The sequence below is a fragment of the Osmerus mordax genome, chromosome 12, assembly GCF_038355195.1.
Source record: "Osmerus mordax isolate fOsmMor3 chromosome 12, fOsmMor3.pri, whole genome shotgun sequence".
Taxonomy (NCBI): Eukaryota; Metazoa; Chordata; class Actinopteri; order Osmeriformes; family Osmeridae; genus Osmerus; species Osmerus mordax.
The window spans coordinates 9,868,133-10,136,985 of record NC_090061.1 but is presented as its reverse complement, the minus strand read 5'-3'; the positions used below and the strand labels follow the sequence as shown (position 1 = coordinate 10,136,985).

General features: G+C 43.4%; 24 protein-coding genes and 1 non-coding gene across 39 annotated transcripts in view; 12 read left to right on the top strand and 13 right to left on the bottom strand.

Annotated features, from left to right (window-relative positions):
* Positions 1-65,214: 65,214 nt before the first annotated feature.
* On the top strand, positions 65,215-95,579 carry tnmd (tenomodulin). The gene is made up of 7 exons (XM_067247690.1): positions 65,215-65,344; positions 67,898-68,032; positions 82,846-82,986; positions 85,938-86,045; positions 89,754-89,910; positions 90,497-90,603; positions 94,871-95,579. The coding sequence occupies exons 1-7, from the start codon at positions 65,297-65,299 to the stop codon at positions 95,078-95,080; spliced, it is 906 nt and encodes a 301-aa protein (XP_067103791.1). The 5' UTR covers positions 65,215-65,296; the 3' UTR covers positions 95,081-95,579.
* Positions 95,580-98,782: 3,203 nt separating this feature from the next.
* On the bottom strand, positions 98,783-132,138 carry elf1 (E74-like ETS transcription factor 1). Of its 4 annotated transcripts, none has more exons than XM_067247676.1 (10): positions 131,991-132,138; positions 108,730-109,118; positions 104,659-104,852; positions 104,248-104,352; positions 103,913-104,068; positions 103,667-103,750; positions 102,785-102,977; positions 102,117-102,479; positions 100,873-101,620; positions 98,783-100,556 (listed from the first exon to the last, which is right to left on the bottom strand). In XM_067247676.1, the coding sequence occupies exons 2-10, from the start codon at positions 108,798-108,800 to the stop codon at positions 100,503-100,505; spliced, it is 1,968 nt and encodes a 655-aa protein (XP_067103777.1). In that variant the 5' UTR covers positions 108,801-109,118; positions 131,991-132,138; the 3' UTR covers positions 98,783-100,502. The 4 variants fall into 4 exon arrangements, with proteins under 4 accessions (XP_067103777.1, XP_067103778.1, XP_067103776.1 ...); XM_067247677.1 differs by lacking the exon at positions 131,991-132,138 and adding an exon at positions 123,854-124,104 and having other exon boundaries at positions 104,659-104,830; positions 108,729-109,118; XM_067247675.1 differs by lacking the exon at positions 131,991-132,138 and adding an exon at positions 123,854-124,104.
* Positions 132,139-133,305: 1,167 nt separating this feature from the next.
* ube2a (ubiquitin-conjugating enzyme E2A (RAD6 homolog)) lies at positions 133,306-135,612 on the top strand. Its single transcript, XM_067247506.1, has 6 exons — positions 133,306-133,475; positions 133,694-133,774; positions 133,942-133,967; positions 134,211-134,300; positions 134,399-134,487; positions 134,606-135,612. The coding sequence occupies exons 1-6, from the start codon at positions 133,432-133,434 to the stop codon at positions 134,732-134,734; spliced, it is 459 nt and encodes a 152-aa protein (XP_067103607.1). The 5' UTR covers positions 133,306-133,431; the 3' UTR covers positions 134,735-135,612.
* Positions 135,610-140,144, bottom strand: nkrf (NFKB repressing factor). Its single transcript, XM_067247505.1, has 3 exons — positions 139,980-140,144; positions 138,951-139,075; positions 135,610-138,819 (listed from the first exon to the last, which is right to left on the bottom strand). The coding sequence occupies exons 2-3, from the start codon at positions 139,039-139,041 to the stop codon at positions 136,580-136,582; spliced, it is 2,331 nt and encodes a 776-aa protein (XP_067103606.1). The 5' UTR covers positions 139,042-139,075; positions 139,980-140,144; the 3' UTR covers positions 135,610-136,579.
* A 1,173-nt stretch (positions 140,145-141,317) lies between these two features.
* On the bottom strand, positions 141,318-156,212 carry septin6 (septin 6). Of its 4 annotated transcripts, none has more exons than XM_067247188.1 (11): positions 156,138-156,212; positions 154,527-154,641; positions 152,640-152,835; positions 151,336-151,522; positions 149,647-149,808; positions 148,740-148,836; positions 147,680-147,848; positions 147,065-147,197; positions 146,751-146,941; positions 145,408-145,447; positions 144,208-144,370 (listed from the first exon to the last, which is right to left on the bottom strand). In XM_067247188.1, the coding sequence occupies exons 1-10, from the start codon at positions 156,165-156,167 to the stop codon at positions 145,444-145,446; spliced, it is 1,284 nt and encodes a 427-aa protein (XP_067103289.1). In that variant the 5' UTR covers positions 156,168-156,212; the 3' UTR covers positions 144,208-144,370; positions 145,408-145,443. The 4 variants fall into 4 exon arrangements, 3 of the variants coding, with proteins under 3 accessions (XP_067103288.1, XP_067103287.1, XP_067103289.1); XR_010877999.1 differs by lacking the exon at positions 145,408-145,447 and adding an exon at positions 145,820-145,877 and having other exon boundaries at positions 144,240-144,370; XM_067247187.1 differs by lacking the exons at positions 144,208-144,370; positions 145,408-145,447 and adding an exon at positions 141,318-142,171.
* Positions 156,213-156,833: 621 nt separating this feature from the next.
* pttg1 (PTTG1 regulator of sister chromatid separation, securin) lies at positions 156,834-158,741 on the top strand. Of its 2 annotated transcripts, none has more exons than XM_067247672.1 (6): positions 156,834-156,926; positions 157,272-157,379; positions 157,494-157,630; positions 157,813-157,897; positions 157,995-158,150; positions 158,313-158,741. In XM_067247672.1, exons 2-6 carry the CDS (start codon positions 157,289-157,291, stop codon positions 158,396-158,398), a joined length of 555 nt encoding a protein of 184 aa, XP_067103773.1. In that variant the 5' UTR covers positions 156,834-156,926; positions 157,272-157,288; the 3' UTR covers positions 158,399-158,741. The 2 variants fall into 2 exon arrangements, with proteins under 2 accessions (XP_067103773.1, XP_067103774.1); XM_067247673.1 differs by lacking the exon at positions 156,834-156,926 and adding an exon at positions 157,033-157,048.
* Positions 158,723-160,340, top strand: sowahd (sosondowah ankyrin repeat domain family d). Its single transcript, XM_067247671.1, has 2 exons — positions 158,723-158,834; positions 159,019-160,340. The coding sequence occupies exon 2, from the start codon at positions 159,135-159,137 to the stop codon at positions 160,191-160,193; it is 1,059 nt and encodes a 352-aa protein (XP_067103772.1). The 5' UTR covers positions 158,723-158,834; positions 159,019-159,134; the 3' UTR covers positions 160,194-160,340.
* Positions 160,341-160,496: 156 nt separating this feature from the next.
* rpl39 (ribosomal protein L39) lies at positions 160,497-161,836 on the bottom strand. Its single transcript, XM_067247849.1, has 3 exons — positions 161,779-161,836; positions 161,252-161,355; positions 160,497-160,703 (listed from the first exon to the last, which is right to left on the bottom strand). The coding sequence occupies exons 1-3, from the start codon at positions 161,779-161,781 to the stop codon at positions 160,655-160,657; spliced, it is 156 nt and encodes a 51-aa protein (XP_067103950.1). The 5' UTR covers positions 161,782-161,836; the 3' UTR covers positions 160,497-160,654.
* On the bottom strand, positions 161,024-161,157 carry LOC136954774 (small nucleolar RNA SNORA69). The gene has a single exon (XR_010878137.1). It is a non-coding gene; the product is annotated as a small nucleolar RNA SNORA69 (small nucleolar RNA).
* A 260-nt stretch (positions 161,837-162,096) lies between the features above and the next one.
* On the bottom strand, positions 162,097-166,359 carry upf3b (UPF3B regulator of nonsense mediated mRNA decay). Its single transcript, XM_067247337.1, has 10 exons — positions 166,125-166,359; positions 165,483-165,589; positions 165,298-165,404; positions 165,032-165,130; positions 164,839-164,949; positions 164,699-164,742; positions 164,418-164,606; positions 163,912-164,075; positions 163,241-163,553; positions 162,097-163,156 (listed from the first exon to the last, which is right to left on the bottom strand). Exons 1-10 carry the CDS (start codon positions 166,233-166,235, stop codon positions 162,950-162,952), a joined length of 1,452 nt encoding a protein of 483 aa, XP_067103438.1. The 5' UTR covers positions 166,236-166,359; the 3' UTR covers positions 162,097-162,949.
* A 108-nt stretch (positions 166,360-166,467) lies between these two features.
* On the top strand, positions 166,468-167,093 carry ndufa1 (NADH:ubiquinone oxidoreductase subunit A1). The gene is made up of 3 exons (XM_067247340.1): positions 166,468-166,693; positions 166,817-166,906; positions 167,009-167,093. The coding sequence occupies exons 1-3, from the start codon at positions 166,592-166,594 to the stop codon at positions 167,027-167,029; spliced, it is 213 nt and encodes a 70-aa protein (XP_067103441.1). The 5' UTR covers positions 166,468-166,591; the 3' UTR covers positions 167,030-167,093.
* A 284-nt stretch (positions 167,094-167,377) lies between these two features.
* nkap (NFKB activating protein) lies at positions 167,378-169,761 on the bottom strand. 2 transcript variants are annotated; one of them, XM_067247338.1, is made up of 8 exons: positions 169,287-169,761; positions 169,097-169,177; positions 168,888-168,969; positions 168,696-168,777; positions 168,569-168,608; positions 168,287-168,472; positions 168,047-168,196; positions 167,378-167,940 (listed from the first exon to the last, which is right to left on the bottom strand). In XM_067247338.1, the coding sequence occupies exons 1-8, from the start codon at positions 169,643-169,645 to the stop codon at positions 167,766-167,768; spliced, it is 1,155 nt and encodes a 384-aa protein (XP_067103439.1). In that variant the 5' UTR covers positions 169,646-169,761; the 3' UTR covers positions 167,378-167,765. The 2 variants fall into 2 exon arrangements, with proteins under 2 accessions (XP_067103439.1, XP_067103440.1); XM_067247339.1 differs by having other exon boundaries at positions 168,696-168,791; positions 168,905-168,969.
* Positions 169,762-170,826: 1,065 nt separating this feature from the next.
* zbtb33 (zinc finger and BTB domain containing 33) lies at positions 170,827-174,254 on the top strand. The gene has a single exon (XM_067247888.1). The coding sequence runs from the start codon at positions 170,827-170,829 to the stop codon at positions 172,783-172,785; it is 1,959 nt and encodes a 652-aa protein (XP_067103989.1). The 3' UTR covers positions 172,786-174,254.
* An 85-nt stretch (positions 174,255-174,339) lies between these two features.
* tmem255a (transmembrane protein 255A) lies at positions 174,340-180,936 on the bottom strand. 2 transcript variants are annotated; one of them, XM_067247889.1, is made up of 10 exons: positions 180,682-180,936; positions 179,834-179,976; positions 179,133-179,195; positions 177,788-177,877; positions 177,434-177,499; positions 177,169-177,257; positions 176,918-176,989; positions 176,270-176,432; positions 175,972-176,109; positions 174,340-175,887 (listed from the first exon to the last, which is right to left on the bottom strand). In XM_067247889.1, the coding sequence occupies exons 1-10, from the start codon at positions 180,737-180,739 to the stop codon at positions 175,744-175,746; spliced, it is 1,026 nt and encodes a 341-aa protein (XP_067103990.1). In that variant the 5' UTR covers positions 180,740-180,936; the 3' UTR covers positions 174,340-175,743. The 2 variants fall into 2 exon arrangements, with proteins under 2 accessions (XP_067103990.1, XP_067103991.1); XM_067247890.1 differs by lacking the exon at positions 176,918-176,989.
* A 1,551-nt stretch (positions 180,937-182,487) lies between these two features.
* atp1b4 (ATPase Na+/K+ transporting subunit beta 4) lies at positions 182,488-188,906 on the top strand. The gene is made up of 9 exons (XM_067247234.1): positions 182,488-182,663; positions 182,915-182,984; positions 183,590-183,812; positions 185,498-185,626; positions 185,828-185,932; positions 186,353-186,555; positions 187,032-187,088; positions 187,182-187,274; positions 187,442-188,906. Exons 2-9 carry the CDS (start codon positions 182,919-182,921, stop codon positions 187,601-187,603), a joined length of 1,038 nt encoding a protein of 345 aa, XP_067103335.1. The 5' UTR covers positions 182,488-182,663; positions 182,915-182,918; the 3' UTR covers positions 187,604-188,906.
* A 781-nt stretch (positions 188,907-189,687) lies between these two features.
* lamp2 (lysosomal-associated membrane protein 2) lies at positions 189,688-197,950 on the bottom strand. 3 transcript variants are annotated; one of them, XM_067247235.1, is made up of 6 exons: positions 197,817-197,950; positions 195,489-195,928; positions 195,213-195,332; positions 195,034-195,088; positions 194,762-194,932; positions 189,688-191,495 (listed from the first exon to the last, which is right to left on the bottom strand). In XM_067247235.1, the coding sequence occupies exons 1-6, from the start codon at positions 197,860-197,862 to the stop codon at positions 191,353-191,355; spliced, it is 975 nt and encodes a 324-aa protein (XP_067103336.1). In that variant the 5' UTR covers positions 197,863-197,950; the 3' UTR covers positions 189,688-191,352. The 3 variants fall into 3 exon arrangements, with proteins under 3 accessions (XP_067103336.1, XP_067103337.1, XP_067103338.1); XM_067247236.1 differs by lacking the exon at positions 189,688-191,495 and adding an exon at positions 191,506-192,230; XM_067247237.1 differs by lacking the exon at positions 189,688-191,495 and adding an exon at positions 192,403-194,369.
* A 458-nt stretch (positions 197,951-198,408) lies between these two features.
* cul4b (cullin 4B) lies at positions 198,409-205,083 on the bottom strand. The gene is made up of 20 exons (XM_067247314.1): positions 204,499-205,083; positions 204,167-204,282; positions 203,809-203,912; positions 203,602-203,671; positions 203,394-203,467; positions 203,111-203,273; positions 202,718-202,807; positions 202,296-202,378; positions 202,144-202,211; positions 201,892-202,010; positions 201,578-201,770; positions 201,311-201,415; positions 201,096-201,206; positions 200,930-201,015; positions 200,702-200,809; positions 200,485-200,598; positions 200,259-200,364; positions 199,787-199,959; positions 199,561-199,713; positions 198,409-199,365 (listed from the first exon to the last, which is right to left on the bottom strand). Exons 1-20 carry the CDS (start codon positions 204,932-204,934, stop codon positions 199,270-199,272), a joined length of 2,568 nt encoding a protein of 855 aa, XP_067103415.1. The 5' UTR covers positions 204,935-205,083; the 3' UTR covers positions 198,409-199,269.
* Positions 205,084-206,151: 1,068 nt separating this feature from the next.
* On the top strand, positions 206,152-207,884 carry mcts1 (MCTS1 re-initiation and release factor). Its single transcript, XM_067248049.1, has 6 exons — positions 206,152-206,313; positions 206,811-206,963; positions 207,060-207,157; positions 207,250-207,383; positions 207,498-207,565; positions 207,656-207,884. The coding sequence occupies exons 1-6, from the start codon at positions 206,303-206,305 to the stop codon at positions 207,735-207,737; spliced, it is 546 nt and encodes a 181-aa protein (XP_067104150.1). The 5' UTR covers positions 206,152-206,302; the 3' UTR covers positions 207,738-207,884.
* A 408-nt stretch (positions 207,885-208,292) lies between these two features.
* On the bottom strand, positions 208,293-210,100 carry c1galt1c1 (C1GALT1-specific chaperone 1). The gene is made up of 2 exons (XM_067248048.1): positions 209,998-210,100; positions 208,293-209,578 (listed from the first exon to the last, which is right to left on the bottom strand). Exon 2 carries the CDS (start codon positions 209,559-209,561, stop codon positions 208,608-208,610), a length of 954 nt encoding a protein of 317 aa, XP_067104149.1. The 5' UTR covers positions 209,562-209,578; positions 209,998-210,100; the 3' UTR covers positions 208,293-208,607.
* Positions 210,101-212,248: 2,148 nt separating this feature from the next.
* urp1 (urotensin-related peptide 1) lies at positions 212,249-213,501 on the top strand. The gene is made up of 5 exons (XM_067248350.1): positions 212,249-212,351; positions 212,555-212,683; positions 212,790-212,830; positions 212,924-213,029; positions 213,351-213,501. The coding sequence occupies exons 1-5, from the start codon at positions 212,249-212,251 to the stop codon at positions 213,380-213,382; spliced, it is 411 nt and encodes a 136-aa protein (XP_067104451.1). The 3' UTR covers positions 213,383-213,501.
* A 320-nt stretch (positions 213,502-213,821) lies between these two features.
* clic2 (chloride intracellular channel 2) lies at positions 213,822-217,620 on the bottom strand. The gene is made up of 6 exons (XM_067247264.1): positions 217,422-217,620; positions 216,280-216,389; positions 215,567-215,692; positions 215,331-215,431; positions 214,901-215,082; positions 213,822-214,409 (listed from the first exon to the last, which is right to left on the bottom strand). The coding sequence occupies exons 1-6, from the start codon at positions 217,473-217,475 to the stop codon at positions 214,248-214,250; spliced, it is 735 nt and encodes a 244-aa protein (XP_067103365.1). The 5' UTR covers positions 217,476-217,620; the 3' UTR covers positions 213,822-214,247.
* A 2,639-nt stretch (positions 217,621-220,259) lies between these two features.
* Positions 220,260-223,844, top strand: si:ch73-335m24.2 (protein eva-1 homolog C). 4 transcript variants are annotated; one of them, XM_067247502.1, is made up of 8 exons: positions 220,260-220,383; positions 221,513-221,636; positions 221,855-221,978; positions 222,076-222,228; positions 222,345-222,488; positions 222,619-222,690; positions 222,832-222,915; positions 223,161-223,838. In XM_067247502.1, the coding sequence occupies exons 1-8, from the start codon at positions 220,271-220,273 to the stop codon at positions 223,541-223,543; spliced, it is 1,197 nt and encodes a 398-aa protein (XP_067103603.1). In that variant the 5' UTR covers positions 220,260-220,270; the 3' UTR covers positions 223,544-223,838. The 4 variants fall into 4 exon arrangements, with proteins under 4 accessions (XP_067103603.1, XP_067103602.1, XP_067103605.1 ...); XM_067247501.1 differs by having other exon boundaries at positions 220,278-220,383; positions 221,434-221,636; XM_067247503.1 differs by lacking the exon at positions 220,260-220,383 and adding an exon at positions 221,310-221,343 and having other exon boundaries at positions 221,434-221,636.
* A 572-nt stretch (positions 223,845-224,416) lies between these two features.
* ocrl (OCRL inositol polyphosphate-5-phosphatase) lies at positions 224,417-237,291 on the top strand. The gene is made up of 24 exons (XM_067248182.1): positions 224,417-224,420; positions 225,061-225,148; positions 226,715-226,806; positions 227,253-227,291; positions 227,787-227,900; positions 228,822-229,019; positions 229,185-229,440; positions 229,598-229,765; positions 229,994-230,095; positions 230,243-230,357; positions 230,658-230,774; positions 231,017-231,198; positions 231,498-231,609; positions 231,842-231,951; positions 232,194-232,329; positions 232,443-232,553; positions 232,894-233,059; positions 233,294-233,529; positions 234,497-234,520; positions 235,911-236,030; positions 236,179-236,263; positions 236,598-236,725; positions 236,855-236,966; positions 237,156-237,291. The coding sequence occupies exons 1-24, from the start codon at positions 224,417-224,419 to the stop codon at positions 237,278-237,280; spliced, it is 2,940 nt and encodes a 979-aa protein (XP_067104283.1). The 3' UTR covers positions 237,281-237,291.
* Positions 237,292-240,082: 2,791 nt separating this feature from the next.
* Positions 240,083-249,926, top strand: vimr2 (vimentin-related 2). The gene is made up of 10 exons (XM_067247953.1): positions 240,083-240,192; positions 240,829-240,973; positions 241,132-241,287; positions 241,371-241,490; positions 243,157-243,252; positions 244,011-244,142; positions 245,442-245,564; positions 247,370-247,480; positions 247,592-247,716; positions 248,756-249,926. Exons 1-10 carry the CDS (start codon positions 240,083-240,085, stop codon positions 248,796-248,798), a joined length of 1,161 nt encoding a protein of 386 aa, XP_067104054.1. The 3' UTR covers positions 248,799-249,926.
* A 15,980-nt stretch (positions 249,927-265,906) lies between these two features.
* Positions 265,907-268,853, bottom strand: part of apln (apelin) — a 19,375-nt gene continuing 16,428 nt past the window's right edge. The window contains exon 3 of the mRNA XM_067248320.1: positions 265,907-268,853. The gene's annotated coding sequence lies outside the window, so the exon portion shown is untranslated.

Sequence of the window (268,853 nt, the reverse complement as noted above, 5' to 3'; positions counted from 1 at the left end):
TTAATGTAAGGCTTTTTTTCTCTCCCACTGCCAAGGCATGGCACACTTCTCTATCCCTGTCCCTGCTGCTCAGTTGGAAAGGAATATCTGAGTTTCTCTGACGCATGCTGGCATTATCACCCTGCGCCCCTAGCCTGCCAGTCTGCCACTGGAACTTGGCACGGGCTCAGACAGACATGGCTTTACAGGTGCTGGAGGAAAACTGAGACCGACAGCAGCCCATTGATTCGGAATGGGCAAGATGGCCGTGCTTGTTTTGGCTGAGGCAGAGGATGACCTTATTATTACGGTCCTCATCCCCAGAAATTGATTCCTCCCCAGTGCCCCTGGACAGAGGCATGCGGCCCAGGAACTGACAGGCTTAATCTACGGGCCTGTCCTCAATGACGTTACGCCCTCCACTCCATGACATCTGATCGCACACCATGCCCGCTCTGGATACATCAATTAATGTCTCCACTTTGCGCTCTCCGTCTGAGAAAGTCTCCTGGTCACACATTCTACACTGCCGAGTCTCACATTTAAACTTTTTTTTCAATAATGTGCCATCTGCCATGCTGTTTGTCTGCCAGTCGGATGTTTTAGTTGTTTCTGAATGCTCATTCTCAGTTAAACCAAAGGGGCTTATTAATGGTGTCAGCAGAGGAAGGCATAGTACAAAGGTTTCAGCCTGGCCCTCTGTCACTCACCCAGTAATAATACCCCACTCCTCTCCTCTCATTGAGTGGAAATGGAGTGGATGTATGTGTGTGATGGCATATGACTATTACGTCCAAAGTATTTATGGAAACCGTTTCTGAGCTATGTCCCTTCCCTATTATTTATTGTTGCCAGAAATAAGTGTTTTTTCCCCATGGCTTCTGTCAACAACACTATGTGGCTCTGACTACTATTGGTGGAGAAAAAAACTGAGCATTTGCATTTCAGTTTTTGTTGCGTTTGGAAGTTTCTCTTATCAAATATGTCTGGATTTTATTCATGAGATTTCTTTTGCTGGGCATGCTGTCCAGGGTTTCATTCAACAAATGTTCGCCTTCCATGTTTTCCTGGCATGATAAAAAAAAACAATTGCAGATGTTGCTGTATGAGAAGGGAAATGCAGAGCATTAGATGGAGAATGAGATGCAAATGAATCAAGTCATTGTTGAATGTTTGTGTTTGAAGTTCCAGGAGGGTTGGGCAGGTTCTGGGTCATCAAAGCTGAAATGATTTAGTATGCAGTTTGTGGATATTTAAGCAATTAATAATTTGTAACCCAATAACCCATTTGCTTCTGAAATGAAACATGTTTAAGAGAAATATGCCCTGTTTGTGCATGATTAATCAGAATATTTATGCAGTTAGCTAGCAATTACCATATTGTGTGTCAAATACCCATGTTTGTTGCAAAATGCTCCTTTACTGCTAAACATCCAAGATGTCTGACTAATTAGCTGCTATTATATATATATAACCCCCAGATTGTTTCTGCAGTCACTAGGCAATTATGTGGATCCGAACATTTACCAAATGAGTATGTTGTTAATCATAACTTATTCATCTAACATCAGACAGGTTTTCATCTGGGGTGAGGGTATAGATCAGTGGTTTTAGTACTTGACTGCAAATCAAGAGATAGCATTTTTGAATCTCTACCTGTACTTTATGTTCCTTTGGATAAAAGTGTTGGTTAAATGAATACATTATTCTTATTATCTGAAGAGTTCACAGAATGTTCATTTATCTTAATGATGTATTTGTAGAAAAAAATGAATTAATCAATAAACCACGTAAATGTGGTTTACGTTGTAACCACATTGACTTTTTCTTGTGCAACCAAAATGTTTTTGTTCTTTACGACTGATCTCATCTTAGACCAGGACAGCAATGTTCTGAGCGAGGACACATTTGGAGGGAACTGTCCCAAATAGGGATCTGGGTGTTGCTTTGCTTGTGGTGGTTCCGTTTGAAGTGTAATAATTAATATGTTTTGGGGTTTGGGTGATGCAATGATTATGAAACAGAGCAGAAAACAACTTTTGTTTTAATGATTCATTAAGTAATGCTTTGTCCCCACAGTAAAGAGAACTTAACTGTCTACTACCTGCAGAGCTCTCCAAAGCATCAAAGTTTCTTGTCTCTCATTATACTCAGTACCTGATAAGACCTTGCTGGAGAATAATTTTATCCTCTCTGTCCTATGATATCCTGATATCACATGACCTAAATACACATCGATGACCTATGAATGAAACAAAACCTTTCTTATTTCTCAAGCATTCCCTGAAATTTAGCACAATAGGTGCAATCACGGACACAATACGGTGAGCGAGATTTCGTTTTGATCGGATTACCCCTATGTGCAAAATCAGTAGCCTTTGTTGCCGAGCCTGGGGCGGTATTTGAAAAGAAAGCTACGAAAACATGACGTCCTGAATACAAAAACCGGTCCAGTGATATAGACTTGGCTCTTGTTCGCTTGTTGTCTGGTCAATTAGGTTGCGTTGCTGTGTTTATTCAGTGTCACCCAGATTAATTGTGTAACATGAAGGATGGAGCACCTGAGGGGTGTACAGGGGCTGGGTGGGGCATGCTGCAGCCTGATACCATCTCCACCACACAGCCCTTATCTCCTTCTCCCATGGGGAGCATTTACAGCTGTTTTCTAGTCAAGACAAATTAGAGCCTCTGCTACCAGTAGCGGACCCCTTCAATGTTTGCAGGAAGGCTGATGACGGTGGCCAGTGCTCACTTTGCCCTGGCTGAGGAGAAAGTGTCCTGAGGAGATGCCATGGGCATGAAACCATAGAGACAGGGGGCATGGTTAAATCATGTTTGGAAATATGCTGACCTACACAGCACTGTGTGACTACAGTAAGTGTGTTGATGGTTTAGTACACTATGTATGTACAGCTTGGTACTTAGGAAAAATGAGAAACATATTGTCTGTGTTTATATTCCCTTCCAAATCTGCCTATCTAATCTAAGTATATAGTTTATGAGCAGCTGTGGCTGATTTATAGGCAGTAATTCTCTTAATCCTCCCTAGTCTCATTTGGTTATTGTGTGCTAGTGAATTCAGAGGGAAGGATGTTATTCTGACTGGGGATAACTCCTCACTCCTGCACGTGCACACACTCATACACACACCCCAAACCCCCTTTTCACTGTCCTATGCACACAAACAGTCAATGGAAGCTTGGGTTGTAAATCTTCCATTGAGTACGGACTGAATTATTACAGAAGCATTGAATCCAACTAGTCCTTTGTTTACTTTTTCCCCCTGTCAGGGGGGGGTCAGATAAATGAGGACATTTCTCTGTAATGTTCTTTGCAACTTTACCTTTAAAGAGTCCATACCACTGTGGTTGCTTTGCCCCGGGGAAGTGTTTGTGCCCCCCCCCTCCCCCTCCCCTCATTGGACACCCATATGCTGCCTCTGTGATAGATGCAGTGGCGCAAAGGGCCTTGTGTTTATTGCTTTTCACAATGTGCCACCAGCGTTCAAGGTAATGGGGACTTTGCCCTATGATTGTGCCAGCTTTAAATGTTACACTTCATCACCTCGCCGTTGGACTCCAGCAATGCTTAAATGTACAGTGACAGGCTCCATAAGGCAGGTTTAATCAGCACCTCTGTTTATTTATATATCAGCTCTTATCAGGAGCAGCACCTCATCCTCATTTCTCCACTGAGCTCAGTGCTCTGAGCAGCGTAGACCTCCCACACAGAAGCCTTGATGCTCCACTGAGTATTGGAGAGACATTGGTATACATGGTGTGTGTATGTGTGAGCATGTGTATTATTTTAAGGAGGAGGCGCCTGAACTGCTCTTACACACACACAGACATACACTCACACACAGAAAATAATCTCATGGTACTTTATCCCTGCAAAACCGGACAAACCACCCCCGAGACTGATCTGGCTTAACATTCTGCTTGTTTGTGCTACTATGATTGGTGCAGGCTGGCTAACTTGGCCCCGTAACAGTGGAGTCACAGTGTAGCCCCAGAGGAATCTCTCTGCCTAGGGATGGCAGGCCTGTCTCTATCTGGCCAGATATATCAATAAAGGAGGCAATGCAGTCCTTTTGGAGACTGGACAGTCCAATTTCCCCCCCCTGAAGGAGGGTTATTAATTGTCCCTATGTTGTATGTGGTCTGCCTGCATAAGATGCCTTTTTCTATGACATTCTGAATTCCAATCGTGTATCCCAGAATGCAATTAGTCTTCCGCCATTGGATTAAGAGACACACGTCCGCTTGGCTTGCGCCGGTCTGGAATTATTGCAAGAAGGGGGTAGAGAAAAACGAAATTACTATGGAAATTAGCCCTCTTTAATGCCTCTGGCGATTAAAGGTGGAGTGAGGAGAGACTTGGAGGTGGCAGTTCCCTTTGCAGATATGAGAGGTAGAGGGAACACTGGGGTAATGGGAGATTGGTTTCCTTAGGAGACTCATATCCCTGCTTGCAGTGGGGATTAAGGAAATAGCACATGAAGGCCATGGCATGCTGTGTAGTGCACAGGCTAATTGCACATCCAGCGTGGGACAGGCTGCGGAGGGCAGATTGTATTGCACATCATCCTCCTCAGCACAGTCACCGAGAGTCATCTCGCTCTAGAACAACACTGCTCCAGACCATCCAGTCTGCATGGTCTAGCTCTGCTTGAGATCATGCTGCATGCATGGCTTGCAGGGTGAGATGGTAGGTAGCAGATCCTCAGTCTGGATCCTGTACCACATAAATCCTCCTTAGTCCTGAAGGTCACCAACAGCCATGTCCAAAACGTCAACCAGTCCTCAGGACTGCTTTGTCTTTTTCTGTTCCCATCTCTCTCTCTCTCTCTCCCTCCATTGTGCTGTAGTACCTCAAGGCATACTAAACTCAGTAAAACCCACCTCCATGGATTTCAGGACTCCGGTAATTGTTGGGCAGCTTCCTCCTGGATTTATGATTTATGATTTATTGCCAGGTAATGGGCAACATTGCGACGTTGGACAGGAGGTGATCTAGCCAGAGGCCATGGAGATTCCTTTCCCCCATGTGTCGGTTGATGTTTGTTTAGCTCTCAGGGACTGGGGGACTGGGGGGGGGGGGTCACCGAATTTCACAATCCACTGCACTGTGCAAGGAGGGAAAAGAATTGTCCTTGTGTCAACAATAGTTTAATTCATGGGTAATTTCCCCACTGCTAGACGCAGGACAGAGTGACACTGCGGAGATGTAGATAGAGAGACAGAGTGAAAGATGGGGGAGGGAGGCGTACAGTGGTTTGGATCCATCCACATGAGTGTGAAGCTTTCTCTGTTACAGCTGCAGTATGATTCATCTATAAACTCCTTGTTGGGATTTTACCTGCATTCGGTTTCCATTCATTCAAGTCACACTATGAAGTCTCTGTGTTTCCTTATGCAAAGGAGATCTCTATTACAGTATCTCACGCGAGAGGTAGGTACGGTTTGTTTATGTCACTCTACTGATGACACAGAAGCATTTTTTTGAATGTTTTTCACCTGTAATGAGCTGTGACGCACAGGCAAATGAACATTCTAGATGTGTGTGGCAGCTCTCCTGGAAAAGGAGCAACCCCTGTTTAAACAGAGGCTTTGTTCTGAAGCAATACGGGACAAGCGCTATCACACAAGAGACTTCACACCCTGCAGACCACCCATGAGCTAAACCCCCCCCCCCCACCTCGCCCTCTCCCCCTGCCACTAGCCACCTCATTAAGTTTGGCCAACGCGCAATTTAACCCAAACGGAAACAACTGTTCCCCTCTGGCCCGAGCTGCAGTCAGGCTCTTAAACTCACCCATCAATATGCCTTCACGCCTCGGTCACGACTGCCAGCCGGGAGCTTGGCGGGCTGTATCAGAAAGCGCTCATAAAAGGTAACCACAACCACGTACTAGCCACGCAAAAGCCTGTCTGACCCCAATGTGACCTCAGTCCTAGATACTTTGAAATACTCCAATTTACTTCCTTCTCTGCCTACCTCCACAGGGCTCAGTACCAAGCTTAACTCTTGGTGGATAAAGTGGGACTTTCCTTAAAGCAACCCCGTGGATTTACAGCTTCTTACCCAGGCCCAGTGTGCAGCTAGAACCTAAGACCCATTTGCCTTGTTAGCATTTTCTTGAATTCTCACAGAGGAAAATGCTGTTAGTGATACGTTAAGTTCACCTGTAAACAGGCATGGATCTAGCATTTGTAACATGTTGGTGTCGGAATAATACGTGTGAAAATCAATAACGCTGCCATGAGTTTCACCTGTGTCTGTTTCTTGTGTAGTATTCGGAATGAAAGTAATACTCTACATATCCTTTGTACAGTACATGTAATGCTTCGAGGAATCCAGAGGGTGCATTCGGTGTGTTGAGTCTGTGTTTAATTTTATTTCTCATTAACTATTGCTAGACAATAATTGGCTCTATGAGAGTGAGAGGGTAAAAAGTTCAGGGTAAAGGCGACCCTTGTAAATTGAATCCAGGCACCAGCGTAAGAATTGCATGAGGAAGATGTGGGCTATGTGTTCCAGGTGTCAGTGCGTCGCTCATCAGTATGGCTTCCACCCACGCTGGCCTTGCTCTGGGGTGAATCTTGGCTCCTCTTCTTTACACACACATGAGACAACATATCATAAATTCCAGCTTCAGACAGGTAAGAACTAGCAATTTGATGTCATGAATAGGGGGTATTTCTATTGCTTAGCAGTGAGTTAAGCACAATGAGGTGTTTGTGAACCGGCCTCTAAATTCTGGTCTTTAAATTTCAGTTCCCATAAAATATCAGGTTTAAATTACTTAATTTGTGTTCATGAGTATCCATGGTAAAGCAGTAAGGACAGACTTACTGTGAACCCATCCAACATTCAAACATTATGTACAGTAACCTCATCTATGCACACAAACCGCCATTGCAGAACAAGCTAGGAGTTCACCCCTCTGACATCATCACAGGTAGGAGGGACTGGTTTCTGTCAGCCCATTGTAATCCAGACGTTAGTGTTAAAAAGTAATAAATCATCTATTTAAGGGATTAACTGTAATAACAGTGATGCAACTCCCAGTCGCCCACCATCAAACAACTGAATCATAACACATGTATCAGGTAGGTGTTGGTTTTGTTATTCAAAATATCCCAAAAGTGCCAACTATGTCATGGCAATGCCCATCACTGTAGCTCAGTCCCCCCTGTGTCCCTCAGTGTTAGATGAGGATGGGATATGATATACTCAAAGCTGGGCAACTAATCTGAGATTTCACCTCGGTGATAGATAGGAAAGATATATTTTTTAACTTAGGACTGGACACTAAGAGGATTATAGTATGAAAACGGATGTGTGCCGAATTTTTAATCCACTCATGCTTAACCCTTCCAAGCTGCCCGATCTGCCACATGCAAATCAGGATTCCTAGTCTCTCCTTTGATAACGGCTTCTGCCAGAACCAGGCCAGAAACTGTTCCACAACCTCCTCGTGCTCCCGGAGGAAGCAGAGCTGATAATTGGCCAAAGGGGCTTGGTTTTGATTATGATGCCTGTCCGCCGGTAAAACAACACCATTTTGGGTACCCACTGCTTTAATCTGTGTTGCAGACCAGCATTTAACTGTGTACATGTGTGTAGTTGTGGATGTGGATGTGTGGAGGGGGCTACACACAACACTCCAAGACTTAACTGCCAGACAGTAGAAGGCAATTCTTTTTCCTGTAATATCAACAATTCAGCCAGTGGTGGGTGATTACAGGCTGCTTGTATGTGATCAACAGCGATGCAGATACCTGACCTTTTGTACTGTATGGTAGGTAGAGCAAAAGGAGTTAATGTGAATATGCTGTTGTTATGTCTGGGATTTATAGGAATCATCTTGTCACAAAATGAACTCATCACTCAACAGACAGCTGTTACTTTGCCTATACTTCCTAGAAAGGCAGTCAAGCTAAAGATACATATGCAGCTATTGGCAGCTCCGCCTTCCTGGTCTATCCCAGAGGGTGTACACTTCGCTAACCTACCAATCTTTGCTCCCTCTGGGGGCTGAACCCTTGTGACCTCACAGTGAACTCACAGGGGGTCCAGGCAACCTTACAGAAGGTCAGTGGCGCCATTTAAAGACCCGTCAGAGGAAGGTAGCCAGGCAATAACAGATGTCAATCTTCATTACCTGGGATCTGCCGCCTCTCCAAATTCCAAATTATCCCCTAATTAGGAAGAAAAATGAGGCAGAGGAACATTTTGAAGTTGACATCCTAATTAATTAATTCTCACCAATTTAAAAATGTACTCGCACTTCATGTCACCTTGGAAACCACTTATGTGTTTTTCAGTGCATAATTAGTCCAGAGAGCTGTTTAATACAATAGACTTATTGATTCAATGGATAGATAAGAGATCATTAGGGAGAGCTTTGAGACAGTAAGTAATATGACAAAAAAATGGAGGATCAGGCTTTCAGGTCATACATGTCTGAATTTAAGTAGCCCAAGATTAGCATGTATGCTTTAGTTTAGATACGTATGAGCATGGTCTCCCAACCATTACACAGACTGAACCAAGGACACATTCCAGCAGAACTGTGAAATTACAATTGGATGTTCTTTCTCAAATAAGTTTTGGTGAATTACAAGGCGAGCCCTTTATCCATTGTAATCATGGAGATGTTTAAAAGCCGATATCTTCTTACAATATATTACAGATATATGGCGACTCATTCACGGAGGGGACAAACAGCAGATGTAAAACGAAAATATGGTTTAATAGCACTGGGAGAAATGCCAGTATGAGCTGGGTTTGTGTATGCATACAACCCCCTTATTTATCTCTAACACACACTAGCATACATATACAAAAACACACACACACCAGCATACATATACAAACATACACCAACATGCACACCAAAATACACACACCAACATAGACACACCAACAACAAGCCACAGCAGAGATGAGATCAGAGTTCAATGATGCGCACTGGCTCAATTCAATAAAGCTTTTTTTGTTGTTGCTGTAAGTACTCTACTGTAACTGATTCGTTAACCAATTGAATATACAGATGGCTTGATAAATAACCTCAATCATTACCATGTCTACAATCTGACAAGGAGAGAGAGAGAGAGAGAGAGAGAGAGAGAGAGAGAGAGAGAGAGAGAGAGAGAGAGAGAGAGAGAGAGAGAGAGAGAGAGAGAGAGAGAGAGAGAGAGAGCATTCTGCATTCTCCATCTACCATAGCATCAGCTGCTGCAACTCCTTTTTTTCTAAATGTATGTCACTCTGGCTTAGAGTCACCAGCCTCCTTTGGTGCGATTTTTCCACTTGGCAGTGTGATTAACGCTTCTGATTTGTTAAATCTAGGTTACCCAGAAAGCAACAGCACAAGACAGTGATTTCTAAAATCTGTCCCATTAGCATGTGTGGTTTTCTGTTGGTTTTGATTGTTCTGCCATTTACCATAGAATGGGGCGTATACAAGGTCACCTGAGTCTAATCCTTCCATTTCTGTTAGACATACAATACATACACCAGCACTAAAACATCCATTCTGTCAGGCACCAACACACATTGATTACTGTGTGAGGGCATGCATGTGTGTTTGTGTGTGCATTTGTGCATTGTGAGTCTGTCTTTGGCTCTGTGTGAGTATTCATAAAGGAGTAAGCAAGTCTGTCGTTGTGTCCTTGTAAATATGTTGTGTGTGTGTATGTGTGTGTACAGCACTTGTGTGTGCATCCGTCCGTGTGTGTGTGTGTGACTGTTCATGTGACAGTCTAGCTCAAGAATGAAAAGAAAGGAAAGAAGGCAAGTGTCTTGAATAATTGTCAGCACAACTCCTGTTCTGTGAATATAGTACAGTAGGCTGAGATTTGTTCGTTCTCAGTCTCCTCTCCTTCACTTGACTGGCTTCAACTGCTTGGTAAATTGTCAGCCAACCTACAAAGAGAATTATAGGCCCTAAGGGACTCAGAGGAAACTGCACCACTGGCAGTTTTATGAGGTGGGGCTTCGGAGCCTAGACAACGCCACACTCAAGTATGATGACAGCCGGAAGGGGAGATGTGCAGAACCCTTTTCTTTCATTAGGCATCCAAAACTTGTAAAAAACTACAACTCCCAACTTCCAGCTGCTGAAGACACTTCCTTGGCACAAAGGTCAAGTCAAATGTTGAATACTGGTCAGTAGACAGTCATACTGTGTGGTCTATTCCTAATAGGTTCAGACCTGGACATGCTGTATGCAACAGCTGTTTTGCCACCTTTGTTATTTTCATCATTAGCCAAATACTTCAGCCAGTTTTCTCAAATTTCATGACATTTATTATTCCTGGTCACTTGTCTTGTGACAATTGTCAGACTTGAATTATATCATTTTACTGTTCCCATTGAAATGTAATGTATTACGATCATGCGATATTTTCACAGCATGTAGGCTAGTTCTGTGCAAAAAAAAACAGACTTGAAGAACACAAACGTGGTAGACGTCACGGACTGAAGTTAGTCGGTCGGTTTTGCGTCTGCTGCTTCATGTTTAGAGCCCCGGGGTGTCACAATGACGAGGGGATAGAACATGTGCACGCGCAAGACGTTCAGGAAAGCCTTCCTACTTTGAAGTGGTTATTAATACACAGAGAATGTTGCTGCGGGGATCAGGACGAGCTGCCAGTGAGAAGCGCTTGCAGAGAGCTGCAGCAACATCTTCACCACTCTTATTTTTCTCCCACTGCCAGCCAGGTCATAGTAATGTGTAATGCAAGTATGTTGGAACACTCGAGGTGCCTCCGTATAATTTAAATGAAGCTGTCCGTGAGATAATGCGAGGCATACCTAATACGTTTCCGTGTGCCATCTGGGAGTTGATTTCGCTTCTTTGTTTGTTTCTTCATCAATAATTCTTTGGGGTATGCAACTCCTCTTTGAAAGAAGAACCCTCTCCTTCCTTAAGAAGCGTATGTCGTGTGCCTTGCGTTATGCTGCATGAGAAAGATTCATGGAGCATCAGCTAGTAATAAAGATGAATGGAATTTTGTACAGGTGCTTTATCAGTAGAATCCAGGCCACAAGTCACACATTGCTACAGCGGCGCACTCGCATGCGAACGATGTTGCGTTGCTTTCTTTCAACGCAGGCATGAAGTAAACAGCTCAACGAGATTGTGTACTTCTGGAGTCTCACAGCCAGACTCGCCCGTGCTGATGAATAATTAATGAACAGGACAGGAGCTGTAACCATTGGGAGACAGTTCTCTGATGAATGATCACTGGCTCCGCTGGGTCCGTATTTGCATAGGAAATGGAAACGTGGGGAATGGCCGCGTGGCGGTACAGAAGGAACGGAACGTATGCGTGACTGCTGAGTCGGCGTTCTCCTAATGTTATAATCTACCGCTCTGCCTGTCAAGGGAGACCACACGTAGACACACGTGGAAGGGGGCGGGGGGGCTATCTCAATGAGAATGAATCTTTCTGTGACGTTGTTGGCTGAATTGTCTGGTTCAATATAAACTGTGATTACTATATTTTCTCTGTTCTGCCATGCCGTACAGCTGTTCCACTAATTTCCACATTCATTACTGGCTGACAGCTATTAACACAGAAACTAAGCTCAGATGCAGAAGTGGTGAAATATCTCCGCAAACCTTCACTTAATGTTCCATTAGAATAATGAGGTTACCATCACTGATTACTGTTGCAGACAATTTCTCATTACAATGAGCTGTAGTGTCACACTCTTGTTCTTTTTAAAGAATTGACTCTGGTTAATGTAAACACATACATTTACAGGGTTACATGTATACATTACATGCTCAGTATATCTGTTGGATATTTATTATAATATCCACGGGTATTCTTGATGAATGGTAATTCTACAGTGATACTCCAACACATGTCCTTAAGTATCCCACATCCACACATGGCTCACTAGCTAGTTGCAATATGTAATTGAATTTATACTTATGTCTGGCTGTTGAGCATATTTGTCCAAGTTGTAATGTGACCTCCCTGTTACAAGGCTGAAAATGTCTGACACACCAACCAAACCATCTCAGGTGACCTTTGTGCTCTTGCTACGTCTAAATAAAAGACAATCATCCATCTGGTCAACATCTGGACCTGGGCACAACAGGTCACATATTTTGATAGTTGTCGTCAGAATAATTTCAAGTTCAAATTCAACTTCTTCAAAGTTCAAAAGCAGTACAGATACCAGAGAAAGTCTTGATACAAATAGGAGTTTCTCCAAAGTAACAATGTAAATGTTTACACCATCACTCCTTCACTATTCTTGCCACAGAAAGTATGTGAGCATGGGGATCTGGGTGCCATAATCAAGATTCCCCCTGCACAAGGTGACTATGATGCTGTCACTGTCAAGATGCAAGTGGAGGAAACCCCCGCTTCTTCCTGCCCCCCACACACACATACACACATAAATTTATCCCTGGCAATGTCACCATGCTGCTTAGGGAGCCGCTATCCTGACCAGACACCGACAGTATCTCTCTCAATTTGATCAGCTTTTGGAGCCGGCTTAATCTTGTCAGGGCCTGACAATGACGCCTGATCTTCTCTTTTCTTCTTAGCACGAGAATCGGCCTACAGCTCAGGCCTATTCAAATATCCCAGATTCCCTGTTGGAATCCATAATCATTTCTATTAAGAATTTTGAAAGTATCAAACACTCTCAAGTAAAGGCGCTGATCTGCATTCATCCCTAACATAAGCCGGCCCCAGTGAATACAAAACGGGGCCCTCTAAATTCCAAAGACCCCCCCTCCCCAACTCACCCCACCCTTTTTAACTCTAGAAGATATGCATAAAGGATAGAATAAGGGAGAGAGGGAAGTCATTTCTCCTTTGAAAAGAGACTGGAGACAAGTGTCTTTCAGAGCTCTCGGGGAACGGAGAGTAGACAGAGAGAGACAGAGAGAGAGAGGGAGAGAGAGAGAGAGAGAGAGAGAGGGAGAGAGAGAGAGAGGGAGAGACAAAGCAGCAGGATTCAACATTACCACAGGGCCACTTAAAATCCTTCACAGAGGGCACTTAATAGAGCCATTTGTAATAAAGCGTTCCTCTCACCACATTGGCAGGGTAAGAAAGAGCTGAGAGGTGGGTGTTGAGCTGCCCACAGTCTATCTGCTTTACCATACAGGCAACGGGCTCCATTCATCTCCCATGTTGCAAAATGTCATATCCTCAGTCTCCTGCTGTTGGCCTAACAGTCATTCAGTGAAAATATTAGCAAGTTGTATGATACTAAACAACATGACAGGCTAAATATGATGAAGATGGGTAATATATTTTATTTGTAGTACTGTTACTGTTTCCATAGTTACCGCAATGGAGGCGTGCGAAGTGTATGTGAATGTGGTCTGGTGAAGGAGAGTTGTACAGGGGTCCTCCTCTCTGTTGCCCATTTCATTATAAGAACCTACAGTCTACCTACCATCATTATGTCTCACCACAGTGTCTTAAACTACTATCTAATAATACAATGGTGTTGTTTTACGCTGTTAAACATTTGTTTTTAAATTTAAAAAAATCATGAGAATCCTCTGCTTTAATCGTCAAACTTTGGATTTTAGACATTTAGAGATTTAATTAATGGTTTAACTGGTGGTTCAAGTGTACTGCAATTCCTATTAAGCCTTATTGGAGAGTAAGTGTTTTATGCGCATTTAAATCCACACTATCATATTTCAAGTGGTGTGTGAGCCAGCATTTGCTTTCCGTTCTGCGCTGTGAATTACAGCATTAATTTATGATATCTTTAAAGGTATTCTTTTTCCAGGGAGGCTAAACTTCTTCTAAAGCTGAAGGGGATCACCGTTTTAACTGAGTCATGAGTGGAGGCTGGCCAACTGTCAGAATATATCAGACAGGAATTCAAAACAAATGAACCCAATCAGATGAAGTAGTTTTTTCATGGATGATGTGTTGCCGACACCAATATTGGCGCCGAAGGGACAAAGAGGAGAATGGCTAGACATCTGCCTCAGCGATCATTTCCACCCACCAAACTTGGGTAACATTATCTAATTTCACCAGTGTACTGTTCTGAGAGATTGTGGTAAAGACCGGGTGGACTGGCTTCACTGACGGACCCAATTCTTTTTGAAAGCATTCCTTTTGGCTACAGCAACAATATATATAGTATGTGCACTTTGAAAAGGGATATTTGAAAATGTGACGGGTTGTGGGAGGTTACCTGCCCCAAGTACTAACCTGGCCCAAGGAGAGTGTCAGCACCAGCCCATAATCTTCCTGCCTGGTCGTTCCTGTGCTTCTCTGGCTGTTGAGGTAGTGAAAGGGCCCTGGAGTTTCTGGGCAGCAAGGGCCAGCATTTTGGAAGCTCTCAGCTCTTTTGGCTCAGAAGCTTAAATCTGCACCAGCACCAGAAATTGGCCATGAGTTGAAAGAGAATTGGTGAAAGAGAGACAGAGAGAGAGAGAGAGCGAGTGAAGTCAAAGTACCCACCCACCTATTCACCCTTTCTTTTTCTTTTTCTTTCCCTCTTTCCCTATTTCTGTCCCTTTCTCTCTATCCCTTTCTCTCTGTCTCTCTTTCTTTCTCTGTCCCTCTGTTTCTCCCTCCATCTCCTGCAATCTCACTCCATCTCTGACCCCTTTAATGATGACTCTATCTGTGTCCTGCTGCACGGAGGAGCACTGTGGGCCTCCTGCTCCCAGGTATCAGGGTTGCAGCTCACGCTCTCGTGTTCTCTCTCTCGCTCTGCCTTTCATCTCGCAGCCCAATCTCAGCTCCGCTGCTCATTTGCTGTTTATCCTTAAGTATGCACAAGTGGAATAATTTACGCCTGTCCTGGTTTTACACTGGACTAGAAATTCTCTGTCACATTTTCACCCCTGATTATCCCCAGAAAGCACAGCAAATAGTCAAAGAAAATTCAAAAGAAATAAATCTTTTTAGGGAAAACATATCTCTGTGAAGCATGATAAATTAACCGTAACGCATGGGGAGTAACTGTTTCCTCAAAGCATGGTGAGGAAGAGACATAAAGGGTAAAAGTTTGCTTGGCATTGAAGCTACCTCATACAATAGTAGTTGTGTGAAAAATACTATTTTATGGTTACAGTACAACAGTTACACATTTCTTTCTACCTCTCTTCTATAACCTTTCTTTCTTTCAATAAGATAATACCAGACATGTTGCTACTCTCTCTCTCTGTCTCTCTCTTTCTCAGACACACACACACACCTGTGTCGGGCCCATCTTTAGAAGCGGGAGGACGGCAATCTCACGGCAGTCACAGTTCAACTGCCTCTTCATTGGAATCAAATTAGAGCTGTGCGAAGGAGGTTGGCTGGCACTGTAATGAACTGTACTTGCACCATATGTACCTGTTATGAAGTCCAGATTAAGATGGCCAAACGTGGAGCTGTAGCAATCGACAGCAGCACTGCTAAACAACTCTCTAATAGGCTGTGGATAGGAGCAGCCCATCCATGACTCCACTGTGCTCCTACTCTGAGACTCCCCTCTCCCACCCCAGCAGCCCGCATTTACACTCAATCAAAAATAAACATAGCTGTTGTTTTTTTTCGTAATCTCCCTTCTTTTGATTACGTTTTCCCAAATGTACATTGTATGCTATCTTGTGACTGAGGCCAGAATCTTTGGTTGGTACATTTCAGATCGCACTAACAGGTGCTTTTAAACTATACAAAAACTCAGATGAATATAGATGAATGCTTGTTATTTTCAAGGGCTCCAGGTTGTGTGCAGTGCTGTGAATGGTATTATGTTATCAAGGTGGGATTTTTTTTACTGACTGTCATTTCTTTCTATACCAGACCCTCTCTGGTGAGAATGTAGCGTAGCAAAAACCACGTCCTGCTTCCGCAGGAATGTATTCAAGTGAAAAATGCTGGCCGCCTGCCTCGCAGACAACAGCAGCAACACATTTCCTTTGGCTCATGGGGTAAAGGCTGCCATTGATTTAGAAATATTTACACACCTCTGTATGACTAGACATTGTTGTGCTGCCTATGCCTTATTTAATTTTGCAGTGCATGCAAGCAGGATGGAATGCATCATGCAACTATATGAGCCTGGCAAGAGGGTTGGTGACACTGAAAGCACTGCATAATACTTACACAGACAGATGAAAACATTTTCCACTTTCAACCAGAATCAGTGTTTAGATTGGACATCCACACATAGTGGTGATTGTAGCCCGGTTGGGATCTTACAGTAATTAAGTAACTTTCAGCAGCTGGTCTGCAACAATCATATGTACAATACACATACAGCTGAGGGGTTTGTTTGACTCTGAAAAAGGACAGTGTCGTGCACTTTCTTCACCTGGCGCACCAATGGTTTTTTGTTATTACATTTAGAATTTCTTGCATTTAAATCCTATAATTCTGCAACAAGAATCTGGACATGTAATCTGAAGAGGAATTTGGAGCAATCTTTCCTCTGTTAATAATTCAGACCAAAGCTGGAGGCTTGCATGGATGTGAACTATGCAAGCGCCTTGTTAAACATTCATGTTTTCAGCTGGGCCTCGCCTCTTGTAGGCATTTGACCGCCAGAGCGATTACTTAAAAGGTAAAGGGCTTCTCACAAGCATTCATATCTGGATTTCTCCACTGCTGGGACTGCCCTGCTCGACAGTGGGGCTAAACTGATTCGAGACGCCCATTGTTCTCTTCGACTAGCCAAAAGTGTTTGAGTGTGAGTGTGTTTTTAAATGTGTAGACTTAGTTCATGTAAGAAATGGTGTGATTGACTTTTTCCATTGTCTTTCTATGAAAGAATGCAATCTTGAGTGTGCCTTCTTCCCCAGCTAGTGCAAAGCCTTATTCTGAGGTACTTTATAATGGACGTGCATTGCATTTATATAGCTGTCAGTCAGTCAGGTGGGAAAGCATGAATAGTAAATAAGAGGAAATGTGTTTTTTGGATCCTAAGAAGATGAAAACCCCACTGCAATGGAACACAGAGGTTTTTTGTTTATTAGATTATCTTACTTTTTCATGCTGCAGTGTTGAATATTAAATCATTGCCATTATAGCCACTGAATAACATTATTTTTGACTTTGTTTTTTCTTCTCAAAAACAATTTAAAAATAATTTTTAAAGTTGGTCTGTGAGTGATTTGACTGATTTTGTTGTTCTAAGTGCATTCATAATCATGGAAGCCACTCGAAAACATCCATTGTTTGATATTTTGATCATATAAATCCCTATTGTTAAGTACTGTGTTTCTCTCAGCTACTGAATGGTGAGCTAATCAACCATATTCACAGATCCAGCAACAACACAAATTAGTTATTTTGGGTGGCAGTGATTTATTAGAATTGCGTCTGAGGATGTTCAAGATGAAATTGTTTTTCTGCACTTTCGTAATTTATTTTCTGCAACAACACATCAGTTGTCTAGCGTTTTGATGTTGGCCTTGATACGCAAGTTCTGTGAACATTGTCCATCTTGAATTATTCTGGAGCCTCTGGAGTCTACCACCAGGTGGTGCTCTCTGTGAAAGTGAAGGAAGGGCAAATAATGTAGTTGCTTTGGAGAGAACAGCATGCTGAATTCCAAATCCAATCCTACCATCCATCACGCACAACATGATTGCTGAAAGACAGACATGGGGTCTCACCTACTGTATGTACATGCACATGAGTCATGAAACAGTTGTTGAGGTTGTCTATATTCCTACGAATAGCAAAATGTTGCTCAGATAGGGTGATAGCCTCTTTGCCATACTACTCACACCTACAAAAGAGCCTGGGGAAATGTATGGAGTCTGGAGCCTGATCTGGCCTATCGCCAAACACTTAATAGCAGTGCTGCCTCCCTACTACACAAGGTTAGTGGATACAAAGCAGCCCTTAGCAGATTGGAAATGCCCTCATCCTATTCCTTCCCCCAGAAAAGCACTAAAGCAAACAAACATGAACCAGTAATGCATTCATGAAGATGCTTCTACTACACACACCCCCTGTAGTGGAGAGATATCGATTGAAAAAAACTTAGACGGAACATATTCCTCTATGCAAATGCATTCCAAAGAGGTTGCTATAAATATTGGAAATTTGTCATCAAATGATTCCCAAGGGAGAGAAGAATGAGGGGGATACATGTTCCAAGCTCCAGTCCCTCGCCCAGGTGCCTTTGGTTATGAATGGAGCAAGTCAAGATAGCCCATTAAGACCCAGGGTGCCCAGACTGAGCTTGTAAACATATGAAGGCCATGCAGGAAGCAGGCCATCTTGAGGACACATCCATCAGTTTGATGACACCCCAGGATTGTCTTAAGCTTTCTTCTCTCTGCTTCCATAAATTAGCCGGGGCAGCCGTCCGATCGCTCAATCTGGCCATCAGATCTGATTAGTGTCTGGACACAAACATTTTGGAGAGGGGGATTAGACCTGTCAGACCAGGCGGGACCTCGACCTTCACCTCTGGAAGGCAGACTTGAGGCTGCTGGTTGGAGAGACTCAGGCACAGCACTACACAGACTATGGGATGGAGGACTCTTAATGAAGGGAGCTGGGTTGGCTGACTATAGGGAGCCTCAATGGATGAATAGCCACAAGGAAGAACTACATGCTGTCACTGAAAGATTGGTAGATAGACTCTATACTGGCTGTATATAAATATTCAAACTGATTGTCACCTTAAGTTATATAATCATTCCGAGTCTTTTTGCATGGTTTGACTTACTATGGAGGACATGTGGGATTGACAGAGCATGGGGTTTACACGTCCTCCGCACAGTGTCAGTTTTAGCATTTGGTGAATGTGGGTAGTGTAAATTTCACACTCTTTTTCATGTCTTACTCTCCGCTTTATGGAACGGAAGATTCAGCGGAAAGAATCGACATAATGATTTTCTTTGTTCCTGTTCCGCACGGTGGTTGTACGTACATGAATTTAAGGGTCTTTGCAGCAGGTGTTAAGATAAGACAACGGCAATACTGTAAGTGTGATGTAGGTCTATTATTTCACAAGCTCTCTTTCTTGCTCTCTCACTTCTCTCTCTCTTTCTCTCTCTCTTTATTTCATCCAAACTGACAAACACACGTGCTCTTTCCCCATCTATTTACTGATGCAAGGCAAGGAAATCCCCATGGGAACAAGCAGGTGAAATGCATCTTCTTCATCTCAATAGGGTCGATTTATTCAGACACCACAGCTGGATCCCCAAACACGCTGCTCAGCAATCTCACAGTGACATCTCACAAACTACTGACCCAGAGTTTATACAACAAACTCTCCTAAAAGTTTAATTACTCCTAATGATGCCACTTCTTCCATTTTAAAGTGGTTTGTTGGGAATAAGAAAATGACACAAAAAAACACAGATGGATGTTCTTCAAAATGTTTCCTCCTTTTTCACACAGTAATGAAGTGTTTAGATTGTATGATTGAGTGTATGATTGAATTATAAATCAGCCCTGATCTTCTCTTTGAGCAAACATTTGGAGAACATTCTCTTGCTGATGTTGTTCCAAAGCTTTAAAGTCTCACCCCACAGAAACAAATAGGATTTTTTCCTATTCCACGTTTGTTGGGCTGTCTCTGTAAGATCTTTGATTTATTTGCTGCTCCACTTGTTTGGAAGCCAGGGGAAACTAGGCAAGAAGTGAAAACATTGACTGAAGTATTGAAATGTGACAGGTTATACTTGACTATGCTTTTATGAGATTAATTTTGTTGTTGTTTTGAGAATTCACATTTTCAGTTACTCTTACAATTGACTTGCTCTGATCTCTGCGTTCTCTGGATAGTGTGATAGCTTATCATTATATAGGCAGCGTGTTCATTTTCCCTAGCTACAGGTGATATACTTGTGATAACATGGGCTTATGGAACTGGTAAAAGCTTTCTCTGCACCATACCCTAACATTATGCTTAAACTGCCAGTAAAAAAACACAGTATTTGCCTGGTCCTGTGTTGCAATCACCAGGGAACAAGTGTCAAACTCCATCAGCCTCTGCCTCATGTTCAGTGGCCTGCCAGTCATAGAGGTGAGCCCATACCTGTCACAGTCTATGAGCCCGAGAGGAGGGAGAGAGAGAGGGAGACAGCAGAGCACACACAGACCTGCAAATGCAGGCTACATTATTCTGTATGGAGGACCCCCTCAGCATGTTTAAGCTCATTCGGAGAGACAGCTGTGGGCAGTTCATGCCTGCCTTTTCTTATGGTCGTCCCTGGCCTGGAACGCCAGCCACATTCATCATCCCCCAACAGCCCTCCTCTAATTGGACCGCATCGCCACCTGCTGTCACTCACCGCCTCCTTTGTGCACGGCGCGGAGAGATACAGATGTAGGAGGAGAAGTACAGGCCTGTCGCAGCGTGCCACGCCGGCCATCTGACTTGCAGATGAGGGCGGCTGAACCGGGCTGAGCCGATCTCAGCCGTGGCACGACTCTCTGTCTCTCTATCTGCCGTCTCCCAGGATGCAGGGCAAGGAGGACGGTAATGATGTGCCCCATCAGTTTACCAGGATCCAACCTGCAGACAGCCCACAATGCCTCCGGGCTGGAGGCATCACGGCGGGCACCTCGGTCTCCCTCGAGACGGAAAACATTAAACATCCCCCTCCTCGGGTGGACCCGTCCCTCCTTGCAAAGTTTTCCGGAGCCGAGCTTTATGGCCGAGCCGAGCAACTCCCCGGTTTAATAGCCCCTGTCTTATTTGAGCAGAGCCTGCCACTTCACATATGAATTGCAGATGCCCTTTAGCTGGAGAACAGAGCCAGAAGACATCTAATGAGCCTTTGAGATCTGGTTGTTAAACCTAGCGTAAAACGCCCGGTGTGCATGACGCTGAGGCTGCAATCTGTCCGAGAGAAATTCCACGGTTTGGAGTTTCAGCATAATAGATGAGATGTCTAAAAAAGTGCCATTTATTCAGCTTGATTTTTATGAATAAATAAAGGGGTTAGCCGTCTTTGTTCAATAGGAGATTAGGTTCAGATTTTGGGAGGGGGGGCGGTGGGGGGACTGGAGGGGGGCGGTGGGGGGTTGTGGTGGTTGGAGCTTTGTAGATTTGGATGAAGTTTCAGTGAACATTTGCATGTTCTCTTGGTTCCTCTGTACTGCTCTGAATTCTTAATGCACAGACTCATCCTGTCAAACAGAAAATATCACTGTCCGTTCCCATTACTGTCTCTCCGCAGTCAAGGTTGAGGAACTTCACATCCTTCAGACACGTACAGTAGGGAGTGTCCCTCTATGACCTCTGAACAAAGTTGTACTTCAGTGCAAAACTTTCAGCTAATTTCAGAATTTTATTTCAAACAACAGCGGAAAAACAATAGCTGTATTATTGTAGCAGTGCATTCTAGAACAGCATTTTTGACCTCTCTTCTACTCAGTAGGATTTTCACAACTCTATTTTACACATATAACATGACATGCCTCAAATATGAATACAATGCAGGCCAGTGTTCCAGGAAGCAGGAGGTTAGCAGTGGTTTGTGTTGACTCATTGCAACTTCAAAATGGGGCGTGCAATAATTCAGAGTCCTGCTTGACCTGCTCAGGTACTGACTTGTTTGTAGCTGTCAAAGGCATGATCATTCCCCCAAATGATAAGCAGCCGTTAATCACAAGCTGGGTGCACAAGGGAACAGATTCCCCTCAGAAGCCCAGGCTGACCAATTGCATGATGATGGTGTAGGCATCAAATATTAGTCAGAAGGAGGATTATTTTGTAGCAGCAATTTGCATATTCATTTATCATTCACTCAGAGTTGTGTGTATATGTTTATCAGAGGAAGAGAGAGAGGGATAAGGGAGTTGCGGGGATGAGCTTATGATGGTTAAAGCTGTACATGCAAAGAATGAATTCCTACACATATGTAGATAAATTAAGTAAGACCATGGTATTGTCAACTTAAAGAGAAAACCCTTTCTTAATGACACAAGTAAAATGAAGTCCACCAAGTGCTAGAAAAAGAGAGAATTAAATCTCTCAACCGGTGTAAGACATTCTGGTGGGAACGTTTCTCAAGGCTGGATCCCTCAACATCATAGCAGCAATTATGATATAATAATTCATAATATTTTGACCCAGTCCCTGCTGTCTCAGTATTTGTCAAATGTGGGTGGAAGGCATATTTCCAAACTACAAAATATAAACCAGCTGTTACCAATAAGCAACCTGTAGCCCCATCCTGCTTCTCTTAAATCCAAATAGAGTTTGTATAGTGATTAAAGGGAGAGATGTTATGTTTAGTTTCATGTGTTGTAATGCTGTCGCACTGCAGCAAGGCTGTAACCGAGAAAAAAAGTGTATTCTATTACAATACAGTACAGTCTGAGAACTGTTTTAGAAAAAAGATGAAAATGATGTCTGGCAGTGGTTTGCTCCTCCTTGCTCCACTGAAGCACTAGAAAGAACCTTCTTTTCTTTGCTATTATGTGGTGAAGACAACTAAAGCAGCTAATTACAGAAGCATGAAACATGGTCATTGTGTTGGTAAATGTGTGCCAATTGTCTAGAGTAATGGGGTGGGGGGTCGATATTATGACTTGGAGGCAATTATCTATCTAGACCTCAGTGAGGGAGGGGGCATTGCATAGACCCAAAGTGCAATCATACTTTCAGTGAATACTTCTTCTGCCGACCAATCGGTTTCAAACTGAGAGAAATGAATCATAGTTGTTTTCTCTCAGATATGAGACCCCAGTGAAGAACCTGTTCTCTCTGGTGTAGAGAGAGAGAGAGAGAGAGAGAGAGAAAGAGAGAGAGAGAGAGAGAGAGAGAGAGAGAGAGAAAGAGAGAGAGAGAGAGAGAGAGAGGGAGGGAGGGAAAGAGAGGGAGAGAGAGAGGAACACAACAGAAGCGATCCTCTGACAGACAGAGACAGTGAGGATGTCGAGACAATACCTGCACAAACACGCCAAGCGTGCTCAGATCTCCATATTTAGGAGAGCTGTGCTGTACATGACATGAAGATGAACACCGCAGAGACATCAAGCCATCATCGCACTCCTGGAGTGAGAGAGAGATGGTGGAGGGAAGTGTCTGTGGGGGGGGGGAGGATCACCAAAGTTCCACAGTTTCCCAAGCCAATCAGTGACAGAATCCTCTTCATCTCTCAATTAGACGTGTGCATACACAGAACAAGATGGTTCTACTGCTCCCCCATTATGAACAGAAGCACAGCCTTGTGTGGTCTCATTATTAAATAAGTGAGGGGATGGAGGAGACAGACGTTTTTAAGCCTCAGTGGAAGAGACGCCATGCCCATTAGAGGCCGGGCATTAACAACACTAGATGATGCAAACGAGAGGGGGAGGAAAATAGATGGAGGGAGGGGAAGGGGGAGGGAGGGGTGGGGGGAGGGAGGGAGGGGTGGGGGGAGGGAGGGCCGAGTTGAGAACGAGAGTAGAAAAGCCAGCCAGAAAAAGAAGGATCAGTAATTATGGTAATGTTGCCACCTTGTTTACATTGCCTGTATTGCATGAGCGGAAAGACCAATCACAACCGTGGCACTCATTCCGTCGGTTCAGAGGGATTGTGCTAGATGTATCCTAGATATTCTCTTTCTGTTTTACATTTGTATTTGCTGTAAAGTGTAAAGTAATGAAATGATAGCCCAGGATAGGGAAATCAACTTTAATTTACACTTTCTCCTGATGCTGTAACTGCTTTTGGGAAAACTACAATAAAAGATGACAGAACGTATGAACTACAATATGAATGGACCCTTATTAATGTCCTTCATCAAGAGGCACTTTGTGTTGTCAACACATCAGGTGTGATGACCTACTGGATGACCCAGACAATCTGATCCATCATGACAACAATGAGCGGATGAACAAAACTGTTTTAAGGCACGGTGTGACCATCAGTCCGTCCTCTTGTTCTCTGTCTCTCTTTCTCTCCCCTGTTGTCCTCCCTTTCTCAGTGCTACATCTCTATTTTGGCTCTCTCCCATCGTCCCTCCCTCTCAGAGTGCAGGCTGTAGTAAAGTGTTAAAGTGGACACGTCTCCAGCCACTGTGACGCCAGGGCTTATCCCTCCCCTAAGCAGCACACAGACTGCCGCGTCTGTCTGTCTGTCTGTCTCCTCTTCTCTTCTCTTTCCTTTTCCATCTTCTCCTCTTGTCAACCACACTCCTGATCCCGCCCGCCCCCGGACCACCTCCTCTGACTCACTCACTTTCACCCCCTCCGTGTCACTTTTTGCACATTGCCGGAGTGTTTGTTTAATGTTTTACATGTTCTGTGTTACGTGTCGTGTTCCGGCCTTCATCACATACCGTCCTGTCTCCTTGCAAGACGTGAAATGCTGTAGATGTGGATTCACCAAGTGTTGAGGGATTTCCCTAACCTTTGATTAAATCGTGCCTTAAATGAGTTTTTTATTATGTGAAATTCTGTTAACAGCACAAAAAAACGGGTGAATTTACCTGATACATGTGTGTTACATTAATTAGGATCAAACTATACCCACTTTCCCTCATGCCACACATGCCCTCATGCAGCATGTGCGGCATCCCTTTCTTCTATCCCCAGTTCATCATGAGCCATATTGACCATAACCAGAGCTTAATGATTCATGAATGGAGGAAGTAATGGTGTGCTTTATTCACTGTCATCCAGTAGACCCATTACAGAGAAGCCGGCTGGTTAATGTGGACGCTGATCAAAGAGGAGACCAGGGGATGATCTGTGGGCTGCATCAGAACAGAGGAGATGGCGCAGATTGACATCAAGGTCCAGGCCTGGTCCACATTAGCATAGCTTTGAAACAGAGGGAGAGAAATAGAACCTGGGCCAACAGTGGTCCGTTTGGTCCAAGATTCTAGCAGCAACTTCTCACAAGTCCATCTAAAGCGCAATAGGTTCTCAATGAGGAGCCTGATTTGAATGACAGGCGACAGCAGCTAGCAGGGGTTTGGTGTTCAATCGCCAGGCTGAACTTTTCAGTCATTCTAATTAAGAGTCCTCCTAGGGCCTGTTCCTGTCATCTGGGCACAGTCAGAGGTGGTCACACACATATGACAGACATGGGTTTTATTAAAGTGTACCTCAACCACAAGAGGAGCAGCTACTGATGAGGTGGACATGCCCTCTGGATTAGGGCATGTGGGGTTATTCTATGGTCATGAAATCTCAGAAGGTGGGACTACCTCATCGTGAATGTCCAGCGACACGCCTCCAAGATCATCTGCATCACTGAAGAGTTTGTAATTGGAGACTGAAGGGGCTCATTTGCAAATTGAAGAGTGATTTCAATCTGTTTATAACCTGGCTGTTTGCAGTGTGCTAAGTGCATGTGATTTCTAATGAGGTAACATTGTCACACAGCCATGGGACATGCTAATTATTTTGGTTTGATGTAAGTTCATCTACTCATATAATATTCCATTGATTATGATAGCATGCACAGCTAACCGCACCTTACCTTTGACTATTCCACCTCTACTTTGTACTTGTGTGCCATTATATCTCACTCACTCTCACACCCTGTGTCGTACTTTGGGCCACCTCCCTTTCCACTGGTGTTCATCTGGCAGTGGGGTGCCAGCACTTGTTCTGAGGGAAGTGTTGACATTCTCGTTCTTCTGCCTTGTCACTGAACAACTCTTTGTCAGACTTCACTGCCAGCTTAATGCTCTGATGTCGCTGTCAAGGATTGACATTTCATTTCCGCACTGCTCCTCTTGGCAATTTTTTTTTGGTTGGTAGTTTTTATTTTCAAATACCCCCTCCCACCTCCCGCCCTCCAGTGCATTGGCTGTCATGTGGTATCGATATGTCTGCCAGGCCTGGAGACCTCTCCACATATCAGGACTCCCTCTCTTGGTCTCTCCTGGTGTGATGTATGATAAACAAGGTAGATCACCTCCAAGGAGGAAGGTCACTTGCTCCTGTGAAAATAGTTGTGTGCGCATCTGAACCACGGCTGAATCGATTGACATGTGTTGCCGCCGCCTCTGAGGTTTTCTCTGTTCGACAAATTAAGACGTATTGCACCGTTGACCTCAGAAAACACCTTTTAAAAATAAAGAGCCTTGTGGGGGCGCAACTGTTTTGGGGCTGATGGCATTAGAGATGCTCTCCATGACCCTCCTTTCTGCCTCCAGTACACAGACACAGCATTGCCAAGTTGGGCAAGAATAAACAAGCAATGTTGTTGCAGTCCAACAATAAAAGGTTAATGATGTAGGTGCAATACATGTAACTTTATATTCCTGGCGAGGGAACAGCTCCCACTATAAATGTTTCAGATGAACATTGGGACCAGTCCATGCGTAGGCGATTCTATGTTTTAAAACTGGGGGTGCAAAGGGTGGTGAAATAGTTTTTGTTTACAAAAACAAGCTCAAAATGAATAGTAGATCTTAAAATAGAAAATTAATCATTAGAGTACATTGCATCATGGTAAAATATACAACTCTGACATTGCTTAAACATTTTCAAAAATCATTTTATAGTTTTTTTACATTAATTTGAAAATGTAAATCTTTTCATCACAACAATAGGGGGTGCAAATGCTATGAGATGAAAAGAAAATGGGTATGGTTGTACACTGCAGCTCTCCACCTACCTAGACCCCCAGTTCCTGGCTGTCATGTCAGTTCCCTCTCCCTGCCTAAGTACTGCAGGATACTGAGGGACTTAATCTGCTACTGGGAACAGCCCTCCTTTCATTATCAAGAGGCCCTGAATTTGAGATTATAGGTGATTACGCTCATCCCAGCCCTTTTTTGTTGGAGGGGGTGTCTGTTTAATCCCCCTCTCTGGTGCTTCTTCTGAGAGTGTCCAGGGACGGCTGGCTGGTCGACATCCATCACAGACCTAAAAAAAGGACTGAACATACGGAATCAGGGGGGGGGGGGCGCTGGCCCTGGCTGGCAGGGAAGGAGGCCAGTTGGCGGGTGAACAAGAGGTGCTGGATCTGATCGGGCAGAGGGAGCCGCCACTTGGCCAGAGATCACAGCGGTCAGTGGGGACGGAGCTGGCCCGTTGGCCTGCATGGGGAGCTCTTGTGGAGGGGTGCTGGGAGCTGAGTGTTGACCTTAGCCGAGATGCCACCGTCTGTGCTGTGTGTTACGACGCCCCAACGCCGGTCCTCCACACGGGTGCGCGCACGCACACACACGTACACACACACACACTGTCCCTGACAGCCTTGACCGGTAACTCTTGGAGCTGCATGACCACTGTCCTACTTAGAGAATGTGTGTCCATGCCAAACTGCCCCTGCCACTGTATGAGGGTCATTCATAGTTAACTTGAAGCTCTTTCCACAAGTACCTGGTGCATAGCATGCATACAGGAGATTTCCTACTAACAAAACCAATTATTTGTTTTTTCGGGCACCATAAACTGGCATAGTTACAAACTATATCTAATTAAAAAAAAAAACATTTGAACGTTTTATCAATGTTCTTTGTTCAGAAATAGTTTCAGTTCATGTGTGTTTTCCTATGATAAGGGAGCCTTCCTGGTGAGCAGACTCCATTTAAAGTTTGGAGTGACGGCCCATATTGATCACCCAGAGAGTTTTGTTCTCATTAAATGCTGCCTGTTAGGTCAAGTTCACTCAAAGCCCCTTCTCTTCAGAATAATTCCCTTTCAACTGCGCTCCTGCGCAACTCACAAGGCATCTTGTTAGCGAGGGATAGAAATAACAAGGTTTTTTCGGATCTCAATCAATTTAGCACTTATTCCTTTCTTTCCTATTTGTGATTTGGTAGGAGTCTGAGATGGGGTGCAATCATAAAGTGTGTGAAGACTAAACAAATAGAAGTGTTCACAGGAATTTAACGGAGTTGTAAACTGCTGTGATTTTTGTTATTGTATCTCAAGTCTAACTTTGAGTTATTGCATCCATAGCTCAGGCCGTAACTGTTGCTCAGTTTCTATTATGAAGCCCGCAACCTACAGTGCGTGGATTGTTGAGCCAAGTAACTTTACCGGTCTGCTGCGAAAGCTTTTGTGTTGATATACACAGTCTCCTTTAGCAAGTCATTGTGTAGCACCTGCCAGACCCTGAATACATACTCATCTAACTAGAGAGAAAGATCACCCTTCTGTCTGCTCCAGCTCAACCCAGATTACTGTAAGTGCCCATGTTTATGGTCACGTTAAGAATGGCAGGCGAAACCCAATGACATTGTTTTAATGGCTCAGTAACAGATCCCAGCTTGTCTCTTTCTTCAGTGGCATGCCAGGGATGGGCAGATGTGAAGTCTCCCAGTCTAGATGTGCTCCTCAGCGTCACAGACAGATAATGAGGACGCTTAATGATCCTAGCTGATCTCCCGCATTTAAGACACTGTTTGTCCTCTCGTAATTGTCTCGTTATTGTGGCAAAACGGGAACGATCAAGGAAGGTGAACCGAGAAGGCGCCCTTGTGTCTCTCTCCGTCTCAAAAACAACTTCTCCCCCTTCTACTCCAAGCTGGCAGGGTGTGCCCAGACTGAAAGTCAGGAAAGGACTTCAAGCACAGGCTGTCACAGTACACTGGAGATGAGGGGCTGAGCCACACTACCGCTGGAACTACAGCCAAACTGATCAAATTCACTGCTCATGATTCATTCATTAAGGAGTTAACTGCTTCTATAAAGTCAACAGCTTGTATTTGAAGTGATCATCCTTTCTAGATAATTTTTTTTTTTAATTACAAGGAAATAATCAGGATAAGTCAGAGATGAGGAGAAGCTTGGGACTCGTGTTGAATATTTTGTTTCAAATCCTTGCATCTTTTTGACCTCCTTCATCAAACTTTGTTTTTTTTTAAACCATTAAACTGTTTGCTATTTTTATCTCATTCATCTTTACAATAACAAGCTATGAGAAATATTCATTATGGATATTTACATGATCATTACATACTCAAAGCCACCAATTTAGGTACTTTTCAATTTTCAAGGCCCTTTTTGACTGCCTCCATCTTTTCAGTTTTATAGTTGTATGAAAAAAAACTGAAGACCACATCAGCCAAGGACAGCATTAGAAAAAGTGAAATTTGTTTCAAGGAAAAAAGACTTAACCTTGACATTGGTGGAAATGCTGTCCTTAGAAAAAAAACTATGCACCAAATCCAATAAAGACAAATGCTTTTTAGCACAGACAGTTTTTACTTTGCCCACAGAAATGATGTTCCAAACTGTGACTGATTCAGCTGGGGTAGGGCTGAGACATAAAATTGAAGGCTGACACTGTTATAGTGGTTCTGTGGTTTACACACTAACAAAGTCCCTTGCATTGTGACATAAAGTGAACGGTAAAAGCTACAACTAAAAGTTGGACGAAATAGGAAATAGACAAAACCAGAAGCTCAAAATGGTTCTGCACAAACTGTTGGGTGAGAACTTAATCCCTCTCAATCACAGTAATGTGTCTATCATCAACTGTACTTTACTGAATCCTCTTAATAGCCGTCACAGCCTTAGAACAAAAGCATATGTTTACACTTTAGTTTATCTACAAACAGAGTAGAATAGGAGACCCACGATTGAGTGAAATCCAAGCGTTTTCTAGCATATGTATGTATTAAAACCGAATTAATATCAGCGTTCTTAACACACATATGGCAATGGCTTAATAGTGATGAGTGTTGCCTGCTGGGAAATCTAATCAAAATCTGACATCCTCTTAAGATATGTAACCCTTCTCTTTAAACGCCACATAGAATGGCACCACTAAGCTACGGTAGAAAAGCTCCTTATCAGGCTATACATTTTCATGACATGCTTACATGGAAATATGGAACAGAGATCTACAGTCAAAGTGTACCGTAATTGAGCAATTCTAAACTTTCTATAGTCTGGCTCGAAGTACACAGAAATGACACATCATGTGTTACAGTGAATAGGGTGTTCTGTGGGTATTTTCAGAAGCAGTCTACAAAGCTCTCTGGCTTTAGATGTGTGATGAAGATGTGTCACTGTGTGAAATACTGTCTTCAGGAACTGTGATTAAGCCCAGCTGTAGAAGTGACTGCTCCGCCTGAAGGTCCCTGGTTTACTGAGGGAGATTTGTGTGTGCTGCTCTCATAACATGAGTCGTGTTTGGTCTGGCTGGAGAATGGGGCTGATTCAGATAGAGAGAGCGATAAGCTCAGCTCTTCAGAAATGGGTCTTTTGCTCCCCTGTGACCAGAGCCCTCTGCCTTTGGCAAACACGTCATTTCATTGTGACCCCAGCTAATTCAAACAGCCTTGGCTATGTAAGCCTCCAGTAATGAAAGCACTAATTCCAGGCTAGAGAGAACACAAACGAAGCCTGTTTAGTATTCACCATTTTGCTCCCGCTGCATGTCTACCCGTGCATCTGTAGACTGCTGCTTCACACACTGTAGCAAGACAACTTGAGAGGCACTTTGAGGGAATTTTTAATTAAAACTATAAAATTATGTGATGAATGAAGCATGCGTGGCATTCTAAAATAGGCGTTTTAGAATGTATACATAATTACAGGCTTTTTGTGGAACAGTCTTTGTGCAAAATACAAAATGTTCCTCAAATCCTATACAGGTTCTTGGAAGCTCTGTTTTCAGTCAAGAGCATTTATGAATCTGATAGTTATATAGAAGTACGTTCCACCGCTGTCACTATGCTTGTCGCAGTACTCTCACCCACATTTAAAGCTTCTTTCCAGCTCTATCAAAGACAATCTCAGCCCCTATCCGAAGATAAGTGCACTAGAATTCCCCCCAAACAGCAATCACACATTATAAAGGCATTATCCGCCCACTAGAGTTTTTGCATGTAATTAAAGTGTGTATTTTTAGTCTGCCATGTTTTGTGGAGGCTAGACACGCCAGTGGGGCTTCATGCCTCTCGTCTGGGTTACTGGAACAGCTGTTTCTCTGAGCCTGGGGAACCAGCATGTTGTGTCAAATGCCTCCTCCTGTCACAGGCTCCTCACCTCCCAAGGCATCTATTAAAAAACCTAACGCCACCAACACATACACACTGCAGGCCTCCCTCAGTGACTGAGCTCAGCGTGAAGCCCTGTCAGGGTGTCCATTGGTGGGTAGGAGTTGGAGCATGGTAAGGGTTTTTTCACACCTGCTCAGCAGGAAGCGTTGGTGGGCAAGCGACTTGTGTGAGATCCCTGAGGCTAGCGGAGATGTCGAAAATCAGATGTCTCACTAATACTTATGTATTTGGGACTGTTGATAATACTGTTTATAATCAATGTACTGGTTTACATTTAGTCATTTAGCAGACGCTCTTATCCAGAGCGACTTACAGTAAGTACAGGGATATTCCCCCAAAGCAAGTAGGGGGAAGTGCCTTGCCCAAGGACACAACGTCAATTGGCACTGCCGGGAATCGAACTGGCAACCTTCAGATTACTAGCCCGATTCCCTAACCGCTCAGCCACCTGACTAAGACATGATTCGATAAAGGCAGATCAGTTTGATCGAATGTCATCCAGTCTAAACTACCCATGTAATTCCTGTATGAAAAAAACGAGTATGCACAGTTCTGACAAATCCGTCTGCCCCCCTCCCTCTCTAACGCTATCTTTTCCTCCTAGACCATATTGACAGTACCAGACACTAGTCATGCAAGTGGGCTGATGCCAGTGCTCTCTCCTACGGTGTTCACAAAGAGATGTTTGAAATTGGATCACATATTTAACATATCATACTGTGACAGAACAGTCCCATCTATTATGGCTCAATACATCCACCCCCAGTAAGGTCCTCATTGGTTTGGAAACTATGTGGACACTGAAAGATTTCTGAGCCACATAATTGATTTAAATGCAGTACCCATGGCAACTTATATTGAAATAAATGAGGTAGAAAGGCATTGTTTGCCATAGACCCACTAGTTCCAGCGTTGATTTGTCTGAGGTGACAACCCCTCAATGAATGGCACACTAATTAGCAGGCAGGCCCTCAATGACAAGAACATATCAACCTCCCTAATGGAGACAAGGTCCTGGGGTTAATAAAGCACCACACTCACACACACACACACTCACAACCACACTCACACACAAGCTAAGGATTGCTTGCTATTAGCCTGTGGTACTGTGATCTGACACTCATCAGCGAGCTTCAAAGTGTCATTAACACCGCTGTGTAAATACAACAAAATTACCACTAATAAGAACACGGAAAGGAACTGGCACCATGTCGGGCCTCATCATCAAGACCCTATGTTCAATGTCTCCAAAGAGTGTTGACAGAGAACAGCATGTAACAATGGAGAAAGTTTCATCCAGCGCAATGTCTCCGTCTAAAGAATGGTAGGTTGAGAGGTATATTCATCAGACTGATGCTAATTACTGTCTCCATGATTGAGCGTAGGGAGGGACATGCGGGAGAGATAATGCACACCTACAAGGCTGTCTCAAGTTTCAGTTATGATGATTAATCCACTCTTGCCCACCCCTGTACAAATTAAAACAGCCACCGTGCATTCTGGGTGTCAAACGCTTTATGAACAAAGCTGGAGTCATTTTTTACTAGTAATTACAGGCTGTGTTGTTGCCAGACGGGTAAGGCTTGTCATTTAGGCAGCTTGGTGACAGTCTCTCACACTATCTTGGAGATGGGAGAACTTAAGTGTGTCTTGTCCTGGAGTCAGGCTGTTTGATTGTAACAGATTGAGCAAGGAAGGGGCTATTTGAAACAGGGTCTGTGAAAGGCTGGCTTGGAGGTTAAGGTTAAATGGAATTGCTCTGTTTGAATCATTTTGATGACCCACTGCAGCTGAGTCTGCAGGTTGTCCCAGTTACTTTCGAGCACATTACGCGCCTGAGATTGTGCCGAAAATCCGGAATTCATCACACACACACACAAGAACTTTACATGCACACATGCACAAACGCAAGCCGGCACACAAACATTTGCACACGCACACACAATGGTAGTTTTGTACAGTAACCTCCAATGGCACTTATCTAATATTTAACCAAATGAAACCCAGAGCTTGTTAAAGAGATACAATTGCTGTTGCTAAGGACTTTGATCACAGACAAATTGAAACACAAACCAAAGCTATTTATATGTACATTGTATTGTAACACTACACTGTGCACTTTTCTCCAGAACCAAAGTTTACGTAATAGATTATTTTTCTTCTCTGAACAGTATAAAAGTATGGACTGGAGGGAGTCTAAAAACACTGGAAAAGTCACAGTACAGGGTTGTAAAGTGAGTCATTGACAGTTATTTGAGAATTTTGTGGACTCTAGACTGCAAGAACACCACACAGGTCCTTGAACGGTTGCAACTGTTGCTCTCTTTGTCAGGCCCAGTGAGGTGAAATGCCAGACATTTTACTGGAGAGCTCAAGGTTAGGATAAGGACCTTACGGCTAAGAAGTAAATACGCTTTCACTGCTTGTGTGTGGACTGAGATCGTTTGAACGAGGTCATATCAGAGTCTACCTTTTAGATATACTCACCCTCAGCAGTGGGACTGTTTAGGCACCCTGTGATTTTCATCTGTACTCAGAGCCTCTGATAAGGAAATGAAGCCTATTTTCAGTAATCCATTAGGATCTGTCTTTGAGTGAAGGGGGGGCATGCTGGTTCATTGCAAATATGCATCTTGTATTCTGCTGGGGACATTAGCACAATGAAGCATAGTGACTTATTTTACTGTAATGTTGCTCAGCCTTTGATAGGCAGCATTTGCTCACACCAGTGTGATGGTGATCAGAAACAGGATGAGTATTAATGCTGGGTAGTATACAAAGGACGATAATGTGAGAGAAAGAAAGAGAGAAAGAGAGAGAGAGCGAGAGAACGAGATACAGGATGAGGGACACGAGGGACATGAGGGAAAGAGAGATAATAAGACAGAGAGAGAGACAGAGAGAGAGAGAGAGACAGAGAGAGAGAGAGAGAGAGAGAGAGAGAGAGAGAGAGAGAGAGAGAGAGAGAGAGAGAGAGAGAGAGAGAGAGAGAGAGAGAGAGAGAGAGAGAGAGAGATAAAAAGAGAGCACACCACCAGTAGTGAAACAATGTAATTCATTCATCATCTTTGGCAAGGCATGGAACATGTTGTCTTGAATCATCTTTCGCTCTCTCTCTATCTGTCTCTCTCAATATCTCTCTCCCTCACATTCTAATTTCTTCTCTCTGCTCTACCTTACCCCCTCCCGCACACGGCACACTGCACACTTCCCATTTTCGAGCTCTCCCAGATATCTCTTCCCTCTACACCTCCCTTCTCCCATCTCCTCCCCGACTCTCTTTCCCTCTCCCCTTCGTCCCCAGGACGGTCCATCAGCCAATTTGGCCTGGCCGAGGTGTTACCTGGAGGGCTGAGGAGAGGTGGTAATGGAGGGACTGACTGAGGCCTGTCACTTCATGCTCTCCCACCCCAGGGGGAATGGGAGTGGGAAAGTAATGGCCAAGCTTGCCAGATGTACCAGTCACTTTTAATCAAGTGAGCTGCTGTCACTCCGCCTATATTGATCCCTGTGAAGTCCCCAGGCAGCATGCCATCTCACTAGTTTCTGCACACAACAACTTTCCCCTCTCGCCTTTCAAACAACTCCTCATGTGGCCACACCTCGGCTAAGTTAATCATTGTCCCCTTCCCTGTAAAATACAGCACCCATAGAAAACAAGATGTGACAGGGTGAGCCCCCCCCCCCCATTCCGATAAGCATTATATGGACCAGCCTTCTATGCATGTTCCATGGGTGTTGACACATACGTGTGTGCGAGTGTGTGACCATGTGTGTGACATGCCACGGCGTCCTGAGCAAACGCCTGTGTTCTCAAGTGTGTGTAAAGAAAACACGTCTTGTTTCGTTGTGAGGTCATACCAGTTCCCTTGTCAGTAGCTCTATCTTCATTTCCCACTCTGGCACCATCAAGTAGAACTGTGTTTTCGTGGGAGGTTTACTGAAGATACTGTCGAGGTCAAGTGGACGCTACCACGCCTATTTGTCTGTGCTTTATCTTACTCAGCAGAGATGCATGCTGGCTGCTGTGTTTGGGTGAAGCTGATGATTTGGCACCTGGCTCTCTCCATCTTCATAGATCCCTAGCAGGGTTCTGGCTTTATTGTTCATTTGCCAAGGCCACAGGGGCTGACTATTACTGGGTCATAACTTGGCTGGATGATGAGGGATGAATCTTAATGCGAATCTACCACCAGTGGGGCTGTGTGTGTGTGTGTGTGTACGTGCATGATTGCATGCATGCGTGCACATGTACGAGTGTGTGTGTGTGTGTGTGTGGGAGCTTGCTTGTGCAGCTCCTTGGCATCCCAGAGAAAGAAGGTGAGGCCATGTGAAAACCCACAGGCTCACCCACGTCTTCCCTCTCAGTGGTGCCGTCAGGCTGAGTGCACCAGGGAGCACTCTGAGAAGGATAATTACTGTATGTGGCATTTTCCATGTGAAGCTTTGGCACTGATTGTTTCATCACCGTCAATAGGCCTCCATTTGTGTGTATGCCTTGAGACAGGATCGCACCACTTAGGAAGAGGGGGGACACCAATCTGGCCCTGATGCCCCTCCTCCACCCCCCTATAGTGCATAGTTTGTTCCATAGTGTTCCAGTTTGTTCCAAACCTCTCTGATAGACGCTCAGGGATATGGTGAAGTAAATGACATGAAATGGAGGGTAGTCAATGGAGCCTCCTTCACTGTGGCTTTTCTCTACTGCACCATGGCGAACAAAACATACTAGCATTGGACCATGTGATCACATACTGTTTAACGAGGAATCAGGTGGCTGAGCGGTTAGGGAATCGGCGCTTAGGAGAATCGGGCTAGTAATCAGAAGGTTGCTGGTTCGACCGTGCAATATGACATTGTGTCCTTGTGCAAGGCACTTCACCTCGGGGGAATGTCCCTGTACTTACTGTAAGTCACTCTGGATAAGAGCGTCTGCTAAATGACTAAATTTAAATGTAAAGAGGAGGCAAATATTTAAAGAAATGGTTGTCTGTTGCCTGATTGATTTCAAGCATAATTTGCAGGTATTTTGGGAACCAAATTTAAAGTGCCACAGATGTTGAGTAATGCTGCTGTGTAGCATAGATATGCAAAGTCATGAGATATATTAACCAATCTGACATGAAGAAACAACTGTGTATTTCATACTGTTTAATTTTCCGCACTGGTGACAAAGAGGCTATAAAAAACAATTGATGGATATTTCAACGCTGTCATAACATGGCCCACTATCAAAGATAAGTTATAGTTCATCTCCTGGTTTTGTTTGAAGGGCAAAATCATCTTAAGCCATAGCTTTTTAAGACTTAAATCTTTATCATCGCCGTTGATTCATGGCACTGAAAATCAGGTGTTCCACATAGTACCCTTTCCATTTTGCCTTCTGAAAGGTCTTTAAGGCATGCCCGGAGACTTTTACACACCATCCATTCCTTCACTTGTTACCTTCTTATGTCCACAACACTTTTTGACTGTCAGTCGTTGCTGCTTTATGTGGAAGATAAAATGCCAGACAGAATGTCATTTCCTTGGACTGCTCTCCTCCAGCGCGTGCAGACCGTGAGGACCAACTGCAACAGTGGAGGCAGAATCTATCCCTGGGATTTGTGATAGCGACAAGCCTCGGGTCCCTGAGAACACGATGTCTCCCAATCCCCCACAATCCCTTCATGGTGGAACAAAGATGTCGCTAGACGGCTCACATTTAAGTCGTCCAAAGACCGGCAAAAGAGACTTGGCTTCTTTGGTGCCTTCTTCTCCCCTTTGTGGGAAAACAGAAAAACGATGTCTCTATTAAAGTGCAGCGCCATACACCCTCAGTGAAAAATATGTCAGATTTGTCCCTTTCACATGACACACCTATTAGAGGCCTAATAAAAGCCCTCAGCTGAGTTGAGCCAGGCAGCAGACATCATAGGCAGAAATTCAGCGGAAAGATGAGGCGTCAAGCAGAAAAGAGGGATATTTTTGTGCTTTTCTATAAGCTTCTGTTTGTACGGACCTGACAGTTCTGCACCTATTGAGGTATGTCTTGGTTCTTTGGGAGCCTAATCTATACTGCAAATGCCAAGGACTTGATTGTGGGAGGCTGGAGCTGGTAGTGGGCACAGCAGGTATCTCCCTGTATTGCTATTCAGCGAGTAGTGAGTCAGGCTGAGGAAGTTCAGCTATGAGGTAAGGGTCAGGCAGAGGCAGTGGCTGTAGCCTCTTCCATTTCCTGCCCCACATTAGAAGCAGTATTCCCCTGCTGCCAAGAAATATCATGGGAACAAAACCATCTGATATTCAACTCACATCCCCTATTTGTTTTAGCTGTGTTATGTGGTTCTAGTGGTGCGAGCTATGTAATTGTATACTATATATTTACTCTACTCAGGTTTTCAAGCATTGGCTATTGATCTCAGACACACCAAAGAACACAGGTCCAATTATTACATTATTATATATATTAATATATTATTATATAGGGAGTCAGTTGGCTGAGCGGTGAGGGAGTTGGGCTAGTAATCCGAAGGTTGCCAGTTCGATTCCCGGTCATGCCAACTGAGGTTGTGTCCTTGGGCAAGGCACTTCACCCTACTTGCCTCGGGGGAATGTCCCTGTACTTACTGTAAGTCGCTCTGGATAAGAGCGTCTGCTAAATGACTAAATGTAAATGTAAATGTATTAGACAAGGACTCAATTCAGTCTTCAGTGCTCCTTCACAATGATGCAACTTTCTCCCTTAAACCTCAACTAATCTCCTCTAAAGTCAAATATTTTCTTTTTGACAGATGTGGTAAAATGAAATGAATGCTTGCTAGATATGGTACCTAGAACACCTGCATTCGCTCTTGCAAGGTATTTAGTCTCAGCATAATCAGGCCTGTGATCCTGATCATACCATTTCATTCAACACACAGGGCCTTAACATTTGATGGACTATAAACCAAGCCATCACACTCTAGCAAGCACTTTCTTTCAGATGGAAATTATTTTTGCTCTTTGAAACTATATATATATATATGATGGTGTGTACGTTTACACAGAGGCACAGGATATCACACACCCACACGTGCACACACACACATACAGATACTGTACACACACACAGGAGTGAGACTATCTGTAGTTGATATTACAGTGTTGTATCATTAGGACAGTCACAAAAGCCCCTTGAGTAACGTTATGGTGCAAGTATACACTAAAACACACAGTCAGCTGTAATTGGCTCCCTTGCTCTTACAAGAGTGTTGGAGTTTTACAATGTATCACAATATTGCCAGATCAACACTGAATTCCCATGCCAGCAGTTCTGTGATGTAATTTCCTGATTGCTATATTGTGCCCCGTTTTATGTCGGTCATAAAAGTAAAGCAGATTAGTCACATTATATACAGTACCATACTAGTTTACTAGTAATTAAACCCTAAGTACACCTGAAGAATAATCAATCTAATCAATTGGTGTATGCATTGTTACACCATTTACCAGTGGGGCCTAAGATTCCAGAACACCTTTTCTCACTTGGACCGTACGGGGACCAACACTCCAAGGCCAAAAGCAGAGCAAACCTCCCACAAGCGTTGACATGCAGGCCAGTCCTGTGTAGGATGGCCTGAAATCATGCAACATCTGCCGGGTGTCTCAGCCAACAGACCACCCTGTCCCTTCGCCCATCCTGCCTGCAACCCCAGGAGACCCCTGCCCACCTGTGACACGCCCCCCGCCCTGGCAACTCATGAATAATGCATGAGCAGACTGTCGGCGGTGAGCTAATGAGTCAATTGCTCAGTGAGTCTAGCGAGAGAGGCAGACGCTGGCGCCCTGAGACAATGAGCCAGAGTCGGGCTCTCGCTCAGGCTCTGCTCTGACAGCAGATGTCCAGGGTTCATGGTGATGAATTATGGGTTGCTCCCTTGCTCCTCCTCTACCTCACAGTGGTACAAGAGTAGTTGTGTGTGTGTGAGGGGGGAGGGTTGTCTGTGTGTGTGTGCACGTGGGCGTATGTGTGCATCTGCGTGCGCCTGCTCATGGTAGGGGGGAACCATTTGTATGTTCACGCTGTGGGGACAGTTGGGTTCGTGTAACATTCCATTCCTCTCATCCACAGCAAATTCCTGTGAGAAAAAGCCCACTGCCACTCCAGCTAATGTCCTGCAAGCTTACTCTGAGACACAGTCCTTCGCCTCAGAGATAATAAGGACAAGAGCGGTTTGTGGTCAACACGGGATGTCTTCTGTTTGCATGAGCGGGGTGGGGGGGGGGGTGTCCGTGCTTCAAACATGCTTGTGAAAGCACATTTCGGTGATGGATCGTGCGGGCGTGCATGATGATACAGGGCCCTGAATGTGTGATGATATAATGTTTTGCTTGCTTGATGTCTCAGTCTGGCCTCAGAACTGGTGTTTAGTAGGGTCAAATGTTTGACAGTAAAAAATGGGATGCAATTCCAGGACAAAAGAATGGTAGTCACTTACCCTAGATTTGAATGAATTTATGTGTGTTTCCATAAGGCCTGAAATAAGTAAGGTAGCATGCTTCCTTCCAAATGCACTGTATGTACTAGTTTTAATATGGTGGATCTTGTCGAAACACTCAAAATTATTAAAAGAATTGGGAGTCTGACACCAACTGTACTATATAGCTGTGATTTCATCATAAAGTACGGTCACCTTTTATGCAACATTGAGCCCTCAGAGTCCTGCCTAATGAAGTCAAGAAAGCACATTGCAATTACAGCTGATCCTCCCCTCTCTCTCACACACACAATCAGTCACACACACTGTCACAGAGTCTTTCAGATTGGATAGAACGCTCTCCGGTGTCACAATGAAATAGTGTGTTCAAGGTTCAATTAATAATCCCTTCAAAGTTTTTTGAAGGCAGGCAGTACTGGGCAGGCAAGTTATTATTCTGGAGCTGGAGTCACTGTGTAATGCAGCTCCACTGTATAGTATCCTAGATGTCTGGGCAGAATGACTTAAAGGATTCAGTAGGGAACATTTTGTAATCATGATTTTATTGGCCAGTCTCAAAGGTTTCTCCACTAACTAGCTTTTCATTTCACACTCCTCCCTCTCTAGGACATAACATCAAGGGGCAATTAGCTCTTTGGCCACAAGAAGCCAGTCATGATTGAGGGTGGTGCACAAGCTGAGACAAGCTGGAGACAATATGGCTGTAGGGGGGACGGACGGACGGACCCAAAAGCCTAAAGTAGAATTCACCCCCACAGTTAACAGTATTGTTAAGCCTGCTTTAAGTGACAATAATCTCTCTTTAAAGATATGGAACACTGTCTGCTTCCTCTCAGCTTGCCATGCCCGAAAGATATCCTTTATTTTTACGGAACACAGCCTCAATCCCACAGAAACATCTGCATCCTTCTGATATATTGTACAAACTGTCCACAGCATTTTTAAATAAATGTTATACTGAAATATCCAGTATAACAGTGAACCTCAAATAGGCACATAACAATTATAAGCATTCCTTTTTTTACTGTCTTGTAACAATTGAAACAATTTGAAGAAAATGATGTGAACATTGCAGAGGAGGCCGGTGTGATCACCAGACACAGGAGTAGGTTTTTGTTTTGGACATTCTAATTAGCACTAACTGGGTGACAAGGTGGACTCTCAAACTTCATCCTGTGCCCTCTCACGCAACCCAAAGCGTGAGAGGAATAGATATTTTCGTTCAATATCATGACCACTTGGAGGACACAGTGAGGCATGCAATAAATAAATGAATACTGTAAGGTGAGAAAATGGTAGCAATTCACTTCCTTTATTGTTCTACTGTAGAACATAGCAGATAATTAGCCTTGCAATAAGTAAAAGGTTGATAACTATTTTACACGTTCAACAAATTGCTCTTGAATTTATATAAAATCAACACACAGGATATGGTCAATGTTGGAATCAAACCGAGTATTGTTCAGATTCTAGAAGTTAATACTGTACAATATGCCATGAGGAACTGAAATGCCTAAATATCATGAAAAAATACAGTCGGTCGCAGTTTCTGAAACACATACTCCTTAGAGTACTGTATTTTCTTCGGACCAATCTAACAGAGACTTCAGTCTCTGTCTCCCCATGATTTCATTACGTATGCAACAATCATTCTTAACTCAAACAGTCGTACAAACCACTGATCATCTCTTTTCTTTGATTTTCTAAATGTAGTTCTTGATATTTTACAACCTTTCACCCCCGACCAAATCAATGGTAGTTACAGTCTTTAGATGTGACCACTACAGGGTAGAATCAAGGAGATAGCTTATTATCTGAAACCTTCCCACATAAACTCCAGTCTAACAGGGCCATTAGAGGGAAAGATTCATCCCGCAAATGGCTTTGCCATTTCTACCAGACTGCATAGCAGTTTCTACTAACAAAACTCTTCACAAAGACTTGCATTGAACAGTACCTGTTCGTTGCAGTCATTGCATTCCTCCCCACACAAGGAGGGAAAACGCTAAAGGAACTGATACAGTCTCTTTTCCTTTCTCAAAGTGTTCTTTCATTAATAACAACTTCTCCTGGCATCTAACAGTGACTGGAAGATGGAAATCGAGTTAGCGCACCCTGCATGGTCTGGGCCAAGGACAGTGGATCAGCATATCTGACACTCTAATCCAATAGAGGCTGCTTTCCCCTGGTCTCTCGGACCTTGTCACTACTCATGATTCTCCCCCTTGTCTCCAGCGCTGACAAGGGGCCTGTCTGCCGGCAACAGCGGAGACCCAGGACCTGGACATCGACAGGAAGTTTGAACGCAAGCAATTTAAGGGGAATCAGGCTCCAATGATGCAGTAGCTTAATTGTAAGATTCCAGTACTAGGCTTTAACCAGCTGAAACCCCAATGACCTGCCTGAAAATGACATGACATTAATCATATTAATAACATTTTAATACAGATTCAGTTTTTCCAAAACCTGCACATTATGCTAAACATTATGGTTTGGATTTCACTGAATGGCCAATACAGACAATTGAGTGAGCTTCTGCTTAAATTTGTTTATCTTTGCACTGGTTGTAAACTACTTTTTCTCTAAACATTTTAAATAAATGATCTTCTAACTTCATACAGTAAATTCCTTTCTGTGAAGGAAGTACTCTCTGGCATGTTGACAGCTGTGTGGTTAGCACCTTACATTGTGTAAGAGGTATAATGTGACGTGACACACAATGATGTGTCTTCTATTATCAGTTGCATAAGATTGACATTTAATTTAAATGCAAACTACAGTACAGTACATACCAAGTCAGGACATCATAATGTGAGCTGAAAGTATTCAGTATTCAGTTTTTCATTTAGCGTGGAAGGCAAAAACTATTTACTTACCCACTTACGCACCTACCAATTCACTCACACCTTTCTGTGGTGTTAAACTAATGTTTTTAAGAGTTGGGTCTTCTTTAGTAGGAAACCGCAAACACTGTTGAGAATGAATCATTCAAATTAAACATGGCAGTGCGTTAAATACAGTATAAAGTTTGCTTTAGAATGACATGTTTCATACATGTTAGACAAGATGCAGAGATGTTTTACACAACGCTATTGATGCTGTCTTCCATCTAGAATACAGAAAATTAAGGAGCAGACTTTTTTTCCCTGGATCCCAACTTGTGTCTGACATTTTCCACTCCTCTTCACACTTCCCCAAGGACTAAATCTCCTTGCTTTTAGTCCGTTTTATTACTCCTTTTACTCTGTCCTGATGTGTCACAGAGTGAACAGTTTTAAGTTTGTCTCCCTGCATTTTAAAAGCAGAGCTGTGATACGGCATGGCAGAAGTCTTTATGGGAGCTTGCCGAGGTGACATGTTCTTCCTGGAGCAGAAAGAGAGACTGAGATTACCCAGCCTGGCTCGAAGCACTTGCCTCCTCATTCTCATAACTCCATAATGTATGCTAAGCTGTGTCCTTACGATGGGGGTATTAATGGGTGGGGCCGGTGTAACTGCCTTAAACAAGGGATTAGCCTGTCGCTGATGAGGCTGGGCTCTGTGATGGGATTATTTACATAGCTTCAGTGGCAGGGGCCAGGTGTCATTAAGAACACAAATCCCCTAATAAATTTCAAAAGTAGGGAGGATTGCAGAGGGCACCGACAGGAACAATGATTGTGTCATTGGTGGACTCCCTGGATTTGCAACATTAATCTCAACGCATTAGCCAAGTTGAGGGGGGGAAAAGTTTTCGTGTCTCTTTGTTGCCAGAGTTTCTCTTGATCACTGGTGCTGGAAGGGGAACATGCCAGCAACGATGGCGTAATCAAAAGACATAATGGGCCAGGCTTCAGAGGCTGGGGAGTGGTCACACTACCTGCGTTACAGACCCCAAACTGGGTAAATACAGTAAGCCGATCAAAGGACGCCGCAAGTCTTCCCTCTTCCCATAGTTCCTCTCCTTTAGCCAAGTCTTAGCTTGACATCACTCCCTCTTTAAAGGCACATATTAGCCTTTTTCTAATCCTAACAGGGGAATGAGGGTAACAGGAAGGCTTCACAAAGAGTCATCAGTTGTCCAAGATGAAGTGCTTGACGTCTCATAACAACTAAATCCATCTCTTTTTCTAATCCCCTGGTGGGACCATCATAGATTTGCTAATTAGAGGTGATTCCGTGCATTGTACTCCTCTCGTTAGGTGGTGAATTCATAATAAACACTCAGATGTCCTTGTAGATTATTCTGCTCTCTCCATAATGAAGAGGCTATGCTGCATCAATATCACGTTCAAACAGACTGACAAGCTATATCTAGATACAGTCTTACACAGTTCTATAATGATAAAGGTCCATGCGACTTTGATTAGTGCATTAGGCTGTGTCATGTTCTACCTTGGATAAGGATGCGTACACAATTGTATGCAACAGATGTAAGTAAACCAGGCATTTTCACTCGAGTTAATAACACACTGTACTGTGTTTGGAGTCTCTAGGGGTAAATCCTCAAGATGTTCAACTCTGAAACGTTCTTCATGGGTCATTGACAGTATTTATAACATATGCAACAAGAACACACTCATGAAGCTATTATGATACTGTGTATGTGTTCATTTATGTGAGCACGAGTGAAGCGCAAAATGCTACTCCAGCACTTTCTATCACAACTAGTTTCTCCTACAGTGTAATCTATCAGCTAACTATCCTTGATTAAATGGCCATTCGTTTGTATGTGAAATAGTCCACAGGCTTCTCCTTGTCTTTCCCCTAAGGGGCACCATAGGGCTTGCACAGGGGATCCCAAAAGTCTGGGACGTCCACAGTACACTCCCATAGCACTACAGGGTAACTGATCTTAGTTTGCTTAGACGGTTTGTGTATAAAAGCAGGGGGATAAAGAAATGCCTGTGTTGTATTTTGAGGGAATAGTCCAAGGGATGTATACAGAGATATACTGCCGGGACTATTCACCGAGGACAGCCCTCGCTACTTCATTATTCGTTGCAGTGAAGCGGTGCCCAACTGTTCAGGTCCTGTTCCTGGCTCCCTACTCCAGGTCACACTGCATTTTCACCATAGTTCTCCCAGACAATGTGGCTCATAACTCAGCCAGACACACAGAGAAAATAACCACACTTTACAGGGGCGGGGAAGTACAGAGTGTAAGGTGCTAAAATAGAGGATGGGTTTTCCAAAGAGCATGGTGCCTGACAGGCAATTTAATGTTTTTTGTCCAGATCTAGACCTCTATACGCTTTGTTGTTTTACTGCATTGTTGTGTTGGTTTCTAGGTGGTTATTTGTTTTTTAGCTTCTTTGTTACTTTATGGGGGACAACACTAGAAAATATTATAGATCTAACTTTTAGCTCAGTGAACGTTTATCTTGATTTGTACGGTAGGAAACCATTTGATATACAGCTAATATACTAACACACCTCAGTAGATTGTGATTTTGTCTATGCAGCACAAATGTAGTTTTTCATTTTTCTCAGACTCGCTCAATAGTGTAAATTACCCACTAAGGACTGCATCAATCAAAGGACCACTGAGCACTAATACAAATAGGTAGTTCCATCAAGCCCCACTGCATTGAGTGGAACAACTTGTTAATTAATGAAAGTTGACAGAGGATTTGAATGTGGCATATAGAAATATGGGGTGGCATGTGAGACTGGATTCACAATTAAAGTGTTACATTTTCTTATTAACTCTGCTGGGGTTTAATATGGGAAATACTCTGTGAAGGTACAGAAAGCAGCTGAAATTAGTTTCAATTGCCTAAAAAGTAATTTGATCAGCTTGCAAAGTGCTTGTTAGTGAGCTGTCTAATGGCCTCGATCATGGTAAAATAGCATAATTCATATCTGTGTATTCTTTTATGAGTATAATTATGCGTACAATTTGCCACTCATTAACATATTTCACATGCGTTGAAAACAAAATAGCTACATAAAGCGCACAGCGTGCACCTCAGGTTTAAAATGCAGAAAAGATACAAGCTCATTAGACCAGCTGCATTGTTGTTATTGTTAGGAATATTTTTTTATTGTTTCTTCCATTGCTGAACCCGCAGCATCTAGAACCTTAAGCCCACACGCTGTGATATCTGCTGTATGTAAATCTATCACAAAACATCTTATTAACCAGGGATCTTCACAAACCAGCTATTCAAACACTGACGCCACAACAACCTTGTCAACTACATGACAACACTTCAATCTCAGCAACAAGGTCATTTTTCCTATGATTCTATAGTCTTCAAACCCTTTAATATACAAACTCTTTAAAGAGACTTTCATAATTTGAAGACACCTTGAAGTGTTGAAGGGTAAATTCTGTGTATTGTATGTCAATAGAAACATTGTATGTATTTGCCACGACTCACAGTGCTGCCACATGTAGGCCAAGTAATCTGTCTGTGTAGTGAACATGGTGAGCCAGGTTCATAATCATGTATGTTTAACTGTGATCTCAGTGAGCACTGCCTTTACACCAGAGGTGAGAAACTGTTGACTCGGTGCACACAACAAAGTGGGTAGCTAGGCAGCCTTCTGGTGGTTATGGGATGTATGCTTCACGACAGCCCTGATGACAGCTGCAATACCTCCAGGCATATCGTCATCTATGCGTCAAACATCAATGTTTAAATAACATGTAACAAATATGCCCATAACATATATAATTATCCGGATGTTTTATCTTTACCTAATGTAGCTGTAGTATGCATAAAACATGGCTGTCGTCCTGTACGTTTAACGTAGTGAAAAGACACACGTGCCACACTTGGTCAAATCATATGACTTCCATGCCTATTTACCCTCCTCTGTCAGTACACTTTCCGTGATTACTGGTGAATTCTGTTGCCATGGAGATCTAACTTTATTATCAGCCTTATACTCGCTTGAAGATATGCTTGTCCACTAATTGTCAAATTATGTTCAGGTGTTAAGGTCTATAAAAACACATTTAAGAATAATATTTTGTGCCATGGGCAAATTCATTTGTATTGATGTATTATGATTTATTGTTCTCCATATTTATTTCCTGAAGATGTGCAGTTTGTCTTTTTGATTGTGTATTGAAATGTTTCACCATTCCCCTGAGGGATCAGAGTTTGGACCTGTTTCTCAGTTCCTAGATTAGTACAGTATGTGTTTGTGTTCCAAAGCTGTGAGTCATATTGCAGGTAGCTTGGAGAACAGATGTTCCTCTTCCCTTTTGATCAAACTCCAGCCATGGTATTTGAAGATCTCTCTGTTTAGCAAGAAATGAAAACATGGATAAAAACAACGTTTATACTGAGTAGACCATGTTTTTACTTTTTTTTACTCTGTCCAGGCTTAGTGTAGTGCAGTGTGTGCATGCAAATGTGAATGAGAGCCTAATGACATTTCCATCGCAGGTGTGTGTTGAAGTCTCAATGCTTTCAAAGGAAACTCGTGGCTCAACGAGAGACAGGCTCGCTTCTGATCAAAGAGAATTAACTGACAGATCGACATATGCTGGATAAATAATGTAACATACTAGTGACCCCTTGTGAAGAATTGAGTTGCCGCTCCCCCTGTATCCCTGTATGCAGAATGTCAACTCGGGAGGCGAGATGGAAATCATTTTTATGTAGCCCAAATCAGAGCCAGAGCTTGTCATTCAAAACGAGCATGGCGTGGAGTGTCAAAGCTCAGTGCTACATCTTTAGAGACAAGAACCCATTCATTTACTGCGGGTGGGGAAGCGTTTCAAAAGGGATCATTAAAACCACCCCATTTAAAAGTTGCATACAATGATCAAACGTCTTCATGCTACTGGATGGAGAGGGAGTCCTGAGCTGAACTGAAGTTGAAATGATTGAAGCAAGGCATTTGGAAACATGCTCACTGGATTGCCAGATATGGTGTACATTGTCACAGACTCTTGTATTTACCTCCGAGGTAAAGTTAGTTTAGCTACACAATGGTATACTTTTCCATTCTCTCTCTGAATACAGGTTTTGTACAGTGTACACTCGGCTTATGTGTTGAAGCCGAGTGTGGTAACTTACTCTCACAAATGCCACCCTGTACACAGGGATTTCATAGCCATGGGTTTTGTATACTTGACCTTTCTATTGGACTGGAAGTGTAAAAAGTCAAGACCTATTTTAAGATACAGCACAATGATTCTGCTCCTACAGATTGACCTGGAGAGGAGACGTAGAAACAGGGTGATGTAATTTATGCTAATTGGAGATTTTCCCATATGTCTGCCATAGGAAGCATGTTGGATCTAGTGCACCCCCACAGAGGAATTTGATTGCCCTTCTGTTGCTAATCAGCACTTGTTTTAGGGGTCGTGTCAGATGGCAGAGTCTCCGGCTTCCTGCTGGATAAAATACAGGCCTGTATGGATAAAGATGGCTCCATAAAACAAACTAACTGAACCTTGCAGATAGATCAAAGGCAACAGCTGGTTGGGGGAAGCAAAACTCCCTTTCTCCTCTGTAGTTTTAGAAGAGGGCTGGCGCAGCTAAAAGATGTCTAACAAAGATTATCAAGTAGCTGCCTACACTACACCTATCCTTGGGGACCCAAGTTTCTCACAGGCTTGCATACTACCGGACTTTACCCCCAGCTGAGCGAGCTGGAGTGGGTGCAATTTGTAGCCTTGACACCCGTTAGCCTCGAATCTGTCTCAACACTCCATCGCATGTGATCCAGCCATCCCATCAAGCTTCACAGGATGTGAGACCGACATGAGAATTGCGCTCTTGCCATCCTCTCTCCACCGCTGTGGGAGGCCGGGCACTTCAACAAATAGACACACGCCATAAATTGTGAGGAGAAACGGTCTGACAGACGAACAGATGGGTTCAATATATTGCTCTCTCTCCCCATCCACCTTAGGCTGATGAAGCGAGGTAAAGAGAGAAAGTGAAGGTGGAGGGAAATGATCTGTGTCAGTGCATTACACCAAATTGCTCCTTCACTTGAACATTCAAATGAGGCCCAATGGCGTGAGCAATGTCAGAGCAATTAGAAATCCTCAGTTTAGAGGTTAGCTCTTTTCCCAACTCTGATCTCTCCAGAGTGCATACCCTGAGCTTCTGACACGCAGACACAAGGCAATCTTTGGTGTAATTGATATTAGCAGCCTTATTAAACCACAGCAATAGAAACAGACAAACAACATGCGTGATCTTGAATACCAATCAGAGGTTGGAATAAGACTTGAAGGAGGAGGGGAGGAGAATGTTTGAGACAAGGTAAATCAAAAAGAGCTAACTAAATTTGTATTTAGACCTCAGCTTCATCCCAGTATGTCTTGTAAGGAATTGCAAAATGATAACAAGTCACTGAATGGTATGTTCGGTGTCATGTGTTGTTAGATCCATAACATTCTGAAACCAACTCGGGCTACTGTCTTCTGTGAAATAACTGAGAAAGCTTCCAAAGCCGCGTTTCTACTACAAGTCTCCGGAACTCCAGCTCAAGAATTCATCAATTTAAATTTGCACAGCACTGGCCTCTTATTAATTTGATTCAAGCTGAGAATGTCTCCTCAACCACAAAGAGGCAGACATAAAAAAGAGTATAATTTATTTTGTACTGTATGCTGGCTAATGTCTCAAGAGCTGAGTCTATCAGCAAATTAATCTAATCAGCATAGCAAATCATGAGATTGATTCTGACAAACCATTTGATCTAATGTGAAATTTAACACCAAGAACCAGTAGCCTATAATTTTATCGCTTTAATTGAAGTGATTTGAACCTGTGTCGGACCAATCCCTACTAAACCTAGGCCTACAAAGTAAATGCAGTGCTAATTCCATTCATCCTGAACATCTTGAACATTTATCACTGATGTACGGGTATTATGTTTTGACCTGTCTAAAAACTTGAAATAAAACTTTTATCTGTTGTGATCCTTCCAAAAATCTATTTCACTTGCATCTTGTTGATGCTGTGTATTAATTACAATACAATACAGCTGACAACACGGTCACAACATTTTTATTTCTGTTGTTATATTGTGGGTGCTAGTAAAAATGAAATGGGTTCCATTCCACACATACCAAATTTTGAACCATTGAGCCTTGACATCATCAGTGGACGTGTAATTTCCTATAGGTTGGAAAGAGAGTATGGAGAAGGCAACGGTCCGGGGAAGATAATGATAAATCGTCCGGGGAATAAAGATTGTCCAGTGGTCTGCTGACAAAACCCAATGCTTGGTGACGACTTGGTCATCTCTTGAGCAAGAGCAGTAGCACGGGAAAGAATAAGCTATATGCTGAACTAGTGGAAGAGTTGGCCAAAGCTGGCTTCAGTCAAACTCAGGAATAACTGGTACAAATTAAAACAATGTCCACCATTTATGAGGCATTCTGACACTGGTTCTGCTTAGTGATGGGAAACGCTGCTCTTTTTGGTGAGCCACATCATTTTTGCGCTGTTCAGAAGCAAAAGTCAACTCTTTGGCTTCCAAACTGCTTTTCATTAGTACATCTTCTGGTTTGTCAATCATTTAAAATAAAACATGACCTATGAATTTCAGCGAGAATTGCGGCGAAAATATCATGCTATTATTCTGCCTTGTATTATTATACTAAAACAATTATTCAGCTCTCAGACAGGACCTGGCTCTTATTGTTCACTTAGAGGAGCCGGCTCATAGAGCCAACTTGAAATACATCTCTTGTCAATCAACCTGGTAAGTAAATGTTAGGTGACCCGTTCACACCAAGTGTTCATCCATTATTTATTTTTTGTGTGAAAGTTGTAATAAATCACATATTACAGATTACAATACATATTCACACGTACAGACAAATCTTTATTGGAAAATCATTCTGTACATTTCATTCATCACAGAAAATATTATTTGTATAAATGGTACATGGATTCAAGTCATGATGGTCTTAGATAGCTTAGCAGGAGGCATCAGTGATGTTCTGCTGAATGAACAAAAATAGGCCACGAATATCGCTAGACTTGCCTTGAGTTTTTCCTCTGCATCAAAATATCAGTCAATTGTTTCTACCTTTATCAAAGCAGCTTGACAGTGGTTCGAGAGGTGGCTAGATACATTTGAGTATTAATTATATTTGACTCCTTTTAGACTACAGTGATCAGTCTGTTTCTTCTCTATTCCTAAAAACTTACTATATACTGTATGTTTATATATATATATGGTCCCTCCCCCAGAACCACCCCATACTATGCCACAGTCTACCTGCGGGTAATTAATAAAGTGAGATACATCTTCTAATCTCTGAAATAAGAGGACCTGGCACATTCAGACAATCTATGTTATATCTTTACTCTGCAAACAAAAAACACATTGTTACATTTTCTCCATCTCGTTCCCCTAGCACTCTGATTGAATCATGCTCCGCTTAATATTCAAGTTATCTCAACACATATCTACTAGCAAATGGATAATTTGATAATAGTCTTAGGGATTCACTTAGTTCAGATGCAATGTGATAACTCAGTTTTACTACTTGATATTGCCTCTGTGCACATTCACAACAGGGTGTCATAAATTCAGTCCACAATTTTCCATGAGCTCGGGTATAATGACCACAATATTAGATTTGCTGATTTAATGGTTAAATTAGTCAACGGCATGTGCTTTCAAATTCACGTGACATAATTATAATTTATCTAAATGACATCCAATATTGTAATTATTTAACAGAAAAGTACCAGCTCCACAGAACATTAACATTTAATAATGTGTGGCTTTGTTAAGTGAAATTATGGTTAATTGCAGTAAATGCACAAAATGACATTCCATACTAATGAACAAGAGACGGTGAACATAAAATGAAACAGCCAGGTTGTTTATTTCCTCTGCTGACATTTACCTAAATGCCACACATCCGGGTGGCCTTGACATCGAGATATGTGTGATATGTAAATGAAACTTCCGTATCACTGTACAATTGTTCTCTAAATATCACTAAACACCACATTTCCTCTGAAGTAATAGGTTTCTCTCTAGGTAATTTGAGAGAAGGGCCAACAACAAAATAACACACTTTACAAACCACCTTTTGGAAAGAGGCTTCTAACACAAAAGCAGTGAATCAAAGTTCTTTAATTATCCGAAACTTTGTTATTACACATTGAAACATGTTTACAACAGTAAACATTGCATTTTTACAAAGCCTTTTGTTTTTCTGGAACAGACTTTGTCAATCCAGTGTATACTTTTAATACAATGTTTGATTGATCTGATGTCTCAGTCTGAACAAGTCAATTCCATTTCTCCTGAAGGAAATTGACATTCCAAAGGCTCAGGTGATGTACTGTATGGTGCTTTTCAATGACCTGGAAATCTCATATCCTTCCACCGCCCAAAGCCAGCCCAATAAAGTATTGTTAAATGAATTAATCTATTCTACTTGGGACATCACTCAAAGGGAGATAACAGTTAGGTATATCCCTTCCCTCCATATGGTCACAGATGTCAAGACTTAGCCAATCCGAACGCTCCAATTTGCCACGGTGTTCCTGTCATGATTAAATAGTTACAAGGACAACTCTAGCACAGAGGAAGGCTTCATGACCACTCTGATACTCATCTCCTGCCATAGATTGGAGGTGGTGGAGATGCAGCCTGTGAGTCTCATTCCGTGGATTTACACTGTTATTATTTTCTGCTCTTCACCCCCAGGCAGATTGTGCCTTTTTCTATTATTTGTACCTCATGAATACAGAAAAAGTTCAGAACAAATGTGTCTTTTTACATGCATTTCAGCTTCTGAGACAATAAAGACAGCAGAGGCATAATATATATCTTTGTATGAGATGTGACGAACAAATCCGAGGTTTAAGTGCTTTAATTGTGACAATTCACAATGTTGAATGTGTTCTGTCTAACATTAGATCATTGCAACATGCAACTATTTATAAGACTCTGTAAGACTTATCATAAGAATTTAGATTATATAGCACTGTTTTCATGGCACTACTATTCTTCAACGTGCCTGGCAACTGATTAGTGGCCAGTAGATACACACTGTTCCTTGACTCTGACCACAGAAATAATACAACCCTCCACTTCTGATCCTTTATCTTCTGCCATACTTTTGACACACACTATTTGTACGTTACTTTGGATAAAAGCATCTACTAAATTAATTTAATATATGTACATAAATGTAACCACAAAGTGGTTGCTATGGTACCATTATCATACATTTGTAAATTTCACAATGCTGTCTCTTTCTATAATAAGCATAAACTCTATTTGATCTATACTGTACATACCGTAGCGTTAAATCCTTAAGATCCTAGTCTCTAATATTGATGCTGTACATTTTCTGTTTTGAAGAGTATACATTTTGAACAAAATGACTGTTCTGCTTTCACAGTTACAGTGCATGTACAGTTCTGTCTGTACTGAACACAACAGTAACATGATCCACACAATATGCAGTAGGTACTGAGAATGCTGTCCATGGGTGATTACACCTCTACATTAATAACACATGAGTACACCTGAGAATAATATATTTAACAAACACATTGAAATGAGATGTCAGTCACAGCCTGCTACTTTTTTGAGTAGCTCAACAAATTAGTCCTCTGCATCTGCTGTTAAAGCATTTATTTATGCATTATGTCTTCATTGTGAACCTGCTATGAAGGATTTTGTTATTTCCTCAGCTCAGTTTGTAGTTTATTACTTTAAGACACAGACTAATGCTCAGGTTAATTTGGGGATCATGGGCATCAATATTTGAGTAGAATCCAATAGTAAGAAAACGTGTGTACAATATATTGTATCCAACAAGGTTAGGGAATTTAGAGCAAACCCCAGTGGCAATTAATTCTTCCACACATCCATGTGTCAGCATTTGGGCTATACTGTACAGTAGCCTATGGTTGTTGAAGTACATTTAGTTTTTGGACTAACTGTGCTGTACTTGGAAAAAAAAAATGAATTAAGCGCAAACCATTACAGTATAGCTGCAGTGGATGTACAATGTTAGACAGACTTGGTCCATTTGGCACCCATGCTTGTTGAAAGCTACATGTGAAGTACTCTCAACATTGCCACTGTCGGACAGACTGTACAGCTATCACCAAGGGTCAGGCCACCCCAAATCTACTGGATTGACCATATACTGTAAGTAGGGGAAGTTACTTCTTACACCCTTCAGTTTGGACTTTGGGTGGTCAGTGTGATTCAGCCAACTGGCAAGATCTTGCTTAACATTTTAGAGCAGATGAATGGCATAAATCAGACAGAGCATACGAGGTTCAGATTCATGCATATTACTGGGAACCAGTTTGTAAGATCATAGTGGCACAGGGAAATATGATATTGTGTTACCGCAGGGTGTTAAATGCTACCTACCACCAGCCTCAGCAGATGCTCTCAACAAATGTCAAGGCTTAAGCCTGGTGTAAACATTACCAGTGGACAGAGTTTATCAGTTTTGGAGCAGACTTCATATTTACAGCCCTTAAGCAACTCAACTGCTCATGTTGGTCACACAAACTACCTAAACGTTGCCATCACCTGGGCACAGCTCATTATTTACGTAAACATTCAAACATTTAAAGAGTGATCCTTAAATCTTTCAGAAATGTTTGTCAAATCTTAAATGTTTGTCAGTGCGCCTATTAATGTAAATACTTTGTCAGTCAGTCCGTATAAAGCACATATAAAAAAAACAGCTGTTATATTAAATTTAAAAGATTTTAGTTTTCCGTTCTCAACAGGTAGTGTTATCATTTTGAAGCCAGCCTTCGTGTGTGTGTGTGTTTGTGTGTGTTTGTGTGTGTTTGTGTGTGTCTTAGGTGCATGGGGTGAGTGGGTGGTGAGCGTCCCATCTGTTTTCACTTCAGTAAGGGGTTAGAGAGGTCATTATCTCTCCACAGTTACAGACACAGAGGCCCGCTGAATTCCAGAGATGGCACGTATTTGTGTGATTTTTCATATACAAGCCAACCTTCTCTTTCATAAAGAGTCCATTTGTATTCAGCATTTTGAGAGTTAAACTGTAATATACAAAGACTACATAGAAACATTACACATTTAGAAGATTAATGGATTTTGTGAAAATGTGTCTAAAAATTATTCTCGCATTCCCTTAGAGGGCTTGCGCAGGTGCTTCAATGACCCTCCATTTCCCCCATAATGAGCCGTTTTCCTGCCCAGCCATTGACTCCTCAAAACATTACTGCTTCAGAATATCCTCAAACATAACCACCTACAGTATGTGATACAGTACAAAATCCACCGGTTGCTAAACATATGCCTCTGAGATGACACGCTTGGAAGATTATATGGAGCTTTTACTCTTTCTATTGTTCTAAACAAAATGATGGGCAGATTTTTTTAAATAATACTATGTATTCCATATATATATATATATGTGGAAATGTGAATGAATGTGGCATATGCTCTAAATAACCTTTGCTTGATGGGAAAGAAGCACCTGAGGCGAGGCCAATGACATAACATGCATCAACAGTGCCTCTCTGATTTTATTTTTACTTTTGCTTCCTATGCAGATGTTAATTTAAAGGTACAGGTATCAGAACAAGAAATACCTGTCAACTATGTTGCAACTGTTTATAGAAGAAATGTGAAATATCACTTTATTTAAGTACTGCTAGATACTGCTGGATGGAACAAATGCAGTCCTGGCTCCAGCTATTAATGACAGTAAGTGACAGAAGAGTTTCTTCCAGTGCTTGCTAAGATATGCAAATTATAGTCTAGATGGTGACATCTACATCCCTGCAGTGATGGTCAACACACATTGCACAACAAAGGTTTATGTAACTGGGGTAGGATCTGAAAAGATGACACAGTTCACTTCATGCTTGCTTGCCTTGACATTTACATGTCATTCAACTACAGAATGTGTTGTTGACAGATCACAACAATCTTCGCTGTGCACAGGGGCTATAGAAAAACCTCACTAAGAGGATTGTGAGCCCACTTAATAAAGAGTTCTCAATTTTCAATTTCAAAAAGGTCCTCTTTGAAATCCTATACACTTGTTTGCAGGCACACACATACACACACACACACACATTGTTCATGCTTACTGTAGCAATCGTAATGTATATTGTAGATTCATGACTGCACAAAGGGTAAATGGGACAGCCTTGTTTTCATAGGTAATGAAGGGAATGCATTCGAGCTACACTATGACTGATAAACGTTTATGCCAACGACGGTCCTCCCACACATACACAAGCTATTGAATGTGGAGCAGTTTGTGTCATTAAGTTCACTTTATTGAACCACAACAGATGTGCTTTTCACTTTCACCTGTAATATTTCAAGATCTTGAGACAGCAGAGTTCAACCCATTATTTGCAGGAGGTATATTGTCATTTACTCCAAAGATGTGACTCAGTCTTATTAAATCAATGACTGGCATTTCTACAGAGATATTATATTTGCCTTGGCCGTGTTTGGCCAATACATTATTAAAAGAAAACTCGCCCTGAGCCCACACAGGCCACAAGGCTGTTGCTATGGTTACCAGATGTTTTTTGGATCCCCTTCTAAGGAGCAGCAGCGTGTGCTGGTTGAATGTTGAGAGGATGGAAAGAGTCTCAGCCCCCTCTCGGGGCTCAATGATCTGTTCCCCAATAAACCTTTTGGAGTCCAGAATGCCAATCTGTGCAGCGTTTACCACAGTTGAATTTAACATAGCCAGGACCAAGAGAGCTGCGTTTCTTCACCCAGAATCTGAAGGAGGCCGAGCTTTTCATGCCTTCTTGGAGCCCACTCTTTTGTTTGTGTGAAAATTCAAAAGAAATCTTCACAATGAACCCTGTCATTGTGAACCCAAGATGATGAAAAAGTAAAATGTTACATCTGAAAAATGACCCAACTGAACAAAAGCTGGATGAAAAAAATGGTGATCCGAGCTGAAGGACAAACCTAATCATGCTGAATATAATGCTACAATGCTGTATGTAAAATATTCATTTTCAACATATTTAAGGGCTCTTACTAATTAGATTAAATTTCCACCCACAAAGGCCACAGAATGGAACGAACTAGGACAAAAGATGAACCTTGTCTTTAATTAACACTTCTTGAGGACAGCCAGTTCAATTTCCGAGCTGCTGTGGAAAACATGTCCTCATACTATATTAGTCTCACCAAGAGCTACTTAGGAAAAGCAGATGGATATCCAGGATTGATGAGCCATGCACCTGTTCCATGTTTTCTCAGAAGTTGTTCCATCTGAGCTGTGGATGATGAATAAGCACTTTTAATAGTATTGTTTATCTGAGGGAACTGAAGTGGTATTCCAAAAAAAAAACATATTACCACACCAAAATTCAATGTTTGATCTCCAAATGTGCACAACTAAACACCACTGTTGAATGTCATTGTACATAATCTTGTACTGTACTTTATCAGGAAATTATTTCTAAACCCTAAACTGTTTTATGTATGTCTGGATGCCCTTCCATGACATGCCACAAAAAGTATTTGATATGCTGACTGCGGTTGTGTTTGTGTTTGTCATTTCTTTTTTTACTTTTGTTTTTATAGAGTTAGCCTGTACTAGAGTTATGTACAGGGGCATACCATTGAGCAAGGTCTTAGGCTGTGAAGTGAAATTGCTTCATGACCCAATATCTGGTCTGCCTTAATACCAGTGCCAACTACCAAGAGCTGCCAGTCTCAAGATCTGCACACATGCTTTCAACCAAAGCTTTATGTAACGGTTGGGTGGGTATTGCTAGAATTCTTGTAAACAAACAACATCAAGTGGAAAGTAGGCTACAGTATCAAGGCTGTCTATGCATTCATTCTAATTCTATACCAAATAATATTATTTAATACTTATATTGTTATTGAACGTCTTTGGATCTAGACACAATGGGAAAAAAAACATTTCTCAATACATTCTCAAGTAATATGAAAGAGAATTCTTGCTGTCAGTGGACTCCTGCCCACTTCATGTTAAATGTACACCTGGACTATGATAGGTTATTTATTAATATGATGATTACCATGCAACACAACATGTAATATAATACTGTGATTGCAGCCTGAGCTGTAACTATTCTTTCCTAACTAATAAGATGTACTAGCTTTTGTAAAGTGTTGCCTGTTCCTCCTCCACCAGGTGGAAATGTATGCTGCAGCTGTTCCCACAGCTGGGCTGTGCTGACTGGAAGGAGGGACAAGGAGACGCACTCTACGAGACGCACTCTGCATTAAGTCCTCATTGCACCGGCAAGTCAATTGCATCTCCCCTTGCCGTCCTTTTGTTTTGGATAATACATACTTTTACTGGTGTTTTCTTAACCATTTGCTGACTATTTCCAAGCCTGGGCATGGAGAGGATATGTTAAGGTCACCTACTGTATGTTTTACTGTAACAACCTCATCTGCTCCCCCTGAAACCCAAAAGTCTTTCTACTATTTCCAGAGCCGACCATCCCACTGCCCTGTGTTTCAGTTCCCCCTTGAACTCAGCAACACAGGCTGCATGGTGAGCGCAGACCCATTTGTCATTGTTAGATATTAGACTGATCATGTGTCATGCATTACAATTGAGAATCATTGTCACTCCAGATGAGGCACTTAGCCAGTAATAAACTTGATGAATTGCTGAGCATACTATTGAAGTGATCTGCTCTTTCAGGGATAGGGTGTCCTCACTACTATGCAAAGGATACAGCCAAGGAGGAATTGGAGCCTGTTATAAGGTTTTCTGTAGACTAGGCAACTTCACTATATGTAGCTTCTTTCAATGGTGCTGTAGTCTGCTTTACAATACCAGTAAAACAAGTATTGTATTCTATTGTAGGGTATCTACAGCTTGTATCTTATGGGTTATAAATGCTGTAAGACTAGTCAGTCACATAAAATCTATTTCATTTGCTAGAATGTGCTATTTATAAAGGGAAAGGACCAGGGTATCTTTGCTGGCCACAAACCCAGCCGATCTGCATGCGTAACTGGACACCTACAACTGGCATATCATTAAGGACCAAGGATATAGCAACCTTGCCTGGAAGTGTGTATGTGTGGTTGATGAGAGACTTGTGAAAGTCAAACAGGTACTTATGAGTTGAAGGTCCATGCCAGCTGACATGAAAAATCTGGTTGGTTGGCCTTAGGGCAGGGAAGAATGTTGATGGGGTAGACTGGAGGGTTTGGATCTCTTCCTGAAGCCTGCCAAGCTGGACATGACGAGTTCTCTCCACACGACTCCAACATCCACAACGACCTCTGGACACTGGTCATACATTAGGTCGTTTTCTAAGATGCTGATAGGATGGCAAAGCTGTCCCTATGATGCACCTGCACAGGTTGATTCAAGCATTCTTTGCATGTATCCAGAGAAGGTTGAAAAATTCTTATGTTTTATACACAGTCAAAGACAGGTACAGTAAGAAATGGTGAAAACTAATTTAATTACAGACGTGCGTGAAACCTTCAACATAACCTCATCATAATCAACATAATCTCTTCATCAACTATCAACCAAAACATTAATTATACAATAAGAATTGTAATAAGTAAGAATGACACTGAATATCAGGACCATACAGTCCACTATTTGGAGAACAGGTTGTGTTGGAAAGCTTTCAACGTCAAGCCAACCATACAGCCACCTAAGCTGTTGTATGCACAATGACAAATGTATCAGAAAGAGAGAAAAAAAAAAGAACAAATATTCTTATTAAAACTCAGAAACGTTTCACTAATCATGGTCTAATTATATCACAAAGTAATTACACAGCAATTATATCCCTCTGTTCAGTTTGAATTGAGCACATTTAGAAAAGAGGGTACATATGGGTTGATTAAAATTATACATACGATGATTTAAATGAGGAAATGTTATAAATTGTAATGCTCTGTCCGGATTCCATTTGTCCCCATATTTTAATCAGTTTAATTCTGTTTGATTAAAAAATGTTCATGAATTGGTGGATGACTGAGTAGATGTTCTTTCTTGCTCCCCATGTCTTTGTAACCCTGGCACAGGGAATGAAGCGTGTTCAAGAAGACACTTCAATTTGTTCAATGCGGAGGGTGGTCACCACCCTCAGGGAAGTTCACATGCCTAAGGCCTGGATTCAATTGAGTGAAATTTCCATCGGCCACTCGTTGTATTAAGATATCTGTACATGTCTGCAGATGTAATGGAAAACTGCCATGCTTAGCCACAATTTTAACATCCATTTTACAATGGAATACATACTGTAGAATTACTCACTACTCAAGTCTAGTCATGTGATTTTGGGGGGGTATAGGATAGCGATTTGTTTTTTTTTAGAAACACCTTCGTACTAACAAGTCTCTATGATCAAAGAACCTGATGTGTATACTGGTACGTCTTGACCTTTGGTTTCCTTGGGTCAGAATTAAACATGTACCAAAAGACATTACATTCTAAACTGTACACCTACTTAAAAGTGATGACATGCATTTTCCTTATCTTCCTACATGTGAAAAAAGTTGTGTTATGTATAATGTTGTTGACAGTCATCTGATAAAAGGATCAGAAAACAATTACTGCATTAAAATAATTTAGGGGCCCACTTTCAATACAGTCCCTACAGGAGAAACGGTCCAATTGAATACTCCACACCCTTTAAGACCTTATTTCAAAGAGTGGATGCAAATCATCATAATTACTGTTCAATGAATAGGGCTGTTTTCTTCCATGTCTTCGAAGCACACGGAAAAGGAATGCTTGTCTTCTGTAAATCCTCATTTGTCATTGCAGGGTTAGCTACATTCCTCTTTTCAGCATTATAGGTAGGGGTGTCAGTAAATGATACTGTATACTGCATGTGCTGTATATACATGTATAACTATTGAATGAAGGCTTTGTATTCACTACCTTTGTCAAATGTCTGAGGCTGTGACGCTGCCATGTGGTTTTATCTACAGAGCCACCTCCACAACATCCCCAGATCTAGTCATACAATGTGTTATTTCTTGTTTTAAATAGATGGTATCACCATTAGATATACTAGAATTGTATTTTGACGTTTAAGAGACAGCAACTGGTAGAAATGTCTTCAGCCAATCTCTTGATGGATCATTCATCTAAACAGGGCTGCACTTTTGACTACATTTAATACAAGTCTTGCTTTTCATGGAAATGAACATGAATAGTATGTTGTTATTGTTGCATTGCTATTATCATGACATCAAGTGGCCTTAACATTTTCCCACATTCAAAATGAACGTAGGTTTTCAGTCTCAAATGTACTGAAATATGGGCTGAAATCCAAGGAAATTGTATGGAAGGACCCGGATAATATATTACATCAATATTCTGTTTAGAAAGTAATTTCAAGTCTTGAGCATAACTGAGCTTTATGCCAGTTCATTTACATTTACAACAGAAGACAAAAAGCCTGTGTGCAGTTGGAAAAAGGAAGAAGGAACACTCATAATGATCAGGTCTCAATGGGCCTTCCGCAGCCCCCCACAGTGATTCAGCAACAGTTGCTTAGGAACCTCTTTTTCTTTTCCGCAGGGCACTTTTCTTGTAGCCCATTGTTTTATTCATTTGGCTTTAGGTCGTCTGGAGGCTTTAATGGGTCTTTGAGCAGTTTACCACCCATTGTTTTATAACTTTCTTTGTGAGCTTTATTAGCATCATTTGGCAAACAAGTTTACCTGTTTCAGTAAACGCAGACAAGCCCCTGTAGGGGATTGGGAGACCAAGAGGAAATCATTTCACCTTTCAAGCAATACATTTGTGTTTCTCTTTTGAGTTGTGTGCATTTTATTATTCGGTAGATATCTGCTTGGCATTGTATATTACTCAGTTGTCCAAATGGATAATTTACTGATTTCCAAGACACACCAACATTTCATATTCCATGTTGTCATGATACAGGTTATTTTTAACAGGTTACAAAACTTCCACAATTCTGCCCAAAGTTTGTCACTGAAAGACTCGAGAAAACCCAGTTATGATTTTTAAAGTCAATTTTTGATGTTGTTAAATGATGACTCCTGACAAAATATATACTTCTGACCATGATAAATCACAAGGCTTGGGATAGTTATGGGATCATTACCATTGTTAACAGGTGATGTAACAGCTGCTTACTTAATGTCCTTGAGGACATAAATCTACTCTATGGAGATTTAAAAAAATAAACCAATCTGGGCATTAGCTATACATTAGGCATAGCTGAGGCACATCCACTTGCCCATGGCTCTACGTCCTTCAGCAGGGCCAACCATAGTCTCAGATGTTGTCAGTCATCGTAAAGACTCAAATAAGAGAGGTCACACACAGAGACACAACAGCAAACTGTAAGCTCCATTGGGAAACAGTTGAAGGGCTTGTGCAGGGAGACCATGAGTCTGTGTACAAAGACGTACTGTAGTGCTTTGAGTGGTCCGATCAATACCAACACCTTACAGTACAGCTGCTAAACAAAGCTAGACCAGTGTGGTTGCCAACTTGAAATAAAATACCAAGCATTTTTACCACCGTTTTTTTCCCCAGCACATCTATTTCCTGCTGCATTTTACTGTGATATAGACCTATATCCTTTTTAAAAGATGAAAGTGAGATGAAAAGTACAGGAGAGGAATGGAACATCATTGCTGCCTAGATCATTTTCGCAGATCGGCTTCCCCTCCAACTCTAGATTGTATAAATATTTAAGCATATTATGGATTGGATGAGCCATACAATTACCAAAGTAAACATGCCTGTCCCATCAACCAAGAAATTGAGAAAATCTCACTGCGAGCAGCTTTCTTCTCAAGGTGAGATTTACCATTGTGAATAAATGTGGGAACTCGAGGAAGATTTGCGGCATCGTAATTTCCATTTCTATTCTATTGCTTCTCGCAGTTTGTCAGTTCAAAGGGACTCCCTAAAATACTGTTGTGTAGTGTGTTATCTCTCAAACTTTTATTTACTCACTTCCATTGCTCACTTTAAATTCAAATAACGATGGGTCCCCCCCGTTACCTTCAGTCATCCTATAAAACCATATTCTCATTTGTGACCAGCCTTAAACCTTCATCACAGGTATTCCTGTTTAGTTTGATCCCTTTTATCCTTTAATGGTTGCCTTGTGGTTCATAGAGAAAGGTATGTCCTAATGCGTTGATGTGCTTATAATGGTCTGTTAATAAGTTAATACTGTGTGTAATGACTCAGGTCTGCTAATTATCCATAATGAGCCACATCATCTACTGCATCCATCTTGTCTCTGAAATGACAAAGTATCAGGTATCAGGCGTTTATATAGTCTTGTGGATGGCCATATTTATCATGAAGATGAATGTCACAATCTTTGGAAAGACGCTGAGAGTATAACTTGTAAAACCTGCATTATGTGATAGTAGCAATAAATGACTATTGTATCAGGGAGTCAGGTGGCTGAGCGGTGAGGGAAGCGGGCTAGTAATCTGAAGGTTGCCAGTTCGATTCCCGGACGTGCCAAAGGATGTTGTGTCCTTAGGCAAGGCACTTCACCCTATTTGCCTCAGTGGGAATGTCCCTGTAATTACTGTAAGTCGCTCTGGATAAGAGTGTCCGCTAAATGACTAAATGTAAATGTAAATGTATCAGGTAACCGCCTCCATGCATTGAATAGCCAACAGACTCAGAGGAAAAATAGTATTAGCTTGCTTCCTGTGCTGGACTACAACTGTACTCACCGAAGCATGACAAGCCTGGGAGAAAGAGAGAGGTGAGGGGGTGTGTGAGTGTATGTGGGGGAGAGACTCTATTCCTTTCCAGGGAGTCCAGAGCCAGTTTCCATGACTGCCACTTTGGGTTAATACTGCACTACTGTACCTGCAGTATGGCTGCCAGAGTAGAATGGAATCAGGGAGGATAATAAGCTGTGTTTGACTTTGTCATCCAGTCACTGTGCAGTGTCCTCCAGGGAGGGGGGATCCTGTCAACTGTCAGAGAGGGAGGGATGGACGCCTCCCCTCTTTTCTGATCTTCTCTATTTCTTTCTGTTTATAGTTCTAACTATCCCTTGCTCTCTCTCTCTCTCTCTCTCTCTCTCTCTCTCTCTCTCTCTCTCTCTCTCTCTCTCTCTCTCTCTCTCTCTCTCTCTCTCTCTCCTCTCTCTTAGCCCTCCTCACCTCTCCTGTAAGGTCCAGTTAATCTATGTTGTGCTCACTAACCATGACCAGTTGAATACAGCCCTGCAGGGACGGTAGGACAGAGGTGAGAGCTGCAGTAGTGTCCATGGACTTTGTCAAATGTATCTTTCATAACTATGACTGAGCGTAACGAGAGTGGACTGTAAGGATATGAATTGTAGAGATAAATGCTTTATTTTTGTACCAGTAAAACCTTTTACAATTATATATTTTATATTATCTTTACTTGTTGCATTGCAGTTAAGTTAATTACTGGTCTGTGGTTGTGGACTTGATTTGTCAGCCATATCAAAGTGAAATTGTGCCCCATGATAGCATAGGTTTATTTTAGTTTACAATGAAGTAAATATGTCACAACTCACAAATGATCTTAGAAGGGGTCACCCTGTTAGCCACCAGGTGACCTTGCAACGCGATTGGAAAGACTAAAATAGAACATTTTAATTGGAAACATTTATTGTAATGCCCAACAGCAATATTTACACCTCCGGTGTAAACATAAAAGATAACATCAGGGTTATCAAATTCCTGTGAATGCTAGTCAGAGCTAGGGCAGGGAGGGGAAAGAGCAAATGTTTATTTTCTAATTCTTCCACGTTTGCATAGGCTGTTCCCATCAGCCCTGCTCTAATCTGTGGGTATCTAGAGCATGGTTCACCTCTAAATTGCTGTTTATTTTCTCCAATAGATGTTGAAGCATTGCCCTGGATCTGAATGCTAGTGTGGAGAATGGGCTTCTCTGGATGCTTAGGTCCATTGCTGACACAACACTACTCCTGAAAAACCTGCTGCTTGATTTACCCAAGCAAAATGCCACTGTAATTGTTTAGATTTATATCAATGGGAAAGAGCTGACTAAGGCCTATGGCTATCAGATCTGACAGTCCTGATGTGTGGTAAAATGTTGCCTGCCGCACTAAAGGCTCACAGCTTGACCAGTCTTAGCCCTCATAATATTCTCTATAGTGCTGACCTCTGGCGTCCTTATTTATGTGCTGTGTTGAAATACATCTGTATGTTCTATGTTCCTCTGAACACATTTGCTAATAAAGATAACCTAAATAGCATATGGATATGTGATTTCACATTAGTAACTACTGCTGCACATATTGCGTAGATACAAGAGCATGTGCTCAGATCTCATGTGGACTTCCCTTGTCATAAAACTGTTGGTGCTACTGTATGGAGTGCAACACATTGAACCAAGTTTTCACTCCTCCCTGTCTGAAAGCTTTGGTTGACAGATGTTTGCTTCCAGACTCTTTTACTGAGTCGTCATAGCCTTAGACTATAAAGGTGTCAAACAGTGCAATGTATAATAGTTCTTGTCTATCTCAGTTTGCACAGAAAATTAACTGTTTTCCCTTTGCTTGAAGTGAAAGCCCTGTACTGAGAGCAGCTTCAATATGCATGGTTATATCTTATTGAGGGCAGTTATTTGGTGGTTGTACAGTCAGACTTCAGAACAAAAGGGTGAAATTGTACAATCATTATTTCAACTTCTCATAGAATGTGACGGAAAAGGATGGCAATTTCATACATACCACCCCCTTTCCTAAGGGTATATTTCTTCCAAAATACAACATTTTGAAAGTGTAGACAAACATCTTACAGCACAGTAACACATCGTTATCTCTGAAATAGGATCTACCTCAGATAGTCCATCCTTTGAATTTAAAGTAGTCTTCAGCAGGAGACATCTGCTGGAATAAAGAGAATCGCAAGTGTTTTTGTAAATCCATCCCATCTGCAAGCTCCCTCCCCCTCAGAGCACTCCCAAATTACCAAAGGAATGAAGTTGGGACTCTTTGCCTTCTGGAGACTCAGTAGCTCCCCCAGCTAGGAAGAGTCAATCTGGAGGAATACCTTCCTGGGTTGAATAATGGAAAATAGTTCCCAATCCTGCAGCCAACAGGCTCTTTGGAAAGATGTGAGTCTTAATGTTTTTTTTTTTACCATTAATTGATTGTATGACACTGGATTATACAGAATCAAGGTTATACATTATAAAGTTGGCTATTATAAAATGTTGGTCATAAATTAAAGTGTAATTTAGTGTGGCTGAATGTTCTGTTAATCACATAACAAAATTATTTCAAATGTTCCTACACAAAGGTTGTTTTGTTTTTATGTGGAGGACTATTGCATTTTGTTTTCATCAAGGTACAATCTACCTCACATTTAAAGTTTTTCTTTCCAACACAAATATCAGCCTATGAAATCTGAAATGGAATGAGACTTGATATTGGTATCTGGCTGAGTGGTTTAAGAGTGCTATATTCTCCACCTCTCCATCTTCTTTGTCTCCTTGGATCCTTGTCTTTTTATTTGTCCTTGCTGTGGAGTTCACCTGTGTCACTGGGTTTCCTTTATTCCTCCATAATGTGTTTGCTCACGCTCACTGAGTTTCCACATATATCTGTCGTGTTTTGTTTCTGAGTGCTTGTTTAGCTCTGGGACCAGAAGAAAAATAAGAAATATATATATTGCTTCTATAATCTCAGGATTTCTACCCTCACTGCTGTTTCGATGTGTAAGACATACGTAGTCAATGTGACAATGACTTGCAAGATACCTCTACATCGATCTTAGAAAGAGAAATATGATCTCCAATAAAAAAAGTCGTTCTCCATTCTCACATTCCTACATAGATCTCTGCAGCAGATATTATGTAAGATGAGTTATGATTGAGAAAACACCTGTGGAATAGCTTTCAGGACATACAGTACTTTGTAAGGTAAAGGCTGACAGTTCTTAGTCTTGTGTGATAAATCAGATATAAAAAATTTGTATGCACTGTGGCCTAATATTATAATTACTATCACTCTGAATTTATACTGACCTGCCCTTTAATAACATAACTTTGCTTATGCTTGTTTAGCTTTGGCAGTTCTGTGTTAAAGGTTTATGAGTGTGTGTGTTTTCTTCAGAACAGTAGGGGGCCCCAGGCTCTGCCCAACACAAGCTAGATCTTGCCGCCTTCAGAGTAACCGCCTAGTTGACTCTCGATCCATAAACCCCTTTAAAACCTATCAGCTGCCTTTGCTCAGAATCAGACATACCATCCTTCTCTCTCTTCTCTCTCTTTTTCTCTCAGTAGTGTATCTCTTTCTCTCTCTCTCTCTCTCTCTCTCTCTCTCTCTCTCTCTCTCTCTCTCTCTCTTTCTCTCTCACTCTCTCTGTCTGTCTGTGAGCACTTTAATTTTGTCTTCTTGTCAAGTTTCCAATGGTTATGCAAGCCTCTGGAGGAGAGTGGAGACTACAGCCACATATTTTTCCACGCAGGGAGAAATTCTTTACGTAAGGAATTTCTGAAGCCCTGCTTAAACGACTTTCTGTTTGCCATCATACCTGCTTTGTCTGTTTGAAGCCAGGGTGTCCAATTGTCCCACATTGGAGAAATATACTGTAGATTATGAAACCTGGATATATTCATATCCAAATTAATGTACTTATTTCTCCCGTTTGAAATTACTGTAATAAAAAGTATGCTAGGATTGAGAGACATTTGGAAAATCTAATCTAATATAAGTCAAAAGAAGATGTACAGTACAGGTCAAAGCTGGATTTAAAACACAAAGAGGAATCTGCTGGACATTGAAATAACAAATATATTCAGCACTCATCACCCATCTTCTTTTTGTTGTCTTCTGAGACCTTCAAAAGCCATCCTGTGTGAATCTAGTGCATTCATTCTCACACTGCCTGACAGGGAACAAAAGCCGGGCTTTATTAATTTGTGGCCTTAAGCTTGGGGAATTGAGTTCAGCAGGGAGAGTTTTAATTTGAGGGAAAGTTTAATAAACGTAACCTTTAAAATCTCAGCAGACTGCGCCACTTCCATCTCCCATTTCTCCATTATTTACTTCAGTCTCTGAATTACAGCCACCATCATTCATCTTGATCATAGCGCACTTCAAATTCCAAGCATGTGTGTATCACCTGCTTCATCAATGGGAATATTCTGTGACGCGTCGCAGGTTCTACAGGGGTCAAGGTGACGTGGATGTTTCTAGAACAGATGTCTTCTAGTTTCTACTACAGTACACACCCTGGAAATGACTGCATTGTCTTAGAAAGTTTGAATGTGCTTTCTGACGTAATGAATAATTCTGTTGATACAGTGATCGTGCCAGTGCAAGGCAACCTTGTGAGGTTTTCTAGAGATTATGAAAAACAAATTATTTTAACTTCAGTTGTTTTGAAAGTGCATATTTTTATGTCAAGTCACATTACCAACAGTCGAAGAGAATGCCATGGACAACTGAAGTAACTGCATCATTTTCAAATCCTTGTTACAAATTGAACATTTCAGACGTTCAATGTCAATAGATTTGGTTACAAGACAATTATCTCCCAATCTGTCACATAGGTCTTGTGCAAGTTAATTTACTCACTACTGATAGTATCGCAGTGGAAGATTGAAACAGAAGCAGCCGAATACAACTCTTCACAACAGTTTTGCTGTCTACTTTCTGCCTAGGTGGAGGCTGGGAAGGAGAGGAAGGCCAGGTACCGCAGCTACCAAAGGGGGGCCGTAATCCTGGGCCTGCTCCTCCTGACACTAACCCTGGGAGTTTTCAGCCTCAGGAATCTCTGGAGCCCCAGTCTGGCAAAGGTAAGACATGGCTTATCTGCCTGACAACAAGTTGCAAGGGGACCACCAACACTGGATCTCTCCAGAGCATTGGATGACAGGAATTTCTTCTGTCGTTGAAATAATTTCTTTTGGCTTTTACGTCAAGATTAAAGAGGCATTTTGCCTTCTCCTCAGTAACTTCAGATGTCATTTGCCAGACGAGTCATGTTAAAATGGAAGGACTGACCACACAATGCCCTAGAGTCTCTTTATTTAGTGTTGTATTTCACTGAATTTGAAGCTGCAATATTTATGGAAAGTCCTGACTGTCAAGTCTGTAATTTAGAAATATCACAGTGTTGTATGTTGGCTTCTACAATCCAAAAGTTAGTCTACAGAATAATTCATAAACTGGTCTATTAGCTACTCTATATTCATAATGTAATGTAAAATGTTGTCACAATTCAACTGCCTGAATCCTGACTCCAGCCAACCTTAATTGCTGTTGACCCTAGTGGCTACACTGGAACTTGAGCCTACTGGTGTTATAATTAAAGTAAACTCTTATTCTGGCAATTCATCTTGTAAAATCCAATTCGTTCAGTTTTGATGGAGAGTGCTTTCATTCTGCTGCCTTCTCCTACAATCCCTTAGAGGCCTAAAAGCTCATTTACTCAAGACTGAGGCAAAAAAAAGAAATACACAGATCATTTATCTGAAATTAGACAGTCGTTGTGTTCCAGGCACTATTCTAAACTTGAGAGACATGTTACAAAGTATTTTATTTTATTAAATGTTTAACTTTATATGTATAAAATAGCCTCTATATCCTTCTTTGTCAACAGTATACTGTTCCACAGGCATTGTTTAGTCTTGACAATAATATATAGTGGAAATCCAAATAAGTAACAACAGAACATTCTACTATTCTGAACCATACTATATTGCATTGCATCAATGCTCCCTTAAGAAACAACATGCAAGAATACTGAGCAAGTTTCCTACACCTAATTGAACTTTTGTGTCCATATTAATGTGTATTAGTTTTTCAAGTAGACTGCGTAACCCTGTAATTTCAAGCTGAAGACTCATCTCCATTTCCTGTAGACAGCCAGTGTCCAGCTCCATTTCCTGTACAGACAGCCAGTGTCAAGGTCCACTTCCTGTACAGACAGCCAGTGTCCAGCTCCACTTCCTGTACAGACAGCCAGTGTCCAGCTCCATTTCCTGTACAGACAGCCAGTGTCCAGCTCCATTTCTTGTAGACAGCCAGTGTCCAGCTCCACTTCCTGTACAGACAGCCATTGTCCAGCTCCATTTCCTGTAGACAGCCAGTGTCGAGCTCCACTTACTGTACAGACAGCCAGAGTCCAGCTCCACTCCCTGTACAGACAGCCAGTGTCCAGCTCCACTTCCTGTACAGACAGCCAGTGTCCAGCTCCACTTCCTGTACAGACAGCCAGTGTCCAGCTCCACTTCCTGTACAGACAGCCAGTGTCCAAGTCTGTGTCTCTCTGGATCCTTCACCTCAGAGCGCATCTTCTTTGTCCTTGTTAAATATTTCATGTTTGAGGTGGAGGATGATTATTTCCCCTTTAATAAGCTGTGAGCCACTCTCATGTGGCACAAAATATGTGTTAGTGGAGGAGGTTGCCTGAGCCTTGGACATGAGGCCGGCGAACACTCACTTGTGCTTTAATGGGGTCTTAAGGGGAAGGCCCATCCTCTAAACCCACATCAGTGAGCAAGATGGAGGCACTTCAAAGCATTATCACCTGTCTGTCTGTCTGTCTGTCTGTCTGATGGGAAGCCCCAAAAGACGCTGGCAGTCAAAACGTGCAAAAACACATCCCCACCAAGCTGGTCTATGGGGACTTTTTCACAGATAACGTGCGGATGTGCATGCCTGTGGTTATGTGGGCTTCACCTGTTTAAAAAACAGCTTGTACAGACAATGAAACCTGTATGCAATCGTTACAGCTTAAGGCAGCAACATCACAGCCCACCTATGAATATTTCAAACACAACAATGTATATTTGATGACACCCATCACCCCTTCCTACCTTCGTTTGGACAAGTCTGTCATTTCTGTGCTATCAGGGTCTCTTCCAGAGCCTCTCCATAAACTGTTATGGCTCCTTTCCTCAGCTAAGCTTTAACCCCTGGCAATGTAATTAAAACTCATTAAATCAATCCAGCAGAGGACAGTCTGAGTCACACCCTATTCTAGTAGTGCGTTCCACCACAGTAATCTGCAGCGCATGGCTTTACATAAACTACCATGGAAAGGTAATTTGCTGGGCGCATTGTATTTCAATATGACATGATAACCACATGGGATCTTCTTTTAATTACTTGCAAACATATGTTGTAACAGAGGCCTAGGGAAGTTTGCCATCATCTTGCTACCTAATGTGTGTGTGTGTGTGTGTGTGTGTGTGTGTGTGTGTGTGTGTGTGTGCGTGTGTGTGTGCGTGTGCGTGTGTGTGTGTGTGTGTCTTACAGCACAGTTCTATCTCAATGTTTGAGGAGTGCTCATTAGTGTTTGGGTCCCAAAATCTCATAGGGGTTCATGCATTGCTGTATATGAATCAGATGTTTCTGCTACCATGCACTGGGTCCACAGGAATATAGTCTTCTAGATAATGGGTATGGCAGTTTAACACTTGCAATCCTTGAACAAGAAGGAGGGAGTCAGGTGGCTGAGCGGTTAGGGAGTCGGGCTAGTAATCTGAAGGTTACCGGTTCGATTCCCCGCTGTGCCAAATGACGTTGTGTCCTTGGGCAAGGCACTTCACCCTACTTGCCTCGGGGGGAATGTCCCTGTACTTGCTGTAAGTCGCTTTGGATAAGAGCGTCTGATAAATGACTAAATGTAAATGTTATGATCAAATGTATGCTAATGACTTTGGAGTAACTCCAGCTAGGAAACGTGTTCAGAAGCAATCGACCACCAGCTGAGTGTTTTGGCCAGTGCAAACACTTACAATTATATCCTGTTCATTTTGTGTTGTATTCTAAAACTCTCTTCTAAAAGTCTCCTCAATGTGTGAGCCACTTTCCTTTAGATTAATTTCCATGCTGCTACCATCCACAGAAAGCCGGGAGCCATTGTAATCCAGAGGGCCCTGGGGAGCCCAGACAGCTCACAGGTGCTGTCGGTCAGTACGCTGAAATTGCCTCAGAAACACATGAGTGTCAGGCCAGAGGGAAGCGCTCCATTATTCAACCTGAAATTGCATTGCTCACCTTGATGCATTCTCCCCTGTTCCCCAGACAGCCCCTCACTCGTCGCCCCTGACCATCTCTTAAAGGCCTCTGTGTCAGGACGGGGTGGCTTAATGAACAATGTTGCACCTGCGCTTTTCTAATGGTCACAGGTGCTGTGCTCGTCGACAGCCCTCTTCAGTTTGTTTGTTTACCACTCATGTCCTGTGTCCATCTCATAGTCCCCTCTGTGGCCCCGGAGGGTCACGATGTGACAAGGGCGGGGGAGGGGGGAGGGGAGCTGATGATGACATCACACTATCATCCTATCACATACTCGCCTCGCTATTCACCAAGCGTTACTTGGAAGAGAGAAGAGGCCCTTTCCCCAGCAGCCTGTGTCTTCTCCTTTCCTTCATGCTGTCTCGTGGAGGAATAATTATTCTAATGGAGCAGCCGGGCCTATCGGAACAGCTGGTTTAGGCAGGACCCTCTGGGAGTCCTTGCCTTCAGCCTGTAATCTTTTCTGATTTTACATGTCAAGCTCATTCAGTCATTAAGAGCCCCCGTGTCCACCTCTTCTTCTTCTCCTCTCAGGCTGCTCTCATCCTGAGATGATGCATGGTGCTTTCTAGTGAGAGAGCAACAACGGGGACGAGGGGGACGAGGACGAGGGGGTGGGGGGGGTGGGGCGAGCATTGCTTAAATCCTGCCTCTGGGATCAATGCTGCCACAAGCAGGAGCATGAGAACACCACAAAGCATGCTGGGAACACTCGGTGAGCCGTGCAGCGTTGCAGAGTGTCTGTGGAACTCTTTTCAGAAGCGGTTGTGATGGGAAGTAGAGGATATTAGCATTTGAATGGGCAGAATTCTACTTCACAATCTCCGCCAGCATCTCTATGTGACGTGTTGCATGTACAGTGGGTACACGAAGGCCAAGGCTGGTTGGCTTGTCTCCTACTTACTTCTCTCTCTATCTCTGTCTCGCTCTTTCTCTATCTCTCTTTTCTCTCGATCTTTGCCTATTTTTCTCCGGTGTGAGTGCCAAGCCTTATTCTCCCCTCTGTTGTACAATTTAGAATGTGATTGAGCTTTCACATTCTGTTTTTCTCTCACAGTAAGTCGAGTCCTCTAGTCCTGTCACAGTGCATTGCCAGCTACGCAGGGAATGTGGAGAGGAGAGTAGAGTCCTCCACAGCATCTGCACCGCATTATACCTCCACCACATCCGCACGGCTACACACACATTCAAGCCTTGTGATGGAAAATCCTGGTTCACTATAAAATGTCATTCACAACACTGCTGTGCCGTATACAATGGAAAACTTCAATATGTAATCAAAATCACAATGTGGTTGACATCTGTGTGGAAAATGACTTTGCTACTGATTCATAGCAAGATAATACACAGCATGTCAATCTGTCAGCAACCTGAAGCTCTTCAAGTCTCCATGAAGGTGTTGTGTTCTTATCAGACTCTGTCAACACAAGCAAACTACGCAGTGTCGACGCTCAACTGGGCCAAGAAAGATCTTCCTGTTGTTTTGTGTGGCAGAACTCATCAAGGGTAGCCTGCAATAAAGTCCCCTTTGCCTGCCAGATGTTCTTTGCTTTGTCAGTCATCGCTGATAAAGCTTTGTGAAGATCCCGTTCATTCCAAGATCAAATATGAAATGCCATCATCTTCCCCTGGGAAACAGGCTTGTTTTGATACAGAGCAGGTGAAGCTAAGGCTACCTGGTGTTTCTCTCACTGTCTAGTTTGGGGAACAGACACTCTTCCACGCTGAACTTGTTTCAGTTGTGATATACCGGGGTGTATTTTGTTCGAATTATTGAATTACAAGAACAGAGTATGTCACAAATAAAAACAAACTGCTAAAAGTATGACATTTTTGTGGCACCTTTGGCAACAAAATAGACATCTCTGAAGATAGCCTCAGATCTAGAAATAAATAAAACATCACACATCCAGAAACACTGAAGCAATCTCAGCTACAAACCGCTTTAAATTGATGATTGCATAATTTATCTCTGTAATAGGTAGCAATGACAGAAGGCAAGCTATCATTTTTACCAGCTGAAAGTCGAACAAGCCATTGTAATCCTACAAATGTACTATCTGTCTGGTCCACTCAACTAACTTTTTTGCATTGCAGAGTTCTGGTATGGTGTTGAGTCCATGATGTCCTCCACTGGGTCCTTTCTCTGAGCGTTCTCTTGCTGCAGTGTTTTTTGACTATATCTGCTGGATGTACAGTATGTGAAGCTCAAGAAACTATCTTGGCCTGAGATTCCATTTCAAAAACAGATATTAAGGCCTCGATCTGTTTCATGTGAGAGTCCACAATACCCTGCCAGGAAGCAGAAAAACAATACTCCATCAGAGTCGCTCAGGAGGCCAGTCCTACTACTGCTATTTCCTTTCTGCAGCTGTTTCCAGAAGCTAGAGCTCAGACAGCAGGATCTGCTGCTCCAGGAAACCCGACATAAAAGCAAGTCAAGGTTTGAACTTTGTTTACAGTAGGCATACTGTAGCTGCACTGAAGACACAATGTCATATTGATGGTTAGAGAGGAGTAGAGATTTGCGAGATACATGTTTGATTATAACAGTCTAAAGTGGATATTATATTGAAAGCTATTATTAGACCATGATTTGTCTGGCCTTTGCTATTAAATAATGTCACCTTTACTGGTAATATCTGAGTAAACAAGTATAAAAAGTATTGACTGTAAGTCAGTGTGTACAACCACCAACGCACATGTCAAAATACAGCTAATATCAGTTGAAAAAGGCTATCTTCTGTATGTATAGCACAGTTCTCTTAAAGTGTAACATGTTAAGTGTTAGATGTATTGGTTGTGAATTGTAGAATTTGTCCAACAGCAGATGAAAAGAAAGGAACAATGTATCCATAGTGTGGACAGTACATTTAGTCATTTAGCAGATGCTCTTATCCAGAGCGACTTATAGTACGTACAGGGACATTCTCCCAGAGGCAAGTAGGGTGAAGTGCCTTGCCCAAGGACACAACGTCATTTTGCACAGCCGGGGAATCGAACCAACAACCCTCTGATTAATAGCCCGACTCCCTAACTCTCAGCCAGCCATCTGACCCCCTAGAGTAATGATAACTTTAGCGTATAGATGGTCCACAGTCTATTGTGAGACTTGGCAGAAAGTCTGATGGATTACTGGAATACTATTAAATATACTTTGAAAGCTTGCACTAGTCAGTGACGTGCCTAACCGCATTCAGGCTGTCTGAGAACCTAACATTTCCCTCAATCAGGGGAAAGTGGCTGAGCGCTTCTGCGGCATTTCTGATGCAAATTATGGACTTGTTCTCTGTACAAATGGAAAAGTATACAGGTTATAGAAGTAGACTGATTAATACACCAGGTAACTGCGCAGAATGTGGCCTTCATTTAAGTGTTGCAGATTGATTCAAACCCATTTTCATGAATCTACATATTACGTACAGAATTATGTCCAATATGTGTTTGCAGGGTAAAGCGAGGGAATGTTGTATTTAACTGTGTGTAGAGTAAGAAAACACAATCCAAATTCAAGCGAAAAAAATCCTATAACAACATGAATACAGTATTTACTGTTGATAAACTACACAATTGTTATCCTAGTAAACCTTTAAATTTCCTTAATTGTATACGAGCGAGTAACTCATCGGCTGAGGCCTCAGCACAGGAGCCCGGGTTGCATTCCAGCCTTTTCTTGCATGTACTGCCCTCTCTCCCTCACATTTCCTATCACTCACACTGTCTCTATCCCAATAAAGCAGAAACACCCTCAGATATATCTTGAAATGATAGTGAGAATCATGTCCTAATCATTCTTGTGTCTCTGATCACGTGCATTTGTGATGTATGGTAACTGAGGTCTTTCCAATGTCACTCAGTACCAGAGGAAGGCTAAGCTGTTGACAGGCTGTGTGTATCCAGGGGCGATGGCAGGAGACCAGGGAGACGTGACTGTCACCAGTGGACCCAGTCACACGGCCTCGTGAGACTGTCTGCAGCTAGCCATCACCTCACTTTTACTTTTTTTTACGTTTTTTTAAGACAGCTTGGTGTAAACAATGTTCGAACAATTATGGGCCGGTAAATCTCCCAGCCCTCTCTATGGAACCGTTCCCTACAGTTGACCTTTTTTCATGTCATGGAAATCTGTTGTATGAATAATAGACCCTTGGTGAAATGCACCACACTGAGGGATTCACATTCTGTGAAGCATGTTGATTGCTTCCTGGACATTTAAAGAGATCTGGTTGTCTTAAGAATGTATCTATGAACTTCTGATAAAGCAGGTAGTCTTGCAGGTGTCCATTTTCAGAGACAACACAGATGTCATGTTCAGATTATGTCAGAAGCAGTTTGATTTTAAAGTACTCTGTGGACAAAATGCTGTATACAGCAGCCATATATGAGGAAAAGCAAGCTATATGAGGGCATGATTGGGTTCATAACACACCTGTTACAAGTCTATTAATGAACTCTGGAGGGGAAATGGCTTGGTTGTCCTTTTTAAAACCATCAAACTTCTGTTTTAAAGACTTCCCTTAAAAAAAGCTATTTTAATAGTTCTTCTTTTTGTAGCTTTAGAACTTTGCAGCCCTAGTTCACTGCTAATGCTGTTCATCTGGCTAAATGATCCTGTGCATGTAAACGTTCCAGAATCCAGACTGACTGCTTTCACAAGCTGTTCCCTAAATGCCACTTAGCTGCAGGAGCCCAGAATGCACTCTTGTCGATTTATTAGAATGTGGCTGAAAACCAAACAGGGGGACTGGGAGACGGATCTGCCACAGAGGTGACCTCCCCGATGGCCGTCTGGCTCATAATTCAGTGACTTGCACAGACATCTACTTCAATATTTGGTCTTGCAAAGTCTGTTTCTCATTCATGGAGATGCATCAGAGTGTGGCATAATCTTTGGGGGGATGCCTTAAATGAATATTTCATGCAACATCAACTGCCCTTTTTATTACAGAAGATTGGTCGTATTCAAACAGTGAGAATGGATTCTGATGAACAATCAGAACAGGATTCATGTTCTTCACAAGTATGAGGTGCTCTTCAGACCATCGCAGAGGGGAAACGACCAGCAGGTTAAAAAAAAAGCAAGATAAAGGCTGAGAGTGTGAAGTAGAAGATCTTTGTGTCTTTCACCCTTTTTCTTTTCTTTTTTTCAAACTCTGTATTGGTTGTTACTCATTCCAGCGCGGTGATACCGATCAGATGTGCAGACTGGTGGAACTTTGGGGTGTTAGATCATTTACAATGTCCTGAAAAGGTGCCTTTGTCCTGTCTTTGAAAGGTCTGGTGAAGAGCGTATGAGTGATGGGGATTTACAGATTGCAGTCAGAGGAAAAAGGTCACGCTGGCCTGAGCAGAGGTAGTGAGATCATGTGCTCTCTCCAACCTTATAGCACAGAATCAAATAAATAAATAAATATGCCTGATAAAAAGAGAGGTCCAGGGGCGTATAGCTAGGAGTTCAATAGATGCTTGACCCTCCCACTGGAAAAAAGCTCTACCTTCTCACCTGCGAGTCACTGTGGCCCAGACTCACGTTCCACCTGCTACTTGTTTTCTGGATTCAGTATTTTAATCCAACACAGCTGAGTAATGTCTGAAAGTTTTTTACCTTATGGAAGCTATTTATTTTTTCTGTTGAGATCATGAACACTATTTCAGAAGCACTACAGACAACAATGTATCCCGTTGGCTGAGTTGTCCTCACAATACTGAGTGTTAACCAGAAGATAGAATAACTCCCAAGGCTCCCTCTTCCCAACAGCACATAGCTCTATTACTGGCACAGTGGTTCGTATCAAGGTGATTTATTACCAGAGAGAGCTCAAGTTGTTTAAAATGGCCGGTGCGATTAGTCATATATGCGTCAGAGGTAAAGAAGGGGACCGCGGTGCTCCTGCAAATTAACGGCAGCTGCAGACTGTAGTCGACCATGGCAAGGTGGTCAAACGTGGCAAGCAGCAAAGAGTCACAAGGGAACAAGGAGAGAAAGTGGGTCATTAAACTTCTCTTATGAAAGGAAGAGGGCAGGAGAGGTACACAACATTTTACATTTAAAGATTCAGCATTGAAGACAGGAAATGCCCCTTTTTCAGCAGTGTAAACACACATCTGCAGCACTGTAATTTCTGAATGGTGCTGAACTATCTCGTTAGCAACCCTGCAATTACACTCCTTAAAGTGGCACTCATAGTCAGGTATCAGTCAAGATCTTTTACTTTCAGAAGTGAAACCTGATCTTAGGCTAATTCCAATAAGCTATCTTCCTGAAAGAGTTGAGCATTCCAAACTAAATGTCAAATAGCAAAAAGTAGAGGGTCCTGACTGACATCCAAAAACCAGAAGCATAACCTTAGACTGAAAGCCCTGAATTCCTTTTCTCCATTTTGACGTATATTGCTGCCAACAAGAATTTATTGTGCTTGTGTTGATGCTTAGTAAATCATATTTCTTTTCATGTGTATGTTTAGGTATTCAGACCATTTAAACTTCTCAGAACTACTTCTGTTTGTGGAGATTACTTAAAAGTTTAGGCTTCAGTGGAGTCTGGACCAAAGTGCCAGGCCCTTGACAGAGCCATTAAAATAACTTGGAGTGGCTCTAAAGCTAAATACAAGGCCAAATTCGAGAACACATTTTCTCTTTACGCATCTAGCAAGATGCACCTCTGCAATTAAAGAAACCACAGAAAAGAGTGGCTGATTATAATGCAAAGTTTTAATCCTTCCTGAGTGATTATATTTAGATTGTGCCATTGATTTTGGGCTCTCTCATGACAGAATGTAAAGTTGGCATACTGTCTGGTTACAGACTGCTTTTAAAGCTTAGGACACAATGTCCAGCTGCTGTGTTCAGAAGAAAACAGTTTGGTCCTGAGGACTCAGGTATGCAGACAAGAAAAGCTCACTGCTTTAAAAAAAAATATATATAATAATACCTTGTAAAATATAACAATAACTACACTAATGGAACTTGATAGAAAACACATTAAGATTTTTTTTTTTATTACTGGCACTGCTTCAACTAAATGTTGTACCATTAGAAATAGATGATGTGGATTTGCGTCTGCCCGTGTTGTATTGCTTTCTCTGTTTGCTGTCAAAGCCGTTCTCATTGAGATTGATTCCCAACACCTCCAACAGGCTCATTTTCCTCTGCACTCCCTGAGTTGATGATGTATTAGCCACTGACCACTATTTTCTAAACTGAATTTTCCAAGCTGGCGCCTGTTCAAAAACAGCTGCCTGTCTTCAGCAGACATCACCAAACGCAGGCAAGAGTGTGTCTGGCAGCCCCAGAGCATAGCCACTCCATTTATCCATATTCTCCAGGCCTTGGGAGCTGACAGGCCTGCTAATCAATGTCCACAAGCATAATCCCCCATGTCTCCAGACGCCTCAGAAGCAGATCAGGAAGTCTGCCTGCACCTACAGCACCGCAGAGATAAACAAGGACATAATGCTGTACTATCTAAAGCTCATTTGATATACTAATGCCATTTTTACTTTGAAGCGAGAGAAAACACAAGTGAGATGAAGGCTTTCCAGACAACATGAAGAGCGTGGATCTCTGTGATCTTGCGGCATGGTGAAATTCACATGTAAAGAAGAAGGACCTATTGAACCATTATGTCTATTAACATTCTCTTTGAGAGTAAGAATGTGATCTGTAAAGGAGGAAGACATCCATGAAGCAGGATGGTTGTGTTTCTGCTATATACCCACGAGCAGTCTCTGGTCCTATGGACTCTAAGGCATGCATGTAGCATATGTGAATGCCATCTGTGCTCCTGTCTCCTTGCAGATCTTTCCCGGGTGAAGTTATTTCCCCAGTGGGTCTTGATTTTTCAACAATATGTCCAAAGGTAGCGCATCGCTTTGCTTTTTTTTCTGACTTTAATGTCTTGTGTTTCGTGTTTTCTTTCATTACCCCATTGTGTCTTTTTTCAAACAGAAGAGGCCTACCTTCTGTTTGAACATGAGAAAATATCCCCACAGGATATGTGTGCATATTAAATCCTGTGTGTCTCTTTAATTATTATAATTCTAGAAGGTGCTGGAAGATTAGCAGACATGCAGTAGTGGTAGGGGAAGTGTTCTTCATTCTTTCACCAACGTTGTTTATAGGCTCAGCACAGTGGTAATTTTCAATGCTTCTAACAGAGATGTTCCTTTCCTTTTTGGAAGGAAAATAAAACCCTTCTAATAAAACAACATTGCGGAGGAGAGAGCAGCCCTGGGGGGACGTTAGTTTCTTTCTCATGTGGCTGCCCATGTGAACAGCGTTGAGCTCTGCTGGATCACCCTGCTGCAGTGTGCTTCAGCTGGAGGACAAGGATCCAGTGGTGTTGCCTCCGAGGGAGAGTGAGAGGAATGTAAGAGAGAGCGAGAGGCAGCGACTGGGAAGGAAAGAAAGAAAGAGGGGGTGTGGGGAGTCAGAGAGAGGGAGAGAGGGAGGGAAGCAAAGAGAGTCAGAAATATTTGAGTTGGGGGGGGGGTGGAAAAGGAAAATATAGAGAGGACGCTTCTATGAAAAAGCTCATTGGCAAAGAACCAAGATTGAACAATTGATTCTCATCTTCTCCTCTTCCTCACACAGCTGTTTTGACTTAGCGTTCCGAAAATAAGAAGCCAGTTGAGTATTCTATACCTGTTAGACTGTTTTAACTTTCAGGACATCATTTGTCATATGTTCGATTCAACCATAAAACAATTGTCCCTGAAAAACAATGAGTTTAAAAGCAGCCTCCTAAAGGTGTATATCTATCAGGACATCTGGACCTGAGGCGAGGTACCACCTGAGTATGACGCTGATTGTTGACCAGTGTGTCTGTCATGGCCGCTGCCCACCGCTATCCATCACTGGTACCCCCCAGAGCCCAAGGGGCCTGTTGCTGTGTGGAGCGCCCTCCCCATCACTGCACCCCTCCACCCCCACCTCCCGTATTCCCCGCTCTCTCCCACTGAGTGACAGGCGTCTGGTCCCGCTTGACTGGAGCCTCTATCTCATCGCCCTCAAGGACGACTAGGGGACGCACTGTCATAAACACATCCCTCCTTTCAACCCCCTACCCACACACACACACCTACCCACCTCACTCACCTGCAACTGCATCAGCATGACCTTTGATTAATGTCCTCCAGTGCCACAACACAGCCCGTTCACACAAACAACCTGCGGGCTCGTCTGTGCCTTCCGCTCCTCATTCACTCCCCTCTCTCTGGGTCCACAACTCAAAACAACTGGGTGGAGGTTGTTAAAGGAAAGGTAGCATAATGCATGTGCATTCATGCATAACTAATGAAAAAATACATATAAAGTTCCCATTTACCTCTATGATGGAGTATAAATTCAACCATTTTTGACCACACGCAGCGGTTAGAGGGCTGGAAGGAAAACACAACGAGACAGCTCCCTAATATTCAGGGGCTACATTGATTATTTGTCAACTTAGATTGTTTGCTTTAGAATTAGTGTTTAATGTTTCACATGAACCATTCTATAGATTGCATACCTGTTGCAACATACATGGTGTTAATTTCATCACTTACTGCAGTTTTTTTACCTGTCAGATTAAAGTGCAGCTAATTCATTCACACAAAAATTGATAACCCATTTTTACTTTTAAGATCAGTTTGGAATGTCATAGTAAGATCTTCCAATACTTGAGTGGGTAATACACTCTCATTATATTGAAAGTAATGTGGTTCCAAGACTCAGATTTGCACCTGTGGCTTTTAACCCTTGTGTTATCTTCGGGTCATTCTGACCCATCAGTCATTGTGACCCACCGTCGTATTGCGACAACTTTACCGCATACAAAAACAAAGTGAAGCATTTTCTTTTAACCGTTGGGCTGTCTCAGACCCCCCACATTGCAAAGGTTAAAATAAAATTATTTGTATTTGTTTTTGTATTGGGTAAACACAATGATGGTTCATTATGAACCTTTGGGTCATGTGACCCGAAGGCAGCACAAGGGTTAATCATACAACTTAAATGTTCTTAATTGAGTGAGTAAGTAAATAAGTAAGACTTTATTTATATAGCACTTTTCATACAAGTAGAAGTAGAAGGCTATGTTCCAATCCTGAGGACTGGTATCATATTCAACAGTATCTTTGTACCTGAAGTTCACACGCTGAAGCTCATCCCTATAATTTGGCTTTTGCTGTGGACATCAAGCTAATTCATTCATGTGACATTACTAAGAAAAGTAAAATGTCCACTCATAGTTTCTCAAAGGTTATATAACCTTGTATATACAGTGTGTACATGTATGATTATATCCATATCTATATATACTGTATATACTGTATGCATATATGACCAATTGTCTAAGCTCTCTACCATGTCATACCTGGAGTAGGACTGTAACCTGTGGTGACTGAAGATTGTTCAGCTCTGCATCAAACTCGGTGTCCAGGAATAAGCAGTGGCCATTCATTTTCATTTTCCAAAAGCAAGAAATGTGTCATGCTAAACCAGCTTTAAACATAGAAATGGTTTGACTACACTGCAGTAATACACTATAATCTATATCAATGATGGGCAGAATCTCAATGCTGGATTTTCATCAGAACAGATTGCCTGCTGAAAATTGAGATTCACTGTTTTAGAATAAATCAATAAAATCCGCAGAATCCCTTTTCCCAGTCCACCTTTATGATAATATGAAAGTAAATGCTTAAATGGAACTTTAATCCATCACTGAGACTTTCAGACTGTTTAATGGTCTTACATTTCCTGATAACTGCTCAACTGCCACTTGAATATCAAGTCTATCTTCATTTGGCTTCGTCATGAGATTTTTAAGTTCAGGTTACCTCCTCTGCCAAGGCCGATGTGACCCATGTTAATGGCTATTTATATTCCAGATTCATTCTTGCACTGATCTTCCATCAAGAATGATACCCCATTCAATCATAATTGCTCTCACATCCAAAAGCTTAATGGTAATGCGTGGTTATAGGACGTTTGGACATTTAAAATGTCACCAGTGATACTTGCTGGTAAGTGAGCAACAACATGTATCAACAGTTTTTGGTTTGTTCTTCAGACAACCACGCCCATTGATGTGGAATATTAATCCTAATGGATTTCATTGGCCAGTGTCTGCATTTGTACATTAATAAGTCGTCTCGTTGGTGCAGTATAAGGCACTGATTTGTTACTGAGACAGATGAAGATGAACACAGCAATGTATTTCTCATCATAACATAATGCTCACATAAATATTAATACCATAGTCTTCAGCTGGTGGGCATGAATCATTTTTGCAGACAGGACGTGTTAAGAACCATTCGTGTGTATCCATGAACAGTACATAAGCAATCGGTTGTTATAAACTACAGTGCTTTAAGAAACAGCCAGCAGAATTGAACAAAGGCACAGAATTGTGTCATTTGTTCTTGTTACATGGGCAAAACATGAAAACCCTTCAATGGAGATTTATTGTTTTAAGAAATACAGTTACACTATAATGTATCAGGTACACAGATAGAATGCCTGAGGTGCAATACATTTCATGGTCATGATTTGCCTGTCATTCATAGTGTGAATGACTTTGATTTTCATGTGTCTGAAGGTGTATGACCATGAGTACAGGGCTGTGTTGGATGGGGTGGAGACTGAAAGCGTCATGGAGATTGACCCCGCCCACCGCATTGAGATCTTCAAAATGGGCAATGGAAGCGATGAGGTGCTCGAGGTCCATGACTTTGAAAACGTAAGTATTAATAACATCCATACAAATGGTTCACATTTCACTCAAAGTATCTGTGTCAGATAGTGATGAATTGTCTTTCATTTCTGTTTTTCTGTTTTACAATTTTTTCACTTGCTGCCATCCTCCAAACTTGGAATAGATCTTCTGCTGCCAAAGTAGACACTAGACAGTGTACAGGCCTGTTGCTAGTGGCTCCTCAGTCTAGTGAATGATCCACTCATAACAGTGAAGCACATCCTCAAATCAGAATGGTACACTCGTACAGTATCAGTGAAGCACATCCTCAAATCAGAATGGTACACTCGTACAGTATCAGTGAAGCACATCCACATTCAGAATGATCTACTCGTGTCAGTGAAGCATGTCCACAGTCCATCGGCCTGTTTACAGGCCCTGTTCAGGGATTGTGAGCACCAAGATGAGGATGCAGAACTATTCCATCATTGTTATTAAAACTGTGAAAGGGGAAAATACACAAACCTTATTAAAAGTTATACTAAGTGTTAGCTGAGGGCTGAGTTTGGAATTGATTGATTTTCATAAAGAAAGGATGTTGCACGTCATTACACACACTAAAGCCACCTTAAAAACAATCTCCGCCGGGCCCAGGAGCTTCACATGTAGAATGGAAATATGGAGATAAAGCCATCAGGACCAAAGGCAAAATCCCCTGCATTGTTTCAGGCTAACATCAACAACATCCTGGGGGAGCCATTGGTAAACCAAGAGGAGATAAGAATTCCAACAGTAACAAAGACATGCAGAGCTACCATTTAACCACCTATCCATTATATTAATAAAGGGCCCAATGCACCACACAACATGTTTCAACTGTATAACCTTGTCAGTTATCAGTTCCCTGTTAGCTTTAAAGATACATCAAGTACAACAAGCAAACAATGGGATTTTCTCAACTCATAATCTCATGCATTTATCAACTTTACTTTGGAAATAGAATTAGATGCAAAGTGATTCAACAGACTGAAATCCAAAAGGTTATACTTTTAGTTATACTCCAAAACGTTTATACAAGGGACACCAAAACATTGATTTGTACATAAATGGAAAGCTAGTACAATGACACTACCATTAGTCAGTACATTTCCTTCATTTACATAAGATAAAGTAATAAAATATACATGGATTATAATCATGGTGGCCCTGCTTTTTCCTCTCTATCAATATACAGCATCTACCACATTGTCTTAGACAATTTATTAATTTATGCTGAACCATTTAAAATGGTTGACGCTTTGTGTTGCGCTTCGTGTGGTTAACACCACTCCCCTGTCCCCACCACGCTCATTCCACCCACCTCTGCCTCGCCTCGCCTCCACTCCTCCCATGCCCCTACCCCGTATTCTAAATACCAACATCTGGCCCCATGTTGTGGTGGTGACCTGACTCATGAATTCCCCCCAGGTGAAGGCAAACGGAGATGAAGCCCATCAGAGCTAACACATGGTGTCATGGGTACGGGTCCCCATTCCCTGCTGCTCAGGGGGCCGACTTTGCGGTTAATTTCACCCAGCGGGTTCTTTGATAATTTACTTTAATACAGGGGAATGAGCATCCTGCATGTTTGCTTCCACCATATGTCACCAGGGTTGACAGTCACTTGACGAGTTAGGGAAAATGGAGCCCAAGTGACAATGATTAGAACACGGTACCTTAACCTTTCCTTGCGATTGCGACTCATAAAGCCTCCAATCAAATAATTGTCTGAGGACGTGCAAGCGTTTAATCAAGAAGACGGCAATCCAGGATTGTGACATTGTTTCTTTAACCTGCATCATTTTCCCATTTCTTTTTCCTGTAATGATGTGTCTCTTCTTCATTTTCTGGTTGACCAACCCCAGTAATCATCTCTTCTCATCACAGGACGCTCCTCTCCACTGACACTCGCCACTGCAGTAAATATGGCGACTCATCACAATATAGTCAGGCATAAACATTCTGCTTTTGCATTTGTGACCATTATTGCCCCATGTTTTTCGCTCATAGATAAAATGACACATGCCGGATTATGACAGGCATTGTCTCCTATCATGTCTTGGGGTGGATGGTGTCGCTGTTCTGAAATGACAATGTTGACTAAAGTGGAGAGGGACCTCCACCTTCTCAAATTAACTCTAATACAAAGGTGTCAGAGCTTTCACCATGTAGATGTAATTAAATCGGGATTGAATCAAGTCCATTATCATGGTACCACTTATCCCGATGCAGTGTTAAAGTGAGCGTGGCAGGCTCAGATCCAGGCGTCTACATTCTCATACAGTACGCTGATGGGTTATTGTACTCTGCAGACACCACAAGTCTTAATCCTGGGTTTCATGTCCCAGTCCTGGTCCTACTGAACTGATTAAAACACAGTAGAATGGCTCAGACTGAGAATGAACAGGCTTGTCAGCTCTATTGGTATAGGCTTCCTCAGTCCAATTGGAAAGGTTTGGATTCCGCATAGCAGAGGCTCATCAGTGGGGCTGAAGAGTGGAACTCTGCGCTCGACTGCACCGACTGAGAGAAGCAGGGACCTGTAACTGGCTAATTCAGTAGAGGCAGCCTCTGTAAAAGAAAACTCCAGAAGTAACAAAACCCCCTGGCTTTCCCGGGAGACACATCCCTCCATGTAGGATTGTTAAGCTGGGGGAGAAAAACACACTTTTGCTGTCTGAGTTTTATTCTGCATTTGCATGTGTTGCAGAGGATGGATGAGCTGTTAGAGAATGTTCTGTTAAAACATAGAAAAGGGGAAGAGAGATCAAAACCACACCTCTGCTCTGTCATTAGGTCATATCTCTGACTTGATAAGAGCTTTGATTTTTCTTCAAGAAACGGAAGGTTTGGAAATGGTCACCAGAACACTTAAGGGTGCCGACACATTCCTGCACGCTTATGAATGATACATCTCAGAATTTAGATTATTCCGTCTTATTTTTCTGTTTTCAAAGGGAATCACTGGGATCCGGTTTGCCAAACATCAGAGGTGCTACATCAAGACCCAGACCAGAGATCTTCCCAGAGTGACAGAGGGGAAGACGGAGGACACCGAGTTATTGGTATGACTCTATCTCTTGAAGTTATCTGCCAGTCGTGCTGCCTCTTTCCACAAGCAGAGACACCACAGTGTCATTCATACTGCAGGGAGATAACCAGGGGAGAGCAGACAAACACAGACCCTCAGCCAGTCCATCCTATCCTATCTTCTCCTCCTCTTTCACTGAAGTATAAACTTGAGTCTCTCCAGTGACTGTGAAACCCACAAACCCATAACCCCTTTGTGGCTCACATCAAATGGTATTTGCTGTCAATCTTGAGCCAATATTAATTTTTAATCATCTCCACCAAAGGCTCAACCCAAATAGCCTAAAGGGGGAGTGAGAGAGAGGTCTGAGAGAGAGGTAAACCATTAAAATGATATTTCTTTTTTTTTTATAGATGTTTGCTCCGTAAATTTCACTCCACTTCTCTGCCGTCTCAGAGCGATTCATCTCACTTCTCCTGGTCTAATAGTCGTATCTGAAGTTCAGCAAGAACGCAGGAAGAAATTCTATCAATCAAAATTTCCAATTTGTCGGAGTCACAGTGCAATTCACATAGTTTGCCATACGTAAAAAAAGAAAAAAACTGAAAAAAACTGAAAGTCCCTCTCTGGAATGTTTCAGCTCCCACCATGCTCTCATTTCCATTTCAGAATAGGGAAATATCTGCCTCTCGTCTTCCCTCTGTGCTTCATTGCCGAACAAAGTTGTAATGCCAAATAAGTCCCTTTATCCTGTTTGACTTTAGGAACACAAGCTGTTCCAGATAAACTGGAGTGTACCCAGCCCTTTTTAATGTCTGATCCATGTTTACAGATTCTAATTGCCCAGCCTGTGCCATGTGTCCCTGCCATTTTAGTTTCCTTTTTGCAAACCGTGGAACCTAATTTGATTCACAGCTGTGAAATCAAGTCAGAGAAGGCTTTGTCTTTGTGAGGGTGTGGAGATGGGGGACGATCTGGATCCCACCAAGTGTTTGGTAAGAACCTGAACCAGATCAAGTTTGGTCTGGTATGAGATGGGCTCTATTTTTAATCTTTGCTCCCTAGTACCCTTTTTACCCAGTCATAATCATGGTTCCCCTGCCTTTTCATCTCTATCTATAAACAATAGAAGCAATTAGAAGCAAAGCACAGTAGGGTTACAGTGAATCATCAATTTGAGGGAGTTCTAGTCAATAAACAGGAACCATGGCCTGACCTCTTCAAAGCTATCCTTCTGAGAAAGCAGATCCCATCCTCCTGGTGAATCCTACTGCTCCTGACTCCTGGAAGGCTCAGGACAGGCCTCCCCAACGGCTGTGACCTTGTGAACCACAGAGGACTTGTGTCCAGCAGCAACAGTCTGCAGCCCAGCTCCATCCAGGCCAGGCCGCAGGCCATATGAACCTGAGTCAGAACAGGCGAGCGTTCAGTTCGCAGAGCTGAGGTAAAAACAATGCAGCCAGTGGAGAAACTGTGAGCAGCTGATAAGGAAATACAGCACCCAGGGAGTGGAACCAGGTGACAGACATGAATTGTTTGTCGCCGGTATTTTCCCCATTTTCAATTTGTTCCCTCTATGAACTGACAGAAGCTGTAATCCCTAAGCTTCCCTCCCGTTTCTCCACTCTGCGATGAAATCAGTTTTTCCCTTCATTGAGACACCACAACACAGTGTCACAGGATCCTCTATCTATTCCAAGCACTCAGCATGAATGCCCACAATTCACCTGGCAATCTCCCACTTAGACAAAGCAGGAGTGGAAAAGGAATGATGGAGAACCAGTACTGGGAAACAATAACTGTCCTTGGATAGTATACTTAGTATTTAATTATTATGTAATATCGAGCATATTACACATCCACATATTAAATCTGTGGGATTTTAAGGTTTTTTATTTTCCACCGTGTAGTAGAAGTACAGTCTGTGAAAGCTCATTTTGCTTTGTAAAATCTTCATTGATTCATAGCATATATGGCTGACCTATTGTGTGTCATAAAGAAATGTCTCTTCCTCAGGGCATCGTAAATGCAGAGGTTAGAAGTTATTGTTCATCTGAGAATGAAAGAAGGAAGGAAAAAGTTTCTTCTCAGAGCTACTTTAAATATGTTAGGGATGGAAACACGAAACAAAAGACATTTGTTTTAATCCATGGGCTTTGCTTTATACAGTACACGGCACACCCATTTTTGTCTACATCACAAATGGTTTACCCTCCTAACAATATAAGATAGAAAGGAAGGAATTATGTGTTTGTGTTAGTAGTTGTCAATAAGCCTTTTCAAATCACAATTTAATGCTGGAAGGGTGACCTCCACTGCTTCCCTTCAGGCATTTTCTCAGATATTTATTGGGGTCATCCCTCAACAGTGAAGTCAAAGTCATGTTGTAAAAGGTTGTGTCGTGGCCTCCATTTACTTTTCGGGGGAGGCTTGCTCGCCTTCAGTGGTTAGGAGGGCCAATTAGAGAAGAGAATATTTGTGTTCTTGGATCTGATTTCAAAAAATCCGTTGAGTGGGGGTGAGGAGGGGGGGTGGTGCTAGAGCCAGAGTCACACACACACGTGCACACGCACACAAACCTGTGTAGAAACACACAAGCTCTGGTCCACTGGGTCATCATTAGTTCAGTGTTAATCTGGCCTGGGCTAAAAAGTGTGAGAAACTGTGTCAAAGGCTTGGCTAAGCACAGACATCAGTGCCCGAGTGGGCGAGCTGCTTCCTCCTTGCAGGTCGCCACAGTGTCACATCACAACAAACATGGAAAGTCGACTCCGCTGAAGGCACAGAGCTGGAAGTTGAAAAGGAATGGAGGGACAGAGGGTGAGAAGGAAGAAGAAAGCCTGATATAAATGATACAGCTCCAACTGTAGCCCCAGGATTCTATAGCAAGCTTAACTAATGTGCAATTAAGTTCAAGACTGGAAGAAAATCAACATGTAAAAACATTTGTCAGGTAAAGAGTTAGTTTGGCTTTCTCTGTTCTCCGCAGCTAATTAACATGGGAATGGTAAGAAGGTTTAGTTTGCCTACTGTATGTATTTACATATACATGACAAAAAACAAATATCCCCACTGTAGGGGAAAGCATTACCAAAGCCCTTTCATATATCTCTATTAAACAGACCTGACATGCATTCCCTATCATTAAGCAATAATAGTTTACTTTACAGCTCATGAACTACAGTATCAACAAATTAAGCCTGTTAGTGCTATGTGCACACCAGAATCAGAGAGTGGGTGGAGGGGGGGGGCTGATTGGATGAGGGAAATGCCTACAGAGACGCATTAGAAAGACGCATAGCTTGATTATTATGCATTTAGAAATATTGCCTTTTCTAAGCTCTAAAGTCATTCCAAAGTCAAATCATTGAATGTGAGTGTTGTCAGGGAGAAGGCGATGTGAAGCATGGAGGAGAAGGTGCACGGAAGGAAAAGCCAGTGAGCGTTAGCAGGAGTCTGGACACTGAGGTTTTCTCGGTGGACAATCAGAGGGGGTAGATAAAAGGATGAGGCCAGAGCTGTACTGTGACCCAGGGGAGAGAGGTTCAACTGCAGGGCACAGTACTCAGGGATGTCTCTGAGTGTGTGGGCTCTGACAGGAGTGTGTGTCTGAGTGTGTAACTGTGTGCCACAGTGTGTATATGTAGGTGGGTGATTCACATGTGTGTGTGTGTGTGTGTGTGTGTGTGTGTGTGTGTGTGTGTGTGTGTGTGTGTGCGCGTGTGTTTTCGCATCCTGACAGGTGGGAGAGACAGAGGGTCTCGTGCAGGTGGATGACTCCCAGGTGTGGGTACCAGCTGAGGAGCCCATCGCTAACAGAGCCTTCCTCCTCAGCTCCAAGATCTGGGAGATCTGCCAGGAACTGCCCATCCACTGGATCCATCCCTCCCCCATGAGAGGTAGGGGTGCCAGGGCCTCTCCACCTCTGAATCCACCCTGTTAACATTCCCTGTGGAGGAACAGCCCTCAGGCCAGGTGGAGGTCCAAGGAGACTCCATCATCTCATAACCATTTCAGAGTAATGATTGAGCCCTCCTCTCCTTAGCAGAACTTTGAACATGGTGGGATGAGAGATTTAGATAGTCGTCTAGATATTAACCTTCAACCCCGTGCTTGGGGCAAAACCAAGGGATTCCTCATTAGGAGTCTATAGAGTATGACGGAGAGAGAGCTCTCTCACTTAGACAACCACACATCACAGAGTTATTGATGCAATCCAGCGTGGAGACAGACTCTCACAGACCTCTTCACAGGGACATGGGTTTCATTATGAAACAGCAAATCTGCCCCCCCCCACACACACACACTTTTTATTGAGAACATTATTATTATTATTATTTATCGGCTGCATCCTCGAAAAAAGCCGTACACCCACATTTGAAAACAAGCCTACGTCCCTGTCTCTTCTCACCCTCTAAGAGAACTGCTGTTGTGATGCTCTGAAGCGTGTGCATCGCTCTGAGGATGACCGTGTGTTTCCTACAGAAGCTGAGTTCCATGAGGTGGAGGACGTGGACGACATGTCAGAGACGGATGTCAAAGTTCAACGCTTTGCCCGTGACGTCCTAGACCAGGCTCCAGTGAATGACTATGTGAGTATTCCTAGAGTCCAGGACCGCACAAAGATATGTGACCATGGAGGTCCTAAGCTATGTTTAGTATTTTTCTGCATGTGTAAATTGCTCACTAATTGATGCTTCTTTTCATGGCTTAAAACGGACTTGGTGCACCACAGGGCATAGAAATAGCTCTATACATCTATTTAAGTAAGGTTGCTTCATTTAAGACTCCCTTAATGTCTTCAAGTTAATGGAGAGAAATAGCCAGTCTTCAAAGGCTAAAACCTTTCCCTACAGCCTTCGTCCGTCTTTTTCCAGCTATTTTCCGAGTGGAGGCAGCAAGCACTGTACAGAGCAGAAGTCCCAAGGTCACTCATTACTGAATGGAGAGACTACATTTATTAATCATGCCTTAATTATCAAGGCATAAGAAAAAGAATCACGAGGCCAAATGCTATATTTTTGTGCCTGTGAACTATTCAATACTCCATGATTAATTACCCTTGACAGTGAGATGGGAACACACATTTTCTCTCACACACACACATACACACACACAAAACACCGGAAATAAACCTCACATACTATATGCAAGCACGTACACACACAGCGACACACACATGCACTAATCAGACGATGTATGCACTGTGTCTGACTGCCTCCACAGTTGCTTGTTACAGACAAAATAAGCAATACATGAGGTAGCTGGATGAAGTAGCTGCCTCCTCCTCAGCGTTCTGAGAAACCATGGGAGACAGCCACACAGACAGAAGAGACACCCCATAATATTAACATTTATCAGGCGGGTCCCAGGAATGCCTCCCTTCAACTCTCCTCCACCCCTTCTCCTCCCATACGACGGAGGCTCTGATGTCATGTAACTCAAATATACAAGCAGATGAAAACCCAGAGCCTTGTTTGAAATATTCCATCTCTATCTACTGGGTTATGCATGTCTCTACGACTGCAGCCCAGGCCAGAGCCTGAGCCAGCCAGTGTGGTGTTTGTGGGCCTGGTGATGATAAAGCCCTTTGTGACCATCCACCGGGTGGAGGTGGCTGCCTGTAATTGGCAATCTGAAACCTTTTTGATTGCAGGACGACACCACCTACTGCAAACCACCTCATCCCTCATCCCCCAACGCAGACACACACTCAAACACACACACAGAACTCACTCTGTGTTCTGTCCGTTCTCCATGAGAGTCCAAAGGAAGTCATTACACAAAATAGTGAAGTGTAAACAGAGACAAAATGGATTCATTGGAACTGGCATACAATTGGTAACACGTTTACAGTAATCTACTGCAGGAATCCGTTTGTTTATCAAACTGTAGTACCCGTTGGGTTTTTGCACATCCCCGTCCCAGTGCTAAAGTTGTTCCAACCTGCTGAACCATGCAGTCCCAACGCTCGACAATGGCACAGTGTTGCCCGAGACGTGTTCCGGCACAGCTCTCTCCCCACGGGGCACTTTTTAAGGCTGAATAATCATCGGTGCAGCGCAGAGACAGAGGTTGGGAGATATATGGAGCTGGCCTTTAGTCACAGCTGTCACCATGGAGCCTTGTGCTGAGGCAGCCCTGGATCCGTCCTGCACTGAACAACCGGCGTCTGAGAGCGCTGGAGAAACGGCACCACTGTCCTTGACCTATATAGCAAATATGTGTCTCAGATGTGATTGGTCCTGTCAGGCTTCACACTTGAAAACATATCAGGGGTGGGGGGTGGAGGAGGTTAGCAGCAGTGACCCCCGTCCTCTCTATCCAGGCCAAGACTGGGGTAGAACAACAAGTCTGCCGGACCATGCATGTGTGCGAAAGGTTCACTGGACATGGTAAACAGAACAGTAAATATTCCTGAATGGTGGGACGACTAACTGTAAACATGGATACTGCTCGGCGCCCAGCGTGTCGTGATTTCCCCTTTTAACTGAAACCAAATCTTCCTCTGTTATCTCCTCCCAGCTCAAGCTGCCTTTACAGTTGTTTCAACCTGACTTCAGGGTCTTAATGAAGCGTGCTTGCGTTTGAGTGCAGCCTGCCTACTGACTACTAGATCTGTATGCACATTAGCTACAACGCTACAATGTAATTCACCGTCCCATGTAGAGGAGAAGAAAGCCCTACAGCATGTGTGATGCAGAGATTGAAATCTAGTCCCTGGTGTGTTAATCTAATATCAGACACTGTGATCAGCGGTGCTATGAGATTTAATAACACAGCGAGGCATGTGCGTCATGCTCTGGCAGAGCAGCAATCAGGGGGTGTGAAATAACCCTGGCAAGTGTGGAAATTAAAGGAGTCGCTGCTTGATCCGCTACATCTTATTGAAATGGCAGACAAAGTTTTCTTCTTGACAGACTTGTTGGTAACCTCTTTAGCTCATTATGCGCACGAAGCTGTGTTTATGTGCTGGAATGAAACGGAGTGCTGGAGTGATCTATTTTACTCTCTATTCAAGCAGCTTTTTATGAGTGACTGCCCAAGATTTCCAATTTCCACGGTGCAACATTCTGATCACGGCCACATACCGAAGGAAAAGGGAACGCTAAATTGGAGTTCTTAATATGTGCACTCCATTTTAAGAGGATAGGTTTGATTAGTTTTTATTTGTGGGTACAATGTTACCTATTCTATGTTTGTTTTGGTAATCACACACCATTTGAATAAAACATTCCCTTCATTTTCCAAACCAAAGCTCAGCTTTTCACAGTGCCATACTTGTACAGTGCTGTGAGGAGCTGATAAGATTATCGTTGGTCCATTGACAGCTTTTGTGTTCTTTTGTACAGTAATATATTGTTGCCTCAAAGCTGATGACCCTTAACTTGACTAGTAGAATAAATCAGTAATTGCCCACCTGCCTCTGTCAGACTAATAAATCAAACGCACCTTTTATATTATATTTTCTTCCTTTCCTATGTATTCTCCCCTGAGTTAGTCATCTGTAATTTCAGTCCATTTATCAACGCTCAGAGCAGATTTGAATCCCTGTGCTCTATGTTTGTATACACTACCATTGCTTTGGCTCAGAAGTTATTTGAAGATGGATGTAGCTAAACACCAGTCATTAAAAAGTGGAGTAAACATCCGAGCCCATCAATAGTATGCTGTTGTGGTTAGCTCTGCCCGTGATGAAAGTAGCCACAACTTCCTCTCTGGCCATATTTTTTAAACAGAGGAGGAATAGGGGACATGTGAGAGGCCTCAGTGTTCCTAAAGGGACGAGTCCTGTAAACCTTGGGTTTAGTTTCGGTTAGTGGACAGTAGTCACAGGAAGCACTGCAGAGGTTTCCTCTGGAGCTAATGTCCAAGGGGACCATTGACTCTGTCATCAGCATTTTTTAACAAGGCAGCCCCAGATTGTCTCTGAAGATTCATCTACTGTAGGCAATTGAAATGTGGTCAAATGCGCCCTCACTGTCGCCACAACCAGCGAGAGAGTTAAGTGGCACTTCTCTGAACCCAATTCAGAGTTGCTCTTGATCAAAGGCATGGCACTCAGCCCAGTGTGGCCTATAGCGGGCATGCACCCACCAGCACAATGGAAGAAGCCAAGGGCCATTCATTCTACCCAATTTACCTTTGGTTTGGGTATAATTTGGCCCTTATATAAATTCAGACCCAGCCAGCAAGCGCAAATAAAAGGATCCTTGTTAGGCGATCATTACTCTGCTAATTGCTTTAGGAATGTGCCATCCACTTAAAGTCAAGGTCAGAGGGAGGGCGCCAAGATGGGAAAAGCTTTAATTTGTATGCTTTAATGGAGGAGGGACGGCCATTTTGGTTGTGTGCGTGGGCCGAGGCCGGGGGGGAGTGGGAGGTCAGAGATGAAAGAAATAGTGTAATTATCCAGCTAACAGGCAGTGTCACAGTCACTTTGATTGAAGATGGCCCCAGTAGAAGGTCTGAGGACGCGGGCATCATAGATGGAGTAGAGAGCAGCTAAGAGTAATGACACCACTGGCATAATAGAAAGGTCAAGGGTATTATATCATGTTTTATGGCCCTGGAACTCAAATCAAGAAGACCCACTTCCTGTGCTACATGTATCTTGGATCTTGATCCTTTTGTCACAATCGACTTGCATGGCACAACTTTGCCCTGTTCATTTCCCCAGACATAGATTGGGATCTTTAGCTCGCTTTTATATTTTTTTCATAGGTATCCTCATGACCTACAACCAAAGCAGGCACATCAATTCACACAATCAAATCTGCTGTCACTGTGCCTGCTCTTCCTGTATGGCGTGGGATTTGTCATGTGTAATAGGTGACCCTGCTCTCTCGTCCTTCACAGAGGGACATCGGACTGGAGCTGGATAACCGTCTGGACGACCGAGGGTACTGCTGTCAGCACTGTCGCCGTGGTTACCGCTTCTGCCGACGCTACCACGAGCCCCTGGGTGGCTTCAACCCTTACCCATACTACTACCAAGGTGGACGTGTCATCTGTCAAATTGTTATGCCCTGCAATTGGTGGATTGCCCGTATGCTTGGGAGAATCTGATTGGCCTGTCCATTGTCTGCATTCTCCCATGCTCCAGTTCTTAATGGTGCTGTGCTCCCCAAGCTGTTGTACGATAGCAAAACATTTATCACACAGTTATTATTCCATCTCAATGTCTGTCAGTCTGTCTTAAAAGTCTAAGGGAGTTAGGGAGGTCAAGGTTACACTTCAGAAGACATCACATTTGAATGTTTACCTAGCCATTTAATCTTGCTTGTATACTTTTTGTGTGTCATCTGTGCGCTGAAGAGCAATTTCACTTTTTAACACATTTTTCAAAGCTGTATAAGTTTAAAAACCATTAGTGTGTATAAAGACTTACATTTTGCCTTATTTAGTTGCCTGTCTTTAAGTGAATTATCTTTTGTTTAGCAACAGTTAGCATGTTTATTTTGCAGTGTTTTGTTATATGTCTTGAACTGTATTGACAAGGAAGAGTCATCAAGCCATAATAAAAACAGAGATGTCTGCCTCTTCAATCTGACAGCACTCAACTTCATTTAAGTTTTTTTTTAAATCAGGGATGTGCTACAGGTCAATTACTATATTGTATTTTCTAATTTCTTCTTGTAGTCTTAAAATCACTGTGACTGTGAGTTTTAACGTGTTTTGAATGATCTTGTCATAGTATGTTATCCAGGGATGCATAGTTGCACAGTAACTAAGAATAATGTATTGAAGTTCATGTAATACTAAGTACCACACAACATTAAGACAAACACATATATGTAAATGTCTCTGTGTTCATGTGTATAAAAATATGAACAATCAAATATAATTTGTAGCAGTTTCTAAAAGAATTTAGGCTGTAATAATAATGTACTTACCTAATCAATAATCAAGTCTAATGGCCTACAGCAACATGTCAGGTAAAAATAGTGGCGAGTGTTAACAAATGCAATAATTGAAAACATACTTCAAATAAACTGTCAGCAGCGTTACAATGCCCCAAGGCGGTTTGGAAACCGTACATGGAATATGTGTTGACAGCCTATGTATGTTTTTCCTCTATTATAAACCACTACCGCCTTATAAAATAAAAAATGTGCTTTGTTTATAGAAGCTGGTACCATGTGAGGTTAAGAAAACTTGTTTTTTCAAAAGCCAGTGAAAAGGATACCATACATGTCAAGGCCTCAAGGGACATTCTGAGCCGATTGTGTAGTTGTGAGTGGAAATTGCCATGGGATCCTTGAGAGTCATCTCACCCTTGTTGTTGAGGCTGATGTAGATATTCGTTGAGTGTCTGTAAGAGAGAACAAGAGAGTACAGTAAAAACTATAAGAATCAGTCAGTTTCTCACATATGTACCTAAGCGACCCTAATTTCAGGAAGCAGATGAAACCATGGGGCTTTGCACTAGTGGAGCCTTGTTTCAAACTAATTAACTTTTAAGTGTGGGCGTGCCACTGTCAGAACTCATTTGATTTGGAATGATTTGTGTAACAATGCCCCTGCATTTTACAGTATATGTTCCCTGATGATATCTGTTTTGATTGAATAATATTCACAATCAGTCACTATTATGTCCACAATCTACAATATACATGTCCAAAATGTATTCAGCCAGTCCAGCAGGTTAACACAGTTCAAAGGCGTTTGCCTGCCTGTCTCTAAGATAAGCCCTCACCAGGTATTCTAGGAAACAAATCCCTTTTTGTTACTACATCAAAACTGTAGTGTAATTTCCCGCCTAGGTTTTTATTTGGTTGCAAGTGTTACTTATCCATTAATTTAGATATATGGGTAATTCTGGGGGAGAAACTGTGTTAACAAATCTGAGAACTCTCCAAAGTAAGAGCGCGTTCCAGCGTTTAGCTGGAGAGATGTATTACTAGTGCCATCTAGTGGTGATGTGCGTACCCAATGTTTTGAAAGATATTGATTCAACCTCACCACAAATCTTGAGCCACTCCAACCTATGTACCTTACATTACCAGCATGAGCACATTGCTTTCATTAGGTACACACCTTAGTGTGTAAATGCTATAAGTGTACAGAGCTTTGTGTAAGAAGCAGTCTCTCAGTGTAAAACAACCTTGTATTCTCGTTCTGCAGTCTCCAGACCGCACACATATTTCAGTGGATGTGTGTTGCTGGGCAGAGCACAGAGCATGTATACCATAGTCAAGCCCAGAGACAATAGACAGCAGTGCTTTGGCTGTATTGTTCAGTCAGTGTGTGCGCAGTGATGGCCTGGTGTTTGAATAATCTCTCTCTGGACGGCCGCTGACATGGGCTGGAGGCGCCACCATGTCAGCCGTCATCCTTCAACAGCTCCCAGTGTGAGAGGCAGCGCGGCAAGCCAGTAAACACTAGAGCTCGCTCCCCCGCTCACTGGCACTGGCTGCAGGCGACGCACAAATAGCCTTCTCTCTAGGCCGGCCGTGCTCCCTCTGGCTCCCCAGGCTCACTGAATTACTGGCAAGGAGGAGTACACACTGACTCTGGATCTCTGGGGCCTTTCATTCGCGCTTTCTAATCCACTAGTCTTCTACTGAAGGAAGACGTCTTTTGACCAGCCAGGTTTTGTATTATATCGAGTCTGTTCAGGTGGACAAAGGCAGAATGATTACCAGTACTGTTCAGTGGATTGCTCTTGCTATGAACAGGCTGTCACACAGCTTCACAATGCCTTAAGATGGAACTCCTTGACCATCATGAAGCACAGTGTTCTGCACAGTGTTCTGCCAGCGAAGGCTGATTTCTTCTATGGGTGAAGGCGACTCGTGAGACGCTGTGCGGCGGCCGTGGTCGTGCCCCGTCTCGACGGAGCTCGTAGAATCCTTGAGCTGTTTCCTTGTGTGCCTTAGCCCCACAGTGAGGTTGGAGTGGGTTGGTCCACAGCTGTGTATTTGAAGAACTGGAGGGGAGGAGGGGTACTGGGTACACTAGCCTTGCACAGCTGCCAGACAACCACCCACCCCCCCTCTTCTCTCCTCTTCTCCCCTCCCTCCCACCTCCACTCTGCAAGCTATAGTGACAGGCACTGCTGTCCCCTGCAAAACCCACGTCACATGCTAATGTATTCCTCAGCCCACAGCGACTGCCGACTCTTGAGGTACAGTCCAATCAGCCTGTAGTCTGCTAATGGCCTGATTCATTCCTGTTCCCTCGACTACCTCTCTACTTCAAATGACCATGGTACATATCGTCTAACAGCTGCTCCGCCAAACAGCAAACACAGTCATCTAACTTCAAAGCTAAGCTGCTTCTGTGCCATCATCTGTACAAGAAGGCAAATTGTCTTTATGTTAGCCTTTAGTAGACAGTACAGCTGCTTCCTGGAAGTTTCTTTCAAAAGATGCTGTGTCCTCCGTTTATGTCATGGCATAATTTATAGGCATGGAGGTTGAAAATATTAGCTCAATAATCAACTGCTGCCTGTTTATTTCATGTCAACATATTGTATTTTGTATCCTGTTCAAATTTGCTGCGATAAGCTTTTTTCCGGTACAGACTGACATGAATGTGGAGTAGACATATGGCTGGAAACATTTTGTTTCCCATTAGTGATCCTTTAATTTCTTTATTGTGCAAAGTTGGTTTGACCCTGGAAAAACCTGGGTGTTTATCCGCATTCAAAGAGGAGTAAAATGAGTTATCCTGCAGAAGACAGTTGTGGGTCTTGGTTTCCAGAACATTGTGTTTCCTCAACCTTCAACCCTCCTGTGTCAGCATTAAAAGACAAACAACGCAAGCTTTTTGTTGAAGCAAAATGTGTTTTTATTATCACATATATAGGGTGTACTCTATATTCCTCATACAAGGAAGCCATGGAACACCCGAGATAAAGAAAACAATATAGAGTAAGAAATAAGGACCAGTCATTCGTCAAGGTCTTACGTACAGCAATGCCAGAGGTGAACAGCTGTGTTGTTCAACAGCTGTCTTCTGCACAGGCCTCTGTAAAATAAGATCAAACCTAATGCCCAAGCTTTGATAGTCTCTGAAAATAAGTAGATTGTGTGGCTCTATCAAAGAATAATGATTGTCGGAAGTTTGTTTTTGATGATTGTCAATCCACAGCTCTTGGTTGACAGTAAGACATTGATGCTGGCCAGGTATCAGAAAGCAAGGCTTGATGCACTTTTACAAGTGCAGGGTTTGAGGAGGTATGGATGTTCTCACTGTGCAGCTTCAGCCACACAGAATAACACAACCAGTCATGATGGTGCTGTTCAGAATCAATATGGGTCCAGCTTTGGTTCACCGGTCTGGCCAGATAAAAACCTTGCTATATTGAATCAGGTCAGAGACTAGGAAGAGCCCAGGACTGAAACAAAAGAACAGGACAAGAAAGGAGCTCGGCCATTTTAATATAAAATTATCATAAACAGAAAACACCAGTGCTAGGTATCCATAAGGTTCACTAAATACTTTGATTGAAGAGTTACTGATTGAGACGAGAGGACTGGATAGAGATGAGTAAAGCAAGACAATTTTGCAGCTTGCACTGACTGACTGTTGACGAGCTGAGAATGAGCGTAAGGGGCAGGAACAAAAGCACATACAACACATTTTGAAAATGTTTTAAGATGAAACAAAACAGGGAATATGTACAATTTCGCAAGCACTTGAATCAAAAACATATAAAATATCAATATCAAGCTGTGCTGATTACATGGAATGCTTAAAAAATGTGGATACCAGCTTTAAAAAAAGAAACATATTTATTTCATATACTTTGTATATTCCCTCGTGTTTGCATATGGAAATAATAAAATATGTGCCTTTTTATACATAATTTTGGAAATTCACAAAATAAATAAATTTATTGTGGCCTTTAATTGAATCTCAATTGTATATTATATATATATATATTCATATATATTCCATTTCATATAAACATGATTTTAGCCTTTATGGGAGATGAGTCTTGTAGTATCTATGTTTCTATTCTCTGTATTCTCTCTCTTCTTTAATCCATCTCTCTGCTTTAAGTCCGCTGCTATATACAAATATGTCTGTAATTGGACTGCCCTGGTGAATAGTGAATGCCCATTACCATAGTAACACAGTGATATAAGGCCATGAGTGTATGCTGGAGAATGCACACCTCATTGATGATGTGCTTGCTAACAAGGAGGGATACCGAGAGAAAAGTCCCAATTCTCCAAGTCAAAATCCAGGCCACCTGCCTCAAAGCCCTCTGACATCTCATGAGAACTGGTTCAACTTCTCAGAAGGCACTCGGAGGTCCAGGTGAACTTTTGCCTGATTGCGCTCCGTGATACTCAGGCCCTCTACTGTCTGGAGTCAGTCTGTAGTATGAAATGACAAGTCTGATTTCATTGTTCCCATTTGAGTTCCATCTCCTATTTTTGGTTCAGTTGACCTGTGTAAAGTCTCTGAGCATTTACACAAGTCCATTGCGATGTATAGACTCTCTAACTGGCACATGTGGTGGGTTGATCCCTGGTTATCCAATGGCTGTTCTCCTGGAGGGGTAGTTTGAGAGGGGGGGCCGGGACCACTGAAGGTAGATAGACCCAGACTCAGAACAACAGAGCCTTCAACATTACATAAACAAAACAATCCCTTGACGTTCAAATTTAGGCACATAATCACAATATCTAAGAGTAAACAAAAATTCAGGGCTGGCAATCTGCCTACGTTGCAGGGCAACACATTTTCGAATCCTTTGCTCCAATATCAGATCATCAGAGGGGAGGGGAAGGAAATGAAAACAATTGATTATATTATCTTATTTTCCATTTCACCATGTCCTGCTTTGGTGTAGTAATAAAGGAGTCCAGCCAGACTTAGGCCTCTGTGGGTTCTGTCTTTACCTGAATAAAAGTGACTGGCAGCTCATGCAGTCCCTTGACCACATGCTCCGGCTGCAGGGCCATCTCCCCTCGCACCTCCAGCTCCTCAACAGGGGTCAGGCCTTCGCTGGGACTGCTGCTCTGGAAAAAGTGTCCGTTGACTTGGGCTGCAGCTCCCTGCTGGGCCTGACTCTGGTTCTGGTTAGTCTCAAAGATGACAGTCCTGTAGCTCTGCTCCACCTCCCCCGCCTCCAGCTCCTCCTTCCCGAACACATGGTCCGCCAGCGAGGGGTTCATGTTGACCAGAGACTGCAGGTAATGGGGGTCCAGTATCTCCTCTTTCACCTGCAGGCCATGGAATTCGCTAGATTTGAGCACGGTAGCGATGACGGTGCCGGGCTGCTGGGCCACCATGGGCTGGCCGCTGGCCGCGTTGATGGTGACCAGGCGGGGAAGGCCGTTGGGCCCAGAGCTGGCAGTGGTGATGACCCCCGTGGTGGCACAGGAGGGGGAAGTGGTGGAGGAGCACAGGCTGGTAACCAGCAGCTGGTGCTGGGCGTCCTGGAGACTGCCGGTCCCCGTGGCCAGAGAGGCGGTCTGGATGGTGAGGACGTCCTTGCCCCCCGCGGTGGTGGAGGGGACGGTGTGGAGGATGACCCGAGGGGGGGAGGAGTGGCTGGAGTCCCCATTGGTCAGGGTGAGGGGAAGGGTTTGCAGGGGGCCGGAGGAGGTTAGGACCATGGGGACGGAGGCAGGCACATTGATAGTCCTATGGGATGAGAGATGACAAGGCCATCTAAATACCCATCAACAGCCTTTCATACCCACAACTATGCTCATTCTATTTAATAAGCCGGTACAATCATATTTCTTTAATAGACAGAGACGACAGAGGTCAATCTTCAGTAACGCAGCTATTGTCAACATCCTAGCGTCTTGCAGCTACCTCACAAAACACTTCTGAGGACCGCAGCACAACTGCATTTTAGTTATTGATTATCTTCACAAAAAAGCTTTAAAAAAAATCCTAGCATTTATAGAAAGGATTCCCAGAAAACTGCAGGACACAAAGATGATAAAGCTTTCATATTGAACACTCGAACACATGAAAGCATTCGATGTGTGAGAATTTCAGTTTACACCTGGCTGACTGTTTGTTGGTGTGTCCGTCAATTTGAGTGTAAGTGTTTTGTCGTTTGTCCATAATGACAATATACTGTATTCACACACTCAGAAGCACATGGACACACACACACGTCTCTCACCTCATGGTGTGTGCAGGAGCCGGCACAGCTGCCCCCTGATTGGGCTGCAACACGTGGACCGTCTGGAGTAGCTGCTCCACCTCCCTGGCATCCTGGTAAACGCCTCCGTTGCTGGGCTCTCTCTTCACCTGCTTGGCTGACAGGTGCTGCTGGCCCTGGGCCCGGCCCTGCGATACCCGGCCCCCGCCTCCCCGGCCTCCTGCCCTGCCGTGGTGGCCGGCGCGCTGGCTCCCATAGCCGGGACCGGAGGCCAGGCCTGGGTCCTCGTCCTCGATGACCACCAGGTCAGAAGGCATCTCCTTAAACTGGTAGACCAGCCGCTGGCCCTCCACCTTAGCCAGGATGCCGCGCTGATAGTAATACCTGGAGGGGGGAGGGTGGCAGCATGGGTATGTGAGTAGGTATGTAGGTCAACTTTCATTATTTTAGCCAGCGTGAGGAGGTCAACAGAGGGTAATAATCATATGGCTGACTTGGTGTTAGTGCTGTGCATAAACGGCAGAGATCATGGTTGTGGTTGTAGTTATGATATAATAATAATACAATACACTGTACCATTGGGAAAGGGATATAAACCAGTAATCCCAAACTACATAGCACCAAAGACATTCAGTTACTCTTTCCGTCACGTCATCTCGATGGTCTATCTGCTGGAGGTCACCCCTCACCTGAGAGCCCTGCCCATGGTCTCGTAGTTCATGTCGGGCTTGTTCTTGTGCTTCCCCCACAGCTTGGACACGGCCTTGGAGTCCACCAGCTTGAAGATGCCCTTTTCTCTCTGGGTCCACTTGATGTATTTGGGACAGGTGTTCTTGTCCTGCAGCAGCGCCAGGAGAAACTCCCACAGGTAGATGGTGTTCCCTGGATGAAGACAGAGAGGAAGGACGTGTGTTTCTCAATGTACAGCAACGCCTTTCTCACAGCTTGGAATTCTCTTAGCTCAGCTGTTTCGGCTCCATCGACATCCATAATTCATTTCGAATTCCAGAGGTTTTACTTAACAAAATGGAAATGGCAGCCGTGCAATTACAGCGCCCCGCGTCATAACCTGAATAAATCAATTCTCAATTCTTGCCAGAGTGTGTACCTAGGCCGGGAATTAATTAGACTGGGTCCTGCAGTGTATCCCTGCAGCTTGTGAGACGGCTGAGACCAGAAGTGGTTAAAAACAGCAACCCCTAGAGCAGTCACTAGAGTGCTAATCGCACACAGTGACAGGGTGATGTATTTGTGTGCTACCCTCTCTCCACAGTACGAGGGACGTGGGGAAGAGTAGGTGCATGCGGTAAAAAAAAAAAAAAAAACCTTCTCTAGTCTATCAGTGCATCAATGTGCCCTCCAGCCTGCAATCACTTGTACGTCCCTGTGGAACACAGCACTTTGAGAGCACCTCATCAATTAGTCAGCCCAGGTTCACCCTGGCCAGACTGCAGGGGCTGCACGCTGCTGTTCGCTCGCTCCGCGAGAGGATGCAGCGACGGTCGACGAGAGCGGAGACCTTGATTTTCATTGGCTGGTTTTGAAGTTCTGGGCTGGGTTCCGAGGCTTACCTTTGCCCTCCTTGCTCTTCTTCTTGAGCGGTAGCATCGGGGTGGTGATGGGCGAGCAGGGGCGCACCGCCCGCGGCTTGCGCACTGAGATGGGAAAAAAAGAGGTCAAAGGTCAGAGTCGGTACAAACAAGAGAAATAATCAATGATGCCTACGGTCAACATCCCACTCCAAATGTGCTCGACGAATGAAACCCCACAGGGTTGATGCAGAGCGCCCTCTACTGTACAGGAGGACCAGCTAGTACCTTTGGTTTTTCGCTGTGGTTTGGAGATGATTTTCTGAGGGATCTCGTCCATGGAGGATGTCTCCTCGTCCAAGGACATGTCCATGCTGGAGATCTGGTCCGGCCTCAGGGGAATGTAGGTGAGATCAGACTCCAACAGAGTCCCGTAGGTGTGAACTAAATCCAACAAACAAGACAACAGGGCTCAGAGCATGTCCACAAACATGGGAACAGCTTTCAATTTCAAGAACCTAGAATGAAATACAAAAGGTATTGGCATTTATGGGTGTAAGCCTAATTCTAAACAGTACTGAATAAGATTGAAAAACTGCAACAAATTAAAAAGCTGTTCCTACTCATGCGTTTCTCATCCAGGATGTTGTTTGGAGACTCCATGTTGAGAAGAGCAGCTGCAGCCTCATTGGTCTCCATGCTGTCGTCTGTGCCCGACACCGTTGTTTCTATTGGACAATCACATACATATAAGGGCTAGAACCTATTTCAAACTTGTGTCTGTTATTATCTCTGGGCGAAGCTTTACTACAATGTTTTACTTCAAATCTACCAAATAGATTATTTCTAATGAGTTAATGTGCCTAAGGCACATGCTAATGAGACAATTTTTGTGTTTTGAATGGAATCGCCGACCAAGCCATCACTATGGATGTCTAATTATGGCTACCACTGCATTCATAATGCATACCCATGCCATTGGATCTGGGTTATGTCACTAAGCATCCCTACAGGACCTTCCTCGCACGACTCACCTGAGAGGCCAACATCGCCCACCATGATTGGCTCTTCCACCACATGGAGGGTGGAGTCCACCATGATGCCATTGGTCACCTCGTCTGACTCCAGGCCAGAGTACACCTGCATCAGGTCTGCTGCTGGCACCTGCTCCACGATGACGGCAGGGAACACTGAGGGGTCGTCCAGCTGGACACACAGGGAGACCAACAGAAGACACCAACAGAGACAGACATGAGACACGCAGGAGAGACCACAACCTGTGGAGGGGCAGCAGAAGTAGTAGGCTTACTGTATGTATCCCATTAAAGGTATTTAAGGAATAGCCTTTAGCGTAGCTACATGGCTATATATTTATGTTAGAAGTATACATACTTTTAACATAAATATATGTACGTGTACATATAGTTATATACATAACATGGTTGCAGTATACCAACACTCTGTGGAAATCTGAACATTTAGAATAAAATGTTCTCTCAAACTGTTTTTCTATTACAAACTGTCTCGGTTTCATTGCAAGAATTATGCTCTAAATCATTGTAAATTGCTGTAATTTTCACCAATTTCCAACAGATTTGCTACAAGATTAACTGTAAGAGAGCTCATTTCAGCAGGGTTTCAATGGTCTGCAGAGACTTTGTGGAGCTGAAACCAGCTGCTTGGTTTGGCCATCTTCAACTGAGAAGTGACTCATGTGTGTTGAGATGATGTCAACTTGCATGAGAGCCATAGGATCAATGTTGTAAACACTTAACAGCTGGTCTTGTTCCATCCCTCTCTACCTCACACTGGGAATTCCAGACACACCCACTTGTTTTCAGCATAGTATTTCTTATTACTGGAAGCAGAGCGGTAATGAGGAAACTGGAATTACTAGTGCCAAGCAGAATGAGGGGAATGTGATAACACGAGTTCAACACCATCCACATAAACTGTTAGCGGCACCAGTGAGAGAGGAGGGAACATCTTCCCTTTCTTCCTTCCTTCCTTCCTTCCTTTCTTTCTTTCTTTCTTTCTTTCTTTCTTTCTTTCTGACAAAGTACAACCATAAAAAGAAAGGGGTCAACTAGCTGGATACATAATTATCACTTTAGCAAAGTAACTTTGTACTTTTTGTCTGATGAAATACAATTAGGTGTGTATCAGTTACAGATGACAGTCAGCAGATGGCGCCAGACCTCACACTGTGAGACCATCTACACTGAAGAAGGATCTCCAACGATACCCAGTATTATAATATGAAATACATTAAAACTTCGGGAAACAAAATAGGTCGAAGGTTTAATTATATTTTGTATGCAATTTGGAGAAATGCTTTGGACAAAGTACCGCTTTAACTAAGGTAAAGGAATATTCATTCACGATGACTCAAAATGCAAGACACAGGGACGCGTGACCACGAGGCATGTCTGGGAGTCCCCCTTTCATACTGTTGTAGATCTGAGAGGAGGGTTGGGATAAAGGCTTATCTGTCTCTCAAGCACAAGTCTCCATTGTTAGGATGAACCCCATGGCGTTCCAGGTGTCTGAGCCTGGAGGCCCAGAGTCCAAGGCTACGTTCACCCTGCAGTGAAGCTACAGTTTAACCAGAGTATTAACAGAGCCCTAGTCCCTCGCCATGTATCACTGTTTTGCTGGGTTGAATGATTAAGCTTCAAAGACAAGGCCTGGAGTCATTATGGAAACATCAAGACCACATGTATACCTCCAAGTTGATAAACCATTCCAGTGTCTAGTTATTTAACAAATTGCAATTAAGTTACAATGTCTTTTTAGATTTTTTCATAAATTATTAAGGTTGCAATGTACTAATAATGTTAGACTCTCAGCTTTAACATAATGTGTTATAATGGTTGTTATTAATATATTAGTGTTTTTTCACAAAGGTGTCATTAATTCTTCTAAAGACCCCTTTCAAATGGCAAGTCAGCAGTAAGGCTAAATAGTAGACAGCTAGAGATCATTAAATAACCTTGAGTTTTGCTTTGACTGCAAGTTTCTCTTTGTCTGACTCTATAGTAGACACAGTACTAGATATCCTTGACAATGTGTAGATCTGTCTGGGCTTACTGATGCTTGTGTCCTTGAGTGTGTGTATAGAGTAACACACAGTATGTGTGTGTGTGTGTGTCACCAAAGAAGCTCAAGCGAGTCTGCTGCTTCATGCACAAATCACTTATTTGTGCATGAACACCAGTGCTGTCTCCTCTCCAGCAGGCTGGGCCAGAAACACACGATCCCACACTCGAGCCTGCTGACAGGCCTAAACAGGACTGACATGTTCATCTCTGATGTTTGTTGTGACTTTGTTGGGGGACTCAGCTTTTACAGCACCGGTAAACGAGTAACGTAGTACCATGCAAAACAGGTGACAACAAAACAGACACCCAAAACAAGCCAGACCGAGTGGGACATTGTCTTTTCCGTCGTAGAAATTCGTGGAACCAAATCTACTTTGTTGTGGCCACAAGGGACTGACTGATATGTGATATATACAGTACCAGTCAAAAGTTTGTACACATTTGCCCATGGGTACTGTGTGTTATTGTGCACATCTTCCTCTTTGGTACCCTCCCCAGTGTTTCTAATGGGGAAGCAGGAGAGCAGAATCAGGACCTATTTGCATCACATCAGTTCTGTGTTCCGGCTTTTGAAAGGGAGACCATCTGTTTAAGGTTCCCCTACGCCCTGCACTCTTCTGCTTTACTTACCGGCCTGACGCCATCTTGAATCACGAAACCGTTTTTTGTCCTTTCAACACAAGCCCTTTCGACATGACCCGTCAGTTAGAGGAAGTGAGGTAAGAACGTTTACATACTTGCGCAGTCACAGATAAAACTACGGGCGAGCGAGCAGAGTGGACTTGGTGGGGAGAAGTCCTTGAGTGAGTGTTTGAGGATGAGATGCGTGGGAGGAGGAGTATGCTGCTAATAGCAGCTCTGGGACACCCAGCTGAACATCATTCTACAGTCATTACGTGATGGCCCTACTCAGGGAGCTACTTATTGACTGTAAAATCCAATAGAACATAGCTAATCATTAGTCTTGCAGGCTAGCCGCAGTTCTCTCTTTCCGTCTTCAACTGACCCCAGTGTGGTCGACATAAGCACTCTCCTGACAGGCTACATCTGCAAAATGGCTGCTCGGATAGCGTTAAAAGTCATTATTCTGGAGCTATTTTAGGACTTGTAGGTGAACAGGAGCGTAATCCTAGTCTAATGGACTGAGAAGGAACTGGGAGGTACCAGAGAGAGAACTGTGTTGTTTTGGAACAATGCTTTTCAAACAAATTAGACTGTCACCTCTCCAAAACAAGTCTTCAGACTGGTTGGGCTGGTTAGGCCTGAACCTGAGCCATTCAGCCGAGAGTATCCAGTGACGATTTATCTCCCCACATCCACACACACACACACCTGCTCCACAGGATTCAGGCTATGTGGGGATGTGGGGGTAAGGTAACCACAACTAACTGAGGATACTTTCTAACAGATACCCAGCCACTGTCTCTCACTCCACACACAGTGTAACCTTTGTGCCATAAAGTTACTCCAGGCTAAGCCCCACCCTTTCCTCCCACACAGTCCCAATTTCAGGTCACTGTTTCCAGCGTAGCCTTGCCTGTAGCCCATGCTCCACTACCCAGCCCTCTCACCCTGCCATTCACTCCTTCTCTTGCTGTCCTCCTCTTCCTGCCCCCGGCCATCCCCTCCTCCTCCTGTCCTCTTCCTCCTCCTGTTCTCTTTCACCTCCTTCCATTCTCTAATCCTCCTCCTCCTGTTCCCTCCTGCCATCTCCTCTTCCTCCGCCTCCTCCTGTCCTCCTTTTCATCTCCACATCACTCCACTCCACCTCAGAACAGTGATTGGGGGGTCTTGTGGACACTGACCCTGTTCCATTCCTCTTCTCAATCTTGTTTACATGGGCTTGTTTTTATAACTGTAGTCAAAACAAGTAAAATCTGTATTTCTGTTAAACCAATTTATGCTATCTGCATAACCATTTATCAGGTGCTATCATCCCCCGAATGACTGAGTTACCCAAGAACACAGTCGACAGAAGTTAAAGTCCCTAATATGATAGGTACCTGGTTGATTTCATCCATCCCATTGCTGGCGAACTCAAACACCAACTCGCTGGGCTGGACTGCAGTGGTCATGGCGATGGTGGTGAGAGGGTAGAACTCAGGCAGACAGAGAGGGCTCCTAGCCCCCCAAAGGGTGTCCAGTTCACAGGAAGCTGGGCAGGCGTCGGATGTAGAGGCTGGGTTTCACCCACACAAAGCCACTGTGGCTCTGACTGTGTCGAAATGTTTTATATTTGTGAGCTCTTAGCAGAGTCAGTTCTCTCTTGTCTCTCTCTCTTCCCTCTGTGCTGGGCGGCGGTGGTGTGGAGCAGAGTCTCAGAGAGACCCAGGATTCAGCGGGGGAGAGCAGCAGTTTGGCTGTAGGGCACCTTTTCTCTGGAGCATGTACACCTGCCAGAAGGAGAGACGGGTCAGGAAAGTTCAAACAATCAGTTTCAATCTTGTCTCGTAGCGCTATACAAAGCAGGTGTTTGTGTGTCTCAGTGCTCAGCTTGTGACAGACTGGGAGAGACAGGAAGGGCTTGACTCTGATTCCGGTGGATCATTTAGATCACTGGCTGGTTCTTAGCCCAGTCGGGCTGAAACTGTCTCCCTGCCTGTCTCCCTGCCTGTCTCCCTGCCTGTCTCCCTGCCTGTCTCCCTGCCTGTCTCCCTGCCTGTCTCCCTGCCTGTCTCCCTGCCTGTCTCCCTGCCTGTCTCCCTGCCTGTCTCCCTGCCTGTCTCCCTGCCTGTCTCCCTGCCTGTCTCCCTGCCTGTCTCCCTGCCTGTCTCCCTGCCTGTCTCCCTGCCTGTCTCCCTGCCTGTCTCCCTGCCTGTCTCCCTGCCTGTCTCCCTGCCTGTCTCCCTGCCTGTCTCCCTGCCTGTCTCCCTGCCTGTCTCCCTGCCTGTCTCCCTGCCTGTCTCCCTGCCTGCTTGGAATATCTTTCCCCAGGCTTCACAAGCTCGACTCTCCATATCCGTTGGTGTGTATTTTCTTATTAAACAGAAAAGAAGGATTCGTACTTTTTCACAGTACATGGATCATAACAGAAAGAAATTCGATCCCACATCTGTGTTGAAACTGTCATGTGGAAAATGCTTCTGTTTTTGCTAGTGCTAGTACAAACCATTTCGCTTTGAGAAGTCTAATCAAAGTCCAGTAGATGTTAGCAGGCTCCCCTCTGACATCACAGTGTCTGTGGTCCCTCCCCTTAACTCCATCCCTCCAGGGTGTGAGCTCAATAATGAGCAAATAAGAACGCTGTTTAACTAGTCACATGGATGGTGTATGATGGAGGAACAGAAAACACACACGCACACACAGTGTGCCCTTGCTCCTCTGTGCTAGTGCCTTCAGGGAATTGGAGTGTGTGTGTGTGTGGAGGTTGTGTGATGAGGGGGTCATATAGCTAGAGCATAACCTACAGCAGAGCTGTAGGGAAGGGAAGGGCAGGTATCTGGTTAAAGTTGGAAAGGAGAAAGACAGAGAGGGGCCGGGGGGGGGGGTGGGGGGGGGTGGGTGGAGGTGGGGGGGGCAGGTTTCCACTCTCACATCCCCCACTCGCCCCGTGGAATGGAGAGCTGGCAGCAGTAAAGAGAGGAGAGAGTAAGAGATGGCAGAGCTAACTGCGCCTCCTCCTCCCCCTCATCAGCCCCCTCATCCACTGCTGCAGGGTGGGGCCTGTTTGCTTTGAAATGCCTGTGTGACTGACGAAAGCTGCATTCCAGGTCCAATTGTGTCTCTCGGAGGGGGCGGAATGGGAGATAAAGAGTGGGAGACAGGAGACGGGTGGGGCTCACAAGGAGAGACATGGGGTCAACCGAATATGTCATTAAGTCCTCCCCCCCCCCCCTCCCCGTTTGCCTGTTCACTTCCCTTTGCACCTGGCCGTATTCCTGTCCCGAACAGGGCTTGTGCCTGGAGAGCATCTCCTGGGAGCATGATAGGGGGATGCAGAAGCGAGGGGTAGAGGAGTGGAAAGGACAAAAAGGAAGGTTTCTGGAGCCCCGGTCCCTCATTCCACTTGTACTGTCTCACTGAAGCCCTCGGCAGTTGCCATGGCTCCCCTGCTGCCACCACAGCTGGACAGAACCATCTGAAGCTCTCCCCCTGGCACGCTGAGTGCTATGACAGCGCTTCGGCCTCCGGTGAAAGGCCCATGTGGGAGGGCAAAGAGAGTGGGGGGGGGGGGGGGGGGGGGGGGGGGCTGCAAAGCCTCGTCAGGCCACCCCGGTGGGCGGACGGTTCCGTCTAGTGACCAGACTAGACTGTAGTCTGTCTGCCAAGTGAGTCTCCACACGCGGAGCCACATAGACCCCACACAAAGCTGACTTATTACCTTCCCGTCTGTGCTGTGTGAGCCTGGGCCAGGACCCTCAGCTCTGGTGCCGGAGAACATTGAGCGCTGTGGTTCGTGAGGGACAACCGTGTCTGTAACACTCACTGTTAGTGCTCCCCCCCTGGGCTTGAGAAAGGACTGCAACCTCGCCTCGTTATCAACTGTAAATCGATTTGATTCACTATCCTTAACAAAAATATAAATCTGTGATTTACATATACATTAGTTTTATCAGCCTAGGGGGTCTATGGAGATTGGCTAAATAAATTGCACAAACCATTGCACACAGTGATGGGGGGTTGTGTTTGTGTGTGTGTGTGTGTGTGTGTGTGTGTGTGTGTGTGTGTGTGTGTGTGTGTGTGTGTGTGTGTGTGTGTGTGTGTGTGTGTGTGTGTGTGTGAGAGAGAGAGAGAGAGAGAGAGACAGAGTAAGAGAGAGAAAGAGTGAAAGAGAGTATACTGTGTGTCTGTGTGTGTGTGTGTGTTTGTGTGTGTGTCTGGGTGTTCCATCCTTTCTGCCTGTCACCAATTCATTGATCTGTGTGGCCCAGTTGGCAGAGCGCTGAAGGCAAACAGGGATACAACATAAACCCAGCCATTAACCAGAGCTGGCGGCACAGTCTCCCAGAGAGAGCACATGACAACAGCTGCCCTGTCCCGGCGCAGAAGTCAGGCTGAGAGCACACTATACGTCAGCCTGAGGGAGAGGGAGTGCAGAAGGAGAGGAGTGGAAGGGCTGGAGCTACTCAATGCACAAGACTCCACAGAGCAAACAGTGAGCCTGTGACTTGGCCTGGGTGGGGCTTCTTTGGACAAACTCACACTTGAGCATGTCTCCAAGGTGGATTGTGTCATGTGATGTGGGTGATGTGATCGGCACCAAAAGGGTTATAAGCGAGTCGACGGGTCGTCTCTACATGCACAGCACACAGAGCAGGGAACAAGCAGCACGCTTCACCACTACAACATGGCTGCTGGCGTTCGCAATAACAACCAATTAGAGCCAGGCTTCATGAACAAATGCACGGTTCCCAGAAGGCCCAGTTTCCCCCGCTTTGGTCTCCACAGCTGAGCTCATTGTTGACCATGAAAGGAGGTAATTTAAGCAGATTGAATGACTAGGCAATGAGTCACCATGCATGTGGCTAGCGCAAACATTGTGGGGAAGAAGACAACCAAAACAAAGTTGTACTTCTCACTCATGTTCCTCTGCTGTTACAATATGGTGCTGACATTACTCGGTACTTTAGAGGGAATTTGATTTGACTGTCATGGGTTTGTATAGGGATGGTGCCCGTTTAAACACTCACTGACCCAGCCCCACCGGAGTGAGATCATGGCTGCAGTGATGTCAGCACTTTTGAGCGAGAAGGTTGAGAGAGAGAGAGAGAGAGAGAGAGAGAGAGAGAGAGAGAGAGAGAGAGAGAGAGAGAGAGAGAGAGAGAGAGAGAGAGAGTCTCAGAATAGCTCCAGATCTGACGAGCACTCTGGAGAAAAGGGAGAGAAAGGGAGAGGGAGGGGTACTGAGGTCTTTCCTGCCTGGCAGGGAAACAGACTGGCATTCCTGGCATTTCGGAACACGCACGATTTCCCAACACAGGTTTCGACCTAGCAGATAGTGCCATTAAAAAGAATGGCAGCAGGTATAAATCAAAGTCCTCTGTTCATCTTCCACACAGGGTTGAACAAGCTGAAACACAGCAATCTATTACGAGCATTCATCTGTCCACTGTGGAAAGGTGAACTTCAATAGTGGACAGAAACTGAAGCCTTAGATGAATTTCCTGGAGGTTAACCCAATGCAGCTGTATGGACAGAGTAACAGACCAGTTGAACAAATACCAAAATGCAAGCTGGCACAAAAGACCCAGGTCAACATCCCAGTCATCTAGGAGTCAGTCGAGAATTGCTGCTCTGCAAGAATCTACTGGGTTCCTGTAGGGGAAATGACTCAGTGGTCGGATGTCAGTTCCTGCAGGCCTTTGATAGCCTGCATAGCGCCAGTGGATCAGGGGATCATCTGTTGAGCCATTTAACTCAACAGGGAGAGAAATACACCCACCATGAACACGTGACAAGGTCATTCGGCTCCCACCATGAACGCGTGACAAGGTCATTCTGCTCAAATTTAACAATACTAACCGAGCACAACTTTGAGAGGCTACAAACCCCTAGTTGAACATGGTCTCAGGTGATTAACCCTTGTGCTGCCTTCGGGTCACATGACCCAAAGGTTCATAACGAACCATCGTTGTGTTTACCCAGTTTTACCCAATACAAAAACAAATAAAAATCATTTTCTTTTAACCTTTGCAATGTGGGGGGTCTGAGACAGCCCAACAGTTAAAAGAAAATGCTTCACTTTGTTTTTGTATGAGGTAAATTTGTCGCAATACGACGGTGGGTCACAATGACTGATGGGTCGGAATGACCCGAAGATAACACAAGGGTTAAACATCAAAGTGAAACATGTGACGCACTTGACAGCGCAGCACATATAACCTTAAACGATGCAGTATCAGGCACAGGGAGCACAGGCTTTGAAAGCAGACTAGCCAGTTGAGGGTGAGTTATCCACAGCAGTAAAGGTCAGAGTCCCTCTGGAGTGGCTGTTTGCTAATTCAATAGAGTGAGAGAACAGCAATTAAGGAGCTCGCTTGATGCGAGACAGGGAACACACACAGACATCTTTCACCACAGCAACCTACACCAGCATGTCTGTAAAGCAGACCGCCTGTTCCCCTCAGCGGACCGCAGCTACACACATGATGTGGCACGATGACTAAATGTCACCGTGTGTTTAAACTAAACTTGGGAAATACTTGATTGGGCTGACATAAGGGGTTGCCATGCAAAAGGGAGATCCATGGCCTGAATGGAAGGACAGGGGACATGAACAGACACCCCATAATGACAGACAGCTGTTTCAGAGCCTGGAAAACAAGACTGGAGAACACAGACAACAAAGCAGGCAGCCTGCCTCCAGTCCTAAGCTGACGTCTGGCTGCTGTCAGAGCTTTGGGAGGCAGCACTGGTGTGCCAGAACCTAATGAAGACTGAGGGGAAAACGCCACCTCCAGCACAGGCTTTCAGGGAGAAATGGAATTTAATCTGATCTTTTGCGAGCATGGTACTTTTCCACATTGCCCCTCGAGGGCTGTGATGGGAGAACAAGAGTACCCATTCCTTCCTGAGAGGCTTGGCTTGCTAGGCTAACATGCTAGCTCTGAACAGCCAACTCTCGATAGGGGACACAAGAGCATGCCTTAACCAAAGTGTTTCAAAAGCTAATGACACCTTATCCGACATGCAACGCCTTCAGAGAAGCTTGTAGGTCTTTCACACGACTTTAACACAAACAATAATCCCTGCCTCACACGGCATACCAACACTTTTTTTGTATGGGGCTTGGAATCAGACTTAAAGCAGTTTCCTTTCCTTTGTCTTGTCTTTCTTGACGTTTTACCCACTAAACATTTAATAGCACGATGGGCACTGCAAGAGAAGGGGGAATTTGAGTGGTGTATCTTTGGAAGAAAAAGTCACAACCACAAACTGACCTGTGAATCCTGCAGTCACAGGAAATGCATCACCGAGCAATGAGTTTCTGCTACTTCCTGTCTGTTAAACCACACTCGGAAACTAACTTCTCTCTTAGTGCAAGAGTGGAAAGTTCTTTTACATCCCCCCTCTTTTCATTTGACTGATAAGAGCTTGTCCTCAAGTAGTAGTAGTAGTAGTAGTAGTAAGGCAAGGATCTTTTCAATATTTAAAATACTTCCATTAAGATTATCTCCTTAAAAGTACCTGTCTTTTTACATGTAAACTAGAGCAGTGAAACAGCAGACCTATTGAAATACCATGAACAGAATGGCTACCTTCAGAAAATCCACCTTCAAGCAAAAATGTAACTCAGAGAACAAGGTTATTGTTAATCCAAAAGGTTTAGATGGACTAAGATAGTCTGGTAGATTCCTCACCATTCAGCACAACTCAACACACCACCACCCACCCATACATCACTCCTTCGGATGTGTCACCTTTCAAATACTCTACCGCAGTGAGGCCCTGCTCATTGGTTTCACACCAATTCTGAGAAGTAGAAGTATGTGTCAAAGTGGTCCTCACAGAAGCCCTAAATCTACAGTTCATGACATCAAAACAAACTGTTTTTTCTTTTTTAATATCTAACAGATAGTGCTAGGTGTGTAGAGAGCAGGCTCCCAGAATATCTTTTTTTCATGAGCCATTGATTTATTTAACGATTGGTACTGCCTTAGTAACCCTAAGCCGAACATGCTTAGTCTCACAGCCAACCCTCTTGGTGTTGAGCATACTGTGTAACAACCCTACATTGCAACTTCAGTTCCCCAATATGTCCCAGCATTACCATCTTGTCTGGCTATTTCTGAGCATGAAACCCCCTATTTCACACAAACAGATGTTACATGAATACATTAATACCAGACCCTGATAGCACAAATGATTGATCGAGACAACATGAGCACCATTGTTTCAATCAAGAAGGTATCACGATTCACAATACCTTACGAGTCACCAAGGAGCTCAGAGAGATCAAGACCAGGTATTCTGACGGTCACATGGTGAGGTCCTCTGTCCTCTCTGTCAGATCTACCCCCAGAGACATATTTCTCATGTGTGTGTGCAACAGGCCACACACACAACGGAGGAAGAATACTAGTTGTGAAAAGAAGACAGGAAATTGCAGCAAGAGCTTGAGCACACACAAGTCTGCCACCATTAGAGACAGAGCCTGAGATCAGTGTTGCTGTTTTCCATGAAGCCACTCGACATATTAGCCTTTGCCACGTCATCACCATCAGCAAAAGAAAAATACATCAAACAGACTACAGATATGAGTAAATCTACGCTAAAGAGTAAACATGAAAATCCCACGTTGGAAGATGAGTCTTAGTTCACGGCTGCCCCTCAATTCTATTGATACGAACGCCAAGTAAAATATAGGGTCACACTAACTTTTTTCCCATACCTAAAAACTTTTTCACGAACATATGGTACGAGTATGGCTTGCGCATTGTAACAAAGGCATATTTATTCATTCGTCATGTGCAAAGTGTCATGCAATACCTTATTCTGTGAGAGGCAACGGTTTTAAGTGGAAAAACACAGACACCAGAGTTATGCATTTCTCCTCATCTGGGCTGCCCATGACGTTCCCCTTCAAAATGTTTGTCATGCTTCAGTTTGAATACTTGTCTGTTGTTTTGGCTTCTAAGAGAGAACAATGTGGTGCATGACCGAACTGGAAGAGTGAAACACTATCAGTCTCATAGAGCATCCAAACATAGCAAAGAAAAAAAAAACTGATACCAAGTCCAAGCATATGGTCATGATACCATCATCACCTTTTGCACACATAAGCTAAAACACTCCACTGCTCTCTTGCTTAAAACGAGGTTGAAAACTTACTTTAAGCTCTTTGGGTTTTATGCTACCATGTGGTAAACCTGAGTGGGTGTGAAAAAGCACCACCCATGCCCTTTTATACACACACACACACACACACACACACACTGATGTGTTAAAATACATACCGATGCAGACATGTCAGTGCACAGGTTGCTTGAGGGAGTAGAATCAGAAACGACCATACCCGGCACATACCAGCACAACAACCATGCTTTACACACACACCCACTCATCGAGAGAAAACAAAACCAACTGTTACATTCTTGCCTCTTCCCCCATACAGCAAACCACTAAGATGTGCTGTCAATTCTCCCAACCAGGCACCAAGGTCACATGTTTTGCAACACGTTCTCCAAGATGCATGGTTCATAGGGTGGCATTCCACTGAGTGGCTTGTCATATATCAAATGGAGGACGAAAACAGCCAAGATAAGCTTTGTTGTTGCCTTGTCTCCATCGAAAAGAAGCTCCATGTTGAAGGCCAAGGGACAGCATACCAGGCCTGTGTTTCTGGGAGCAGGGACTTGGGATTCTGAGAGCTCAGATGAGCGTGCATACCAAACAGGTCTGGACACAAGCAGGCTGGTTAGTCCACCTCTCGTTGGGCAGGCATGCTGCACCACACAACAGGCAGCACGCCCACGGAGTCGAGCTGCAATCCTCTGCATCAGCTGACTCCATCTTATCACCGGCTTTGGGCTCCAAAGCTTCCATGAGTTAAGACAAATGGTCGCGTCTCAAATGGGCCTTGCATGGGAAAAAGAGGTCTATCAGCTGAAATGGCACCTTGGACTATATTGTGAAAATGATGACTTCATTTGCTGAGTCAGTTGGTGAGGCCACGGATTAAGGCTGAAACAGGCTCATTTGCAGCTTTGGTAAAGATTTTGAGATTAGGACAAAGTGAGCTGTCTGTAAACACCCAAACAATCACCAGATCAGCTCTTACAATTTAAGCCCCGCCAAAGCCTCACAGATATGGCCCTCTAACAGCTTAAAAGCTAAGGCTGAGATTGATAGAGATGCTGAGAGACCGTTCAATTCCATCAAGAGGGTTTATCTAATTTCAGACAGCAGAATACCAGGTTAGTAAAGTATAACATATCTGCACTCCAGGCCCTAATCTAATCTACAAAGCAGTAAAAGTTTGTCTCATGTCCTGTCTCAAAATGACTGACGAGTCATTCCTTAGTGACATCACACAGACACACCTCAAATCGAGACCAGGGATAACAATTGTTTTGAGTGAACTAAACCAGCCTTAGAACAGCTTTTATGTTTTCACCTGAGTAATTTGGTATTGCCTGTCTGAAATGTTACAGCACTAAAGGAGCAGCGTACACATTACTCTGTCAACAAAGTCTCATGGTTTTGAGGGAGGAGTCAGAGCGGAGAAAGAGGTCAAAGTTACATAAATTAAAGTTACAAAACTGTAATTGCCAGGTTAGTGAGTAAGCTTTGTGCCCTCAGAGCCTATCCCCGAGTAGGTTGACAGGGCAGTGTACAGTTTTACTCCTTGAGATTTCAAAATCGTTTAAAACTACGACATTTTACATGTGAAACCAGTAGTTGAAAATTCTGTCTGTGTTTTCTTCTCCTCCAGGCATTGTTTGGAGCTGTGTGCTGCTTGGAGAGAGAGGTTACCAGCCCAGGTCAATATTTGAGAAGCAGCGCAGTGCTTTATGAAACGGATCGTTTGTTTATGATAGCAGAATGATGAGGAAGGTGGACCATTGGAGCAGGAGATGAGGACAATAAACGCCATGGCCATGGAGACAAACAGAGAGCACTGACCTGGGCTTGTGTAACAAGCGCTACATGACAAAGTGTTATTGTTCAAAAACTGGATATGGGGCATACAAGTACAGCCTATGTGACCTCTGTGATCATTGTGCATAATATTGCTCCAAACATGAAATGTAATTGATTATGACATACACAGATTATTCCAAAACTGGTAAAGGGTGTCTTATTTCTGTATGTTACACCGGTTCTTCAGTAAATGACACAGACTTTGCATGGAGCTTCCTTTCTATGAAAGTAACATACAGCGCTCGGGTGTCTGAGACCACACACACTACAGGTTGAGCCTGAAAGTGAGACACATGGAAACAAACATACAGGACAGTATGGGAGAAAGAAAAAGACAGATAGATACCTAAAGACAAAGAGATGGAGGGGGCTGCGATTATTGGAAGTGACGCCCTTTTAGGGTTCTTCAAAAAGCTTGTCTCTGTGAATAACTAAGTGGGTGCGAATGAATTAAGCAACTGAGAATTGGCCATTTTCAAGCTCCAATATACCAGCATCCATTTCTTGACTCGATCTCTGAGAGAGAGAAGATAATCATGTAAATGGTGCCATCATTCACAGCTCAGACACTCAATTTAACAATTTAACGCTGGGAGAGGAGAGGAAAATGACTGTTTTGCTGCCAATGAGGTGAAACTAATGAGCACCACTTGAGAGGAGGTGGTGATTAAGGTAAAAGGTGAGTGAAAAAGGACAAAGTTCTCTCCTAGTTTCGACTTGGGTTTAAATAGATAGGCAGTTTTCCAGGGAAAATATGTGTCACACTATCGGTTGTTGAAGTGTTGGTGTTTCAAGTCAACCGATTCCATTTTCAGGGAGCAACTTAGGATAAGATTTGCCAGAACATGTTAACGTATCTGAGCACTGCTGTACAATTGTGTCTTCAACCTGCCCTGTCACACTCACTAGAGAGGTTTGAGCCTCAGATAAAATACCACTATTGATCTACCCTCATCTGAGAAGAACAATCGTGACCTGGCAAAAACTGCTGGCCGGCCAGCCTGTGATACCGTTTACTGCATTAGCATTGAACGTCAATGTCCAAAGGCAAGCAGTTCTCAGGGAGGGGGGCATTTCAGAAACATGAGCAATGACATCATAAAAGTATTCTTAGCATTCCTTGTGTTGAAAAGGAGTTCACACAAGGAGTCCCGGAATAAATACAGTGCATGGTTCCATGCAACATAATTCAATGCTGGAGACCTAACAAGGCTTAAAACTACTTTCAGATGCAACACACCACAAAGAACTAAGAATCACACGACTCTGCCCGGTAGCCACTGGGTTTTTCTCCACAGATGTTCACACTATGTCAGATGTTTACACTATGTTTAACATAGTGACCACATGCAGCATCTCTTTCTGTGAAACAGTTCTATTCTTGTGCTTCAGACTCCGGGGCTGGCCTCTGTGGATGGGGTCCCTTCAGAGTGTCTGAGTGACGAGCGAACACAGAGGAGTGGTAACTGAGCTGGATCACGGTTGGTAGACGCGTCCAGTTTTCCACATGGCTGGCCGCTGAAGCCCACTCCAGACACAGACACCAGTCAAACTGGTAGTCGGGGAGAAAGCCTTCCAAAACCACACTCAGACTGGGATTCTTCCAGACAGCGCATGCTCTAGATTGCCTGATTATAATACACGATGCTGCAGTCAACTCTCTACAACTGGTAGTGTTGGTGTTAAGACAGCTATCAATCAGACTTGAATGGGTTGAGAGTTGCGTACTAGCTAAGATGTCATTTTGGAGTGCTACTTTGAGACGCCACAGGTTGTTAGTGTTTTTCAGATGGAGTTGGAATGGAAGGTTAAAATAACATGACAACTTTCTCTGTTTCTATGTCAGTTAATTTACATTTACATTTAGTCATTTAGCAGACGCTCTTATCCAGAGCGACTTACAGTAAGTACAGGGACATTCCCCCGGGCAAGTAGGGTGAAGTGCCTTGCCCAAGGACACAACGTCAGTTGGCATGACTGGGAATCGAACTGGCAACCTTCGGATTACAAGCCCGATTCCCTCACCGCTCAGCCATCTGACTCCAGTTAATGCCCCTGTATTTAAAAGTTGAGAAAGTTACATCTTCAATGCCTTCCAAAAACAGAGCATCTTATTGAAATAGATAACACATCAAGGCTCTGTAGAATCCGTTAAGTTTTAAGGGGAACTGGGCTGCAATATGATTTATCAGTCAAATCCGCAATACTGATACCAGTATGCTGTTGGTGTCCAACTGAGTGTGCACATTACTTCCAACTTTGCCCAACAACACTAAAACTAAATATTCATCACAGTCACAAATTCTTTGGCCAAGCTGTTGTAGCTAACAACAGATTTGGATCTGGATCTACATTGCCACGGCACAGCCATGATGTGGCATAACTGGAAATGCAATCTGTTCAAATAGAAAGGTGTGACCAGCTATTCCAGGTAAAAGCATTTATGTTCCTGGGATTTGGCAGCCTCTGGGGTCAAAAACACCTGTCCACACCTTGAGGCTTGGGAGGAGGAGGTACCAAAGGGAAGAGGGGGAGGCCTTGAAGTGAATGATGACCTCATACGATCTTCCTAGATAACCAGAATAAACGGATGTGTAGCATGTGATGATCCTGTGATGTCCCCAAACGAGATCAGATCCCAATCAGCAGTTCCAGGAACGATATCTCATCTCAGTGTTTTGGAGATTGTAACCCCACGTTAGGCTGTGATCCTCCTGAGTGGAATACTGAGCCGTATGCAATAGTCGGTGTTTTCTTCAGTACCTGTGAACAAGGCCCTGCCAGTCCCAGCACGTCAGGGAGGGAAGCACACTTGCAGCATCGGGAGGGTGTCTTGGTTGCTCAATAGAAAAGGTGAAAAGCATATGGAAACATGATGCAAATCCCCCGGGACCCAGACAAAGAGCCTTCAGCCAGCAGGACAACACAGTGTTCCTCACAAAGTCCTGAAGCCTTCACATGAATACTGGCCAGAAACAGAAAGTAGTCCAAAACAGGAACAAAACATGTTCCCATCAATAGCTGTAAACAGCTGAATACAGTTATATGAAAGTGTGCCTCTAGTCTATCTGGATGGATGGGTGCTCCCTTTCATCTCTAGTGTGTTTGGCTTGACTTTTGTTTTAGCACTGCATCCACCTGAGGGTGGGGGAGGATGAATCAGATCCCCTCTGGCACCTTGTGACCTTCTTCAACCCCTCTCCTTTCACTGAGACCCTAGCTGTCTGAAATATAAACCCTAAGATAGACCCAAAAACAAAAGAATGAAAGGCGTGGAGCAACCCTGTCCCTACCCCCTCCTCTTAATTACCTGCAGATCAGGCTGCCCCCCACACCCCTCTTCTGAGAACACCATAGAATCATTGGCATCCTTCCCCTTGATCCCAGATAGTATCAAGGCAGCACAAGTGTCGAGCCAGTATGCCACATGTTCTTATTTACCCATCATCAACCTCAGTACGTCAGTTGCTGCCCACGGCCATTCGGTGCCAGCAACAGGATAGGTTACTGAAGTGAGAACCGACCCAACCCTCTACTGTTCCACATGCAGACATGCCAAACCAGTGCTGACTAAACCCAACCCTCATACTTCCTCTCCTCCTCCACGGACAGGCTTGCAGATCTAATTACAGGCTAAGACTTGTTGACTCTGTATTGCGCGAGGAGCCAACCTGACAAGGCGGCCATCCCTCCCTGCCTCTGTGTTCATCTCCATCTCCCTCCCCCTCATCAAATCCCTATCCATCCATCCCTTCCTTTCCTCATATCCTCTCCTGTTTGTATGTGACTCTGTCCCCACCCCCTCCCCTTCTAGAGTCCCTTCCCCTGACTGCTCCAATGTTTTCATCCGATTACATGGCCACACCTCAAAACTCTGAGCCTCATTTACAAGTCAAATCAGAGGCCTGGTGGGCTATAGACATGATATAAAGTTACGTCAGATGCAAACTCCAGCCAATATTATGAACACAAGTGAGCTATTCATCCCAGGACTGAAACTAGGTTTGTCTCTTCTGCTGATAGACGTACAGGTGTGAAGGGCTAGATCTAAATCAAACAGTACCCATGTGAGGGGTTTTGCATTTGTTCCCCAATCTCTAAGGAAGGTTTATCTACATGTCTACCCAGCCTGTGTGTATGGGCACTAAACCTGGAAGACCCTAGGATAGCCTTGATCAGGCCATCTGACAACCAATCAGAAATCTGTTCAAATCACCTCATGGGTGAAGCACATGGTGTAATACCTGTCCAACAGCTATGTAACCAGCAAGCATTCTAGAATATTTACAATAGATCTCCACATATCACAGAATAACTAGCCGCAATTTCAACGTCATGGGGACTGTGCGTGTCTGATGACAAACTCAATTCCTCGAGTGATGCTTGAACACTCCTCAAACAGTCCAATTTGTACAATGGTGAATGCAGAACCCCAAATTAGTGTCATGTAGCAAACGGTTCATATGTGTCAGTGCTTAGCCCTTTTCTAGTGAAACAGGAAGCATTCTTTTATCTCTACTGCAGTGGGAAAGTTTCAGAGAAACAAGAAAGCCACCAAGTTTAGACGCAGCAAATTAACCCGTTGCGTGGTGTGTTGGAGGGTTATAACTGTGTACGTAGTAAAAGAGTTGGCATGACACCATTGTTCGCCACATAAAAAACCTGCTAGGTTGCTCCAGCCTATAAGGTGAGCAACATTCATTCTGGGCTCCAGTGAGATATTTAGGGGCTGATAAGCGAATTAAACAGCACTGACTCCAGCCTGCTATGAGGAGAAGCAATGATACAGTCACAACAGGTTCACAGCTTCTACATACTAGGCTTTGGAACCTTTTGGAAGGGGAAAACTATGCAGATACCTATTACAAACAGAAGAGAGTGCATTTTATTAGCATTGTGGACAGAAGTCTGTTAACAGGTGCCATGACTGATTAAGACTTATTTCTACACCATGACAAACTCAAAATCCTCATGTGGGCTTGGTCAGGGGGCTTGCAAAACACTGCTCCCTCCCCTGCAGGAGCAAGCCATATAAGGCAATCATTCTTAAGAGAAAAACTACAACAAACATGTGTTAAAGGTGTGTCATGAAAACCCAGCATCATTCCCTCACAATCTGAAAAATACCGTAGCATTTACTTTGTGAGTTGATATGTGTTGCACTATGTCTAGCAGGAAATGGATATTTTATAATAGCACAATAAATTCTGACCTATGAACTCTAAAGATATTTAATGATGTTATGATGATGTCTACACAACATTGGTTGATAAGAGCAGTATATTTTGTTCATCAAACAAAATGTATTGTGTCATATATGTTAGGAACAAATACAAAGTTTCACATTTGATTGTGTCAAAATGCACTTTCCCAGACTTTTTGGATGACCTACTTCTGCTTTTTACTTCACTTGCAATTACACACTCAAAATAAATACAATTTCAATTGCATTATCTTTATGAAATATGCTTGAACCAATTTGTGGAACATGTTTAAGCTTAGTCACCCATATACAAACACAATAACTAACTCAAAAGGTACTAACCTCAAACACAAAGTGCTTGTGTGTCAGGCTCCATATTAACAGTAGAAGTGTCGGATTAAAAAACAACGAGGAAGAAAAACAGACAGCGATGGAACAAAAAAATAATCCAAGAAAGTGTTGACAGTGAACAGTGAAAAGACAGAGCTGGCTAAAGCAATGTATTTCTAACTTGCCTTATACCTCCCTGCAACAAAACTAAATTGAAAAGTAAAAAAAAAAGAGAGGAGGCAATGGCTGCTGTTTGAAATTAAAAAAGGAGAAGTGTGGTGAAGCAACTTGCCTTCTGCCTATGAGTCATGCTCCACAGCAGCCATTGGTAGGGGAGCCCTGAGGCATAGAGCCTACACCTGGCCAATCAGGGGCCAGGGTGGGCCCTTGAATGCAAATCTCTTCAGGTGAGCTTCGACAGTGAAGGAGATGGAGGTGGGGGAGGGGAGAACAGGGTAGAGCAACAAGCAAGCCACACCTTGTGCAATCTGAAAACGCCAGACTAGGCTCTCCTGCCAAGCAGTGGCGGGGGGAGCAATAAACACACCTGGTCCGGTATGTGCTTTCTTGAGGAGAGTCAGACTTTGACCAGGCTATGTAGAGCAATTGAGTCATGTTGGTTAAAATCAGGGAGGAAACATTTCAACCTGCACAGCCTAAAGAACACTGGATTGCACGTCAGAATAAAGAATAACTTTATTTCCCCACTCTGGAGACTAAAATGAGCTCCGAGATATTTTAGAAGAGTGAAAGACATAGAATCTTGGAGTAATTTCAGGGGAGTATCCCTGGAGACAATGAAACCCCCCATAAAACAGACTCATCTTTGTGTTTGTTAACTGTGGGAGGTGCAAGAACCGAAGGCTCTAAAAAGGAAACGCCTGCAAGACAGGTCAAGCAAGTGTAGTCCACTGAACACAGCCTCGATGCGTTCTCCTGCATCCAAAAGATGGATGGTATGGTTTACTGGTAGTTTACTTTCACACTTAAATTACTACAGGGGGCCCCTATTACATGCTACTTTGAAGCAACCGTTTGAATTTAACACAGACTAACAATGCCCACGTCTCCATGCCAACACTGGAAGAAAGCTACATCATTGTTCACTGCTTGTGTTGTTTCTAGAAGAACACACTTGCTATTCTGCTATAGAAACAAGGACAGAAAATTAACATACTCTACTCATATATTCTGCTCCACCCTCCTATCTATGTCCCCAATCATTTGCCCCTTTTCTCAACTGTGTGTTTGTGTGAATCTTGACAAGTATCTTTGTGAAACAAGATAGTGCTAACAAACAGGAAGCCAAGGCTTGTGGTGATGTCTGTGAATGTGTGCGTGTGCATGTGTGTGCGTGTGTGTGTGTGTGTGCGCACATCTCTTGCTACATAATTTCTTTGGGGCACGATTTAACCTTGACACCTTTCACTAACCCCAAATAATATCCAAAAAGTAAAGTAATATAGGCACCATTATCTGAAGTCCCATCAAATTTCCTCTGGCTGGAGTAGGTCAAACTTACTTCAACACAGAGGAGTCAGGTGGCTGAGCGGTGAGGGAGTCGGGCTAGTAATCCGAAGGTTGCCGGTTCGATTCCCAGTCATGCAAACTGACGTTGTGTCCTTGGGCAAGGAACTTCACCCTACTTGCCTCGGGGGAATGTCCCTGTACTTACTGTAAGTCGCTCTGGATAAAAGTGTCTGCTAAATGACTAAATGTAAACACAGAGGAGAGAAATCTTTTAAAACCGCCTTCGGCTTTGAACAGAGACAACAAACTGAACAATACCCATTTTTCACTTAGAGTGCAAAAACTGTGTCTACAGCCCACCAACTCTCAAAAACGATTCAAGAAGGCTTTATTCATAAGTTGTTCCTCTTATCTAAACCACTGCTCTTTGTGCCAAACCGAATTAAATTAGCGGACCATGGTTGAGTCCTCGTGGGAAGTTGCTTAACTCATCATCGCATTCCAGAAACATCAGAGATGTGTTGCTTATTTTGGAATAATCTGTAAATGCTGTGGGATGCATCTGTTTTCCTCATGAACAGAGCTTGGCTATGTGTCTCTCCCTGGAGAGAGCAGGAAGAATGATGGAATCTCATTACCACATGGCCAGTGTCATTATACAAATTAAGACTTTCCACTTACTCGCACTGTTCTAAAGTAACCTTTTTGAGACTAGGCTTTTCCATGGCCCTCGGCAGTTTACCGGGTTATAGAGGTTGAAATGACCCAGTCACATTGACGCTCTTCAGGAATAAAGATACATCCAAAGATTAGGTGCTTCACAAATACTGTATGCAAGTATGACTGAGTATGTGATATCCATCTAGGTCTAATTCTGCATTACAAGTACAACTCAAAGTCCTGTGTTGCCTCCAACTTCCCCCAACTAAGAGCCTAGTTCAAACAACATGAAAATAGCATTTTAATTGACCGTTAATTGATACAATTTGTGTAAACACCACACTACTAATGGTTGGTGAGGATCATTGACTTAACTGACAAAACGTCTCTTAAAAAGGGCAACCAAACAAATGCGAGGGCAGGTTCAATAGACACTGAGCTCATGGCGGACACAGATAGCACACCATTATCCTCTCCAGCAGTCTCATTAATGAATACTAAAAAGCACAATATGCTCTGGTTGCTTTCAGAAACTATGTCACAGACTACATTCTATGCCCATGTTCAATCCCCATTGTCAATCTAGAGGATACGATTACGCCACTAGTACAAAGGATGTAGGCCCAGAAGCCATATAATTTTAGTTAGTTCATTTTAATTTTCAAAATGGGCTCTTTGCTGATCCATAGCCAGGATAATTACCACTACTCACCTGCTATATAATTCTTTCTAGAACAATAGGTGAAGTTTTGTACAGCAAACACAAGCTTCTCCGAGGATGGTTATCTAGGAAATTACATTAAAAGGCAAAAAAACTCCCAAAAAGCTAGACAAAATAAAAGTCTCAGTACAGCATAGTGCATAGCCTATTGAGAGCTACAACCATGATGTTAGCACAACTGCACCACATGACCCTGCTGACTAAGTGAAGAGACACACCTTTCCTTTATGGCCCTAAAAATAAAGACTGCTCGCTCTAATGTAGCCTACTGGTGCTACTACAGTCCAACCAAAACAGAACAAAGCCACAAAAAGGCTTTGGCATCATGTCTGGTTTGGGAACGCAGAAGCAGCACCATGAATTCAGTGCAGCTCTGTTCTGGATCCACCTCACCCCCTTCTGCAACCCCCCAAAATAGCAGAGGCACATGATCTGATGTCTAGATCTCTGAGTCTTGAAAAAAAGAGAGAGAGAGAGAGAGAGAGAGAGAGAGAGAGAGATTACTCTGTAATGTCAGATTTCAAAGGTCTTAGTGACCTCTCAAAGGTAAAAATCCTCCTAGGAGAAGGAGACAGGGCATACCTTGCTGCCCAGTATGTATCAGTATGCCACAACCTGAGAAACAGTGAGTGACCTAGACACACAAGGCACACACACAAAGCACACACACAAAATATACTGTGTGTATGACTGACATGTGTATGTCTGTATATATGTATATATATATTACGGAATCAAGCCTTTAATCTTTCAACTGAATTTGCCATGTACATTTGTTCCTTAATGCTAATAAAGCCAATTGAATTGAGAGAGAGAGAGAGAGAGAGAGAGAGAGAGAGAGAGAGAGAGAGAGAGAGAGAGAGAGAGAGAGAGAGAGAGAGAGAGAGAGAGAGAGAGAGAGAGAGAGAGAGAGAGAGAGAGAGAGAGAGAGAGAGAGAGAGAGAGAGAGAGAGAGAGAGAGAGAGAGAAAGAGATACACTACTGAGAGAGAAAGAGAGAGAAGAGAGAGAAGTCCTTAGTAGTAGAAAACTTGCAGTCCCCTTCAGATCTGTGTGGGCCATGCCAGTCATATTACAGGTGCTGCCCCCAGGGAAGTCTAATTTGGCTTGTTCAATTCTACCAACAACCATACACCACTATCTCAGAGCCTTCAGTGAGAAGAGAAAAGACAAAAAAAAAGTTAGGCCTTGAGGGTTTGAGATATGGACCTGTGGAGGACATACAGGGCTGTTGTGGTTCCAAGGTCAGATGATGACAGCTCTCAGACTCCATGGGAGTTCAGGAGAGTCCTGTGCAGGTGATCAGAGGACAGGACAGAAGCCCGCAAGAGACAGGGAGAGGAGCAGAAGAAAGAGGTCAAAGGGGTATTTTGGGGAAGACAAACCGTTCAGCTTTTTTTTATTGATGATTACACCATACACCATTCAGGGCTGAATACCAGTGAATAGAAAAGAGGGGTTGTGCTGCTATGGTTATTGGGAGAACAGACCCATCAAAACTGGGCTTGTGCCAAAACTGACTCACAGCCACGACCGAGGAAGATGATCAACAGCCCAGACCAAACTAGACTTGTGTGGGCGTTAAGCTACATCAACATGTATTCAGTGCCCATCATAACTAAAAGCTAAGTCACTTGCTACTCAAGCTAATATGACAATAGGGTGATGCAGTGACCATGACACCAATGCTGGTAACAGCACAGATGAGTAATACTGTGTTCTGTCCCTCATTCTGTCCAATGTCCCAGCTAATCTGCTAGCGTTCAGTGAGCTTTAATGATATGGGTCATGTTGGCCATCCTGTGTCAGGATGGGCAGGGAGAAACTCCTGACTCGTAACTCGTAACTCGTAAATGTGATACAATACTTTCACATGGATAAGAATCCTAGAATGATTATAATCTGCTCCTACATCCTGGAAGTGTGAGGGTCCTCTCTTACCATAACATATTCAAACAGCCCTGTGAGGATGTACCACATCATGTTTACAAATATATTGTGGAAACTAAATCCATTGGTTCAGTAGTATCCTACAGCCATACACAGGTTTTTGACAACCAGAATTAATTTGTAGTTAAGTTAATAGTACATCCTTCCAACTGATAAGAGGACAACGGCTGCAGTTGGATCAGGTTTTTTGGGGAAGGAACACGCACACACACACACATTACACAAACATCCCTCAAAGAGCAACCCATTAAACATTAAACACACAGAGCAAGGCTAACATTCCAGACAGTCCACATCACACCTCTGTGAACAGTATCAGCTACCTGCAGTTTGGACCAACGCAAAGACCCTCCACGATCAACACGAAGACCTGTCACTGGGAAACAACTCTCTCATGTTGAGATGCTAAAATGTATGTGTTAAAGTATACACCTTACCAAGCTCTAGAACAGAGTTCTAGTTGGACTCAAGCACATTTTCAAATAAATAGCTGGAGGCTTTGAGAGCATATTGCTGACAGAATACCCAATGTGTAGTTGTGTATGTAGTTAAATAATGCAAAAAAGGACCTTCCCTGAGGCAAGGACAGCCTGCCACTCTCACATCCCCCCCACAATAATCTAACACTGATCCTACAAGGAGGACTGCCTGTGACACATAATAGAACTGCTTTTATTTCTGACTGCACAGCTCGCTCATTAAGACACAGTGTGATATTTTACACATCAACTTGTTGAGGCCTAATTACCCTGACAAAACATTGTGCTTTTAATACACACTCGGTCCTATTTGCTCAGACCACCATGTAGACACATGGCAGCAGAGCAGCAGCGCTAACTTGAGGGTAGGCATGCTTCTATTTTGATGAAAGGCTTTTAGAGTTATGTGGTTAACTTCCTGAATCACAAAAGTCAACCACTCTGAACCTAATCAACCATGAGATACACATTGTGCTTTATACATGTATCAAAGATGACCAGGCTGAATTTGCATGTTTGCCACCAGTCACAAGTATCTCAGTAGGCATTATGATGCAATCTTGAGTTTGCACCAATTGAGTTGTGCAACAGCAACAGCATCTCTGAATCAGCGCTGCAATGTAAAAACAAAATACTTAATCATGTTAACATCCTGGTAAACATCTTGTTTTCAGTTGTTTAGAGAAGTTTAAATGCAAACAGGCCGAAAACCAAACATCCACGACATCTTAAAAAACCTTCGAGACAGGACAAAATTCTTTAAAAGACAATCCTACTGACATTATATCCTAACATGATAATAATGCAAACTGATGTGGAATGGTGAATCAGCCAAATTGTCAAACTGTAGTCGTAGCACAGGACTTGTCGGGTGACACATGCTTGACATTGTGAGAGGCAGCATGGATGCAAGATGAGGTTACAGGTGGAATTTCCCCAGCCTCTCCTTACTCTCTGACGTCATGTCAGGTCAGTTCCAGAGCTGCTGCCTGGTGATTGTAGATAATCTATCAGAGGATGTGAAACTCAGGTGACAAAGCTATGGCTGTTGACTTTGGTCTCACAGAAAATACAGGAACTACACAACATTTCCCCCTACTGTCTTTTAACACAGAAACGACCCACAGAACACATTCTTCCTTTAAAAGGGAAGTACAGCAGTTTTGTTTCATTTTTTACCCACAAACGGTTCAATTTTTTTGTGTGAGTCACTTGACATGTTTTGGGCCTTGCACATTGTTTACATTGTATATAAACATTGCCATCTTGTGGTTAGTCAAATAACACTATATATCCTAAAAGGGATGATTAAGTAAAGGAGAATACAAGCTAACTCTAAATTATATTCATCATTAAGATGACAACATAAATTGAGCACAGGACATTCGAGATAAGGATAAATTCCTTTGATTCACTCACTTGCCTCTTTCAAGGCCACTGTGTGTAGTGTTGGTCAATTGTCAGCTCTAGTGGTGCTTTCAAAGCTGGCTCCATCTTCAACAATACAGGCAAATCAATATCCAGACGCCCATTAAAGCAGCACTTACGGACTGTAAGAAAAGCCTCAGACTGAGGCCAGGACACTGATAGGAGCCTTCCACAGAGGAAACACAAAGAAGCACAACTCTCCATTGTCTGTAGCCATGGTCACACTCCTCAGCTGTTCAGACTGCTGATGGTGACATCACTGTCACACGATAAGTACCAGGGTTTCCATTAGCCCAAGCCACAGAGACGTCTGTTCCCAGTGTGTAGAAACACAGAAGAATACTGCAACATAAGGCCTCCAGTTTTCATCCTCCCTCATCCTAATCCAAGCCCTGTCTCATGAAAATAGCTGTGGAGGTCACTCCTTCAGAGCCCACCCACCCCATAACACCTCCCTCAAGAGGATATAATTATTTTTCTAAACACACAAGTCGGAATACCAAGAGAACACAAGGCAGACAAGTATATTTAGAAGCACTTATTGAGGATAATTAGTTTCAGAAGACTGAGAAGCCCTGTCATGTGGTGCCAACCCTGGGATGGGTTGAGGGACGAGGGGGATCAGTAGGACCATCTGATCTCTCTCTCTCATGGACTGAACTGGCACAACCCCACCACCCACACATGTATTCCATGCCTTGCCCCTCCCTTGATTCTAGACAACAGCAACCACAGCTAGCCAATGAGATGTTTCAGCTCGCATGTCATAAGAGACTTGCATCTGAAGACAAACAGCTGGCAAACATTTAGATTAGCTATGGGAGAATACGGTGTTATCTCTTAGGGATAATTGTTCATTGGCTGTCAATCCCCAATACCTCAACAACAATAATGTTGTTCAACAAAAACAACATAATTTCCAGAAATGTAAACTCGTGACTTTCAGAACTGTGCTCACACTCACGAAACATAAATGGAGACTTGACCCTAGAGGCTCCACTGTCAGCGCCACACAACTGATACATTACGCTCACAGCATCAAGCCTGTCACATGCCAGCCATGGTAGAAAAGCACAATGACACAGCTAGAGTGTAGGAAAGCAGAGCAGTTGGTCAAATTGCTTGAAGGCTGCTCGCATGGAAGTTTCACTCCGACAGTTCTAGCTATCGAACATACTTTTGAATTAAGGTTCAAATAAGCCCAGTGCGAGTGTGTAGTCTGGATTCAAGGTTCGATGCTATTTATTTCAAATTCCGTAGTGTCGCATGGTCATTCAATTTAAAGAACGATGCCAATGTTATTAACAACTTATTCTAAGGATACAGCAGCCCTGACAGGCAACAATTGAGGGAAACGAATAAAGCTTTCATCCTACAAAACTTTTCGGCACAGAAATGATTGTGGAATAGGTGTTTTAAACAAATTAATGTTAAGTGCTTACCTTAATTTAGAATACCGTAGTTACAGCCCCATAAATAGGCGACAGTCGGTTCTTCATAACGGTGAAATTATACTATCAATGGTTAAATCGGAATCGATTGGTTTAAGGCTACTTGAAGAGTCTTCAGTTTAGTGAATGCTCCAAAATTATTCCTCTCATTTGAGCTAAGACCAGCACATCACCTACACAATGACCAGTCTACTGTTTCACTAGACTACTTTCGCGTGCCCGACATTAGGTTACATTTTTTCTTTACCGAAAGTCGATGCGTGGGGAATTCCTAGCGGTCACATTTTCCCTTGGAAATGATTGGCCAGTTTAGGGACTCTCACAACACGCAACTGCTACTACCTAGGCCTTCTACATACCCAAATATCAATTTTTATATAAATTCAAATAAAACCGGCACGTTTTTATCACAATGGGTCGTTTTAGGCCCCTGTTTTTATTATGTGCCCATGGGCGCAGTTTTGACCAGTTGGCTAAGTTAATTAAATATGGAAGCCTATTATTTACATGTGGTGTGGCCAATAACCAAAAATACATAGAGAGGTTATGTTCTACACACTGTATGGCTATAGCCATATGCGTTTCAGTTAGCCTGTGAATAGGGCCTAGGCTACCTAAAAGTAAAATGCTTAACTGCGCTTTTTATTATTAGGCGTTTGTTTGTAACCAATAAGCCTACCATTTGCAGGAATTGCATGAGATGCAAGTAGGGCTAATGATTGCATTCCTAGTTTATCGTTAGACCAAACATGTTGGCTGACAATCACGGTCATTCACCTCCACCTAGTGTAAATTAGGCATATATTACACTGGCAGACTTTTTGTTACTGCTTTTAGCTATTCAGTCAGATTACTGATTGATGAATGATTTAACATTCGACAGGAACAGAAGTATATCACTCCCCTAAGAAAAATAAAAGAGCAGTTCACAATGTTAGCGTGGAAAGTTAAGAAACCATTCGGGAAACAGTAAGCATACAACCACCCAGCAGCTATGACTCCTAAACAGATGACGTAATTTACAAGAACGTCACAAATTAACTGCAACAGCAAGGAACGTTGTGCAAGAAGCGGAAGTAATACGTCTCTCAATTTATTAAATTTGGAAACAGAAGGATTCATGAATTTATAAAAACATTTTTAGTTATATTTTAATAAAAATATTCACAGCTTAATTTGCCCCGACACACTTTCACATAATAATTAATTACTTGTTTAAACTTGGTGGTACCCTTCTACAATGGTATCTTCCTGTAGCTGTCTAGTCAACTAGCGGTGACAGCTGTAATAGCCTAGAGCTAGGTACAGGCTAACTAGCTAGAAAGCAAGTTGGATAGATTTTTCGAAAGGAATATTTACCGTGTAAATACTTTGTAACAAAACGTAACATTCATAAACACATGTTCAAGTTCTATATGCCAATTGGAGCATAATGTCAACACCAGCAAGACGTCGTTTAATGAGAGATTTTAAACGGTAAGCGATGAAGAAAAAAGACCCGGGGCGGCTAGCTAGCTAGCTGGCGCTGTGTTAGCTTGTATAAGCGAGCTGTTCAATATTTGTAGGCTATGTTTGCAGCTTGTTGAGATTATTAACTTGCTGACTACATATACTTGAATACTTGATACGTAGCTGCAGATTTTTGTAGACTGGACAGCTAATGTAGTTGTAAGCAAAAGAACTGTAATTCTCAGGCTTCAAGAGGATCCTCCAGCTGGGGTCAGTGGAGCCCCGTCAGAAAACAATATTATGGTTTGGAATGCAGTTATTTTTGGGTAAGTGATTGACATGACATTTTTAAAAGTAATGAAAAGTAATTATGTTCTAAACGTATTAACAATTCTGGCTTTGATTACTTAAGGTCATTAAGTTTCTTACTTTGGCTCTTTTCAAAGGGTAAGCTTGATAAGTACATTCTATCGATGCTTTTATCTTCCAACAGGCCAGAGGGAACACCTTTTGAAGATGGTGAGTTTTGTCTACAGCCTGTTCTGGGCTGTTCACTCACTCATGCCCTGGAATGTTATAGTGCGATGATGAAAACAAGTGGTTTTATAGGGCTAGGAGGGTAAAAGTGAGCATATAGTGTTGACCTTTAAAAATGTTGTATTTTAATGCAGAAAAAACATTTGGACTTGGATTATTTGCCTTCATTTACATTTTGCCCCCCCAAATGGAACATAGACCATTAACTTGTCATGTTTATTACAGGAACTTTCAAACTCACAGTAGAATTTACAGAAGAATATCCAAACAAGCCTCCAACAGTGCGATTTGTTTCCAAAATGTTTCATCCAAATGGTCAGTTGTCTACCAAGTCATTGACACACCATAATGATAAAGTATAATGTGGTACGGTATATAATGTACCATACTTGTGTGTTGTTTGTATTGGGCAGTCTATGCAGATGGTAGTATATGCTTGGACATTCTTCAGAACCGCTGGAGTCCTACTTACGATGTTTCTTCAATCTTAACTTCAATACAGGTATGGCTTAAATAATGATGAGTTATTACGGATTATATATCCCAGAGTTGACTAAATTGCTGAAAGTCAGTGCCAGAAAGCCACCATCAGTGATAATGTCTTGTGTTCCATGTTCTAGTCTTTATTGGATGAGCCTAATCCAAACAGCCCAGCCAACAGCCAGGCTGCTCAGCTATATCAAGAAAATAAGCGGGAATATGAGAAGAGAGTTTCTGCCATCGTCGAACAGAGTTGGCATGATTGTTGACCTCCCCACTGTTCTGTGTATGAACAATATCCAGCCTCAAATCAGAAGAAACAACTGAAACGTCTTACAAATGAGAAACTCATCATGCTTTGTATTCTTCTCCAATATGATTGTCTGTTCCATAGCCGTTGCTGAATTTGTCTGCCTGTTGTGTTGTGGTTGCAGCTCATACTAATCTACTCATCCTGGGGGGAAAAGTAGACTACATCTTTGTCAAATGTACCTTGTTATATCTGGGTTACTTGCAAATCATGCCACTATCTTTGATCTGTCACAAGGATATATATTTTCCATTTTACCAGAAAATGTGAGTTGGTTGGATGTGGTGTTGACAGATGTGTTTTGAATACATACAGATCCTTTTCTTATGAGTGCTTGTTGCTTTTTTAATAACAATATTTTGAGTTCTTTTTAGCCATTTTGAAGCTGTGGAGTGTGAGAACATAAAGTTTACTCATGGACCCCCCTACCCATCACTTGTGGCCTTTAGGGGGTACACCTGCCCAGGGTTGTGATGACATTCAATGTATCTGCCTTTGTAATCCAATGTATGGTTCTATATGAAGAAAAATTGCAAGTTTCTGATGTCTAAAATTCCCACTCAGAAAATTAAGGTGTTCCACCTTCATGCGTGTAACGCATATTGTTGTTGATTAACAACTGTTAATGTTATTTCAGATCATACTTTTTTCCATTGATGGCAATCATAATTTCTACCCAACATTCAGTTAACGGTAGCAGAATGGCTGCCCTGGTGTGACGCTTGTTCTAATGCAGTGTCCTCTTCAACTACATTTACGAAGGCATGCCTGTTTTCTTATAAAATGCATTGGTAACCCATGTAACAAACTGTACATTTTCTTGTAAATAAAATATACATCAAAAGTAGCCTAGTTTATTCAGGGAAAAAGTTGCGTGTACACGATTTAAAAAGGGGATGCAAGAAGATTCCGCTCCACCACATAAGTATTTTAATACACTACATAAACACTGGTACAATGATAAACCCCTGATAGAAGTCACATCTTCAAGTTGAGCCAGTTAACGATTATCAGGCTTACTTTATTCAGTTACTACAGCTGTGAAAACAAGCAGAGAAGTTAACTGTATCCACAAAGACCAATACAAGTGTCATTTCACATACTGGCATAGATCACAGCTTGCCCAGTTTCAATGTCCAGATCATCTTTAATACCCAAGGAGCCCACTTGAATTTGAAGGGTTATCCCCCCACCCACCATCCCAAGTAAAATAAAATTAAAAAAAGGATCTTGAAAATATTTTCTCTGTGCAAGTATTGTGAATGGTTCTGGATATTATAGACTACTGTGTGATGTGAGCAAATAGTTTCAAAAGTTAATCCCTCACATGTCCATTCCTCTGAAGTGATCTAAAATGTTCAAGCAAACTATTTACCAGTGGAACAGTAAAAACTGGATGGATTATTTTTTTGCCATAAAAATATACTATTGTGGGTCTTAAGATGATGATGATTGTTAAATTTATTACACTCTTCTAATGAAGCTTGCAAACCAGCAAAATGCACTTTCAGTCAAGCTGTGTTAATGTACATTAGACAGAGGATACAGTTGTGGAATGGCATGAGAGCAGGTAAAACAAAGACACCTGGAAAATATGTACTTGTATTAAAAAGCCCCCGCTGAAGCTAACAATGCTTGAGCAATTCATTCAGGGAAAGGAATGCAGAAACCAGATTTGTTCCCCTCTCTACGATTGATACATTTGTACAATTTCAAACCAACAAAAGTATAACACATGATGAACTGTGTCATTTGTTCGGTTGTAGCAATTATGTATAGTTTGTTGGAACTCTGCCATATCCAGTCAGTGAGAGGCCTGAGGTTTCACCAGTTCATATCGTCCCACCTGCCCTTCCTGCAGCAACTGGCCAATCAGCTGGTCTTTGTGCACTTTGCGGCTAACAATGAGAAAGCGTTGCCTGCCCTGTCCATATGACTTGCTCCGTAGTCCATACTTCTGAGATATCTGGTGAATTTGCTTGCGTTCATCATTGTTGAGCTCTGTTGAGAAGCGTAGGTCATCCTGGCGATCTGAGCTGACATAATTACGGATAATATCCTCAATATCCCGCTTGCCGAGCTGATGTCCAGGTTTGTCCATGTCCATACCCAGCCCCTCTCTAGAAAACTGCTCCTTGACTTTAATTGGCTCTGCAATGCCCTCCCCTTCGCGACCCAGTCCGCCACCCTTCCAGCCCATCTTGCGGAGTAGCTGATTCCCAATGTTGTCCTCCTTGATCTCCTGTCTCATGGACTCCTCTCCAGCACGGGCCAGGATTTGGTTACGGGAAATGGCGTCAGCATGACCCTCCTTCCTGAGGTTAGATTTCACCACAGCCTGTGTCTGTCTCAGTGTGGCCAGCGCTTGCTCTGCTGCAATGTGTTTAACCGTCTTCTTAGGTCCTATACCTGCAGCTACATACTGGCCTTCTAGATACACTTCACATCTCCAGCGATGGTCTGGGAGCACAGTGAACTTGTAATCAGCAGCTACCTTATTAAATTGGGCTGTGTCATTGATGATACAGATGGCATTATCAGAATTCTCTAGGATAACTAGCTCACTCAGGTGTTTCTTTCTACCACCATGCTGACCAAAACGGCCACCCTGGGGGTCCGAGTGATTTCCACGAGAAGATTGTTGTTGTTGCTGCTGCTGCTGCCTTGCTGCCTGGTTCATACGAAGCTTCCTCAGAGCCTCTTCGGCAGCTGTATGCTTGGAGGTCTTCTTGCTGCCTCGCGCCTGTGCCACCAGCTCATCCTGCAGGTACACACTGCATTGCCACGCACTGCTATTAGGCACTATGTCAAACTTGTAGTCGATTTTCATGCGATTGAAGGCAGCAGAGTTGTTGAGAATGCAGATGGCGTCATGAGCATTGTCAACGATCACAAACTCGGTCCAGTGCTTGCGTTTGTCAGGCTCATACTGCCCCTTGGAGCTAGGAGTCGGTTTATCTTCTGGATTACGGAGAGCCGGTAGAAAGGCTGGTGTAGGACAGTGCATCTGACACACCACTATATCACTGACCAAAGAATGTCGATACTTGCGCTGCACAACACGCACCTCCACTGGTTTTAAAAAGAGCTTGACTGCCTGCTCTGACGCACGGTCCCTGGCTCCATTTTTACTGCCCGAGTATCCAGTAGCAAGGTAAACACACTGGCATCTCAGCTCACAGGCATAGCCATCAGACGGTACTTTCCTGTTCTTTGGGAGGTCTCCTGGAGGAATATCCTTGAGGTTGACATAGATGTACTCTGGATTAGTCTTACAAGCCTGGATACTACGACTCAGGATGAAGTTGTAGTTGGGAGCATCAGATCCGCTCACGAACGCGGGGTCTCTAGAAGTGACAACCACAGAAGCTGCCACTCCTGAAATCAACCTTTGCTTCTCGTCCAAAGTAGCTTGGGATATAGCAAGGGGCTGCGAACAGCCAGTGACAGAGGAAGGTGTGGGACTGCTTGTTCCTGGGCTGCTGTAGACCCTGCTGAATGCCCTGCTGGAGGACGGTCTGTCCTGGTGCCCAAAGCCTATGCCTTGACGTCCTGAATCCCAGCCCCCCGACCGACTTCCCCCTCCATATCCATCCGATCTGTGGGCCTGAGAGTATGAATCTGAGTGCCGAGCGTTGTGGGCCTCATATCTAGCCGAGTAGTCCTGCTGTGTTTTTGTCATGTAGTTTGAGGTGGATCCCCGGCTACCATAACCTCCAAAACTGCTTGAACTACCCGTCGGTAGGTCTCTGTTTCTATCCCTGTCCCTGTGGTCTGCCCAAGAGTCAAAGCCATATGACGAAACCCTGTCAAATGCAGGTCTAACTGTTGAGGAGCTCTGAGCCCGACTGCTGCCGTAAGAAGAGTGGTCCAACTCCCGCTGCCTGGTGCTGCTGTATGTGTCACCCCTCCTGCGCTCCTTATCATTTTCCTTCTCATCATTGCAAGATCCTCCACTGCTACCACCACTGACAAAGTGTACAGGCTCAAACCTGGGTCTGGAGGCAAATTTGGATACAGGCATTTTCCTCATGGGTTCTTCTCCTACAATTAATAGAAAAAGAGTTAGAAAATAAAATCTGGATCTGAGTATTTTAGCAGCCCAATGCAAATATTGCATGCCTCTGGCTAACAACATATTTACCGGGCAAATTTGAAATTATAACATTACTCACTGCCATCTGATGAATTGGGTCTCTTTTTTGCTTCAGAACTTGGAACGAGCTCAAAGGAGGGCATTTCGCCTTTGTCAATGCCTTGTGCCATCTCCAGTACCTTACAAATCAAATCTGGGCCATACCTGGTCAAAAAGATCAAAAAGTATTTGCAATTACTATTACCTGGTAAATGAGAAGACTTGAAGGATCCACCTACATATCTGTAAGTGGAACAACACAACATTTAGTAGCCTAAATGCATAGTTCGGTTTTACAGCTAGCTAGATCCCTTAGGTTTCAATGTATCGTGTAAAATAACTAAGAGGTAAGTACAGGGTTATGACTCTTTAACTAGACATTGTTACCTGCAAAGCTTCATGACCACCGCTTTGCCCACGCACGGGCCACACACAACCCCGAACTGGGCTACAGTAGCTTAGCTAACTTGTTCGAACGGTGTTAGCATCATTAGGCCAGATAGTTTGCCTATAGACCCCGGACGATCAGAAGAGGTTAATTTACATAATGCAACTACACTTGCAGGTAGTTAAATACACAATAATGAAGCCAAATTCATAGCTAGCTAAATATACGTCACCAAATGTTTACGCTATATATTATAAATATATATAATATTATGCGTTGGGGAGTTAGTAATACAGCTAGCAAGCGTTAGCATTCAAATCCTCGGCGACATGACGCAGGCTGCAGTGACAGATCAATTCACTGACAATAAGACAATCATTTAGCAAGCGAAATACTCAAGCTCCCGTACAATCTTCGTCGGTTGTAATGGAGCTTGCAACCAGCAAATTCGCAACCAAAACAAGTCAGTTATGTGAACGTAAACTACAAAATGCTCGCCAGAAGTGACGCAGTAGCTAACGTTAGCTGTTCTCGGAGATGGATTCTGCTGCTGCTAGTAAAGAGCAAGCACATCATCATTCAAAAAAGCCTACCCAGCATTAGCCGATACGTACGGGAATCGCTAACGTTGTCTGGCGGTATAACTACATCTGTAATGTGTTCTTTAGGCACTCTAAATACCTCCAGGTTCGACGTCTCTGTCTGCCCTTGGGTTAGCCAATGCGTATTTCTTGAATGACCCGTTGTATGTGACAACAAGCTTGCTTGGTAGCCTCGCAGAGAATCTGCCTCCTCGCTAGCTGCTAGCTAGCTAGTTTGCCTCACTTCTTCGGCCTCGTTGACTTCGGTAGAGGATGATGACATCCGCCGTCACTAGTCAACTGCGCGCCGACTACATTTTGATTTGCTTGGCTTTGAATGGACAGACACATTTCAGATGGTTATATTTCCGTATTAACAGTCACGAGTGAGTCTATTTTATATTTACCTGGTAATTTTTTGCTCAATAGTTTAATATAATTAGCAGTTAACACATTTAAAAAGATAACTAACTGTCCGTTCTCATTTCCGTAAGCTTGATTATACATATATATATATATATATATATAGTTCAAGTTAAAGGTAGCTACAATGGGGGGTTTTCTTTCAGTAAAGATGTTTTGTCCCCTAAACATGTTTTGTAATGAAGCCCTTTGAGATTTGCTTTGCAACAGTCAGTGATAATAAAAAGAAATCGGAGCGGCTCGCTACTTCCTTACCAAAGATTGGCAAGGAAAGCATGCAGAAGTATGAGAGCGCTGTTTTTCTATTTAAATACATTTTGTATTGCTCCCACGTCCCAAATACACACGTTTTGGTTATATTTTGCTAGCCCCTAAGTTGCACTAAGTTATTGTGGTTAGTCAACATGAGAAATATAGGGGGCAATTGCAGGTTCCTAGCATTTGGTGGCACTGTTTCTTGTTCACAATGATATCCTGAAATTAAATTTCACATTACAGGTTTGGCTGTATGAAGTAGGCATAGGCCTAAACAAAATAAGCCCCAAAAAGATGACACATTTTACTTAATAATTTTATTGAAAATGTACATCAATGGGATCAAACTACAGTCAGATATTGTATAAGCAATTCGTGAAGTGGTAGGGTTATGGATAGGAGAGGTGAATTTGGCTGATGCTAGAAAAATGTATGTCAATTTCTTACACCACAATGTTACTTTACACAGAGGAGAGTCACGTCCAAATATCATATTTCATAAACAACAGGTCTCCACTTCAATACACAAAATATATCCTTATAAATTATACAAATGCATGAGTATCTTTCTGTTTTTCCACATCTGGAATTAAACTCCATCTCATTATAATATTTGGCAATATGGGTGCTAAAATTTGTGGATAGAGCAAAAGTATGCATACTTGGAAAGAACACACAAGATAAGCACCGGTCAAACAAAAGGAGTATTTAAGAAAGAGTGCAAAACAGATCTGTAATGGATGAAAACAACAATGGAGGGAAAAGTCAAGTTCACATTATAAAAACTAAATAAATCATATAAGACATGCATATTACAGAATTGGCTGCTGAGAATTAATGCACAATGTGTAAGGAGCATTAAATGTGACCTACATGGTATTTAATCATGGGAAACGTTTGTCTTTTGTCACCAAGTATCTTCAAGACATCCAGAAATCCAGCAAGGCATAATAAAAAAAATGTGAAGGAATACATAGGCTATGTGTTATCTTCATTTGGATAGCAATGATGGTACAAAGTAGATAACTTTGGACAGAATTTCCTAAGAAATATTTAACTAAAGTAAATGTGTTTAACTTTAACAACACAAGTATGTCTTTGGGCCTAGTATTTGATAAATCTTTGAGGGAAAACTACCTTTTTGAAGAGTATGAAGAATTTATGAAACAGAGCCCTTGTCTCTGGTGGCAAATTGACAACTATGATTGTCCCAAAAATGTATGTAATGCAAAATTATTGAGGAACCCTTGGTAGTAGCCAAATGGTTCATGAACATATATTAATTAGCCGTGATTATCTTCTACAAAAATTTTAAGCACATGCATAGACACAGCTTTGTTCATATTCACCACGGCCGTAAATGTATTTGTACAGGCCTACCACTTGCTGAAGTGTACAGTTATTTGGTGGCAAAACATGAATAAAAAAAATTAAATACCATGTGAAGCCCACATAAGGCCATATTCAATAAAGCAGATGAGATGGAAGTTAAAAAAGGTTGATGCAGTGAGAAAGACAGGAAGAGGTCTTAGTTCTAGAGAGGAATGGGTGCTTAGTTCTTGTTGAAGCTGCAATCCCCTCTTCAGACAGGTGGCCAAAACAGATTAAAAGAAGCTAAAGAGAAAGAGAGAGAAACAGATACAGTAAGTGCAGGTTAGAAGTCATACGTAAGCAGCCAGCAAGATAATTTTACCAGTGGAAAGATACAATATTAAGACTTTGGATAGGTCAGTCGGAAAGCGGTAGTATTTTGCCTCACGCATACATGGAAGTATTTTGCCAACATTACTATCAGGGAGGCTTACACGTATGTACTGAGGTAAGACTGTAGCACACACCGCTTTGATAAATGCCTACATTTATGTTCTTGATACAAAATTTGATAAATTTTAAATAATAACATGTATATTGGTTAACTGCAAATGGAACAATGCCCTGACATTGGAAACACATTGGTGTTTGTTGTCAGTTGGTCAATACTACAACAGAGCATAAACGTGATAGTGAACAGCAATGATCAACAAGTGTATTTAAAAAAGCAAATATCAATGGTCATATTGGTCAAATCATCAAAACAAAAATGCCACATAATAAATTAGAATGATTTTAGTCACAAGCACAAACAAATAAGCAAGTAGCCCATTTAGTCTCACAGCAAGTATAGAAAGGTTAGAGCAGCAGTGAAATACATATATTCTTTGGTTAATACATATTATGCAGAGAACATGATATTTAGAAAACATAGTAGGGTGGGGTCCACATAGCCTCAGCATTGGGGTACTCGTTGTACCCATAAAGCCTGGTCCCTTAGCAAAGCTTGGGGCGGAGGACCTACTCAGTGCAGAGCCAGGGATTACTGCAAAGGAAAGTGAATACACACAGAGCAATGAGCAGATAATACAACACATTTTAAATACTCCCTACCACTACATGGAGCTTAGCTAGGACAACCGTTTCCCCAACTGAGACAGGGAAACCCGAGAGGTTAGGATGAGAAGCTGCACACAGCTACACCCTGTGTGAGAATGTGTCAGACCAAAAAGAGGAAGACCATGCCTCTGTGTGAGATACACATTTTTATCATTGAAGAAAAATGAAGCAATTACCTTTGGACTCCTCAAACTCAAATGTCTTGTAGTGGGGTACACTGGGGTTTTTGAGCATGGATACACTTACATGCTTAAAGTGGTTCCGGAGATCCTTTTATGGACAAAACATATACTATCTAAGCATAGGTGAGACTCAAATCCAGTCAACCATTTTTGGTCTAGTGACTGAGATCTTTCAGCATTTAATCTGTGCACAACAGCCACACACTGAGATTGACACCTGAATTATTTCTCCTATACACCCACTCTACTCTAAAAGAACTGTGTTACATTGTCCCATTATAATATAAAATAATAGTTTTCACAGTTAAAACATTTAAAATGTGCCCTTTATTACCTTCGGAAATAAAGTTTCTTTTGTTTAACACTGATACAAATGCAATACTGATTCCCATGTGATTGATATTTGGTTAGATGGCTTCAAATGTGCTTTAGTGCATAGGAAAGAAAGTCACAGTTGCACTGACAATATATAAAATCATATTTGTGAACATTTCCAAACGTGAAGGCTAAAACAAGTAAGCAGATATGGCGTAACAATCCATGATTCATGTATGGCAGGAGAAGATGAGAGTATTAAGCTAATGTTTGCACATGCACCATGCTAGAGTGAAACAACATTAGCAATGGAATAATACCACTCTGTTCCAGGGTGGAGTATTCTGTAAATGTATATCCTCATACATGATGATTTTTTTCATTACATAGTTCTTTCTCTTTAAAATAATTGTCTAGAACATAATTAAATCTTTGAAAGGACATAAGTGAGTAGTGTGACAGTCTGAGTAACTACGTAGGCAAACACACTCTACTGACTTAGTCATACTACAGTTTGTGTTTAATCTCTACATCTAAAAACTCCTGCCAGTGACAACAGCATGTTAATGTTAAACGCACACTCAATCATGCTTAACAGCTACACAGATTCTTTAATTTTTTTAAAGGATAAGATACTTTCCATACAAAAGCTGAATAATGGCTTGCGCAACACCATACAAAAAACAAGCATCTTTAGCACAAAAAAGGATGCTTCCGAGTCAAGGATTCCATTCACAGTAATGGCTTGATTCTTCCACAGAGCAGGGGGCATATGTGGGGTTGGAATGGGGAAAGGGTGAGGGCAGGGCAGAGGCACTGCAGGGAGGATGGGGTGAAAACTCATTCACAGCTGGTTGAGGGTGCACTTTTCTACAGGAATCCTGAACTGGAAACGAGAGAGAAGGATCGTTATTGCTTTCTACGGGTTAACATCAACGCTAGACATTCAGTAATATCAGAAACACAATCACATCTAGGTTAGTAGCAAATGACATGTTGAAGAGAACATGTATTTAGAGTAAGGCGTAAACAGACATGTTTCCCTGAAGGGGATACATTAACTTTTCTGAGAACTAGTTTATCAGCTATACAAGGGGTTTAGACTTTTATCAACCCAATTGTGGTTTCATCAGTTGATGTGGTTGTCTCACACTGCTCATTTCCTGACAACATGGCCCTGCGTCGGCACTGCTGAGAAAGCAGGCTGTTTTCATCACTTTGAACGGAGACAAGCTGGACTGAGGAGTGAGAGTTTACACAAGCTGTGAGACATATGTCTTCCTTTCCCCTCATTCTTCCCCCCATGGGTAAATCTGCAGGAAAAACATGCTGCAGCTCTCAGTGGACTTGCTATTGTATCTACATTGGCAATGTTTCTGTGTCCTTGTAAACAAGGATGGGCCCTGAGGCTGTACGAGCCTAAACTCTGCCTATTTCGACTCTGCAGTCTCTGCTTAGGTCTGAATGGCTCTCTGTGTTCTGGTTGGGCAGGGCAGGAGATGGCAGGGGAGGAACACAAAAAGTAGATTGTTGTGGAGTCCGGGGGCATGAGGGGCAGAAAATATTATGGGGGCTAATGAACTGGCTGATACAGAGGCCAACCCCAGGACATGATCTACAGCTACGCCAGTATGCTGCCCTCCAGCCAAGCCGTGGGGGGGATATACTGGCCTTAATAATGGATGCTAACAGCATAAATGCTCTATGTGGAATGTAATCTGGGGGGGGGGGGGGGGGGGGAGACAAAACGCAATTGCTTTAAAAGTTAAACTACCTTTTAAAAGGCAAAACTAACTGATATTACTTAATGGTTGTTAGCTTGAATGGTTTTAAATGAACATACATTGACATGGGTGTTCTCTCATGTACTTGTGTGCATTTGTTGTTGGTAACCATGGGAGTAGCTCAGTGAACAAGCCTTACCAGCATAGCGTGTCTCATGCAGCATGCAGGGAGTAGTTAACTGGAAAACATGGATGCAACAATATTGACACATACATTCATACATACACATGCACATGCCCCCATGTCACAACTATTATCACAGAACAAACATGCAATAATCATGTATTTTGGTTACTGAGGAAACTGAAGACCCCGTCTTTGGATTCAATGATCTAAATGAGACCACACCCCCTCTAATCACCTAGGAAGTCCTGTTTGCCTCAGTTACCCATAGACATGTGGTGAATGGACAGACAAAAGGACCCTGTGTTTGAAGGAACACAGTTGCCTGGTGGAAAATCAAGAAGGGCATTGGAGACAGCGGGGAAAAATGACAAAACTGTCTAGGAAATAACCAAGAAAGAATGAAAAAAAAGAAAGAATTAAGAACCTTCTCAGTGCAAGTGTCTTCTTCCTTTCTAACGGGCGGGTGACAGGGGTCACATCAGCTTGAATACACAATCAGGAGTCAATACCATCATGATGGGGTAAACACTGTTAACATACTGTAAAACTGATGCCGTCTATTCTGACACCATTATTTTTCACTTGGCCGTTGACAATGACCCTTACCACAAGGCCAGATAGAGTCCCTAGTGGTGTTTATGATTCAGATACTTGTGGGACTACATAAACAAGTTCATATCATTAGCCTCTCTAGAATGTACTATTCATTTTGTCTAAGTGTTTTCTTCCTGAGGAGGCTGTAACTCAGTGCCATGTCTCCTTTATGGAAAGTTCTATTCCACAGCTGTAAATGGAGAATGATCCCCTGCTAGTAAGTCTTCAAGATCAACATCCATCCTTGCTCCAGTTCTATATAATCTGAGTCAGCTACGGTTGATCAGTGGTTATCTATTAGAGGCAAAGCCAGGGCTCAGTGATAACATGAGTGGGACAAATCAAAACTGTGCTCACAGTTCAAGGAATGCGTCAACACTAGGCATTTGAACGTTTAAGGAGACTGAGCGTGTTGATTTGAGTGTGTGCCAGGCTTCATATCTTAATAAGTGCAACATCACACAGTGTGGTCAATTAAAGTGGTCAATACAATGACACATTGTGGAGGAAAAAACACATTGTGACACATCCCCAAAATATTCATAAGGCATCAGCACAGTTAATTACACATATTACAATGTGTAATATTACAATATTACAATGCTCAGCAAAACAAAGAATCTCAGAAAGAATTGTTTATAATGTTAGACTTGGCTCCTTGTCGTTCTGGGTTGTAGGGTCGAAGCTGCTCCATGTGCATCCTCAAAAGCCCTGAAACCAACACCTGCCGCTGTGAAGACGCAAACAGAGAGGCTACTTACTTTTTCCTCTCCTTGTCCCGCTTGAGTGTGGTGGAGCCCCCTGCTTGCTGGGCTTGGTTTAGCAGGAGCTCAGCAGCAGTCTTTTTCTGCTTGAACATGTTGAGCTCGTCGTCCAGGGACTTCTTCTTGTCCTCCAGCTTCTTCTTCTCATCCTGGTGGAGCTTCTTCAGGCGGTCGAACTTATCGTGCAGCTGTGTGAGCGTGGGGGTGAGGCAAGAGGGAAGACATGTTTCATAAGTTCTCAGAATCTCACACGGAGCCCCAAGTTTACTTAGCACTGATGTCTGTCATGCCAGCTCCACACGGGCGCACACCTCTTTCTCTGCCTCTTTGAGCTCAGCCTCCTTCTCCTTGACTCTCTGGACGAACATCTGCCTCATCTCCTCCTCCTTCTTCTGCAGCTCGCCCATGAACTCGTTCCTCTTGGCCTCGTATGTCTCCTGCAGACTGGGGTCCAAACAGGGAGGAAGATGGGAGACAGCGGGTTAGAAAAATGAACCAGTACAAATTAAAAGGAACGAATGTTGTAAAGGTAGTCATAGTACTGTACTCATTTAGCAGACGCTTTTACACACGCTACGTCCAGTGCAGGGGAGGATTTTAACCTGCCACCACTTAATCTAAGGTCAAGTGCTCTAACCATAGATATACCTTCCCTAGTCATTAGTCATTTAGCAGACGCTCTTATCCAGAGCGACTTACAGTAAGTACAGGGACATTCCTTGCCCAAGGACACAACGTCATTTGGCACGGCCGTGAATCGAACTTGCAACCTTCAGATTACTAGCCTGATTCCCTAACCACTCAGCCACCTGACACCCTATATGTATATGACACTAAAGGTCTATGGGGAGAAGGAAAAGATGGAAAGTGGTGGGAAGATAAGTTCAAACAGCCATAGGCGAGTAGGTAGGGGGCGGAGGTCATACCTGAAGGGCTTGCTGTCGGGGTCTGTGTCCTTGAAGCCCATCTCCTCCAGCTTGCAGCGTCTGTAGAGCTCGTAGTGGCGCGTGTGTGTCTGCTCCCTCAGGTCCTCCATGTTCACCCTGATCAGCATCTCCCGCAGCTTCACAAAGTCGCAGTGGTTCTCGTTCTCCACTGCCCACGACAACACAGTGACCTGCGTCAGAGCCAAGCTACTTTCCTACTCCATGCTCTCCAATAACTGACAAGGGCCACTGGTGACCCCTGATTCAGTATTGATTGAAGCAACGATTGTGACTGAACAGAAACACTATTTACACAATTGATCAAAGGCATTGCTGATCCAGTCAAACCACCACTGGCTACTATGTTTGTAAGCATGCACATGTACACACAATAGTTCAGAGACCCATAGATGTTCAGTGGCCCTTGGTATGTCATGTGCACACACGCCCACAGGAAGTAGTCCATGGTGCACAATGTCAGAGACAGCCCCAGGCAAACTCCATTGTATTTGTGTTGGGCAGAGCAGAGCTATTGCTTGTTCATAGACAACTCTCCCACACACACACACATTCACAAAGCCACTACACAGTGAATGTGATAAGAGCAGATGGGATATGGGAAATGTGGGGGCAGTATCATGTCATCTTAAACTCTCCCCATCTGTCACATGCAAACCATTTTATTTGTCTAATGCTACCGTCTGTTAATGACTGTCCCTCTATTAGTTTTTTGATCGATAAAAATGATTTCCTGTTTCGCCTTGGCCAGCTCAAAACAAATCAATGTTATCCTCGTCTGTGACATGCCTGTCCTTTTCCATCTCTTTACCATGTCAGCTGACAGCTGCTGTGGCTCCAACATACATCTATGGAGGAGCAGCCAGCAGTGTTAAACAGACACACATTAATGAAGTTACATAAGCTGCTACGGCTGAGTTCTAACTGCGTGCTTCGGTCGGGGAGAGAAATGAGTGGGAGGAGAGGAAATGGCGGCAGAGCGGGAAGATCCCCCCCCGTGACCCTGTCTCATTTCCTGTGTGGGGCGTGACCCCCGGCTTACCCTGCACCGTCCCCCAGGGGTACTGTCGCGCCTTCACCATCTTGTTGCCGATCTTCACCTCTTCGGTGCTGCCTACCACGGCGAAGGGCAAATGAGCCTGCGGAGGAGCACAGACATCGGAGACGAACGGTGTCAGTGTGCCATCGACACCTGGGTCCCCTCCGCTAGTCACCCCATCTGAGTGTCTTTCTCTCACGTCACACTAACACCACGCTGGCACACAGTATGCAATCTGCCTTCTGTGACAACGCGTGATATCAGCCTGTTAGCACACATTTTAATTTAGCCTCATAGGGACTTATTTTACACTGGAACGTTTCTCTGGGGATTGTAACAGCCAGGCGTGGACAGTTAATCACATATAAACTGTGGACAGGGTCATGGTAGACGGGTATGACATTAATTCTGGGTGATTTTTAGAGAGTGCTCTGTGATGTGATATGGCCAGAGGCCCTGCCAGAGGTTAGGGTCAGTGGCCTTTTGTTGGAGCAGTGGCGTTATTTACGAATGTTATCAAGTTATCCTTCACAGGCAATGGCCGCCATCATGCCTCGCGGCCCGCTCGGCTCGTTTGTCAGCGGCTACAGGCTCTTTCCCACACTGAGAGCTTCCTGCAGCGAGGGCTGGCTGATTGTACGGGGACGCTCTGCTCCCCTCCCAGTGTGCTAAGGTTTCCTCCCAACATGAGTGGACACAGACGGCACTGCCCTAGTGCTGCTTGTTGTTTCAGGGATCTGGGAATGGACTCTGCACTGACACTGTGACACAAGTGATGGAAGCCTAAGCTTCCATCACTAAGCCTTCCAAGTCCTCACAATAGTACTTATTTGTACTATAACATCTACAGGATGCCCCATAATGGCATCTCACTACTTTTCTGAAAGGTACCACACAGGTTTTAGCTTACGTTCATGGTGGAGTTGATCTCTGCCACCGTCTCGTCGTCCGTAGGGAACTGGTAGATCTGGACTCCGTTGCTGACCAGCTCACTGGTGATCTTGATTTTGAACTTGGTCAGCTCACTCTTGGAGATGGCATCTGACTTGGCAATGATGGGAATGATGTTGACCTATAAATGGTTAGTTTTTAAGATGAGTGACAGCAGCAAGACTCCGAAACAATGCCCACAGATACAGATACTGTATATAGGCAGCGTAGGAAAGGACAAGCACATCTCCCTTTTCACAAAGGCTAAGGAACTAGAACAAAAGATACAAAATCTGACCTAGTTTTCAAACGGAAAATGTAAGAGGTCAACCCTTACCATTCAGACCATGCACCCCCTGTACCCCCCACCCCCACACACACACACACTGCCTCCCCCAGCCCTGTCAGGTTCAGCCCAGCTGACTCTGCCTCTGGTTTGTGAGAGCATCTCCTGTGCAGCCAGGCCATTACATCACAGCTAAGCCTGCTAAGACAACTGGGGAACATCTGGACAAGACAGGATATAAATAGACCCTGGGATCTCCCCCACCCCCTTTTCACTGAGAATCCTCGATTTGAAAGAAGTAAATAATCTGGGGTTTGAAGATTCAATATTAGTATCCAGTTTTAGAAAAGATGAAAATGGTGGTCGTCTCTTTATATTCTACCAGAGCTATCTCCCTTCGACAGTCCTCTCTCTAGCTCCAGGGATGTTTGTGAATAAGGCACTTACAACATAATCAGAGCGCAGAGATAAAAATAGTAAGGACACGGTAGTGTAGCACTGCCAGAGAGAGGAGGCGGTGGACGTCCTCCTTATACTCCATATTCTAAAGAGCTCTCCGAACACAGGATGAACGATCCCATGGAATGAGAGCTCAGTGAATGGCGGCCATTTCAGAGGAACACGAGCTCCAACCAACTACGTTTGCTGCAAACAAAACACAGCTAGAGGGGGGTTGAGAGAGAGGGTTGGTGCGGGTTTGGAGAAGGAGGTCAATATTGTGCACCTCCAATACATTGGAGCGTGAATGAAGGTTAGAGACTTGTTAAACTACATTTGAGAAACATCTACCCATCTCTGAGGGATAATTAAGTCAAGAGACATGCAAACACGCACATCACTGTCGCATCACTGTGGTCCTATCTCCTACGCCCCTCAAGCCTGAAGACCTTCTCTAGCAGCCCTCTGAAGATGAGTCAGGATGCTAGGCGGATGCTCGGGGCTGTGTGGATGTGTACACAAGAGAGGTTCTGCTCTGGATCACACTGCAGTGAGAGACTGCTGGGTGGGCACAGCTGCTCTGGCAAACAGTAAACGAGGCCCTTTGTTCCAACGCCAGGAGTTCTATGCAAATAAGGCCATTCAGGAAGGGACCTCGGAAAAAAACAAGTCAACCGTTACTGAGACGGCATGCAGGACCTAAGATCGGTGTTTCACGGCTGACCTACACCAACGCCATAACTGTCCTGGAGCCCATCTGCGATCAGACAAATGGCACCGAGGACCAGTTTATGACCCATGACTGAATCCTAACAAACAGCAAAGAAGCCTTACAAATGAAACAGAAGACGACTCTTCAACACGTAGAGGGCTTGGGTGGGAGAGGTGCTTGCACGTCGGTCCAGAGCCAAATGAGCAGCCTTCCAATGGATGGCTGTGTCTCACCTTGCTATCCAGTTTCTTCATGGTGACCAGGTCCAGGGATTTGAGGGAGTGTCCAGTGGGGGCGATGAAGTAGAGGCAGGCGTGGATGCGTGTGTCGTGGTAGCTGTGTAGCGTCCGCTTAATCTTCAGCTCCTCCTGCAGATAGGCCTCAAACTGGGCATCGATGAACTCCACAATGGACTTGTAGCTGTGGGGAGCACATGGGATGGCTCAAAACAGAAACAACGGGTCTGACAACTGTCCCCATGGGATTTACTCATCTGATCCCTTTGCAGGCTTTTATTTACCCATATTTTGAGCCGAAAGGGATGCTTTGTGTGTGAACAGGATCTCCTTAGCTAGTGATTAAGGCCAGTTTGTTCTTAAATCCTGGTGAGAGGGTGAGTGAGTGTCTGTCTAACTAAGCTGCAGTTCCCAATAAGGAATCGGCTAAATTGTTCAAAACTGGTGTCTCTCGTTAGCAGAGAATCACAAGTCTGAACTTGGGAGGGATCTGGGAAGGCATGGATCAGCGTGCAGAAGAAACATCAAAGAAATACCACTGCCGGCCAAGACAGGAAAGATGCTCTGCACCACCGGATGCTGATTTGGGTCTGTGATTGAACACAGATCCCCCCCCCCCCCCCCCTTCAAATACAGTTACTGTTTGAGGAGCTGCCAGGGGGCTGCTCACATGGCTGTCCCAGGGCTGGGTCTGTCTGTCTGTCTGTCCTGCTGCAGCTTGCGCTCAGATTCTACTCATCCACAATTAGATTCAACACTGATGTGAAGTCCGTCTCTGAACCTGGAGCTGTGACCTACAAGCCGGTTACAGTTCATGAAACTAGCACAGCCACGCCCTCAGGCCCACTAGAGGAACGACAGGCCTGGGACTGAGGTTGGAACTGGAACTCACATGACACCATCTTCTGTCTGATCTCCCATGATGAGGGGGAGGGGGGGATCAGATGACAGCAGACAATGTGACATCATCTGTTCACTATTTAACTTCAATTGTGAGAGAAATGACAGAATAGACTGTTTAAATGAAAGAAGGATCACTTGACTGAGCTTGCCCAGTAAAAGCTGTATTAAAAGTCATACCCACTAAAGTATAATAAAAAATGTGATACACTCTCTTATTATCACACTAATACTCAATAAAAACAGGTATTAGTTTTCATGCAATGACTAAATGACAGTTGGATGAAACCCAGGTGCTCATGGCTTAGGTTATCAGTGACAAGCTCATGCTGCCCTGGCTGGATGGGAAGACAACCAAGGCTAAACAAACAAAAAGCTTTGCACAAGTTCTCATCTCTCACCTGTCCTCTTTGTTGATCTGGTCTCCAAAGCCCACAGTGTTGACCATGGTGAGTTTGAGACGCACGTTGCTCTCCTGGAGCTCGTAGGTGTTGGACTTGAGCTGGACTCCAGGCTGGTTGTGCTGTGTCGGCTCACCCTCGAACTTGGTGTTGAACAAGGTGTCCATGAGAGTAGACTTCCCCAGACCCGTCTCCCCTAGGACACAAATATGTCATATGTTTAGCATTGCAGCTTTGCTATGGCTTTCACTAAACAAATAATGCCTGCTATACTTTTGTATTTCAAAGTCATTCTTTGTTAACGGGGGGTTTTGAGCACAGAATGAATTTTTTTCATTTGTTCATTGCTGCTAAAACAAATGCAGTTTTTGTCTCTTCATTTCAAACAAAGAGGCTGCAGATTTCTGTACGCCACCAGAATGTAAATTTTACGATCACTCCCTAATTGTCACTTCCTCTTACATTTTTCTTTATGAGCCTCTCGCTTGAGGTCTCCTGAGCTTTTGTTAAGCAAGAATTTGCTTTATAAGGAGACAAAAAAAGATAAACTGAAGAAATTGGTAATAACCTAAATCCTCTTCAAGGGCAAGTAGATTAAATGTGACATGCTGCAGCTGCACAGGACCTCAAACATCGTTTTGGAAATGTGATTGTGTGAGCAGCGAGGTATTCTTAACACACACTAACGTTGATTTCTGGAGCAGACCACGAGAGAAAGGGCGGCAGAGAACTGACTCACTGATGGTCTGATGTATTCTGACAAACTCATGCTGTTCGAGGCTGTCAGCTGACAGTGCCGTTCCTCTCCCTGTGAGGAAACCTATTTATGTTCCTCAGGGCTCCATCTACACATACAGCACACCAACAGGGCTTTGCGCTCACTCAGTGTTCTCAATTCTAAGCCTTTCACTTTTGAGTGCATACTAAACAGTGGTGAGTAAAGGGACAACTCGATGCCAGTTTTCTCTCCTCCCATTTCCTGTGCCCCGAGTCCACCTCAGGTTATTGTGAAGAGGTTTCCGTGGACTCTCGTCCTCAGAAATCTTGGCAGAGTAGGAGCATCTCATTTGAAAGAACTCCAGACCCAAACTGGGTCCACCAAGGGAAGAAGAGAATCAACTAGGAAACCAATCATAATAAACTCTAATGGAGTCAGGCAGTTGCACATTTTTTTCTCCCTTCTCTGTATCCGCTGTTTTGTTAAGACCACAACCACAAAACTACATGTCACATTTGGAAACTTCAAGTTAATCTTCTGGAATTTTACAACTTGCTTTCTAACCCACACACCAGACTTAACTGAGAGTCAGATGGCTGAGCGGTGAGGGAATCGGGCAGGTAATCAGAAGGTTGCCAGTTCGATTCCCAGCCGTGCCAAATGACGTTGTGGCAAGGCACTTCACCCTACTTGCCTCAAGGGAATGTCCCTGTACTTACTGTAAGTCGCTCTGGATAAGAGCGTCTGCTAAATGACTAAATGTAAATGTAAACTGAGATGTTCCGTAGTTTATATTTTTGGTCCCTGAAGGACAGTGATGAAGAACATTGAACCATCCTAATACTGTTGAACGAGACTAGATTTCTTTCCTATGAGTTATCACCACTGTCTTTGATCACCATAAAGACAGTTACTCACACTTAATAAAACTATTGAAAACAAAAACCTAACCCATTTCAGTTTTTTTCAGTATTTCACATCTGAACCCAGAACATCTTTCAACAGATGAATATGCACATCCCATACTAACTTAGTTTGACCAGTTAGATATTCATGTAAGTCAAACAGTCAGATAATTTGCTTTACAAGTAGTGTAAAAGCCTGACATGCATTGAGGCAAATAAGTCGCATTTTGCCTTGAGTTGGAAAAGAAAATGTATGACACTCACCGACGCAGAGGATGTTGAAGCAAAAGCCATGGTTGACAGACTTGTTGACCAGCTGGTCAGGCATGCTGTCAAAGCCAACATGGCCGGCAAGAGGTACAGCCCGAGCACCTTCTCCCTGCAGTTAAAACATCCATCTGTTTTAGGACATCTGAATCGCAGTATAATTATCCATAAGGTGGACAGTATATTGTGATCTATGAATTTAATAGAACACAACAGCAACATTCTTTTCAATACATACTACAGGTGCTCTGTGATTCACTTCCTGTTTCCTGTAGCACATTTGCGAACAGCCGAAACCACAAAGTACATATATGGACAGCGACAGTACATTTTGAGAAACTATACAAGAAAACACGTATGTGGGGGAGTAAACACAGTAAATACAACCAGCCTTGATGAAAAACAACACAAAGCTGCCTAAACCCTGGTATATTGCCAATGAACAATATTCCGCTGTGTGTGTGCGTGTGCGTGTATGTGTAGGTGTGTGTGTTAGAAGTAAGGAAGTGCACATCATTGTGCATCCTCTACTCTACATACAGGATGGCGAGGTGCAGAAAAGCAAGCAAGGAATTTAGATTACATGCCAAAAGAGCACCACAAAGTCATGCTTACCCATACATTACATAGCCTATATATCAAAACGTAAAATAGTTTGCGGATTTAACAAACTGTTAAATACCTTCAGTAAAAGCTAAATCCTTCAATATTTTGACAAGGCCTAGTTAGATTTTGGTTTAAACAGCTGAGAGGCTACTAGGAACAGCAGACCGCAGTTCTTAACTTGACAAACACTCCTCGGCTGGCCTACATATGCAGCATTCCAAAACCGAATGCTTAGACTACTTGGAACACTATCCAGAATTATTATATAGCTAGGCTCGTGATTGGTGGTCATTCATTGCTCCACTGAGTGAAATTATTTGCCAAAAGTAGGTTCGCTGTCTTCCATTGTGTAAATTCGGAATTGTAATTGTCGAATGTTGTATTAGCCTAGATTAAATAACCTACACTATAACGAGATGGTTAGCCCATTTCCACGCTAAAAATATTTCACTATGATTAGACAACGCCCGAGTCAAATAACGGTACTGACTTGACCTGAAACAATGCGATCAAAAGGAATCGAACAAGAGAACAGTTACAACTGAAACGTTGATTATGTTTTCACATACCGTTAATGAGTGTGGCCTATTTATTGGTCAGTGATGGTAGTATGAAACTGAATGTATATAAATCCAATCGTGAATTTAGCTATTTAGCTATAGGCCCATCATAAGTTTATTATCTGATGGGAATAAAGCATCGCGCACGCGGACGACTGTAGACCATCAAACGTTGTTACCCAGTCAAGACTAGGATATCATAATCTAATATAAGATATTTATAGGATATATTCTGTGATAAATATGGTGCAATGGTATATATACTAGAAATGTGATATAGCATGAAGGCTAAAGGATCTGAAATAATTTAGTTTCACCTCGTCCACATTTGTTCTATAGCACACTAGAAGTATTTACGCTGTTTATGTCCAATGATTTTCAAGTAATTGCAGCAAATAAAACAGTAAGGCATCTTTAACTGTGGAAGCTATAGGCTACTCACCGCTTGCCTGGCTATTTCAGTGGCCGCCATGGTACTTTCAGTAGACCCTATGCCAGCCCAGGAAGCCGCACATAACATTCGACGGAGATGGCCTCACACACGAAAGAATGTACCACTTCGTAGATCATATTCTGGAAATCAAACATGACTGCAACATGTTTATGCAACATGTTTTATCAGAACTGTCCAATATTTTAAATAGTACTTATATATATTTACAATACAATTAATTAAAATGGCAAAGAGTTAAATCGACAAGGTCAAAACTAGGGTTAGGATTAAGGTATTCTCCCCCTGTATTTCTCTTAATGGTTTATACGGAGCAGTAAACCGTAGTGATTCTCCAAATGTTTTTTTTTTCGCTTAACACTCAACAGTATGTAGCCTATACTATACGTATAGGACACATTGTTTATTTAGCACATTTTTGTTTTCATTTGTATAAATTATGTCTGAGGAAAATGTTTTGATTTTGATTGGTCTATACTACAAAATGATTAGGCAAACAGAGTAAAACTGTGAAAAGTATCTTACCTACTCGATTCAATACAATATAGCCTAGATATGACAAACTACTTTAGCCTTATTTATATTTACTTAACCTAACTTGTTTGATTGAATGTTAAACTGTAATAGACTACGTAGTTCAAGTAAACTACAGCGTGTAGTGGACACACCCCCTACAGCGCACGGAACCAATAGCCTGGTAGGATGCAATTTAAAAAGGAGCCGCTGGCCCACCTGCGTACTAAATATCCAAACCAAAACAACGGAGTTGTTCCAGCAACGGTAAGGCGATTAGCGAGCTTGTTAGCCTACACTACATGTAAAAGCACGTTTTTCAATTTGTCTACTGATAAACTCTTCACTGCCCAGACAGAACAGAGGCCGTACGATTGAGCTAGCTAGCTGTAAGTATAGGAAGAAAAAGAGAGGTGCTCCTAGCTTTAGATAGCAACTAGTACAGTACAGTAGCTAGCTTCTTTTGGTGTTCTGGCAGTGCGACCAACAGTAGTAGATTGAGTTACAAGCTTGCTGTCTTGTAGTTTAAACGATTTACTAAGCCAGACAGAGCTAAACCAGTCTCAACCTTTACATTCTGGCAATCTGTACCTAACATTAACATTTTCTTAGAGACTACAGTAGCTCATATGGCCTCCATAAACTTTGCCGAGAGAGAAAATGCAAGGCTTCATGCACCAAACTTTAAGATCAGACAACGGCTAGCGTCTGCTCCCCCAGGTAACTAATTTAAATACTTACTAGCAAACCTTTAACCTGCTACGCAACTTCTCGCTGGGTAAACTAGAATTTGTTTGACCTGACCAACGTGTTCTCTACACAAATGTATTACAGACGTCTTGAAGACTCCTTTTACTGGGAAAAAATTACATACTCCAATTCTATCTGGTCGCAAGGCTTTGGGAGCCATCAACAAGATCGCCCTTACTCCAGCTGTCAGACATGAGAGAACCAAATTGCTGGAGACTTGGGTAAGAGGCTGTCGGCATCTCAAACTCAGCCCCAGAAAAACGTTTTACCCTACCTATGAGCATTAGGGAGAGGATTAGCATGACATGTGGTGGCAGTTAAGAAAAAGATGTAACAACTACAGAACCTTAAAGTATAGTGGTATCATTTTGGACTGACACTAATGATTCTCTAAATCTTTCAGAAGGAACCAAAAATTAAAACTGCTCTCCTGACCAAGGTGGATGACTACCCAGATATTGAGAGGTTTATACCCTATGACCCACTAGGTAATCCTTATTTCTGGATGCTGCGTTATCAATTTCCTCTTCTGTCTAAAAACAACGTGGGTGTGTGTATATATGTTTATTTTTTTTGTGGTTCTAGAGTTTGAGAAATATGTTGTCCCTGAGGATGTGGTTCGTCTGGGTCACCTTGCTCTGCCAGGATTGGCCTTTCCACAAACACCATATCCACCCAAGGAGGACTTGGAAGTTTTAGAGACTCAGTTTTTGTCTCCTGTAAAGAACACACACCGCCCAGGTACTACGTGTGTGACATGGCCGGCTAGAAGTAACACTTACACAGTATTATAATATGTTGGAAATGGGAACGCCACTAGTGGTTATGCAGAAATGGGGGGGGGGGGGTGTATACTTTTTTGTGTGCAAATTTAACAGTAACACTTTGTTTTCTTTTCCCCAGACTGTTCTTCAGAATTGGATGCCTTCCTTCAAACTATCAATGAGTTGACTGTAGACATGCCTCCAGAGTTGCCTGACTCAATGTAGAATTGATTTTGCTTTTTTTTTTTAAGATTTTGTTGTGAAGTTGTTTTAAGTCACAAATAAAAGTTATTCTCTTTAATATAAACATGTACCATTGTCTAAAGTTCAGAATTTAAGTCAGTAAAGCTGACTTGAGCAGCATCTCAACTAGACCATGCACTAGCATACTTTTACTTCCGTCTGAGAATTGACCAATGAGGTCACATGTGTTGGAGTTTAGTCATAGAGATTAGAATTGAACTTTGTATCATTAACCAAGTGGAAGTACTGAGAGCGGAGAGAAGGAAGTGAAATGGGTCTGTGGAGAAACTTTGTCACGGAGAATCAATAAAGATTGACGTTTGGAGCTTTTCGTTGTGGACAAATTAATCTCAAACCTGGAATCGTTTTCGATCAAGAAAGTTATATGCACCCATCAATGGGAACGACCAGGTGGAAGGTGAGGGCTTCATACCCTTCAGTGATTTTAAGGCATAATTTTATTTGTTAATGCAGCATTGAAAGTAATAACCATAAAGTAAAATGATGTGACCCATAATGTTGAAAAGGGGAACAAAAGCTGACTAGGTTTAACATTAAAAAACGAATGGTTAATCCTTTTTTCGGTCTTTTTTTTTAAACAGTCTACGAAGTCTTCTGGGAAAAGTAGCTGTGGAGATAGCCAAATTGTTTATAGAAGCAGACTGATGTCCAAGGGAGTGTTCTAAAAAGAGGAAACGAGTAACCGAAACTCAGCAACATGAATGACAGCACCAGTGATCCAACAGAGGATGTCAACACTGCGACAAATAGGCCTATTGAGCGTGTGCTTTGCGTAGGAGCGATGCAGCGTCAAGATGTCATAGGAGAATCTGAATTTGATCCAGTGTACAGTAACAAAGACACCAACGGCACTGCTTCTGGACGTGCAAATATTGTAGAGCGCTTGTCGAGATATGGTGCGCGGGCACTGCTTGGCTCGGCTTCAGCACGCAGGTCCAGGCTACTGAAAGAGGCGGGCGATACTGGCAGCGCACCTTCGAGATTGTCGGCAGGTGTGCCTGAGAGAGCTTCGATCACTCCTGCTTTGCGAAAAAAATATTTGAAGGATCTATTTTTGAGCAACCCTTCCCATAGTGGACTTAATCATGTACTGTCTTCTGAAAGTTCCGGCGTCTCCTCAAGGGACAGTGAGGAAGACGTCCGACTCCTAGACGATACGAGTTGGGCTCTGTCTCCTATGGAACACGCATGGATGTTGTCTTCTGTGGATCCAAACTATGAAACTATAATGGACTTTCTTTCAGAAGATCCTTATCTTTTAACCAGGAAAGATGTTGTTAGTGGTTATACTGTGCTCCACTGGCTCGCCAAAGGGGGCCAAGATGAAACTCTGATAAAATTATTGAAGCTCTCTGAAAGGGTGGAGATTCCAGTGAACATTAACGTGAAAGGCAGTGGTGGTCTCACCCCACTTCATGTGGCAGCGATGCACAGTCAGTATATGGTGATTAAGATCCTAGTCGGTGCGTTTGGTGCTAATGTTGATGCCATGGACTACAATGGAAGAAAGGCTTGGCAATATCTGAAAGAAATCACCCCAATAGAGATAAAGGAACTTCTAGGCACTTGGGATGAAGAACATATTGTGTTTTTGCAGAACACTAACAACAATTGCGCCAATCAGTTACCAATGGCAGAAATGAGTGAGGAAAAGGATGAGGTGGACTCGTTTGATCTGACCAGGAGGTCTGTCAGTCGTTTTGGGTCATTTAAGAAGTTGCTGTCCCCCTTCTCGTTCTTTGGGAAAAAGATGTAGACATGGGATTGAAACAGTAATATCAAGTGCACACAAATGTCTACTAACAATGTGTTTTTGTGCCTCATGCACCAAACACAATAGCCTACCACATGTTTTTTCAAGTCTATTCAAATCATGTTAATGTCACTGATGCTTATTTTACCAATAAATCATGTGCTGTTACATGAAAACTTCTGTTCTTAATCTAGGCAGTTCTATAGACATGTCAAATAGGTCAACAGTAACAAATCCCTAGTAGGAAATTAAATGCATGACAATTCTAATGTCCATCACACAAATAAGCCCACAAGAGGACAGGCATTTCTGGTTTCATCACATCTTTTATTGTCAAACACGAGTATAACCAGAGTATCTGTACAAAAAGACTGCTGTTCCAGATAACATGGCTTCCTTTCCAGGCCCAGCAGGTGGTGGTCTTGGCAGATGGAAGAAGCAAGGGATGTTGGAGATCTGAGCGCTTACAAGCCCAGCTTGGTCCTCCTCCAGTGTCTCCTCTTGGAGTTATACCTTAAAACCAGGAAAGCCATTAGTGAATCAATAGTGATCTCATCCTGTTCCTGACATTTCCAGGTTAATGAGAAATCAGACAGCCAGGCTCATGAAGATGTTTACAGCAGTAAGGCCACCCGGATCCTTAGACTATGCAACCTCTTGGATTTTTCCAGACAATGCACACACTGAATCTAAAACATTTTCATCCATTACTAAATATGCTCCTAGAATACATTGTGAGGGACCCATTTCAAAATAGATTAAAATAAATAAAACTAATTCAAAGTCACCAAGACATTTACACTAGATCTTCCACTTTATAGGTTGGGCCAAGTTAGTGTCACTACCACAGAGCATCCTCATCAGTAATGTGACCAGGTATAAATACTCCACAGCAGAATTTTACTCTCAGCAGGATTAATGACAATACTCCCACACATTAGAAGTACTGTAATTGCAGACCTGCTTTACATTTTCAGATGGGATCAGCGCATGTTTGTATCACGCACATTGCATTTGTTGCACAGTTTGCGGCGCCAACGTTACATGCAAGGTAAACATACCTGATCTTGTTGCCAGTCTTCATTCTGATCCACTGCGGGATAGGCCTGTTCTGCTTCTGCTTCTTAGCAAGAAAGCGTTTGATCCTGAACGTCTTGTGGGACGACTGAAATGTACAGAAAGCCATTTACAAAGTTGAACAATCCGACATACATCCCCATTCACATCAAACTGAGAAGCTTTCCAGGTTGCAATGACTACGCGACACTGTCAAACTAAGCAAACGATGCCACCCCTGATGTTCGCAGAAAAATTTAAAAAAAGTTCCCCACCCCAATAACGACGTTTTTGGAATATAAACTTAAATCTCAGACAGTTCCAACCATTCTGGTAGCTTTAACACGTTAATAGTAAAGAGACACCGGGGTAGATCATGCGATTTGAACAAGATGTTTAATATTGGGACACAATAGCCTATTTGCGTAAATATACACATAATCAATGTGGCCGTTTATTACACTATCCGTTAGCTGAAATGAATAATGCCATTAATCGGTTTGTTATACGATGGTTAGCGATTTTAACTTACCATTTTGTCCACAGTCCTTTCACCACAATGGCGGTGGGAGAAGAGAAAGAACTAAGGGAAGCGGTAGTGATGTATATGTTCCTATCCAATCGGATTCTGGCAAATTCTTCCGTTGTCTATTCACAGCGTCACTGGGTGGACAATCTGCGTTACTGCACTTGTATGTCAGTGCACCCGAAAAGCAATAGTAACGAGGAAAGGAGGCTTTCTGATAACCTCGAGTAAAAGGTTGCTACACAATCTTTTCAAACAAATCGTGTCATAGGCTCACCGTATTGAATTATTTGTGATACCCAAACAAATCACTCACATTGGTAATAAAACATTCTTTATTGGCCCATTTATATCTCTCAAATCTTTCTTTGCAAGGCTTCAGAAATTCAAAATGAAACATACACTTCAATAACATATGTTTATTTCAAATGAGAGTGGCTATGTTAATACAATTGGTAACATTGTTTGCCCATACTGCTTTAGTTTTTATTAGTGCAGCATAGCTTACGAGTAAAGGTGAGGTGCATTTTAATTTAGAAAGAAGGCCACAGGGTTGGTCACCCACTGAAGGTTGCATGCTCGCTTAAATCAAGGCATGGCTCACAGTTCAGTATAGTCAAAAAATGGCTACCTTCCTTAATCGCTGTATGGATTAAACAACAGAACCAGAAATTAATGATTTTCGTGTGGCAAAACAAAGGGAATTCATAGGTTCGAATCCTTATTAAAGGATAACAAAAAAAACTTTTGATTGACTTCAGAGCATGTAGTTCTCCTACAGCTGAATGAAAATTAGGTGTACATAGTATGTTTTGTGTGAAAGACTTGCAGTAGAAGGCCAATCCAATATACATACCATGTACCAATACTGAGGTAAGGTCACTTTGAGTTAATGTGGTCCTAGAAAGCTTTGGCTTAACTTATGCCCTATGTAGCCATAGTCTTGCAAACATGAATGAGGTGCAAGCTTTTTCCTGTCCTTCTTCATAAGCAAATCTAAAGAGGGACATGTTCAGGCACTAGAGGAACCGCTGACAAATGGACGCCTCTGATTGACAGTGGCTGGATGGAGCTCTGCTTGAGGAGCACTCCAACTATTCTGTCCCCAGAATGCTCTGACCGTAGCACACCTCGACCTGTCCTCACCTGACTGATCATGCCACCTGGGTTCATCTTATCATTCATCTCCTTTGTCTTGGACTCTTTTGGTCTCGTGTTCTGGCTTTCTTTCAACAGCGTGAGACTCTCCTCCTCCTCCTCCTCCTCCTCCTCCTCCTCCTCCACCACCACCACCACCACCACCTCCTCCTCCTCCAGCACCACCACCACCACCACCCCTCCGGCTCCTAGCCCCTGGCTGGTACAGCTGAATGGCAGGTCGATCCTGAAGCACAGAAAAACAAAAAGTTAGGAAAGGTATTCACACAATTGCTAACTGATAAATGAGAAACAGGATTCATGTTAATACCTTGTTCCTTAATCTGTCTCTTTTAGCATTCTCCTCCCTTCTATTATCTTTAGATGACCTTTCAGATCTCTCATGAATGGAGTCTCCAGCATGGTCGCCCTTTCTCTTCTCCCAGACTCTGTCTTTCTCCTTTTTCGCCTCCTCTTCTCTCTTCCTGTAAGTGTTCTCCCCATCGTGCCGTTCCCTTCTCCTTCTCCGGTCCTCGTCCTGTCTTCTTATCCGCTCCTTTTCCTTCTGACGCCGTTCTCTCTCCCGTTCCCTGTCTCGGTCTACATCCCGCTCCCGGAAGTCTTTACGCCCCTCGTCGTCGGCTCTGCTCATAAACACAATCACATTTGAAAGATACTAGTGGTGTGGATGACCTGCAACGTATTGAAGGCAGGGTTGGTAATGTTGTTTAGATGCATTTGTGTCATATTTGCTGAAATAAACTTCACATCCTGATAGCAACCAATAAATCTAGGGGTTTGACAGTAACTTTTAATGAATCCGTTATCTGTGGGCGTGACCTCTGGCCTCATTATCTGTGGCCTACCTCCCGGCAGTAGTCAGTCTTTGAAGGGAGGGGGGTGGGATATTTTGGTTTGAATCCTTTTGAACTCAAGCCAAAATTGCTGGGTTCGCAAAACGAATCAACGCTGTCCTAATGAACAATGTCAGATTTAACTCACTTGCGTCCTCTGTCTTCCCTGTTTTCATTGTTTTGGCGTTTCCTCAAGTCGACCCCCCCAGAAACTCTGTCATCCCTCATGGGCTTGTCCTTCTCAGGCTTCTTTGCCTTCTCTTTAGGTTTCTCAGAATCAAAGTCATCTCCACGATCTGGTTTTCTCAGGAGCTACACAGACACACACAAAAACAACTGTACTTTGCTATGTTATTGTAACTGACCAAATTCTGTACTTTTTTCTTGTACGCATTTTTTTTTTTTACACTTTCATATGTGACTCCATGACTGACAGGACAACTTTTGTTCTCCCTGAGTCTGCAACATTTAATTCCCCCCTTCCATTTGATGTACCCTATGTAGTTTTTGTATTTTCTTGTCTTGTATCTATGACGGTTTTCTAGGTCTTGCTGCAAAACCAACAGCAACAAGCAGTAGATCCACTTTAGGAAAATGTGTGAAATCATAATGTGTAGATGGAAAACAATAAACGTGTAGAACGTTTAACTGCACCTTAATTTTTGGTTCCTCTTTTGCCTGATCTTTCTCTTTCTCCACAGATTTGTCACCTTTCTTCATCTTTTCCACCTCTTTACGTTTCCTCCTGTCCTCCTCCCTCCATTTGCGACGGTCCTCATCCCGCAACCTCTTACGCTCCAGTTCTCTTCTTCTCCTCTCCTCTTTCTTCTCCTCCCTGATTCTCTAATCAAACAGAAACAATAACAATTAGTTATCTGGTTGTCATGCAAACAAACAGATACACAATCACAGAACAGAAGATTCTCAACAACTACCTGTTTATTTTTCAGGAAGTCCAATAAAGGTGTTGTTTTTTTGGCTGAAGAGATAAAAGTGTAAACAAAAAACATTAAAGCAGGAATCCCAATGTGAATTTAATTTACAAGACAATATAACAGCTTCAGGTTATACACACCTACTAATTCTTTAGATTTGGCTTCGATTTCCTCAAGAAGAGTCTCCGGGGTAGATGTAAACTTTTCATCATCTGCATTATAATACTCCAAGAATTTCTTGTATTCAGGATCTAAGAGCAGATCACATATTAGTCGCACATTAAAGGAGATCATCTGAAATGGCTCTTCAAGTCCACAACATAATATTGTCACCTTCATCTATTGTTCCACTCTTAGCATCCCTCTTCTTACTCCTTTTTTTCGCGATCTTTTGAAAAGGTGCAAATTCAACAATAGCTGGATATTCCTGACCTGTTAAACAAGCAAAGTATAGCGTTACATATATGCCATTGAGATTTTTATGGTGGAGGTAAATCAGAAAGTTGAACCTTAATAATACTATCAAACTGTGCTTTATGTTTTAAAATATATGCTTATCATCACTGAGAAGTACATACTTCTGAGATATCAAACCTTACCTCTATTGTCTATGAACACATATCCATCAAAGCGGTCTCTGAAGAGAACGATATCTTCCTGATTCTTGAAATTGATGTAAGCTCTTGCAAACAAGTGTGGGTACATGCTGCAATAGAAAAAGAGTTAATTTGCTCTCCAATTTAAATGGCAACATTAATAGGCAGTAATTACATAAATCACATACCTGGTGTCACTGGAGAAAAATTCAAGGTAGTCTACTTCTGGAAGAGGCTGCAACTGCTCCTCCAGTTCCTCCTTGGTGAGACTAGGCGGCAAGCGACGAATGACAATCTGAAAGAAACAAGAGTGTCTCAAACACTGAATTTTTCTTGATTTATAAACTTGCAAACTAGTTATGTAGCTGACAGAATCAGAGTACAGTTAGGCTATATACTAGTATATAACAGTTGCAAACGTGTGGTGCTATTAGAATGTTCCTTAATTGCCATGTTAGTTAAGCCCATTTCTATCAAAAATCATATTAGCCTACCATTTACTGTTAATACTGATGTTCTGAGATGGCAACAACAGCATTAATAGGAGATGGGTTGGGGCAATAAGAATGTTAAAGTAGCTAATGTAAGCTAGGCTAAATCACTAACAATTATTGTAGTGAAACCTGGAATGTCAGGTATACAACACAATCTTACTGTTTCATTTAGTAATCTAGTATCCACAATGTAGTCGACGTTATACACAAACGCCGAATCCTCAAGGAAAAGGGTAGCTAGATAGTCAGCAACGCGAATTTTAAGCAACCAAACTAGCTAGTAACCTGCCAAGTGAAATTAGCTCGACGTTAGCTAGCTAGTCTTGCTACTAGTACCTTCGTCATTGCCTCCTTTTTCTCCTTCGGCTTCTCTGTCTTTTCCACATCTTCGCCTTTTAATTCCACCCTTTTCTCTCTTGGACGAGTATTTTCCTTGTCCTCTTTCATAATTGATGGCTAGACAGCTAGCAATCGTTTTGATTTGAATACAACCTCGCTAACTTTTATGGCAGTAGTTACGAATTGCCAGCTACCTGAACCAGCTAGCTAGCGCTTAGTCAACAACAAAACTGTTTTCTTTTTTTGGCTGTTGAGCTTGACTTGCTTCTGCCACACGACGGCGCTGTGAAGTTGGAACGCTCATGCAAAATTCTCCCGGAAGTAAAATTAATGACCGTCAATGTGTCTAAGAGGACAGTAGACATTTTGATAGGAAAACAACACAATTTCTCGGCAAAGTTATCTTCCAGGCACCTAGAGTGTCTGTTTCTTTACGTGTGTCTGACATTATATACACTGCAACTATGTGGTATGAAATATTGCCCGGTCTTGGCATCATGACCGCATGTCTCATTATTCCTGGTATTCTCACTGCTGAGATCCAGAAGTTCACGAACGGGGGGAAGGTGAGTACGTCTTGTTTTACCAAATGCTATCCACTTGCTTAGCTACATACAGCATTGGCAATATAAATGAGCTATATTTGTAAGCCCAGTCCGTCCTAACATATTTCAATTCTTCTTATTTAGGAAAAGAGAATTGCGCGAGTTCCTTACCAGTGGTACTTGATGGAGAGAGACAAACGTGTGTCAGGAACTGGAGTGTATCACCAGTCTAAAGTAAATATGTCACCAACATTTTTACTAGGCTAAACCATATCAAGTAAACATGTGACCTACCTCATGTTTTCTTAACAAATGTGTATTTTATTTTTCTCACAGGGACTTGAGAACATCCATTGAAGATACAGATTTCACATTAAGCTGGATTTCGGTTGTAAATTAAACTACTGTTATGCGATTTAAATGACTGATCTCGTTTCTGTTACTGATTTAAAGTAAAACATTTCACTTGTAATCATCTCGTTTGTACCATTGGACAGCCTACTGTTTCAAATTAATTTGAGTGACTGTCAGGTATGAAAGTATAGCCTTGAAATGACAGGACATATTAGCATCTCAGATTTTGTGTGTAGTTTATGTGTGCGTAAGTACAATATTATACTGTATGATTTGCCTCATTTATGCAAAGTCCTGTAGATGCAGATCTTCCTAGCTAGCAATTCAAGTTAAAATAATGCAAGTACAATGTTATGATTTAGTAGCCACGTTACAAACTTTATTTCTCAAGCTAAACTACATGCACATTTGCAAAAATAAAAATGACCTAAAATGGTATAAGGTTCAAGGTTAGACTGGAGAAGTTAGAAATGCACAATAGTAAATTACAAAATACCATTTAACCTGTGCACCCGCTGTCCACTTTGTTTTACACTTATGCACAGAAATAAGGTAGCTCATTCTATTCTGTCAAACTGACAGACTTATACATAATGCATGAACAAAATCAATTTGCATTACTATTTAAATTCCCCTTTACAAAAACTGAGAATAAAAACATTTGATCTCAGACAATAAAACACAACTTTTAGGGAAAGGAAAAAAGGTATTTAAAGTTATGAACCTTTAGGGACAAGACTTATTTATCATCTTTGCCTTTGGTTTTCCTGTACACCATTTCCCTGAAACTGGAGAGGATCTTGCTTTCCCTCTTCCTTCTCTCTTCCTGGTTAAAGGATGCAAGAGCTCTCTTTTCATCTGCGCTGTAAATCTGGTTTTCCTTTCTCAGACGCACAGCCTCCATACGGCGATGTCTGGGGAAAGCAGAATAGCGTTCATAACTCAGCTCCATTTACAAGTACAGGTATTTCAAATATACACATAAGAACACTTGCATGCAGACAACTAATGCAACCGTACCTGCTCCCACTCATCACAAAGCCAGACTTCTCAAATGTTGCAATTTCATCACTGGTCAGCCCGATCTCTCCTCTTCTTGGGATACGCTTGCCTGCTTTCACATACTCTGCCATAGCAGCACCCTCACCTGGCAGCAGCGCATGACCAAAGCTATGGGTTGCAAAGGTAATGTCTGCATTAACTGACCATTCAACAGGTACTTGACTTTGATATTGACTATAAATGGTTAAAGTGACTCACTCCAGAGGCTTGTCATCCTGGGACAGGTGGGTTAGAGGAGCCTCCGGCCCGACAATGTGTTCATCCGTGCAGGTTCTCTCCACCCAGAGCTCTTCAGTGGCATCCTCTTCCTCCTCTGACTGCTCACTGCTCGAGTCACTTGACTGTTTACGGTTCTTCTTGGTCTTCTTCTTTTTGGACTTCTTCCTAAAGAGATGACGTGATTATTGGGATGAGGATTAAATCCTTGTGTATGGATAATGATCAACAACTAAAGAAATGATAAAAAATGTGGTTGGGTACTTTTTGCTCTTCTTCTTTTTCTTCTTCTTTACTTCCTCTCCTTAAACACAAAAGTGGGATATACACAACTAATCAATCAGTCAGACATCTCCAAAATGTAATTGTAAAAATGCAACAAATATCTTACCATCAGAGTCAGACTCTGACTCACTATCCTCTGAGTGTTTCCTGTTTTTCTTCTTTTTTGATTTCTTTTTCTTCTTCTTTTTCTTCTTCTTGTCATCTGTGAGTTAGATCAATTAGTTGTTATATTTTCAACATAGCAATTACCAAACAAGAATTTAGATATGTATAAACAAACATAGGTAATAATTTGAACTGAGCAAACATATCCACCTTCTGAACTTGAATCTGAGCTGCTGTTCTTCACCTCCTCTTCAACTGGTGTATGTTCGTCAGAACTTGTAAGGGGGAAAATGCACAGAACAGACACTTAAGGAAGTGGGCTTCGGTGGTGCTGATATAATCAGCACATGTAATTCTGAATACCATAATTGTTCATACATTTATGTTTTTTTTGTAACTTACTCTGGTTCTCTTACTCTCGGAGAATAGCCCCAGACCTCAGACGATCCTAGTTCACCAATTCTCTCCCTTTCTTGTAGCCGTCTGAAAAATAAGTCGAATTAACTCAATAAGTAACGTTTGGAAGAGGGGAAGATACGAGACAGGAAAGCTATATTGATGAGAGCAGGCAGGCAGATAGGTTCTCAAGTACCTTGCGTTGAAGGCCTCTTGTCTTTGGCGTTGAGCATCATCCCGCTGATCGTAGTACTCATTCCTGGAACCATGTCTGCCATCGCGCTGATCATACCAACTGTTTATTTTCTCTCGAGACCTCGAACGACTACGTGGGCTACCCATGCGAAACCTCTTAACATTTCTTTCACGAGTTTCGGACTGTCGAGACCTTCGCTCATCTTTCACTGAGACGTCTGTATCGTATTTTGGGGCCTTTGGCAGAGGACCAAACTCTCTAGATCTGCTGCGAGAACGACTTCGCCGTCTTACCCTCCCAGGGCTTGTCTGGTCTTCATGGTTGTTGCCATTAGATCCTGTCCGATCAAACATAGGCATAGTTTTGTATCTGAAAACATCAAAACATTTAAAGAAATTACAAAACCGAAGTGCGTAGATGTATTCACTCCACTGTTCCAGCCATCGTTGTTTTTACGCGACTTCTGTGCATGAGCAACCGGAAAACGGAAATAACGGCGAGTGTAAGGAAAGTAAACATCCCTTCTAAATATGAATATAAAACAATAGTTCCGTGCCTTTAAACGGAATGAATGGCCGTTGCAGGCTCAGTCTATTTTTATTGTGAGGTTCACAGCAATGGAAGTATTTGTTTTAGTCTGATTAATTCTATGTCATGTGTGTCATGTTCTGTTTACGATACGTTTCACTTGCAAATGACTGAAACACAACGGCGACTCCTGTTGGTCATGGAATAACGAGCAGCCTTGCGACAGGGGGGTGACTCGTTGTCTGCAGCCATCATCATCTATCTACTTTCTTGAAAGATTGATCATCCGGCGTTACGTTGCAGGTATTTTGTGCTGTTTAGGAAAATAAATGGTGGAACGTTTTTTTCATTGTCTGATCACATCTAGATCAGCTATTGTCAAAGGCCGCAACCCGGGGTAACCAGGAAGGGAACTAGCAATAAAGTAGCTAGCTAGTTAGCTACAGTAGCTAGCGAGCTAATGTTGGTATCGTATTGTCACCACACAATAGTTATTCCCCTGTAACTATCTTGTAAAGGAGTCGGCTTTTATAACACTTATATTTTAGGCAAATCGACTCTTTCTATCGCAATTTGCATTTTTATGTGAACCTTATGCCCACTGTAAGGATGCTTTGACTAGTTTGCTTACAATCGAGCAGTCATAATTGTCAATTGTTTAGCTCGGCCAGATGGGATTGAGTTTTCAAGATGAAAACAGAAAACAGTCCATGTTTACGTCTTTTGTGTCATAAATCGGAGGCATTCCGGATAAGACTCAAACTGAAATAGTTAAGGCAACTAGCTTGGACACTTGAATAGCCAAACCTTGATGCAATAGCCTACACGAGCTGACTCCCACTTGCCCCCCATTAGCTCTGCAAAGTTACTTATTTGTCATGTAGCCACGTTTATTCAGATTATGCCACTACACTGGCATAATCTAAGGGTTTATAATTGTGATGTATTATAAACACGTGCCTTATAAATGTGTGTCAATAAAAAAAACTAATGTTTTTTTTTCTCCGTAGGGATGGCGAGCCTAAAGCTGATCTCTGCAACAGACACACAATATTCAGCCACGGTGCTGAAGTCAATGAATGAACAGCGAAATCATGGATTATTCTGCGATGTCACTATAATAATACAAGACCGAAAATTTCGTGCTCACAAAACCATCTTGTCGGCCTCAAGTACTTACTTTCACCAACTTTTTTCAGTGGCAGGGCAGGTGATCGAATTAAATTTCATTCGGGCAGACATTTTTGAGGAAATTCTAAACTTCATCTACAGTTCAAAAATTGTTAGAGTCCGCTCTGACATTCTGGAGGAACTCATCAGTGCTGGGCAGACATTGGGTGTGAAGTTCATTGCAAACTTGGGTGTTCCACTGTCACAAGTTAAGGGCTTACCTGGCTTGTCCAAAGACACTGAAAACTCGACTGATAGACATGATGATGGGTTGATGATGCCCATTATAACGGAGTCCTTTTCACTTTCAGCTGAGGAGTTCAATCAGACGGACAAAAGTACAGACAAGGAACAGGACTCGGACAGTGACGAGGTATTGTTTGTCTCGAAGACAGACGCCCAGACCAGAGCAATTGAGAAATCAAAACATTCTGAGATAATCGATTTGGATGCACCTGATTCCGAGGAAGAGTCTGTGACAAAGAAAAAATGTGAGGCTATTCCTGCAATAACAAAGGAACAGCAGAAAACAGTCAAAGCTGGCCCAACAGATGGAGACAAGTTGTCCCTCCTCCATAGCCCTCCTTCATCCCTTAAATCCCACAGCCCCATGATGTCCCCAGACACCAGCTCTAGTATACCCCCTCTCCCTGGTGGATCCTCCTCTGATGGGCCCACTTCTGGGGGAACCTCCCCTGCCACACCCCAACCCATCCGGATCAGTTTCACCCCAGAACTTCACAACACCTCACTGCCCTCTGAAAATCATGAGGTATTAGGCGTCCACAAGAAGCAGGTTGTCACACCCAGACAAGGAGATTTCAAAATAAGGCTCTCAGATGTAAAGTCACCTGGCCACACTATAAATGAAGTAGGCCTTAACATTTCCAAATCCGTCATGGCTGCGAAAAAGACAATAACACTCGATAAGGCGTCAGAGATCGACTCTCTATCTACAGGATGTAAAGTGTACGCCAACATCGGTGAAAATACGTATGACATTGTGCCCATGAAAGAGGACCCAGGGGAAGGAGGTTCTAAAGGCAGTAAAGGGAAAAGGGCCGTCATGTCCACCGCTTTGAAAACCTTTGACACCTCTCCTCTCTCGCCACAAGGGGGCCCAACCAAGAAAAGAACGAAAACGGAGCAGGAAGATCACTATGAGCTCATCATGGACGGGAAGACCTTTTTCGTGTGTGTTGTTTGCAAGCGGCCATACGTGTGTCTGACAAGCCTGAGGCGCCACTTCAACACTCACTCCTGGGAGAAGAAGTATCCCTGTCACTACTGCGATAAAGTGTTCGCCCTGGCTGAGTACAGGACAAAACACGAGATCCATCACACAGGGGAGAGAAGGTATCAGTGCCTGCTGTGCAATGACATGTTCATGAACTACCAGCTGTTGTCTACCCACTGCAAACAAGCCCACAATCAGGATCCCTCGGGGAGGAAGGAAAAGGATGATACCAACAACAACTTGTACCGCCTGCTTCCTTGTAAGACTCTCCAGTTGAAGCCCTACTCCTATGTGTCTGAGGATCCAGACGGGATTCCCGTCATCAACGAGGATGGCGTTGTGCATCACATTAACCCCAATAGAGGACAGCTGGCAGACCAAGGGCTTCAGTCCTCCACACAGGGCAAGATGTTGAACTGGGACGACATCTTTGTGGAGCCTGGTGCCCATTCTCGACCAGGTGCTCACCCCCGACCAGCAAGCCACACTAACCCTCCACAACCCCCTCCTCCGCCTCCCTCTGGCTCATCCGAGTTTGAATTTGTTATACCAGAGACATACTGAGCAGGGTGGCAGTTTACTCACTGCTTTGTGTTCCGTGCCTTTTCAGGGGGGTCCCCTTTGAATGGTGTTTTGGGGTCCATGTTATCCATGCTGTTTATAAATGTAGTTTTAGGAGGATCTGTTGTGCTTTAGTGGCCTACCCTACAACTGTCTTTTTTTAGAATATACACATTGGTTTTTATCATGCTCTTATAACTATATTATGTAATGTCTGTCATTGTATTTTAGAGCAACATGATAACATTTTTACTTTTGTACATTAGTACTAAAGTCATTCATGCAGTCAAATAGAGTAACCTTAATGTAGGTATAATTTCTATATTTATGGACTATACATTGGGTTTAACTTTTGTTTCAAATCAGGGGATAACATTGAATGATCTTAAAACAAGTGTACTGGTTAATTCTAAAGACATAATATTATGGTTTAAGTTGTTGTTGACAATGACTTGTTCTTCCCAATGTAGCAGAATGGTGTTGCTAAGTATACGTTCTATACTTTATCATGGCAATCACATGGAATGATCTAGATGTCACTAGGATGCTTTTTCTGTCTTCTGGGACAGATTGTAGTCTCAATACATCTCTCTGCGTGTATGCACAATGGAGTGATCAAAGGGAAAGTTCACTTAAGTACTTTGAATTCTTAGTTCCCCCTTACTATGTCTGTATGAGATAACCCTTGTTTTATTAATTGATTTCTGAGACTTGGAATGTCTGACTTAATATTGTCTCACTTCCCTGTTTGTATAGAATTAATTTTATTTCGAAAATCGAAAGACAATGTGTAATGAGTGTGACAGAAAGTGCACAAGGTTATTCCACCAGAGAAAGCTTTCCTCAATTATTTAAGTGATAAGTTACCATTGGATATTGAAGTCTGTTAAAGACTTGACATGCATATTTAATTTTGACCTTTTTCCCTTTCATATGCTGGCCATATTTTTGTGTTTTAAGGTCATTTGGTCTAAAGAAAGCCAAAATCTGCCTTTTCGCTGAATACAGATTGCCTAAATAGGTTATCATAGGACTTCCATTACTCTGTGTATAGAGTTATAGCACTTACACAGGAGGTTGCTACAGACAGTTCTTTTATAGTATTTTTTTCATCAAGTACCTATGTTGTCAATGTGTAGTCTAGTCAAATTGAGTTGGATTTTGTACAGCTACAGTGTCATACATTAAAAGCACCTTCGGCTTTAATGTTTAAAAACTAACCGTGGTGGATCCTGTACATATAATTGTTCTTAAAACCTTTTTTTGTATTTTAACATTTTTCTTGTTTAAATTTATTTATTAGATCATAGTGATAGAGTAATAAATAATAAACACAGTACAAATGATTGTAGTTTTTTTCATGCTGCTCCATTCCGTTTTCTTTTTCCAGTTGCTCCGTCGCAAAGTACAACTCTATCTAAAAGCTAGGAAGGTGCTACATCACAACCATGTGATGGCGGAATTTTTTTTATAGTGCTGTTTTGAAAGAGTAAAAGCAATAAACAATAATAGTTAAGTATTTACAGTTTTGCTACTCAAAGTAAAACAGTACAAATGTTATACACAAAACGACCTTTAATAGCAAATGAATCACAGACTTAAGTCAGCCAAAGTCCCTCTTCAGCCCCTGAGGAAGTGATGATCAAATAATTGAATGTAAACAGTAAGTGATAAAAGCTGACAAAATCAATTGGGTATTACTGAGGTTGCATATCACTTTGAGATGGGCTTCTGTGACTAAGACTTTAACACTCAACATAGCATTCTGTGTATATACTGTAAGTGTAATATCACATTCTACCTAGAGGGAGAAGATAGTGAGAGTGAACTCCCTGTGCAGCTTTTGCAGTAGCTGCACTGACAATACAATACATCTAGAGTACAATGGTAGTTTGCACTGCAGACCATATTCTCCCATAAAAAAACAGCTGTTTGTAATACGTGTTGACCCTGCTCACATTCTTGAGAATAAAATACTGCCTAACACTAGACTGAGCCATATATTAAGAGATAAAGGAAACATGTTTCACATAGGTTCTGTTTTCATTACACTGAGATATTGTTGACTTTTATACAGGTTATTTTAAGTATGTAACTGTTTTATCACGGCTGACATTGAATGTACTGTGATCATGTGCAGTTAATCACAGCCGGTAAGCTTTTAGTCCTACAGGGGACAACACTAGACATCTCTGTACAGTTATTGAGATCTAGATGCCCCAAATTGAAGTACGAGAAGACAAGCAAATACTCGCAAGTAGGCTAACATAGTGTTCATACAAGGTGAATACAGTACTCGTGCTATTCATTCACAAACAAGACATATCTAACTACCCTCCTCACACCAGTCATGCCACTTGCGGAATGCCAGTGAATACACATAGGGACTGTACAGCCAGTTAGGACAGGAAGTTATCCATGTGCTGAGGCAGATCAAACATAAGGAGGCATGAAACAACAGGAAAGGATTGTCTATGGAGAGATCATCCATCAGATGGTGATGACAGACTGGTAGAGCTCTGGAAGTCCACAGATATTAAGGCAGATCCGTAACAGTTCCATCTCAAGAGCTTGTCTCTTTTAGGAGAGATTATGCTGAGGGGAGAGTGTGCATGCCAAATATGACACTTGTTATGCCTTATACCAAGGGCAGAACTGAATTCAAATAGCCTAGATAGGATGAGGGAGTCCTCCTCCACTTGGCTCTAATGAACTGTACTCACTGCTAGTCACACCACCGACTCATGCTCTTTGTCTCTCCTTGTCTCTGTACACAACAACAACAACACTGCTCTCAGCTTGTTTCTCAGGAGCAGTCCTCCGGAGTGCCAGATAATAGTTCTCTTTGAGACCGAAGATCCAGGGGTCGATTAGCACCCATCATCAATGCCCACGGTGTCTGGCAACAGGGCGATGGGATTGGGGGAGGCAGCCCCCTGTCCGCTCTCAGCCCCTCCCAGCCTAGGGGCTGTATGGAGGGGGCTTCTCATCAGGGGGGTAGTAGGGGGGAGAGTAGCGTGGGGGGATCATGGTGGGCCACATGTGGCTTGCTCCAGACTGGGAGTCATCAGAGAGGCCCGAGGAGTCTGGAAACATGGTGGAACCCTGAGGAGACACAAAGGAACACTTCTTAGGGTTTATCCACCATCATTAGAAAGGCATTTGAATTGATTCAGTCAAGAGTGTTACCTGCAGGTCGTATGCAGTGTAAGGTGGCAGGCAGGGGGCAGTGTTGTAGTAGGAGCTGAGCGAGGTGCTGGGATTAGAGTCCTCTGGCCGGACAGGAGCTGGGATGGCCTCAGGTTCACATGAATCGGGGACAGGGGTCTGGCAACAGGTTGAAAGAGAATTAGTCTATACATACACCAACTGTCTATTATAGAAAAGTTGATATCAGCAGAGTCCCAACGACTGATGAATAACCCCCTGGTCTGTGGTGGTTTTCTTCTTCCGCTGAGTGAGTCAAGCTAGTGCTGATGTGTCTCACCATGTCTTTGAAGCCCCCCAGCACAGCTGCTGTGATGATGCCCAGGAAGAGAGCCACGATGTTGAGGATGGTGGCGGACCACAGCAGGTGGTAGAGGTGCACCACGTCCTCACAGCTCCTCACCTCCGTGTACTCATGGTAGCCCCCCATCAGCTCCACACGGCTGGCCCAGTGGGTGAGACACGTACACAGGAAAGGAAGTACCAAGGAGGCAGGGAGAGAAAGAAAGAGAATGCCGACATAGAGCAATAAAAACCATCGTATTCAGTTACTGTGGTCTGAGATGGACGTGCCGGCATGTTCCGACTGTCCTTGGGTACCTGACACCAGATTACATTTGTTTGATGCCTAAATGGATCTAAGTATAGGAGTACATCAATGGGTCTTTGGCTGTAAAACCACTGTGGGTTTCCAAACCAAGTTGGAATGAAGGGAACCGGCTACTGCTACAAAAGAGGGCTGGGATGGATGAGGCCTGGTCTTCTGTCAGACAGACAGAGGAACCAGGACATGCAGGATAAATTACATCCACACTTGACTATGGTGGGTCACAGACAGACAGTTACACAGCTACAGCATTAGAGTTCATTCAGCCACAACAAGGAGACATGGGTTGTCAATGACTACCACTAAAAGAAAGGGACCTACTTCCAAATCATGGACGTTTTCCTGAACTTTTTCAAAACATCTTTATTCTGAGGTACCATAAAAGGATGATCTCTGAAAAATAAGTGAAAAAGACATTTCTTTTCCAATGCTGCTCGCTTACAAAAAAGAACAAAAATAGCAGAATAATTTAAATAAACTGAGTCAAAGAAACAATCAAAGTCAACTAATCAAATTGTTCTACAGGCTCACAGTAACAAACAATCATATAAGGACAGATTTGGCATACTCACTTCCCACAGTTGTAGAGGTCACAGCAGTAACAGGTCTTGCTTTTCACACGCAGGTTACAAGATACACGTGATGATGTTTGGCAGGGAACCTGGTAATCAAACAGTCAATCTTTATTATCATAGCAAGTAGTATAAAAAACTTTTTTTCTCTCTCTCTCTCTGAATAATGACTTTTAATCTGCAGTTTATACTGCACCATCAGTTGTTCTAATCACTTTTAAATGATCTAACGATACAATCCAAATTGGAACTGGTGTTTACTCACATCAAGTTCAGATGAAGTCTCACTGGAATGGTAGTCACAGCGACCAGCATTCAGGGGCCTGAGATCCTGTTGTACAACAAGTTACCATGGACACACAGCACATAACTGTAACCACACCAATGGGAAGCATCATCCTATGAACTGTGGTCAAAAGTGCGGTCATTGATTTTTACATGAGGGCTATCCATTCCTTTCCTCTTCCATTATTTAATTACCCATATAATCAACTTTTCTACTTCGTAATACAGATGAGGCACAGTAATTACAGTCCTGTAAATGTATTTGGTCAGGGCACAATTGTGTATGGCATAATTGTGTTGACTTCTAAAGTAGGTGTGGTTTTCGGATACTCACTATGTGTCTTGCAGCAAAAACCCCATCTACAATGGCACAGCAAAAGGCAGCTACCACTCCAAAACTGATGAACACTATGGAAGCCACCAGCTGTATGAGAGAAAGGAAATGTCAATGTCATTCACTCAGACATGAACCATGCCTTCCAACAGCAAGTCACAAGTGTACATCTCAAAGCATATACCTTACCTGCTGCATCAAAATAATTTTGCACAAACGCACACATAAAATGTTTGCGTTTGTGTGTGCCTGTGCAAAAAAGTCACTGAAAGTGCAACCCCTGGGTGTGTCTGTGCATCTGAATGTCCCTGGGTGCAGGAAGACAAGACAGAGGAGGGAGGGAGGTTGGGCAGGGTAGGGGCGGATAGGGGCAGGGACATTGAGGGTGGGTAAAGGACAAAAGTTGATTGAGAGCTCGCTTGTTGTCACCCCGCTCCAGAGGTGCCCCATCACTGGCACCATGCCTGGCTCTTTTCAGGCACTGATCCCCTCACCTCCCCCTCTTTCCTCAACTCCCTTCCTTTCACTTCTCAAAGAAAGACAGCACATATTCAGTTACACATCACCTCACCCTTCTAAGCTGACAAAACAAATCTACAGCTAATGGCAACATCGTATTTGTACTTGAGTAAAGGTTTCCTCTGCAGTACTAGTATGTGAATATATATGCCAGTATGGTAATTTCAGCTGTACACATCCGCTTTCAATGGTAACGAGATTATTTCCAAATTTAGACATGACACTGTAAGCACTCGGTGACTTCCAGTAACAAAGTGTTCCCTGGAAGATGTGGATGATGTATCTCATATTTGCATATTTCTCAGTCACAGCTTCTCTGTGACTGTGCCTGCACTTAAGCTGGCAGGGGTGGTTTGGGAGGGAGGCAATGGGGAGCTTTGAGCTATGTTCCCCTTGTCCAAACTTTGTAGGGGGTGCATGGGAGCACAGGCTGTGTGACTCCAAACATTCTTAATCTGAAGAGTGGCAGGGCTGGATCACGTCTCGTTGCTCTCATCTGGAGTTCCTTCCGTACATTCCAGCAAGGATGTCAGTCCTCCTCCGCTTACACTGGTCTATTTCTGGATGCATCTAGCAAGAAGCCTGGGATACACAGTCCAATATCCACCCTAAAACCCTACCAGCCAGCTGTGACATGTTGCCACGGAATATCAAGTTGGTTTGTGTCAGTGACACACAACACAAACAACATAATTTGGGTTTCAGACTCGAGTTAAATGTAGCTTGAAGAATGAAGAAGGCTTAATGGTGGTGTGTTTACAGAGCTCTAGAGACCCATGGTAGAGAAACAGATACGAAAGCTCATGTGTAATATAAACCTTCTTACCATCTGCCTCTTATTTTCTATCAAATGGGCCCCGATGATTCCCAGAAAGGAGCCAAAGCCCAGCTGAAAAGAAAGAACATTTTTAATCACAAATTGGTGTTTCAAATGGAATGGTAAAGCAGTACAATGTGTAGCACAATAACGCCTGCAAACTTTTTGTCAGTTCATTTTCCAAGAAGGACCTTTCATCAGCACATTTCAATAACTGCATGAGAAAACATCTCAGGTGCAACAAAGTCGTGTTTAATCTTGCTGTCAGTGAAGGATCTATGAATATCATGTTGCAGTGTATCATGTTATTGTTCTCTAATATATGGCCTATATTCTCACACTGTTTCTTCCTGAAATCTGAAGTGGTATTGTTCCTGGAAATAATTCCCCATAAATTTGATTAATAATATATTATTTATTTTTCTCCCAAATATGCATCACTATCATAAACTCTTCAACCTTTTTGCATGGTCCCGAGGCAGACTGCTGGAAGTGTAAACGTTTGGGTGGTGAAGACTGATTAATGGAGTATTGAGTACATCTCAACCATTAATGGCAACAATGCTGAATAATGAATGTGTGGAAATTCATCGCTTTGAAACCTGAGGCTTGGTTCTGCAGAAACAAGAATGAATACAGCCAGTTTCACAAATACCTAACATATTCATTAGCTTTGTTCAGCTGAAGGTTGACTTCAGTTTTTTACTCACTATGACTCCAGGGTAATAGCCGCCCACTGTAATGTTCTGTGTCCTGGTGGTGGCAGCCAGTCCAAATATAAGGATGAGAACAGATACAATGAGCAGCATCACTGTGACCATTATGGACTTCCTTTTCCTCCTCTTAAATGATCCTGCAAAAAAAAGGCTAGGCATGAACACCCACAGTGCACTCCTAGTGAAGATACCAATTCCACCTTGTGTGCCTTGAGCTGCTGCATGCCGGACGTCATCCTCTGCCATCTTATCTTTTGTTTTGTGTTGACAGATTTTAATACCTTATGAAAAACAATGTATTTTCCAAATCGAAAACGCAACTATTTGAAAAATGATAAGCCTATTGAGACAATGAGTAGCATGATTGAAAAATGATGATATAACTGCTAAATATTACATTAAAAACGGTGTGCATGTATAATTTTGTGATCATAATATTTCACTTCACCAAACGCCATGTCACCATAGCTGTATTCGTCTTATCTAATGTGGCAGCACCTGCAAAGGCGGCGGCCTTAGAAATGGAAGATGATGTAATATAAGGAGATTTCCCCTTTTTCATTAACCATGCATTCTGTATTTCGCTAAAACCATGTTACGGACATTTTGTTATCTTGATACCTGAATCAATTACCTCCTCAGATCCTATCGTAGACTTCAGTTCTATTTAAAGATGGCAACACAAAGAAAACAAGGTAGCCCACTTCTTTCTCCCGACAAAATATATTGGAATCAGTGATAATCAATCAATAAAAGATCAATATTTGATCTTTCTTTGCTCAAAACACCTCCCCATAGCCCTTAAAAGTGCTGCACCCATGCTGTTGACCTTGCGCACATACCCATAGTAGTGTCGGAGAGCGTTAGTCCATTGGCTTGTTGGTTCTGAACAGAAGGCATTTTGGAAATCGCGCGATGGGCCTATGATTATGATTCAAGGTTATAAACTAGATACTTAATTTGAGTATCAAATAATTGTTTACTGCTATGAAATAAAGTATACGCCAACTTTGCTTTCAGTGTCATTCTCTGATTGCAGACGTCTTCCCGCTGCCGTAACTGTCTCATTTACATCTGCGTCTATTGACATGTCCACCTTCATCTCTCCGCCTGTCCATGCGCTCTGATTTTCTCCAGTGTAGTGCTTCGCTTTGCGCATGCACAGCTTGGTTGGCGTGTGTCTGTGTATTACAGACGTGCGAAATGTTGAATAACTGGCAACAGAACAAATCGTAAACATGTGATCATACACTCTGGTTAATAAACACATGTAAGTCAAATAAAATAGTAGGCTATCATAACAACGTATTTATAATAACAACAACTCCCTATCAATGTGATTTGTAAAAGATAATAACATGCTACATTATAGCCTACTGTAACCTATTTCTATGGAAAACGTGATAAGCCTATCTTACTGTCAAATGGGCTACGTTGCACCGTTCTTTCAAGCAGTAGCCTGCAAAACAGCCTATGCAAATGTACTTTTCAGTTGTGGGCTCATTTTTCTTATGTTTGACGTGCTTGTGCTACATTTTTTCCTTAACCTACCAAAAATTCAAGATAACCAAACTTAGTATTAAGAATGAAGATCCAAAGTGTAGCCTACTGCAGGCTAATAAGTCGTTTGGCTTATTGCCTTGTATTGAATATGTTCGAGCGCCACCTTATGCCATAGCCTATAAAGCTGTTTGCTCAAAGATAATATGATGGAAAACTGATCAATTGGACCGTATAATAAATAAATTATAAATGTTGGAAAGCTACAGTGACTCTTGGTTGAAGAAAAAATAATAATCTAAAATGTCCACGGGTAATTTAAAGTATCCTAGGCTAGGCCCCATATTGCAATATGCCTATACGTAAACAATTTAATTACACAAATGACAATCAGTTGGTTAGGCCTATTTGAAAAGCTAGCATTAGGCCTACCTGTAGGCCATTATTTAGAATATAGGTTAAACACCTCATCATAATTAACTTTATTAACTTAAATAATCCAAACGAATTTATATGAAAGTCCTGGCATTCTATTTTTGTCTCTGCGTTCTCACAAAATGACTTGGTTAAAAAAGGGTCTGTAACGGAGAATAGATTTTTTTCCATGACGGCATTACGCCTTTCATAAAAAACAGACCAGAAAGTCCATGGGCTAACAGCACTGTAGGCTACGTGACTGGAGTACAGATAGCTCTAAGGATGGGGACTACTTAAACGTCCGAAGACGACAGCTTTTGAAAAGCTTACGCAAGGACTTTAAACGTTTCTTGCAGTCCATGCTTTAGTTATTATGCCACCACAATAAAGAAGCAGCTTATTGGGGGCTACATCCACAACTATGTTAAAATGCTGGATCTGAAGGTAAATCGTTCGCATACGTTAAAAAACAAACAAACAAAACAAAAAAATATGTAGCTCGCATACAGAGTTTGATTGACGATCGCATGTTGAAGATAGGCCCCTATTATTTTTGATGAGCCGGGGCTTTGCATCAGTCTTTAGTTCAGCCTAGCAGACAATGGCACTGTTGAGTGCGTGTGTAGAATGCAGTGCATGAGCCTCTACCGTTGCCAAAGTTCTTTGGGGATTAAAAAAACTCCTGGTGTCCAGATCCCACCCCCAGTTATTCTCCCTCTTAGTATGTATTCATTCACTATGATGCGCGCTTAGCTGAGAGGAGGTCCTCAGCGCCCGGCTCTTGATGCGTGCGTAAAACTTTCTAATGAAATCAAAAAACACTTTTTGACCAACTTAGAATTCGTTCTACTAAGGTCAAGAGGGCCTGATACATTCACCGACGTTTTCCTTTAAGAGAAAACTTCAGGTATGTTCGTTTAGTTGTAAATCTTGATTGTAAAAGTATTATTTATTGGCTTGTACAACGGTATAATTCGCTGAACAGTTTTAAAATACTTTTACTTGCTATATGAAATAATTCAGTATATATACATATATGTATAGCTCTAATTGCAATTAATTTGGTGAACTTTCTATAGCTGTTATGGATGTGTCGCTTTAATTCGCTGGGGACGGTAGATGTGATTGGTTTAACAAGTACCTTTCTCCTCTGTGAAGAATCATGGACCCCAAATCTACCGAGGGAGGGGCTGAAGAGGAGCTCCTTGGAAACTTGTCACCAAATCCAGTAAGTCTACCAAGCCTGCAGGGCAGCAAGGAATGGGATATAGTCTATGCTATTCATTGTTTTACTGGCTGCGGTCTCCTTGGGATAATTTCCACATAAAGAAAATGTCTTATGACTGTTACGTGGAATTATCTGATCCATAAATCCATAATATACTAGTCTAAAGACTACTTTGCAGATTTGTATTCCTTTTTTAAGTCAGGAAACGGTCTTGCGAGGGAAGTGACATTCAAGTGGCTTTAAAAAAAACATACATGGTTCCGCTGGGACCTGTGCTGGCCCCTGGACACTAGAAGTTTGTGTGTAACATCTGGCAGTCAGAATGATCCTCCAGCTCTACTGCAGCTGCTGCTCAAAGCAGGAGGGTCCACTCTGTGAAGCACCGATCTCCCAAACAGGGCCGCCAGGGTTGAGGGTTCATTTGATGCAAAATGGGGCTTGACCATCACAGTAACTTTCAATTAAACAGCTTAGCTTTTTAGTCTTTCAACTGATTTGCAACCCAACTCCCCCCCCACACACACACACCACCACCTCTACAGCAAATGTGAATAAATGGGATTCCACCCCCCCCCCCCCCCCCACCTCTGTGTTCCCTCTGCCAGCCTGCTGAGGTGGCACAGAAGCATGGGGTAGGGTACGAGCTGGAGGAGGAGCAGGATGACCTGGCAGAGCACCAGCCTCTGGAACAGGAGGACCTGAACTTTGAGAAATGGAAGCGCAGGCCCGTCCCCCAGCGAACACTCCATGAGAAAATAGACGACGTGAAGACCTATCTATGGAACGCAGAGACCAGGGAGTTCATGGGTCGCTCCGGAAAGAGCTGGAGTAAGTAGAGAGAGAGAACAAGTATGAAAAAGTATGTTTTGTGATATTTATATAGGCTTCAGCTGAGAAAGATAAATAATAAGATAAGATATTGAACTCTAGTATAGTTAATTGATTATATATCCACTCCAATCCTTTTTACCTAAAAAATAAATAAAAATAACAAATTATAACAGATCAGCTCCATTGATCCTCAATGATTAAAGAAGGGGTGGTATCATGATTTATTTGTTTTAAGCTGATGTTCTGGGGGGGTTGGAGTTGGGGGGGAGGAGTGGGGGGTTGGACATGTGCCTCCCTCCCCCAGTCTAGTCCCTTGCCTCTGCTCACTGTGCTGCGAGTGTGTGTGTGTCCCTGAGCACCATGTTTACATAGGTGCACAGACGACTCAGAGCAATCCTGACAAAAACAGGCTGCCTGGGGACAGATCCCTGGTGAGAGTTCACTGTTCCGGGCCACGCGCTGGCCAGGAATCACATTCCTCATAAATATTACCCTTCGTTCCCAAAGCCCCCTTGACCCCAGGGCCCACCCTTGCATGCTCAAGGCTCCGTAGATGCGGACCAACATTAAAAGATGCACATGTGTTTTTTCCATACGGCCGTCTGTGTAAGGCAGGCAAGTGTTCTTGGTGGGGATCCTTTTCTAGACTGGTCTGTTAAATCTGTGATGACATAGTAGTACCTTGATCCTGTTGGCTTATGGGTAATGTGGTTCTGTTCAAGATCCTCAGGCCTAACAGTGACACAGGAAGTTGAATTTAGTCCAAGAAGAACCTAAGTGAAAAGTACTGGGCGAAATTTACTAGCATTAATATTACTAGCATTATATTACTAGCATTCATGTCAGAACCTAGCAATACTTGTTTCAAGTCCTACCCAATGAGAGCCGGACTCCAGAGCTCCACTCAGAGGCCTAACCACAGTGTGAATACTTGTAAGGGAATGGGGCCCATGTGCCTGTGGAAGAAAAGAGTGAGTTGAAGTCCTGTGATGTGTGTCCTGTGAGAGGAGTGTGTAAGAGGGGACACAATACCAGAGTGGGGTGATCGAGGCTCCTTGGAGCTGGCCGGGCCTCAATGGCTGCAAAAGACCGTCACTACGATGGCAACCGGAGGTTCACTGTGTTCCTGAGTGAAAGGACAGCTGGGAGAATTCTCACTGAGCCCAAACAGAAAGGCCTTTGTGGTTACAGGGACGCAAGGCTGGCTGCAACCAGTTCCCTGTGAAATTGCCTGCACAGCAAAAGCCATTTCATTTAGTTCACGTTTAGTTTGATTAGTTGCTAATGGTTGTTAATTGAAAATTACAGGACAAGGGTCTATTTTCATGGGGTTCTCACATAAGGTTAGCTGGGCGAGTTTTGAAAGAGAACGATGGAAAGGACTTTCTCTTGAAAGGCGTTCTTGCATGTCTATCATTAGACCAATTAGGGACCATTCTGAGCAAATACAGTAGTGTCTAGACGGGCCTGTCAGAAACAACAATTATATCTAAAAGATGTCCAATTATTTTTCCCATTCACATGCAAAAGAGGGTGCTTGAAAGCTGTTTACTCACATACAGAACATACAGTACAACCCGAACTTGGCAGAACTATTCCAGGTTGTCATTAATATTCATTTAGTCATTTTTATAATGTATACAGTTGTAACGTACTTTCTGTTTCCTCTTCCCTCCCTGCAGGCCTTATCCTCTTATTCTATTCAGCACTTTATCTGTTCCTGGCAGCCATGTTTGGTGGCTGTATGTGCTGCCTCATGTGGTCTATCAGTCCTTACCATCCCACCCACAATGACAGGGTGATGCCACCAGGTAAATATGACCTCTGCCCCATCCTGCCTGCCTCCCCCCATCTTTAACACTCTCCCCATTCCTCCATTCTTCTACCCTCCCATCTCTCTTCCCTAGCCCTCTGTTTTGCTAGTCTCTCCATACTCCACCCCTCTATCCCTCAGTCTGTCGTATTGACCTGAATCTCGGCACAGTTGACTGTCTGTATGTTTCCTTTGGCAGGTATGACGATGTCCCCATATCTCGAGGGCTTTGATATCATCTTTAACGCCTCTGATCGGAAATCCTGGAAGAAGTATGCTAAATCTATGGAAGAATACCTCAAACGTGAGTTACAAACCAACATAACAACATGCTTAGCAAACCTATTCCTAGTTGAGCAATGTAAGATTAAATTGTAAAACTTAGTGCAGAATATTGTTTGTTTGTTTTGGAGTAATGTCAGGAGTGTTGGAGAACTGCTCAAACTGAGCGGGCCGGCACAGTTAGTTAATCCTTCCCCCTTCTAACTCCTCCATTGTCCCTAAACCCAACTGCCACTAGCAGTGCATGATGGGAATGGAAAGCCTCTTTGTGGGTGCAGTGCCTCTATTAAGAGCTGCTGGGGGGTTTTGTGCCCCTTTTCTGTCACTCTGCCTGAATCAGAGGTCTAGTCTGGCCTTGGCATTGTGTGCTTATTTATGGGAGCCACCCTCCCCCCTTCTTCCTTTCTCTTCACTCCCTTTCCCCCTCCCTGCGTTGTCCCAGCGTACAACGACGGTGTGCAGGAGAGGAAGAATATCCAGTGTTCACAAGACAACAAGTACTTCCACCAGGACGACCTGGAAGAGGCTGCGGAGAGGAAGTCGTGTCAGTTCAAGAGGTCCTGGTTGGAGCAGTGCTCAGGTCTCCAGGACCCTCACTTTGGCTTCGCCCAGGGAAAGCCCTGCATCCTCCTTCGAATGAATAGGGTGAGGGAGAATCAGTCACACACTGGGCGCATCTGCAGATGTTCACGTTAAGTCGTCAGCAGTCCACATGAAAAACAGCGTCACCTTGTGGCCAACATGAGCAGAAGCTGGAGGGGTCATGAACCTAGGAGTTCTGGGACCAGTAACTGTATTTCAACGGTCACACTCTGCACAGCTGTGTGATCCACATTTGGATGTTCTTATGTGAAACCTGTTTTCTGAGGTAGTTGTTTCAGTTCTTGAAAGACACACCTTTCATTTTGAAGTTCAGTATTAAATTGATCTTTCGGTAAGTCTATGTACATGCACAGCTGCTCCCAGCTGGATTTCCAATGGAAACATTTCAAAACTTGACAGGAAACAAACATACGAAATAAAGCCAAGCTGAGATGGGATTGAAAACACAGACACAAGTCAACTGTGTCAACTTTACACTGTATCTTTTCTAATTGTTGTATTTATACTTCCTCCTACAGATTCTTGGGTATTTACCTGGTCAAGGCACACCTATAGATGTGACTTGTGGTGTCAGGGTACAGTAACTGTCAGCAGTTTTATCTCAAAGTGCTCTTTAACTATAAACTGGTAGCCATGAGAATGTAACCGATGACCCTTCACTCCTGCAGAAAGGGCCACCTGATTCCCTTGGAGAAATTCAGTTCTTTCCCAAAAGCATCTTTGATCTGAAGTACTATCCCTACTATGGAAAACTAAGACATGTAAGTCAGGACATCGTCTTACAATCATAGTCCTTGCTTTTGATGTGTGACAAGGGATTGATGACATTGATGATTCGCTTGTGAATATTGTATCATGTTGTTGACTACATACCTGAGTACTGTTATAGAGGCATTGCCAATAAAGTTCATGATCTTCCGTCTCCTAGGTGAACTACTCAGCTCCAGTGGTGGCGGTGCGTTTCGCAGGGGTGCAGTTTGACACCCACATTCAAGTACAGTGTACACTGAATGGCAAGGGAATCATCAACGATTCACAAACCGACCGCTACCTAGGCAGAGTGACTTTCTCATTAGACGTGGGTGCATAGGGAAACCACTGATGCCCCCATGACAAAATGAGACAGGAAAATATATGAAAACTCTCATTCTGTTACACCTTTATGTTGCCTATATACCCTTGTGCCTTCTGATGAAACAAAATATTGACTACATAATGTTCAAGAAGTATACACATACTCATACACACATACATTCTCACCTCACAGACAGTGCTGAGCACAAGATGCAGTAAGTAGTGAAACTGAATATTACCATTGCATACCTGACATTTAGCCTGATTAATAGCCCTAGGGTAACTAGACAGGAGACACAGCTCAAAGTTTTGTACACTGCCCAAACGTTAGCCATAGCTATGCAATTATTGATTTGAAAGTTAATAGCCTAATGAACAGTAAGAAATACCTACTGTTACAATATGGATAGAGAAGCAAGCTAAACACATTTGGTTTGAAATCAAATTGTGAACTAATTTCTTTTTAGTGAACCTTTGTAAACCTTTTAGTTACATGTATATTTCATTGTATAGACTCCACGGACATGGTCAGCAGCAGGGCACTTGTACTGTATTTCCAGTATTATCTACTTGCTATTATCACAGTTATAAAGCCCTATGCCTCTTTATTTCTTTCTCTTTTGTACAAACACTATGACACTGCCATTGAGAATGAAATACTGCAGAATACCAGCTGATGACAGGAGAGATTGACTGTGAGAACAGATTGTGCTTTATGGTCAGACATGTGTAGTAACAGCTTTCCCTTGCTCTTACAGAAATAACAATGTTATATTTGATGTAGAATTAATTTGATCTTTGCTATTGTCCATACTAAAACTGGTATCCATGTTGTATTTATTCTGATAGCTACTTTAATAAATACAATGATCTTATACATACAATGCTCTTTCATGAGAATGTATAAACCACTTAATTGTATAGATGGCCAGATTATTCTATTACATGTTATGTGTAATATGTCCTAGATCAAAGGAAAAATGATCAAATCTTATTTTTCATGGATATCAATCAGAGTATGTAACAGGTCATGTAACAAAACAGTATCCACAAGCAGAGATGAAGCAACACACATCATTTAGCTGTCACACTTGAAGAGTTTACTTTTCTCAAATGTATGTTGAAGAGATTTCAGAATTATTTATTAATTATATTCCATAATGTCGACATGGCACTATCAGTAATCAAAACTGCCTCAAAGTCTGTGGAGTCAGTTCAGTACAAACAAGAATTATGCCAATTCAGACTGTTGAGTGAATCATAACACTATAGCAATGTAAACAAATAAATGTGAAACTGAATAAACTAATTGAACAAAAGTGTTTCTGTCCTTATGTTGTGCAAGTCATGTGACAAAACTCTGAAACAGGAAACCTGTTGTGGCTGAACAAAAAGAAGCCCAGTATCAGTTCAATGTCTAAAAGCTTTGAATTGACAGTTGCTGTTTATTGGCAACAATGCTTTCCTCAATAGTAGAATGTATTTTTGAAACCTTAGTTACATTGACATTTAGTCATTTAGCAGACACTCTTATCCAGAGCGACTTACAGTAAGTACAGGGACATTCCCCCAAGGCAAGTAGGGTGAAGTGCCTTGCCCATGGACACAACTTCATTCGAACTGGCAACCTTCTGATTAATAGCCCGATTCCCTAACCGCTCAGCCGTATGACCCCCCACTACTAGTTGCTTGTGTCTATTGAATATCACATCAAAACCTGTATAAGAGGGCTTTGGATGTCATTGAAAATAAAGCATCAATCAATGTGCACGATCACATGGTCTCTGTGAGAGATTAAACTACATAACCCTTTTTCTCAGTTCTCAAACACACCCACAGGCCATATAAGGAGTGTTGACCACTTTCAGGAGATAGACGAATCTATATTCATAACGTAGCGTGTCCATGTTCTATGTCCACACCAGTAAAGATTTTACAGCCATGACCCTGACCAAAGTCTTGTCTATAAAACTGGACAGAACAATAATTCACATAAAAGTGATCTCGTCTTATCCAGCTTCCTCTTTGTCTCCATTCTGACTCACACCTTGATGTTTAAACAACACAGTAAAACAGTGCACAGAAACCCCACTCAGAAAATTGGTATAAAACAGGGAAGAAACTTTATTTCAAGGGTAATATCTGAAGTTCAGCAAGCTTACATCCCTTCACATTCGTCATCTGACAGACAGGCTAAATCAGGGGCAGAGTAAAAGTGCAACAAAAAGGCACAAAACAGTAGGGGGCAGATCAGCCTGTGTATTTCTGTGGTGCAGAATCGATCCACATGATTATTAAGTGAATGAAAACTAAATGAGGAAAAATAACATCTCTGGTCCAACACTTCTACAATCCTTAAAACTTCCAGCTTCCTCTGAACCTGCCCTACAGTAAGGAAGGTCCATCTATATCCAAGCTTTGGTCATAATCATTATTAAAACTAACAGAAGAGCCCTAGACTTCTGGTTTGTATCCAATCACGGTCTTTATTTCAGGACAGGACACATTGCTCTCATCCTACTTTCCCTGAGGGGACCTTTTAACACGAAAGAGAACAGAAACGCTCAAATCAGATGTATACTCTACAGTTCCAAATGCTGGTTAGACAGTGTAATGGTTAGTGTCCCTTTCATTGTACTTAGAACTAAAACAGTTAAATTAGTGCAGTCGTTACATTGACAAAATCTAAAAATCCAATATTTTGAAAAATTCACGAAGAATAATACTTCTGCAAGAAATGACAATGGATATGATTATGATGGTTTACAATGGCTTAGAATTTCATTTAACTTTTAGTACATTCATAATATAATATCAAGTCCCTAGTCATCAAAAATCAACGTAATTCAGTCTATACAAGTAATTTACACGTTAAAATAATATAACAAGACATACATTAGAAGAGTGAGAGACAATAAATAGCCTCTTGGGACGCTTACTGGGGAGAAAAAACATGTCCCCAGTCGAGGACATGAAGTTCCATGCAAATAACATCCAAACAGACCTGATGCATTACCACTGATAATTTAGACTGTTTTGGTGCTTGATTTAAGTCATTTGTATCAAGATAGCAACACACAGTAAAATTACTAAATTACTTGACATTTACTTTAATTCAGTGGTTACTATTGAAAATGAACCTCAAGGAGAGGATGTCCCACAGGTCAGGGAAAGCAGAAATTAAGTGAATGACCAGGAAGCAACAGAAGGGGGAGGAGGAAGGAGTGAAGAGTGACGGTAGAGGTGGGCTGGTATGGGGAGGTGGTAGAGGTGGGCTGGTATGGGGAGGTGGTAGAGGTGGGCTGGTATGGGGTGGTAGAGGTGGGCTGGTATGGGGAGGTGGTAGAGGTGGGCTGGTATGGGGTGGTGGTAGAGGTGGGCTGGTATGGGGAGGTGGTAGAGGTGGGCTGGTATGGGGTGGTGGTAGAGGTGGGCTGGTATGGGGAGGTGGTAGAGGTGGGCTGGTATGGGGAGGTGGTAGAGGTGGGCTGGTATGGGGTGGTAGAGGTGGGCTGGTATGGGGAGGTGGTAGAGGTGGGCTGGTATGGGGAGGTGGTAGAGGTGGGCTGGTATGGGGTGGTAGAGGTGGGCTGGTATGGGGAGGTGGTAGAGGTGGGCTGGTATGGGGAGGTGGTAGAGGTGGGCTGGTATGGGGAGGTGGTAGAGGTGGGCTGGTATGGGGAGGTGGTAGAGGTGGGCTGGTATGGGGAGGTGGTAGAAGTTAGTGGGGTGGGGGTGGGGAAAAGCAGAAGGAGCAGGGTGGGATTATACAGACTGGTAGCCTGTGCGACTCTTCCTCCGGCCAATCAGATAAGAGATAAGAACAAGGATGATTAGGAAGCTGAGGGCGACACCCACTGCAATGGGCACCAGAAAGGTCAAATCAGAGTCCAGGAAGCACTCCTCAGCTGACGGGAGAGAGAAGAGACAGAGTTTTCAGGTTAGAGGTTAAGCGTTAGAGAAAGTGTGGAAAATATGGAAAGAGATTAGAGGGGAAAAGAGGTGTGTTGATAACAGGAAATAAACAGTTACTATGAGCTCAGTTTCAATGTAATACTTTCATAGCTGCTTGATTAAAATAGTTTACATTTACATTTAGTCATTTAGCAGATGCTCTTATCCAGAGCGACATACAAATGAAGTGCCTTGCCCAAGGACACAACGTCAGTTGTCATGACCGGGAATCGAACTGGCAACCTTCAGATTACTAGCCCGATTCCCTCACCGCTCAGCCAACTGACTCCACTTTTAAGTCAGCAACCTAAAGGCTACCCCTCCATGCAGTATAAGAAGACATTTATGAATTACTGTATTCAATGTTATTATGGCACAAGGAGAAAATCATGCAGTGGGAAGTGGTACAAGAATGTAAACAATAACAATGCCTTCATTGAACAAAATCACTTTGAAATTACTTAGTGACAAAATAGTTAAATTTGATCAGCCATGATCATCTGCAACAATTATAGCACACTGACACAAGGACTTCGGTACTGTGTCTTAGAACGACTCATAGCCACTGCCTTGGTTCCTCTTTCTCCCAATGAAATAGGCCAACAGCACAATGAGAATAAGAACAGCCAGGGCGACTCCGACTGCAATAGGGACTAGGAAGCTCTCCCCATCCGCCTGGCAGTCCTCCGCTGAGCGGGGGGGGGAGGGGGGATAGACAGGCCAAAAAGAGAGAAGGTGGAAAAGAAGTCAAACATCAAAAGGGTTAATGCATATTCAATTACTGCACACTCACTGACCCCTTTGAAAGAGTGATATTGTACCAATGTAGACAGCTGGAAAGAAGAAACAGCTCCTCAGGTCTTCAAGACCAGAAACACTTTTATTGCAAGAAAAAATATAGTAAAATATTTTTTTAACGGTCCACACAAATGTACACACACTTTTGAATCCCATTTATTGTAACTAAAAGCCTATAAAATGGAAATGAAACCAACATTAATCTGTAGCAACACTTTAATAAACAAGAAATTTTACTTTATAGGAGGAGGGCTTTGCAGCAAGAATTCCCTTTATCAAACTAGAGACCTGTGACTCATTCAATTAAATTCAAACTCGTAGAATTTCAAGAGTCTTCACTGAGAAAGGCACAAGTTGTCATGATTACCACTTTTGAATGTGAAAGTAAGAGTGGAACTACAAACCGGTGGTTATCCAAATCATCAATCAAAAGCAAGAAACAAATAATAATATTGAAATGAAAATATTCTATACTCAACCATAAAAAGCTATTATTCACATATACAACATCTGCAAGGTTTGAAGAATGATTGACCAACTGCAATTCAAGAAGCCAATGACGTCTTATACTGAGCACTGCACTACAATAAAGCAATTACCAACAGCTGTTACCAATTTACGTCTTCTAACATGACAAAAATATACACATGCAGATTCTATGGTCAGTCACCCCATCTATAACATCCATTCTTTTGTTGCAACATCCAGGGGTTACTCTCACTCATCTAACTCATCAGCAGTTTCATGCTTGACCCTGACTGCAGTAAGGCTAGACACAGGAATAACAATGCAACAGAGTTCTACTTCTGTCAAATGTACAGAGCACGGTAGTGCATTTACATGTGAAACTCATTCAATGAAGCCTGGGAAGAACGCATTTCGAATGAAAGTAAAACACCCCAAAAGAAACTATCCCTTTTCAACCTAATGCCAACATGTATGACCTTTTTTCTGGTTTGTCTTCAATATCTATACATCCAAGCGAAATTCATGTTGCGATTCGCAAAAAGTATTAGTGGCTGTCAAAGTGCTAATATGAAAGATATTGGAAGAAAGCGACTGCTCAGTGACTAGGATATTGGCCTGGTGGTAACCTACACACCGCAGGCTTAATGCAGCAGGCCAACCCTACTGGTGCCGTCACCTGCACTGCAGGGACATAACAATGAGTCAAGCTCAAGTATTTACCTCTTAATGGTCAAATTCGAGCTTGAACACAAGGAGCACCACAAGGCCCTTTGTTAATTACAGTTGTTAAGCCAAAGAAAAGAAGCAACTCAATCGCAAGGCTATGTGAACTGTCAACATACTGTGGTGCTAGGGCCTGAGAGCTTGAATCAAACCAGAAAAAAGGGTTTAAATAAATTGTACACAACATTACATGAAACGATCACAAGGAAACGAAAAAGGAATGTCTACACGGCAGAGCAAGTGCAGAATTTGTGGGGATGAAACATTTGGGAGCACACACACACAAAACTACATTTACCATCACTGTCAAACAAACGGTGAATGAAAAATAATGTGTGAAATATTGTATTGATGTAATGAATCACTTTGAGAAGTAAACAATAACACATACTAATGTCAACAAGAGAATGCTGCACTTGCTCTTATAAAAACTGAAAAGGAACTGAAATTACAAAAGCAATAAAACAAAAGGGGACATAATTAGCAAGGGTTACCAAGGCTGGTCTTTTAAATTATGTTTTGAATATTTCAAATGTTGTCATCAGTGCCTGAATATACTGCCAAAAGAGTAAGGCACCTGATAAGACAATTTTAGTTTTGAATCATTGCCAATTAAAGAATTGCACTTAAACAAAGAACCAGGACCAGACTTAGGAACCCTTAAACTGTAAGGATCAACCTTTTAATGGATTCATTGATTTAGAGGGTCTGATATCCCACATAGGTCTTTCTACGACCAATCGCGTAAGCAATTACTACAATGAGAATCATGCCAGCCAGTGCAGCGCCAACAATGATTGGGATTAAGATGCTGGTGTCATCCAGTGAACATTCATGGGCTGAGGACAGAGAGAGAATCAATGAACATGTAGAACAGAGCTTAGTCTACTCATGATCAGGCTCATCAGTAAGAGCAACAACTTGACAGAAAGGCTGTCATGGCTTGATCAGATACAGTACCTACCTGCTTCCTATTCCACAAGCAAAGTCTCTACACTCTCCATGTCAACTGTGTTCAACATCTCTAGACTTAAGCACGTTTTTGGACATTAGATAAATACCAGCAGACTCATGCCATTACCTCCTTACACATCAAAGAACTTGAGAAACTTTTTGTGAGTTTAGTTTAGTTGCCATATTTAGTTACACATATATTTAGTCTTCTCTGGTTTCTTTGAGTGCATATAGAAGTAAAGACTAGAGGCTTCGGGAGTCAATGAGAGCCACTCACCTGTACTGAATTTATCCTTTGTGACTTCAAAGGGCTGGACACGTAGCTCGTACGTGTCAAGGGTGAGAACATCTGTGATGTTGTAGCTTTGTTGCTTGTTGCACATATAGGAGCTACCCACAGCAGCTTGCCACAAGGTCAGGTTCGTGTTGGCCTGTTTGAAGTCCACTCCTAGACAAAGTACAGGATGAGAAAAAATTACAGGAAAAAGTCACTTTTACCGTTTATCCATGGAGATTTTATTCTGATGGGGTTGATTGGACCTCACTTACCACTGTCTGATTTGATTGTCACATTCAAAGCATGAAGGCGGAAATTTTTGACCTCCTGCAATATACCATAACAAGTGTAAGAATAAATAGACCCCACCACACCACTGTCTAAGTGTACACTAAATGCAGGTAACCATGAAGGAAACTGCTTTGTTTTATGATGCCTCACTTCAACTTACATGGTTGAAACTGAAGATGATGGTGATTACGTCAGAAGTTAAGATGAGTTCACTGGTGTTGACCCCACAGGTTCCGGTGGAAGTTGTTGCATTGGGCATTAGGTTAATCTCCTGGCCTTTCTAATGGTGTGGGGATTACAAGATAACAACTCACCATTAATATACAATTACTGTTTCTAAGATTATGATGAAAACTTCAGCATTATACATTTGACTTTATTAAATGCGTAATTATGCTACAAATGTCATGCCCCCTAATACTACTCATGTACATACTCCTCCTTGGATGAAGCCAATCCTAAGGCCAAAGTCGGCCAGCAGGCAGGTGCTGTTGCCCGTCTTGATGCTGTACTTTCCAGTTGAGGGAGTTGGCAGAGTGGGAGTAGGCGTGGTGGTGGGGACAGGGGCAGGTGTGGTGGCGTTGGTGGTGGGGACAGGTGTGGTGGCGTTGGTGGTGGGGACAGGGGCAGGTGTGGTGGCGTTGGTGGTGGGGACAGGGGCAGGTGTGGTGGCGTTGGTGGTGGGTGCGAGAGTGGTGGCGTTGGTGGTGGGGGGGAGGGTGGTGGCGTTGGTGGTGGGGGGGAGGGTGGTGGCTTTGGTTGTGGTGGGGGGGAGGGTGGTGGCTTTGGTTGTGGTGGGGGGGAGGGTGGTGGCCTGAGTGGATGGGAGCACAATTGTAGGGTTCCCTACTGCCCCAGACATGTCACACATGATGTCTATTAGTAAAAAAAACAGAGAAAGGAGAATTGGGGTCAGAGTGACAGAAAGCTGATATTATTTTGGTACGGTTGACAATATCTGACAATCCAACTAGTACAGATCTCCTGCCTCCTCCCACTTCTCACAGATCCCATATATAGGGGACAGTTTATGCCCTTAGGACTCATACTGATACATGACCTTTCACATGAATCTGTTCACCTGTAAGTTGCGTGAAGTTAACAACTAATTCATTAGAGTCAACGTTAATCCATTCCATCTTGACCCTGCTTGTTCCAAATTCAATAGGTCTTAATAGGATAATAGAAGGATAACAGCCAAGTGCTTTTAAAAAACATGAACACTTTGCCCAAAAGAGAGGAACCTTAACTTAACAGAGGCATGCTATAACTGAATGTTCAACTCTGATATTGGTAGATTACACAGCTATAGCCACTCTACGAGTATACACTGTTTTGACCTTAAAGATTAGGTCAACGTATAAATTAATTAAACAATGTATGATACTATAGCAATTATATACGATTATCAAATACATCAGTTTGCCAAGAACCAATCAAATCAGTTTGTCAACCGAAACAGGGCATTCTTAAAATGGAACATGCAAAGCTCACCATTTATTAACTGGGAAGGCAGTTGCCCATTCCATTGACATTAAAACAAGATAATCTTATCTGTAGTTTTTGTAATGTTTGCATGGGTAGAAAACTGGTCAGTAGGCTAAGTAGTTGAATAACATTATTGATTTGCTTGACGACCATTGTTTTTACTTTGAGACAGAATACAAAAGTAGCCAATTAGCTAGTTTGACAATTTATCTTAATGCGTTAAGATAGAGACACAACCCTCAATCAACAGAGGCTGCTGAGTGTGGATAGTTAATCAGTGTCTAGAATGACCAGTAGTATAAACTAATGTTGGCTGCCAACATGACTCACTGGCAGTCACATGCTTTTCCAAAATAGGGCGAGTGCTGTACTGTAGCTAGCTAGTTGTGTCCAGAGCTGAATTGTGAATGAGTAACTCATGTAAACTGTTGGCAGTATTTGACATATTTTACCTAGTGCTATACATGCAACAACAACTGTAGACAATTTGCAGATATAAAGGACCTACGCTGGCAACAAGTACTGTAACGCTAGACACTTTATTTGTCATGAGAGCTAGGCTAGTAGCTAGTTAGCTAGCTAACGCGTCAAGGGGCTAAAAGACAATTTGCTAGTTAAAAGCAGGGACTAAAACACAGCAGATACATTGATAAAAAGGTTTACACGAAAAAGAGTTGTGTTCGACAACTTTACTAAAACAAGAAACATTTGCTAGCCAACTTAGAAACATTTGCTATTAAGGAGCTACTGTCGTATATTTCATCTGGGAAAAGGGACTGTCAACATTAGTACCGATAGCCATCTAACCTTAGCTAGCACCAACATCGTTATGCAACTCGGACAAATCGAGAATACTAGCTTACAGTATTACAAGTAAGACAGCTACTGGTAGCTAACGATCTTTAAACAACAAGATTAGGTTCAGCCTAAATCAGATAGGCTAGCTGTTTAGCAACATGTCACCGTCACGGTATTGCTGATTACAGTAAAATAATAAATTATTCGATAAGCTAGCCAGCAAGCACTAACGATATCTAAATATCATAAGGCTACTGTAATAATACCACTAGGCTAGCTATCTCCCTGTTGGGCAAATGACACCGTTCGCTAGCCTATATCGTCTGGCACTTTGGTGGCGTAGCAAAGAAATCGCATAGAAATAGCAATTGCCAGCTAGCTAACGTTAGCATTGCAGGCCTGACAGAACCGAAATACACATACCTTTCAAATCATGTTATAAAAGCTGACATACTATATTAAATATCGCAATACATACCATGTCCAAGTGACAAAAACAAAATCACACACGCAAAACGAAACATTATCTAACGCGTCGTTAGCTGTTAATCTCCAAATAAGACTTCCTCGGGAGGAGACGACTGTTGTGTACTTCACAAGACTCGACTCCCTTTGATAGACTGAGAACGGTGCGCCCAGAGGAGCAAGTAAATCCTCTGAAATCACATGACATGCGGAACTTGATGTACTTACTGTATGTGGACTGTCGAATCATCAGAAATCAATCAAATAAAATGTGCAGTGCAGACTACAGACATGTTACTGTTTTAACCAAGTTATTTATTAAATGTAAACTGATGTTATTCTGATACAAGTAACCATATATCCTAAAATGATAGGTTCGCAGTACAGCATCAACTGTTGGGAAAGGGTCGGCGGGTAAAGGAAACATTTGCAACATTGACAGTTATTTTATTGTGAAGCAATAAACAAACGTATTCCCACAGGGCAAAAAGTCCAGTCAAGCATGATTTCTCGGTAAACAGTTAAAACAAGGCCTGCCACAATGATTATAATGCTTGTAACTTAAATGAGACCTTACTTGATAACAAGATAAACGGGGACTGATGTTGCTGTGCTTTCAGTTTATTCTTTCTAGGATTAGCAAAATTACCTAAAGGTTCCTGTTAAAGGTGATATTTAAAATGTATTGTATATACAAAAAGAAAAAAACATGAAATGGAAATAAAAATGCATACAGGTACAAGTAAAGTGTTTAGCAGCATTAACAATTCTTATGACAAAAGAAGTGCTCTTTTTGGCACATAATGTCATTACCCCAGATCACCTACCAATCCTCCCACGCAATCTTTGATTGATAAGATACTGTACATAGCCACAAGAGATGCATCAACTCTGCTGCAGTTGAACATATTTGACACTGACGTGACACAATTAGGTAAAACACTACTGTGAATGTCCCCCCCCCCCCCCAAGATGTTCCATTTGGATTGAAAACAACATCATTTTCTACAATGTGTGGTATAAGCAATGCTAGGCTTGTGATCGTTGGCATGGAATACACAGTGAAAGAAAGACATGACTTAAAAACAAGGAGCAGAATGCCATGAACAAACAATGAACAAAGATCTAGTTTGAAAATAAATATTTTTTTCTCTGTAGTAAAAAAAAAAAAAAAAAAATCAACAATGGTTTGCCTTTTCTGTCCAGAATAGTACAACTTTCTATGAGTGGAGCTGTAAAACTTGGACATTTTCTTTTAAATGGGCATGCAGTCCACCGGAAAACAAGACCCCTGACAATGTACTGTGGAGCAGTATCCATTCACTTGTCGGTCGCTGTGTTGAAGAGGGTAATGGTAACATCCACTGGAGTAAAGGGCTGGAGACCAAGCACTCAGAAGCCTTCAGCTTGACTGGACCCTGCCCCGTTGATCTTTCTTTCACACCATCATTCTCTCTCTCTCTCTTTTAAGCCACATAGTTATACTGGTTGGGGTTCTCCTTGTCTCGCTCCATATAGTCCCTGTCAATAAGTGACTCTATCCTCTTCTTCAAGTCAGCAGGCTAGAGACAGAGAAGGTAGAGCGCATTAGCACAAAGATAATCAATAACACTTCACCATCAAAGCAGGCACGCTCTAGGGTGTGTCATCTGGAGGTCCCCAGTATAGACACACAAAAACCCTTTCTGATTTGTTTCTTTTCTGACATGTTATCAGAATACCCTCCATGTTTGGTTCTACATTTTCGTTGAGCTCACCTTGACGGGGAACTTGAGTTGGTTATACACTTCAGACACTAAGAGGTTATGGCTCAGAGTCTTCCTCATCTTCATAATTCGGACGATGGCAGCGTCTATCTGGTATTGCCGGTCTTGGAAGACTCTTTCCGTGGTGCTGGCTTGCTCCTCCACCTGCCCAAAACAATTCACTGTCAGAACGAACATCTCAAATTCTGAAAATAACCAGAGGAGGAAACGTCTTTACCGTTTCTTTCATCTGGATCTGGTTGATCTTGATCCTGAAGAGCTTGTGTTTGAAGTCATCGTTGCAGGAGAACTTGTCGCCGTCCTCCACGTCTTTGCTCTTGGGGAGTTTGGTGAGGACTCGAGCCTTCCCACAGGCCAATGACTGCAGGGTCCGTCGTAGCTCGCTGTCCTCTACACACAATAGACATCTTAACTTAACATAATATGATAATATTACCATGTGTATAATAAATATATATATATTTATATGATTTTATGCTGTAAGGTGTCCTTGAGGGCCTTGAAAAGGCACAAAATAAAAGGTATTATTATCATTTAATCAAAACGTAATTAAAGTTATATATAATTCATAGCAAGCTAACAAGTCTAGCTTTAATAAGCATTGATTAATAAGCCGGCCAATTCAAATACAATTGATATTATATATGTAAAAAAGATTGTCTGATATTAATTTGTGTGATCAAACAAACCAATTCCTGTAGCCAGTTTGATCTCTTCCAGAGTGAACTCCTCTCCTTCATTAAACATCAGCAGTACAAGTGTCTGAAACAGGGACACCTGAAGCTCTTTTTTTCCCTATTTAGCAAGCAAGAGAGAAAACAACTGTTAATGATAACAAGTATGATTATAATACCCTTAAAATATGGTTTCAAAATAATTACATTAGAATAAAAGTTTAACTTTATGTAGGCCCACCTCTTTGAATTCAGCTTTTAAAACACAGTGGCCTAGCGTTGACTGCCACTGCAACTTCCTCCCACTATGCTTGCCTAGATAGAAAGTCTTGAAGATTTCTTGCAGTCGTACCATCTGGATCATGGCGGCAGAGGGGTTGAAAGCAATAAGTAGTATTTCACAGGTCATAAAATAACATGAGGTCTCAGACAAGGTTAAATATTTGTAGAGCACTAACCTCTGCGGGCAGGTGGACCTCCATTGGCACATAAGTTGGCCAGTAACCCATGGTGAGAATGTTTACAGTAAGCTCAATGTTACCTGGAATATTTTGACACTGCATATACTGGGGGGGAAAGTAAGGTACAGTTTTACCTACAGTAATGTGTAATATAGTTAGAATAGTATGTAAAACATGGGATGTTGGCCTGCTGCTTCAGTTGATCCTTATTTGGAGATGTATTACCTGCTTAAATTGCACCATTATGTCCTTTGAAAGCTCCATGTCCTTGAACATGCCTTCCAGCTTGCTGGTGAATGCTGCTCCACATTCTACAAAGAGAGTGAGTATTGTGAGTTATGTTCTAAAAGCTTGGGAATTGTTGACTGTTTTGCAGTTACCGTATACTAACCATGTTTGAGCTTAGACAGCATAGACTTCTCAGCGTCGACAGAGGCACTCTTTCCCACCAACAACCTCTTGGCCAGGTCTTTCTTGTAAAAGGCCTCGAAAACATCTTTACCTATTCAAAACAAGAACAAGTTCAGGTTTTTTCCCCCTTAACTTGCAATTAAAACAATGAACACCTCATAGGCAAACATATGTTTAGCATGAGATTGTTGCTACCATAGATGAATCTGAATATGATCATGATCTTGTCAAGCATCTTCTCCAGCTCCTCATCTGTTGCTTCCTTGTTCCCAGCCCTCAACTTTGAGTCCACATGCTTTGCTACAAAGATATCAGCATGGTTTGATAAAAAAAAAATGCATTACAATAACATAGGCTACATAAAACAGGACATAAAATTATAATTGAACGGCAGAATAATAGACACATGCAAAAGTGGGGCAACTGAAACAGGAAGATATGAGATCATCAACTAACACACACCTATGAGCTCAGCAGGTTTGTTTGGCCGTTTGTTGATGAAGGTTTCGAAGGCTTCTTTCATGGCGTTGACAAATTTTTCATTTTTCATAAAGCAGGTGTCAATGATGTGATCCACTTTATCTTTGAAGTCAAGCAGCTCCTGCACCATTGTCTTGTCCTTCTCAGGGTTTATGACGATTGTGCTTCCAAAGGCCTGCAGAGTTCATGAGTCATCACAAAATGTATTAAAAGTTAATGCGGGCTAAGTGGCAATAAATTGAGTGAATAAATCCCTTGACTTTCAAACTCAGAAACCCTTTCCACTCCAGACCTACCTTGATGTACTCTATCCAGTGCTGTAGCAGTACTTGCACACCCCCCCGCACCCGACTGAAGAGCTGATACAGCAAAGACAAGTCCTGGATTCTGTTCTCATCCAGCAGGTGGTTCAAACCTGCAGGTGGTATATTTATTTATCTTCATATTTATATTCAATATTGACAATAAGTATTTGAGAACATTCTCCATCATCTAGTTGATGAGGGATGTTATGCCCCAGTCCTGCGGGTGCTCCAGACGTCACATACCTTTCTGAAGAGTTGCAGTGAGATGTTCACCCAGCAGCTGCTTTTCTACAGTGGCTATGAGAGGTTTTCTGAAAGAAGAAATGGAATGATGAGTTCAGTTGTTGTCTGTTGTTTTGTTTGGAAAAACTGGAGGACCCATGTATGATACTCACTGTGTGCTCTGGTCTAGGTATGTGATGACCCTGTCGGCCTCCTCCTCTAGGCGCTTGTTAACATGATGGAGATACTCTGGCACCTATTAAGAAAAATGGTGTTGGGGTATCGACAGGGCAAGTTCACTTTGTACACCTCCACTTTGGATGAAATAATGCAATTAGTGTGAAAAAACATCAATAAGTATTTAGTCAATCAATTAAATTCCAACTGTACGTGGATTTCTGCTTTCGTAAAGATTAAAATGGCAGACTGCACACAAGAAGGTCTGCAATATGTGAAGTGGAGCAGGAGAGGCATAATACAACGGTGCGTCATTGTATGTCTCTGAAAGTCGGCTAAAACATATTGCAATAGAAAGCCTGACGCAAGCAGTGAGGTGAGGAACAGACAGAGTTGATGAAGAAAACTGATAAATCACCTCTCTCTCCTGCATCAGCCTCTGTCCCTCGGCCGCGTACAGACGATTCGTCTCCTCCAGAAAACGCTGCTCAAAGGAGTCCTGATAAATCTGTCAGGATGGGGAAGAACATTGGCGTCATTGAAGCCATTTCTCAAGTGGGGGTTGACAGCACATCAACTCATATGAAGGTGCTGATCACAAATAACCCGTTAGTCAAAGCCGCTCTGTCTGTTTCGTCAGAGGGCAAAGATGACATCCAGTGAGCCCTTCTGTGTCTTATCACTTTGTGTACGTAGCAGTACAGCAGAACTCGTTTAACCGCTAAACGAGTTCTCATTTTTAAACACCTTCATTATGAGAAACATTAACACTGCGTTACAGCAGTGTGCAACAAACAACGACAAATCTAACCTGAAGGTCAGAGAGCATGTTCAATAGGCTCCTCAGCAGGCTGCGGTCGATGGCCTCGCCACTGCGCTCCCTCTCGATCAGCAGCAGGATCCCATCGATGGTCTTACTTTGAACCTTAAAGTCACTGATGATGTAGAATCTAAACAACTCCAGGCCCATGTCCCTGAGATACAGAAGGCTTGATTAGTCACCTCTAATAATGATATGGTTCCTCCTGGCATTCACTTCAATACAGGAAGTATTTTACAAAGAAAAAAAATACATATACAAAATAATCAATCACCAGATGGATGGCAGCATTGAATTTTGCAAAACATAGGTGCGGTCCAAAAACAAGAATATACTTCTGATCATGATCTGCAAAACAAAGGAACAGGCAGAGAGACAAACAATGTTTAAAATCCTACATGTGCATCGTAGTTAGATTTAGGGAGGAGTAATTCTGATTCTGTTAATACCATCTAATACGAAGATAGAGTACAGGGACATACCATTTGTCGGCAGTGATCTTGCCAGCACTTGTCTATTTTTTTCAGAAAGAGCACACTGTCTAAAGCATCCGTAAGAATTGAGTTAAGAACATATAGGGTTAGAATATTTATCACACAGCATGGCAGTAGAGTCCAATAAGTTATCACCACAATTGATGCAAAATGGTAAAATATCTCATGTTGAGCTCTCCCAGGAGAAAAGGATATTCTCTGAACTGATCAATCTGTGCCTTTATGTGGTCTTCACACACGACCCTCAGCTGTTTGTAGAGCTTGGCAGCTATCTTATGGGAGCAGAGGTTCTCAACAGCCTGCAAAGCAAGTAAAAAACAAAACAAAAATACTTTGTTATATATATATATATATATATTAGTCTGGTTTGTTACCAGACTAATATAGCATGACTTAGTTGTCTAATAGTAACATGGATCAAAACTTTCTGATTGACCACAATGGTCCCAGACATGTATCCTTTCAAACAGAAGGTCAGGAGGAAAGCCCTTCCCATCTACTGCCCTGTACAATGACAACAACTTGATGGCAGTTGATGGGGCTTCGAGCCTACCTGATAGAGCTCTTCTAGATTGTACTTGATTGAAGTGCTATTCTGAATGGCCTCCACAGCCTCCTTTAGCTTTTGCCAAGTTTCTTGAGTGTAGTTCTCAGGCAATTTGGGCTTATCTGTAAGCAAAAGACAAAGATGATTATCAAATCTCAGAACTCTAGCCATGACAGTTGTGCTAAAGGGACACTAGATGGCTCACTACTATACAATTAACACAACAGTTATTGTTTTTTCATAATTATGTAGGCTGTAAGCTCTGTAGTTAAATGAGATTCTATCATTGTCCCCATCAAGAAAAATATTTTAAAGAGATAGTAGTGAGTACCAACTACCTTTGAAGTTCTTGATGACTAGTTTTTTTGCAGCCCCAGGTTTGCTGTTGGAGAAAGTGGTGGAGCCTGCAGCTTTCGTCAGTCCGTTTGCATGGTGTCCAACACCACCAGTCAGGAACACATTTTTCGTCTTTGAGCATGATGCAGACGAAGACGATTCCTCAGCCATTTTCACATCAAGACCAATGAAATCTACAGAATCTTCAAACCTTAACTTCTTTTGGATGTGTTGCGAAGTGGAAGAGCAGGATGAAGAAGAGGAATTAATGGTTTTGGGAGATGAAGAAATTGAACCAATGTCTTCCCTCTCTGAACTGATTATTTTCCTCTTCTTCGAAGGCGTGATACTGCTGTCGATATTGACATCAGAAGCTGCTGGTCTAGCCTCTTGGGTTGGCGGTGGGGGATTAGGGGAAGGTAAACCTGTTGGAAACATGAAAAAAGGGAATACAAATTCTAGTAGCCAGTCTTCTATTCCTAACCCCCAAGGTGTGCCGTGGATGAACGATTAGGGTTCCAAAGCTGTGTCGGGTAGAATTCCAAAAGCTTCGTTAAGTCTATGAAATGTATGAAACAGACAATTAATTTCAAAGTACAGCTCTACTTGGACCCTCTGTCTTTCTTGTTATTGCATTTGCTGGCAGAAGAAAGATGGTTGATTATTGCTTCCTCTTGGCCCCTCTTGTCACAAAGCATGTCCAGCTGATATTTAATTCATTAGCAAACTATTTAGACCGTTTTTGTGGGGCTAATTCCTTAATATAGGAAGTTTTACACGTCACTTTATGTGCAGATAAAATGACTAAATTCAAGAAACAACTTCGTAAGGACATTCTATGACCCACCGGAAGTACTTTATCCCACATGCAAAAGTAGCTTGCCGATTTTTTGTAGCACGAGCTTTCTTCAGATAGTATGTGAAATATTTTGACCGCGAGATGGCGCAATGGCAGTGATATGTACAAGCGCTGACACACCAGGCTATACTTTATTTATGTGTTATTATGGGGTTAAGATGGTCATTTAACATCCAAACAGATACCATTAACTGTGTGGACTATCCTCTTTTTATAATGTTCACTTCTCATCTACTGTAATTTCAGATCAAAGCATGTGGAAGTAAGGTCTACGGTTTAACCAAGTATACGAAAGTAGTCTTACCAAAGACAATTCCTCTATCTAATTGTATCTTATCTCTTAATCTTAATGTGTCCTCCAAAATGCATGTATGTATTATGAATTGTAATTAAACATGTGATATGTGGCACTGCAAACCATTCAGACTCAGATAAACAATGCAACTAATACACTTCACAACATTAGCACACACAGAGTGATTTCAAGATTGGATAAAATATTTCTATGCAAACCAAAGGTAGAGATGATGCCGTTTGTTACCTAAACTGTCGCAAAGTCATGTTTAACGTAGCGGCATTCCAATTCTGCAATATGTTCCCTTCGATGCTCTCTCGCGGGCTCTTCTATTCAGATATGAAATGATTTGGTATGGGTTGACAATTGATCTATAAAAACATATCCAAAGCTCTTTCACGGCTTTACTTTTTTGTTTCACTACCACCGGATAGACTACTTTAGGAAACGTAAAGCAAAGTGCACGAGCACACAACGAAGAGAGCAACATTTAGGAATGAGATGCATCCTTGCTAACAACTGCGAGACAAGCGTGGAGACCTATGAATGTAGATGCATGCATTTCGTTATTGATGATATCCAAGTCTGACAAACAATACATAGAATAGGCTTGTCCACGTTTCAAATAGCACACTGATCGCAACCAACAAGGATGTTTAAAAAGTAGGTAGCTATTGTCTTTTCCTAGTAGATGTTATGTTTGATAGCTAGCTAGATGTTAGCTAGCTACCAGCTACAGTAGTCCGTCAGAATGATTCCTTGCTAGCCAATACTAGCAAGTATGTAACGACGTCGTTAGCTCTCCCTTCCTGGTTGACTGACTGATATGTCTAGGGATATACACTGGGAAATGCTTGTGTACGGTAGCTAGCTATCTACTGCGTTCATTGAAACATAAAGCATAAACGCATTCAACTCAATCGCGGTTATGACTACAAGCTAACACTCAAGAGTACAGTTTACTGTTCATTTTTGGGGGGCAGGACTCTACTTGTCCAATTTACGGCCTGCTAGTTAATGTTAAAAGTAATTACATCTAGCACCACAGGGACTACAGCCTTTAACCTTGAATTTAACAAATATACGTGTTTTTGGGGGGCGTGAAAGAAAATAATGTTGCGAATAAATGTTGTTGAGGTGGTGTGTTCCTGTCTCTTCAGATTCGATGATAAGGAAAATGTATCCAACTGTATACAGCTTAAAACCTCAGTGATCAAGGGAATCAAAAACCAACTATTGGATCAGTTCCCTGACATAGAGTCATGGCTCAACCACATCATGCCGAAAAAGGACCCAGTCAAAATAGTGAGATGGTAATACACACGTCACTACAGTCCTAAAGGTATGCATGTTCATATTCGAAGATGTTGCTTAGTTCATGGTGTTCTATTATGTCAATTAACTTGCAGCCACGAACATATTGAAATACTGACGGTGAATGGAGAACTGCTCTTCTTCAGACAAAGAGAAGGACCGTTTTACCCAACTCTCAGACTGCTGCATAAATGTAAGGCAATCGTGTGTCTAAACGAATGTACGTATTGACATTTGAATGATTGTTTTGTATATTTACATATGTCTTGTACGTTTGTTTCACAGATCCATTTATTCTCCCACACCAGCAAGTAGACAAGGGTGCCATCAAATTTGTCTTAAGCGGAGCCAATATCATGTGTCCTGGATTGACTTCACCTGGTGCCAAACTCTATCCAGCTGCCTCAGACACAGTAGTTGTATCCTTCAGCCTGTGATTTTGCTCATGTTTGTGTATATTTGACTACATTTACACAGGTCTCTTTTGCAAGACATACCCTATATGAGGTTGTTTCCTTAGTAACTGTTTTAAGGCCATAATGGCAGAGGGCAAACAACATGCACTTTGTGTTGGGGTTATGAAGATGTCTGCAGAAAGCATGTAAGCATATTGTGCTTGCCCTTCTTTACATTTATTCGTTCAATGTGTTATTCATTGTAATTTCAAATGATATTTTTTCACAATTTCCAGAGAGAAAGTCAACAAGGGCATTGGGATCGAAAATGTTCATTATCTAAATGATGGACTGTGGCACATGAAGACTTATAAGTGATGTCACACCCCTTCTGGACAACGTGGATCTCTTGACAGTGAGGCCTAGGCAGCCAGTCAATTGTTTACACTGATGGACTTAGCTGTGTAATTAGCTGATGGCTTTGAATCAATCCCCAATTGATGCACAAATAAAATTCTGCATTCAGTTTGTTGTCCATTATTAAAGTATTGTACAGTGAAAATAGAAGCTTGCAAATACACTTAATGAATGGCACTAGTCGGATCCACAGCAAATCACCCATCAGGTTTACTTTAACAGTTAATACAGAAGTCCAGGAAAAATTGTGGTAAGATACCAGCATGGCTTCTCCATCCCTTTTTGTGATACTCTTAAAACCTGTTTTCAATTTGTGTATGTACCAAAGTTACCTGCTTAGATTTTAGGCTGTAAAATCAAAAGATGTCCAGTGGGTGTTATTGGCTTTGACTACAATGTTTATTAAAACAACTATGCCATTATTCACATTTCAATTACTTATTGTAAACCATTACCGTACATACAATTGGTAAAGCTGGTATAGGTTACATCACGGTCCTTTAGAAACATGTACAAAAATATCCCTTTTAAAAACACTCAATATAAAGTTGTCTTTTTCCATCAAATTTGAACTAATCTTGTGATATTTGCAGATAGAATATTAATTGAATCAATGAAATCTTCCTTCATACACAACATTACCATTTTATTTATAATTACATATGACCACAACATGATGGTGAATGTGAGGTAAGAAAAATACATACCATAAAACTTATAATAATAAAACGAATAAAACTAATTTGATCGGACACCAGGTTCCCAACAGTCAGAATTGCCTTCACAGCAGCAGTCTTAAAAGTGACGCATTCAGCTCCAGGGGAGCAGAAATTAATCATTATCCGATCCTTCCGGGGGCAGGAAAATTAAGGAGTCATGGAAATTGTGTCCATATGGCCGCATTCTGTAAACACCAAACATCATGACCTGCATTTGGTTTGGTGACATCCCACTGAAGGTGATGGCCAAGTCAGAACAACAACTTTCCACGACATCGGAGGGGTTTTTGGTCATGCCGTCTGCAATGAGGGAACCCACACTTTTGGTGTTGAACAGGCCCTTACCCAGTGAGTCCTCTCCGTTCTCTGCAAATACCCCAGTGTATTTCAGGCAAATGGCCAACTGTTTCTCCTCACTTAGCTTCCACAGGGTTCTCCCTCGCTCTGGGCACTTCTCCTCATCCTTGAACACCTCTACCAGCCTTTTAAGGGCCTCATAGCTGAGAACAATGCCACTCTCATACTCAACGTATTCCAACTCTCCTGACTTCATGGCATTGCCTATGTAGAAGGGCTCACTGGGATCCTTGTCCAGGATCAGGTACTTGAGGTTCTCAATGATAGCAAATGTGGTGGGCCGGGCCACAAAGAACCAGCGGAGATCTCCAGCGTTATCAAAGGCATGCTTCAGGGCCTTGCGTAACCTTGCCCACTCGTCTTGTTCATTCAGGTCTATTGACTCAAGTGCCTTTGCTGCTTCTGAACTGTAGAACCCCACCTGGTCACAATGTTTGCTCCAGGTGTCCTTGGCAGTGGCCCAATGCATCAAGACCTTGGGCTGGACCATAATGACACAATACACCCGGACTTTATGGCCCAGCTCTACCATCTGGGCCTCTGACAGACGCCTAAGATCTTCTTTACTGGGAGCCATGATGTGATGGTGGTGATGGTCCTCAGGGTTCAACTGTGCACTTGGACTGAAACTACTCAGGAGGGATAGCACCAAACAGAATAGACCCCCTAAAATCATTCCTTTCATGAAGGAACTGCCTTCTGACAACATTTTCGAGCAGCACTTAACTGTGAAAGAATACACAATAATAATAATTAGATATATATATATTTTTTTTTACTGTGCCTGTAAGTACTTGCATAATACTAGCAACCTGACGTAGAATGTCACTCGTCAAGTATGACACGTCTTTTTACTGACATGATACAGTAGATTTGGTTGTCATATAAGCTATCTCAGCCACAGAGTAACTGCAAATAACTTGCTATTTAATACTTGTCTCGCATTCATAGAACCCACTTTGAATCCATAAGTATATGTATAAAAACGTGTGTTGCCGTTTCAAGTACACTGTAGGATTGCTAAATAACACCGTGTTACCAAATCCTACTAGCCACATACTAGATTAGTTAGCTAACTAGCTAACCCTGGAAAGGACAGCATAAACATGGTAAAACTTAAAACATGATTTTAAAAAGCGCATTACCTAAACAAAATGATATTGTATATTTCTGTCTCCTTCTTCCTACTCCTGGAAATCCTTGTGTGGGCGGCTGAAGTTCTGTATGACGGCTGTTAGAGACACTGAATACTGGCACTACAAGCTAGACTTGTTTTTCCTCTTTTGATATTATGTTGGTAGATAGCAACCAACGTTTAAGAAGTGCTTCCTCGCCACCTACTGTTCGGGAGTATGAACCCTCATTATTGCAGTGTGTAATGAGGGCCTCGCCCCTGCAATCGTGCCCAGGGCACCAAATGTGCTAGGACCGGTGTCGTGCTCACTAAACTTACTAAACTCCGCTTCTCTGAGTGCACGTGCGCTCCCGCGGCCAGGGGATGCAAATCCTGGTGGGGATAAGTGCCTTGGCACGACACCGGCACTGTTTGAGTGCACTGAGTAACTTTACGTGAATGGGAATAGCCTACACAGTCCAACTAAGTCTTACAATATCGATCTAAATACAGCTTCTACACACATGATGCAAGACATCCAATCTTCTGGCTAGATGTAGCATGATCTTATCTACAAAACACAATAGTTCTGACGCTTTTTTGTGTAGTATTTACCTCACCTTAGCTACAGTTATGACTAGAGCAGTTGAAGAAGACATATTTTTCCCAGGTATATCATCGAATGAATGGCCAGTGTCCAGTAGACTGACATTTTGTCAAGATATAATATTGAATGAATATTAAATGTCAAGAGAGCTGACTTTTCTTGTCCAGGTATAACATCAAATGAATGTCCAGTGTCCAGAAGGCTGACATGTTGTCCAAGTATAGTATCAAATGAATGACCAGAGTCTAGAAGGCTGACATTTTGTCAAGATATAATATTGAATGAATATCAAATGTCAAAAGAGCTGACTTTTCTTGTCCAGGTATAGGCCTAACATCAAATTAATGGCCAGTGTCCAGAAGGCTGACATTTTGTCCAGATATAATATCGAATGAATATAAAATGGCAAGAGAGCAGACTTTTCTTGTCCACGTATAACATCAAAAAACAGGTAATGCGAAATACTTGGGTAAATTAACCCTTTAGCTGACACCCAGTGTTGTAGCAACATTGTGTGTCAGCTAGAGAGTAAATGCACCCAATTATGTTGCATTCTGGCGCTTCAGTCTATTCCTAAACACAATTCGCTCTACACGATAAAATTCCATCAAGACATTGCTCAATGCTCACCATTTCTAACTGTCCACACAAATTGCACAAACCATCACCCAATCACTGCCTTGCCATGTTGTTTGTACCTGACAAATTGTATAAAAAAACGAACATAAAAGATAGACACAGTTAAAAGCATACTAAATAAGTTGTGATATCACATGAACAATGAATCTCTTGACAAAATTGCATTTATTTTAGGAAAATATAACAAAATCACCAAATGACCGTGTTACGTATAATAGTTCTTCTTCTGATGTCTTATATATAGAGAACAACATCCTAAAATGTTTGCACAACTAAATATTCTCCTTCCTTGGCATTCAAGACTGAAATGACTCAGAGAAGGTAAATCAGGTTTTTCTTCATACCTAGTTCAGAAACTTTTAGACACCAGTATCATTTGACATTCTGGCTCCTTTAATGCTATTACTTTGCTATGCTACCTTTTATTTTTGTCAAAAGGGATCTGGCTAGACTTTTGTGTGCACGTGTGTGTAAAAGAGAATGACCTTGATGACCCCTAACATTATTTTATGTCTGGGATAGGGAGGAAAAATGACTGATACACAATGCCACCAGTTCCAGTGTTAATGCACAATTTGCATTGCACTGGCCCGTGGTGGGATCACTAAACATAAGATGACGTAAAAACACAGTTTGGTGGCACCATATTTCTAAAGCGTGCAGACAAGAGTCGAGATCAAAGGAATGATACATGTTTTTTCCCCCATTTTGTGAGTGATAGGATGAACAGCCAATTACAAAAATGGTGACAGTCATAAAGAATCTGAGGTGGCTGACTACCCACTGATTGCGGTTGAAGAGTAAACATTTGTTAGGGCTCTCTGTACAAGCAGAGATAGGCTCTGACTGAATTGACAGGGTCCGTTGAATTGCCCCTATGACGACTGGGCCATCACCTCAAAACCATTAACACTGAGACTGGGTGACAGGATCATGTATTGATCCGTTCATGATGGATTGCCAAGAAAGATATAAAAGTGAAGTTCTCAGTCAGGCCAAGGTAGTGTACATCTGAACATCGGAAGACATTGTCAGCATGCTGTCCTTAGCACTGTTCTACATCTTAACTGTGATTTGCTCTGCGAGACGAACACATGCTTCACCGTTATACCCAGACTCTAACTTGGAACCTCAGGCAGGTAGGATAAAGCAGTTGTGCTTCTTTGTTGATCTACACTTTTTGGCTTAATCAAAATGTGAAAAAAAAGTTTGCTAATGTTTTAGAATGATTGTGGAATGGGTCATTATCTGCAATATGAAGCAATGCTGTGAGGATCAGGGGTACCGTGGTGACAGTACTGCTTGCACAGGATGAAGATACTTGGTTGCTTTATGTAAACAGATCTGATCCAGAAGTTGGTGGCAGAAGTAGAGGATGGGGAAAATACTGATCTGAATGACCATATGGAAATGAAGAATCTGTACCCACTTCTTCTACAACGAGATGGAGGCCAGGACGCCTGGAGTAAAGGTAGAGAGACAAATAGTTGATTTGAGTTTAGTTAAAGTATTTCAGTATTTCATATTACTACTATTATGTGGTGGGATGTACTTAAAAACATATTTTTCCCTCGAAGGAGCCAAAGATTCAGTTCCACGGGAGAAAATTGTCAATATGGTAAGTATTTGCAACTGTTGTATCGTATCTGAAGAGAGTGTGCCATGTGCTGTGACTTGACGAGACTAGAAAAATATTCTTTGTGTCTATCAGGTGGATGACCTGAAAGAGGTTGTGTTAAAGCTTGCGGCAGCCGACAAACTCCGTTCCCATGGCTTTCTACGGTCGGAGCAGAGCTTGCCGAAAACCAACAAGAGAAGTGAGTAATGCTATCCTGGATCAAGTGTGTACTACTCCTTACCTATGTAGAGAATATGGTCATCAACAAAAAATAAAACAGTGCGTCACATTACATATGTCTTAGGTAATATCTTAGCTGACATATTTGTCATCCTACTGTATATTGTTTGCCAATGTGAAAAGGATGTTTACTTTAGAATAACCCCATTGAAAGTAGAATGGTGCTGCCATAACCAAACGGGATAAAGAACAGGATATGATAACGAAAGTACTATATTCAAGATTGATACAAAAATATGAGATCTTTCCTCTGTTTTCTCTGTGTTTTCTCCTTTGACAGCATGCTTCTGGAAATACTGTGTGACAAACTAAATGACAAAGCCAAAGAAGAAGAACAATTTCCACCTTGCCTGTACAAGATCACCTTTGGTTCCAACCCCATGCTTTAGTCACATTTTAATCTCTAAGACAATGTGTACATTGTTTTATACGTGGAATATAGAATAAATGAATAGAAATATATTTTTGCATTCATTTGAAAGTTTCTTGCATTGAGTCTGACAATAAAATGAAATACATCCCTCATTGGTTGGATAACTTTGTATTTCAGATTGTTTCAGATTATACATGGTAAAACCTAAACAAAGGCTCTGAAAGTAAAACAATACCCATCTCCACACATGAATAAAACTGGTTGTCATATCCTGGTTTTACAATGAATACCAGTAGATTTGACATTATTTAGTCTCCACAAGGGAGCAGCATAATACTATATCAAACCACACACATAGAAAGAAATGCACACACATTTAGAATAAAGAGATGTATTTTATTGGTAACATTAAAACCATCTGAAATGTTTTGTACAAGATTAAGAACTGTATTTGTTTTGTTCAGAACTTTGTTATCTGAGTTGGTGAGCGTGGTTATCATTTTGTGTTTCAGAAGTTTTTCAACTGGCCTTCCACGGCTCTTACTTTTTCACACATCTATACAATTATCGTATAGTAAAAATAGAAATATTTACACTATAGACAGAGCAACCTGCTAAATAGATTAACAGCCAATGCCAATTGCACGCTTGGCAAATCAGTGTGGCATGCAACACAATTCTGCCATTAGAAAATCTTCAAATAAATAGTCTATACTTGAAATTACACATAGACTTTCTACAGCAGCATTACTATGAATGGTAGCTGGTGATACTGTGGCAAAGAATGACAAATGAAAAAGGGGCTCATTTCCTTGCATTAACTACACTCAGGTAAGCCTTTTCAATCTCAATGTTGGCAGGGCATGTCTGCCTGAACTCCTCCCTCTCATAGGCGTTCTGAAGGTACCGCCACACACCGCTGAACTGGGCTGGGATGTCAAAGTCACAGTACTTTTTGGCAGCAACCTAAGAAAAGAAAGTGTGAAAATATCATACCATATCATCATTAGGGGTGCCGCGATATACTGGTATTGAGAATAACCGCGATGTAAAAAAATAAAAAAATATTGATATTGTGTTAATAATACACATATTATGATAATACTGTGTAAATAAACCAGTGACTTTGAAATCATTTTAGTTTCTTTCTGTTTCACATTGTAATAACATATTTGAGTGTAAGTGTAATTCATTTGCAAAAAAGAGAGACAAAACACAATAAGCAAAGTTGAAAATGAATTTGACTAAAAGCATTATTCTATATATCTTTTTCAGATTTTCCATAGATAATATCGTTATCGTGAATTATTTTGGCCATGATAGTCGTATAGTAAAATTCTAATATTGTTACAACCCTAATCATCATACAATTTTTATTTAAAGGATTCAAGTGTTAGGTGCCTTGTTTATTGGAGGTTTCAACCATTTTGATGTGACGTAATTCACTTGTGTCTCACCTTGATGACATGCAGTTTGGGCAGCAGGTTGCAGTCTGCTAAGGTTAGATGGTTGCCATCCAGGAACTTCCTCTTGGAGATGGTGATGTTTTCTCTAGAGTTGACATCAATCTCTTGAGGGACAGGGGAGTTCAGGTAGATGTCCAGTCGCTTAAACTCCCGTAGCAGGGCTGTCTCATGATCTGTTCAGGTATAAAGACAAGGGTATGTGAAGATGTGAACTTTTTGAGTAAATAAGAAATAACTGTAATATAATTCATTATACACAACACAATATATATATATTTTGCCATACAAAGTATAGATTATCTATTCACATGTTGTACTATGTTAGATCATATTAAATTGCACTATGCAATACTATATTACACTATACTATACTAAGACAAGTAGTATGGCCTTCAGGAACTACACTGTAATCCATACTTACAGGCATTGTTCGGGCGGTTCTTGATATAAGCAGAGAACTTGGCAAAAATGTCAGCTCCAACGTCAAAAGACTCTTTGTTGAGTGGGCTGAGGTGGGGATACCTGGGGAAGGGGGTCTGAGAATTAGTTTGTTTGACAGACTATTTGTATATAAAAGTGCTAAATGAATAATGTGTAATGTAAAAACATAAGACTGACTGTGTATTTCATTTCCTCTGGTAAATACATTCAAAATACCTGGGAGGGGCTATTGTTTGTTCCAGAAACTCCTCAATCTTGATGAAGTCAGTTTTTAGGGTTCCGTTGTACAGGAGAAAAGGAGGGTTTGTTCCCGGAGCCAACTCCTTCAGCTCTGCTGGTTTCCTAAAATGGACCGGGCATGGGCAGAGAGGTGGCATGGTTTAGCTGGGAGTTGCTATGGTCATGTACTGTTTATAAACATTCACTGCCACAATCTCAATGAACACAAAGCTTATCTTACTGTCAAGAATCCAAGTGTGAAGTTTTGATTAATGATTGGAAGAATGTGGACAAAGTGATTCATAAAACAATCTGACATAGGAGTGGCTCATTGTTGCTCAAGGGTAGTATGCTTGTGTATTCTCTTGAATCATTCAATTATCAGAATCCTTTCAAAATATCCTGATCCTATTTGCTCACCAGTAATGGTCATGAGAAAGTGACAAAAGAATAAGGTAGATTAAAAGTTGTTTGTTCAAAAACAATACAGGGCTCTTTGTTCAATAATCAATTGCTTTGAAAGCTCCTCCCTACTTCCCTCTATCACACCCATTGAGGAATAACTTATTACAAGTTGAACTGGGTTTGGTTCTCATAAATGTATCCACAATATATCCTCAGTCTCCCTAAATGCTAAATGTGTGTAGGCACCCTTTGAACAGGTGCTCAGGAAGTGTTGAGGTGGGATAGCTGTGGTGGGCAGGACTTACTTCCTCATATCGACCGTGGTCACTGTGAACTTGACACCTTTCAGCCACAGGACCATGAACAGCCTTTGGCAGAAGGGACAATTTCCCACATTCTCACCATCGTGGCCAGCCTGAAGAGTAAACATAAAGGTCTCACTGTTTTATGATTATGTTGATTGTTAATCATAAGATTGGATACACACAGCTGAAGGTCATGGATCTCTAAACAAACATATATCGTTCCTACTGGCCGGTTTTCAGGTTGAGTCTTCTCTAAAACCGAACTTTTCATAATCATATTTCTTGGCCAAAACACACATGAACAACACAGACACTTGTAGGTGTAGGAGGGGCTTGGGTTTTAAAGACCTTTCCTCCAAAAGGAAAAGGAAAAGCCTGCATAACGTGGAGAGGAAGATAGTGGCCATGAACTTTCAATCCCCTCAGGAAACACTCAGAACACAGCTGAGGCTTATTATTGCAACTAATCCTACCTGTTGTGGGCAGAGCTGACTTTTTATATTGGTTAGTAAAGACTGATAGGATCTAATATAATATGTAGTCAAGCAATGAATGTATGTTTGAGCATGTGTGTGCGTGTGTGTTTCAGCTTGCGCGTGTGAAGTGTGTATTTGAGTGTATGAGTGTTTGAGCAAGTGTGTGAGTAGGTGTGTATGTTTGAGCATGTGTGTGTCAGTGTTTGTTTGAGCATGTGTGTGCGTAAGTGTGTGGGTGTGTCTGGTCCAGGCAGGGGGCCAGGGTGTCCTAATGTTCTCCATGCTCCTCCTGGGTGTGGAATGATAAGGAGGCCTTCAGTGTCTGCCTTCGAAATGTACTGATAAAGCAGCCTCTGACTCTCTCTCTCAGACACGCACACCCTCGAGACTATGTGTGATGCACATGAGTGTAGTTTCTATCTGATTCCTTGTGCCAATTATTGAGATATTTGTCCCTTTATAATGGGGATAAGTGAATAGCAAGTTTATAGTTTGACTCCAGCCCAGAATATTAATATATGGATGCTGTTCTCTGTACTTATTTTAAAACAGGTTGTTCCTTTTGTCATTGGGTCCTGTCCCACTGTTTCCCAAAGTGTTACAATGAACTCAATAAACAATAGTGTACATGGATGTTATTGAAGATATAAAGAATCACAAAATTACCTTGATGAAGAGCTCAATGCTTGGCTCCATGTCAGAATCCTGTCGGAGTGCCATGTCGTCCAAAAGCAGTGCTGTACAGTGCCAATGTCCAGAAAGTTGGTGCCCACAACTGACCTGAACGAAGCTCAGCAGAACTCCAAATCCACTGGGTGTGAAGCTGACGGAAAGTCTTTGAACTGATCTGGGCTCTAGAGCGTTTGCACTTATATGAGAATGTGAAAGGGAGGTGTGGGCTAAGACCCAGAGGTTTTGTATTTGGGGATCCTTGAAGCTGTTGCTCTGAACACACTTTAAAAGTTAGAGGGAGGTCCCAGAGGATGGGCGGGGTTCCGGTGCATATAAGCACAATGCCAAGTTTCTACTAGGAGAGCTTAAAATAGCTCCCATTACAAGTCAAGCTATAACGGTTTGACAATGTGCAACATCGAAGTACATCATCATATGATTGAGAAGGTATTCAGATATGTCCTCAACTCTACATGTACTTTTAACAGTTTAATACAGTGATTGTTTTTGAAGTTCACAAAGAAGGTATTTTTCCTTTTTCAGGCTCTCCATACAAAGCATGTACTGTGTACCAGTAACACCTAATTTAATTTAGTATTGCAAAAACACAAGTAACTCCCAGTTCCTTGTCTGTTTTATTAATGGAGTAAAAGGACTGTTTTGTTGTAATGATCGGACTCAGGAGAAGTGGTAGCGATCCAAGTGTGAGCTTTTAAAGGTAGTACAGAGCTAGTATATACAGATCGAACGTCTAATCAGGCAAACGAGGTGCAGGTGTGAGTGTGTGTTGAGAAATGTCAAAACTCTGGTGACAGTGATCTGGGAAGGGGAGCCACCACTGTCACATTTGTTTACTGGGATGTAAAGTATAAGTGTTTTACACTTACACAAGTACAATATTGCATTTATGATTAGAGTTGACATGCTTATTCTTTTAGACTATTTTTTTTACTGATATCAGCTTCTGTTTGTGAAAAAAGAAATAGAAACTAACTGAATTTAAGTGTACATTACAGGAATACCGAAAATTATATGAAACCACGTGGGTTCTCGCTGATAGCATGACTAGTTGGTGAGTCATGGTGTGTAGATAGATTCTCATTGCGTCCGGATGGGAGAACTCCCTGGTCTCTTGGAAAGGGAAGGAAAGTTAATCTTTCTTTCAGTCACAATCTCCAGTAATTTGAGAGGGTAAAAGGGGTGGAGAGCCTGGAATGCAGATACATGTTTGTATATTATTCCTTTGAATAGCCAGGGGGTTGCCTGGTTGGCTTTTACTTTTGATGAATCTTTTGGATAATGGAACAATATGAAATAAGTAACAGTGGTAGTGCTTTCAAAATATTGACTGTTTGAAAATTTTGATTTTTGTGACACATCAAAGGTTTCACCTACATTGAAATCTTTTGTTGCTTTATTTCTGCTTAATAGAACATCACAACCTGAGATTCGGTTGCAGGGAATTTGGAATCTGCCGGTATTACCTTATTTCTTGTTAATAGGGAAGATTTACAGCTGCTTAATACAATCATACTGGTTTGTCAACATGGCTCAATAGTGTCTGTCTCTAAGGAGAGTAGTGGAAATCAAGATGACATGGTGTCTGTTCAATGTACTTCTCTCCTTCATCTGCTCAAGTGGCTGATGGGAATTTCCATCAGAGGGAGAGAAGATGAAAAACAAACGCCTAACATGGAAATGTCCAACAAATGCTGGAAATTAAATGAATAATACTAGCGCCAGCACAGGAAATGGAGCAAAAGCAGTTTGCTGGAGGCTACAAAGCATTCACCTCCCCTAGAAGCAAACACAGGCAGGGAGGTTGTGGCCTCAGTTTAGCAATTATATTACAGACCTCATCCCTCTCACACTCCCCTCTACTCGCCCATGAATATATATGTCTGGAACGTTCACTGCAACCCCTCCACAGTGATCATTCCATCCCGGAAGTTCCGTGAAGGAGTTCATCACTGTACTGACATTGTTTTTAGGGAGGTGTTTGTTTTGTCAGCAGCACTGCAGTACTGTATGTGGGGGGATTTGTTACTTTGGTGAAAAATCACAGGCATGAATAGGCTTCGGAACCTTAACAGTAGAATGAATACGCTCACCAAAGTTCCTGTTGAGTCATTAGCACTTCCCATGTTTCATCCTAATTACGACATTCATTGGCCTATGTAGAATGTGAGGTCACTGGCTTTCTTTATTTGGTTGTTATGACAATGTAGTGTTGTGTTGTAAGAAACAGAGATGCAACTGGCTGAAACAAACAGAACTATTGTGATTTCAAGTAATTCTGAAGGGTTAGTGGAAATGTGGTACTTGCCCTTGACCCCTGTCCTTCCCCTCCAGAGAGGAAAAAGGAAAACCTTATCTTTGGGAGATAGATGTCCCAAAGAGCCACTAGACAAACAGCAGCTGGAAGTCACCCCTCGGAAAATCGAATCTCTTTTTCGATTAACAGGACCCTCACTGTTGACCAATGAGCAAGAGTCACCCTCGATTCTGCCATTACACAGGCAGAAGATCGAGAATTGTTATCAAGTTAAACAAACAGAAATAGCCAATGGAGTCTTGCAGCTATGTCTTGAATTAAATTCCCACCTCCATAACAATTCTTTATGTTAAGATCTTTCACATTAATAAAAAAAGAAAAGCACACACATCAATTAATTCATACACATTCATACACTTTGCCCAAATCACTGGCAAAAGCATTCATCTGTTTCTTTGACAGTGAAACGGGGGACTGTTCTCAGGTCAAGACAATGGCATCATTGACCCTTTGCTCACAGTCAGTAAATTGGAAAACAACTGACAGTAGCGAGCCCCAGTGCTCCGTAATGTCGAATGTGCACTATGACGGTCCCATGGAGCGTCTGCAGGTCCTGCTGTCTCCTTTACCTCCTCCTGGCTCTGAACACACACAGCGCAAGATCTGCTCCCGACTTTTCCGGTGAGTGTGTTTTGGCGTTTGTTATTGTTGTGTTTGAGAAAAGTGGGAAAGCTCTGTCTCACTCAGCACCGGTCCAGCTGGGCAAAAGAAGACATTCAATGTACATCCCATGATTTATCTCTCACACATCCTGAGCTGCTAGAGATTATGCTGAGAGGACACAGATGTAAAGACTGCTGAAATGTGTCCTCCTTGTTATTAGTATTGCCTTTCCAAAGGAAAATATCACGCAAATTGAGGTACTTTTGTTGTTTACCTCTGATACAGGTGCTCTTTATTCAGATGCCCACCTTAAGACACGATAAAATAGGATAAACACACAACAGCACATTATGATAATTTGTGTTGACAAGGCAGATAGCCAGTCCTTGTGGATGGGTAAAGCCCTGCCTTTGTCTTGGGTTGCTATTGTCCTTGAATCTGTCCATCTGGCCCTGACAGGGATCTGCATTTGCGTGCGGGTGTGAGAGAGCTTCAGAATAGCTCATTGTGAACGAGTGCCTGGTACGGCCTTCCGGGAGCTCACTGAGGCTGCCACTGGAAAATACATAGCACACACAGCCAGGAAGACCCACACAGGGGCAGAGGGCCTGGGGCAGCCAGCAAAAGGGGAGGTCAGAAAGTCTCTTTTCCAGGGTGTTTGTACATGACTCAGAGTCCAATACTGCCTATTGGAACTACACCCATGTTCTTGAGATACCACCCTCGCGTAAAGGGTTGTGTCACCTTTGGATTATATCATTATTACTACTTGCCATGTAACAAAGGGTACATTAAAACCACTCCCAGAGTTTGCCTAAGACTGTTCTGCTTAATCAGTGTAATGAGATGGCTCAAATTTCCCTGAGCTTGATGGCCAGTCATTACATTTTCTACTGCACTAATTTTTCTGAATATTTGAAACTCAAACAAAGATGAGGAACTGAAAAGGATCTCCAATCATGAAAATCCTCTTCCACTGTGAATAGAGCTTTTTACAATAAGTGAAAGTAACATTTATTGCACAATATCTAAGTGTGTGGTTCACTCATATCTCTTATCCTCTTTCAGTTTATCTCCACTCCATCCTGAGAAATCACACTGCCCATGCCTGTGACGGGGACACTCTAACTATCAAGTGTCCTTCCAGAACCTCTGTGGCTGTTCTCTCCGCATTTTATGGACGACGTGTTCCGAGCAAGAACTTGTGTCCTCCGACCAACACAAACACAACAGAGGACAGCACTGAATGCACATCCTCTGTTGCTACTGAGGTAAAAACTGACTAATCTGAATTCCACCGAAAGTCCTTTAAACATGTAAACAATGTACAGTTGTTTTCGACTTGATATCACTTTTAGTATGAAAAAGGGAAATGGGTGTCTCAATAAGTAGCCACGGTTGACTGTCATATTAAATGAAACAATTCCAGTTTTTTTTTGCCTTTTATATGTTTAGTTAACCAGGCGTGGCTGTTTTGCATTCCTTCTAGAAAGTTGAGTCAGAATGCCAGGGCAGGAGGAGATGTCAGATCTTGGTCATTAATGCAGTGTTCGGACAGGACCCCTGTCCACTCACCAGCAAGTACCTCTTAGTGTCCTACAAGTGTCGCCCAGGTCAGAGTTTATTCTCATATATATTCTGCAATTTGTGTATGTCTTTATCATTGTGTGATATTCCTCAAAAGTATTTTCTTTTTTTTAACCCACTCAGAGCATCACCGCAATAGGTTGGTATGTGAGAATGAGAGACTGAGGCTGGCGTGTAAGAATGACACCGTCCTCGCCATCTACTCAGCCACGTTTGGACACCTGCTCCATGGGAGTCCTAACTGCCCCCAGACTACTGCAGCACAAACAGATATGGGTTCGAAACAGATCTACAGTGCCATCTAGTGGTCACATCTGAATCACAATCGTGACAAAACCTGTGAATAAACCAATAAGTCATGTCTGGTATGCTTCTGTACATCTGTCTCTCAGAGTGTCTGTCCCCCTCGGCCCTGAGGAAAGTGTCACGCAAGTGTCATGGGCGGCCCAACTGCTCCTTACTGGCAGACACTCACACTTTTGGGGACCCCTGCTTCCCTGGGACCAGGAAGCACCTGCGGGTGTCTTTCACATGTGGTGAGTGACAGAAGCTGCGTGGGTGATACACTACTCTAATCATACCTTATGTGACAGGCTAGGTGGATTAGAGCGTAAGTGTACTGAGGTCATTTCCAACCATAGACAGCTCAGTCCTTTGTCCCTCCAGTTCCTCGATATCTCTTGGAGGATGTGGGGCGTGGGCCAACAGACCCTTTCCTGATATCAGACTACACACATGGTAAGACTCCAACACTTTCTTTCTATTGTTCGCTAAAGTTGTGTGTAACAGAAGAATTGTATTTTGCGGGGAAAATGTCAGAGGACATGGTGTACGGGCTCACTGGCTACTGAGCCCAGACCCCTCCCCTTTCACCTGCAGGAGGATGGTACACTGGCCCTGGCATCTCCCGGCCTCAAAATGTACTTTTAACCAACTCTCTGGAAATCTTTGACAGAATACTGGGTATGTGTATTGTTTGCTGTGCATGTGAGACAACTCCCAACCTCTCTGTTCAATGTGTTTTACTGTACGTGTCAGCATTCACAAGAATCTTTTATGTAGCCCTCCAACAGCAGAAGATACTGTTCCCTCTCTGTTTATTCACATATCTTCATTATGCCACTGTCAGTGTACATTATGCCTTCCTATATGAGCCCTATTGCTATTGTACTAGTTTCACTTCACACAACTGAACTCCTCCCTCCAAGGTCTTCCGGAGAAGGTGGCTCTGTACTTTGTCTCTGGGATCTGTGCTGGCCTCGTGTTCCTGCTGTGTCTGTTTGGCCTGCGCTCCACGGTGGTGAGGGACGTCAAGGAGCTGGTGACAGAGCTGGGGGATGAGCTGAAGGCCAGCCGCAGACAGCGCCGGGAGCTCATGGAGGACCTTTATGACGACGACTCCTCAGACGCTTCCTCCTTCCGCCGCCTCACGCAGTCTTACCGCACGGCGGACCTGATCAGCCCGTCCATGATGGTGGAGATGGTGGAACGTGTGGGAGAGAATGATAAGGATCTGCCCAACGGAGACATCTGGCCACACCGTGACTCCAGTCCCTATGCCATCCACAAGATCCATGTCTGCAGTACCTGAGATAGAAAACAGTACTGTTGTGAATTGATCGTAAACAGTACAATTAAACTTTCATTCTAGTCTATCATGTGTGTATGCTTTTGCCTTTTTTGTATTTTAGTGTGCAGCACACAAGTACAAATATTTGCATTGGTAGAAGTGTACACCATCTTTCCATTCATTTCGACAAATGATTCAACTGTCCAGTAGATGACGCTGTTCTCAAGCTATTTTGGAGAAGGCCTACGTTGAAAATGCAATGACAAACCATTTAGATTAATTGTTTGTTTCCATTAGTTATCTTTTTGCCTCAGATATGGGAGCATGAAAATGTCTGATAACCATTAAAGGCACATATGAACATTGCCTTTTACTCGTGTTTCACCTAGACCACTGTTCCCACAATGGCATTTATAAACATTCTTTAAACATTTTACATAATCATTGACAGTCTTTTCTATTCTTGGTGTTCTGGTAACTTTGATATTGCACCCGCTGTTTCTACCTAGAAATACTATAAATACTTTTTGTTGTAGCAAAAAAGCATCTGGCTTGCAGTGCGCAAATCACGCGCAGCTCGACTACCATGAGTGTGAGAAAACTTCGTGTTTGCTGTGATGGGCTGGCGGTAGGGAGTCCCTACCTAGCTAGGATTGTTCGCTCTCTTGTGACCGCATTCCATCCGACGGCTGGATGTTCAGCCAAGTACCTGGATGCTAAGACATAACGGAGAAAAGAAGAGAAGACAACATTTAAAGGTCCTTATACTTGTGCTAAGAGACTAGGTAGCTCGAGATGAACTCAAGAGCTATCTACTGTAGCTAGCTTGCTATCCTTCCCGCACCATCTTTCCAATTCGTAACAGCTGAACCGTCATTCCGGAAGGCCGGGTACATGGGTGGGGATTTAACTTTCCTTGTAAAACGTGTGGACATTGTTAACTGCGAACTACGTTTAATTCAAATTTACGATAATGGATTCGTCTTTGGGCTTCAGAATTAGTGACGAAAAATGCTTGGCAATATCCTTTTTTATGCATGCCTATTTTTTTTTATTAATGGAAAGTGTTTTTCTTGTCCAAAGCCGGAGCAAATGTTAGCCAAGCTTGTTGAACCCTCTATATAAACATAGCGAAGCATAACATCTACTACCAAAGTGCCATAAAAATGTGTGTTGTTTTCTTGCAATTTCTCTGAAAACAATCAAGGCTGGTTACAGTGATCTTTGTGCCAACCTAGTTATTGCTAGCTTGTAGCAGTACAGTAACTGATAGCTAGGTCACTAGTGTTTGGCTATCAATACATTGTAACAAGCATCCCAATAGCTGCTACAATTTCAGTTTGTATAACAACTACGCACAGAGATCTTACCACTTCTAATACTCATGCATGATGTGTCTTCATTAGTTGTCAACATTGTCATAGGAGGATCATCAATAGAGCTGGCATTACTAAGGAGAGTTTTCATGTCACACTTGCATTAGGCTGTTGATAATGTATTCATTGTCCCTCGTCCTAACTGATCATTCCTTAATGGAGATGCTCACACAGTCAGAGGACATGAGCTGCGGGCTGGGCTGAAGGAGCCCAGGCTACTGTCCCTGATTGAGCGCTCTGGAGAGTTTATGTAAGTATCAGTAGAGATTTAGTGACTGAACATACTTTTCTTCATATGACTGGGTTAGATAAGTGGTTCCTCAGTTTTAAACATTTGGTGGTGAGTTTCTCTGGCCATTGCAACTGCTTGCAGTGTAACAACTTAATTGCAAAACCTCTTCTTTTTCTACCGAGGCTCTTTTCTGTCCCATGTCTGCCTCTTGTCACACCACAGTTCTGCACCTTGCAGTAGTACTGAGATGCATAAATGCCAGTCAGAGTTGGTGCACTATGTCTGATGACATTTATTTAATCAGAGCCATTGTTGTAAAACATTGGTTCATAATGGTTTAAATGCCAGGTTCTAAGTCTTGGATTCATTTGAAACAAGTGGACATTTAGTGCAAAGCAGGTAGTGATGTAGTACAAGATGGTGGGGTAGTAGGAGAGTGTGTAGGAGGGGTAACAACAGAGCATCATCCTTCTGTCCAACCTGACACATTACCCTCTTCAGTCATGTCAGCAGCTTCAGCACATGGGCATGTTTGTTTGTGAGTGTGTGAGTTTGTGAGTTTGTGCACACCTGTGTGTGTGTGTGTGTGTTAGAGATCCACTCATGCCAGGGAGATAGTGTAGCCTCAGTGGCAGCCTGCACGCTGCCCATTATCCTCACATTCCACCACCATGTCCTAGACTTTAATGAGACTCACATGAACACACAAACTCCTGTTCAACTCTTGGCTAACTTTATTCAACCAATATAGACACACACCCCAAGTCCTGCTAGTGTCTATGGAGTGCTACGATCTCTGGTTGGCCAAAGTAAAAGTAATTATATATGGCCATTTCTTTTGAAGTGTTAATGTAATGATTGAGGAAAGATTATGACAGGTTTTCTCTCCGCCGCTAAGAGTTGATGGATTGTCACCCTCAGTTGGCCTGTCTCGGTTGTGAAACATTGGGGTTTGTTTTTCGGTATTATTTTAGTAGAACATATTTGATTAATGTAAAATGTTAACATTAATGAATGGCTAAATGTTGCTTGTTCAGGGTGGAAGAGTGGTTAGGCTAGATGTACCAGCTATGTTAAAACTAAGGTCTATCTGTGTGGAACAATGGGTCCTCCTGACACATGCAGTCAAGCAGGGTTGAATAATCTTCCACCACTGAAGTGTAAGGCCTAGATTTCCTGTCTAGTTGAAAGGAAGTATTGACCATGATGTGCAGGACCTAACGTACAGGCTGCTCAGCTGTCACTGGTAGCAAGTGGAATATGACCTACATTAACCCACATCACAGCTTTATTTCCTGTTTGAATTAAGCCCTAAGCTCTTTAATCACTCCATGAAAAGCTTTGGCATTTGAATGTTTCATAAGGCTGCAGTAATGTTTGGCTTCGTTGTTTGTCACCCTGCATGATCATAACCCACATTAACTATCCTGTAATGTCACACCTTTTTACATTTGAATGTTTGCATGAAACAACGCTATATTAACGCTTTACTTTAATATATATATATATATATATTTTTTTTACTACAGTGAAGTTGTATCTTCATTGGATCAGAATTAAACCTTACAAATGTATTTGATTCAGCTTGGGCGTGTTGGCTAACCCTGAAGCTGTAGTGTCCAGCCCTGTGCCTCAGTTGTCCATACCCATTAACAGTCAGTTCCACATAGTAAGAGGTAAGTTCCCACTCTTTATAAACTTCTGATATTATGTATGGTAATTCATGTTAGGGAAATAAATGATAGACCAGACTACTCTCCAGAGATTATACAATGGCCTATAGGCCTAGGCATAGTTGTGATTCCAGTCACAGCAGACACATATATTTATGGTGAAGTCCAGAGCTGGGTTGCCTGGAGCCTGTGGGCATTCACTTGACATTCCTTTTCCTTCAGCCATAGCAGCAGTGTTTAATCAAGGTCACTGCTGGGCAGTGTAGAAGCTAAACGTTTTGGTCCGGGTTTACCTTTTTTTATTTGCAGATAGAATTTGAATGTGAACTGCCAACAGCGGGAGCCTATCAGGACTTTAGCTCAGGATACTTTTCATTAACTCCCCCCACAGTACAAGACCTTTGAACCGCAAGGTGACTCTTTCATTTTCTTTTTTAACTGTTTTTCAGAGGCGGAGGAAGCTCTACTCATTGACATACCAGTTGATAGTAAGTTCTCTTTTATATTCTTTCATATATCAAAATATTTAATATACCTTAAATGGGCATCCTCCTGTCATCTGCTTTAAAGTGCGTTGTTTGAACTATAAACTAGATAACATGTCACTTTTCCCACCTTGTATGTGGAGATTAAGGTTTCCAGTATTATGGCAACAGAAGAAGAAACACGACAACTATTCTGTTTTAGCTCTTATCCAATTTGGCTACATTTTCGGAGCACGCTCTGGGCTATGCACTTGCCTACCTCTTTATTTAGTAGCGAAAGTTGGTCATGAGTTGCCATGGGCAACCGAAAGCATGTTGAATTGATTCACTGTTGTTGAACCTCTATTGCTTTTGCATCGTAGAGACATTCTCATGTGTGCATGGTGTGTGGAAGACAAGGGGACTCATAAGGGGTGTGTCTGTCTATGTGTTTGTGTGTGTGTGTTTGCACGCTTGCGTGTGTGTGTGTGCGGTGTATCTGGGGTGTGTTTCTCCCAGCTTGTATGCGGATACGAGTGCGAGGAGAGCGAGCCCCGGAGCTGCTGCTGGAGCTGCCGGACGATGAGCGCAGCCAGGCGTTCCTGTCCCATGTGACGAGTGCCAGGCAGCACGGTGAGGCTCCACCCAGCACCCCCGCACGCACGCACGCCCGCCCGCCCTCCACCATTCATTATTTACCCACTCATCTAACATTTATTCACCCAGGCTGCCTTACACTGCTTACTGATTTCCCATGTCTTCTCTCACCCACGCACCTGGTCTGGGGAGATTTTCCCAGCCGGCTTTGTTTTGAGGTCAAATGCACCTCCAGTATGAAGGTGACAGTCACAGGATTGCAGCCAGACTATGTATGCCCAGACCTCTAGTATTATGCTGTGGCTGCTGTTCAGGTTGTAGCCTCCTGTGGTTTGGTGTATGTTGTGAATAGCTGTGGCTCTTGATGAGTCATTGTAGATGGTATGATGAATGCTCCTAAAAAATCCTCCTGTATAGAACCTCTTAATCCTCCAAGGATACTAATTGGATTCACTGACTTGAGGGAAAAAAACTGTTTCCTGAACTGTCTGGGCATGTCTGTAGTTCTGTAGTAGTATCCAGAGTTGGATATTAGAACCTGCCAGTCCAGTTCTTACACTTCTTTGAACTGTAAGCTCAATGATGAATCAAACGGTAGTTATGAAATCTAGCAACAGATGTCACGTCATTCTCTTGGTTGCGCTCTCTGCATCGCCTCTCTGTTCTTGTGGGTGTTGCCCAGCCTTTATGTGTGCAAGTGTTTACCTTGTGAAAGATTGCTCAAAAGGATCAGGATGTTGAGTTCACAGGAAAAGGGAGGGACTTATCTGAAGAGTGTGTCTTATCTTTACGCTGCAGTGCTTCTTAGGCTGGGTGCAAACACCGTTGCTGTACTGCGCACAAGACCGTTCCAAGTACTTTAAGATCAATATCAGGTTATGCAGAGAAACTGCAATGTCTCCGAATTCTGTGGTGTTGATTGGATTTCCATTGACAGATTTGTTGCTGTCGTTTCAGTTGAGTCCAAAACCTCGTTATCCAGAGCAATGGATCCTGTTGTGCCAGCCCCCAGTAAGCCCTCTGCCCCCATCCCTCCTCAAAGAGGGCTCCACAAGGCTGCCAATTCCGTGGTTTCTGGAGCCCACCCCCCCAAACCTCCCGGCACACTGCCTCCGAACCTGAACAACAGCACGACAGCCAACCATGCAAGCACAGGTATGGAGGTGTCTGCACTGTTTTTTATTAATCTGCTTTGTGAAATACTTAACGGTTTTACAATCGGTGAATGATTTGACAGGTTCCCCTTTTTTTCTCTCTCTCTCTCTCTGTCTCTCTCTCTCTCTTTGTGTCTCTCTCTCTCTCTCTCTTTCTCTCTCTCAGCAGACAGACGAGACCCAGCTCTCTCCTTGGCCACAGACTTTGGCTTTGAGAACAACTTTAAGAACTCCCTCAAGGTGGAGGAGAAGAAGAACCAGCAGAATCGCATCGTCGCTCCCAGGGAGCCTCCCCCCGTCCCCCCTCTCCCTCCACGCAAGGCCTCCATCAACCCCCCCAACCCTCCCCCGCCCGTCCCGAGAGACAGGGCTCCGACCGTGCAAGGCAAAGACGGCTCCCTCATCACACCCACCAAACAAGAGTGAGTAGGAGCAGCAGCAGGGCTGTGCTGTGGTGATGCTACCGGATCATGCTACCTGGAGAGCATCAGATACCATCATACCCCCTCTTGTTTATTCATGAATTGAGGCAACTAAAACGTTATCAGTGAGTGATGACGGATGTCCGTGATTGTCCAGAGTCAGGCCGGTTGAGCGCAGCGAGAGGTCTCCGTCGTGGAGCGACAGCCCCACCACCAACACCATGAGGCAGGCCATGCTGTCCAGCCAGGCGGGTCAGAGGGAGTACCTCATCAAGCACCGCCTGGGGAAGAAGGAGAAGGAGTACGTCGACATCCAGGAGTTCAGGTGGGCAGCCGGGGGGAGGGGCTTGTGGACCGCCACCACGGACTTATGCGTTGAACTAATGTTAGACATTATCACATGGTAATTCATGTGTCTAGTATGGATTGCAGTGTTGGCTGCAGATCATGGAAGTGCCACATACCAGGATCCTAAACTGTTCTTTGGCGAGTCGTCCGCGTATTCAGGCTCTTCTCTGTGCACTGACCTTGGGTGGCTGTTTCTATGGTTCAGGTTCTTCACTGGAACGTGGAACGTGAACGGCCAGTCCCCAGACTGCAGTCTGGAGCACTGGCTGTGTTGTGACCCAGACCCGCCTGATGTCTACGCTCTGGGGTCAGTGGGCTCTTTCTTCTTAACCATCTTCGCCATGTCAAGAACGTAATGCTAATGCCTTGCTATCGACTCTGCATTTATCTGTGAAATGTTCTCGCTGTACAGACACAGGTAGGTACTGACTATTGGATGTGCTTTTTCCTGTAGCTTTCAGGAGCTGGACCTGAGCACAGAGGCATTCTTCTATCTGGACTCGTCCAAGGAGCAGCTTTGGGTGGAGGCAGTGCAGAGAAGCCTGCACCCCAAAGCCAACTACAAGAAGGTGAGAGGGAAACAACTCCATCCAAGCATGGTCTTCACAATACCTGCAGTGATCAATACTTAGAACCTCAGTTCGAGGACGTTTCTGTGAGAAATTCAAAAACGGTCCACAAACAGCTGTGACGGTACTCTTTAAACACGTCTTTTTATGCCTAAATGATGGTTAAATACAGTAGCAGGACACCTTTCAAATATGCACGGAACCAAGCAGGCTTAAAGGAGAATGATCACCATCACGAGCTCAGAAGGCTCAGCATTCAGATCAAAGCGTTCTCCTGAAGAGACGTCTTTTTGCTTGCAGGTCTCCACCATCAGACTAGTGGGGATGATGCTGGTGGTGTTTGTCAACAAGTTGCACAAGAATCACATCAAGGATGTGGCGATGGAGCATGTGGGAACCGGAATCATGGGGAAAATGGTGAGAACCTGTCCACGTCAACAAAGAGGTAGTGTCTCTGTCACCAGATAATATCTAGTTTCTATTGGTGTTTCATTTCAAAACAAATTATGCACTCCAATTGACCTACAGTAGGCCTATAAATGACTAGCATGCAGAACATTGTGGCCATTCACTGGCGTGTTTGCATGAACCGAAAACGCCATGAGAGTGTTTGAATATCTCAGTGACTGACGCTGCCTGTGGTGACGTTGCCCTTGCAGGGAAATAAAGGAGGTGTGGCGGTGCGGTTTGTGTTCCACAACACCAGCTTCTGTTTCGTCAACTCCCACCTTGCGGCTCACGTGGAGGACTTTGAGCGGAGGAACCAGGACTACAAAGACATCTGCGCCCGGATGAGCTTCCACCTCCTGGACTACCCTCCCATCAGCATCGTCAAACACGAGTCAGTCCCTCTGCCCGGGCTCCTCCACTTCCTCCTGCTGCGGCTTCTGTGAACACCACAGGGATGGCCGTGTAGGGATGTCTCTGCAGTCCATTGGAATTAATTCCCCCTTCTCTCTTTCTCTCCCTACTGTCTCTCTCTATTTTCCAACTCTTTTTTTACTCTCTCCTCTTCTGTCCTCTCTTTTTCACATCTCTCTCTCTCTCTCTCTCTCTCTCTCTCTCTCTCTCTCTCTCTCTCTCTCTCTCTGTCTCTGTCTCTGTCTTTCTCTCTCTGTCTCTCACCCGTCTGTGTTCCAGTGTGGTGATCTGGTTGGGGGATCTGAACTACCGTCTGTTTGTGTACGACGCTGCTGAGGTGAAACAGCTCATCGCTCAGAAAGAGCTGAAGAAGCTGCAGGAGTACGACCAGGTGTGGACAGATCGCTGTTCTCCTTCCTCTTATCTAAGGAGATAAACAATACTGTTACACAGTAAAGCTGTATTCACTGGAACCCAGTCCGAATTATAAACCTCTGCAGTTCATTAAACACCGCAGGGCTCCCTGCCCGCTTCCTCTTGTTGTTTCATGCTGACTATAAATAAAGGGAGTTCCTCCTAACTGTCTGTTACTCAGTAGCTGGTGTTTCCTCTGGTTTTGACAGCTGAATATCCAGAGGCAGACCAGAAGGGCCTTCACAGACTTCATGGAGGGGGAGATCAACTTCATCCCCACCTATAAGTATGATGCCAAAACCGACCGGTGGGACTCCAGGTAATGCCCTTCTCTACGGTGTGATGCTTACCAAACCTAGACCTTCTTACATTTACATTTAGTCATTTAGTCATTCTTGCTGTTCTGCTGTAACGACCATAACAATGTCCTCTGACATCTCACTAAGACCGGAACCTTCCAAGATACACAGACCTAGTGAGCAATAAATGAACCCTGTTGCGCTCCAGCTACTCTTTGTGAGGCTGGCTCCTTCCTGACCTCTGACCCCTGTCCTCCTGCAGTGGGAAGTGCCGTGTCCCGGCCTGGTGTGACAGGATCCTGTGGAGGGGCAGCAACGTGAAGCAGATGCATTACCGCAGTCACATGGAGCTGCAGACCAGCGACCACAAGCCTGTCAGCTCCCTGTTCAATATAGGGGTAAGAAGACCACTGTTGATCGTTCAGCAAGATGTTCAGCGTTGCGGTTTGAACAGGAATCCCAATAAGTGTTTGTATACCTGTGTGTGTGTGTGTGTGTGTGTGCGTGACAGGTGAAGGTGGTCAACGAGCAGCGCCACAAGAAAGTCTTTGAGGAAATTGTGCGCATGATGGATAGGATGGAGAACGACTTCCTGCCGTCTCTGTCGCTGACCCACAGAGAGGTGAGCTGGAAGGTGCACAGCCGCAGACTGCATCATCGCTTCTCCTCTCATCGTGTGTGGGGCTTATCAATAGTCATCAATAGACCCCCATTGCTGGAGGTCGTTTTTTTCCTCTGTGGTTGTCATAGAGCGGGACACACAGTCATATTTTTCTTTCGGGGATTCCTCAAAAAGGAAGCCAAGGCCATATGTGTGCAATTGAAATGATGGGAATTGGTGATTTAGTAATGACTAAGTAATCAGATCTTCCTGTGTGTTATGCAACACTTAAATCCATAGGTTCTGCTGTACCAGAAGATGTGCTACTCCTCTCTTAACCTGTCTCTGTCCCCTACTACAGTTCACCTTTGAGAACATCAAGTTCCGGCAGCTGCAGAGAGAGCGCTTTGTGATCACCAACGACGGCCAGGTCCCCTGTCACTTCCTCTTCATCCCCAAGCTCAACGACACCCAGTACTGCAAGCCCTGGCTCCGGGCTGAGCCCAGCGAAGGCTTCCTGGAGCCCAGTGAGTCCATGAATCCTCAAGCCATGCTGGCTTCCTTGTAGAAGAGTACATGTTGACACACACCCCCCCCTAGGCACACTTCTCGGGAAAAAAAAGATTGTTTATACATGCCCAGGGATATTAAGAAGAAAGCAATGCGTGCGATGAACTCCGTTGTGTAGTGAAATCACGTCACTCTGTGGAAGTCGCTTCACGCGGTTTTCACCGGTCATTTCCCCTCTCCCCAACCTCTAGACGAGACCCTGGAGATCTACCTGGAGGTGTACGTCAGCAAGGACTCGGTCACGCTGCTCAACTCTGGAGAGGACTCCATCGAGGACATCCTGGTGCTCCACCTGGACCGGGGCAAGGACTACTTCATCACCATCTCCGGCAACTACCTGCCCAGCTGCTTCGGCACCTCGCTGGAGACCCTGTGTCGCATGAAGAAGCCTATCAGAGAGATCCCCATCACCAAGCTCATCGACCTGGTGAGGGCCTAGTCTGCCCCGCCCCGGGCAGGGTCCTTTTGACAGGTGGACAGGACAGGTCTGCTGCAGTCTGTCTCTATGCAGGGCTGTGGCATCCATGCTCGACACGCACAACAATGGGATGTAATTGGTGAGGTGAGGTGGGCAGTGAAGGCAGGGTCCCTCGGGAGTAAAGCTTATGACAAAGTAGCTCAGACGTCCTAACCATTTCCCTTCACATTCTCTCTGCACTCAATTCGTTGGATGCAAGTCATTAGAATACACAGTATACCGCCTAATTCAGGCTTTTATCGACCGTAGTTATTGACTGCTTCCAACACGACTACATATTGATGTCCTTGCTCTACACGGCACTCCACTCTAGATCCCAGCCTGTCGCCTCCTCCCTGGAGGTTCTGTGTGCCAGTTCACTGATACCTGAGCTGGAGCAGGGTCATGTGACCGCCTGCTGCCGCCCTCTGGGGAGCTCCACTCACAGGGGTTTAGAGAGGCCATAATGTCTCGGCTTCAGTGCCTTTTGTCTGCAGCATTCAAGCCAAGGAATGAGGAAGTGACACGGTGGTCTTACAGGCCTAACAGGGATTTCCTTCAGAGTTGGAAGAATTGATTACGGTTTTTCTAGTTACTTAGTCAAATAGTCTCTCCATGAACATCACTGTCTAGGCTAGCTCCATGTTGGCTCTATGATATTCAGTTACAAGGAATAGCGTGCCAATATTACATATTATAGTAATGATCCTTTGCTTCTTCTTTCTCTATTGTTTCATACTGGTGTGTGGGGTGAAATGATTGAATGCCTTTTGAACCGAGCTACCTTGTTTTCCTGACTGCCCTGTGGTTATGCCTGTAGGATCCACTCTGCTCTCTTTTCTGGTTTCACATGCTTTCCTCTGGTTTCTCCTCATCGCCTCTCACTGCCCTCATCCTTCCTTTCCAACTCCTCACTGTGGGGCTGCTGGGGGCTCAGGGAGACGACAGCTTCATGGAGAAGGTAAAGTCCCCACGGCACGTCAGGCTGCCGTCGACTGTGGACAGGTAACCCTGGTGACGGAGAGCTTCCGTTGGCTGGCTGTAAACATCGGGATCTCCTTGTGTTCCTTTCAGGCAAAACTAAATCATTAACGGCAGCTAATGTTTTTGTTTGCCACAACGACAAAACGCCTCTCAGCAGATTTTCCGGAACGAGGTTTGCCTGTCCCAGTCACCGTGTGATGTATAGCTGGGCTGTAAGAGCCTGTTATAAAAGTGCATGAGCGCATATTACTGGGCCTCATATTTTAGAGTGCAGGCCATGGCTGACTCTGAGATTGATAGGCCTCAGGCAGCCAGATCAGATAAGAGCTAGCTTTCCACATTAGTGTGTGTACGTGTGTTTGTGTATGTGTGTACGTGTGTATGTGTGTGTTTGTGTGTGTATGTGTGTGATATCACAGGAGCACTCCGCCTGCATGTCACCATGTGGTCCCTCCTCTGCAGCCTTAACACCTCCCCTCCACCCTGATCACACAGACGCACAAACAAATGCACCCTAAACCACCCAGAGCTCATTTCACAGCAGGTCACCCTCGCTGCACAGGGCCGTCACACGCATGACGCAGGCTAATGACAGTGTGGGCAGGAGCACTGGGCCGTGCCCAGCTAAGCCCCGGCGTCCACGTTGAGATCCATGTTAATCCTGTCTTCCCTTCCCATGTCTGAGCTGCCCAGCGGCCAGTCGAATGGAAAAACTCATCATCTGGCCATAGACAGCCCCCATGCGATGAAGTTCCATGGTGATGTAATAGGCTGTGGTGTTGGGTACATGCAACCTATCAGAGTGGCTCTGTCTGGCCATGCCTCTTCATATGCTTCCATCATCATCATCATCATCAGAAGCTCTAGTTAGAACCCCGAGTGCTCCCTAGCACTCCACATGACATAGGAGAACGTCCCTGGGCTCTGCGGGCTGTCAAACTCTCCCTCTCTGGTGTCTTCCGTCTGTGTGTGGAACCTGGCTCCCGGCAGGTTATTTTTGGCCCGCACTCTGAGTTCCCAGAGATCCGTTTTCAGAGACCGAACCAAAGTGATATGCAGCTCTTTTGTAAGATGGCTCTCGTCCAAACTCTCCCCTAACCCTTGAGATAAGCGGCCTGTGATGGGGTCCTTGCTTCCCGTGGAGGGACGTGTGGCGTGTGGAAGCACCTCAGCGGCCTTTGTTTGGATCAGCGTCCCGTCCTTAAGCTGTCCGGAGTGCACTGGCGAAGCGCGACTCGGAACCCTCTTCAGTCACTGTGTCCAAGGACGAATCCCATGAGTGGATCTTCCCCGTTGGCTCTGCGTGTGGCCGTCCTGCGCGTGCGTGCTCGGGCTCTCTGACCGCGGTGGGGGGGGGTCTGTTTCAGGAGAGGTCCAAGGTGAGCTTCCTCATGGTGGACAGTGCTGGGCCTGAGGACAAGCCCCTGAAGATCCCCAAGGAGGTGTGGCTACTGGTCAACCACCTCTTCACCAAGTCCTGCCAACAGGCGAGTCTACGTTTCATCAACCACAGATCAAAACAACTGCAACTGCTCCGATGGCAACTGCCCTCGAAAGAAGCTCTCCCGATATTAAGAAGACATTTTCTAATGATGATTACAATAAAGAATCGACTATTTCTCCTGTCTCTCCTAGGAGGACCTGTTCCAGACCCCCGGCCTGCAGGAGGAGCTGCAGAGCATCATCGACTGCCTGGACACCAGCATACCAGACTCCATTCGTATCCTTGCTCCCTCGTACAGAGCCGCTGGCCCAGTTCCACCGGGCCCCGCCTGTAACTGGACCCTGTCACTGACATGCCACACAGCAGATGGCCCGCAGCTCTGGCTGCTGCCAAGCCTCATGCCCCTACTGTACAGGGCAGCGAGGATGGCAGTGCTGCATATTTGTCACGAGGATGAGTGTGAAAAATACTTAGGGTTTGGTTTTAGAATATGATATATATTTTGTTTCCCATCCCATCAGTATACCTGTGTGGTGGCATATAAACACACACACACACACACACACACACACACACTCCTGTCTCCTGGTTGTTCCCTAACTGTGTGTAGCTGGTTGTAACCACTCGGTGGCCGAGGCCCTGCTCATCTTCCTGGAGGCCCTGCCTGAGCCTGTGTTGTGTTACGAGCTCTACCAGCGCTGCCTGGAGTGCTCTCACGATAGCCGACTTTGCAAACAGGTGAGCAGTGACCTCCTAACTCAGGCTTGCCTGTAGCTTCACTGTGTGGCTCCCAGCCGCAGGTCCGACATGCAGTCTGTGTTTGTAACGGTGGAGTGTTTTCCTGTTCTCCTCTGTGCTGCTCTGCAGCTCATCTCCCAGCTGCCCCGAGCGCACCGCAACGTGTTCCGCTACTTGATGGCTTTCCTCCGGGAGCTGCTCAAGTATTCACTCAACAACAACCTCACTGCCAGCCTCATAGGTCTGTACTCTCTCCCTGTCTGCACACACACACACACACACACCCCTGTTCTCTCCAGCGGTGGGGACCAATGCCATTTTAAATCAGTTATAGCCCATTGAATCAGACGTGGAGTTTAACGCCACAATGAATGGACTTTTGTCTCTTTTCTCCCCCTCCTTATTGCACCTCCTGACTTCCCCTCTCCAGCGACTCTTTTCGCCAGCCTCCTCATCCGACCCCCGCCCAAACTGGTGGCCCGGCAGACGCCCCAGGACCGCCAGAGAGCCATCGACTTCATCCTGGGCTTCCTCATGGCGGGAGACGAGGAGTGAGGGAGGACGGGTTGGGGGGGTGGGGGGGTCAGGAAGGGGTCAGACCTAGCCCCCTAGCTTGTGGTCAGGTGACATGAATGGGACTTCTAAGAAATGAAGCGTGTGTGTGACTGTCATTTGACACTCTCGGTGACAGTGGCGGGAGGACAGTACTTTGGAGCCTCTTTCTCTCACAGACCGTTGCGGCATCCAAGACCTCAAACTCAGTCAAACCTGGCAGCGTTCATGAGCCCCTCTCCTCCCTTTACCCGCTACTGCTCACCGAGCTCCTGCTGGACCCACACTCCACCAGATCCATCCCTATACACCCTGTGCGGCCCCAAAGGACCAGTACCTCTTAAATGTGGAGTCACTTGCCCCATCCCCCTCCTCCCTGTAACCTATATACCCTCAGTGGGGTGTTTCATGCCAAAACTCCAAAAAAACTGTCCCAGAGTTGTATGAATGTTAGAAGGGGTAGATTGATGCATCCTTCGAAGCTAAGCGAATGATAATTCACGACACTAAAGAGAGGAGACTCCCAGAAGGCCGTTCAGAATTATTATCATGGAACTGTCTAATGGATCTCCTTTAAATGTTTGACCCTGGGGTACGCTTCTGCACGCAATGATGTTGGTAGGAAGAGAATCAAGATTACATTTGATCGGGTGGTCTAAAGATATCCAGCCAGGGTTGATGGACTTTCCTCTCATGAACAAATAATTGACAATCGGGACACTTGGGAGAAGTCAAACCATGTTGAGATGTTACGATTTTCAGTGGGATATCCGCTGTAGTGATAACAGTTTAATGTTATTTATTTATATTTTTCTTCCTCTACTATTTTTGCAGCATCTTTATAGTTTTAATTTCTTTCCTCTGGTGAATGAGGTTTTCTTCATGTTTTCTGACCTCTTTTAAAAGACCCTGTTATCGATATACTTTTGGCATCTTAACACACTTACTTTTAAAGCCATCATGTAACACAAGGTAAACATATGCCTTGGTTCTATGTTACTGTACCGTGAGCCTTATAAGTTAGGAAATAATGGAAGCGTATTCTGTTGAGGTGTTTTACAAATGTGACCCAACCCTCCACCACACTAACATCCCAGTCGGCAAGCGCAGAGTGACGAGTCATCATCACTGCCGCGTCCAGATGCTGTTTCTTAAATGCTTCACAAAGCGATGATCTCGATGTCTTAACTGGTGTGTGTATATATAGTGACCATTGTCCCTATTAGACCTCTGTGGGTGTTTGACTCTGCTGTTGCCTCTTGCTGTAATGGTGCGATGTGTGTCCTTGTGTCTTTAGAATGTGTCATATGTTCATCATGCAGGTGGTACCCTATCTCTCTGGGTGTGTGTGTGTCTTCATGTGTTTGTTTACAGCTTTCTCGCTTCTAGCCGCCTCCTGTGCTATAAACTGAGCCTTCGTATACCTTGAAGCTTTTCTGTTTTGTTTTGTTTTGGATCTGTATAATGTCTAACACTTATTTGTCTTTGTGTACCTGATGTTGGGTATAGATCATTTTATGCCCAGTTGCTTTGTTAGACTCCTAAGGAACGCAGATTTCTGTAATATGATTTTTTATGATAGTTGAGCAGGATTTAAAGGGTTTATGCTCTGTAAGGGGAAACCTGTTGGGTAGCAATCTTTTTTTCCAGTGTGCCACTAAAGACATTTGAGTTTTTATTCCCGTCATGGAACATGCTGCAACTACAAAACAAGGAACTCCTTTGAATTTATGACACTGTTTCCTCCTATGTTTTACTCATAACCCTCCTACTAACATTACTACATGGCACAGTCTGTTAAGCAGTCCTGGGCTGCTTTTGTGACACAATTTTTCCACCTCCCATAGGAAACAGAAACAGTCCTTGGTCAACTCCTCAGTCAGTAAATAACATCACAGAGGCCATACAGGCAACTTTCAGGATTATTGTAGGACAACTGGTCATTTTTTTTATTCATACCATGTGAGACCTTCATGCACCTGTCAGCTCGTTGTTGACTAGGCCCAACTCCCTGTGTAGCTTCCTGTGTCGCGTTCAGACCCGTACAGTCAATTCCTAGGGTGGGCCAGGCATGCTTCTGCATTCTCCAAGGATGGCATAGCCTTCGACTTCACTTTGCCAAACTATGAGTAACACAGGGAGGAATGGACCCTGTTGTCTGGATTCCAGACCTAGACTAAGAATTCTTTGGGATTGTAATTTATTCATAAGCTTTTGTAGACCTGCTTGTATAAGACACAGGGCAGCTGGGGGGGCAAGTCCCTGCTCTTCAGTGTTGTCCTGTAGTTCACGTGCTGTCATATCTGCTCATCATGCTTAAGGTTTTGTAACGGTCTGTCCAGTAATATGGTACACATGCAAACGAAAACTTGCACACCTTTTAGTTTTCAACTATTCAGTTTTGTTTTTGGTACTTTTAATTTATTTTAACAAAAATAAAACTGTACAAAGAAGTAATTGGCGGGCTGTTCTTTTTACATTGGACAATTTTGTCAATCTTCTGTTCAGTGGATTAACACTTCAGTGGGAACACAACTAGACATGTAGTTAAATAGCTAAAGAGATATATATATATATTTATTGAAATAAAACAATGTAGACACGAAAGTACTGTGATCTGGTCACCATAGCAAATTGGCTTGTCTGTGTGAAATCCTCCGTCTCTGACACTTGCCCCTATAGTTAGTCCAGTCAGCTCCTCATGAGACATCCAACAACTCCATGCAACATTCCCATCTCCTCCTCGTATATAAACCCCTGCCTGGACTCAAATCCAGTTTCCCAGCCAGTGTTCCAGTGTTGTCCATGACCATGCTCAGAGTGTCGTCGTACCGCAGGCTGTTTGAGGAGGAGCAGTGGGCTCGCTCTGGAGGCTCCAGTATGCAGTGTGCTGAAGAGTACCGCTCCCCAGCCAGGTTAGTGCTTCTACAAGAGACCTTCACATCCATCTTGACCTGGAGCACACTTGTAGAAAATGCATTTTTCATGGTGGATACTGGAACAGAAGGCTTGCGCTTATATTGATGGTGTGAGAGACATGCTTCCCAAAAGAACCAAAATGGGACACTGCTGTTGAGGTACACGGAAGGAATGACTTGTGTTTAGAATTACACCAGTCAGTTGATGTCATGTTGATGCTGAATCCAAGTTCATATTAATCAGTATTGGCGGTTATGCTGGTTCTACTCATCAACTATGTATTATGATGCATGTAATTGAAGGGATATGTTGACATTCTCTAGGTATTATGTGTCACATATTTGGCTGTTGTGTGCTCAGGCTCTGGTTACGCCTGCTTGTGCCAGAGGGAAAAATTGAAGGGCCATGACAAATGCCTTTTGTACTCACACCAAACAATGACATCACGGCGTTCATTTACACTGACTTGATTTGGGCGAGGCAACAATTCAGCGTCCAAGTATTCAGTGGAGCCAGTGAGGGCAAGGGTGCATTATGTACGCCCACTTGTTCTCTCGTAGCCTTTGATTTACAATGCAACATTTTGGTTGGAACCCATAGCCTCTCCTTATCACAGTCTGTCCTCCTTCCAGGGGTGCGGCTGGCCACAAGTGTGAGTGCGAGCAGCTAGACTTTGTGGCTGCCAAGGCCATAAACAAGGAAGGCCTGAGTCGTTTCACTCAGGATCGCACCGTCCTTGCCGCCCTCAACAATCGCCTGGCCACCCTCATTGAATTGGTGAGAGTCCCAGACATCCATTTTCAGTGCAGACCAGAGGGCACAGATGGTCAGGAATGGCTGCTTCTTCATGCTCATGTGTATCCTGTCTGTCTCTGTGCACCTGTGTATGTGTATATGTCTATTTACATGACTACATCTGCGTGCGTGTGCGGCAGGCCCGTTGTTTTGAGGAGGAGAACGAGTCCCTGGAGACTCAGATCCTGGCTCTGGAGGACAGGCTGAGCAGCCAGCAGGCCTCGTCCACCTCCACCGCCATCGTTGTCCCCGATTACAGCCTGGACGCTGTGGTGGAGAGACTGCGCAAAGAGAAGGTGCCCGCTGCTTTGACCAGCTCTGTGTGTGTGTGTTGTGAGAGAGAGACAGAGACTGACCCCTCCCTCCTCTGTGAGTCCAGGAGGAGATCCTGTGTGTCACAGAGGAGCTGAGGAGCGAGCTGGAGTGTCTGCAACAGGAGCACCAGAAGGCCGTTCAGCAGAGGACCCTCGTCCAGGAGCAGAGGGAGGACGTTGCCATGGTAATGCGCTCTCTGCCAATACAAATGTGGTGCGACACCTCGGTTTGCCTTCTTTACCGGATTGGTCAAAGTAGCAGGCCAGTAACCTTTAACCCCTTGCAGATATCCCAATGGCATGGCAGTTGTAAAACTGCATAAAACAGCCACATCTCACATCATTTACTCCAAGTAACTGTGATTACATAGATGAACCACTAGATGGCACTATTGCCATAGCTGACCTAGTCTTTTGTGAGCCTGCCTCTCACTCCAACCTCTGGAAGTGGGAGCTGTGCACAGCTGCTCCTCTGAAGCTCTGCCCATCAACATCACCATCGCTTCCAACAGTCCCACAGTCTGGGCCCGTGGCCACAACGCAATCTGAGCTACAAACCTCCCTGGCTGTGGCCACACATGTCACAGCCCATCTCCCCGCCCAGCCGGGCTCGCATGTGAGGGGAGCTGTTTCCCCGTGTCCTTATTGAGTTGTTCAGGCTTTAATTTCTCCTGTACAGATGCAATACAGACAGTAATGTGCTGCAGTAATGCGCTGGCTGGCTCGGCCCTGCGCTTGTCAATGGGAAGCAGCTGGAGCCCCGAGCAGAGAGCTCGTCTTGGTGGGAAAGCGGCAGGGAGATGGAGGTAGTGGGAGGAGGAGGAGAGCAGAGCGCAACACAGAACCGTACCACAGACTGCAGCTTTCTCAACATGGTGGCTCTCTGATCGACAGCGGCAGGGAGGCAGAACAAGGCAGGCCGGGCAGTGAGAGCTGTAGTCCAGCGACCAAGAGGCAGCGTTGCCATTAGCTATTGATTAAGTAGCCTACGTTTGATTTGTGGTAGAAGGGCCCGCATTGGATGGCGCTGCGCCCTGTGAGCCATTTCTCTGGAGTGCTCCCTTTGCTTTCATCTGGATCTAGGGCTTTTTTTTTCGTGTGGAGTCAATTGGTGGTTATGTTTGAAAGATTCAGTGGCAACAGTAGGATGGCTCTCAGCAAGACACAAGAGAAGCACACTGAAGCAGCATCCAACATGAGAAGGGGGTTGAGTTGGCAGGGATTTTCCCAGAGCATAGACTCCGGAGAGATCAAGGCTCTCATTATCGGCTAGTTTGCATAGAGATTAATCTCTGCTAACCAGATTAAAATCTCATGTCATGGCTGTCTAGAAGATATCAAAGTTACAGACTGCTGACTACCTAACTCAGGTCCATTAGAGATCCGGGAGATTTGACCAAAGTCTAGATGGAGAGATGGATACAATAAATCGATCTTTAGATAGATAAATATGTATATCTCCACAGATATACAGTATTGATATACTGTATTGATCCCTGGGTGGAGATGCACAGTGCACAGAAAGTCAGTCCTATCACATACATTCAAATGCAAATGCAGAACCCCACACTAATTGAATTCATCACCAATTAATCAGGCCCTTATCAGAGTGGCTACACTGAAAACCCCTGCTGGTGAATGGATGGGAGAATAAGGCTTTTCTGTCTAATTACCCCCCCATCAAATCTCCCTCTTGTCATCTCTTCCCTCCTCCCTTTCGCCTCCTCCTCCTTTTCCTCCTTCAGGTCTGCATTGCAGTGTCTGTCTCATGGTGCCTAATGTTCTCATGCTTAGAGAGGGGCTTCTCTCCTGCTCTGACAGTGGGTTCCGTCTCTCTGCTGCCCCCTGTAGGATGTGGACGCAGTGACAGCTGAGTGCCTGGCCCTCAGGGAGCAGGTTTGCATCTACGAGGAGCAGCTTGCTAACATGGAGGCCCAACATGCCACGGTAAGAGGGGAGGGGGATGGGGGGGGGTCAAAACCGTAAATGTCATTACCCAGTCAAAACAGCATAAAAGAGGAATGGTCTTGGTGTCTCTTGAGGATACACAAACGGTACTACTGGCTGCTGTTGGTCAGACAGGAGATCGGAGATGGAAAGAAGCCCTTTAGAAGGTGCTGGAAACAGCCTGTCGCCAGGTGACCTGGTGATGCCAGAAGCACTACTGTTAAAGCAGAACCAGAGGTAGAATTCAAATCAGGAGCCATCTCAGAGATAATATATCCTACTCACAAAACACATACACACACCTCAGCCCAGCTGCTCCAAGTCTCTGCAGCAGTTGACAGATCCATCCTGGTATCAGATGAGGGAGCATGGAGGCTGGAGGGCAGCAGAGCCAGTGTGGAGGCACGAGGAACTCCATCACTCTGTACGTTTCTGTTTGAAGCCCTGCTGCCCGCCGTTTAACTCACTCCCTCGGGGACACGCTCCATAACTCACGGCCCGGGAAGGGCGGCTGTTTAACAAATGAAAACAGAAGTCCCCTTTGTTTTAGGAGCTGCTATTATTACTACCTGCATGTCCAAGCACCTCATATTCCCCTGGTAGATCGTCAAGCGTGAATGTGGGGAAAAGAGCAGATCGTTGGTCTGGCGTGGGCATTACTCCAACACTCGATATGATGGATGGACAGACGTTTCTAATGGAGGTTGTGGGACTCGCAGAGAAACATGTCGGGGTCTGAATGTTGCTCTGGTCGGCAGACGGTGGAGACTCTGGCGGAGCCTGCTGAGGGGGCGGAGGGAGCCATGACAGCAGTGGAGTTCTGTAGCCCTGACATCACCCCAGCCCTGCAGATCAAGGAGTACTACTGCCAGCTGGCTGAGAGCCTGCAGGTACAGTATACAAGCATGTACTGTACTGTATGTACACATATGCACACGCACGCTCAGACAGACACACACACACACACACACAGACAGGCACACAGCCCCTCAGAAGGCCACCCCCTTTCCTCCCAGTTACAGTCTGCAGCCCCCTCTTCCCTCTTGAAAGCGTCTGGCCAGTGCAGACATAAATCGGAGCTTTCACACATCGCAAAAGGACTGTCCCGCTTGTTTTCTTTGCCTCCTGACACAACACTGGGGAAGTAGCTGAGAATCTGAGGTGCTGCTTCACACCAGAACAGGACGGCTTTGTCCCCTCGTGTGTGTGTGTGTGTTGCCAGCCTTAGTGCTCCGCTGGGTTCAACTGGGAGCTCCGGTGGGTCTGACCCTCTCAGGGTCGAGGATGTTGGCCCCCTCAGGAAGGTCACGGCTGTAATCAGACCGCTGGCCGCCTTCCCAGACTCCTCTGCGTAGTGGCGGGGGCGGGGGGCTGGGCGGGCGGGCGGGGGGCTGGGCGGGCGGGCGGGGGGCTGGGCGGCGGGGTGGGTTGCCACTTCTGAGAGAGCACTGGAGGCTAAACTTGAGGTTCTCTGGAGAGTGAGCTAAGTGTGTGTGTGTGTGGGGGGGGGGGGTTTGCATGTTCATTTGTGTGTCTGTGTGTGTCCACGTGTGTGTGTGTGTGTAGACTTTGGCCCATAATGTACTACAGCTCTTGTTTTTCCTAACCCAGACACTTATACTCTCCCTCCAACTGCCCCCTTCATCCCTTCCCCTCTTCCCCTCTCCTCCTCCTCTTCCCTCCTTCATGTCTTGCCAGCTGGACCCGGCCCTGTCTGAGCCTGGCCTCTATTAGTGTCTCACAAGGTGCAATTGTCTCAATCCAAACCTGATTGCCATTGGGCTTGAACCGTAATGGTGATTGCTGGCTGACTGTGGCACACCTGTGGGCCTCTGTGTCGCTCATTTGCTGATCCATTTGTTCCTCTTAATCAGAAATGTGGTTGTCATTGGGGGTTTGGGGGTGGGGAGGGGGGTCAGGATCGTGTGTGAGGGCCAAGCCAATAAAGACTCTGATTACACTTTACAACTACGTCCAAACCAGTCTCAGCGGTAAGAAAAAGTATCATGTTGTATAGAGGGTGCATTAGGAGCAGTCTCCCTAAGTACATGCTGTGCTTTATAGGGTTTGCAATATAAAGACGTTTGCTTTATGGAAGGACCACCTCCCTCAAGTGACTGAATGTATTGGCCATGTGAAATTGTAAAACAGGCATTAACAGTTACTTCTCTATGTGGTCTGTTTTCCAGTATGAGTGTGGCATGTCCTCCGCTGTGGTTGCCGTTGGAAACGGGCAGCAAGGGGAGCTGGCTTCCGGGTCAAGGGGCACGGACGTCTCCAAGATTACCGACGTCAATGAACTGAAAAAGCAGGTGAGTGCTCCTTATCTTCCTTTCCTTTGTCCCTTCGTCGTTCCACTGTCCTCTCCCCTCTATCACTACCTGCAGTCGCAGCTAGCTTCAGTTTATTCCCTCACCTATGCTTTCCTTCTAGAACATTCTCCCATCTTTTCTCAGGCGAGAGGAGCTCGGCATGGGCTCCACGTCAAACGTCAGCCCTTAAATCAGGCATTACACTCGAAATGAATGGCTCCCCTCTGCGGGTTTCGAGGTGTGAGACGTTGATTGACAGGAAGGGTACACAGCCTGGGAGATCCTGTCGACCGCAGTGTTTACTCTGAAAGATTTCACCGGGAGTAGATAGGACTCGGCCCGGTCCCAAATAGGATTTATCTTCTTCACTGTCTGCTATTATTAAGCACCGAGTTTCTCACTGCGTCTATGTTCTCTCCCAAATCCTTAACTTCTGAAACTTCACACACACACTTACAGACATCCACCCACTCAGTCTGTAGAGACTCCAGACCAAACTGGAAAGAGGAAATAGACCTTCATCTGTTATTTTGTCCCTGTTCCATCTTTCTGTCTTATTGAGAAATAATGGTGGGAGAATGACTTTGCTGAGAATCTGGAGAGTGACATTTCGGTGACTTGGTCAGAACATCCTTTAAAAGCTGCCATCAATTACACATCATGTAACCAGTCAATGTCTTCTGGCTACAGTAACTCTAGCCTGAAGACATTACAGTAACAGCTCGTAGCTCTCCCGTCCAACACAGAACCATCAATGGTCAGACCACAGCTGACACCTTCCCATTTCAATAACAAACATGGCGGTTTGGTTCTCATTACTGTGGTTGTGGTCCTAGCCTCCACTCTTTAAATAAACAGCCCCCTCTGGAACCGCAGCCATGATGTCATAACAGCATATCCTCTTCCCTAATGTGCAGCACACGAGCCCCTGCTCTGCCCCACGGACAGATGGATCTACTCCATTTCCTCCTTTCCTGTCTCTCTTTCTTTCTTTCTCTCGTCTCTGTCTCTGTCTCTGTTTCTCTCTCTCTCTCTCTCTCTCTCTCTCTCTCTCTCTCTCTCTCTCTCTCTCTCTCTCTCTCTCTCTCTCTCTGTCTTTCTTTCTTTCTTTCTTTCTTTCTTTCTTTCTCTCTCTCTCTCTCTCTCTCTCTCTCTCTCTCTCTCTCTCTCTCTCTCTCTCTCTCTCCTCTCTCTCTCTCTCCCTTTCTCTCTCTCTTTCCCGACAACCTCACTCTGTCTAAAATACACACAGCAATCCTGAACACACACACACACACTGCCCACACACGCAGAGGGTACACTTCCAGGCCTCACTTACCCTGCCATAGACGAGTGAGTGAGTGAGTTAGTGAGATGACCAGGTTAGGAAGCTATCATCGTCATCATCATCATCAGTGTTTTTATCACTGGGCCTGGGCCTCCTCTGATGTACCTAAGAGAGAGGCAGGCTGCCTGGATCCCCCATCTGTCTCTGACAGCTAATTGTTTAACTTCTCTGATTGCTGTGATTACTCAGCGCGGGGCGTAGTGTGTCTGAGGGGGCGGGGGTGGAGGGGGGTGTTGTGCTCTGTTTGTTTGAAAGCGAGCGCACGGTTTGAGGTTTATCTGTGCTGTGCGGAGAGAACAAGCAACATTTTCTTCACTTTAGGCCGGTATTATTCTAATATGGTAATATTGTGTCTGGTCACGAAGCTGTCAGTTGATTGTCGATGTTCATGTCTGTGCACACCAGGATGCCACCACTGATCAACATTAAATCATGTTATTACCGGTGTTTGTGTGTGTGTGTGTGTATGTGTGTGTAGATCGGGGAGCTGGAGAAAGAGCTGATGGAGTTGGAGAAGTGCAATGAAGAGCTGGAGGATGAGGGAGAGATGAAGAAAGCCGAATACCTGGAGCAGATCGAAGAGTTGGAGGTGAAGAGAGTGCACACACTGAGCTGCCCACTCACATCCAGTCCAACTGCCAGAAACATCGAATGAACCAAACAACCAACTCATGTCCGTGCCGTGTGTGTGTGTGTTTAGTGTCGTATTGAGGAGATGGGGTACAAGCAGGAGGACCTTGATATCCAGATGAAGCAGCAGTGTGAGGAGTACCAGGATCTCCTCAGTGAGAAGATGGCCAGAGACATAGAGATCGCTGCCTACAGGTGAGTGTCCAGCCGAGGTGTCCCGACATGTCCTTAGTGGCCTCAGGTTCATTGTGTGCTCCAATGACGTTGGCAGTTGATGTTATTCATGGTTCTGAATTGTATAATGATGTCACCGGGGAAGCCCCTATACCCATATTAAGACATAACTGAAAACAAAGGCCCAACTTCCTTTGTTGGCCGGATTCACAGGAAACAGGGTCTCAAGCAATTATAGAAAGCATGATGTCGTTTCCTGAATGTGTCCTTGAAGACATTCGTGTCGTGTGTGCCCTCCCTCTTGTGTGTGAGGAGGCTCGGACCATCTGCCGTCTTGGTATGTAGTGTGACGCACTCCACCCTTCCCGACCCCCCCGTTTCTGACACTCGTCCGCTCGCCTCTGACCGCCACTGACCCTCAGGTGGACCGTTGCAGGCACACAAAGCCCCAGGCGGAGGCTGCCCCGCACAGTGCCTGATTAAAATGAGCAGAAAGGACTTTGCACTGTCAGACTGTGTGTTGGGCTGCTGCCAGACAGGCTCAAGGGTGGCCTTTTAATGTCAGGTTCACACACAAACGTGCACACACAAGCATACATTAGCAGAGGGTTTTGAAACACTCACGTCCCTGAACAGACGGTTCCAAAAACATACAAAACATGGAAAATACTTATTTTTCTCCTTATTTTAGTTAAAGGATGGGCGTTCCATAATCCATGGTTAAAACATGACTCAAAACTGAAAGCAGGTGTTTAAGCTCTCTGTGTTCCTGAAACCTGCACCCTAACAACCCGGGCCACAATTACCGGCACCATTTTGCCGGTTAAACACCCTCTCAGCAGTTGCCCAGCTGCTGCCCTCTGTTGTTCCACGTCAAATGTGTGCCTTGATGTGAGATTCAGCCTTGTTGCGGCAGTTCGGCACAGAGCACGGTCTGATTGTTGATGTAGCACAAGGAGCAACGTCTCCACAGGAACTGGGATCTGCAGAACAGTGGCTCTACTGTGTAACTGAGCACATCATGCTAACGCCGTCTTCCTGTTCCTCTCCCCCCCCCCAGGGGATTGGTGGAGGAAGAGGATGAGAGGCTGTGCTACCTGTGAGAGGACGCCGGAGAGACCGGCCGCTGTGGGAGGAGAGCAATGTATAACCCCCCACCTCACACACACAAACACACACACACACATACACACACACACAAAGATTCGCCGCAGACAAAGAGCAACACAGAAAAAACAGACTTAAATCAGCCGTAGGATCACATGAAGCTGAGCACCACGCAACCCCTGGAGCAGATGTAAACCTATCATGACAGATTAATGATGTCTGGAGGCCAGGGCAGGACCATTGATAACAGGTCACTGGCAGGTGACCCCTGTCTCACAAGAGTAATGGGACAGTCTCACACCGGGATGAGGGGGATGGAGTCCAACATGTGAGCATGTTTTCATTCAGTGTCTGTGATCTGGGAGTCAAATAAGGGGTGGTGGTGGGGTCTTCCTAAGTAGTTCCGATCCTCCAGAGCTCCAGTGTTTGAAGCTGACACACCGATATAGAGAACATGGACTGTTTAGTCTCCCTCCAAACCCCCTTTCATAGACAATGAGACCACCTCAGTTGTGCGACTGTAGAATCAGTCACCTTCTCATCCCCATCACTCAAACAGAGTCAGTTGTGTACACTCGTATCCCCTCTTCCCTCCCTCTGCACCAGTGCTCTCTTCCTCCAGTCAGACCAGCTTCACTAGACCTAGCAGGTCACCTACCTTTAGCTTTGCATGGGATTTACATTATCAGCACTGTCAAGCTTATAGTCAGCGTGTTAGTTTGCCAATGAGTTGTTATGTGGTCTTTCTGTGGTCCATAGGAAAACCTTACTGAAAACATGAGCTTGAGAATTGTTTGGGACCATTGTGCTCACTACTTCTTCACAGTGCTTATTTTGTACAAGTATTGCTAAAGGTTTGTCAATAGCATTCGTTGTGATTGAAAAGGTACCGCCTGGATACCAAGATTGACTTGATGTGAACAGCTGTATTTGTAGAGCCTGCTCTGGTGCAAGACCTGCGAGGAGGGGCTCCCTATGTGTAACCAGAGAGTCCTGAGGACCCCCTTTGCCCTGAAATGTTTTCAAATCCATCGTCTCCACCGGTTTAGTTTGCATTGTTTGTGTTTAACCAATATGTGCTGTATTATGTATATATACATAATTGGCATACCAATAAAGTTAGCTTGACAACCTCTTGACTTTGTTTCCTGTCTTCTTAATGAGCTCAGTGCTGACACACTAACACTCCAGTGTGTGTAGAACGTGCTTGTGTCCTCCGCCTAAGTGTCTCTCCTCGCCATCACAACCATACATTTAACAGGCTAAATTATTCCCCTGGACCCCTCTCCCATTCATCTTCATGCTTCACCTCGCTTGTGAATGTTCTCAGCTGTTAACAGTATCAAAGGCTGGTTAGCTCTGCCATAAAGATGAAGAATGCTGCTAATAATGGATCCGATAAGATTAGCCATAGCCACTAGACTCCTGGTTAATGGAGGCTGGGCCCTGGAGGAGCTGTACTGTGGAGGGGACTGGTGGGGCTGGGCTAGGCAGGGCTGGGCAGGGCTGGAAAGCCTGGATGACTTGTTTAATTGTATGGACATGAAACATGGAAGGCTGGGGAGGAAGCAGGTCGGTCTGTGGGGCCGCAGCGCTTAATCATGTCCTCTGCCTCCCAGGACTGGATCCTTAAGACTTATATCCCCTCCAGCCCTCCGACCCCTCTAACCTCACCCCTCTATACACACACACACACACACACACACACACACACACACACACACACACACCATCGGTCTGCCATCCCCCAGCTTGCCCTAGCTCAAGGTACTGCTCCCAGCCTGCAAATGTCAGTAAATATCTTACATTTTTTGCCAGGGACATAAATATCCATTATCATCCTGAATGTTTGAATGCAAACAGTAGAATATCTTTGCTTATGAGTTTTGTTTAACAAATTCAAAAAGATTATCAACCTTTTACATTTAAATTAGAAAGTGAAAAGGATTGACCAAAAAGCATTTTTTGAACAGTGGGCTTATCTTCACTATAATACCCCAATCAAAAGGGCAGTGACTACACAGTGGCTCTGTGAAGTCTCTGATATAGAATTCACAGAGTTATATGTGAATCTCTCAACAACTATTTATATAACTATATATATAACTATACTATATAAGTAAGGCCTGCTTATGCTGAACAAAGAGCCAAATGGTTTGGTGTTCTTCGAGGTGTGGGATTGCCCAGCACTGTTTTCCTTCGCCCCCTCCAGAAGTCCTTGACAGCAGAGAAAAATGACTGTTAACCTCTAAACGCTAGTCTGTGACATTGAGGGGCCTGGGGCAGACCTCCAGCACCCCTCGTTTTTCGTGCTGGATAATTTGGTTTTAGGGGGAGCAGTCTTCAAAGCTGAGTCACGGGTCAGTGGTCAGAGGCAGGCCTGGCCTGGCCTTTTAATCCTGTCACCCTTGATGAGTTTCAGAGAGGAGGAGGGAGCACCAACAACTACATCAACAAACTAAAAGATAATTGAGAATAACTGATCATTGGACCCCTTTGTACCGGAATGGTATTGAAATGGAGGATAGAAACTGTAAACATGACCTGCTCACGACTCACTCTTGCTGACATGAACTATTTCACACTGTGTCGGTTGTGTATAACATCCCTTTGACTTCACGTGGTGAAAGAATGCCTGATTACGAGAGTGACAGGGCCGTTGACGACGAATTATGACATTCGATCTCAACCTCAGTGCGTGAATCAGTCAACATGTCTTCCATCGGCAGGTGAGGAGGAATTGGATTTAGACTTTAGGTAACAGTAACCAGGCCAGCTTGCATGACTCACTTCATCTGTCCCCTTCCCCCAGGTTACCCCTGCTGCCCTTATCCCAACCACATCAGCCAGCCAAATAAACACTGTCCTCAATGAGAAGAAAAGTAATTTTTAAGGTTTCTTCAATACAGTCTGGAAGTGAAGGACCAATCTGGTGTTTACTCTGCAAATAAATACGAGAAAAGGGGGGTTAAAACACGGAAGAAAATAAGGACTGTAAAAATATACAAAGTCAAGGGAGTTATTGAGAAAGTATTTCCTTAACAAGAGAGGAACAAATAATAAATGATGGGGCCTCTGTCCCCCTGGGACTGCACTGGCAGGTCTGAGGGGAGAGGGAAGTGGGCATCGCTCTCTTTTTATAGGGGTCATGGACTTGAGTCCACTGTGGGAGAACGACAAGCACCACTGCTCATGGACCTGGTGCAGAGAAAACACTAGAACTCTGTTTGTTGAAGCAAATAGGGCCATGCACACCAACACATGCATCCATTCACTCATGCACTCATGCATAAATCTATATGAATCATTGTGGTTTGGTGGTGAGAACTTGGAGTCCCCTACCCTGTCATCAGTGCCCCGCATATCTTCGGTTCCCATTTGGTGTGTCTAACTGAATGACTGTTGACAGCATGGTTCCACAGTTACCACAATAAGCTGCCCCATATCTCCCACAGCAGGTGGGAAACACCTCTGCCATGTGTTGCTGGGGACTGAATCCTGTGTAGATATCTATTTTCAGTTTCTATGTAAACCGGATTCCATTTTGAACTCTTTATCAATGCCAATGGTCTAGACAAAGTGTGGCATTTTAGCATAGATTCTGCTATTCTCATCCTCCTGAAGCAAATTAGTCTCAGCCAAAGTTGATAGAGGTCAACCTTTTCCCTAAGTGTCCAATTAATCAACTTCAGAGGGTGAAATGAATGGAAGCGGATAAAAGTCTTGGCTTTAGGGAACACTTGTTAATAGGCAGGATTTGTATTCCACTGTGGCAGCGGCTTTCATGTCCATTACAGGGTGTTAGCGTCAGTCTCAGAGCAGTGACTTTATTGTCAGGCCAGGACTTACATAGATCCACCACCCAATTACAGTATTGGTCTCTTGGCAGATGGCCTACATGGATGGCCAATGGGTGTAGCCTCCTATGTTGTCCTTGTTGAGGATGTCCGAGTTGTTGAATGCTGTAGTTTGTGTTTGGTGACTATAGAAGAATGTATTTGACCTTCATAGCATATAATTGTCTTTAAAACGCTTCTCCACGCATCTATGTGTTCCTTATAAAGTGTTTATTAAAACAATTCATGAATCAGTACATGCATCAGTCAGAGTGGAACCTCCTTTCTTCTGTCTCTGTCTATTCAGAATTTGCTCATTGCAAATTGGACCAGGTTCCTCTCGAGACCCAGACCAAGAACCAGAGCCCCAGTAGTCCTAACTATCATAATCTGTCTTCGGAGAAAGAAATCACACGTGTCATAGTTTATGTAGGCAGCCATAGCCTGGAGGTACAGCTGGTTTAGTATTTGGAACAAACTACGAAATCATTTTCTTTGAGCACTACTCATTCATCTTTCTCCCAGACACCCAGAGACTCAGCCTGGTTCCTCTCAGTACTGACAAGGCCAGCGGGTACCTGGTGAGTTCTCTGCTTCAGTCCCATGTTCTCTAGTGTTCACATTATTCATGAAAGTGCTGGTACACATTGAATCCCATATTAAATTTGCTTGTTAACTGACATAAGACACATAAGCTCCAGAGACTGAATCATGCAGACAAAACCTTCATGTATTTGATTATCTGGTTAAAACCTTTTAAAGGCCCACATAAAAGAGGTCAACATATGGAGCAAATTGAGATTACTCTGCGGTGGTAAGAAGGTTATCCACCAATTAATCTCTGCATTCCTTCCTTCCATTATGGCACCTACATTGGGAAAGGCTCAAGTGCTCTACAAGGAGCCCAATCCTTCTTGTCTTCCAACATTAAGGAGTTTCTTCTTGTTCCGGTTGTTTCCTGCAACCTCTTATGAGTGACCATTAAATGGCTGGTTGAGTGTTTAGCCACTGGTGAACCTCAGAGGAGCCACTGGGCCGGTGCCTCCTCTGGGCTGCTGCTCTGCAAAGGCACACCCCAAGGAGATGTCAGGTCTGTGATGTTTTACAGCTCCGTTTGCAGACAAAACACGTCTTCAGCAACCCCCAGCCCCACCTCCCCACCCCCCCCTCCCCGCCAACATCTGCTGGCAATTTACCCCTGGAATTCCTGCAGTCGCTGCTGTTTAATATTCACAGGGGCTTGGATGTGTTGGACAGGGATGGAGCAGGGGGTGTGGAGGGCGGGTGTCCAAAAACACCCAGACCTCCTTCTCTTCCCCCTTCAGCCCTCCTCAATTCAGGGTCCAGACACAGTGAAAAATGAGGGGTTAAAAAGAGTGAGCCGGGGCAGGGGCGGGTTAACAGGGCTAATTTGCAGGGATAATAATGGTGTTCTCACAAGGCCTTTGGGGAGCAGCGCTGGAGAATGCAGGCCTGACGGTACAACCACACAGGAAGTTTACAAAACAGCCCGGCAAATCAAAATGTATTTAATCATCAAACAAGCAGAGAGGAGCTGGCGGCCAGGCCAGACTCCATAACTGTTCTGAGATGAAGACAAATGTGTGGAAGCAGGCTGGGCTGGAGGGAACGCCAAATGTTCACCTTACATTTTTTTGGAGCGTTTAAGCCCTCTGACTTTATGGGCTCTACAGTAAACACAGACTACACGTCAAAGGTGCACATTTCATTTTACTCTTGCCAAGTGCCTTCAGGGAAAATATACTTTTATTTAGTGCTTTTTAAAATGTTTTTAATTGTTTTCATGTGAGGATCCTAAAAATAAATGTTGTTTTACCATTAAATGAACAGTAAAGATTGATGCATTGGAACTTTTTAAGGAAATTACTAGCGTATGGTAGCCTTACACTCCTGTCTTAAACGGGAACAATAGACATAGCCCATGCACACAACATGAAAACTGAAATTTTTAGGCCTGATTGATCAAACACAGAGAAATTAACCTGTTAACTGACAATTAGTCAAACATCTACAACGGTAACACAGCCTCATAAAGCACAGTTGAAGGTTATATTGAACTTACATGACAAACTTTCGTCATAGAGGGTTCATTTCAAGTCCCTGTTTATCTGTTTAAATGCTATTTTCAATAAAAAAGCTTATTTTTCTGGTGTACTTTGTGTTTATCTAGTCTCGGTGGAATGCAATACCTCGAGGAAGCAGAGAAGATGTGAACCTTCATAATACCAGCGAAGAAAAAACAGTAGCTAAAAATAATGATTTCATATGGTATCATGTTTGCTACAGCAGGACACATTCCACATTTATGGGAATATTTTTCTTTCTGCATTTTCACTGTCTGTCAATAACTCCTCTTTTGCTTCTGGGTGGCACGGTAATGTCTGCAAAAATAAATTCTGTCTGGATGTGATTGCCTTCGTTCGCCCACTGTTCACACTAAGGCAGAGGACTACAGAGAAAGCCCTCCTTTCTCTGGTTGACACCCTGGCTCCACTGATATTCCTGGAAGGATGATGTGGATCGTGTGTCACCTCCCTTGCTCCCCCTCAAAAGGACATCCCTTGCCATGGCAACTGCATAAACATCAGACCTCCGATCCTCTGAAGGGAAGGTCTGGGGAGAATATCATGTATGAGGATGATATTGGTTATTATCGATGGGAAGAGACAAGCTTGTGTGCAGAACTACTGCAAGGTGCTGCTCAGTAAGCTAATGTCTACATTTACATTACAGCGAGAGCCACTGAAAGTCCTCTGTCCAAGCCAACAGTCCCTCTCCATGAATGCCTTTGGTGATATCTAAAGCAATAAAGACGTTTGATGACAGTGTAAGTCACAGAGTTCAAAATGACAAAGTTCAACCACATGCATCATCTACTTGAATCTATAGGTTTTTCCATCATTCCATCCAGTCCCTTGGAGTTGAGGGATTAAAACATGTCCGTAAGCTTGTGCAGGCGATGCATAACTGTCACTCAGGTACCTCCTAGCAGTATAAAGATGGAGTCCAGGGATTCGCAATGTGAACAGGCCCTCACACCACCTTCATAGTTCTCAACGCAGTTCACATTCTCTCTGCATGCTTGCCTCTACATGGAAGACCAATGGTCATAGTGTTGAAAGAAGCTCTAAACAGTCAGTCTCTGAGGGACAGAGAACACTCTAACCACATGTCCACTGTACAAAGCTCTGGAAAACAAGCGTGACTTCTGCAGTATAGCACCAAGTACTGTGGCAGTCTCCACACTCAAAAGGACTACTGGGATCCAAATGTCCGAAGAGGGTGAACTTTGAGCTTAGAGTTAAATAGACTGGGAATGACCCATAAGTAGCAGCTACCATGAGGGAAAGCAGATCACTATCTTGGATCGGTTCCTCAGTTGTGGCCGCCGCAAGCTTTCCCATGTTTACCAGAGTGCAAATGAAGTGTAGCCAATGGGGTAGTAATGTGTTAGATATCTCACTGAGGCATAAATCTGCATTGTTGTTTCAATAGATGTTGACCGAGTGGAATTCAAAGAACTATTGGCTTGCTTACTTGTGTGTTCTCCTTGTGGCCTTGTGAGTTGAGCTGGCACAGGGCTCGGTCTATGGATAGGAGCCAGAGAGACAGGGGTCACTACATTCTGGGGGCTGAACTATAGCTACTTGGACAACAGAGCTACTCATTGCTAATCCCAAAACACACACACAAATCTGTCACTCTTTATTTATTCTAGTCTGCGCTTATGTAGAGGGTCATTGCCCTAATGTGAGAATACAGTACAGTAAGTGTAACTTGGATTGACAGAGATTTGCAGTCCAATCGGTAACAGTGACAAACTGTTTAATTACCATTGCATTGGAATTGCTCCCTTTTTATTTAACTCAGTAAAGCCCAGTGTTTGTGTCACACAGGCTTGGGAATTTTCAAGTGTCAGGCCTGGCTTTACAGTGTGTTCTCCTGGAATGAGGTTACATTTACAATATTTCAGGTTGTTAGTACACCGGGGCTCATGTTTACACAAGTGGAGTAGCTGTTGAAGAGGGTTCCCATGCGGTGAACCTTCCTTAGTTTAAGGGCATAGTAACTCGACTGTTAACAGCCAACATCTCTGTGTTTTTCTCACCGTACTGTTATACAGGCAAGCCGTTGAGATTAATTATCCTGTGATGCAGTGCATTTACTGTGCTGTCGATATGTGAGACCATAGTAGTCTGAACTAACTTCCTCTAGAGTAACAAGATAACTGTAGTATCGTCTTATTCATGTGTTTACACAATCAAGCACACTCTTGAATATAGTATTATTTTCAGTTGTTGTCACATTTACAGACACAGATGCAACACACACACACACACACACACACACACACACACACACACACACACACACACACACACACACACACACACACACACACACACACACACACACACACACACACACACACACACACACACACAGACACACTTGACCTTTGGAGATCAGGTCCAGCAAGCCGAATTGCCCCTCTCCAGTCCTACTCTTATCTGTGTGTACATACAATAATCCTCTCTGTTTGTCTGGGCTGTGATTGGCTGGGACGAGGTTGGTTTGCTGCCCGAAAGTACGTCTGCAATGTGGCCTTGGTGACTACTGCTGTTTTCCTGCCATTCTCCAGGAACTCGGGGAACATTAGCCTTGCTGTACCTCTAGATTGTGTATCCCCCTAAACACAACACCACCACGGACTGCTATCTATTTAGCATTGCTAAACCAGTGTTACCAATATATCCAGCTAGTTTTAACATCACTTGTCTGGCTTGTCAATACATCCCTCTGGCAGGCTGACATGTTTTCTCTGTGTATCACTAGCGCTCATGGCTAGTCTTCTCTGTATATACATCTTGCCTGTGTTTACAAAGGCTAACCTAGGAATGCTAACCAGAGACACGCAGCCATCTCTATACGTGGGGGAGAGGAAGCACTTTAGGGTGGGTGTTTAATGAACAATTCAGTGACAATAATCATCTGATAAGACGTCTCTTCGATTTACCAAGGAAACAAAACTTTATACATTGCCAGTCACACTGCCAGGTTTCACATTACCAACCACTTAATTTTTTATCAATAGCACCTAATGGTAAAATGATGAAAATGCTGATCGATTTAGCAGGGATTGCTGTGGAGGTACAGACATTTCTCTACTGATAATTCGACTTGTGAACAGTCTAATGTGCTGCAGTTAGTATTTTGTACCATTGAACAGTGTGTTTCACACAGCGGCCCTCTACCATTTCCAAGGCAATCAGTGCCTCTGAGCACATCCGAGACATCTGGCCAGTAAATGATGTGCTGGAGAGCGCTGCTGCCTGGTGTGGGCTGGGCTTCACACAGAGGTGAAGCTGGGACTACAAACTCATCTGTGAGTAGATAGAGAGAGGTGCCAGAGAATCTTGGCTGTGCCTCAGACTGCTGTGTCTGTCTGCTGTGTGCTGCTTAGCTGGCTGGGCAGACAGATAAGAGACAGAGGAGGGGGGAGGGGGGAGGCAGTTGTTTCTGGGCATATTCCACCCCTCTTCCTATTCCACCCTCTTTCTCTCTCAGTTTCACTCTTTCTCCCGTGCTCCTCTCACTGTCTGCATTTGGGATCTATCTTTCTGCCGTCAATCTCTCTCTCTCTCTCTTTCTTTCTCCCCGCCTGAGACCCACAGTTGACCTGCATTACTAAAACATCAGCAGCAGCCTGCCATCGAAGAGACATGCTCTTCATGAACTTCTTCAAAAGCTTGTTGGAGTGCAAAGCTTTGGCAGTGATTTAAGGAAATATTCTCTTAACATACTGTAAAAGGGTTCATTTAATCAATGTTGGCAGATTAGAGCTGTCTGGATCTTTCCCAAAATACGGCTTCTTCGCTTGGTCATGTCTATCTTGGTACTAATGCATTTATGAGCCATATAGTATTCACAAAGCAGAAGCATTTCTGTCTCTTCAGATGAATGAAACTCCCAAGCTAAGATTGTGTAGTCACTCTGAGGAGTACTATCCAGATTAAATCACTCCTTCTCCTTTTTGTTTGTCAAAGGACTGTGTTCTAAGTTCATCACGCTGACATCTGTCTTGCAAGCCACTTACAATGGCGTTCTTAACTAGCTTCTTCCCTTATTGTTATCGCTGGGTAAACTCTGTGAAACGAATGGAAACATGAGCTTGGACGGGTTAGCCTGTGGCCATCTGACAGTGATTTACTGGCTTTCTGCAATTTCATGATGGCTCCCTTCCTCAGAGCCACAGGCCCTCAAGACAGACCAATGGCACGATTTGTAGCCCTGTGCTGATGGCAATTATAGGTCACTGTGTGTCACGGCATTGTTGTCTGCAGTTTGAATGCTTTTTGACTCAAACTACTTGTAATATTTGTAGAACTCAATAGTACTTTGTATCGAGGATCGTCTTGTTGTGTCAGCTTAGGTTTTCAGGAAACCTTTGCTTACATGGATTGAAAGGCTGGATTGTGATGGAACTTTCACGCGCTGTTCTTTCATAGACAGCCCCATGAAGTTGCCCTCATAACTCCATTAAACAGGCTCTTCCAGTAAATGTTCCCTCTTGGTAGAAAAAAATCTCTGAAAAAAGATAAAGCCAAACTAAAACAGTTCACTGGCTGTCATGCCCTGACAACTACATTCCCTCATTTTGGTAAAAAAAATCTCCCTGTACATTGTAGTCCAGTTGGCTCAGACAATAATACCCATTCAGTCTCTTGGAGCAAATAAAGCAGATGAATGTGCCACTTCAAAGATTATAGGGAGGATAACTACATTGAGGTTAGCAACATGTGTTTCTATCTGTCTCTGTCTGTCTGTCTGTCTGTCTGTCTGTCGGTCTGTCTGTCGGTCTGGCTAGGGTTGTTATGGTAATGCTTGCCCAGGGGATTGACAGCCTGAAGACCACAGGGTTTCCTGACAGGGGCACCCCAGGCCCCAGGCCTCTTAACTGAGCCCTAACAAGATAATAACACTGCAAGGCTCCCGTGATCAGCAGCAAATTGTTTCTTAACATGTTGTGGGGTCGGAAGGTTGGAGGGGATGGAAGTTTACTGGTTTGACCTTGAATGGCATTCATCAACGGTCTCTCTAAACCTCAGGATGTGTTACTGTCGGACTATCAGGTAATCTCTCCCATGCACATGACCGATAACCCTCTTTTGAGTGATCTCCTTCCTCTCTGCCTGGTTTTGTTGGTAACTCGTTTGCAAGAGCAAGGCTTGCTACGGTGTAGTGAAGTTAGAGATAGGCCTGTCAAGTGGACCTCAAGGGCAAACTGACACCTCATATGTTGTTCTGCTCTATTTACAATGGCATCCTGTTAAACAACAGACCATTGACAACCAGGAAGTCTTAATGTTACTAGACCCCTTTAAACCACAGCAAACACTTTGGGGAAGAAAAAACGAATTGAGCAATAAAAGAAAGTGCAATTTTGTTATTGTTTTTACATGACAGCACAGCACAAGGGCCTTGGTCCGTTTTGCAATGTCACCCGATCCCCCAGGGGATAATTGTTTACTGGCAGAAATGCAGCCGTAAAGATCGCACCGTGTCTTCTCCCACCACAGCCCCACACTACACTGCTGTTAACACAGCTAGGACGGGATGACAAGGAGACAGGCACCAACAGCACATCCTCTTTGTTGGTGTGTGTGCATGTGAGAGAGAGACATAGAGAGATAGAGTGCCCTCTTTCCATTGCCCCAAAGCTTGCCTATAAACAGGATCTGAGGAAGGTCACTTTCTCTGTCTCCCCATCACAACTTTGCAACAATCTAATGATGGGAAAGGTACGACCCTGAATACATTACCCAACAGGCCACTGCACAAGCTTTGTTCCCAGTCTTCCAGCTCAGGCTAATGTGTCTGAGCTGTGCAGTGTGTGGTTTAATCCTAGAGGACAGTCTTGGCTCAGTGACGGGGGAAATGAGTTCAAGGAAAGGTGCAGACCCTCTCCTTGACACCGCACGCTCACAGGACCATTTTAGAAGTGCCGCGCTCCAACTTCAAAGCTACTCGGCATTATTGAACGAGACACCTTCAGTCCCTACCTGCTTACATCATCACCTGGAGGGCTTCTCCGACTCGGTATACAGTCACAGAAGCCTCCTTCTCCTATCCTCTCCCAGGCTCTAACACGGCTTCCTCAGACCCACAGCTGAGCACATTAAGATAAACCCAGGATCAGAATTTAAGAGTTACCTTTTTGGATTTAGAACTGCGTGCAGATCATCACTTGGAGGAAATCTCCATCTTGACAAAGGCAGAGACAGTTGAGCTCTCCTCTCACTCTCGCCCCCCCCCCCCCCCCCCACCTCCTTTCTCCATCTGCCCTGACCAGTGTTTGAGCAGGGGTCTTGTTTTTATGACCACGCCAGTGATCCGTTGCCACCGCAGAGCCGCTGGTGTTAACACAGCTGAGGTGCATTAGACAGACTGTTGTTGCAGCCTCTTACCTGGCTCCAGGCTCTGTTTGCAGTCACGAGCGTTTCCCCTTCTCCTTGGAGCAGACGCTGACACACAAACACACACACACACACATGCACACACACACAACCCCTTCCCCCCACCTTCCACATCCAAGTGGCACCTCTCAAACACTCCTGTGTAGTTAATTGCCCGTGAGGTTGCGGTCTTGTGATGTCGCAGTACTTTTCCCCCATCAAACCTTTTTGACATTTGAACTGGAGGTATTCCAGCACTCTATAGCCAGATCCACTTGTTTACCAATTAGTTTGACCAGACGTCCAGATGGGCGAAATAGATTGACTGACTGGATAACATCCATTGGTGTTGGTATGACAGTGGTTCTAAGGGCTTTGTTGGTGGTGTAGAGGGAAAGCCAACTGCTGTTGAGGTTGATGCGGGAGAAGCGGATCCAGGGAATGAGTGCCAAGAGCGTTCCAGATGTTCTACCCACACCCCAGTTCTGCACTGCAGCGTGACACAGAACACTGTGTACCTCCACATGAAAGATCCCCATGCCTTTCCTCTCTTGCCACGGGGAGATTGTCAATTATTAAAAGAGTCACGAGAGAGTTAGTGACTGTGTCTGACACTCATTACCCAAAGTACCTTTCTCAATGTCTCCTATCCCTCGAAATGTTTTTTCTCTCTCTTCCGTATCACACTTGATGCCCCACTCCTCACTTCCTTCCTTCATTCTTCCCAACTTTCTTCAGCTCTGTGAAGCAGAGACACACATTTTCTAGCATTGACAGTGAACAGACTGGTGCCACTCTTTGTGTTGAACCTTGAACTGTTAAAAGGCCCGTCTGGGGCACTTGCAATGCCCCGCTGGCAACGCTCTATGTCCTGCTTTGCACTGTAACTCTATATCCTCATTGTCACGCACCATATCGCCCCCGGTGACCCCTAGCCCAATTATACAGCTGACCCGGGCTTGATGACATAACCTTGGGCGGCATGGGGTGCGGCAGCTCAGAGGGGTACCCCTTGTGTCTGTCAGGCCATGTCAGCGGTGCATGCTAACCAGACACTTCCCTGAGTGGTCCCGCTGGGGCTGGAGCAGGAGCAGGGAGACCGGCCCCCCACAAGAGCTGGAGCAGAGAGACTGGCCCCCCACAAGAGCTGGTGCAGAGAGACTGGCCCCCCACAAGAGCTGGTGCAGAGAGACTGGCCCCCCACAAGAGCTGGAGCAGGGAGACTGGCCCCCCACAAGAGCTGGTGCAGAGAGACTGGCCCCCCACAAGAGCTGGTGCAGAGAGACTGGCCCCCCACAAGAGCTGGTGCAGAGAGACTGGCCCCCCACAAGAGCTGGAGCAGGGAGACTAGCCCCCCACAAGAGCTGGTGCAGAGAGACTGGCCCCCCACAAGAGCTGGTGCAGAGAGACTGGCCCCCCACAAGAGCTGGTGCAGAGAGACTGGCCCCCCACAAGAGCTGGTGCAGAGAGACTGGCCCCCCACAAGAGCTGGTGCAGAGAGACTGGCCCCCCACAAGAGCTGGTGCAGAGAGACTGGCCCCCCACAAGAGCTGGAGCAGAGAGACTGGCCCCCCACAAGAGCTGGTGCAGAGAGACTGGCCCCCCACAAGAGCTGGAGCAGAGAGACTAGCCCCCCACAAGAGCTGGTGCAGAGAGACTGGCCCCCCACAAGAGCTGGTGCAGAGAGACTGGCCCCCCACAAGAGCTGGTGCAGAGAGACTGGCCCCCCACAAGAGCTGGTGCAGAGAGACTGGCCCCCCACAAGAGCTGGTGCAGAGAGACTGGCCCCCCACAAGAGCTGGAGCAGAGAGACTGGCCCCCCACAAGAGCTGGTGCAGAGAGACTGGCCCCCCACAAGAGCTGGAGCAGAGAGACTGGCCCCCCACAAGAGCTGGTGCAGAGAGACTGGCCCCCCACAAGAGCTGGTGCAGAGAGACTGGCCCCCCACAAGAGCTGGAGCAGAGAGACTGGCCCCCCACAAGAGCTGGAGCAGAGAGACTGGCCCCCCACAAGAGCTGGTGCAGAGAGACTGGCCCCCCACAAGAGCTGGTGCAGAGAGACTGGCCCCCCACAAGAGCTGGAGCAGAGAGACTGGCTCCCCACAAAAGCTGGAGCAGAGAGACTGGCCCCCCACAAGAGCTGGAGCAGAGAGACTGGCCCCCACGCAGGGCTGTGGACCTCCGTACATTCAACATCACCTTTCTTATTCTTTACTGTTGCTCACAGAGACCCCCAGCATTATAGTTGGTGTGAGGAATCTTTAAAGGAAAACTTACAGCACAACTATAAATGTGTCCCTTTTCTCAGCATGAGAATAACAACAGTTAAAAGGTTGATCGAGCTTATTTACTGTATCACAGTGTAATGGCTGATTTCCTTTATGAGTCAATAGACCTTGACATTTTCCTTGGAACATTCCATGGATCAATTGGAAATATATTTTCAAGGTTACAAATAGAATCATAAATGTAATGATGTTTTAATATAAAATCAAAGGACATTATAAAGCGTACAACTTTTGGTGGTGGTTGTTGTAAAACTGTTTTTAAACTTTGATGGTTTTAACAAGGCACAGTGAGAGCAGGTTTAAGCCTGAGGCAACACTTCAATAATGTGTAAAGTGTTCATGGGAAATAGAAACGTTTTGACTCAATATGTCAACAATAATTGCTTTAGCTAAATTCCTTGAAGATTATCCGGCCTCTGAGTGTCCATAATTCTTTGAATCGGGGAGCCAATGTAGCAATAAGTAGCATGATTGCTAAATGCTAATACCTCTAGACTTATCCATGATCTCCAAACTCAGCACTTATGCAGTAAATGTACAGTATGCTTAGTGAGCTCTTTAAGCCATGACAGCCTGTCACCAGTGCGGTGCCGTCTGATGGCCCATGGCCTGATTCCCCCTATCAGAGATGGACATTCTACAGTGGCTCAATTGCTATGCATGAAGCATTTAGCCTAGACCATTCTCACTGGCATTGATGATGACAGCCCGACTTTGGTATGAAGGCTATTTCCCCACTAAACAGTTTTAGGACTTGTAAATAGTGAAAGGTTATTCGCAGGCTATTCATTGAATGTCAAATTTACATTTAAATGTACTGTACTGTATAGTATGATGAATTATAAAATGTACTTAGCAGATACAAATGATTGTCAGTGTTTCGAAAATGGCAGTTCATGGCTGGAAAGTATCATTTTTAACTGATACAAAATGGACACAACACAAACGTTTCTTAAAATAAGATTTTTTAATATTACTTATTATCATAAAGATATATTTACACACTTTACAGAAATAGAAAATAAAACACAAAGCTACGCATGAAAGGAAAAAATAAAATAAGTACTCCAAGAGCTAAAGCTTATCTTTTATAAATTAGAAACCAAAAGTTCAAATATGTACACAGTATTTCAACCATTTCTGATACACTTGTTTTATTCATTTATTTATTTATTTTTGCCCAGTTCAACATCAAAACAGAGACAGGGACTGTACATTTGGCCTGGTGAGTAATATGAACACACACCTTAAACAGGATTAAACAGGGTTCAGAAGTAATACATTGTATTTTAACGTTATTTAACACTGTTGCAATGGCATGTAAGCCTACAGACTCTGGAGTTCTCCTCAGACTGATCTGAATGATTTTGATGTTGGACGTAGTGGACAAGTACTATAAGTGTGCCATTATAAATGGAGGAGGGCTGATCTATTCTGGGTATAGGGAGCCTCACTTGAGGCTGGGAGATAATGACAGATCATTCGCATTTCCCACAAGAGTTTAAATCTAGTTATCCTGGATTGGATTGCCCGGCCAGTGAAAATGTGTGAATGCACTGGATTGAATCTCAGTCACTTGATCCTGCAGATATCCTGAACATGATATGTGGTGAATTTAGATGTTCAAGGTACAATGCAGTAAAACCATGGAATGTATTGCACGCTAACTCTTCTTTTACCTTGGTGGCCAAGACAGAATGTTGGACTGATGTTATTAGGAAAGACATTTGGGCTGCTAGAGAATTGAACGTTTATAACAGAAATTTGGAAGATAACAAATCACAAAGTTTTCACTGACTGTCTACACTACAGCTAGAGGAAAACAGTCACCCATGGCTAAGCTATTGCTAGCTATCTGCTAGCTTGCTCGTTGCTAACCTCCTCTCTTTTCTCTGCACCAGTCACGTTCATTTCCATCCCTCTGCTCATCCCTGCTTGTCACACACTCCCAGCCAAACACACATGTTGACAAGTGAAAAATAGCTAAACACACACACAAAAATAAAATGTTTTCTGAACTAACATACCAGGAAAACATGCTAACAAGTGCATAGGAACATTACTCAGGCCTTGTGATGTCACAGAGAGATGAGGAATCGTGAGGGAACCATAATGAAAGGATGGGAATAGTTTCTCTTGTGTAAGCCTGGCTAGAAAAGACCTTTAGGGGAAAGAGTTATGCTCTGCAAGCATAATGTATTGGTTTATCATTTCAGTTTGAGCTTGGACACGCTTGTCGTTTTACACCACAAGCCCCATTAACCTGATGTTCAGGGCAAGGCTGTGGGCAATGGGTTCTGAAGAGGATGACTGAAATCTTTCTCAGGTCCACGACATACTAAGTTGCAGACTAATTTTCTATCATTGTTACAATCGCAAAAGATACAGCTTTCCACACTATAGGCTATTCAAAAAGTAAGCTTTGGACAACCAGCTAGACAAGAATCAGACAAAATAAATTGCAAAGGAAATACACTGGAAAACCATTTCATACCAAGATACTCTTGTTTTCACGGTTTATTTTCCAGCAGCATAATGGAATTGCCAAGTGCAGCCTTGCGTGCCCATACAGAAAAGTCTTGGAGCCATGCCAGGTTGATTGATGGGACTTGTGAATATTGGAGGCTTTGGATCGTGTAATATTTGGTTTTGCATGATCCAATAACCGTCATCATGGTGCAGTAGCAGTGATGAGGGTAGTGTTTGGGGGACCAAGACTCAGATTGGTCCTCTACATAAATATTGGTTTGCTCCACTCCCTGGAAGGGCAGCTTGGCTGGTGCAGATGGTGAGGATACATTCATGAAGAACAATGCGGAAACAGGCATTGCTCAGCTCCTTAAACAACTTCACTTCTCGGGCTGCAAAATTGTGATTTGGCCAATTATTTTGACCCTGCTTCAACTTCCCAATTGTTGTGGTTTATGTCTCTTTTCTAATGGCTCTATCTTCCTACCATGACCCCCAATAATACATCAGACACTCGGGCAAAGCTGTCTCATTCCCAAAGAGCATTAATGAAATCTACATCTCTGTCTGAGTGGGTATTAAATAATAATTGTGCAACTGAAATGATTACTCTTCGCAGTGCCCTAAGATTTAATACATTTTTTATCAAGGTTAGCTTGGCTGGATGAATGGAACTATGATTTTAGATGCTCTCTTAATGAGAAGTTCTTCGTGCTCGGAGGCAGAGGTGCCTGAGAATACTTTTTTCCAGTGTTAGAGAGAGAAATGGTAAGGGAGGGGAGATAAGTTATAACACTGGGATACTGTAACCAAACATGTTGGAAAACAACCACAAGTTTCCTGGTATGGTCATTTTGTTTACACTGCTTGTGTTGAAGTGTTTGGTAACAGTCTGATAGTGAATGTCAGTCATACTGTAGTTAAAACCAAATTTTTACTCATGAGAATTACTGAAAAACAGATTTGCCCATATGCCCCACACATTTCATAAACAACAGTATGGTAGTTAATGGCACTGTATGGCTCTCTCTGGGTCTCAGTTGTGACTTGTTACTTAGTTAGCATAGACCATCAGGCGGTTGAGGTTGGAGAGGGGTGGGGTGTGGTTCCAATCTAAGCCAATTTGATAATAAGCTCAGACTGTGATTGGCTTCAGCCAGGCTTGGGGGAAACCCATGTGAAAAAGATTAGCCATGGGATTTAATGACCCTAATGATCAAAGCCATGACCACCTGTGCTGTGGAAGCGCGAGCTGGAAAGGCAACTGTACCCAACGGAGGGAAATATAACCATAATGACTAGCAAGGACTGAGTATGGATACATGGCTATAGTGGCGTATACATAGGCAGGGAGAGTAAAGATACAGTATACGAAAATATGCTCATATATAAACGTATGTTGTGTGTTTTATTTAAAATAAATGCGCAAAATAGAGACTGCTCTGATACAGGCTTCTATCACAGCACCCTGAGAAAAAAAGAATTGAAAATAGAACGAAGATATCTAAACAAAACAGTAATATATTCCAGTATGATGGAAAGGCATAGCATTCCGTCAATCAAAGATCTCGGTCAAAGGGTCAATCCAGCCTCATGCTAAACAGTCAGAAAACAGAGCACTATTGGTAGGCTGAACATGGTGGTTTATTTACTGAGCTGACAGATGACAGCTTCAAAAGTGTTTTTGGTCTAATTTAACTGTCCTCCTTGCTACCACTGCCTTTAATGGGATTTTATTTCTCTTTTAGAAACGTATCATAATGCATATGTGTCAGTGTTTCGAGACTTCAAACAAGAGGTAATGTGTTTCTCATTTTTCCCTTCCTTTCGTTCTGTCATTCCTGGCAGCATTGTGGAGTAGGTTATTATTTGGCACTTCATTAAAAGGCGAGCTAGTCTGTCTGTTGAAGCAGACCACCCCTGCCAGTTAACAGTCGTGTAGAACAGCTGCCCATGGCAGCAGAGTGGTGAGGAGGCCAGGGAATATGAGTGGGACTGGGATCAGATGACTCTGATTACCAATCAGGACACTGTACTGTAGCATTAAACTTGAGCTCATCTTTAAACCCCTATTTAAATGAGTTCAAAACATGAAAAGAGCTTTGAACTGAATCTGTTTGGATGAAGGAATTGTTGAGTTGCTCAAAGCATTTTTGACAATGCATGCTGTTTAAAGTGGAAAAATGGAATCCTCACCTCAGCCCAATTTTGTTAACTTTACATGTGAATGCTGCTACAGAAATACAAAGCACCAACAACAATGGTAATGTAGCCGAAATGAATGTAATGGTTTCAATGTTTCTCTACTTTCTGAAAATAAATCCTTGGATCTACTTCCTCCTAGGCAAACAGGCTAAACTGGCTGCCATTGTATAATCTTGTATAAGTGTTGGATAACTGCAGTCATCAAATTTGGGAACTCTGCCACTGCCCTTCCTCATAATCACCACCCTTTCAATAGTAAAGCCAGAAGTAGCTACACGGCAATGGAAATAATGGCTGTGGTTACCTTAGTATTTGAGAGAATGGAAATACCACACCATGGAGAAGTGACTGGCGCTTTAAGACTAAGACTGTTCAGGACCGGGCTCTCCCTCGGCCACACGTCATGCAAAGTGTGCGACACCCAGGGAGACGGCTATGACAGGGCTCTAGAAAGCAAACGATAGAGAAAACACTCGGGAGGAGACAGAGATAGAGAGTGAGGGAGTGAGAGAGATAGAGACGGAGAAATAGAATCTGGTAGCTCGGGCTCAATACCCCCCCACCCCCCCTTCCCTGCCCCCGATCCTTCTCAGAGCTGAGGGTGAGCGGCTTGTCCTGATTTTTTTGTGGACAGAAGAAGAGTTGCTTGAAGAACCAGCAGGTGCTATGGACATCACTCTTCAGGATGGGCAAGCGTAGACCCCTGGTTGCAAGGCCCCCCAAGGCAAAGGAAGAGCATAGGAAACAGAACCTGGGGGAGGGCGCTCGAAGCAATGC

Coding starts and splice junctions, on each gene's coding strand:
- c1galt1c1 (XM_067248048.1), bottom strand. CDS start 209,561: ATGTTGTCAGAAGGCAGTTCCTTCATGAAAGGAATGATTTTAGGGGGT.
- rpl39 (XM_067247849.1), bottom strand. Junction 160,704..161,251: donor AAGACTGGCAACAAGATCAG/GTATGTTTACCT, acceptor CCTGGTTTTAAG/GTATAACTCCAAGAGGAGAC.
- lamp2 (XM_067247235.1), bottom strand. CDS start 197,862: ATGTTTCGTTTTGCGTGTGTGATTTTGTTTTTGTCACTTGGACATG. Junction 195,089..195,212: donor TCATCTTCAGTTTCAACCAT/GTAAGTTGAAGT, acceptor GGTATATTGCAG/GAGGTCAAAAATTTCCGCCT. Junction 194,933..195,033: donor GACAATCAAATCAGACAGTG/GTAAGTGAGGTC, acceptor TACTTTGTCTAG/GAGTGGACTTCAAACAGGCC.
- atp1b4 (XM_067247234.1), top strand. CDS start 182,919: ATGGACCCCAAATCTACCGAGGGAGGGGCTGAAGAGGAGCTCCTTGGA. Junction 185,627..185,827: donor TGACAGGGTGATGCCACCAG/GTAAATATGACC, acceptor TTCCTTTGGCAG/GTATGACGATGTCCCCATAT. Junction 187,089..187,181: donor ATGTGACTTGTGGTGTCAGG/GTACAGTAACTG, acceptor TCACTCCTGCAG/AAAGGGCCACCTGATTCCCT.
- upf3b (XM_067247337.1), bottom strand. CDS start 166,235: ATGAAAGAGGACAAGGAAAATACTCGTCCAAGAGAGAAAAGGGTGGAA. Junction 165,590..166,124: donor AAAAGGAGGCAATGACGAAG/GTACTAGTAGCA, acceptor TGTTTCTTTCAG/ATTGTCATTCGTCGCTTGCC. Junction 164,743..164,838: donor CAAATCTAAAGAATTAGTAG/GTGTGTATAACC, acceptor TTATCTCTTCAG/CCAAAAAAACAACACCTTTA.
- cul4b (XM_067247314.1), bottom strand. CDS start 204,934: ATGTTTCCAACAGGTTTACCTTCCCCTAATCCCCCACCGCCAACCCAA. Junction 202,011..202,143: donor CACTGCAACTCTTCAGAAAG/GTATGTGACGTC, acceptor TACCACCTGCAG/GTTTGAACCACCTGCTGGAT. Junction 200,599..200,701: donor AGGTCCACCTGCCCGCAGAG/GTTAGTGCTCTA, acceptor GCCATGATCCAG/ATGGTACGACTGCAAGAAAT.
- nkap (XM_067247338.1), bottom strand. CDS start 169,645: ATGCCTATGTTTGATCGGACAGGATCTAATGGCAACAACCATGAAGAC. Junction 168,609..168,695: donor GTCAGAGTCTGACTCTGATG/GTAAGATATTTG, acceptor TTTGTGTTTAAG/GAGAGGAAGTAAAGAAGAAG. Junction 168,473..168,568: donor AAAAAGAAGAAGAGCAAAAA/GTACCCAACCAC, acceptor TCATCTCTTTAG/GAAGAAGTCCAAAAAGAAGA.
- tmem255a (XM_067247889.1), bottom strand. CDS start 180,739: ATGCCTTCTGTTCAGAACCAACAAGCCAATGGACTAACGCTCTCCGAC. Junction 179,977..180,681: donor GCTCTCCGACACTACTATGG/GTATGTGCGCAA, acceptor TTTTTTTTGCAG/GATCATTTAAGAGGAGGAAA. Junction 176,990..177,168: donor GACCTCTACAACTGTGGGAA/GTGAGTATGCCA, acceptor CTTATTTTTCAG/AGATCATCCTTTTATGGTAC.
- si:ch73-335m24.2 (XM_067247501.1), top strand. CDS start 220,278: ATGTGCACTATGACGGTCCCATGGAGCGTCTGCAGGTCCTGCTGTCTC. Junction 220,384..221,433: donor ATCTGCTCCCGACTTTTCCG/GTGAGTGTGTTT, acceptor ATCCTCTTTCAG/TTTATCTCCACTCCATCCTG. Junction 222,691..222,831: donor GATATCAGACTACACACATG/GTAAGACTCCAA, acceptor TTTCACCTGCAG/GAGGATGGTACACTGGCCCT.
- septin6 (XM_067247186.1), bottom strand. CDS start 156,167: ATGGCGGCCACTGAAATAGCCAGGCAAGCG. Junction 147,849..148,739: donor CCCCTGGGGGACGGTGCAGG/GTAAGCCGGGGG, acceptor TGTCGTGGGCAG/TGGAGAACGAGAACCACTGC. Junction 142,914..146,750: donor CGGGACAAGGAGAGGAAAAA/GTAAGTAGCCTC, acceptor TTTCCTTTGCAG/TAATCCCTGGCTCTGCACTG.
- tnmd (XM_067247690.1), top strand. CDS start 65,297: ATGGAAAATAGTTCCCAATCCTGCAGCCAACAGGCTCTTTGGAAAGAT. Junction 68,033..82,845: donor GGAGCCCCAGTCTGGCAAAG/GTAAGACATGGC, acceptor ATGTGTCTGAAG/GTGTATGACCATGAGTACAG. Junction 82,987..85,937: donor AGGTCCATGACTTTGAAAAC/GTAAGTATTAAT, acceptor CTGTTTTCAAAG/GGAATCACTGGGATCCGGTT.
- zbtb33 (XM_067247888.1), top strand. CDS start 170,827: ATGGCGAGCCTAAAGCTGATCTCTGCAACAGACACACAATATTCAGCC.
- pttg1 (XM_067247672.1), top strand. CDS start 157,289: ATGGCCTCCATAAACTTTGCCGAGAGAGAAAATGCAAGGCTTCATGCA. Junction 157,380..157,493: donor GCTAGCGTCTGCTCCCCCAG/GTAACTAATTTA, acceptor AATGTATTACAG/ACGTCTTGAAGACTCCTTTT. Junction 157,898..157,994: donor TATACCCTATGACCCACTAG/GTAATCCTTATT, acceptor TTGTGGTTCTAG/AGTTTGAGAAATATGTTGTC.
- ndufa1 (XM_067247340.1), top strand. CDS start 166,592: ATGTGGTATGAAATATTGCCCGGTCTTGGCATCATGACCGCATGTCTC. Junction 166,694..166,816: donor AGTTCACGAACGGGGGGAAG/GTGAGTACGTCT, acceptor CTTCTTATTTAG/GAAAAGAGAATTGCGCGAGT. Junction 166,907..167,008: donor GAGTGTATCACCAGTCTAAA/GTAAATATGTCA, acceptor TTTTTCTCACAG/GGACTTGAGAACATCCATTG.
- mcts1 (XM_067248049.1), top strand. Junction 206,964..207,059: donor CCAGTCAAAATAGTGAGATG/GTAATACACACG, acceptor ATTAACTTGCAG/CCACGAACATATTGAAATAC. Junction 207,158..207,249: donor TCTCAGACTGCTGCATAAAT/GTAAGGCAATCG, acceptor TTTGTTTCACAG/ATCCATTTATTCTCCCACAC.
- sowahd (XM_067247671.1), top strand. CDS start 159,135: ATGAATGACAGCACCAGTGATCCAACAGAGGATGTCAACACTGCGACA.
- urp1 (XM_067248350.1), top strand. CDS start 212,249: ATGCTGTCCTTAGCACTGTTCTACATCTTAACTGTGATTTGCTCTGCG. Junction 212,352..212,554: donor TAACTTGGAACCTCAGGCAG/GTAGGATAAAGC, acceptor TTATGTAAACAG/ATCTGATCCAGAAGTTGGTG. Junction 212,684..212,789: donor CCAGGACGCCTGGAGTAAAG/GTAGAGAGACAA, acceptor TTTCCCTCGAAG/GAGCCAAAGATTCAGTTCCA.
- clic2 (XM_067247264.1), bottom strand. CDS start 217,475: ATGGCACTCCGACAGGATTCTGACATGGAGCCAAGCATTGAGCTCTTC. Junction 215,693..216,279: donor ACCACGGTCGATATGAGGAA/GTAAGTCCTGCC, acceptor GGTCCATTTTAG/GAAACCAGCAGAGCTGAAGG. Junction 215,432..215,566: donor CAAACAATAGCCCCTCCCAG/GTATTTTGAATG, acceptor CCCCTTCCCCAG/GTATCCCCACCTCAGCCCAC.
- elf1 (XM_067247676.1), bottom strand. CDS start 108,800: ATGACCACTGCAGTCCAGCCCAGCGAGTTGGTGTTTGAGTTCGCCAGC. Junction 102,978..103,666: donor GAAGAGCAAGGAGGGCAAAG/GTAAGCCTCGGA, acceptor GTCTTCATCCAG/GGAACACCATCTACCTGTGG. Junction 101,621..102,116: donor GCTCCTGCACACACCATGAG/GTGAGAGACGTG, acceptor CTCATCCCATAG/GACTATCAATGTGCCTGCCT.
- nkrf (XM_067247505.1), bottom strand. CDS start 139,041: ATGGCACAAGGCATTGACAAAGGCGAAATGCCCTCCTTTGAGCTCGTT. Junction 138,820..138,950: donor ACCCAATTCATCAGATGGCA/GTGAGTAATGTT, acceptor TATTAATTGTAG/GAGAAGAACCCATGAGGAAA.
- ube2a (XM_067247506.1), top strand. CDS start 133,432: ATGTCAACACCAGCAAGACGTCGTTTAATGAGAGATTTTAAACG. Junction 133,476..133,693: donor TTAATGAGAGATTTTAAACG/GTAAGCGATGAA, acceptor TGTAATTCTCAG/GCTTCAAGAGGATCCTCCAG. Junction 134,301..134,398: donor CAAAATGTTTCATCCAAATG/GTCAGTTGTCTA, acceptor TGTATTGGGCAG/TCTATGCAGATGGTAGTATA.
- ocrl (XM_067248182.1), top strand. Junction 231,199..231,497: donor ATCAGCATCGTCAAACACGA/GTCAGTCCCTCT, acceptor TCTGTGTTCCAG/TGTGGTGATCTGGTTGGGGG. Junction 231,610..231,841: donor AGCTGCAGGAGTACGACCAG/GTGTGGACAGAT, acceptor TGGTTTTGACAG/CTGAATATCCAGAGGCAGAC.
- vimr2 (XM_067247953.1), top strand. CDS start 240,083: ATGACCATGCTCAGAGTGTCGTCGTACCGCAGGCTGTTTGAGGAGGAG. Junction 241,288..241,370: donor AGAGACTGCGCAAAGAGAAG/GTGCCCGCTGCT, acceptor CTGTGAGTCCAG/GAGGAGATCCTGTGTGTCAC. Junction 247,717..248,755: donor ATAGAGATCGCTGCCTACAG/GTGAGTGTCCAG, acceptor CCCCCCCCCCAG/GGGATTGGTGGAGGAAGAGG.